Genomic DNA, 288,358 nt, shown 5'->3' on the forward strand with positions numbered 1-288,358 from the left:
CCTCCATATTTTTTAAATTCAGCCCGCTGGGTTAAATGGAAAAAAAAACCTGCTAGTGTGTACCAAGCTTAAAGAGGAAGTAAAGGCTATTTAAAAAAAATGCAACCTGCAAGGCAAAGGCATAATGAGCTAATATGCATAGCATACTAGCTCATTATGAATAACTTACCTGAGAACGAAGCCTCCGAAGCGGTCCTCCGTCTTCATCTTCGCCGATGCCAAGTATCCCAGAGTGATTTCCGGGTCTCGCTGCTCCGGCGCTGTGATTCGCCGGAGCCACGATGACGTCACTCCCACGCATTCGCACGGGAGCCGACACGAATGGTATATCGCAGTGATCTGCGGCCTGCTCTGTGCGCCTGCACGCCGCTGTCTACAGCGCATGAGCGGTGCCTGTCTTTTGGTAAATATCTCCTAAACCGTATAGGTTAGGAGATATTTCTTGGACCTACAGGTAAGCCTTAATCTAGGCTTACCTGTAGGTCAAAGTGGTTTGTAAGGGTTTACAACCACTTTAAGACTTCATTTACAAGGAAATCTCCAGTAGGGATTCAAGCCTTCTCCCATTCAACTATAAAATGGTTTCTACTCTTATGTCCCTGTTGGAGAGATTTCCAGTCTTTTCCTGTCCTGAAGACAATATTCACAAAAGTTCTAACTCTTCCCTGCCCTATCCTAAAAAGCAAACTAACAAAAAAAAAGGCTTTGGTATGAACAGGTATGAATGCCAAGCATGTGTAAGGTCATATAGCCCAGACACCCTAGGGCAGAAGTAGTCAGAATATTGTACTTGGAAACTTCCTAAGGCCTGCAAACCTCATAATTAAAAATTCATTCACGTGGGCGGGGGGGGGGGGTTGTAAAGACAAGTGGCGGAGCCATAGATTTTCCGCCTCTCTGATTATTTATCTAAAATCTAAAGAAATGCATGCAATGCTTTGCTTGTTGCATTTGGTAGACAGCAGTGTAATCAAATGCAACCAATTTAAGGCCACACTTCAACAACTCTGCCTCTGTCAATGCACATGTATGCAGCATGGTAGTTCAACCTTTTTTGGAGTTAAAACAGGTGGGGTTAAAGCAGAAGGTAACATATCCCCTACCAACTGCCTGTCCACAGCGGATCACTTTTCTGAGGGGCGGCAAGGGCTGCCACACACCAAAACAAGCCCTTGTATAGTACACTGGCCTCTAAGCACTGTCACAGGGGAATGGGCCATATGATTATCCATACCTAAACATACCAGCTTGTAGGTAGGTGCACAGAGGTGTATAATAATTCACAAAGAGTTCAAGTGCAATCAGTAGAACTTGTGTTGTAGCAAAGGCAGAACTTGCATTGCAGAAAAGGCAGAACTTGTATTATACTCAAGGCAAACAGTTTACAACAAACTGGGTGGGAGAGGACCCAACTGGGAGCACTCACGAATACCAACAGCATGTAGCGAAGCAGGTATCAGGCAAACTGAACGCATCTGTTTGGAGGGGCAAAATGTGGCTTGGCTATCTCAAATCCAAACAGGAAGATGTCCAGGCAATTGTGAGCCCTAAGCTTTCCCTTCTCATACGGAACCTCTGCCTGCTGCTAATACTGTCCCTGACAGATGGGGAACCTGTCCCTACACTACCCACACATGAATGAGTGCCAAACCCTGGGGAGCAGGGACTTAAAAAGATTCTGCTGACCCAAGATGGCCACCAAAGGTCACCTAGAAGCAGTGCAGCAAACCGGAACACTGTCTCCAGGAGCCAGGAAGCCACGAGTTTCCCCTGACTTCCTCTCCAAGCTGTGACACCACTCTTGTCAGGTGCCACCTACAGTGGAGGAAGCAGACTGCACCTGCCTACAAGCTGTTGAGGAGTAAGCAAATGGGTGTGTGGTTGGGTGCTGGTAAGGTGTGTATAACAGGAGGTAGCCCTTTACAGAAACACTGTTAATCTAATGTGCATGGGCTCACTTTTTTTAAAGCCTACACATGGAAATAAAGGCATGCAAACCTGTGATATAGTTAAAGGGCATACAGGAGAAAATGTGCTCTGCAAAACACTTTGGGCATCACACAGGGAGGTTGTATGCTGTTATTGAGTTTCTATGGGTATTGGAAGAGGCAGTGAGGTACTGATGTCACTAAACATATCAGCCTCCAATGTTCGCTACAGCTTAATGGGAACTGCCCAGATCACATGTTCTAGTGTATGATATAGCAAGAGTGCTAGCTGCGGAAAAATAATGTAAAAGATACGCTGATTAGGCATAAGGACTGCCACAGTGGAAAATAAAATTGCCTCAATTTTTTATTTTTTTCTGCCACGGTTACAGACTTACTCATTCAGTAATAACCATAAAAGCAGTGTCCCATAATTCACATGTAGAGCAGGTGGCAGGGTGGTTGTCACGTCCTCCATGCTTTGCTCCATGTTGGGCACCACACAAGGGTTAAATGAGAGGCCTACACTGGGGTGGGCTCTTCTGGGCTAAACTAGGCATTTTGTACCTTTATTTGAGCCAAGCTCACAACCCGGACAGATGATTAACATGTATGAACTTTAGTAAATTCTTTTGTGCATTTAGGAGGGACATGTGGAGATTATCGGTATCACTGCTACCTCACTCCCAGTAACGCTATAGAGCCCCGCCGTGCACCTAGTGCTGACTCTATGCATGCACTTCACTTCTCTTAAAGCGGGAGTCTGCCGGGAGTCCGTTTTTTTTTTTTAAAAGCCAGCAGCTACAAATACTGCAGCTGCTGACTTTTAAAATAATGACACTTACCCGCCCAGCACGCCCGCGATGTCGCCACCCGAAGCCGATCTCTCGATCGTCTCTCGGGTGCTGCCGCCGCCATCTTGGGTATGGGAATCAGGAAGTGGAGCCTTTCGGCTTCATTTCCCGGTTCCCTACTGCGCATGCGCGGGTCACGCTGCGCAAAAAGGATTGTCCCCGCTGTCTCTGGGATCCGTGTGTTTCCCAGCAGGCAGCGGGGGACTTTCGGAAAGGGGCGTAGATTCTGCGGAAAGGGGCGTACCTTCTGCAGAATCTACACGGGAAGTGGGTGCAGATACCTGTACTGTACAGGTACCTGCACCCCCCTCCCCCCTGAAAGGTGCCAATTGTGGCGCCGGAGGGGGGGAGGATTCCAATGAGCGGAAGGTCCACTTTAGGGTGGACCTCCGCTTTAACTCTCTTCTGTACCTGTGTATAGGATGAGGGCCCCGGTGGTGCAGATCTGCTCCTGTTACTATAGGAGACAGATTGCAGGCGAAGGAGTGCTGACAACATCCCACCTGTCACATGTACACGTTTAACGACAGGCTGCTAGAGAAACCTTAGTTACCTTTGGTAACCACTTGTACGGATGTCTTCATATGCCAATGCACTTAGTGACCCAAGCTGTAGACTATATGTGCTGGTTACTTACATTGCCCCACTTTAGTAACTTCAGACCAGGCAAAGGCAAGATTTCAAAAGCTTTACTTAAGGAATAAATTAACATGATGGCAATCACAGGTAACGTTTTGGTATAAAGTGCAGACATTCCCCTAACATCCCTAGTCCCTAACTCAGGCTTGCGACTGCCTGCTTAGGAGAGAGCCCATGATCAGGAAAATCCATTAAGGTGATGCTCCAATACTATGGTGGCTTCATGGAGGACTGCCGGTCCCATAACTTCCCTACTGAGACAGCAAAGACCACTACCTGCCTACACATAGTTCATTCCATCTGGTTCCTGCCTATTCTTTTAGCTCCCTAAATTTAGGTTTGTATCATAGATTACAGCATAGATTTCTAAAAGCGGAGTTTCAGCCTGGGCGAAAAAAAATTAAAGTCCACAGTTACAAATACTGTAGCTGCTGACTTTTAATATAAGGACACTTACCTGTCCAGGGAGCCCATGATGCTGGCACGCAAAGCCGACCCGTCCCTTGGCTCTGGTTGCAGGCGCTGGCATCCTTACTAAGGGAAACAGGAAGTGAAGCCATGTGGCTTCACAGCCTGTTTCCTACTGCACATGCACGAGTCGCACTGCGATTTCTGAAGTAGGGGAGTACATATGATTTCAAAGGAATTACATTTTTGCCTGGAACTCCACTTTAGGTGAAAACTAGAATGATAGAATCTGGCTCAAGGTGGCACCACTTTTCCTCTCTCTTTTTTTTAAGGCATAGACCATTTTCTGTGAGAGATATAGATATATATATATATATATATATATATATATATATATATATATATATATATATATATATATGTGTGTGTATATATATATATGTATATATGTGTATATATATATATATATATATATATATATATAAATGTATGTATGTATGTATGTATATCAGTACATACAGTAATATATAAATATAAATATATATATATATATATATATATATATATATATATATATATATATATATATATATATATATATATCCCTCTTACAACATAAGGGTAAAGGCCCTGCCAATCTACAAACCCAAAACAAAGTTAAATTATACTGTATAAAATAAAATTTCTTCGAGTATACAGACTGCGGACGTAGAGTGCACATATATGGAGCTCAGAGTGATAAGTGGCAGCTAGTATAACAGGTTTGTCACACCCCTCCCTTGCAGGGTTCTGTAAAGCTGACGTAGAATAAACAGTGCAGGCAATGGTGATCCGGCTCAGGAAGCAGCAGTTTATGGATGACTGGTGCTCATAAATTGGCCAGAGTGCAATGCAGAATCTCGCAAGAGGACGGCCAATTGTGAATAATGACCACACAGAGAGTGACTGGCAAGGCCTGGTCAGTGAGGTGAGTACTACATTCATGCATCTCAAAATGAACTACTGTGACTGAGAAGTTAGGTTTAGCTGTGCGGTAAAACTGCTGCACCTCTAAAAGGTGATCTGTGGTTGAGCAGCTTTTCAGAAGCATTTGACAGGCACCACTGCGCCGCAAATGCACGTGGTTGCAGACAGTGTGACCCTATACGCTTGATTGGGTTGTGGAGGTATTGCTCTTTAAATGTGACGTGGAGATCATTTTTGCCTCACCCACGAAACACAGCATCATGGCTGCAGAATGTGAACGCCCCCATCCGCTGCCCTTGCAGCTTAAGGGGAGGGCGGTTGGCGGCAATAAGAACACAGCTCAACTATGTGTTTTTACTGCCCCCCAACTGCAAATCGAAATGAGCCCTTATAGTACTGCCAGCAAACACAACAAAGGCAGACTTTACGTGCAAATACAGTTTACAAAATAAAATATTGGATGTATTTATTCCCTCCTAGGTTTTGGCCCTGTGCAGTCTAGAAGCAGTGATGGTGAACCTTGGCACCCCAGATGTTTTGGAACTACATTTCCCATGATGCTCAACTACACTGCAGAGTGCATGAGCATCATGGGAAATGTAGTTCCAAAACATCTGGGGTGCCAAGGTTCGCCATCACTGGTCTAGAAGAAATGATCCCAACATCCAAACTGTAGGCTGGCTTTGTGTTAGTCCCCATTCACACCAAGGGCGTTTTGCAGGTGAAAGGGGTCTTAGAGAATGACATTAAAGACCTCCAATAAGCATTAAGTGTACATTAGCGATGGTGCATTTACTGGCCCATTTCATAATCTAAAAATGGATGTGAGCTGCAGACAGATTGAAACAAACACACTTGCTTCTTGTAGTGCATACAATTTGTATAATATAGAACTGAATATGCAGCCACATCTACTGTACATACACTGTTTGTGTTCACAGGTAGAAAACAAAAGCTATCAATCTTTGCCATACGTATGTAGATTAACATTTGCTAACTTTGGTCTGCCAACTGTTATGGAACCACACATTCCAGCATGCCCTGTAATGTCGCATACACACGACCGGACTTTCCAACAGACTAGGTCCGACGATCTTCCCAACTGACTTTTCAGCGGACTTTCTGAACGAACAGACTTGGCCACACACAATCACACCAAAGTCCGATGGATTTGAACGTGATGACGTACGACCGGACCAGAATAAGGAAGTTCATAGCCAGTAGCCAATAGCTGCCCTAGCGTCGGTTTTCGTCCATCGGACTAGCATACAGACAAACAGATTTTTCGACCGGACTCGAGTCCGTCAGAAAGATTTGAGACGTGTTCTAAATCTAAAGTCCGTCTGATTTTTCCACAGCAAAGGTCCGATGGAGCCCACACACGATCGAATTGTCAGACGGATTCGTTCCGTCGGACCTTTGCTGTCAAAAAGTCCGGCCGTGTGTACGCAGCATTAGCCTGTAGATAGCAGCATTGCTAAGAACCACCTTTTGGAAATGTTTTTCTAAACTGAACATATATATTATATTTATATTTTAATATAATATAATAAAAATAAAAATAAAGAAATGATTGATATTCATTAATACATTATGAAATGTATCTTTTAACCACTTGCCTACTGGGCACTTCCACCCCCCTCCTGCCCAAGCCAATCTTTAGCTTTCAGCGGTGTCACACTTTGAATGACAATTGAGTGGTCATGCATCACTTTACCTATATGAAATTTTTATAATTTTTTTTTCACACACATAGAGCTTTCTTTTGGTGGCATTTAATCACCACTGCATTTTTTTATTTTTGCTAAACAAACGAAAAAAGACCAAAAATTTTGAAAAAAAAATATTTTGGTAGTTTTTTATAAAATTTTGAAAACAGGTAATGTTTCTCCTGAACTGATGTGCACTGATGAGGCTGCACTGATGAGCACTGATAGGTGGCACTGATGAGGCGGCACTGGTAGACACTGATGAGGCTGCACTGATGGGCACTGATAGGTGGCACTGATGGGCATTGATAGGTAACCCTGATGGGCACTAGTAGGCAGCACTGATAGGTGACACTGATGAGGAGACACTTATGAGCACTGATTGGCAACACTGATGAGCACTGATTGGCAGCACTGGTGCGCACTGATGAGGCGGCACACGGGAGGTGGCACTGATGAGGCTGCACTGAGAGGTGGCACTGATGGGCACTGATAGTTGGTACTGGTGGGCTCTGATAGGCAGCACTGAAGGGCACTGATAGGTAGCACTGATAGGTGGTGCCGATGGGCATTGATAGGCAGAACTGATGGGCACTGATAGGCATTGGTAGGTGACACTGATGGGCACTGATAGGCAGCACCGATAGGTGATACTGATGAGGAGGCACTGATTGGCACTGATTGCCAGCACTGATGGGCACTGACAGCACTGATTTACACTGATTGGCAGCACTTGTGGGCACTGATAGGCAGCACTGGTGGGCATTGATAGACAGCACCAGTGGGCACTGTTGGGACTGCACTGATAATCAGGACACAGATAATTAGTGCCCTGATTATCAGTGCTGATGCCCCTTTAACACAAGTCGGTTATTATCTCTCTTCTCTCCTCACGCCGTTAGCATGAGGAAAAAAAAAGCCGATAACCAGCTTGTGTTTACATCCGTGATCAGCTGTCATTGGACACAGCTGATCACGTGGTAAAGGGCCGCTGTAATTGGCCCTGTACCCCGATCTGTGATCAGCTGTGTCCGAAGGACGCGTCGATCACAGAGCGTGCCGCCTGCGCGCCCCTTGCAATGCGATCATGGGAGGAAGTCAATAAATGCCCTCCTGGAAATGTAAACCCATGCTGTAGCCGTCATTCGGGCTACAGCGGGAAGGGGTTAAATGCAATTAGTGTGATTACTTAAATTTAAAGTAGAGCTTTTTTTTTATTTTGGATAGGGTAGGAGAGGGTTATAACCCCTGTAAAGTTTATTTTTTGCCATCTTTGTCCCATTGGGAAAATTTACCTTCAGTTCCTGTCCCACAGCGGAAACAGAAAATGATAGGAAATACCCACAAATTAAGGGAATCTCTTGGGCCACCCAGGTCACCAGAACTAGTGTCACTATTGGAAGATTTCCCCTCTATTACTTTTCTGGGGACAACCCAAAATTTAGGGTTTTCTTCTACTATATAGGACAAATAGAGAGGGTGAAACTCCTTAACAGACGCACAGACATCAATAACAACTGACAAGTGTTCTAATCAGTCCTAGCATACGGATATATAGGGTTGCCGCCTGTCCGGGATTCACCCGGACAGTTCAAGTTTTGAATCATGTGCCTGGGTTTCAGACTGCCTGATACCCGGACAGATTAATCAGCCCGGACTGTGGCTCTCAGGCAGGGTTTCTTAATGCAGTTTTAAGCCAAGAGTATCTATTAAACTCTCTCTCACACTGCTCATACCCAGTACTGACAGTCCCCCCCCCCCCCGCACATATTGGAGAGGAGAGAGAGCGGATCTGCTCCTCTTCCTCCTCCCACCCCTCTTCTCCTGTGTCTTTCCACCGGCACTCCAATCCCAGACAGTACTGTACTGTGATTCTCCCAGTGTTGTGCAAGGGAATGTGGGCAAGAAATTTGAAGTCCAGCAGCTGCAACTACCTCCTGGATGAAAGATGCTTATGTCCGATGTAAAGGGAAATGCTGCAGGTTCAGATGTAAAGGGGAACTCTGCAGATTCAGATGTAAAGGGGAACTCTGCAGATTCACATGTAAAGGGGAAACTCTGCGGATTCAGATGTAAAGGGGAACTCTGCAGATTCAGATGTAAAGGGGAACTCTGCAGATTCAGATGTAAAGATTCAGATGTAAAGAGGAACTCTGCTGATTCAGATGTAAAGGAGGAACTCTGCTGATTCAGATGTAAAGGAGGAATTCTGCTGATTCGGATGTAAGGGGTGAACTCCGCAGATTCAGATGTAAAGGAGGAACTCTGCAGATTCAGATGTAAGGGGAACTCTGTGTATTCAGATCTAAAGGGGAACTCTGTGGACTTTGATGTAAGGGAGGACTATTGTGATTAAAATCCATATGATTTTTTTTTTTTCTTTTACAGAAAACTCCATATGATGTAACACCAAATATAGTATATGTATAGTGTATACTACTAAAAAAAATTGACGTGCAATGCTAAAATGTTTGTGTTTGGCTTAAAGAAAGTTTTCAACCCTACTGATATAGGATATTTTATTGAGAAATCATTCTGAAAAGCGCCCCCCCCCTAGTATTTTATCCATGGCAATCTTGAGTATGGGCAGTTGATTTACTTCCTGGAATTCACCTGCTCTTAGCTCAGGCATGCAGACGGGGGGGTGGGGTTTAGCTGAGATAAATGAAAAAAATGTCCATGGAGACTCCTGGGATGTATGACATATTTTTTTTATATAAACAAGTAAATATAATATACTTTCCTAGCTATTTAGTAATGTTAGCAGCATAAGGATAAAAAATTGTTAATGTTGGTAATTAAATAAATAAAATAAATACATTTTTTGTTCTGCAAATTATCCAATAACACTAACATTATGTTCCTATACAAAGCATTATGAAGTAGAAAAATAAAGAAAGGTTAGAAATGTGTATATACAGTAAAAACAAAAATATAAAAATCCTCAAAAAATAAAAAGCTAAGGGGGTGGGGGATTTATAAACTGGATCGTTTTTTTTTTAGAACACTTTTTTTTTAACACAAGCAGATTTTCTGTAATTGACATTATGCAGATCAAAGACTCAGTCTGCAGATCAGCACCAAACAGAAATGATTGTAATAACTGTAACATTGTAACAATGTATTCATGAATAAATCCTTTGTTCAGGCAAAGGTGCTGCAGAAGGGCCCAGCTGTCACTTCTACAATTAGTCTAGGTTCACATACTGTATGTGCAGATACAGTGCCTTGAAAAATTATTCATACCCCTTGAAATTTTCCACATTTTGTCATGTGTCACATAATTATGAAGCTGAAGGAAAATTATGAATGGTTTTCAATTTTTTTTTACAAATAAATATTTGAAAAGTGTGGTGTGCATTTGTATTCAGCCCCCATTATTCTGATACCCCTAACTAAAATCTAGTGGAACCAATTGCCTTCAGAAGTCACCTAGTTAGTAAAAAGAGTTCACATGTGTGTAATTTAATCTCAGTTTAGCACTGCCCCCTCCGGTAATGCATGTTCTCCTGTGCAGCCATGACCCTGTGAACGCTCTGGTCTCTCTGACACTCTAGGTTCAGACATATTGTGTTTACCTTTAAATAACACACAGACACAAAGCAAGTAGTTTCAACTCACTTTAATTCTCTTATTTGAGATTAGAGGATTAAATCAAGGATTAGTCAGCCAAATCCTGGTTGCAGCCAAGCCTAGGTTGAAATAATGCTTGCAGCAATAACAGTTAGTAATGGCAAATGAATGATAACAATATACACAGTCACAATAGCTTGAGAAAGCTATTAATGGAAATTAGGAAATGTTTCTGCCTTAAAGAAGAACCCCGGGCTGGCCTATAAGACCTTTAATCCTAATGAGAGATAATGTACTATAGTTACCAGTAAAATGTCCCCTTTCAGAACAATCAACAATAATGTCCTAAAAGACCAGCAAAGAAGGAGGTCATAGAACAAAGTTTCTTGATTGTAGCAAAGTGGAGATAAACTAGACAAGATAGCTGATCCTGGTTTATAGCAATACTATTTGCAATCCAAGTGAGTGTCGCCTGTGCACAGTGTTTAGAGCATGGTATTTAACAAAGCAGTGGGATCTGTGGGCATAAACCCCCTCACCAATCCTGATTGACCTTGACAGCGTCCCAGAGGGATAATCAAACAATTCTTCTTACAGCAGATGGGCAGAGATGGCGATCAGTCTGCTAACTCAGTGAACCGGCTGGTTCTGTGATGTTCAGTGCTGCTGCAGGGCGTCCTTCTGCACGCGGACAATGGCTGGACTCGCTGGGGCTGACCTGTAGGCTGTATAGGCCGCAATCTCCTCACACAGCGGCGGAGTGATGCTCGCGTAATGGGATCAAGAAAGCAAGAGAGCGTGGGCATGGGCCTTTTCAGCCGATCCCTTTATAGTCTCTCTCACAATACTCCTGTGGAGCAGATGGTCTGCTCGGAGATGTAGTCCATAGTCAGTTCTGCAATTCAGCAATGTCTAACCAGAAGACTACAGCTCCCACAATGCTTTTCTCTGTGCTTAGAAGGTGATGTGACCAGAAGAAAACCATTGTTGAAAGAAAGCCATAAGAAGTCCCGTTTGCAGTGTGTGAGAAGCCATGTGGGGGACACAGCATACATGTGGAAAAAGGTGCTCTGGTCAGATGAGACCAAAATTTTACTTTTTGGCTTAAAAGAAAAACGCTATGTGTGGTGGAAAACTAACACTGCACATCACCCTGAACACACCATCCCCATTTTGAAACATGGTGGTGTCAGCACCATGTTGTAGGGATGCTTTTCTTCACCGGGGACAGGGAAGCTGGTCAGAGTTGATGGGAAGATGGATGGAGCCAAATACAGGGCAATCTTAGAAGAAAACCTGTTAAAGCAGGAGTAAACCCGCCGACTTTTTTTTTACACCTGCAAGGGAAAAGGCATAATGAGCTAGTATGCACTGCGTGCGCACGGGAGTTTTCTTCCCGGCGAGGTCTGGCATCTGCTGGACTTTCACCCGAGAATCCCCTGTGTGCATGCGCCGCTGAAGTCAGTGGCTCATTGCAAGGGGAATATCTCCTAAACCTTATTATAGGCTTACCTGTAGGTTAAAGGCAAAAATTGGACTATACAACCGCTTTAAGAGACTGCAATAGATTTGAGACTGGGGTGGAGGTTCACCTTCCAGCAGGACAACTACCCTAAACATACTGCCAAAGCTACAATGGAATTGTTTAGATCAAAGCATATTCATGTGTTAGAATGGCCCAGTCAAAGTCCAGACCTAAATCCAATTGAGAATCTGTGGCAAGACTTGAAAATTGCTGTTCACAGACACTCTCTGTTCAATCTGACAGAACTAGAGCGATTTTGCAAAGAATGGGCAGAAATTTCACTCTCTAGATGTGCAAAGCTGGTAGAGACATCCCCAAAAAGACTTGCAGCTGTAATTGCAGCAAAAGGTGGTTCTACAAAGTAATGACTCAGGGGGGCTGAATACAAATGCACCCCACACTTTCCACATATTTATTTGTAAAAAAATGTGAAAACCATTTCACAATTATGTGCCACTTTGTGTTGGTCTATCACATAAAGGCCAAATAAAATACATTTATGCCCTGTACACACGGTCGGACTTTCCGGCGACAAAATCTGTCGGATTTTTTAGACTGATTTTGACCAAAACTTGTCTAGCATACACACAGTTGCACAAAGTTTTCAGAAAATCCAATCGTTCTGAACGCGGTGACATAGAACACATACGACAGGACTATAAACAGACCAGTAGCCAATAGCTTTTGTCTCGTAAAATATACTGAGCATGTGTGGCACTTTGTCTGTTGGAATTGTCACGCGATTGGAATTTAAACAATCTGATTTTGTTGTCGGAAAATTTTAGATCCAGCTCTCAAACTTTGTGTGTTGGAAATTCCGATGGAAAAAGTCAGGTGGAGCCCACACACGATCGGATTTTCCAACAACACGATCGCACATTTTTCGTCAGAAAGTCCAACCGTGAGCACAGGGCATTACAATACTTTGGTTGTAACATGCTAAAATGTGAAAAATGTCAGGAGGGTGTGAATACTTTTTCAAGGTACGCACATCACATGTAGAGCAGCCTATTCATTTCAATGGGCTGCCCAATCCACGAGAAACATGAGGAAAGAACTTCCTGAGCCTTTAGTAAAACTGTACCGCACTGAACCACGCGGTGCTGTGGTACCATGGGTTTTGGGGCACGCAAAAACTTGTCATGTTTGCAGATGCCTGGGGGTGCCATTGACAATTAATGGCACCACCGCACATCTGCTAAAGTGCAGCACGTTTCCCTCTGTGTCAGGAGAGCACTCAATGTTGCATGCCTTCCTGGCATGCAGTAGTGTGAACCTACCCAGACATAAACCTATGTGCATGGGGAAGAAGAGGAGCGCATGTTTATGTAAATTCAGCCACCGAAAAGAAATTGACAACGTCACGTTCAGTGGCTGCTACAGACCACTACCTCCGGACCTGCAGTATTGTGAAATCCGATGATGTGGTCTGCATCAGAACTGACATGCATTACTAGCAGTTTCTGAACAGAAGCAAATATCTGCTCTCGGAGATGTTCTGCTGGCAATGATGAAGGTTTGAGGGATGCCAATAGCAAGGAGTTGACAGAAGGTAACCTTGAGAGCTGCCAAATATTGGGCAAATGAAAAGGGCATATTCAAGGTGGAGGATCCTGAGAAAGGGGGTTTCTACACCACCAAAATGTCTCTGCTCCTCTCTTTTTTCACCAGAGCCTGTCTCTGCTCTCTGTCTCATAATTCTATTCTGGGTACTAAGCTGTAATTGCAGCAAAAGGTGGTTCTATGAAGTATTGACTTGGGGCTGAATACAAATGCACGCCACACTTTTCACATACCGTATTTATCGGCGTATAGCACGCACCGGCGTATAACACGCACCCCAAGTTTAGGAGGGAATTTTGTGGAAAAAACTTTTAGGAGGGAAATTTAAGGAAAAAAAACTTACATTTAAATGCCCATCAATGCAGCCTTATCAGTGTCCATCTGAAGCTTCGTCAGCGTCATTTGCAGCCTTGTCATGCAGCCTGTCCGCATTGCAGCGTTGTCATGCAGCCTGTCCTCATTGCAGCCTGTCCTCATTGCAGCCTGTCCCTGTCCTCATTGCAGCCTGTCCTCATTGCAGCCTGTCCCTGTCCTCATTGCAGCCTGTCCCTGTCCTCATTGCAGCCTGTCCCTGTCCTCATTGCAGCCTGCCCGTCTTAGTGCATTGAGCGCTTATGTTTTTAAAAATGGCGCCGCCGAGATGTCCCGTGAAGTTCTTGGCGGCTTTCGGCCGCTCTCGGACCTTCTTGGCGGCTTTCGGCCGCTCTCGGACCTTCTCTGCGGCTTTCGGCCGCTCTCGGAACTTCTCTGCGGCTTTCGGCCGCTCTCGGAACTTCTCGGCGGCTTTCGGAACTTCTCGGCGGCTTTCGGCCGCTCTCGGACCTCGGCGGCTTTCGGTCCGAGAGCGGCCGAAAGCCGCGAGAAGGTCCGAGAGCGGCCGAAAGCCGCCAAGAAGTTCCGAGAGTGGCCGAAAGCCACCGAGAAGTTCCGAGAGCGGCCGAAAACCGCGAGAAGGGCTCTGGGGCGGCTTTCAGCCACCCAGAGCCCAAAAAATTGTGCTGAAATCGCGGAGTATCGGCGTATAACACGCACCCGCGATTTTCCCCTGATTTTAAGGGGAAAAAAGTGCCTGTTATACGCCGATAAATACGGTATTTATTTGTAAAAAAAATTGAAAACCATTTATCATTTTCCTTCCACTTCACAATTATGTGCCACTTTGTGTTGGTTTATCACATAAAATCCCAATAAAATACATTTATGTTTTTGGTTGCAACATGAAAAATTGTGGAAAATTTGAAGGGGCATGAATACTTTTTCAAGGCACTGTATGTGCATGCGTGTCAGTCCAGTCATTTGATTGGGCTGCTGTACCCGTGAGAAATACGGCGGGAAAAATTCCTGACCCTTTTTTAAAATGCGCTGCATGGAATCACGTGTCGCTATTTCACCCTGTGGCTTCGCACACTGTATGTGCATGCGTGTCAGTCCAGTCATTTGATTGGGCTGCTGTACCCGTGAGAAATACGGCGGGAAAAATTCCTGACCCTTTTTTAAAATGCGCTGCATGGAATCACGTGTCGCTATTTCATCCTGTGGCTTCGCACACTGTAAAACATAAGGCTGGGTTCACACATGTCCGGCTACGGTTTGCAGTCTGGAGTCCAATGCGTTTCTTTTCACTGGTTCAGGTGAGACCCAGGTGCAAATTTTTACCTAAATTCACACCTGAACTGGACCCAAAAAACACACAGGACCCTTTTTCAAACTGCACCGCAGCCCCCCCGGACATGTGTGAACCGGATCCATTAAAAGACATTCACATTCACATGTTATACGAATTGGATGCAGTTAAAAATGCATCGAATTCCAGTATATGTGAAACCAGCCTAATGCTGTTTCCTATGCATGGGAGTGTCGTTGTGATATAATGTCACCACTGTGCATCGGCTAACGAGCAGCGCATTTTGCCTGTGGGCCAGGAACACACGATTATGTGTGCAGGGGCCCATCTGTCAGTTCTACAATTACACTTTACAGAAGTGTTTTAAGACCCAAAAGGCCAAATAAAACCTCCATGTCATGGTAATGCACATGTTCCTGCAATGGACGGCAACACACGTGACATGTGTCATTGTTTTGTGGTCAGGGGTAGGGATGAGCCGAACACCCCCCGGTTCGGTTCGCACCAGAACTTGCGAACGACCCCCGCGTTCGGTACGAACGTTAGAACCCCATTGAAGTCTATGGGACTCGAACGTTCGAATGGGAAAGTGCTAATTTTAACGGCTAATATGCAAGATAGTGTCCTAAAAAGGGTTTGGCGACCTGCCTTCTGCCTCAGGGGACATGGGTCACTGCAAAAAAAAGTTTTAAAAACTACCGTTTTGGTGGGAGCACTGATTTTAATGACGATTAAAGTGAAAAAAAAAAAGTGAAATATTCCTTTAAATATGGTGCCTGGTGGGTGTCTGTAGTATGCCTGTGAAGTGCCACGTGTTTCCCGTGTTTAGAACAGTCCCTGCACAAAATGACATTAAGCGGAAATAACACCATTTAAAACTGCTTGCGGTTTTAATGTTATATCTGGTTCCTGCAATATGGTTGAAAATCATTCAGAAAAATGGCATGGGTAGCCCTCCCTGCCCATTACCAGCCTATTTGGGTCTTGTACGCATATTAAGGGGAACCCTGTACCCATATTAAAAAAAGGAAATGCGTGTGGCCCCCAGGCCCTATATACTCAGAACAGAAGTATACAGGCGGTGCAAACAAGACAGGGACTGTGTAGGTTTGTTGTGTTAAGTTGAATCTGTTTGTAATTTTCAACTGGTACATTTTTAAAGTGTAGCTCCAGTCAAAAAAAATATTTTTAAGCTTTTTGGAAAACATAGGGAAGGGTTATCACCCCTGTATAATTTGTTTTGTCGTCCATCTTTTTTCATCTCACTTGCTGTTGTCTCCTTCCGTTTGCAAGTAGGAGATGTTTGTAAGTTGGATGTTTGAAAGTAGGGGCCTGCCCTATATGCTCTGCAGAAATGGCGGAACAAGATGTTGGTTTTGCAACAACATTGTAAGCCCTCAAAGTGACTCTTGGTGGGCGCTGGAGCGCCCTGCTGTGAACGATTATATCAAGAATTGTAATTACATGCCATTGTTGAACAGTGGTAGAAAAATTGACCTTTGGTGGTTGTGGTGCTGGTGCCACAACACTATAAGTCCTCACAGTTACTCTGGGTGGGCACAGGAAGGGGCCCTCCTGTGAAATATTATATCAAGAATTGTAATTACATGTCCCTGTTAAACAGGGGCAGAAAAATTGGGCCTTAGGCACTGGTGCCATCACACTGCAACCTCTGCCATACACTCTAGTTTTATTGCAGGAATTAGCCCTGCTGCAAAGCATTGCATCAAAAATTGTACTTAAACGCCCCTGTTAAACAGGGGCAGAAAAATTGGGCCTTAGGCACTGGTGCCATCACACTGCAACCTCTGCCATACACTCTAGTTTTATTGCAGGAATTAGCCCTGCTGCAAAGCATTGCATCAAAAATTGTACTTAAACGCCCCTGTTAAACAGGGGCAGAAAAATTGGGCCTTAGGCACTGGTGCCATCACACTGCAACCTCTGCCATACACTCTAGTTTTATTGCAGGAATTAGCCCTGCTGCAAAGCATTGCATCAAAAATTGTACTTAAACGCCCCTGTTAAACAGGGGCAGAAAAATTGGGCCTTAGGCACTGGTGCCATCACACTGCAACCTCTGCCATACACTCTAGTTTTATTGCAGGAATTAGCCCTGCTGCAAAGCATTGCATCAAAAATTGTACTTAAACGCCCCTGTTAAACAGGGGCAGAAAAATTGGGCCTTAGGCACTGGTGCCATCACACTGCAACCTCTGCCATACACTCTAGTTTTATTGCAGGAATTAGCCCTGCTGCAAAGCATTGCATCAAAAATTGTACTTAAACGCCCCTGTTAAACAGGGGCAGAAAAATTGGGCCTTAGGCACTGGTGCCATCACACTGCAACCTATGCCATACACTCTAGTTTTATTGCAGGAATTAGCCCTGCTGCAAAGCATTGCATCAAAAATTGTACTTAAACGCCCCTGTTAAACAGGGGCAGAAAAATTGGGCCTTAGGCACTGGTGCCATCACACTGCAACCTCTGCCATACACTCTAGTTTTATTGCAGGAATTAGCCCTGCTGCAAAGCATTGCATCAAAAATTGTACTTAAACGCCCCTGTTAAACAGGGGCAGAAAAATTGGGCCTTAGGCACTGGTGCCATCACACTGCAACCTCTGCCATATACTCTAGTTTTATTGCAGGAATTAGCCCTGCTGCAAAGCATTGCATCAAAAATTGTACTTAAACGCCCCTGTTAAACAGGGGCAGAAAAATTGGGCCTTAGGCACTGGTGCCATCACACTGCAACCTCTGCCATATACTCTAGTTTTATTGCAGGAATTAGCCCTGCTGCAAAGCATTGCATCAAAAATTGTACTTAAACGCCCCTGTTAAACAGGGGCAGAAAAATTGGGCCTTAGGCACTGGTGCCATCCCACTGCAACCTCTGCCATATACTCTAGTTTTATTGCAGGAATTAGCCCTGCTGCAAAGCATTGCATCAAAAATTGTACTTAAACGCCCCTGTTAAACAGGGGCAGAAAAATTGGGCCTTAGGCACTGGTGCCATCACACTGCAACCTCTGCCATACACTCTAGTTTTATTGCAGGAATTAGCCCTGCTGCAAAGCATTGCATCAAAAATTGTACTTAAACGCCCCTGTTAAACAGGGGCAGAAAAATTGGGCCTTAGGCACTGGTGCCATCACACTGCAACCTCTGCCATACACTCTAGTTTTATTGCAGGAATTAGCCCTGCTGCAAAGCATTGCATCAAAAATTGTACTTAAACGCCCCTGTTAAACAGGGGCAGAAAAATTGGGCTGCTGGCATCACCCAGAACCAAAAATGTTCTTCCAACATATCAGCGGAGGAGGAAGAGGATAGACAATCAACATAACAGGACAGTCACTCAGCATCAGCATAGGCAGTCTTGAAGGGATGTGGTATTTCAAAAAAAATTATTCGGTTACATCAGCTTCAGGTGCTTGGTAGCTGTGGGTGATCCAAGACTGATTCATCTTGATGAAGGTCAGTCGATCAACTGATTCGGTGGACAGGCGTACCCTGTGATCGGTAACGAAGCCACCAGCAGCACTGAAGGTGCGTTCCGAAAGAACGCTGGATGCAGGACAGGCCAGTAGCTCAATTGCATACTGTGCAAGCTCTGGCCAGTGATCCATCCTCAAGACCCAGTAAGCCAGAGGATTTTCAGTGGGAAAGGTGTCCAAGTCTGACCTTGCCCCTAGGTATTCCTGCACCATGTAAATTAGACGCTGGCGATGGGTGCTGGAACCAATCATACCTTGGGGCTGCGGACTAAAAAATTGTCTGAAAGCATCAGTCAGACGGCCACCTTCTCCACCGCTCCTTCTGACTGATGCCTCAGCAACACGTTGTCCAGGACCAGGAGTTTGTGACCTCCCAGTCTCTGGGAACGCGTTGCACAGAGCTTTCTGCAAGGCCTCCCGGAGATGTCTCATCCTCTGCTCCCTCTGCGATGGCAAGATAAGGTCGGCAACCTTACCCTTGTACCGTGGATCAAGGAGAGTGGCCAGCCAGTAATGGTCCCTCTCCTTGATCCGAAGAATACGAGGATCCTTCCGCAGGCTTTGCAGGATCAGGGAGGCCATGCAGCGTAGGTTAGCTGAGGCATTCGGTCCGGAGTCCTCTGGGTCACTAAGGACAACATGATCCGCAGCTACCTCCTCCCAGCCACGTACAAGTCCACGTGTTTCTTGGGACTGTAAATCATCCCTATAAGACTGCTGCTGCTGATGCTGAGTGCCAGCCTCCACCTCCATGCTGACACAATCATCCTCCTCCTCCTCTTCCTCCTCCTCACCCTCTTCCTGTGTGATGGGTGGCACAGCAGGAACACTGTCTGGATAAAGGGGGCCTTGAGAGGCAAGGAAGTCCTCCTCTTCCTGCCTCTGTTCTGCCTCAAGTGCCCTGTCCATTATTCCACGCAGCGTATGCTCCAAGAGGTGGACAAGAGGTATAGTGTCACTGATGCATGCACTGTCACTGCTCACCATCCTTGTGGCCTCCTCAAACGGTGACAGGACAGTGCATGCATCCCTGATCATGCCCCACTGGCGTGGTGAGAAAAAACCAAGCTCCCCGACCCTGTCCTGGTGCCGTAGTCGCACAGGTACTCATTGATGGCCCTCTGCTGCGTGTGCAGCCGCTGCAGCATGGCCAATGTTGAGTTCCATCTGGTGGGCATGTCACATATAAGGCGGTTCTTGGGCAGGTTCAACTCCTTTTGGAGCTCAGCCAGCCGAGCACAGGCATTAAATGATCGGCGGAAATGCACACAGACTCTCCTGGCCTGTTTCAGGACATCCTGTAAGCCGGGGTACCTGCCCAAGAACCGCTGCACCACCAGGTTAAGGACGTGAGCTACACAGGGCACATGGGTCAGTTGTCCCTGTCGGAGGGCGGAGAGGAGGTTGGTGCCATTGTCGCAAACCACCATTCCTGGCTTAAGCTGGCGTGGCGTCAACCACCTCTCGGCCTGCCCCTGCAGAGCTGACAAAACATCCGCCCCAGTGTGGCTCCTGTCCCCCAAACAAACCAGCGCAAGCACGGCATGGCATCGTTTTGCCTGCGTACTTGCGTAGCCCCTGCAACGCCTACGGAGCACCGCTGGTTCTGAGGACAGAGCACTGGAAGAGGCCATGGAGGAAGAAGAAGAGGAGGGGGTGGAGGAGAGAGGTGTGTCACAACCAATAGTAGCATTTTGGAGGCGTGGTGGCGGAACAACCTCCAACACTACTGCACCTTGTCCTGTATCCTTCCCAGCAGCCAGGAGAGTGACCCAATGGGCCGTGAAAGACAGGTAACGTCCCTGTCCATGCCTGCTGGACCATGAGTCAGCGGTAATATGCACCTTACCGCTGACCGCCCTGTCCAGCGAGGCAAGGACATTGCCTTCCACATGCCGGTAGAGAGCCGGAATCGCCTTCCGTGAGAAAAAGTGGCGTTTGGGGACCTGCCACTGAGGAACCGCACATTGTACAAACTCACGGAAGGGGGCCGAGTCTACCAACTGAAAAGGCAGCAGTTGAAGTGCTAGCAATTTAGCCAAGCTAGCATTCAACCGCTGGGCATGTGGATGGCTGGGAGTAAATTTCTTCCGCCGGTCCAGCAGCTGGGGCAGGGACATTTGTCTGCTATAATCGGACGTGGATGTACCACTAGCAGAGTTCCCGGAAGCACTTGGCTGTGACACACCTAATTCTACACCTTCATTCCTCTCAGAGCAGGTTTCAGAGAGGACTGAAGGTCTAGTGGGGTTGGAGATGCCAGCTGATGAGGAGCAAGGAGAGGTCCGCTTTGTTCTTTGGTGTGGGTCTTTGAGGTATGCTTGCCAACGAGCTGCATGGCAGGTCAACATATGTCTGGTCAAGCATGTGGTGCCCAAGCGGCTGATGTTTTGGCCACGTGAGATACGCTTGAGACATATGTTGCAAATAGCAGCGGTGCGATCTGATGCACTCGTCTCAAAAAAGGCCCACACCAAAGAACTTTTAGAATAACGCGCAGAGGAAGCGCTCTGCGCAGAGGAAGCGCTCTGCGCAGGCGGAGCTCTGCGGTGTGATTCAGTCGGTGTGCTGCCCCTAAGCTGGCCCCCGGAGGGCATCCTGCCTCGTTGGACATGTGCCTCCTCCTCCTCCTCCTCCTCCTCCCACCTTCCAGGCACCCACGTGGAGTCAGTGCCCTCATCATCCCCTCCCTCTTCATCGCTGTAGCAAACCTGGCAGTATGCTGCAGCTTGTGGAACATGACTGCCAGATTGCTGTCCTTCTTGAGCATCCCCTCTCTCTGTGCTCACGCTACTGCCTTCTTCTAGCTGAGTGTCATCATCAGAGCCCACCAAACACTGGGCATCCTCCTGGAGCATGTACCCAACACTGTGCTCAAAGAGTTCAGGAGACTCCTCAGGAGGACGTGGTGGGTCTAGGGAAGGAGTCACTGATGATGACATTGAGAGGAGGGACGACGATGTGTTGGCAGCTGCTTTTCTACTACCCTGAGACTGGGTGAGAGAGGATGAGGAGGATGAAGAGGGCTTGGTCATCCACTCTACCAAGTCGTTGGCATGTTGCGGTTCAACATGTCCAGCTGCAGAAAAGAAGGACAAGCATGTCCCATGGCCACGTGCTGATGACAATGCACCGCGTCCACGACCAGCACTGTTGTCTCTAGACACAGAGCCTGCTTGCCCTCTTTTATCGGCTCGCGCCTGTCTGCCTCTCCTTGCTGGCCTTCCAGACATGGTAATGGCCTGAAGGGAGTTGGGTAAAACAGTAGTTGGGTAGTTTATATTGTGCTGGAGGCACACAACACCCACTAACTCCTGCAGATGCCTTTTTTATAGAACAGCAGAGTTAAAGGGGTATATACAGATGTATACTGTGCTGTGCTGGAGGCACACACAACTTCCAATAACTCCCGCAGATGCCAATCGGGCCCAAATAGAGAACAGCTATGTAGGTGGATAATAGCGGTATGTACTGGGTACAGAGCAGGCACACAGCACGCACTATCTCCTGAGTGACACTACTGACTGCAAGCTCTATTGTTAAAGATGGACCACTAGCTATACAGGTGAGGTGAATATCACGGTGTATACTGCGGTCAGGGCACGCAGACAATAACAAGAAAACAGCAGAGTTAAAGGGGTATATACAGATGTATACTGTGCTGTGCTGGAGGCGCACACAACTTCCAATAACTCCCGCAGATGCCAATCGGGCCCAAATAGAGAACAGCTATGTAGGTGGATAATAGCGGTATGTACTGGGTACAGAGCAGGCACACAGCACGCACTATCTCCTGAGTGACACTACTGACTGCAAGCTCTATTGTTAAAGATGGACCACTAGCTATATAGGTGAGGTGAATATCACGGTGTATACTGCGGTCAGGGCACGCAGACAATAACCAGAAAACAGCAGAGTTAAAGGGGTATATACAGATGTATACTGTGCTGTGCTGGAGGCACACACAACTTCCAATAACTCCCGCAGATGCCAATCGGGCCCAAATAGAGAACAGCTATGTAGGTGGATAATAGCGGTATGTACTGGGTACAGAGCAGGCACACAGCACGCACTATCTCCTGAGTGACACTACTGACTGCAAGCTCTATTGTTAAAGATGGACCACTAGCTATATAGGTGAGGTGAATATCACGGTGTATACTGCGGTCAGGGCACGCAGACAATAACAAGAAAACAGCAGAGTTAAAGGGGTATATACAGATGTATACTGTGCTGTGCTGGAAGCACACACAACTTCCAATAACTCCCGCAGATGCCAATCGGGCCCAAATAGAGAACAGCTATGTAGGTGGATAATAGCGGTATGTACTGGGTACAGAGCAGGCACACAGCACGCACTATCTCCTGAGTGACACTACTGACTGCAAGCTCTATTGTTAAAGATGGACCACTAGCTATATAGGTGAGGTGAATATCACGGTGTATACTGCGGTCAGGGCACGCAGACAATAACAAGAAAACAGCAGAGTTAAAGGGGTATATACAGATGTATACTGTGCTGTGCTGGAGGCACACACAACTTCCAATAACTCCCGCAGATGCCAATCGGGCCCAAATAGAGAACAGCTATGTAGGTGGATAATAGCGGTATGTACTGGGTACAGAGCAGGCACACATCACGCACTATCTCCTGAGTGACACTGCTGACTGCAAGCTCTATTGTTAAAGATGGACCACTAGCTATATAGGTGAGGTGAATATCACGGTGTATACTGCGGTCAGGGCACGCAGACAATAACAAGAAAACAGCAGAGTTAAAGGGGTATATACAGATGTATACTGTGCTGTGCTGGAAGCACACACAACTTCCAATAACTCCCGCAGATGCCAATCGGGCCCAAATAGAGAACAGCTATGTAGGTGGATAATAGCGGTATGTACTGGGTACAGAGCAGGCACACAGCACGCACTATCTCCTGAGTGACACTACTGACTGCAAGCTCTATTGTTAAAGATGGACCACTAGCTATATAGGTGAGGTGAATATCACGGTGTATACTGCGGTCAGGGCACGCAGACAATAACAAGAAAACAGCAGAGTTAAAGGGGTATATACAGATGTATACTGTGCTGTGCTGGAGGCACACACAACTTCCAATAACTCCCGCAGATGCCAATCGGGCCCAAATAGAGAACAGCTATGTAGGTGGATAATAGCGGTATGTACTGGGTACAGAGCAGGCACACATCACGCACTATCTCCTGAGTGACACTGCTGACTGCAAGCTCTATTGTTAAAGATGGACCACTAGCTATATAGGTGAGGTGAATATCACGGTGTATACTGCGGTCAGGGCACGCAGACAATAACCAGAAAACAGCAGAGTTAAAGGGGTATATACAGATGTATACTGTGCTGTGCTGGAGGCACACACAACTTCCAATAACTCCCGCAGATGCCAATCGGGCCCAAATAGAGAACAGCTATGTAGGTGGATAATAGCGTATGTACTGGGTACAGAGCAGGCACACAGCACGCACTATCTCCTGAGTGACACTACTGACTGCAAGCTCTATTGTTAAAGATGGACCACTAGCTATATAGGTGAGGTGAATATCACGGTGTATACTGCGGTCAGGGCACGCAGACAATAACCAGAAAACAGCAGAGTTAAAGGGGTATATACAGATGTATACTGTGCTGTGCTGGAGGCACACACAACTTCCAATAACTCCCGCAGATGCCAATCGGGCCCAAATAGAGAACAGCTATGTAGGTGGATAATAGCGGTATGTACTGGGTACAGAGCAGGCACACAGCACGCACTATCTCCTGAGTGACACTACTGACTGCAAGCTCTATTGTTAAAGATGGACCACTAGCTATACAGGTGAGGTGAATATCACGGTGTATACTGCGGTCAGGGCACGCAGACAATAACAAGAAAACAGCAGAGTTAAAGGGGTATATACAGATGTATACTGTGCTGTGCTGGAGGCGCACACAACTTCCAATAACTCCCGCAGATGCCAATCGGGCCCAAATAGAGAACAGCTATGTAGGTGGATAATAGCGGTATGTACTGGGTACAGAGCAGGCACACAGCACGCACTATCTCCTGAGTGACACTACTGACTGCAAGCTCTATTGTTAAAGATGGACCACTAGCTATATAGGTGAGGTGAATATCACGGTGTATACTGCGGTCAGGGCACGCAGACAATAACCAGAAAACAGCAGAGTTAAAGGGGTATATACAGATGTATACTGTGCTGTGCTGGAGGCACACACAACTTCCAATAACTCCAGCAAATGACAATCGGGCTCAAATAGAGAACAGCTATGTAGGTGTATATAGTGGTATGTACTGGGTACAGAGCACGCAGACAGCACGCACTAACACTACTGACTGCAAGCTCTATTATTAAAGCTAGATCACTAGCTATATAGGTGAGGTGAATATAGTGGTGTATACTGCGGTCAGGGCACAGACAGTAACCACTACACAAGAGCAAAATAGTAAATCAGCCAAAAACGATTGGTGTGTAACTGTGTTGAAGGTACACAGAACACCCACTGCTTCAGATGCTAACAAACACTACACGAGGCCGCCTGAAAGTCAGCTTTATATAGTGTGGGGCGTGCACTACACAGCCTGAGCTATGATTGGCCACAGGCAGGATGCCTGTGGCCAACCATTGCTCTCCTCGCTACTGGCGCTGCGATTGGCCAAGCATGCGGGGTCACAGTGCATGCTTGGCCAATCGTGAGACAGCAATGCATTGCGCCATCGCAATGCATTGTGGGCCACACGAATTTTGCCGCGAACGGCCCAAACGTTCGGAATTCGGCGAACGCACGAACGACCGATGTTCGAGTCGAACATGCGTTCGACTCGAACACGAAGCTCATCCCTAGTCAGGGGTGTTCCGCCAGTGAGGCAAACTGGGGCAACCGCTTCAGGTGTCACTAAGGACAGAGTGTCTATACAGCACATTTTGATCTCACTGCAGCTCGGTAATGTTGCCCAAAATACACAGGGCAGCATTACTGAGCTGGTTTCTCCCTTCCTGACACTGGGTGCTGCTTGTATATGCAGGTGAAATGGAATGTGATTTTAGAGCATCCCCAGTTTGCTCTACCTGAGGCTGACTGTTCTTCATGTCCTACACCCCAAGGTATGCCACTCTTTGCTAATGTATATTTTAAAGAGAAGCAGTGGTGGCTGGTGCTCCAAATTTTTGGGTGGGCTCAAACAAACTGAAAAATTCTGAAACAAATCCCCATCAATTGCAGTTTCACTGTGCCATCAATTGCCGCCACTGTGCCCATCAATTGCCACCACTGTACCATCAAACACAGCCACTGTGCTCATTAATTGCCTCCACTGTGCCATCAAATGCAGCCACTGTGCCCATCAATTGCCGCCACTGTACCATCAAACGCAGCCAATGTGCTCATTAATTGCCTCCACTGTGCCATCAAGTGCAGCCACTGTGCCCATCAAACGCAGCCACTGTGCCCATCAAACGCAGCCACTGTGCCCATCAAATGCAGCCTCTGTGCCATATCAAATGCTCCCAATGTGCTATCAAATGCTGCCATTGTGCCATCAAATGTGGCCACTAGGGATGAGCTCAGGCGTGTTCGCATGGAACCCGTGCAGAGCCCGCCAGGAAGTCGGCGCAGTGCTGCGCTAATCACAGGCAGTGAGACATTGCCCGATCTCTGCAGCCGCACATCGGGGCAATGTCTCACTGCCTGTGATTAGCGCAGCGCTGCGCCGACTTCCTGGCGGGCTCTGCACGGGTTCCATGCGAACACGCCTGAGCTCATCCCTAGTGGCCACTGTGCCCCATCAAATACAGCTACTGTGCCCATCTTATGCAGCCACTTTGCCCCATCAAATGCAGCAACTGTGCAGCATTGAATGCAGCCAGTGTGCCCATCATATGCAGCCAGTGTGCCCATCAAATGCAGCCACTGTGCCCATTAAATGCAGCCTCACTGTGCCCCATCAAACGCAGCCACATACCTGTCATTTGTACTTACCCTGTCTTGGTGGCCGTGGGATAGCTCCTCAATGTCTTCTCCTGTCCTCTCTTCCCGTCCTCTGCTATGATTGGACACCTCATAGGTGTCCAATCACAGCGACTGTCATTTCAGCCAATCAGGTGACGGGTAACAGATCCGAGCACTTGATTGGCGGAGCGGCGGTTTAGTGCATAGCTCCCAACTGTCCCTGATTTTGAGGGACTGTCCCTGATTCGGAACAATGTCCCTCTTCCCCCCCTCATTTTGGTCTGATCTATAAAGATGTATATAAAATGCACTTTTTATCATCAAAAAGTGTTTTCCAGCACTAAACTTTTCATCTGATTTCTAAATTTGGTGCATTTGTAAATTCCAAAAGCCAATATAAAGGAATGATAGTGGTAAAAAAAAGCACTTGTGGGTTTAACCAGTCTTGTTTGTTGTACAATTCTCCTTTAAGGGGACGTGACAGGGGGTGTGCCCTATGCCTGCATACTTTTGCTGATAGGTGTCCCTCATTTCCACCTCAAAAAGTTGGGAGGTATGTTAGTGTTAGGAAAGCGAATATTCATTTGTTTTCTAACACAGCTGAGTGACCTGCAAGCACCAGGACGGGGCGCGTCACCTCCCTGAAATTCGTTTTTGCAGCCTGGGATGTCTGGACTTGTCATGCGACTCTGCAGTCCCAAGTCGTAGGACAAGTCGCACAAGGGGCCTAAAGGTGAACTAAAAGCGTGACATAATGCGAACTGTCCAATCCAGAACCAGACTGGAGGTGACTCTATACTGACCAGGAACAGGTGTGCAGATAAGGAAAATCTACAAAGAAAGAAGAATATATCTGCATGCTAGTTCCAGGTCAGTGTGAGGAGCCTGTATTTCCTCCCTAGTTCTCTCATTATTTACAGTCTGCACAGCCCGGTTTCCACCTGTGCTCACGATTATTACACTCAGTATTGTTACATTCAGTATTATTACACTCAGTATTGTGTTACACTCAGTATTGTTACATTCAGTAGTATTACACTCAGTATTATTACACTCAGTATTACTACACTCAGTATTATTACACTCAGCATTATTACATTCAGTATTGTGTTACACTCAGTATTATTACACTCAGTATTATTACACTCAGCATTATTACATTCAGTATTATTACACTCAGTATTATTACGCTCAGTATTGTTACATTCAGTATTATTACACTAAGTATTGTGTTACACTCAGCATTATTACACTCGGTATTGTTACACTCGGTATTGTTACACTCGGTATTATTACACTCGGTATTATTACACTCGGTATTATTACAATCAGTATTATTACACTCAGTATTATTACAATCAGTATTATTACACTCAGCATTATTACATTCAGTATTATTACACTCAGTATTATTACATTCAGTATTGTGTTTAGTGATGGCCGAACGGTTCGCCCGGCGGTCGTTTCGCGGCGAATTTCCGACTTTCGCCGTCCGCGGGTTCGAACGCCTTTTTCCGTCGTTCGCCCCGGCGGACTTACGTGTTTAATGTATACAAGAACTTTAACCTTTCGTGACACGTTTATCATGTGTTACAGGACAACCAATTGAGACATGACAGCTCATGGACACTTGGACATTCCCCCTAACCTATAAATACACCCGATCCGGTGGCCATTTTACATTCTTTCTTCTGTCACTGTAGGGAAAGGATCCTGTGTGGAGTAGGGACAGAGAAAACGCTAGCTATTTGGTACACAAAAGTTCTTTTCAGGACTGGTATAGGTGTTAGGTCAGCAGCCTGAGTTTCTTTTGTCAGTTTAGATAAAGGGACAGAGCGCTGTATGCTGCTATTTTAGGGACAGCTCAGCCAGATTAGTCTTTCTTCATCATCATCATCATCATCATCATTAGCTGTTACTATCAGGTCCACAAAAGAGCTGTTCCAGCTAATCGTTCCAGCCTACTCTTTTTTGCCAATTTGTATAGGGACAGGCAGGAAGCAGTGTGTCAGGCAGTGAGGATAATTTTAAAGACTTGCTGTTACTATTAGTTCCACAAAGGTTCTTTTCAGGACTGGTATCAGTGGTACGGTAATAGGCTTGTACACGTATAATATTCTTTCTTCCAAATATAGAAAGAATATTATACTTGACTGCTGCCCTTCTGCTGCAGTCTGCTAATCATTCACAACTCACTTGTTCCACAAAGCTCTTTATCAGGACTGGTAACTTGGTCTGTCTAGGGTGCTACGGTACATAGGCTTGGGTGCGGTACAGTCTGCTGTTCTGTAAGGACCGCTATCGGTCCACAATACATAGGGTTGCCGTGCACTACTGCTGACCGCTGCCCTATACTGCAGCAGTCCTTCAGCGGTATAGGGACTGACGCACAGTCTGCTAAACACTAATACACAACCTGCTTGGTCCACAAAAGTTCTTATAAGGACTGGTAACTTGGTATAGGGTGCTACGGTACATAGGCCTGAGTGCAGTACAGTCTGCTGTTCTGTAAGGACCGCTATCGGTCCACAATACATAGGGTTGCCGTGCACTACTGCTGACCGCTGCCCTATACTGCAGCAGTCCTTCATTGGTATAGGGACTGACGTACAGTCTGCTAATCACTAACACACAACCTGCTTGGTCCACAAAAGTTCTTATAAGGACTGGTAACTTGGTATAGGGTGCTACGGTACATAGGCCTGAGTGCAGTACAGTCTGCTGTTCTGTAAGGACCGCTATCGGTCCACAATACATAGGGTTGCCGTGCACTACTGCTGACCGCTGCCCTATACTGCAGCAGTCCTTCATTGGTATAGGGACTGACGTACAGTCTGCTAATCACTAACACACAACCTGCTTGGTCCACAAAAGTTCTTATAAGGACTGGTAACTTGGTATAGGGTGCTACGGTACATAGGCCTGAGTGCGTTACAGTCTGCTGTTCTGTAAGGACCGCTATCGGTCCACAATACATAGGGTTGCCGTGCACTACTGCTGACCGCTGCCCTATACTGCAGCAGTCCTTCAGCGGTATAGGGACTGACGCACAGTCTGCTAAACACTAACACACAACCTGCTTGGTCCACAAAAGTTTTTATAAGGACTGGTAACTTGGTATAGGGTGCTACGGTACATAGGCCTGAGTGCAGTACAGTCTGCTGTTCTGTAAGGACCGCTATCGGTCCACAATACATAGGGTTGCCGTGCACTACTGCTGACCGCTGCCCTATACTGCAGCAGTCCTTCATTGGTATAGGGACTGACGTACAGTCTGCTAATCACTAACACACAACCTGCTTGGTCCACAAAAGTTCTTATAAGGACTGGTAACTTGGTATAGGGTGCTACGGTACATAGGCCTGAGTGCGTTACAGTCTGCTGTTCTGTAAGGACCGCTATCGGTCCACAATACATAGGGTTGCCGTGCACTACTGCTGACCGCTGCCCTATACTGCAGCAGTCCTTCATTGGTATAGGGACTGACGTACAGTCTGCTAATCACTAACACACAACCTGCTTGTTCCACAAAAGTTCTTATAAGGACTGGTAACTTGGTATAGGGTGCTACGGTACATAGGCTTGAGTGCGGTACAGTCTGCTGTTCTGTAAGGACCGCTATCGGTCCACAATAGATAGGGTTGACGTGCACCACTGCTGACCGCTGCCCTATACTGCAGCAGTCCTTCAGCGGTATAGGGACTGACGTACAGTCTGCTAAACACTAATACACAACCTGCTTGGTCCACAAAAGTTCTTATAAGGACTGGTAACTTGGTATAGGGTGCTACGGTACATAGGCTTGAGTGCGGTACAGTCTGCTGTTCTGTAAGGACCGCTATCGGTCCACAATAGATAGGGTTGACGTGCACCACTGCTGACCGCTGCCCTATACTGCAGCAGTCCTTCAGCGGTATAGGGACTGACGTACAGTCTGCTAAACACTAATACACAACCTGCTTGGTCCACAAAAGTTCTTATAAGGACTGGTAACTTGGTATAGGGTGCTACGGTACATAGGCTTGAGTGCGGTACAGTCTGCTGTTCTGTAAGGACCGCTATCGGTCCACAATAGATAGGGTTGACGTGCACCACTGCTGACCGCTGCCCTATACTGCAGCAGTCCTTCAGCGGTATAGGGACTGACGTACAGTCTGCTAAACACTAATACACAACCTGCTTGGTCCACAAAAGTTCTTATAAGGACTGGTAACTTGGTATAGGGTGCTACGGTACATAGGCTTGAGTGCGGTACAGTCTGCTGTTCTGTAAGGACCGCTATCGGTCCACAATAGATAGGGTTGACGTGCACCACTGCTGACCGCTCACCTATACTGCAGCAGTCCTTCAGCGGTATAGGGACTGACGTACAGTCTGCTAATCACTAACACACAACCTGCTTGTTCCACAAAAGTTCTTATAAGGACTGGTAACTTGGTATAGGGTGCTACGGTACATAGGCTTGAGTGCGGTACAGTCTGCTGTTCTGTAAGGACCGCTATCGGTCCACAATAGATAGGGTTGACGTGCACCACTGCTGACCGCTGCCCTATACTGCAGCAGTCCTTCAGCGGTATAGGGACTGACGTACAGTCTGCTAAACACTAATACACAACCTGCTTGGTCCACAAAAGTTCTTATAAGGACTGGTAACTTGGTATAGGGTGCTACGGTACATAGGCTTGAGTGCGGTACAGTCTGCTGTTCTGTAAGGACCGCTATCGGTCCACAATAGATAGGGTTGACGTGCACCACTGCTGACCGCTGCCCTATACTGCAGCAGTCCTTCAGCGGTATAGGGACTGACGTACAGTCTGCTAAACACTAATACACAACCTGCTTGGTCCACAAAAGTTCTTATAAGGACTGGTAACTTGGTATAGGGTGCTACGGTACATAGGCTTGAGTGCGGTACAGTCTGCTGTTCTGTAAGGACCGCTATCGGTCCACAATAGATAGGGTTGACGTGCACCACTGCTGACCGCTCACCTATACTGCAGCAGTCCTTCAGCGGTATAGGGACTAAGAGTTTTGTCACAGGGTCATTTAAAAAATGACATGCAGAGGAAGAGGCAGGCCCTTCCGCAGGGGTGGTAGGGGTAGGGCAGGAGCAACAGGCTTGAGCCAAAGTGGGAAGTTGCAGAAGGTGCGTTCAATTACTTTAAAGGATGCACCAGACTTGGTTGAGTGGCTCGCTCAGCCTTACTCTTCTGCACCCTCCTCATCCTCTCGATCTGCACCCTCTTCTTCACTCTCTGCTATGTGCACCCCCAAAGACACTACCACCAACAACACGACCACCACCACCACCACCACATACCTTCCGCTTGAGTCACTGGAATTATTTTCCGATCCATATCAAGAGGACATTTCTGATGCGCAGCCACTCTTGGTATTGGATCAGGAAGAGGAGGTAGCAACAAGCGCTACTCAGCAGTCTGACGCCAGTACCCAGATCAGCCCAAGGAGGAGGTTGGTCCCCGGTGTTGCTGCCTACTCTACTTATAGCGGTGGGGAAGGTGACGTTGATGATGACGTGTCTAGTGATGTCACGTGGGTGCCCACAAGAGAGGAAGAGGAGGGGAGTTCAGAGGGAGATATGGACCAGCAGATAGGGAGGAGAAGCAGCAATGACTTACATTGCACAGCAGGGACAAAGCAGACTGCAAATGTATCAGGAGCGAGTCATCGACCATGTACGGTCACATCTGGCGCTCCCAGGACACCGGCACATGGCTCCGCAGTGTGGGCTTTTTTTAACGTGTCCGCTGCTGACAATAGCGTTGCCATCTGCAATCTTTGCAGTCAACGCGTTAGTCGCGGTAAGCCCAATACTCACCTAGGGACGACCGCCTTAAGAAGGCACATGAGCAGCCATCACCGAGCCCAGTGGGAGCAACGGAACACACAAAGCCACACTGCAGGCTCTCACCGTCCAGCCTCGTCTTCTACTTCTCCTTCTCCTCTCTCCTCACAATTGTCCTCCACTCCACCTTCCATCACGCCAAGCTCACATTTTTCTGCAAAAAGGCAGGCTTCCGTGGGCCTAATGTTTGAGCGTAAAAAAATGATGACGCCGGATAACCCTCTTGCCCAACGGTTGGCGGCTGGCTTGTCAGAACTCATAGCCCGCCAACTACTGCCATATAAACTGGTGGACTCGGAGGCCTTTCGCAAATTTGTGGCCATTGGAACACCACAATGGAAGGTCCCAGGAAGGAAGTATTTCTCAGAGAAGGGCATCCCAGAGCTATATGGCCATGTTCAGCGGCAAGTGAATGTATCTCTGGCACACAGTGTCGGTGCCAAGATACATCTGACCACAGACACGTGGTCTAGCAAACACGGGCAGGGAAGGTATATCAGTTTTACTGCCCACTGGGTGAACCTTCTGACGGCCGTCAAGCATGTAACCCGTGGCACCCGTGTAGATTTGGTTTTACCGCCACGGATTGCATGCAGGCCTGACTCTTCTTCTCCTCCTCCTACTCCATCCTCCTCCCTCTCCTCCTCAGCTGCCTCCTCCTTTTCCGCTGCTAGCGTCTCTTCCACTGCACCGCCCAAGCTCCCCAGAACCTATTCCACATGCCAGGTGAGACGTTGCCATGCCGTGCTGCGTCTGTTGTGCCTGGAAGCAAAGAGCCACACTGGCCCGGCACTCCTTTCAGCTTTGCGTTCACAGGCAGATGAGTGGCTAACACCGCTCAATTTGACAGTTGGTAAAGTGGTGTGTGACAACGGTGCCAATCTGCTTAGCGCATTGAAACAGGGCAAAATCACGCACGTGCCGTGCATGGCACACGTCTTAAACTTGGTCGTGCAGCGATTCCTTGTCAAATACCCTGGGGTCCAGGACATCTTGCGGCAGGCAAGGAAAATCTCGGCCCATTTCAGAAGATCTTACACGGCCATGGCTCGCCTTGCTGACATTCAGCGGCGACACCATCTGCCGGTCAGACGTCTTATTTGCGATTGCCCGACGCGATGGAACTCAACCTTCTATATGCTTGATAGGCTGCTCCAGCAGAAACGTGCAGTTAACGTCTACCTGTATGAACTCTGCGAAAGAAACGGTTCTGGGGAGCTGGGTTTTTTTTCACCGCGCCAGTGGCTGCTCATGCGCGACACATGCAGACTTCTGCGGCCATTTGAGGAGATCACCAAACTGGTCAGTCGCAGCCATGGCGCCATCAGTGACATGGTACCTTATGCCTTCTTTCTGGAGCGTGCATTGCGTCGTGTCATTGATCAGGCTGTGGAGGAGCAGGAGCGGGAAGATGAGGAAGTCGCAATGCTGGATGAATTCCCAGGGGGGGCTACTCTATCTGAGACAAGTCAACAACAGGAGTCTGATGAGGAGTCAGAGGAGGATGGTGCCGGGGCGGATGAGCAGGAGCAAGAAGAGCATGCTTTAAACCTTTCTGGGATCCCTGTTGTGCGAGGATGGGGAGAGGAGAATGAAGAGGACGACATTATCCTGGATGATGAGCAGGAGCCAGGCCACCACACCGCTTCCACTTTAGTGCAAATGGGGGCCTTCATGCTCCAGTGTTTTAATAGGGACCCCCGTATAAAAAGCATGAGGGTCAAGGACCAGTACTGGGTGGCAACGTACTTAGACCCCCGGTACAAACACAAAATGGCGGAAATGTTACCGCCGTCGCAGAGGGCTGTCAGAATGCAGCACTTCCAGGCCTTGCTTCGAGAAATGCTGCATTCTGCTTTTGCGTGCGCTGGCAGAGGAGCAATTCCCACTCCCAGAGAAGGATTTGCGGGTACCAATCCAACAGCGCCTGCAAGAAGAGGCCGGTTTGAAGATGTGTTGGTGACTTCGGATATGAGGTCATTCTTTCAGCCGACCCATCGACAGGTGTCATCCGGATCCAGCATCAGGGAACGCCTAGACCGTCAGGTGTCCGACTACATTGGGTTAACGGCCGATGTGGACGCTCTGAGGAGTGATGAACCCCTAGACTACTGGGTGGGCAGGCTTGACCTCTGGCCAGAGCTTGCCCAATTTGCAATCGAACTGTTGGCTTGCCCCTCATCCAGTGTCCTGTCCGAAAGGACGTTCAGCGCAGCAGGGGGGATTGTGACCGATAAGCGTACTCGCCTAGCTCACCACAGTGTTAACTACCTCACATTTCTAAAAATGAATGAGGCATGGATCTCGGAGGAATTCAACACATGTGATCAGTAGACCATGTATATGTCTATAAACAATTTTTGGAATCAAGCACACAGACCTTCTTAATTCATTTGGCTCACTTCCCTGACCCAAAAAAGCACACCGTACTATATGCCCCTACCCTCCTCTTTGAAGAGGTTGAGCGGTGTCATATTTCTACTGGGGCTGCTTATTATGAGGGGTTCCCACCATCCCTGTGCTGTGCTGACTTCCTCCTGGGTGTTCTTATTATGAGGGGCTCCCACCATCCCTGTGCTGTGCTGACTTCCTCCTGGGGGTTCTTATTATGAGGGGATCACACCATCCCTGTGCTGTGCTGACTTCCTCCTGGGGCTGCTTACGGTGCTGCTGTCAGCGCTGTATGTCACGGAGCTGCTGTCAGCGCTGTATGTCACGGAGCTGCTGTCAGCGCTGTATGTCACGGAGCTGCTGTCAGCGCTGTATGTCACGGAGCTGCTGTCAGCGCTGTATGTCACGGAGCTGCTGTCAGCGCTGTATGTCACGGAGCTGCTGTCAGCGCTGTATGTCACGGAGCTGCTGTCAGCGCTGTATGTCACGGAGCTGCTGTCAGCGCTGTATGTCACGGAGCTGCTGTCAGCGCTGTATGTCACGGAGCTGCTGTCAGCGCTGTATGTCACGGTGCTGCTGTCAGCGCTGTATGTCACGGAGCTGCTGTCAGCGCTGTATGTCACGGAGCTGCTGTCAGTGCTGTATGTCACGGAGCTGCTGTCAGCGCTGTATGTCACGGAGCTGCTGTCAGCGCTGTATGTCACGGAGCTGCTGTCAGCGCTGTATGTCACGGTGCTGCTGTCAGCGCTGTATGTCACGGAGCTGCTGTCAGCGCTGTATGTCACGGAGCTGCTGTCAGCGCTGTATGTCACGGAGCTGCTGTCAGCGCTGTATGTCACGGAGCTGCTGTCAGCGCTGTATGTCACGGAGCTGCTGTCAGCGCTGTATGTCACGGTGCTGATGTCAGTGCTCTGTATTACGGTGCTGCTGTCAGTGCTCTGTATCTCCTGCACCCTCTTGTTTGCCTACCCTGGTCCCTGACCTTCCCTCTCCTCCATTGCCTTCATTAGCTCCATAGTCCTGAATTGTCAGAACAATTTCCCAAATAAAAAAAAAATGCTTGTAGTTATCGATCCCAAATTCACCTCATACATGTATTATGCTATTGTCCAGGTGGTGGGACTACGTGCTACCCCCTAATAATTACCCCGTGGCCGCAAATTCGACCTAAAGGTTTGCGAAATTCGCCTCCCATTGAAGTCAATGGAGCCCGCGGCGAACGGTCGTTTTCGCGAACGTTTGTGTCCGTTCGCGTTTCGCGTTCGCGAAACGTCCCGTCGGAAGTTCGTCCATCACTAATTGTGTTACACTCAGTACTATTACATTCAGTATTATTACACTCAGTATTATTACATTCAGTATTATGACACTCAGTATTATTACACTCTGTATTGTTACACTCAGTATTATTAAACTCGGTATTATTAAACTTGGTATTATTACAATCTGTATTATTACATTCAGTATTATTACACTCAGCATTATTACATTCAGTATTATTACACTCAGTATTGTTACATTCAGTATTATTACACTCAGCATTATTACATTCAGTATTATTACGCTCAGTATTATTACGCTCAGTATTGTTACATTCAGTATTATTACACTAAGTATTGTGTTACACTCAGTATTGTTACACTCAGTATTATTACACTCGGTATTATTACCCTCGGTATTATTACAATCAGTATTATTACACTCAGCATTATTACATTCAGTATTATTCCACTCGGTATTGTTACACTCAGTATTATTACAATCTGTATTATTACACTCGGTATTGTTACACTCAGTATTATTACACTCAGTATTGTTACTCAGTATTATTACAATCTGTATTATTACACTCGGTATTGTTACACTCCGTATTATTACACTCGGTATTGTTACACTCCGTATTATTACACTCGGTATTGTTACACTCCGTATTATTACACTCGGTATTGTTACACTCGGTATTGTTACACTCGGTATTATTGCACTCGGTATTATTGCACTCGGTATTATTACACTCGGTATTATTGCACTCGGTATTATTACACTCGGTATTGTTACACTCGGTATTATTGCACTCGGTATTATTGCACTCGGTATTATTGCACTCGGTATTATTACACTCGGTATTATTGCACTCGGTATTATTACACTCGGTATTGTTACACTCGGTATTATTGCACTCGGTATTATTGTGGATTGTACATTAATTATATAACCAGAGGACAGTAGCTGTCTGTAATCACTCTGATAAGATAATCAGCGCTGCTCCTGGTGACGTCACAGGAGGAATCCTTCCTGACCGGGGATAGACCCTGTTCGCTCCCAGCTTTTCCCTTCTATTGGCTGGCTGCTGATCCAACCCTGAGCTGGAACGTCGGCGGAGGTGCCAGCGCGCATGCGCGGGTCCCGGGATCCCCGAGGTTGGGCTGTGGGGTACTGCAGGTGGAAGGAGTGACCCGGGCCAGGATCATGAGGAGCGGAGGAGGGGGAGATGCAGATGATGGCCGGGACTGGGAGGTGAGGAGGAGGAGAGGGGGATGGGGACGGCTGTGTGATGTACAATCATCATCATCCTGTACACACATCCCCACCAGCTGCTGTCATAGTGAGCAGGGCACTGTGCACCGTATATCACCTACATGAGCCCCCACACCTCATACTCCTATCCCACCTGCCTGCTCTGTGACCGGACAATTGCCTTCTCAATGTAGTGCCAGTGTTCTGTCCAAAAATGTCCGCCTATCGAGTAGTGTCCGCCTTGTACTGCGCAGGCGCAGCGATTGTGCAGTATGGAGCACAAGGAGATTCGGAAAATCTCCGAAGAAGAATGGCGCCTGCGCTGTGAGTCCAGGTGCAAGCCCCACCATCCAAGTGGACATAGGGCTGCACATAATTAGAGGGCCCCTCGCTTCGCTCGCCTCGCTTCGCTCGGCTCTTTTTTATTCCAACTCTATGTCCACTTGGATGGTGGGGCTTGAACCCGGACTCAGTGCAGGCGCCATTCATCTTCGGATATTTTCGGAATCTGCTTGCATGCTCAGTACACAGCGGACACTATCCAACGGGGGACAGTATTTGACAGGACACCGGTCTCAGGGATGTCATGTATAGAACAGTCAGTGTACACATTGCAGAGTCCAGAGGGTGTAATATACAGCACAATGTGCAGCGTGCAGGTCCCCCTGACCATGTCATTCCAGTCACACCATAGCCATCCTCTGTATATAGCATATAAAATAGTGTGCAGCAGAGTGCAGGGGTCTGGAGTATGTAATGTACAGCACATTGTATGGAGTGCAGGAGTCTAGAATACAAGGCTGGTGCAAGGATTTTTGACACCCTAGGTGAAACCTAATTTTGCCGCCCCCCATTGGCTCCACCCCATTTGCCCTGCCCATGTATACCTCACTTTTTAATGAAGTGTCAATCAAATGCAGCCAACCAGCTCCCATCAATGAACGTTTGTTTGCTTCTATTCATTTGGGAGTCAGGAAACAGACACAGTCCTTCACCACTACTGTGCCCCTGACACTATGTGCAAACGGAGCAATGGCTAATGCTGAGACTTAGTTGCTTGTTGAAGAGAGTAGGAACACCAGTGGCTGGCGCCCTAGGCAGCAGCGCACCCTAGGTGGCTGCCTAGTTTGCCTAGTGGCAACACCAGCCCTGATGAAATATGTAATGTAAAGCACATTGTACCGGGTGCATGAGTCCAGATTATGTCATGTACAGCTCATTGTCCAGAGTGCAGGAGTCTGGAGTATGTAATGTACAGCACATTGTCCGGAGTGCAGGAGTCCAGATTATGTAATGTACAGCACATTGTACAGAGAGTAGGGGTCTGGAGTATGTGATGTACAGTAGTGAATGGAAAAGTACCCCATTACCTTGGTGTTCAGTGAACATGTACTCCATTTTATTGTTTTATCAGAGGAGAAAGGCCCTTACATTGGTGGCAGTGAAGATGTGTACTTTCTTACATTGGTGGTCAGTGGAAGACTTGTCCCCTTACATTGGTGCTGTGTGGTAGAATACCCCTCTACAGCGAGGAATGTCTCCTTCCATTGGTGGTCAGTGCTGGAAGTGTCCCCCCCCTTCCGTTGGTGGTCAGTGCTGGAAGTGTCCCCCCTTCCGTTGGTGGTCAGTGCTGGAAGTGTCCCCCCTTCCGTTGGTGGTCAGTGCTGGGAGTGTCCCCCCTTCCGTTGGTGGTCAGTGCTGGGAGTGTCCCCCCTTCCGTTGGTGGTCAGTGCTGGGAGTGTCCCCCCTTCCGTTGGTGGTCAGTGCTGGGAGTGTCCCCCCTTCCGTTGGTGGTCAGTGCTGGGAGTGTCCCCCCTTCCATGGGTGGTCAGCCACCATGTTTCTGAGGACACAATACATATAATTGGGCTTATTCAGTAAGGGAATTGAGAATCTTTCCACAATGCATTGTGTGACTATTCATTCTTCTATTATCCAGTCATGTGCAGATAAAATAGGTAAACAGGAATGTTCTTTTCACATGATTGGATAAATAAAGTGAATAGTCACACAAAAACTGTTTTAGTAAGGCTAAAACAGACCACCAGACACACTCAGACCACCGAAATGTTAGAAGTATAGCGCCGCTAGTTTTAGTGGCTCTCTACCTGCGCTGTGCAGACAGGTTGCTTTTAAGCCCAAAGAAGGGGTTAAAAGTGGCCAAAAAGCGCTGCAAGTGCACCGCCCCAGTGTGAATGCCCTCAAGCTTAAACACTGGGGAGGCAGTTTACAGGCGCTATTTTTAGCGCTAAAATGCCTGAAAAGCGCCTTTGGTGTGAAAGGGGTCTAAATCAAACCTTAGATATATGGCGGCTGTCACATTTGGTAATATACTTTCAACTGTGCTTGTCCAGGTCACAGAGACCTTTATCTTCCAAACATTTGACGGGCAAAACTAGCGACCCAAGGTGAAGGGCTCGTTAAAGGAACTATGTAGCATTGGAAAAGATGGTGAATGTAATTGTCATCCTTGCAGCTGAGCTCAAAGAGAACTCTAAAATGGTCACCCATCGGCCAAATTCCTGCTGAATCAGCTGAAATTCCAGCAATGGGTGACCCTGTTGGGAAAAAGTAAATATCAAAATGACTGACTGAGCCAGGAGGAAAAAAATGGATGAACAGAGACTATTGGATGCAGTCAACAGTGCAGATTCTGTTTAATATGGATTGGGGAGTCGATTGCTTGGTCTGCACATGTGTAGAAATTTCCATGTGTACTGCTAGCTGTTGAATTTGTTTTCATTTACTGAAACAGACTGAAAAAATTACAGCGATGGGGATGAATTCTAAGGCCATCAAACGCAGTAAAGCCATACATGGATTGAAAGTCAGCCGCTTCAGTGGGGATCGGTCCAGATTTACTGTATGGGCAGGTTGATTGTTCCCAAGTTGATCCATCAATCAACTTGAATATAACCGACCCGTCTCATTTTTTACATTCAATTACTGCTGGTGGCTATAGCCACTAGTGGTAATCATTGTGTTCTGCTGACTCCGACCCCCCCCCCCCCCCCCCCCCCATGGTGGAAGGAAAGAAAGAAATCAAGTCATCTATGGGGCTGCTTTCAATTTTGCTCAAAAGTTTCATCCATCCACGCTAAACAACCTGAATGGACAAATCTGCTTGTGGATTCAGATAGCCAGCACTGGCAGCTGCCTGAGCACCGGAACAGTGACTTCAAATGATTGGAAACGGTCACTGTTTGGCTGACAACTTTGGTTGCTGACAGGGCCACACATGGCTCAAATTTTTTCCGATTCAGTAGGAATTGGTGAAATTCCAGTGATGTATGGCTTAGTGTAACTAAAGGCAAACGTTTTTTTAATTTTAGATAGAGTGGAGAGGGATTAGAACCCATGTCTGGGTTTTATTGCTGCCTTTGCTCCTGTTTGGCAGATTCATCCTCTGTTTCTCCTGTTTACCATGATCAAGATTGATTATGTTAAATATAAGGGGCACTAGTGATTAACCATTGTATCCCACCAATACAAAATAAATATATACGGTAAAAACTATATATACACAAACTCTCATGTGCATATATAAATATATATAAAATGAATTTATGAATCCTGTGATGCTAATCAGTGTGTGCCAAAAGATTGAAACAATAATGATTAAAAGTCTATAAGTTGCCCAGTGAGTGTCATCAGAAATTTGACCAGTTTGAGAGAATTGAGCAAAAATCGAATAAAGTCCATAAACCACATCCAGTCTGAGTTTTCTGTCCACGCCGTGCTGTGACCCCCAGTGAACTATAGAAGTGCTAAACACTCACCAGACCACCAGTGACCACTTCATTAGTAGTGGTCAATATGCGCTTTATTCCATTCCTCGCATTATCAGGAAAACCCAACTTTGGATGATTTAAAACTTTCCCTCTTATGGATCTCATATGTATCAGAATAAGAAAGATTCTCAGTGTAGAAAATTTATTAAACATATAGGGACATAAAATTAAAATCATTAAAAATATATACCCCGCAAGTAAGACTAGGAACTTGCTTCGCTGCAGGAGCCACATGCATTCCAAATACCAAAAATGATGTGGCCAGAAGCCGGGAGCTCTACCCCCTAAGCGTTTCGTCATGACTTCTTCAGGAAGCATGTGCTGCGTGTTACTTCCTGAAGACGTCATTGTGATGAAACACAAAGAGTCGGAGCTTCTGTTATGTCACTTTCATCCAAGTAATTTAGGTAATTGGAACACACGCCAGCTCCTGGTTGCGGTGGTGAGAGTTTTTTTCCCCTGTGGAATTAGGCACATATTGATCACTTTTAATTAAGTGGTCACTGGTGGTCCGGTGAGTGTTTAGTACTACTAGCTCACTGGGTGTCCCAGCACTACGTGGAATGAAAACTGACTGCATGTAGTTTATGAATTTTATTTTGCTTTTTGGACAATTCCCTTGGACTTTTTTATTTTTATTTTTTGTACAATTTTCTGATGGCACTCACTGGTTTGATGTCACCATATTTATCCACTTGACATCCATGCTATGGCTGAATGATGGCCACAGCACGGATGTGAATTCCCGGGAGGCCATCATATGACGGCCTCCCCTGTGCACGCTCCCTGTAGGGCGTGCGCGAAGCGCGCTGTGATCATGTAGTCACTGAGACTCGGGTGATCTCTGATCCGAGTAAGGGGTTGGTCCCGGCCCCTTACCATGTGATCAACTGTCAGTCAATGACAGCTGATCACATGATCAAAACAAAAGCTTGGTGATCGCTTTTTTCCCCACAATGACAGTGGAGGAGAAAGAAAAGAAAGTCGGTCACCAGCTCATCTTAAAGGGACATCGGTCCCGAAAAGGAAGAGGCAACTATGCCTCATTTATGCCATCTGAAAGTGCCTCATCGGCGTACATCAATGACGGACAAAAATTACGTTTTAAAATTTTTATAACAAGATTTAAAAAAACATATATATATTTTTTATTCAATCTTTTTACTTTTTTTTTTTTTTATCAAAAAATAAAAATCGCACAGGTGATCAAATACCACCAAAAGAAAGCTCTATTTGGGGGGAAAAATGATAAAAATGTAATTTGGGTACAAGTGTCATTCAAACTGCATCAGCACTGAAAGCTGAAAATTGGTCTGGATAGGAGGGGGTTTAAGTGGCCAGTAAGCAAGTGGTTATATGTTTGACAGCATTTGCAACTTATAGATTTTTAATCGTCGTTTCACTTTTGGCACACGTGAATATTTTGGCATACATTTATTTGCATCACAAGATTCATTATTATTGAGAATATATATATTTTATTTATGCACTTGATGTTTTTGTGTGTATGCTGTATATAGTTTTTATATATCTATTTCGTATTGGTGGGATACAATGGTTAAAGACTTCTTAGACGTGATGGCTGCATTTATTTTATTTTCACCTGGTCATCCTGCCAGTAAGTGTTTTTCAACTGAACAAGCTGTCATGGAGATGCAGCAGTTAGAGGGTTAAGACAAACCATTTAACGCTGACAGGGGTGCTTTACAATAGTCATTTTATTTATGTTTTTTGCAAAACTGTTGGTGTAACAGCTTAAAACGTTTTAGCAGGAGTTTTTCTTCAATTTGTTTAGTGAATGTGAAGTGTTACTTTAGAGTCGAGATCCACCCAGCAGCCTGGACTGAACCACTAAGAGACTGAGCCAGCCCCTCCAATCTTCTGTATAGCTCAGCGCTTCGAGTGAGCACTGGAGGGGCAGAGCAGACTGGCAGTGACTGACAGTTACCAGCTCTCTGCACAGTGGGAGAACTAAGCGATTAGCGGTGTTTGATCACTCCAATCTCAGTGCAGAGGCAGCATGGGACAGATGCAGCATCGGATCAATGCTGCATCCACCTAGGTGAGTATTTATTTATTTTTTTTAAGCATTTTACTTGCTGCACTTTCCAAAATTTCAATTTTTTATTTTTTTTTGCTTGCACTAAAGTTCCATTTTAACCAGATTTTATAATTTTTCCACATTTTACTCCAGTCAGGGGGCTCTACATTGTACAGACCTCTTATACTAGATTTTTAAAGTGTATCTAAGCCAAACAACAAAACTTTTATATATTGCTGCTTACTAGTCCTTAGATGTGGCTAATAACATTTTTCAGCATGTACAGAAAAAACATTTTGAGAACTGCAATCCTCGTCACTTTCTGCAAGCTGAAAAGAAACCATAAACATTTATGACTAGCAGTCTCTGTTCTAATTCATCCTAAAGATGTTCTATCAGGTTGCGGTCAGGATTCTGTACAGGCCAGCCAAGTTCCTCCACCCCAAACCCGCTCATTCATGTGTTTATGGACCTTGCTTTTTGTTCGGGTGCACAGTCATGTTGGAACAGGAAGGGGCCAAACTGTTCCCACAAAGTTGGGAGCATGGAAGTGTCTTAAATGTCTTGGTATGCTGACAGTTTAAGAGTTCCCTTCCCTGGAACTAAGGGGCCAAACCCGAGCCCTGAAAAACAGCCCCACACCATAATCCCCCTTCCACCAAATTGGGGTGGAGGAACTTGACTGGCTTGCAGAGTCCTGACGTCAACCCGATAGAACACCTTTGGGAGGAATTAGTATGGAGACTGTGAGCCAGGCCTTCTCATTCATATCAGTGCCTGACCTCACAAATGCTCATCTGGAAGAATGGTCAAACATTTCCATACACAGTTAAAGCTGTTATAGCTGCAAGGGGTGGGTTAACTCAATTTTGAACCCTACGGACTAAGACCTGGGATTTCAAGTTCATGTAAAGGCAGGTGTCCCAATACTTTTGACAATATAGTGTACATGGACAACAAAGGTTTTCATGCTGAGCACACGCCTAGCACAGTGATTGAACTGTCTCTAGTAATGATCGAGAGCTGGCGGGACTGGCTCCCAATCATGGGACCACTCTGACAGCGAATCACCATGGTCACGTTACCCCCCTGAGCTTTAAGACCTAGTTAAACGCACATCGGGGCTGGGAGAGAAGTGGTTAGAGGTGAACAAAGGCAGATTTGTTTAATATCCAGCCTGGGGGACAACTGTGGCTACCTCCATAGTACATTGGAGAAATGAGCATAGCCACCGAGGAATTACGTTAGTCATAGGATCATTAGGTGAAATCATTGAAAAAGGAAAACGAATGCAGTCAGTACACCATGTTAAGGACTGGTAAGCTTCAATAAACATCATTATTTGGGGGGATTACTGCAGGTACTTAATCAAGGCTCTTCTTTTCTTTTTTCAGTTCCTTGTGTGTAAAAGGAAGCTTGAGAGCAAGAAAGAGGCTTTACTCATCCTTTCCAAAGAGCTGGACACATGCCAGCAAGAGAGGGACCAGTACAGGCTGATGGCAAACCAGCTACGGGAGAGGCACCAGTCTTTGAAAAAGAAATATCGTGAGCTCATTGTATGTATTGTCATTTTTCTTTGGTTAGAAACATGTGACTATGTTCTGTTTATCTCATAGTACTAATGTATCATCCTGCACTTTCTTAAAGCGGTTGTATAGTTATTTTTCTCAAGTCATCTTCCAGGACGGCACACCTGAGAGATGAGAGGCTCCTCCCTACAGGAAACACAATCAATCGACAGCTGTTTTAAGTCCCCACCCTTCCCCTTGATCCTCAGTTTTTGATTGTGTTTCTCCCTACACAGCGAAACTGTTTGTTTTTTTTTCCAAATGACCCGAAGCCTGGGGCTGGTGGTCTCCCCCTGGGAGCCGGACCACAAGCCTGGGAAGCCTCTGGGTCTGGTAGGATATTCTTGTCCTTCCTGGGGGGTTCCCCTATCTTTTCCTCAGGGCGGGCAGCAGAAATTGGAAGAGCCCCCCTGAGAGCTGAAGGACCCTGGGTACAGTGGTGTACCCAGAACTTCAGGGGCCATTATCCTGTCTCCCCCTCCTTACCTGTACAGGTGGCTGTTCAGACGGGGGTGCTGGCCATCGGTTCTTTCCAGGGGGCTTGTCCCCGACTCCTGGGTCCCCGGTAGCTCGCGTGGGCTGCCGGAGAGGGCGTGGCAACAAGCACCCGCGTCATTTTCAAACTTCGGGAAAATGGCAGCGGCGTTCTTACCCAGGAGGGAAGGCTGAGAGTCAGTAGGAGCAGGCGCCCACATCCTCCTTTCTCTAGAGCGAGGAGGCACCAGTTTACTACGGTGGATGTCTGCCTTAACCACCTCAGATATGAAGATAGGAATGAGGAATGGAAGGCATTGCCCCCCCCCCCCCCCCATGTATATAGACTGACTGGTACAGTGCAGGACACAGCCTAACCTGGCACCTCCCTATGGGGACAGCAGTTGGGGGGGGGGGAGCACTTTGGCGGCTATCCTCCTTGCGTGTGGACCATAAGGATGGAAAAGCAAGCCCGCTGGCTGTGGCAAAAAGAGGAAGACGACAACGGTGAGTACTTTACTTTCCTTTTGCCGTGGGAATTTAGCTGCAAAATCCCCAATTCCAGCCAGAGGGTTCCTGGGCATTTGAGATCTCACCTGGGGTCTGGATTCAAATAGCCCTTAAGCTTCTGCTAAAAACACCAGCCGCAGCTCCCTCTTACATCAGAGAAGCTGTATGGTGGACAGGTGGTGCAGAGGAACGAGTGTGCCTAAACCACCTCAGATGAGAAAGAGGTAGGTAGGCCATTGCTCCCCCTTCCCCGTGTATATACTGACTGGTGCAGTGCAGAACCTGGGGTCGGGATACAAATAGCGCAGACGCCACTGCTAAAACCACCAGCCACAGCTCCCTCTTACAGCAGAGACACTGTGGTTATCGCAGCAGTAGGTTGCCAGCCTCTCCCTACATGCCCAGTTGTGGTACATTTAGTAGGGATGAATATAGCGTACAGAGGGGACCTGGTAGATACAAAGTTACTTACAGGCCAGGTATACCACTGAACAGGTTATTAATTGGGCAGTGGTTGGTGGATTCAGAAGCTCCCCTGGTCAGCAGGTGCACTAGGTTACCGGCCCTATTAGCCCAGCTGCTAGGAATCTGAAGTTGCTTCACAATGTTTAAAAGCTGACCTAACATTCAAGGATGGGCAGAGACCAAGCTATTGTGTGGCACAGTAGGGGTTCCCTTGTCACAGATCCTCCTTTTGGGGGTTGCCTGCTATAGTTAACTTTCATAAGCTCCAACCTCCCACTCCACCTTTACACTGTGTTTATATTATAGTGTAGGAGGTAAGAAGAAACTTTTTTTATTGGTTTGGGCTACAATCCACTCAGTGGCAGATCTAAAGGCGATTCACCATAGATAGCTCCCTACATCCTTTTAATTGAGGATTTTCTGTGCAAACCTATGCAAGAGCTACATAATTAATTGTTTGAAGCCTGCAAATAGCTATTTACCTCCCAGGCTAAACTGGTAACCACCTCTTCTAGAGAGGTCTTAAATTGGTCTCTAGGGCTGGGCTCATTGAGACTTTAGTTGCTAATCAGCACCACCTGGATATGTGCTGGCTAGCGTTTGCTCAGTCTATGGAGGTAAGGTAGGACAACAACTACTACTAATAGTAGGGTGTCCAACCATTTTAGGATCTGTTCCTTCTCTGGTGGTGAAGGTTTAGTATCTACAGCCCAGGCTATGCCTATGAAATAAATTGCCTGTTGGTTATTTCATAAAGGGATAGACCATGACGACTCATTGGCTGCACACCAGTAGACCTCAGTAGTGAAAGTTTGTCCTTGCTGGGATGTTTTTGTGGCACAGCAGAAATACACATTGAGATTTGTGACATCTCTGCTTATAAGGGCTATATTGCTGTACATCAGAAATGCACTGCACTGAAGCTTGTTTGCTGTCCTTTATATACTAAAGGTACTGCTTTGTTTGGCTACAGATCAGAAAAATACAACAGTGAAGGTGGTCTGTACTTTCTGGTTTTGTGTTGCACAGCAGAAATGCACATCGTTGAGTCAGGTGACATCTCTGCTCATAATGGTTATATTGCTGCACATCAGACATACACAAGATTGAGATCTGTCTGTGGGGCTTTGTGTCCTGTTTTACTGCCTTGTTGGTTACTTATCAGAAAGGCAGCAGTGAAGTCTGATGATCCTGATTTGCGTGGCGCTGTGCTGATTCAGACAGTGCTATTAACAGCAATGGCTGCCGAGTTTAAACATGCGATTTGACATGTTGAGTCGCAGGACAAATCATTTCAATATTGGTGTGCTATCTCTATTCATAGTGTTTTATTGTTGCACATCAGATTTATACAGCATTAAGGTCTGTGAGGTTTTGTGTCCTGTATTACTGCCTTATTAGAAAGGCAGCAGTGAAAATTGATGGTTCGAATTTGTTGGGCTACATAGTAGAAATACAAATTGAACCCCTGCCAGGTGTAGTACATATACTGCCTTTGGTAATCCATGTAGCACCACAAAGTGGTGTTGTGCTGATTTTAGCCATGCGATTTGACATGTTGAGTCGCAAGGCCAAATCGCTTCAATATGGATGTGCTATCTCTATTCAGAATTGTTATATTGTTGCACATCAGACATATACAAGATTGAAGGTTCTGTCCTTTGTCTTGCATATACTGCCTTATTGGCTGCATATCAGAAAGGACACAGCAGTGAAGGTTGCTTGTCTTTTTCTGATTTTGTTTTTGCTGCTCAGCTGAGAGACACATTGAGGATGCTGGTCTCTCTGCTCAGTATTGGTATATTGCTACACATCAGACATACACAAAGATTGAATGTTTGTGTCCTGTATGTCCTATATTTACTGCCTTATCGTTTGTATATCAGGCTAAGCAGTGTTTCTCATGGATCTACCTTTCTGCATCTTAGGGATACACAGCAGGGGTTTGTTGGCTGCAATCCTCCAGGGAGTCACAGCATTGGGGACCCCTTACTTGTTCGACCTGAAAATTGCTATTTGTTTTTTTCCCTGCGACCTGTGTAATCTTGAGGTCTGTGGATCCAGGAATCAGGGACTGCTGGTGTTGCACAGACACAAATGGTACCCATTGGAAGCCATAGTATATGACTTCTCATGCGTCTTGCAGTCCCAAGTCGCAGGTTGGGTCGCACGGGTGTGGGAACCCTAAACTTATCTGTCCCTTCTGATTGAGGTTTTGCTACACAGCAGGAATACTCATCATGGCGTTATTGTTTTATTTTGCAGCAGACCAGAAAGATTGCAGCTGTAAAGGCTGTCTGTCTTTTTCCTCAGTGTCTGCTTTTATGTTGTTGCACAGCAGAAATACTCAAGATTGAAGCTTGTTGGTGCTTTCTGTTTCAGAAAAACACAATGCTGCAGGTTGCTTGTGTCCTTTCTCAGTGTTGGTTCTATCTGAACTACACTACAGAAGTGCATGACAGAAAGGATTGTCTTGTGTTCCATATTTTTCCCTGTGGCATAGCAGAAATGCACAACACGGGAGTTGGTGTTCATATTAATCTTATAACTGTGGTGGTTTGTCAGAAATACACAACATAGAAGTTTGGGTCTTTCTGTCTTTATAGCCTTGTTTTGCTGTACATAGGTAAAGCACAACAGTAAAGGGGGTTCCTGTCCTTTCCGTATTTATATATCAGTTATGACCTAGCTAGCTGCACTAAAGAAATGCGCAGCATTTAGGGTTTGCTTGAGTCTTAATGTTTTTACGTCTTGGCAGCACATCAGAAAACCAGACTATGAGGACTGTTTGTCTACGTTGAGGTTCAGATTTGGGTCTCTTCCCATATTTGATATATTGGTTTAGCTAGTCACACTCAGGCACACAACATTGTTGTCTATGCTTGTGTCCTTTCTGTCTAAATCTATTGTGCCGTGCCCACAATCTATGATCATTTTATTTGTGATATTATTAATGCATGTATCACCTTTTTGTATTTCAGCCTTCTTTTCCATGGAGGGGCCAGGAGTTCGGGCTGCAGCTGCCACATGTCAGAAAACCTTGACCACTTGCATTCAGGGATGCCAGAACCATTTCCTAGGGTTGAAGCCCTGTAGGGTTATGGGACACTGGAGGAAGGGGATAATGAATCGCCCTGTTTAGTAAGAACTTGGAGAGTTCTGTTCAGAGGAGTATTAGGGCCTGAGGATGAAGTATAAAGATGTATACCCGATCGAATAGGTTTCGGCTCGGTGCATGGCCTTTATTTTGCCCTTTTAGCAAAACTAGACATAGCAATATGGGTAGTCTACTCCTGCTAGGGACTTTAATCTCCTGAAGAAGGCTCTCAGGCGTAAGTAAGGACATAGATTGGGCGTGCCTTAAACCCAGGGTTCAAGCTTCTGTTAATCTATTTCCCTTAAGTAGGCTTCCCTTTAGTCTTTTGCTAACATAAAGATAAAAAGGAAGCAGTTTTATTTCCCTCAACAGGATAGTGTTAAGACAGGCCCTCTTATTGATTAATGTAGTGTCCTTGTCTTACACAGGTCTCTTATTTATCTTTTTAGTGGTTCTAAGTAGCACCTACAGGCATAATAGGCCATGGTTGTTAGATGTGTGAGATAGGCAACATTGCTAACCTACAAGTTTAACATGTTTTCTGATTCCATTTTTAAGAGCCCATTTCACCTAGATACTGCATCTGAAGCGGAAAAGGCAGGAACATCTGTGGAGCAGACCTGCAGATCAGCCGCATGATCCAGCTAACATGCCTTCATCAAGCATATGAGCGTATGGAGTGGAGGTAAAGCTCACTGCAGAGCCAAGGTTCGCCAAGAAGGTTTTGCAGTGGCCCCACCCTAGGGTAGGCCTGAGGTACTTGTTTATCCTCTCAGGTGTGCCGTCCTGGAAGATGACTTGAGAAAAGTACCAGTTACTTACCGGTAACTGTCTTTCTGGGAAATCTTCCAGGACGGCAGGCCTACTTCCCGCCCGTTGGAGGAGGGAAAATTCTAGAACACTAGAAGGTGAGTACCTATGAGGAATGATTTCCCTTGTGAACCTGGTTCAGGAGTTACTTCTCTACAAACTGAGGATCAAGGGGAAGGGTGGGGACTTAAAACAGCTGTCGATTGATTGTGTTTCCTGTAGGGAGGAGCCTCTCATCTCTCAGGTGTGCCGTCCTGGAAGATTTCCCAGAAAGACAGTTACCGGTAAGTAACTGGTACTTTTTCTTTACTTTTACCTACAGGTAAGCCTATAATAAGGATTACCTGTAGGTAAAAAAAAAATATCTCCTAAACTTGTACGGTTTAGGAGATATTCCCCGTGTAATGAGCCTCTGACTGCAGCGGCGCATGCGCCCAGGGGATTCTCGGCTGAAAGATGGCAGACCTCGACGGAAGAAATTCTCCCGCGTGCATGCATGAGAGTGACGACAGTGGTTCCAGCCACTCGCAATGCTGCAGCCGCGATACCCGGAAGATATGCCAAGACAACATGCCATCTCCCTTGGCGTGGACCAGGTGAGTTACCAACGCCTCGTTTTAAGGTGAGTATTTATTATTCTTTTTTTTTATGGAGGAGTTAAAGTGCCACTGACCACCAATATTTTTTTTTTTTGGCGGATTCAGGGCCAGTTCACACCAGGAATTGCACAAGAACATGTTGCTGCACAGACAGTGTTGTACGTTTTCAGCCTATTCATTTTAAATGGGCTTAAAAGAGAAGTTGTGTATGTTTTTCGTTTTTCTTCAACCGTACTTGCCTAGGTGGAGGCAGCATCAGAACACCCACCTGCTCTAAAGCTGAGAACCAAGCAATCAAACACTGCTCATCCCTTGGTTCTCACATCTCTGTGGGCAGAGAGCCTCTCGCTGAGAGGCTAAGCTGGGTACTGGTCCAGGCATGCGGGCAGATCCCAACTTATTGTTGCGATCTTGCCCAGCCTGGACCGTCTCTGTGACATCAGCCGACAGAGGGCTTTAACCTGCTGTCTGCTGAAAATGGGTAACAAGGGTGCAGAATAAACTGCACTCCTGTAATCCCCAGGAAAAGTACAACTAAATGATCTTTGGCTGTACTTCTCCTTTAATCACATTGTATCACACCAAAAGTATGCATGCACTACTTTAAAAACACGCTGCAACCAGATGCATGCTACTTTTGTACCATGGAATCCAGTACAAGCAAACGCAGTGCATTTCAACCTGCATTTGGAGTGTTGTTAACTTAACATTGACACCTGCCGCAGATCACAACTACAGCGAGTTTTGATGTGGTGTGGGAAACGTGCGCAGAATGCAGGTTTCCCGCACTGTGTTCTGGTGTGAATGAGCACTGAAGGAATCTGCACTATTGTATTCAGATGTTCGGCAGCTGCCTGAGTGCCTGCATCTGATGGGAAGCAGCTACTGTTCGCCCGTTCGTTTTCCACCGAGCTCTGTCGATTTATTGATTTATTTAATTTAATTTTGTTGAGCCCGGCTGTACTGGCGGGACCACCCATGGCTCGGATTTCAGCTGAATCCCAAGCTGCAGGAATCTGATGAAATTCTAGCCATGGTTGGTAACTTAAAGATTAACTCCAGTTTTTTTGTGAAAAAAGACATTCCCCTCTTGGTCATCTATACACATTGCGCATTTCAAGGGTTTTAACAAACTGTGGTAGAGTTTTGATCTTTGTTATTGTGAAAAAATAGCTCTTTTTGTGTCCATGTACAAAGAGAATTAATGTCAGTGACTTTTACATTTTTCAATCATCTGCTTTTGCAGGGTTCAAATGAGAAAAGTGTCAGTGTCTGCATCCCTTTAGATGTCATTAACCCTTTCAGAGTATTTCACCAAAACTGAAATTTTGTTGCACAGAATGCAAGGATGCCCAAAATTGGATGTGCATCTTAGTGCAGACTTCTTGGAAAATCTGTGAGCCAATCACACAAGCAGGAAATGACATTTCTGGGCGGAGTTCTGTACATCATCTGTGTACACCTCCAGGTTGCCACATTGCATTTTACAGAAAATTACAGAGCTGCATATTGAAAAGGAAAGGTCTTTTCTAATAGCATTATATTACAATATGGCTTGTCTCCCAATTGTGTTTGCTATATTATTGTGGAATTACCCCTCAAGATACAGTCGCTGTGCTACGAGGGTATGCAGAAAGCACGGCCTGCATATATATTGAACAAACATTGCTTCCCTTGTGTGGGGTATTAAACCTAAATACAAACTTTTATTATATCGCGGCTTACCAATTCTTATTTATAATGTCTGCATTCGTTTTTTTTTGTTTGTTTTTTGTTTTTTTTAGGCTTACTTTTGTCTAGTTTCATCTAGTGATCTGGCCAGTGTATTCTGATGGCGGGGAAGTCTCTCCACTGTCAGAATACAATCACTTGGTGGGAGGACAACCATCAACATCAAGTGTGTGGATGGGGGAATCTGGTCTGTTGTGTGTGTGTGTGTGTGTGTGTGTGTGTGTGTGTTGTGTTTGTGTGTGTGTTGTTTTTTGTTTTGTTTTTGATTTGATTGAAAGAAAAAAATTAATGTATGGGCTACCCAACACTCTCCTCCTCTAGACTGACAATGCTGGTGTCCAATTGTGCCCCCTGTGCTCATTCATTCACTCTGATACAGGAGATGTGTTACTGGCCAGATCATCAAAGGAAAACGGGGAAGAAAGCCTAAAAAAAGGAAAACGAATGCAGCCATCACATCTAATGACTGGTGACTTTTATATGATGAAGCCAAGAAAAATTAGTCTTCCTGCTCTGATAAATGGGGCTGTGTTGTGTGGCAGAGCTGTGCATATCTCAGGACTGATTGGATAGAAATACAAATCCTTTGGCAGGCAAAACAGCTCCCTTTCTATATGTATTTAATATGTGTAATTCGCTGCTTGCTTAGAAGACAATAGCTCAGCGGAAGTAATTCCTCCATATCCCTCATGTGTAAATGGGGGAAGTGGCACTTTTTTTTTTAATCTTATTTTTTCCCCCATTCAACCCGCTGGTTGAACAAACAAAAAGTATAATGAATGGCCTACATAAGACATTTCAGGCTGTGGTTCACCACGTGATATGGCCCTGAATTGCATGTGATGATGCCAATGCCCCGTCCCCAGACCAGAGCTTCAGGGAGAGAAGGAAAGTGCCAGGGCCTGCCAGAGCAGGGAGTTAGGCAAGTAAAGCCAGCCATAGATGGTGCAATTTTCTTTCCTACAACCAAGGGTTGTCGGTGTTGATGGTGGAGTCCCTCCCGCTGAGCTATTGTGTTCTTCTGCCAAGGAGAACACCGTGATTATTGCTAGCAGCTATAGACGACAGGCTGGTTGTACCCAAGTTGACTGATTTTGATCAGGTTCATTCAGCCTTACCCATACATGGTTTGAATCTCGGCTGGTTCAGCAGGGACTGATTTGAACGGTCTATGGCCAGCTTGGCACAGCCTGTTCAGTTAGTGAGCATTTAACCCTTGCAGTACACGGGGAGAGGGTTCACTGTAAAAGTTGTTTTGGTGCCATTTGTGTAACATAATAGAGTGTGAATAAGGCTCAGCAGTGACTTCTTTCCTTTGTGTATGTAAGTTTAGTAAGCATAGCTGTTAGAACATCAGTGTTCTCCTCTGCAGAAACCTTTTTTTTTAAAAAGCCATCCTTTTTAATGCTTTACCTCTTTTAGCAGACTTCTGACCAAACGCTGGGGCTTTAACAATACATTATAGGAGGTCGCTGACCATTTTCACAGGATACAGCCTGGCACAAGCCTATTATTCCAGTTGACGTCATTGATCCATTAGCAGCTGTAGTGTCAGCTCAATCCTCCTCGCAGCTTGTCTTGCATGACATGTGATAAGGGAATACAATAGCCGTCTGATTTTGAAGTTCGGTCTTGAGAACAAGCCTCCTGCATTCTGGAACTGGATAGAAGATAATTATACTGCACAAGTAAACTGCGACAATGGGGAGCAGCAGGGCCGTGTGCTGAAAAGTTCTGGAGGAAAAGCTGAGATTAGAGAAGTGGGGGGAGTGCATTAATCTAAATTACTAGTGACTAGTACAATAGTACAAAAAATAATATCTAATGAAAGTCACAGGGTAAAGAATACCAGAAAATGTGATGTATTACTTTTCAGAGTTCTGTGAGCCCAGCACTGATAGTTTTCTTTGTGGGGTTCATGATCAGACTTGTGCTTACCAGTGGATAAAAATCAATGACTTAAAAAAAATAAAAAATTATATATATTATATATTTTATTTTTTCCTCATTAATATTAATAAAATGCTTTTGGAGTAAAAATCTATGTAAGATGCATTCATGTTTTAGTTTATTCAGCATGAAATGGAGCTTAGTTATTTAGCATGAGGCTGTATATTCTGCAATATCTACATTTTTGGAAAACTCATTCAATGAATGCAAGCTAAGATTACAGTGCCTTGTGAAAGTATTCGGCTCCCTTGAACTTTTCAACCTTTTGCCACATTTCAGGCTTCAAACATAAAGATATAAAATTTTTGTTTTTTGTGAAGAATCACCAACAAGTGGGACACAATTGTGAAGTGGAATGAAATCTATTGGATTTTTGAAACTTTTTTAACTAATAAAAAAAATGAAAAGTGGGGCGTGCAAAATTATTCGGCCCCCTTGCGTTAATACTTTGTAGAGCCACCTTTTGCTGCGATTACAGCTGCAAGTCACTTGGGGTATGTCTCTATCAGTTTTGCACATTGAGAGACTGAAATTCTTGCCCATTCTTCCTTGCAAAACAGCTCGAGCTCAGTGAGGTTGGATGAAGAGTGTTTGTGAACAGCAGTTTTCAGCTCTTTCCACAGATTCTCGATTGGATTCAGGTCTGGACTTTGACTTGGCCATTCTAACACCTGGATACGTTTATTTGTGAACCATTCCTTTGTAGATTTTGCTGTATGTTTGGGATCATTGTCTTGTTGGAAGATAAATCTCCGTCCCAGTTTCAGGTCTTTTGCAGACTCCAACAGGTTTTCATCCAGAATGGTCCTGTATTTGGCTGCATCCATCTTCCCCTCAATTTTAACCATCTTCCCTGTCCCTGCTGAAGAAAAGCAGGCCCAAACCATGATGCTGCCACCACCATGTTTGACAGTGGGGATGGTGTGTTGAGGGTGATGAGCTGTGTTGCTTTTACGCCAAACATATCGTTTTGCATTGTGGGCAAAAAGTTTGATTTTGGTTTCATCTGACTAGAGCACCTTCTTCCACATGTTTGGTGTGTCTCCCAGGTGGCTTGTGGCAAACTTTAGATGAGACTTTTTATGGATATCTTTGAGAAATGGCTTTCTTCTTGCCACTCTTCCATAAAGGCCAGATTTGTGCAGTGTATGACTGATTGTTGTCCTATGGACAGACTCTCCCACCTCAGCTGTAGTTCTCTGCAGTTCATCCAGAGTGATCATGGGCTTCTTGGCTGCATCTCTGATCAGTCTTCTCCTTGTCTGAGCTGAAAGTTTAGAGGGACGGCCAGGTCTTGGTAGATTTGCAGTGGTCTGATACTCCTTCCATTTCAAAATGATCGCTTGCACAGTGCTCCTTGGGATGTTTAAAGCTTGGGAAATCTTTTTGTATCCAAATCCGGCTTTAAACTTCTCCACAACAGTATTACGGACCTGCCTGGTGTGTTCCTTGGTCTTCATGATGCTCTCTGCGCTTTCAACAGAACCCTGAGACTATCACAGAGCAAGTAGCATTTATACAGAGACTTGATTACACACAGGTGGATTCTATTTATCACCATCAGTCATTTAGGACAACATTGGATCATTCAGAGATCCTCGCTGAACTTCTGGAGTGAGTTTGCTGCACTGAAAGTAAAGGGGCCGAATAATTTTGCACGCACCACTTTTCAGTTTTTTATTTGCCAAAAAAGTTTAAAATATCCAATAGATTTCGTTCCACTTCACAATTGTGTCCCACTTGTTGGTGATTCTTCACAAAAAATTTAAAAAATTAAAATTTTATATCTTTGTTTGAAGCCTGAAATGTGGCAAAAGGTTGAAAAGTTCAAGGGGGCCGAATACTTTCTCAAGGCACTGTATAATACACACACACACACACACACACACACACACACACACACACACACACACACACACACACACACACACACCCACACCACAGGTGAGGATGGTTACCTTCTAATAGCCATTTAAACCCTTTTGTGTCAACTTGTGTGCATATTATCAGGCCAAAATCACCAGAGTATGTAAACTCTGGGTCATTTGGGTAGTTTTTGTTGCCATTATGATTTAAAAAGAGTAAACAGTTGATAATAAATGGCTTCAGCCAAACACTAACCATGAGTGATAGAAATGTTTGTGTTATCATTCATATTCTCTGAATACCCCAAACCGTAAATCATGCCAGGGTATGTAAACTTATGAGCACAAATATGTATCATGCATACATACACAGTACCTTGCAAAAGTATTCACCCACCTTGGCTTTTTATTTTGTTACATTACAGCCTTTTGGTTTTAATGTGTTTTTTTTAATCTGAATTATATGTGATGGATCAGAACACAATAGTCTAAGTTGAAGTAAAATTAGAAAAATACATAATACATAAAACTATTTTTCAGAAATAAAAAACTGATAATTGGCATGTGCGTATGTGTTCACCCCCTTTGTTATGAAGCCCATAAAGCTCTGTTGCAACCAATTGCCTTCAGAAGTCACATAATTGGTGAAATGATGTCCACTTGTGTGCAATCTAAGTGTCACATGATCTGTCATTACATATACACACCTTTTTGAAAGGCCCCAGAGGCTGCAACACCTAAGCAAGAACATTATTTTTTTATCACTGTGAAGCAAAGTCGTGGTGGGCATGTCGCATAAATTTAAAAATTGGTGCAAATCCTCAATCCATGTTAATTCCAAGTTGTGAGGCAACAAAACACGGAAAATGCCAAGGGGGTGAATACTTTTGCAAGGCACTGTGTGATTGTATGTATGCGTGTGTGTGTGTGTGTGTGTGTGTGTATCAGCATCTCACGAGAGTAAGTACACCCCTCCACATTTTTGTAAACATTTTATTATATCTGTTCATGTGACGACACTGTAGAAATGTCACTTTGCTACAATGTAAAGTAGTGAGTGTACAGCTTGTATAACAGTGCAAATTTGCTGTCCCCTCAAAATAACTCGACACACATTAGAGGAGCTGCACCTTTAAAAAAAAATATTAAAAGCCAGCAGCTACAAATATTGCAGCTGCTGACTTTTAATAAATTGACACTTACCTGTTCCAGGGTCCAGCGATGTCGGCGGCAGATGATGAGCAATCGCTCGTCTCTCCACTGCCATCCTCTGTCAGGGAATCGGGAAGTGAAGCATTGCGGCTTCACTGCCCGGTACCCTACTGCGCATGAGCGAGTCGCGCTGCGCGTCTCCACTGGTCCCCACTGTGTCCTGGGAACTGTGTGTTTCCCAGAACACAACGGGGGGGGGGGGGGCATCTGCGGCTAGCTTGTCCCGGAAGTGGGTGCAGATACCTGGATTATCCAGGTATCTGCACCCCCCTCACCCCTGAAAGGAGCCAATTTTGGCACCGGAGGGGGGGAGGGATCAGATGAGCGGAACTTCCACTTCAGGGTGGAGGTCCACTTTAATGTCTAAACTGCTGGCAACAAAAGTGAGTACACCCCCAAGTGAAAATGTCCAAATTGGGCCCAAAGTGTCAATTTGTATGGCCACCATTATTTTCCAGCACTGCCTTAACCCTCTTGGGCATGGAATTGGACACCAGAGCTTCACAGGTTGCCACTCTTCCATAATGACATCATGGAGGGGGTGGATGTTAGAGACCTTGTGCTCCTCCATCTTCCGTTTTGAGGTTGCCCCACAGATGCTCAATACGGTTTAGGTCTGAAAACATGCTTGGGTAGTCCATCACCTTTACCCTCAGCTTCTTTAGCAAGGCAGTGGTCGTCTTGGAGGTGTGTTTCATGCCAATTAGAAAGCGCAGCACGCTTTGCGCATGCGCAGTAGGGAACAAGGAGGAGTGAAGCTGAAAGGTTTCACTGCCTGGTTACCTTACCAGGAATGGCAACGGCAGCACCCGGTAGTCGATCCGAAGATCGGCTGGGGTGCCGACATTGCTGGCTCACTGGACAGGTAAGTACCGTACTATGAAAGGCAGCAGCTACAGTATTTGTAGCTGCTGACTTAAAACATTTTTTCACACAGGCTGAACCGCCTCTTTAAGGAACTCCTAGCAACCTCTGAATGAACCCTGATTGAGAAACCCTGATCTAGATGGGTATCGGTCAAATAATTTACTTTAATATATCAGCCATTCTCAAACATGATTCAGTGGAACTCTAGGATTCCTCCAGAGGCTGATGGAGGTTCATTGGGCTGCAGCTGACCTCCCATCTGAGTGTGTCTGCATTATTTTGGGGCCAACAACACTTGGCAGAACCAGCAGTATGAATTCAGTGATATTTTTACCTGTCTATAGGGGTGGCATTTCTTCCTGCTAGCCACCAATGTAATGGGCATTTTCCCCGCTGACCTCCAATGAATTGGTTTTAGCAGGGGTCCCCTGATACCTGCAAACAATTCTACGTGGCTGTTTGACTGCGCCGCAGGTGCAGTGTACCTGTGAGTTTGGTGCAGGTTAACTTAAAATCTATTATCTCCTGCAGTTTTTTTGTGCACTTTCAGAAAGTGCAGCAAAACCATGGTAGCTAATAGAAGTCCATAAGAAAGCACAGCTAACCGGCACCAAACTTGCAGGTACACTGTGCTGCAACCGCAATATGGTCAAATGTCACAAGATTAGTGTGAAAGGGGACTAATGGCAATTTTTTTTTTTCCCTGTAGGATGGAGATCCTTCACTACCACCAGAGAAAAGAAAACAGGTACTTTGTATATGATTGTTTATCTTCAAATGACACTTTCTGTGTTAGTTATTCTGTAAGAGACAGGAGATATGATTGTTTGCCATCTAATCATTTGTTTCTATAACCCCTTTTTTGCAGCAGATATTATCTCTTTGTCCATTATACTATATCACGTTTTATGTTGCCAATGTTCCTCGATAAAAAAATATTTAAACCTAAATCAGTCAGATACCAGCATTGTTTTGTTGTTTTGTTTTTTTACCATATTTCTTCCCAAAAGGCTCTTCAGCCAACCAACATGATATAGGTATCTTGTAGTAGCTGCTCTCAGGAAGCGTTTTTACTTTTTAGTGCTCATGCACATGGACGTTTTAAAAAACTGGCTGCAAAGCTAGCTCCGATGCCTGGAAAAATCTTCATTAAAAACGCGATTTTTACCGCGTTTTGCATTGGAGTTTTTGCGCGTTTTTGTGCGTTTTTTAGCGTTAAGTAGCGTTTTTTAAGAAACACATCTCTTGGCTATAGCACTCAGAAAACAAAGAAAATATGTTGTGCGTTTATGCGCGTTTATGCAAGTTTTTGCGCGTTTTCCCGCGATTCGCGTTTTTACAGCTCTAGCTCCACGCCACGGAACGCACTGGTCCTGGTTTTTTTTTACAGCTTAAAAACGCCTATGCCATTTGCAGCTCAAAAACGCCTAGGTGGGCATGAAGCCATAGACTTACATGGACAGCCGTTTTTAAGCTGCAAAAAAAGCTCAAAAAAGCGGCTGTAAAAACGTCCGTGTGCATGAGGCCTTAAATATGGAGGACCGGTTTGCTTAAAATAGAAAAATAGACAAATTACTTAAATATCAAAAGTGAAGGGATGATCAAGGCTATGAAAAGTCGAAGCTTTTTATTTAAAGTGCATGTGTAGTCAAAACTTAAGTTTTGGATAGAGGGGGAAAGCCTTAAAGATCAATGCAGTCTCAATACAGTTTTCTGTAATGTTTGTCTAAGCTGCATTGCCATACGCCATGGAGGGAGGAGAGGCCTCCTGTTCAACTTCACAAAAAAAAAAAAAATTGCCTAAATATACTACACTAAGTTTTGGATAGCTTTATTATAGGTAGAACTTCTGTCAATTTTTCAGTGCTGTCTGTAGGGAGCTATGCCCTCTCCATTTGTCTTGGTAACTATAGTCTCTAGTGCTCTCTAGTCTAGTAATAGATATTCCACATTATTTTTGTTGTCATGGGAAAAGGAGATGACGAAAAAACTTTCAATGGGGAAACCTGTTCTGATGACAGCCCTCGTTGATTGCCCCTCATTTTGGAGAAGTAAGAGATATCTGCTTACTTATGTCACCCATAGACCGAGCAAATTTCTTTCCTGCAATCTGTAAGAGATTCAATTCCCCCATCAATACGGACAGTTTTGATGCGGGAATTCCTTTCTGCCGAGCCATTGTCTTCTTGCGGCGGTGGAAGCTGTCCCCAACAGGAGAAGACCATGATTATTGCTAGCGGTTATACCAGCCATTAGTCTTAATCGCATGTAAAATTTTCAGCAGGCTGGCTGTAACCAAGTTGATTGATTTTATAACTTGGTTACGTTCAGCCTGCCCATACATGGTTCGAATCAGGAATCGGCCGAGATTTGAACCTTCTATGGCCGGCCTTACTGATGGAGTATTAAATCATGACTAAAGAATTTGTAATCACTTTGTATTGTTTCCAAAACTGAAAAAAAGCATTTTGGCTTTACGTAGTTTCATGAAATTATTATTATATAGGATTTATATAGTGCCAACAGTTTGTGCAGCGCTTTACAACATGAGGGCAGAAACCCTTGTGTTTTTTCATCCTAATACACCCTATGCGTTAAGGTGAGAAAACACCTGGCAGTCATCGGCCCTACAACCGCCCCCCCCCCCCCCCTCAGTTTTACTTACCTAAGCCCCTTTATGTCTTCAGCAGGGATGCGCTGTCCCTCTCTCCACGAGGTCCCAGCTCTTGATTGGATAGTTTGATAGCAGCGCAGCCATTGGCTCCCACTGCTGTCAATCAAGTCCAATGACATGGGGGACGGGGCCAAGTCTGGCATTTGTGTCTGTGGACACAAATGCTGGACACAGGAGCGTGCCCGCAAGGTAACTCCCCTGGGAGAGCGCTTCTCCTAGGGGGTTATCTGATGCGGAGAGAAGCCACTAGAGCCGCCAGAGGACCCCAGAAGAGGATGTTTGGGGCCACTCTGAGCAAACCGAGCTGCACAGTGGAGGTAAGTATGATGTTTGTTTTTAAAAAACAAAAACCAAAAAAAAAAAAAGCGATCCTTTACAATCACTTTAAGGCATTTCAAATAAAGTGATATAGTTTGGCAGGGTTCCTGGCAAAGCCGCCTCATATATGAACTTCTTAAAGCTGAGCTCTAGGTTTTTTTTTTTTTGCATACTACATTGGACCAATGTAAGTATGCCTAGGCCCTAACTGTGGGACTACTGTGGAAGTGGAGAATCCTAATAGTCGCTGGTACAAGAGTTAGCGTTGTCTTTTGGGTTGTGTCGTGCAGTTGCACTGCAGCATAGTGAGCACAGGGTTGCTCGCATGCTCTATTCACTGAATGCCTTGCATTTTTCTTAATGAATGACATTCTCTGAATGAGGTGGGTGCTGATGTCATGATCACTACCTTGTCTAGTCCGAAAACCCTGCATTCATTGAGAAAAATTCAAGGCGTTATCTGTGGATTACAATTTCTTGAGTCTTTGACTCCATGTGCTTATCTAGTGTCCAGACAGCTGATAAGCAGGTTTGTTCTGGGTCAGTGATTCATCAAGATGTCAAAGGATACAGTGCATCCGGAAAGTATTCAGAGCGCTTCACTTTTTCCACATTTTGTTATGTTACAGCCTTATTCCAAAATGGATTCAATTCATTATTTTCCTAAAATTCTACAAACAATACCCCATAATGACAACGTGAAAGAAGTTTGTTTAAAGGCTTTGAAAATTTATTAAAAAAAAAAAAATTAAAAAAAAAAAAGATCACATGTACATAAATACTCAAGCCTCAAGTCTCTTTGAATATGATGCTACGAGCTTGGCACACCGATTTTTGGGTAGTTTCTCCCATTCTCCTTTGTTGAACCTCTCAATCGGGTTGGATGGATAGAATCGGTGCACAGCCATTTTCAGTTCTCTCCAGAGATGTTCGATCGGGCTCTGGCTGGGCCACTCAAGGACATTTACAGAGATGTCACTTAGCAACTCCTTTTGTTAATTTTGCTGTCTGCTTAGGGTCGTGGTCCTGTTGGAAGATGAACCTTTGTTCCAGTCTGAGGTGCAGAACACTCTGGAGCATGTTTTCATCAAGGATGTCTCTGTACATTGCTGCATTCATCTTTCCCTCAATTCAGACTAGTCTCCCAGCTCCTGCTGCTGAAAAACCTCTCCACAGCATGATACTGCCACCACCATGCTTCACTGTAAGGATGGTATCAGCCAAGTGATGATCGGTGCCTGGTTTCCTCTAGACATGCCACTTGCCATTCAGGCCAAAGAGCTCAATCTTTGTTTCATCAGACCAGAGAATTTTGTTTCTCATGACCTGAGAGTCCTTCAGGTGCCTTTTTGGCAAACTTCAGGCGGGCTGTCATGTGCCTTTCACTGAGGAGTGGTTTCCGTCTGGCCACTCTACCATACAGGCCTGATTGGTGGAGTGCTGCAGAGATGGTTGTTCTTCTGGAACGCTCGAGCTCTGTCAGTGACCAGCAGGTTCTTGGTCACCCCCCTTACTAAGGCCCTTCTCCCCCGATCGCTCGGTTTGGCCGTGCGGCCTGCTCTAGGAGTAGTCCTGGGGGTTCCAAACTTCTTCCATTTATGGATGATGGAGTTCACTGTGCTCATAAGGACCTTCAATGCTGCAGAAATATTTCTGTACCCTTCCCTGGATCTGTGCCTTGATACAATCCTGTCTCGGATGTCTAGACGTAAGCCATCTGTGATGCCATCTGGTTCCTCCTAACATCTGATCCAGGTTGCAGGTGTCTAGAGACACGGTTCTGAATTGCTGGTTCACTGTTGAGTCTTTTTTAAACGTTCATCTGTGAGTATTACTCTTGTTTTTACTATTTAAATAAATTGTATCTTTGGTAATGCACAAGGTCGGTGTGCCCTCCTTTTTTTCTTTCTACATGTTTCAGATGTCTACAGACCATTCCTTGGAATTCGTGGCTTGGTTTGTGCTCTGCCATGCATTGTTAACTGTGGGACCTTACATGGATAGGTGTGTGTCTTTTCCAAATCATGTCCAATCAACTTAATTTACCACAGGTGGACTCCAGTCAAGTTGTAGAAACATCTCAAAGCTGATTAGTGGAAACGGGATGCACCTGAGCTCAATTTTGAGTGTCGTTGCAAAGGCTGTGATTACTTATGTATATGTGATTTTATTTTGTTACTGAATTTACAAAGATTTCAAACAAACTTCTTTCATGCTGTCATTATGGAGTATTGCTTGTAGAATAATGAATTAAATCAATTGTCGAAAAAGGCTGTAACATAACAAAATGTGTTGTTAATACTTTCCGGATGCACTGTAAGAACAGCTGGAGCGAGCACTTTCAAAAGGGACAGGGTTATGATACAAATTACTACAGGGAAAGCACAGTACTGGAATCTGAGAGCTATAAGCAGCCCACAGGTACTTCAAATAGTCCAATACTAAAGTGAATATTTTGGGTGAAAGTGGCCTTTTAAAAAGACTCTGTCAGAGACTCTTGAAACCCGCTCCCGACCCAAGTATACTCCCCTTACCAATGCTTTCCCACCACTCTATTCCTGTGGCCTGGAAGTCCGATCCTACGTGAGCACCATGCTGGTTGGTGTCATAGCTTACACAAATTTGATGATGTCCTCTCCTCATGTAATGGTGTTGGCAATTGGCCATTCAAGCCTCAGCACGGAATCTTAAGAGGAGGTCACACGTTTCCCCATAACCAGAACACCAGGTATTTGATGAAAGTGCAAACAAAGGAGAGTGGATTGGTTGGTGGACTTTCAAGAGACTTGTGTCAATGACAGAGTCTCTTTAAGGCACTCACTGGGCCTCATATTGCTCTGTGTATTGTAACAAGCCATTGCTTTGCAAAGAACGTGTCTGTCTTAGCCGGCCAGCTCAAAGGATTACCTCTTCCAAATTTGCAGGTGAATCTGGCGGAACTGCTGGGGGAGGCACGGGAAAGGAGCAAAAAGCTGGAGCAGGAGATAAAGGAGCTGCATCAGAGACTGGGAGAAGTACAAGGAGACAATAAGGTGATTAATTATTATCTGCTGTTAATGGACACAGCTTTGTGTGGTTTGATTTACTGTAACTCTGGCCGCCTGTTCATCCTCTCACTTTAAAGAGCTAAGCCTCTTTTCCACAAATCCAGGTTCTCCGGGGATCAGAGTACAAACGAGTATCCCTGTGAATTATTTTGGTCATTGGCTCCATTGCAGCATCATTTATCTGGTGGCTGTGTTATGTATTCAGCAGTGACAGTTTATTAAAGATATCTGCAGAAATTAAATTTGGACATAGCCTGTATAAATAGCATCCAGCTGATTAATGGCTATGTTTGTAAGCTGTTTATTGGTGGAAAGTTTCTCCTTTTATAATATGATACACACATATTAAGCAGAAGCAGGGACTCTTGGTAAACAAAATCTGAGAAGAAGGATGCCAGTATCCCACTCTGTGGGGGCAAGATTCAGATGATGTGGCCTTAAATCCAAAATCTGGGCTACGCACATAGGTCCTGATAAACTATGATTGTCGATTGTAAAGGAATGTGAAGTATCTGTGTAACCACTTGGATATAGAGGCTGCTGACAACGGCTGTACACCAATACTTGTGACTTCTGGGCCAAGAAATACACTAAATTAACTTAATGCAATGATCTGCAAATCTCATAAACCTATATTTCATTCACAATAGAAAAAAAGAAAACATATCAGATGTTTAAACTGAGAAAATGTACCATTTTAAGGAAAAATAAAGTAAGTTTGAAATTGATGGCAGCAACACATTTCCAAAAGGTTAGGACAGGGCCATGTTTACCACAGTGTAGCATCTCCTCTTCGCATATCGGCACTTTTTAATCATCTCGGAACTGAGATCAGTTGCTGGAGTTTGGGGAGAGGAATGTTGTCCTATTCTTGCCTGATATATGATTCTAACCGTCTTGGGTCTTCTTCGTCGATATTTTTTTGTTTCAAGATGCGCCAAAAATTTGATGAAAGGTATCAACTGCAGGCAGGCCAGTTAAGCACCTGAACTCCTCTGCTACGATGCCATTGATTGTGTATTTAATAGTTTGCTTGGGATTAAGCTTTAAAATTTTGCATTCTCCTGTTCCCTCCCTTTCCACCCCCCCCCCCCCCCCTTCTGTTTTCTTTTAGGCTAGGTTCACAACTGTGCAGGCCGCGGTTTGCACAGGCAGGAGAGCCCATTCATTTGAATGGTCTGCCCCGCAACGCGCAGTTCCTGCGCCATTTTCTTAATTCACAGCCCGCGCGGGAACCAAGGTTACCAGTACGGGTGAGATTTCCAGGGCCAGAGTTGTGCCATTAGGATTAATGGCACCTGCCCGTGGGTCCTGCATTTTTTCTCTGTGGGTGGTTGCTGCTGCAGATATTTGTGCGAGTCCTGCAACGGCACTGCCCACACAAATGTGAACCTAGCCTTCTTGTCTACCAGCTCCTAGAGAGACCCTACCTTGTTGAAAGCTGTAATTAGCTAATTCATGATTCTATTGGAGGTTGTTTGGGGAAACAGGCTTTTGATTTAAAGTGTTAAGTCCAAAAGCAAACGCTTATTATTTTGCAGTTCACCAGTTCTTAGGTGTGATGGCAGCATTCGTTTTCTTTTCTTTTTTAGGCTTTCTTTATTTTATTTTCACCTGGTGATCAGGCCAGTAAGTCTGTTTTTCAACAGCACAAGCTGTCCTGCAAAAAAAGCAGTTAAGACTGTAGAGACAAACCATTTACAGCTGACAGGGGTGCTTACTATGAACAGCTTTTATTTATGTAAAGCCTTTATCCCAAAAGAACAAAAATGGTTTGCTGTAACTACTTGGGTAAGTGCAGTGTGAGCTGGAGTTTGGCTTCAATTTGTCAGTGTATTTGAATCTGCTAGTCCATCTAGCACTCCCCTCCCCCCAGACTGGCAATGCTGTGCCCCTTCATCCAGAATGGGGGACACTCTGATACTAGAGGTGTGTTAATGCCCAAATTGCCATTTGAGGGAAAAGCCTAAAAAAAGAAAACACATGCAGCAACCACATTAAATGATTGGTAAGCTGCAATCTATTACATTTTTGGTTTGGGGTTTATTACCGCTTTAAATGTTCTAGAGCTGCAACTAACGATTAATTTGTCTGTCGACTAATCTATCGATTATTTTTTCGATTAGTCAACGATTATTTTTTTATTTTTAAATGAACCTAGTGTTTTTTTTTTTTTTGATTAGCTCATTTAATCCTTTGGATACCTTTTCAAAAAATAAGTACATAAAAAAAAAAAGTAAAAAAAAAAAGTAAGATAAAATATAACTTGTACACACATATATATATATATATATATATATATATATATATATATATATATATATATATATATATATATATATATATATATATATATATATATATATATAATATATATATATAATAAGTATGTAGTTATATTCTTACCTTTTTTTATGTACTTATTTTTTGTAAAGTTAAGATAAAAGAATATAAATATATTTATTTATATTCTTTTATCTTAACTTTATATTTTCTGTTCAGAAGTTCATGAATGTTTATAATTTATTTTTTTGCAATGTTTTCTTTTTTTAAGGGGGAGGGTGTGCGGGGACAGTGTCAGTGTTTTTTTTATTTTTTTTTTATTTATTTTTTTATTATTTTTTACAATTTTTTTTTTTTATCAGCCCTTTTAGGGGGGCTATGGTGAGATATCAGGGTCTTAGCAGACCTCTGACATCTCCCATTTGAGACAGGGAAAGGGACTGGGGACAGAGATTCCCCAGTCCCTTTCTCTGCAGCCTCTGCTGCACTGATAATGAATGGAGAGAAGACCGCGCCTTCTCTCCATTCATTAACTGAGACATCGTAATCACAGGAGGTTACAATGTTTCAGTTATGTGAATGGACAGAGTCAGTGGTTACTGACTCTGTCCATTCTGAAAACGAAGGAGCCGGGTTTACCTGCTCCTACCTCCGCTCTCCATCCTGAGATACCGAGGGGGGGCAGCAGCACAGAGGAGGAGAAGAGAGAGGGGGATGGCAGCACGGAGGGGGACACAGAGAAGAGACGGGGACAGCAGCACGGAGGGGGAGAAGAGAAGAGAGGGGGCGGCAGCACGGAGGGGGAGAAGAGAGGGGGACGGCGGCATGGAGAGGGACAGCGGCACGGAGAGGGACAGATGCACGGAGGGGGAGAAGAGAGGGGGACGGCGGCACGGAGGGGGACAGATGCACGGAGGGGGAGAAGAGAGGGGGACGGCGGCACGGAGGGGGGCAGATGCACGGAGGGGGAGAAGATAGGGGGACGGCGGCACGGAGGGGGGCAGATGCACGGAGGGGGAGAAGAGAGGGGGACGGTGGCACAGAGGGGGACAGATGCACGGAGGGGGAGAAGAGAGGGGGACGGCGGCACAGAGGGTAACAGATGCACTGAGGGGGAGAAGAGAGGGGGGCGGCGGCACGGAGGGGGACAGATGCACGGAGGGGGAGAAGAGAGGGGGACTGCGGCACGGAGGGGGACAGATGCACGGAGGGGGAGAAGAGGGGGACTGCGGCACGGAGGGGGACAGATGCACGGAGGGGGAGAAGAGAGGGGGACGGCGGCACGGAGGGGGACAGATGCACGGAGGGGGAGAAGAGAGAGGGACGGCAGCACGGAGGAGAGCGGGAGATACTGAGCACTGCGGAGCATCGACGCCCTGCACGCACGTCGACGTATTTTTGTAGTCGACGTAATCTATTACGTCGACTCGTCATGGCAGCTCTAAAATGTTCATACTTATTCTAGTAAATCTATATCCTCTGTACATTTGCTTTAGCTCCTGTGTGGGCAAACCGTTTGCTATCTCTTTTGAACAAATAAAAATAAAATATTGAAAAGATCCTAACAGAAAATTTAATTGGCAGTAAAGGTCTGCACACCACTCTTATCTGCGCTATTTTGAAAGGAAAAATAAAATATATTTTTAAGGTGCTTAAACTCCTCCGTAGTGCATTGACCTGCTGAAACAATCATTTTAAATAGAATGTAGTCCAATCTATGTTCAAAAAGAATACATGAATGTACATGGATAAAGTGAGCACCACCACCAATTGTATAGCAGTATATATTGAAGTTCAGACATTTTGGTGGTGTAGAAACCCCCTTTCTCAGGATCCTCCACCTCGAATATGCCCTTTTCATTTGCCCAATATTTGGCAGCTCTCAAGGTTACCTTCTGTCAACTCCTTGCTATTGGCATCCCTCAAACCTTCATCAATGCCAGCAGAACATCTCCGAGAGCAGATATTTGCTTCTGTTTAGAAACTGCTAGTAATGCATGTCAGTTCTGATGCAGACCACATCATCAAATTTCACAATACTGCAGGCCCGGAGGTAGTGGTCTGTAGCAGCCACTGAACGTGACGTTGTCCATTTCTTTTCGGTGGCTGAATTTACATAAACATGCGCTCCTCTTCTTCCCCATGCACATAGGTTTATGTCTGGGTAGGTTCACACTACTGTATGCAACATTGAGTGCTTTCCTGACACAGGGAGAAACGTGCTGCACTTTAGCAGATACGCGGTGGTGCCATTAATTGTCAATGGCACCCCCACGCATCTGCGAACATGACATATTTTTGCGTGCGCCAAACCCCATTTTATCGCAGCACTGTGTGGTTCAGTGTGGTACAGTTTTACTAAAGGCTCAGGAAGTTCTTTCCTCATGTTTCTCGTGGATTGGGCAGCCCATTGAAATGAATAGGCTGCTCTACATGTGATGTGTGTACCTTGAAAAAGTATTCACACCCTCCTGAAATTTTTCACATTTTAGCATGTTACAACCAAAGTATTGTAAATGTATTTTATGTGGCCTTTATGTGATAGACCAACACAAAGTGGCACATAATTGTGAAATGATTTTCAATTTTTTTTACAAATAAATATGTGAAAAGTGTGGCGTGCATTTGTATTCAGCCACCCTGAGTCAATCCTTTGTAGAACCATCTTTTGCTGCAATTACAGCTGCAAGTCTTTTCGGGGATGTCTCGTCCAGCTTTCACATCTAGAAAGTGAAATTTTTTCTCTATCTTCTTTTGCAAAATAGCTCAAGCTCTGTCAAATTGGATTGCGAGCGTCTTTGAACAGCAATTTTCAAGTCTTGCCAGAGATTCTCAAATGGATTTTGGTCTTGGGTTTGACTGAGCCATTCTAACACATGAATATGCTTTGATATAAACCACTCCAGTGTAACTCTGGCTGTATGTTTAGCGCTGTCGTCCTGCTGGAAAATGAACCTCTGCGCCAGTATCAAGTGTTTTGCAGTCTCTTAACAGGTTTTCTTCTAAGATTTGGCTCCATCCATCTTCCCATCAACTCTGACCAGCTTCCCTGTCCCTGCTGAAGAAAAGCATCCCCACAACATGAAGCTGCTATGGTGTGTTCTGGGTGATGTGCAGTGTTAGTTTTGTGCCACACATTAGCATTTTGCTTTAAGGCCAAAAAGTTCAATTTTGGCCTCATCTGACCAGAGCACCTTCTTCCACATGTTTGCTGTATCCTCCGCAAACGGGACTTTTTATGGCTTTCTTTCAACAATGGCTTTTAAAAATCGATTTAAGTAATCTGAGGCTTCAAATTAATTTAGATTAATTTTATAGTTTTAGTATTCTACATTTATATAAATAATTCAGGATTTTATGTGTTTTTGATTTAGCTGCTGAGAATGACAATAGCTAAACAGAGAGTGGGGGACGATGAAGTTGGCGCTCGCCATTTTGCACCCCATGAACGAGAAGATCTTGTTCTGCAGCTGGAGAAGACAAGAGAGCAGGTAAAGTAGTTTCCCCTGTTTAATTGTAAATGCATTTTGAAAGTTTGATACTAATCTCTGTCAGTGTGTATTTTTACACTGAACACGTGGCCAGGCTATGGACATTTGTATGCAATATCCACAACAGAAGCTTTAATTTTCTTATCTCTTGGCAGCTCAGCCCACCTTGCTTCTCTCCTCCTAGCAGTGATTTAGCAACTTTCCACTGGTCTAATCTTCAATGCAAACATAGAGCAGATGCGCTGAAATGGGTAGCCAAGTTGCTGGGAAAATTTCAGAGCTTTTGATGTAAATTTTAGAAAATAATTACTCCACATTTATTACACATAACTTACACTACAGTTACGGAGGTCAGTAAGGACATGTTTTAAAGTAGAATTACAAGTTTCAATTAACTTTACATTTTAAACATAGTTTATTTTGGCAAAGCTGGCCCAACACAATTATTTCCATTACTAAACAATGCAGCTGCAGTGTGGGCTCTACTGTAGTAGCATTAGTTACATACAGTAAGTGGTACTGTGTACCAGCAGCAGAACAGGCAGGTTCCCATCTGTTGCCAGAATTAGAGTTGGCTTCTTTGCAATTTGGAAGAAGCCTATTATTATTTATTATTATTATTTATTTTTATTATTATTATTATAGTAAATAAATTTAAAAAAAGTGAGCGCTTAGTGTACCAATAAAAAAAGCCGCTAGCGAAAAAAGGTGACTATGCAATCCTCAAACAATATAAACGCAAGTGCAGCGTTAAAAATGAATACAATGAATGACTGACTAGAATGAAAAACGGCACGTGAAAGAACATCAACTCATGATTAGTCATAAAGTGCATGGTGTTAACAAATTATTGAGTCTATTAAATCGTCTGTATTCAAAGGAACTGTTAGGCCCCTTTCACACGACAAGCCTGCTTCAATCTGCTTGTCTGTTTTTTAGGTGGATCTGAGCGGGCCATACATTAACTCTTATAGGCAGACAGGTGTAAGCGGAGATGTGTCCGCTGACACCCGCCTGCCATCCGATCCACTCAAGACAGACGTATGGCGATACGTCTGCCATTCATCTTGGTGGACCAGATGAAATCTGGTGAAAATGGACATTAGGGATGAGCTCAGGCGTGTTCGTATGGAACACGTGCAGAGCCCGCCAGGAAGTCGGCGCAGCGCTGTGCTAATCACAGGCAATGAGACATTGCCCGATCTCTGCAGCCGCACATTGGGGCAATGTCTCACTGCCTGTGATTAGCACAGTGCCCTGCAGACTTCCTGGTGGGCCCTGCACGTGTTCCATGCGAACATGCCTGAACTCATCCCTAATGGACATGCTGTCCGTTTTCGCCCCATCTCCCCATAGGAATCAGCAGGGCTCTGACAGGCCCATCCCTGCTCAGTGAGCAGAGACTGATCTGTCACCCGCTGGCTCAGCAGAACTCAACGGAGCGATCTCCTGCTGAGCTGGCTGACTCCACTAAATGGATCCACCCCGTGGGGAAGGGGCCTAAGGTGTCACAACCTGTATCGGACATCAGCTGGAAGCTAGCCTCTAATGCAGAGGGCATTCCACCAAAAATATGGTCTGTAGGTTCTCCACTGTGATATCCCTCCACCAGTATATAATGCACTCACCATAAGATGAATAAAGATGAGCATTGTGTTATAAAACACGTAGACAGTGGTTGATTTCAATCAGGTCTTGCATCAATGAACAGCATCCAGGTGGAAGTAAGCCACAATGAATCCATGTACCCCTTCATTGGGGTTAAACTTTGTAAAAAAACGGCTGTGAAATGAATGTGCACCCGCCTCCACAGTGAAGTTGCAGCTGACAGCTCAGCGTGGGTTCGGATCAGGTTCAGAAAAAGTATGTATACTAATTTCTTCTTTACCAGGCTAAATAAGTTAATGTTAGATCATGGATGTCTTTGTAGTAAATGTACACAATGATGTCCATTATTATGGGCTTCCCATCAGATTCACATTTGTGGAATGTCCCTGGTTTTACCTATTCTACTGCCCGGAAACACCACTCTGCTTCTGGGATCTTTTACTGAAGTGTGCAGGGAAGTCCTAGTTCACGGATTTCAGAACAAGATAGTAGATTAGTAGAAGTAGATGCAAGGTGCTGGATTTAGATCTTTTTATTGATTGCCTGCTGCCACTATGAAGTCACTCTGCTTGTACCCCATATCATAATTTCTGACCTTTTTGTGGAGCTTTGTCAGATAAAATACAGATTGCAGTGCTCCTGGAACTGAGCAATGGAACAGAGGTGTGTAAGATTGTGACCATCAGCCCTGTAAAGAAGAAATCAGTATACATACCTTTTCTGAAGCTGATCCAACTCAGTCCCATACTGAGCTGTCGGCTGCGGCTTAGCTGTGGAGGCGGGTGCAGAGGACACAGCAGACAACGGAAGCCCCATAGTAAGTCTATGGGTAACGCCACTCCCCATTCATTTCACAGCCATTTTTTTTACACAGTTTAACCCCACTGAAGGGATACTCATATTCATTGCTGTTTACTTCACTTTGACCTGGATGCTGTTTATTGGTGCAAGACCTGGCTGAGATCAACCTCTGTCTACATGTTTTATAACACAAGGCTCAGCTTTATCCCTTTCATGACTAAGCCTATTTTTGCCATTTGGTGTTTACAAGTTAAAACCCCCAAACATTTTATATATATATATATATATATATATATATATATATATATATATATATATATATATATATATATATATATATTAGCAGAGACTCTAGCCACCTCCCGCCCGCCCTATAGCCGAATGACGGCCTTAGAGCAGGCGGGTTCCTTCGCCTGGTCGTCCCTGGACGGCCTTGTGTTTACTTCCGCAATGCGCGCCGCCGGGGGCGCGCATTGCGGAAGTTTTGTATTCGCCGTGTCTCCCGGACAGGCAAATACAGATCGCAGCTGCCAATGGGAGATGATCTCATATGTAAACATATGAGATCATCTCCCATTGCCGTGTCTCTCCATCCTCACACAGAGACAGCGTGTGAGGAGGGAGAGCGATCTGTAAGTCAGCCCCAGTGCCATCTGTCAGCCCCAGTGCCAGTGCCATCTGTTAGCCCCAGTGCCATCTGCCAGTGCCGTCAGTGCCACCAGTGCCACCTGCCAGCGCCACCTGCCAGCGCCAGTGCCATCCGTCAGCCCCAGTGCCGCCAGTGCCACCTGCCAGTGCCACCTGCCAGCGCCAGTGCCACCTGCCAGTGCCACATGCCAGTGCCGCCAGCCCCAGTGCCGCCAGTGCCACGTGCCAGTGCCGCCAGTGCCAGTGCTACCTGCCAGTGCCACCTGCCAGCGCCAGTGCCACCTGCCAGCGCCAGTGCCATCCGTCAGCCCCAGTGCCGCCAGTGCCACCTGCCAGCGCCAGTGCCACCTGCCAGCGCCACCTGCCAGTGCCATCTGCCAGCCCCATTTGCCAGAGCAATTAGCCAGAGCAAATAGCCAGCACCATCTGCCAGTGCCATCTGCCAGTGCCAGCCCCAGTGCCATCTGTCAGCGACATCTGCCAGCCCCATCTGCCTCCAGCCCCATCTGCCTCCAGCCCCATCTGCCTCCAGCGCCATCTGCCTCCAGCGCCATCTGCCTGTGCCACGTGTCGTCAGTGCCACGCGGGGTCACTTTGTGGGCATTTCCATTGTCCTGGTGCTCCAGGGCCTTCAAAACTGTAATAGGTGGTTGAGAAATAAGATGTGTAATTTATGCTCCTAGAATGCCTGATGGTGCTATTTCAATATTGGGCCTCTGTATGTGGCCAGGCTGTGTAAAAGTCTCACACATTTGGTATCGTTATACTCAGGAGGAGTAGTAGAACGTATTTTGGGGTGTCATTTTTGCTATGTACATGCTATGTGTTGGAAATATCTTATAAATGGACAACTTTGCGTAAAAAAAATGCGTTTTCATTTTTTTTCCACATTTTCCCAAAACTTCTGGAAAAAAAATGAACCATTCAAACGACTCATTATGCCTCATAGATTATACGTTGGGGTGTTAGCTTTCCAAAATGGGGTCACTTTGTGGGCATTTCCATTGTTCTGGTGCTCCAGGGCCTTCAAAAATGTAATAGGTGGTTGAGAAATGAAATTTGTAATTTATGCTCCTAGAACACCTGATGGTGCTATTTCAATATTGGGCCTCTGTATGTGGCCAGACTGTGTAAAAGTCTCACACATTTGGTATTGTAATACTCAGGAGTAGCAGAACGTATTTTGGGGTGTCATTTGTGGTATTCACATGCCATGTGAGAGAAATAACCTATTACATTGAAAATTTTGTGAGAAAAAAAAAAAAAAATCTTAATTTTGCAAAGAATTGTGGGAAAAAGATGACAACATCAAAAACCTCACCATGCATCTTAGTGAATAGCTTGGAATGTCTACTTTCAAAAAAGGGGTCATTTGGGGGGTATTTGTACTTTCCTGACTTGTTCGGGTCGCAAGAAATGAGATAGGCCACCAGTACATCAGGTGTGATCAATTTTGTGCGATTCGCACCACAGCTTGTAGACTCTCTAACTTTCACAAAGACCAAATAATATCCACTAATTTGGGTTATTTTTACCAAAGATATGTAGCAGTATAAATTGTGGCCAAAATTTATGAAAAAAAAAATTATAATTTGCAAAATTTTATCACAGTAACAAAGAAATATGCGTTTTTTTTCAAAATTTTCGGTCTTTTTTCATTTATAGCGCAAAAAATAAAAACCCCAGAGGTGATCAAATACCACCAAAAGAAAGCTCTATTTGTGGGAAAAAAAAGGACACAATTCATTTGGGTACAGTGTTGCATGACTGAGTAATTGTCATTCAAAATGTGAGAGCACTGAAAGCTGAAAATTGGTCTGGGCAGGAAGGGTGTTTAAGTGCCCAGTAAGCAAGTGGTTAGAGAATAAAACGGCGATTGTTGCAATATTTTATGTCACATGGTATTTGCGCAGCGGTGTTTTAAACACAACTTTTGGGGAAAAGGGACACTTTCATGAATTAAAAAAAAAACGAAACAGTAAAATTAACCCAATATTTTTGCATAATGTGAAAGATAATGTTACGCCAAGTAAATAGATACCAAACATGTCACACTTTATAACTGCACGCACTCGACAAACTACGACAAACAACGACGACAAACTACGGTACCTAAAAATCTCAATAGGCGACGCTTTAAATTTTTTGTACGGTTACCAGGTTAGAGTTACAGAGGAGGTCTAGTGCTAGAATTATTGCTCTCGCTCTGACCATCGTGGCGATACCTCGCATGTGTGATTTGAACACCATTTACATATGCGGGCGCGACTTCCGTATGTGTTTTCTTTGCTTCGCGAGCTCGCGGGGACGGCAGGCACGTTAAAAAAAAAAAAATATATATATATATATATATATTTATTTATTTATTTTTTAATTAATAAATTGTTTTAAAAAAATATATATATTTTGGTCACTTTTATTGCTGTCACAAGGCGATTCTGAATACTGTATATTTTTTTTAAAACAGGCGCCATTGGCAGCCGAGTAAGCGGGAAGTGACTTCATGATGTCGCTTCCGTGTTTACTATTAGGAGACTGGAATGAAGCCGCTTACGGCTTCATTCCAGTCCCTGCCCAGCAGCCGGAGGCATCCTATCGTGCATCGGTGCTCCCGATTGGGTGGGAGCACCGGTAAGAGCAGCAGGAGGCGGCGGGAGGGGGGGACGTCCCCTCCCGCTCCTCCGACATAACAGCCGAGCGGCTTTTAGCCGCATCTGGTGTTATGGTTGGATAGCCAATCGCCCGCTGTGAAAAACGGTACCGGTGCGGGCATCATCCTGGTATAACCCTCGGAAGCCGGGTACGCACATCTGTGTATGCTTGGCGGGAAGGGGTTATTCATCTTCTGGTGAGTGCAATATATACTGGTGGAGGGATATTACTGTGGAAAAACCTACAGACCATATTTTTGGTGGAATGTCCTTTGCATGAGATGCTAGCTTCCAGCTGTCTGATGCACGTTGTGACACCTTAGGCCGCGTACACACGCGCGGACTGTTCGCCCAACTTTGTCCGTCCAACAGTTTCAGCAAACAGTCCGCTCAAAATTAGCATGGACGGACATGCCCACACACGACGAACGAACAGTTTGCTGAAACCGTGCGCGATGACGTGAACAGCACGTACGACGGGACGAAAAATACGACGTCCTATACACTGCATTATAGCTTTCGGCGTGAAAATCCTTTCTGAGCATGCGCGCAACTTTGTTTGACGAACAAGCCTACACACGAGCGGGCTGTTCGCTGAAACAAGGTTTCAGCGGACAGTTTCTCGGAAATTCCGAAAAACCTTGTCCGTCCAACTGTCCGCTGAAACTGTCCGCTGAAAGCCCACACACGAGCGGACTGTCCGCCCAAACACTGTTCAGCGGACAAAGTTGGGCGAACAGTCCGCGCGTGTGTACGCGGCCTAACAGTTCCTTTGAAAAGAGACAATTTAATAGACTCAATAATTTAACACTATGCACTTTTGCACTTTATGTCTAATCATGCATTGATGTTCTTTTATGTTTCACATGCTGTTTTTTTCATTCTGATCAATCATTCGCTGTATTCATTTTTAGCACTGCACTTTGATTCTATAGGATTTATATAGCGTCAACAGTTTGCGCAGTGCTTTACAAAATGAGAGCAGACAGTACAGTTACAATACAGAAGGTTGTGTTTTTTTATCAATGAATAAAAGGCTTCCTCTGGCCAAGGTGGTGAGGTAGGCAGATGATGTCACAATTTGCACCTCACCTGTACTGCTACCGGAATATAGCAGCACTGCTTACTGTATGCAGATAATGCTACTACAGCACATTACACAGCATATATAGCGTGTTTATTCCGATTTTTACAGTCCTTTATTGCTGCCTGTGTCCCCCTTGCCTCCTATTTTAGTGACCATTGCCTCTCTCCAACAGGAACAAAGCTAAGTATTTACTCTGATTTTGAGTTGCATATTGAAATTTACATGACTCTATAACGATCTAAAAAAAAGTGTGTGTGTTTTTGCTGGCGATGTGCCATTGGGAAACTTTGTCATATTTCCTGTGATGCATGAAAGTGAGAAAAGTGTTGCCATTGGAAGATTTCTGGTAACAGGAAATTGCAAATTTTACAATTATTTTCTGTCCCATAGACATTGGTTACAATCCTTTATTAGGGATAGGCAGTTTGGTACATTAATTCTTCAGCAAGAATAACGCAACCTCTTTTAGTGTTATTCTTTGCCATTTTGCACTTGCTTCTATAGAATTTTGGCTTGCCTAATCGGGATTCCTTTTCTAGATAGAAGCTCTGGAGCACGACCTCAGAGCTGCACTGGACGAGCTCCAAGACGTGAAGCAGGAACGCTCCTTCTTTCAGGATAAAGCAGACAGGTTGAACCAAGAGCTTAACCATGTTCTAGGTGGGGATGAAAAAAGGATCATCGATGTGGATGCACTGTGCATGGAGAACAGGTGGGTCTGTGTGTTTCTGGAGTCTCCGACATTCAGGGCCATGAATTATGAGGCGAGATTAAGGCAAATGAATGTTTTGTCTTAGTGTTGAGACAGCAACATGAAGATGAAAACTCAGAACTAAGATCGTATGGCTGACCATATGCTCCATTTATATCAACATATGCTTTGTGGGAGTTAATGTTGTCGCAGGCAATGGGCTGTTAAGCCACATATATTACATGTCTGGTTTGTTTTTGTTCTTTCTACTCTTGTAGTCACATCATTATCTACTTCCTAATTAAGTGCTCAATTCCCATTCAGTTGACTTTTTATTTTTTTTGTGTTTTTTTAATTTAAAGACAAATCTCTTTTTGTAACAGCTCGAGTCTAGTTTTGAGGCATTGTAAAACGTATGCTGACCAGGAGTTCTCTTTTACCTTCACTAGCTGCAAATATGACTAAGAAAGTACTGACCCAACAGACAGCCAGACATCCATCATTTTCTGAAGGAAGTCAGCATAGCTTATATATAGTATTTCTTAAGTTTGGCCCTAACTTCCTTAGCATCTTTCAGTCAAGCTGCCTTGTAAAAGATACCTGTCATCGTAAAACTATTGGAAGCTATCATTGATGTCTTGGTTTTTGAAGGCATATGCTTTATCCTCGTCATTTACTTCACTACATATTCGGTGTCCCAAATCTTGATGTGCATATGCTTTTTCCAGGTCAGCAAATACGTAATGAGAGAAGGATAAAGTCTTATTTTAAAATTTCCATGCGCCATGATAGCCCACACCCCAGCAAGGTATACTCACTCTGTCAAAGCCCACACTATGTTGCTCTACTAGAGTGAGGCTTTGGAGTATGGAGAACATGTGACCTCCCCTATGTGACCTTGTTCCGGCTCAAGTAGCCAGTTGCCAGTCCTGAAAAGTGTAGTGTGGGCGAGGCAGTGATATTTTGACACAAGTTAGAATCCTGTAGGGGTAGCGGCAGGGAAGGAACATGGACCACTAAGCATACCTTGCTGGGTAGGTGAGCTATCAGGAGACACTGTCACTTTGCTCAAGACATGTGCTGTTGGAAATTTTTTTTTTTTTACGCGATACAGCTTTTATTTCCTTTTTTAGTTAGTATTTGTTTCTTAAACTTTTTACATGTTTAGCTAGGAGGCCTGGACTATGATAAATATGTAGGCTACCATTGCCAACCTCCTTATACTAGTTACCTGGCTTTTTCTGTATTCCAATAATTTTTATTACATTTTTCAGCAATACAAAATAGAGATTTGGCATTGAAATCAACAGAGCATAGCTGATATATGTTAAGAAACATACATTGAAACCACGAGCCACCCACCCCTTATTAACTGGGGCCGGATATTGGTTTCTTTATCCTCAACCTTTACATAGTTTGGTACCCGGTTTGGCTTTCTTTAAGCCTGTTATGCGACTGGATACCCATTTTGGCTTCTTGCCACAACCTGTTTACATAACACAATCTTATCCTACGGGCCTCAGGGAGTCCCTCTGCGCCAGGGAACGTCAACCGTCCCAACTGGTGTTCAGGGCTTTACGGTATCCCCCCAACCGCAGAGAGATCATCCCCACCCAATAATACCAGAATCTCAGAATGTAAAAGAAGAATAAGGTAAAGTGGAGAGAAGGGGGGAAGGATAAAAGGGATGGGGGGGGGGGGTTACGCCATGCCCTGTGTTGTTACCCCTCAGAGACGACTTAGTCAGAAAGTGTCCGGGGGTCATTTGTCAAATAACCAATCCATGGATCCCACACTTTTTCAGATAGTTTCATTTTATCCTGTATAATTGCTGTTAATCTCTCGTTTAAAGCGGGGTTCCACCCTAAAGTGGAACTTCCGCTGATCGGAACCCCCCCCCTCCGGTGTCACAATTGGCACCTTTCAGGGGGGAGGGGGGTGGAGATACCTGTCAAAGACAGGTATTTACACCCACTTCCGGGCATAGACTCCCATGGGAGTCTATGCCTCTTCTTGTCCCTGTGCGCTGTCTGCTGGGACACACGCGGGTCCCAGAGACAGCGCAGACAATTCCTATTGAGCTACGCGACTCGCGCATTCGCAGTAGGGAACTGGGAAGTGAAGCCGATTCGCTTCACTTCCTGATTCCCTCACCTAGAATGGTGGCGGCAGCAGCCGAGAGCCGAGCGAACGATCGGCCTCGGCTGCCGGCATCGCTGGACCCCGGGACAGGTGAGTGCCCATTTATTAAAAGTCAGCAGCTGTAGTATTTATAGCTGCTGGCTTTTAATATTTTTTTCCCCAGTACAGTCCCGCTTTAACATTATCCATGAAAGCTTATATTTAAATTGGTCAAATGGTATTGCTGCTGACTTCCAGTTTTTCACTATTGTGATTTTAACTGATACAAAGATGAACGTAAGGAGCCGTCTTTGACTTTTAGAGGCTTCCTCTATCTTACAGCCTAATAGCACCTGCTTTGGGGACTTGGTCAAGTTTATCTGGGTAAGGGAGTAAATAAAATTATAGATCCTGATCCATAATTTCTGTACTTTGAGGCATTGCCACCCAATATGGAATACTGTTCCCTCCTGACCACAGCCCCGAAAGCATTTGGATGATGCCAATCTGGTAGCTACCAAGTACCACCATAATAGCACCTTTTCTAGTTTCCTTCTATTATCGAAGTATTGATCAGCGACTTGGAAGCAGCCTGTGCCACCAATTGCCATTCTGCTAGTTCTAAGTTCTCCTGGATAACCTTTTTCCATTGAGTCATATATGTCCGTTTAGTCGAAACAGAAGTCAAGATCGTGTATATAGCCGATATATGACCTCGGATTTTATCATACTGGCGGCACATGTTCTCCATAGGTGTCATAGTTGTAAGGTCACTTTTGTGTGATAGGGTCTGTATAAAATGTGATATTTGGTTATATCTAAAGATTTCTGCATCTGGTAGTTGATATTTATCTATTAATGTTTTTTTGGATAGCATGACCCTGTTGTCACAAAGGTCTGCTATCCACAATAATCCCTTGTTAGACCACCATTCAAAAGCCGGGGGGGGGGGGGGGGTTGAGGCCCGGGGTAAATTCTCTGCAGGAGAGGGGCTAGTGGATTATGGGGCGATTTAAAAATTTTGGGTCCTAGTTAGTCTGTCCCAAATCTCCAAGGATAATGAGAGAGACGGGCATAAAATTATCAGCCTTTCTTTCATTGGTAGCCACACGATGAGCGAGATTGCTTTTTGGTAGCAGGAGTATGATTCCATCGCCATCCATATTGTTGGAGGTTGTTGGGAGTGAAATTTAGTGAGTTGTGCCAATTGTGCTGCATAAAAATATTTTTGCAGGTCTGGAAGCCCTAGGCCTCCCTTCTGTTTTGGTGAGAATAGAATGTGTTTGTTAACCCTGGGACTCTTGTCACCCCATATATATTGTAGTTTCCGTTGAAACGTCAGCAAGTCTGATCGATTGAGCGCCAATGGTAATATACGAAACAGATACAGAATTCTTGGGAGAATATTCATTTTTATTGAGTGTAGTCTGCCGAACCACGATGGAGGATGGACTTGCCATCTGGATAACTCTGTTGTTATCTATACAGATTCAGAAAGTTCTGTAAGTATAAGGAACCTAGGGAGGGGGTCAAGTTTATTCCTAGATAAGGTAGCGCTACCGACTCCCAGCAAAATTGATGTGACTGTTCAAGGGCTTTCTGGGTCGACTCCTGCAAGGAGATATTTAACGCTTTTGATTTATTCTTATTGATTTTAAGCCCCGAGATGACTGAGAAAGGGTGCAATATTGAATATAGGTTGGGTAAGGAAGTGATAGGGGACTATAAGATCATCAGTATATAATCGGCAAATAATAGACACTTATGTTCCCTATCCCCACATTCTATTCCCTTAATATCAGGGCAGGCCCGGATCTTAATGGCCAATGGTTCCATTGCTAAACCAGATAGTAATGGGGACAGGGGACATCCCTGTCGGGTTCCTCTATAGATATTTAAGGATTGGGATGAATAACCCTTCAGCCTTAGGGACGCTGTTGGCATGTCATATAGTGCCCGAAGGATAGTCCGAAAGCGTTCACCAAATCCATATCTAGTCAAAACGTTAAACAAGTAGTCCCATGAAATGGAATCAACGTCTTATGAATATCTAGTGACAATAACATTCCTTGTCTAGGCCTCTTGTTGTCCCAGTTGGACTGAATAGCTGAAACAACGTTAATAATTCTTCGGGTCTGATCTGACGCCTAGCGGCCAGGAACAAATCCCGCCTGGTCTAAGTGGATGTATTGTGGAAGACAGGAATTTAGTCTAAAGGCGAGTATTTTTGTCAGAATTTTCAAGTCAACGTTTATCAGGGATATTGGACGATAATTAAAACAGTCTCCCAGGTCTTTACCTGGTTTCGGTATGATATGGATATATGCTGTGTTTTAATGTGTCAGGATTTTGTGCCCCTTAGTTCATTAAAATAGGAGCACAGATGGGGGAGCAAAATTTCCTGGTAATTCTTGTAGTAATGGCCCGAGAAGCCATCCAGGCCTGGAGATTTAGAGGGATTGATCGTTTTTATGGCCATTTTGATTTCTGTCTCTGTATATTCTTTATCCATGAGTTCTATGTGGGTGTTTGTAAGATGGGGTAGTGGAACTTCCTGAAAGAAGGCTTCTTCCTTGGCATGTGAGAAATGTCCTGGTTTATTATACAATCTAGTATAGAATTTATGAAATTCCTGAATGATAGCTTCAGGGTACCTGGCTTTTTCTGAATCCATCACAGGGCAGTTCCTGGGTTACAAATAAGATAAGTTCCACTTTAAGAACAAACCTACAGAACCTAAGTCAGAAAATTAAGTCCTGCTAGAGCTGTGACTTGGCTTGGGTGCCTTCAAAGCAAGCTGCTTGCTGTGGAGGCACTTAACGGGAGGGAGGGGCCAGGAGCACAGAAGAGGGAGCAGAGAAGAGGAGGATCTGGGCTGCTCTGTGCATATCCAACTGCGCAGAGCAGGTAAGTATAACATGTTATAAAAAAAAAAAAAAAAGGGACTTTGCATTTGCTTTAAAGTGGAATTAAACCCTCTTATTTTACAGCGAAGGAAGCTGCTTCTGTTTACATAGTAGGTGAGGTTGAAAAAAGACATCAAGTCCAACCCATTTGTTTTATTATATGTCAGTATTACATTGTATATCCCTGTATGTTGTGGTCATTCAGGTGCTTATCTAATAGTTTCTTGAAACTATCAATGCCCCCCCCCGCTGAGACCACCACCTGTGGAAGGGAATTCCACATCCTTGCTCTCTTACAGTAAAGAACACTCTACTTTTCTTCTAATTTAAATGCGTGGCCACAAGTTTTTGTTCTTCCTTCTGCAAAAAAGTTTTATCCCTATTGTGGGGTAACCGGTATGGTATTTGTACAGTGGTGTGAAAAAGTGTTTGCCCCCTTCCTCATTTCCTGTTCCTTTGCATGTTTGTCACACTTAAGTGTTTCGGAACATCAAACCAATTTAAACAATAGTCAAGGACAACACAAGTAAACACAAAATGCAATTTGTAAATGAAGGTGTTTATTATTAAAGGTGAAAAAAAATCCAAACCATCATGGCCCTGTGTGAAAAAGTGATTGCCCCCTAAACCTAATAACTGGTTGGGCCACCCTTAGCAGCAACAACTGCAACCAAGCGTTTGCGATAACGTGCAATGAGACTTTTACAGCGTCCTGGAGGAATTTTGGCCCACTCATCTTTGCAGAATTGTCCTAATTCAGTTACATTAGAGGGTTTTCGAGCATGAACGGCCTTTTTAAGGTCATACCACAACATCTCAATAGGATTCAGGTCAGGACTTTGGCTAGGCCACTCCAAAGTCTTCATTTTGTTTTTCTTCAGCCATTCGGTGGTGGACTTGCTGGTGTGTTTAGGATCATTGTCCTGCTGCAGAACCCAAGTTCGTTTCAGCTTGAGTACACAAACAGATGGTCGGACATTCTCCTTCAGGATCTCTTGGTAGACAGCAGAATTCATAGTTCCTTTTATCACGGCAAGTCTTCCAGGTCTTGAAGCAGCAAAACAGCCCCAGACCATCACACTACCACCACCATATTTTACTGTTGGTATAATGTTCTTTTTATGAAATGCAGTGTTCCTTCTACGCCAGATATACTTGGACACACACCTTCCAAAGAGTTCCACTTTTGTCTCATCGGTCCACAGAATGTTGTCCCAAAAGTCTTGGGGATCATCAAGATGTGTTGTGGAGAAATTGAGACGAGCTTTGATGTTCTTTCTGCTCAGCAGTGGTTTTCTCCTTGGAACTCTGCCATGCAGGCCATTTTTGCCCAGTCTTTTCCTGATGGTGGAGGCATGAACGCTGACCTTAACTGAGGCAAGTGAGGCTTGCAGTTCCTTGGACGTTGTTGTGGGGTCTTTTGTGACCTCTTGGATGAGTCGTCGCTGCGCTCTTGGGGTAATTTTGGGCGGCCGGCCACTCCTGGGAAGGTTCACCACTGTTCCATGTCTTCGCCATTTGTGAATAATGGCTCTCACTGTGGTTCGCTGGATTCCCAAAGCTTTGGAAATGGCTTTATAACCCTTTCCAGACTGATAGATCTCAATTACTTTCTTTCTCAATTGTTCCTGAATTTCTTTGGGTCTCGGCATGATGTGTAGCTTTTAAGGATCTTCTGGTGGACCTTACTGTGTCAAGCAGCTCCTATTTAAGTGATGCCTTGATTGTGAACAGGTGTGGCAATAATCAGGCCTGGGTGTGGCTAGAGAAATTGAACTCAGGTGTGGACAACCACAGTTATAGTATGTTTTAACAAGGGGGGGGCAATCACTTTTTCACACAGGGCCATGATGGTTTGGATTTTTTTTCACCTTTAATAATAAACACCTTCATTTACAAATTGCATTTAGTGTTTACTTGTGTTGTCCTTGACTATTGTTTAAATTGGTTTGATGTTCCGAAACACTTAAGTGTGACAAACATGCAAAGGAACAGGAAATGAGGAAGGGGGCAAACACTTTTTCACACCACTGTATATTGAAATCATATCCCCTCTCAAGCGTCTCTTCCCCAGAGAGAATAAGTTCAGTGCTTGCAACCTTTCCTCATAATAACTAATATCCTCCATGCCCCTTATTAGCTTTGTTGCCCCTCTTTCTACTCGCTCCATTTCCAGTACATCCTTCCTGAGGACTGGTGCCCAGAACTGGACATACTCTAGGTGCGGCCGGACCAGAGTCTTGTAGAGCGGGAAAATTATTGTTTTATCTGTGGAGTTTATCCCCTTTTTAATTAAATCTTATTTTATTCAGGAGAAAGGTTGAGAAAGAGAAGTTAAACATTACAAACAATAACAAGATACACCAACAATATGCATCGTATGTGTCTGAACAAAAACATGTCCATGGTACAGATAAAAGGATTGAAAGCATGTATAGAAAGCCTACCAGGAAACCTTTAATGATAACAATCCTTGTTTGGGAGAAAAGGGGGAAAGAAAAAAAAAAAAATATATATATATATATATATATATATATATATATATATAATAAAATAAATAAAGCATATAAGCTAAAGAACCCTTCGTCTTCAGTTCAACTGTTCATTTTTACCGCATTCCTCTGCCAACAGACGTTCCAGGTCCCTTATGCGGTCCACCTCCGTAGCCCAGTCCCCCAGGGAAGGCATGACCGTCTATCTCCAATGATGGGGAATCACTACCCTGGCCGCCGCCAGGAAGTGTCGTAAAATATCTTTTTTGATGGATTTGAATGTACCAGGGAGTATAGATAAGAGAGCCTCCTCAGGTGAGGGGTGTAAAGAGGTTGCCATCAGCTTGCAGTAAAGTTTGAATATCTTTTGCCAATACCTTTGTACCGGAGGGCATTCCCACCATATGTGGAGCATGGTTCCCCGGGAGCTAAGACACTGCCAGCAGGTATCTGGTACTTCCGGGTTGAAATGGTGTACAGTCGATGGGCATCTGTACCATCTCGTTACCAGTTTAAATCCCTTTTCCTGGGTCTTAGTGGTGAGGGATAGTTTGTGCCTCATGATAAAACATTTTTGCCAGTCAATAGGAGAGATGGGGTGTTGTAGTTCTGTCTCCCAAGCCACCGTAAACGGAGGGAGGTCAGGGGAAGAAATATTGAGCAAGAGGGAGTAAAGTTGAAATGCCACATGCGTTGGAGGTTCTGCCTGCAAGATCAGTTCCTCAAACCCTGTTGGTTCAGCAAGGATATCTGGAATGGATGGGAAAGTCCGCATGTAGGAGGTGGTCTGTTGTCTCTGCATCCACTGCATGGGATGTCGGGAGGTCAGACTGGTAGGGGTATCTGTCCTTAAAGTGGGATCTGCCCGAAGGACTTGGGCAAGTCTCCTATGGTCTTCTCTTTGCCATGGTCCGAATTTTGATACACCCATAGCTGGCGGAAAGGCCGGGGTCCCAAAGAAGGGAGTCATAGGCCCCATGTATTTTGATAAGCCCCTATTGGTCAGCATATGGTCCCAAATCTGGATTGTGTGACGAGTAAGGTCGTTGAGGGTGCCCGACCCCCCCCAAACCCCCCCCCCCCCCGGGGCCATGGGCAAGGTCCATGGGAGGGCAGAGAGTTCTATTGGGTTCATATAACTTTCCAACTGAACCCAAAGCTTGGTGGAAGAGTGGTGGAACCAATCTAGTATGCGCGTGAGCACTGCTGCTTTATGGTACAGGGAGGCGTCCGGGGCTCCGCCCCCCCCCCCCCCCCCGAACCCTTGGACGAGATAATGTTTCATACCGTATTCTGGGGCGGGCAGCATTCCAAATAAATTTGGAGAGCAGTTTGCGTAATTTCTTAAAGTACGAATTAGGTACGTGGATAGGAACGGTTTGAAACAAATACAGGAAACGAGGAAGAACTTACATTTTCAAGGCATGCACTCTACCTAGCCATGAGAGCAGTTTGGACGTATATGTAGCTAGATCTGCCTGGGCCCTAAGGAGTAGGGGGGCAAAATTCTGAGCAAAGAGCTGGGACGTGTCCGCCGGTATTTGGATTCGGAGATACCTAATGCAAGAGGAACCAGTTTTGAAGGAGAAAGTAGTCGAGAGTCTTCGTATGTCCGACTTAGGCATGGATATGTTAAGGATTTCTTATTTACTATAATTAACCTTGAAGTTGCTAACCGCTCCGAATTTTTGGAATTCCTGCAGTACTGAGTGTAAGGATGTACGTGGGTGAGTCACGTACAGGAGCAGATCATCTGCGAATAGGGCTAGTTTAGTATGAGTGGGCCTGACTGTTATGCCTTGGATAGAAGGATTGTTGCGTAGAGCCAAGTGTTCCATAGTTAGAACATAGAGGAGGGGGGACAATGGGCACCCCTGACGTGTCCCGTTAGAGATAGAAAAGGCTGGAGATAATGAACCATTCAGTCTAATCCTAGCATACGGAGAGGAGTATAGGGACATTATTCTCGCTACCATATTAGCTCCCAAGCCCATTTGTTGCAGGGATAATCGGAGGAACTGCCAGTCTACCCGGTCAAATGCCTTCTCCGCATCGACTGTTGCATAGTGGAATATTATGGGACCGGGCATAATTAGTCAGAAGGAGGGTCTTTAGAGTATTGTCCCTAGCCTCCCGGCCGCTCACAAAGCCGACCTGGTCTAAGTGTATTATCCTGGGCAACAATGGTTGCAATCTATTGGCTAGGATTTTGGCAAAGACTTTCAAATCGACACAAATCAAGGATATCGGCCGATAGTTTACACAGAGAAAGGTGTCTTTGTCTGGTTTTGGGATGAGGCAGATGTGGGCCTCACGTGTTTGTGGAGGGAACTTAGATCCCTCTGTCAAGGAGTTGAACATTCTAGTTAGAAAGGGTGTGAGAAGGGTGGCGAAAAGTTTGTAAAACTTAGGAGTGAAGTCGTTGGGGCCTGTTATCCCCTTTTTAATGCATGCCAATATTCTTTTTTGCTTTGTTAGCAGCAGCTTTACATTGCATGCCATTGCTGAGCCTATCATCTACTAGGACCCCCAGGTCCTTTTCCATCCTAGATTCCCCCCGAGGTCCCCCCCCCCAGTGTATAGATTGCATTCCTATTTTTGCCACCCAAATGCATTATTTTACATTTTTTTACATTGAACCTCATTTGCCATGTAGTTGCCCACCCCATTCATTTGTTCAGATCTTTTTGCAAGGTTTTCACATCCTGCGGAAAAGTTATTTCCCTGCTTAGCTTAGTATCGTCCGCAAAAACAGAGATTGAACTGTTTACCCCATCCTCCAGGTCGTTTATGAACAAATTAAATAGGATTGGTCCCAGCACAGAACCCTGGGGGACCCCACTACCCACCCCTGACCATTCTGAGTACTCCCCATTTATCCCCACCCTCTGAACTCGCCCTTGTCGCCAGTTTTCAATCCATGTACTCACCCTATGGTCCATGCCAACGGACCTTATTTTGTACATGGGGAACTGTGTGAAATGCTTTTGCAAAACCCAGATACACTACATAGACGGGCCTTCCTTTATCTAGATGGCAACTCACCTCCTCATAGAAGGTTAATAGATTGGTTTGGCAAGAACAATTCTTCATGAATCCATGCTGATACCGTTCTCATTACTAAAATCTTGTATATATTCCCTCATCATCCCCTCCAAGAGTTTACATACTTGATGTTAGGGTAACTGGTCTATAATTCCCAGGGATGTATTTTGGGTCCTTTTTAAATATTGGTGCTACATTGGCTTTTCTCCAAACAGCTGGTACCATTCCAGTCAGTAGACTGTCTGTAAAAATGAGGAACAATGGTCTGGCAATTACTTGACTGAGTTCCCCAAGTACCCTCCAGTGCAAGCCATCTGGTCTTAGTGATTTATTAATTTTATGTTTCCCAAGTCTAATTTTAATTCTGTCCTCTGTTAACCATGGAGGTGCTTCCTATGATGTGTCATGAGGATAAACACTGCAGTTTTGGTTACTGGAGAAGAATAAATTCAATACCTTCGCCATCTCCCCATCCTTTGTAACCAGATGTCCTTCCTCATTCTTTTTGGGGCCAATATGGTCTGTCCACCCTTTTTTACTGTTTATATACTTAAAGAATTTTTGGGGATTTTTTTTGCTCTCCTGCGCTATGTGTCTTTCATGTTCTATCTTAGCCGTCCTTATTGCACCCTTACATTTCTCGTTGCAATCTTTATAAAGTCTGAATGCTGATGATGATCCCTCAACCTTGTATTTTTTGAAGGCCTTCTCCTTTGCTTTTATATGCATTTTTACATTGGAGTTAAGCCATCCAGGACTTTTGTTTGCGCTTTTCAATTTTATTACCCAACGGGATGCATTGGCTACTGCCCTTATTTAGTATGCTCTTTTATTTTTTTTTATTTTATCCCAATTTATGCCTTTTAGCATGCCTCATAGTTTAGGTAAGTTGGCTCTTTTGAATTTCAGTGTCTTTGTATTCCCCTTATGTTTCATATTTGTGTGATTTTATACTGAAGCCAATTGACCTGTGATTGCTGTTATCTAAATTGCCCCATATTTCCACATCCGTGATCAGGTCTGTATTGTTGGTAATCAGTAGATCCAGTAATGCTTAATTTCTAGTTGGTGCGTCTACCATCTGACCCATAAAATTGTCCTGCAAGACATTTAGGAACTGGCGAGCCTTAGATGAATGAATGGTTCCCTCTGCCCAGTCTGGATAGTTAAAATTCCCCATTATAATAACACTTCCAATCCTTGCTGCTAATCCAAATTGTGATAGGAGATCTGTCTCCCCTTCCTCCCTCAGGTTAGGGGGCCTATAGCATACTCCCAGTATTATTTTCCCCTTAGCTTCATCCCTTTGGAGCTCTACCCATAAGGATTCCACCTCCTCCCTAGCTCCCTTTAGTGATGTCATCTCTCACATTCACCTGTACGTTATTCTTGATATATAGACATACCCTCCCCCTTTTTTACCCTCTCTATCCTTGCAATGAAGGGTGTACCCTTGAATGTTTGCCAGCCAATCATGAGAGCTGTTGAACCAGGTCTCTGAAATTCCCACAAAATCCAAATCCTCCTTGTACAACAGTATCTCTAGTTCACCCATCTGGTCCGCCAGGCTCCTGGCATTGGTGAACATGCCACATGGTTTAGACCGGTCGCATATTATCCTCTTATTGGGTGTTCCGAGATTGCAACTAGGACTTGCTACTATACTTACCTTGGGTTTATGTGCTTTGGTCAACCTACCACTAATGCCCCCAATACTACCTTCTGGAATATGTTCCATGCTGACTATCTCTACCTCTGGACCTTCCCCCCCCCATTGCCTAGTTTAATTCTGCTTTATGATTTAGTGTTAAGGCTCTGGGCTTCAGCAAAATGGCAGCCTCCAGCAAGAGGAAACCGGAGCAATGCTGGAGACACTTTACAGCACACACTAATTTTGGTAGCATAATTGTTAATATGGAATGTATGTTCCTTGCTACAGAACATCATTTTTTATCAAGCTGTTATGGGTGAAGTTCCACTTTAAGTTGAATTTGTATGCAAGTTGGAACAGGTACGTTATTTTTTAAGTGCAACTCCAGCTAAAAATGTGTTTTTTGAATCGCATATGGGAGGTTCACACTCCTGTAACATTTTTGTTTTGCTGTCTGTGCCTCTCTTCAGAAGATTTCAATTTTGGGTTTTTGTGGATACAAGAATTGGTGCTGAAGCTTCAGTGGAGACACCTTTTCCCCATGATGACTCTTACAGGAGTGAATTTCCCATCCTAGGGGTAGATTTCCTCTCACTTCCTGTTCTTTCTCTTTGTAAATATGAGTTATATGTAAGTCGGGAAGTTTGTAACTCTGGGACTGCCTGTACTTTATCAGTCAATGACCTGGGAAGGCATGCAGGTTAGGAAGGACAGGGTGAACTCAGAACTCCTAATTTAACCAGTAGAGACCCGCGCTATAGCCAAATGACGGCTACAGCGCGGACCTCCTTTGCCGGGACTACGTCTATTGACGTCATCCCGTGCACGAGCGGCCTGCGCGCCCCCTGAGGGGCGCGCACGGCGCGCTCTGTGATCGGCGAGTCTGAGACTCACCTGATCACTGACCTGAGCAAGGGGTCGATCCCGACCCCTTACCATGTGATCAGCTGTCAACCAATGACAGCTGATCATGTGATGCAACGGAGCCGGTAATCGGCTATTATTCCTCCTCACGCTGACAGCGCGAGGAGAAAAAAAAAAAGCCGATCACCGGCGGCCGTGATCGGGACATCAGTCCCGATCACGGCCAGCCCTGCCAGTGCCCACCTGCCCCCTGCCAGTGCCACCTCATTAAAAAATAAGTGCCCCCCGTCAGTGCCACCCAGCAGTGCCCACAGTACCACCCATCAGTGCCCACAATGTGCCTCAACAACGGTGCTGCACCCCGTTGCCACATATCCGTGCCCATCAGTGTCATCTACCAGTGCCCATCAGTGCCGCCCAGCAGTGCCACCTATCAGAGCCACCTATTAGTGCCCATCAGTCCCATCTATCAGTGGTACCTATCAGTGCCACCCATCCGTGCCACCCATCCGTGCGATCTTATCTGTGCCCATCTTTGCCCATCAGTGCCGCCTTATCTGTGCCCATCAGTACTGCCTTATTTGTGCCTATCGGTGCCGCCTTAACTATGCCTATCAGTGCCCACCAATGCAGCTTAACAGTGCCCACCAGTGCAGCCTATCGGTGCCGCCTCATCAGCGCACTTCAATGAAGGAGAAAAATTACCTGTTTGCAAAATTTTTTAACAAACTATTAAACATGATTTTTTTTTTTTTTTTGCATCTTTTTTTGTTTGTTTAGCAAAAAATAAAACTCACAGCTGTAATTAAATACCACCAAAAGAAAGCTCTCTTTGTGGGAAAAAAATGATAAAAATTTCATTTGGGTACAGTGTTGTATGCCCGCGCAATTGTCATTCAAAGTGCATCAGCGCTGAAAGCTGAAAATTGGTCTGGGCAGGAGGGGGGTTTAAGTGCCCAGTAAGCAAGTGGTTAAGTACCATCTTTATGGTTGCTGACCTAGAAAATACTGAAATCACTGGGTCAGCATGACAGCAAAGGTAAATACGTTTTTAGGCAGAGAGGTCAAGACTGGCAACTTCCCATATTTTCTCAGTTTCCTTGAAAAACTCCTCTACGTAAACAAAGTTGTAATTTGTGCTGTTTGGTCATTTAATCCATCAACTGTTTAAAGAGAAATTCAAAGCAAACCACTAAATAAACAACTGAGATTCTTATATGTATCTATTACCTGGCAAAAATGTTACTCAGTCAAGCCAGACTTGTGTGGTAAGCACCCCTTCCACACTCTATAGTCGGTGACACCAGTATTTACTAATGTAATGCATTGATGCATCTCTTTCACTTTCCTGCCCTGCACTGCACTGGATATGACTTCCTGGTGATTTGCCCACCTCTCCCCATCCACTCCAGCTTCCAGTGACTATATCCTTGTTAATATGAAGTAAGGCCTGGTCGTTTCACTGTATATAATCCACTTGCAGGATGGTTTCTAGTCTAGTGATGACTCTCCACCCAGATCCAATGCTGCTCTGTATGCATGCATGTGTATGACTAACTGATAACTGTAGCTTTAAGGAAAGGGACTCCTTGTAGCGCTGCAGAAAACTGTCCGCTTTATGTAAATGGGTTAAATTAAAAATGTACTGTTAATTTAAATAAATGCAATGGCATTGAGTGAAAAAACTAGACCAGTGGTCTCCAAACTGTGGCCCTTTGCTTACCTTTATCCAGCCCTTGGGGCACTTTTCCTCCCACTGATGCAAGAGAATATACCCCCCCCCCCCCCCGACCCCAACAATGGGGTATCATTTTTGCTACTGATCTCAACAATGGGGTATCACATGTCCCACTGACACTAAAGATGGGGCACTATTACTCAAACTGATAACAATAATGGGGAGGTATTCCTCCCACTGATACCAATTAGGGGGCATCACTCCTCCCACTGATACCAATGATGGGTCAAGATTTCTCCCACCAATACCAATGATGGGTCACTATTTCTCCCACTGATACCCATGATGGGTCACTATTTCTTCCACCAATACCAATGATGGGTCACTATTTCTCCCACCGATACCAGTGATGGGTCACTATTTCTCCCACCGATACCAGTGATGGGTCACTATTTCTCCCACCGATACCAGTGATGGGTCACTATTTCTCCCACTGATACCAGTGATGGGTCACTATTTCTCCCACCGATACCAGTGATGGGTCACTATTTTTCCCACCGCTACCAGTGATGGGTCACTATTTTTCCCACCGCTACCAGTGATGGGTCACTATTTTTCCCACCGCTACCAGTGATGGGTCACTATTTTTCCCACCGCTACCAGTGATGGGTCACTATTTCTCCCACCGCTACCAGTGATGGGTCACTATTTCTCCCACCGCTACCAGTGATGGGTCACTATTTCTCCCACCGCTACCAGTGATGGGTCACTATTTCTCCCACCGCTACCAGTGATGGGTCACTATTTTTCCCACCGCTACCAGTGATGGGTCACTATTTCTCCCACCGCTACCAGTGATGGGTCACTATTTCTCCCACCGCTACCAGTGATGGGTCACTATTTCTCCCACCGCTACCAGTGATGGGTCACTATTTCTCCCACCGCTACCAGTGATGGGTCACTATTTCTCCCACCGATACCAGTGATGGGTCACTATTTCTCCCACCGATACCAGTGATGGGTCACTATTTCTCCCACCGATACCAGTGATGGGTCACTATTTCTCCCACCGATACCAGTGATGGGTCACTATTTCTCCCACCGATACCAGTGATGGGGTCACCATTTCTCCCACCGATACCAGTGATGGGTCACTATACCTCCCACTGATACCAAAGATGCATTGTTTTCTCCCACTGCCACCAGGACAATTTCTACTCCCAATGGCCACATTTCGGGCCCCTTAAAGTCTGAAGGACAGCCAACTGGCCCCTGAACTAGGCTATAATTAGGATAGGAGTTGGTACATTCAGTGTTACAAAAGTCATATTTTAAATTTTTTTAAAATAACAAACATGTTATACTCCCCTGCTCTGTGCATTGGTTTGGCACAGAGAGGCCCTAATCCTCCTCCTTCTCTGGGTCCCCTGCCGGTGATCTTGTCTCCTTCTCTTCTTCTCGTGTCCCCATAGCAAGCTGTTTGCTATGGGGGCACACAGTGTCTGCTCACCCTACGCTCCATAGACAAACCCAGCAGGACTTGGCCCCGCCACCACTTCCTCCTCACTGCATTTGATTGACAGCAGCAGGATGGTTCCTTCTGCTGTTTGAGTCCCTGTGTGAAGAGGAAGAGAGAGAAGAAGAGATGCAGCTGTTCACAGTGCTGGCTGCTGGATCTCTTCTCCCCTCTCTTCCCCTTAACACAAGGAAGGGGGAGGACAGAGAAATATAAAACGTTTTTTTTTTTTTTACCTTTTTTTTTTTTTTTTTTTTTTTAACAAAGTGAACTTTATTTGAACAAAGAAAAACATACAGGTCAGCTCAAGACATACATTCCATCAATAAATTATCCTTATACATATATCAAACAGGACATTATCACTAGATAAAGAATATACCACAAATCCGTGCATAGAATTAATCACTCTACACCGAAGTGAGCGGCGTCTGGTGGAGGGAAAAAAAAAAAAAAGGGGGGGGAGAAAAAGGATGCGCCATGTTCCGGAGGCGTAGGGGGGGGGGCAGTAGTGGGAGATGGGAGAAGCAAGGGGGGGCCAGGAAATCAGGGGAGGACCAGGTTGAGCCACAGGCCCACCCATTGAAACAGAGGGAGAGAGGGGGGGGGGGAGTAGGAAAAAAGGGGGGGGGAAGAGGATCAAAAACGGGCCATCCGGGGAACAGGTAACAGTCACCAAACGCACGTCCCACGCTCCCCGCCGGTGGATCCTCACTCCCCCTCTGGAACAGGAGGAGAAGCCACCACCGACAGAGAGCCCCACGAGTCTATCCAAGAGGACCAGACCTTGTCAAATTTGTGTGGGCAGTTTCTATTGATATACGTAATTTTGTACAGCGGCAAAACAGCATTCAAGGTATTTCTCCAGGCAGTGACAGTGGGCGGGAGCCCAGACCTCCATTTCAGCAACACCTCCCTTCTAGCGTAATAAGCGGCAAAAGCCACAAATAGTCTTCCATACTTCCCCACAGTCTGGTCTTCCACCACATTCAGAAGCATGAGTTCTGGTTTCAACTGCAGAGAGCCCCCAACAGCCTGATTAATATCAGTCAAAATCTGAACCCAAAATGTTTGTAGCTCCGGGCAGGCCCACACCATATGCATAAATGTGGCCTCTTCATTACCGCATCTAGCACACGCTGGGGATCTATCTTTATATATAATCGCCAATCTCTGCGGCGTATAATAAGTCCGATGTAGAAACTTTAACTGAATAAAACGGTCCCTAGCCGATATCAAGGTTGATACATAGGAGGAGACACAAGACTCCCAATCTTCTTCCCTCATGGGACGGAATGTCCCTCTTCCATTTAGCGTAAAGCCGGGGCAGACTAGGCTTCCTAGAGGCAGTCAGGTGAAAATAAATTGTGGATAGGGGGGCCATTAGAAGTTTAGCAGTTAACAACGTCTCCACCGGGTCTTTCCCAAGCGTCACCCCGTCCGGGAACTGGTGCTGAAAGGCATGCCTCAGCTGCAGAAACCGGAAAAACATCCAGTTCGGTAGATCAAATTTAGCTTTGAGTTCGGGGAACGTACCCAACCTACCCCCTATCATTACATGCTTTAAAGTGACTATCCCCCTCTTAGCCCACACCTGGGGGTCTGGGATACTCCGAAAGTGAGACAGACTCGGATTACCCCACAGGGGCATGTGGGGGGAGACTACCCCAGGAGTCCGATGGGCCATCCCCACCCGGCTCCACACCCGAACTGTCGTACGGATCAGGGAGGTAATCTTAGGATGCGCTCCAACTCCCCGGTAGGGTAGGTTGCTTAGAGCTGCGTAAGACCCCAGAATCGCAGCCTCCAGAGTCACCGCTGGGTTGTCCCTCGGCTGTGAAAACCACCACCGGGCCGTAACCAACACCGCTGCCCAGTAGTAGCGCTGGAAGTCAGGAAGGGCGAGCCCGCCCTGCCCAACTGCCAGTTGCAGGGTGGACAGTGCCAAACGCGGCACCTTGCCCAGCCACACAAAGGAGGTGATAATAGATCTTAGCTTGTTAAATAAGTCACCGGGATCTCGATCGGGGTGTTTCTAAAGAGGTAAAGAAACTTCGGCAGGTAGACCATCTTAATGAGGTTCACTCTACCCACCGGGGACAGGGGCAGCGCCCTCCAGTCCAAGCAGCGCCTAGAGAATTGGGCCAACAGCGGGTTCAGGTTAAGCTCCATATACCTAGCCGGTGGGCCACCCATCCAAATCCCTAAGTATTTAAAACGTTCCACCCAGACTAACAAGTTCTGCAGAGTGGGCCTAGGCCCGGACGGGCTCAAAGGGTAGATTAAGGACTTCCCCCAGTTGACTTTAACACCCGAGTACGTCCCAAAGTCGTCGACCAACTGCAAAGCCGCAGGGAGTGAAGAGGAGACCTCCGTTAGATACAGAATAGTGTCATCCGCATATAAGGATATCTTCTCCTCTATCACTCCCACCCGAATGCCCCGCACCGCGGACGCATCCCGGATTTTAGTGGCCAGCGGCTCCACCGCTAGGGCGAAAAGCCCGGGCGACAGCGGGCAGCCCTGTCGGGTGCCCCTTCCCAGGGGGAAGGCCCGCGAGAGGGAGTTGTTTGTACGTATACGGGCCGTCGGGGAGGCATACATCAATTGCAGCCACTGAATAAACACAGGTCCAAACCCAAATTTGCGAAGGACAGCCCAGAGGTAATCCCATTCTACCGAATCAAAAGCCTTTTCGGCATCCAGGGACACCACCACCCCCGGGCTGTCCTCCTGTGCTCTATCCAAGTGCGTCAGCAATCTACGTATGTTGATGTCAGTCCCTCTGCCCGGCATGAAACCGGACTGGTCCGGGTGCACTAAAGCTGTGATTACCGTGTTCAGGCGGGCCGCCAGAACCTTCGCCAGGATTTTCAGATCCACATTCAGGAGAGATATGGGCCTGTACGAGGAACACAGTTCAGGATTCTTGCCAGGCTTAGGGAGGACTATAATAACCGCCTCTGACATGGACCCAGGGAGCACCCCGTCGTCTCGCGCCCGCAACAGAACCTCTCTAAAGACAGGTAGAACGTCGTCCGCATAATATTTAAAAAACTCCGCAGGGAACCCGTCTGGGCCAGGCATCTTCCCCCCCTGCAACGATTTAACGGCCCTTTGGACTTCCGACAATGTTAGGGGGCTATCCAAAGTTTCCCTTGCCGTGTCAGTGAGGCACGGCAGGTCTACTTGCGCCAGGTAAAAACTCAGTTCCTCCCCCATATACCGAACCCTAGAGCTATAAAGCTCTTGATAGTAAGAGGCAAATCTAGCATTAATCAGAGACGGATCGGTTAGAATTTCCCCATCAGACGCCTGAATGCGCGCGATCGTTACCGGAGAAGAATGCTCCCGAGACAGCCAGGCCAACAGCCTGCCATTGCGCTCACCCTGCTCAAAAATTCTCTGGCTCTGGTGGAGCAAGCGGACTTTCGTAGCGGAGGCCCGTAAAAGTTCAACATCCCTCAGAGCTTCCCTGAAACAGGCGTAGGTCTGAGGCGATCGGTCCCTAACATAGCTAGACTCCAAGAGGAGAACTCTGTCCTCAGCTTCCTGAAGGCCCCTCCCGATTTCTCTACGAACCCCACCAATGCGAGCCTGCAAGTGCCCGCGCATACACACTTTGAAGGCATCCCACGTATCCGGAATGGGCACCTCCCTATCTCGCGTGCTCCAGAAATCAGCAATATCTGCCCTACCCGGTACAGTTATCCGGGGGTCAGCAAGCCAGAATCTGGAGAGGCGCCAAAGGCTCTCTGAGGGGGGACAGGACAATTCCAGCGTCAGGGAGACCGGGGCATGGTCCGAGACCCCCCTGGGTAAGATGGAGATCCCCCGCACCTTGGATAGGACAGGACCCCCCGCGTACACCAGGTCTATCCTGGAGAAAGTCTTGTAGGTCGCTGAGTGACAGGTGTAAGCCCTCAGCTGGGGGTGTCGCCAACGCCAGACGTCAGTGAGGTTAAACACCTCGGCCCACGTCCCCAGCGCCGAAGAGGCGCCCGAGGCCTGCGACATTCTGTCTACTGCGGGGTCCGGGACCATGTTAAAGTCCCCCATCAGCAGGATATTGTCCGTGCCATATTGCGTGAGTTTCGTCACAATCTGGTACAGCAATGACACCGAGGCCGGTGGAGGCAGGTATAACCCCACCAACACCACCTCCAGGGACATAATACTAGCATGGACAATGACAAACCTCCCCATTGGGTCTACCTCCAGGGCCAATAGTTGGAAAGAAAGAGATTTACGGATAAGGATACTCACTCCCCTCGCTAGATTCGAGTAGGTTGAATGATAGGAGTGCCCTACCCAATTCCTGCGCAAACTCAGAACTCTGCTGCCAATCAGGTGTGTCTCTTGCAGAATACAGACGTGGGGAGAGTGCTTCTGCAAAAACTGGAACACCAGCGACCTCTTAACCTTAGAGTTCAGTCCCCTGGTGTTCCAAGATATAATTTTACAGGAAGACATAAAGCACTACATACCACTCCACAGGGTCAGGCCGAGCTCCCGCCACACCGCCACCTCGTGGCCGCACCAGTACAGTATCAATGGAAAACAAAAAACAATAATGACAGTTAACAAGCTGACTCATACGAACTTCAACATGTTGGAATAAAACAATAACCCCAACCCCAATCCCCCCTCCCCCCACCCCGCCACCCCCCACCCAACCCGGAGGGGGCTTCACACCCAAACCAAAAAGGGACAACAGGCCCCCGTGGGGACGTGCACTGCAAGAGGGCACCAGAGACCCGCCCTCTGGGGAACAGTACATGGAGCGGGTATCGGAGTCCGGCAAGTCATTGCAAACTTTTCTCCCGGCCAAGACCTGGCAGGGGAGGTGGGAGGGCGAGAGGGCCGCCCGCCCCCAAAACAGTCAACTCAGGCAGAACCCACAAATCCGTTAGGCCAGGGGTACCGCAACACAGGGGCCCCAGGGACCATCCGGCTCAACCCAGCAGGTGTCCAATGTCGAAGATCCAGCAAACCCCCATAGGATCCAAACAAGGCCAGGCCACCCCACACCCGGGGACAATCAGCACAGTTCCCAACCCACCAGAACCCCCAAAGAAGCAGGATAACCGGAGATGTCCACGCGACCAACAGGGTGGCCAGCAGACACTACGTGCCGGCTAGACAAGGGGGGGGAACAGCTGGGCGAGGGCGGTAAGACGGCCCAGATGGGACCACCGTACTTCAGGGTACCGGCCATGACCAGTTCCAAAGTCCATCGGGGTCGGAATCAGCAGAGTCAGCCGAGCAGGTGGCACACTCCGACAGGGAGGGGGGGGAGGGAGGAGATCCACCATAGAGTACTGGCCCGACCGGGCCGCCGGTCCACAGGATCCTAGCGATTGAAAAACTGAGCGTAAAGGTACCTCTGTTAGGTTATGTATGTTCCCCCTGTAGTAGAGATTTCTGTTTATTTCCTGTTCCAATCAGGGTGCTTAATCTCAGGGGGATGCAGAATTTTGTCTGGAGTTCCACTTTAAACCTTATTTGGAAGGTTGTGAGTTTTTCTCCTGAGCAGTGTGCAGAAAGCCATACCGTTCCCCTGTGTGATCAGGGCTTTCTATTTTGCAAACTGTCAAAATCAGTTCTAAAACTTTTTTTAGACATCTGATATGGTTTTTGAAACTCCTAATTATATTTGACAACCTTCACTGTCCTAGTCATGAACTTCAAGCTTTATTCTTTCCCAATATATTTATAACTCGCCGAAGTGGAGTCCATTAACATCCAATCTTCCATGCAAACAGCTGCAACCTTTCTGGCCTTGAGATATAGAGCAGACTGATTTCTCTGAGGGCGGATAATGAAATGCTGGAATAAACGTTCTCTGCTGCACTGATTTTTTATTTTATTTTTTTTCTGTTTGACTTTCTAAAATATATAGCACTTAAAGTGAACCTATGGCCTTCTTACTAGCAACAGTCCAGTGATGGGACCTAATATAGGTGCACCATGGGGTCTGCCCTCACTGCATTGTTATTCACAAAGTTTCTTGGTACCTTGAAAATCAAGGGTGTCCCATTACCATTAACAGGGATCACAGCTCTCAGAATCCATGCACACTAGGTGTGAAAAAAAAATATGCCAAAACCCCTGGCGGATAAAATGCCATAGTGCCAATTGTTGCACAAGAGTTTAGCAAAGTTTGATCATTTTTTATTTTTTTTTATTTTTTCAAAAATATTCCCCTCTGCTCATTTTTACCATAATCAATGTACACTTGAAAACGCTGAATGCTCCTAAACGTGCGTTTAGGCGCGTTTATGAGTGTTTAGCGGTTTTTTCTGCCTGAAAACTCCTCTCAAAAAAGCATTTGTGATTTTTTTTTTTTTTTGCCTCTAAACTTTCCTTTTGAATTATGCCTCTAAAAGCCCTAATGTGCATGGACACATAAGGTAACATTGAGCTGCTTCTACATGCAGGAGAAAAATGCAAAACTCCTGTAGAAGCAAAGTTTTTTAAGCCCATTGTGTATGGACCCTCGTGGTCTCACTATGGCCTGCATCTTCCTGATTTTTCCATCTTTCAATTGGTCAGAATGGTTGCCTTCACACTGTGCAAACAATAGGCAGGTGAGAAGAGAGCAGAAAAAGACTAGACAGCTGCATAGCCATGGGATTTGGATTGGCGTAATTAAGTGCTACTGCTTTTCAGTAGCTTTTTTTTTCTTTTAAAATAAGAAGCATGGTATACTTAACTCCTCTGTGCAGTTGGTTTTGCACAGAGTGGCCCCAATGATCCTCTTCTGGCGTCCCTCCGCAGCGCTGCTGGCTCCTCCCTGCATCGAGTGACCCATCAGAGAAGGGTCTCCTTCGGGGGGCACCCGTGCGGGCGCGTTCCCGTGTCCTGCTGCTGCATCCATAGACAGACAGCAGAACTCTGCACCGACCCCGCCAGGCGTGGGAACGAACAAACTCAGGTGAGTAAAACGGGGGTGGGTGGCTGGTGCACTACAGTAGGTTTTTCACCTCAATGCATTGTGGTGAAAAAAAGGGAGGGTTTACAACCCCTTTAAGATCCCAGTGCCAGATTACTACCAATTATGAGACCACATATTTGCTTTAATGTCTCCAAACTTTCTGAAAAGGGAGTTTACATATATGTATTTACACCAGTGCGACTTGTCATGGGACTTTGGTCACAGTCTCATGACCTGTTGGAGCCCATTGATTTCAGTGGAGCCCATTGATTTCAGTGGCACCCATTCCAATCAGTGCAGCATAACCAGTTGCCGACCGTGGTATAGCCGAATGATGGCTACAGCGCATTTGTCCTGTTCTGGGAGGGCGGCTATTGACAATCTCCCAGAACCACGCCTGCAGTATGCATCTGGCACTTTCTGTGTGTGCTTTGCACACAGCTGATCGCAGATTGGGGTAAAGGACCAATCACAGCGCAGCGGCCCTTTTACCAAGTGATTAGCTGTGCTTCCTCATCAGCGCACATCAGTAAAGGAGAAAAATTACCTGTTTGCAAAATTTTATAACGGAAATGAAGAAACTTTTTTTTCATTTGCAAAAAATAAAAAGCCTAGTGGTGATTAAATAAGACCAAAAAGCTCAATTTGTCTGAACAAAATACAAATTTCATATGAGTATAGTGTTGCATAATCGTTCAATTGTCAATCAAAGTGCGACAGCACTGAAAACTGAAAATTGGCCTGGGCAGGAAGGGGGAGAAAGTGCCCAGTAGGCAAGTGGTTAAACTTTCCTTGCACTACTTTGATGCAGCTTTCTTGCGACTTTTGGGCCAGAGTGTGCAAAGTCGCACTCAAAATCGCACCAGTGTGAACCAAGCCTCAAGGTATACCCAATATTGGCCTGACTGAAGATATTTCGTCATGCAAAATAAAGTCTGTTGTGCTATAATTCATAGAGGCATTGGCTGTTTGTGAAAGGCACCAGGCAGTGAAATATGGGAAGATAAGTTATCGTACTACATGGAGTACAAATGTCACTGACCTGTTATATGCTGTGATTCAAATACAGTGTCTCATACTCGCCCTGTATCACATGCAGTGCCTCAGGCTGTCTCTATGCAGAGCCTTATGTTTATATATATATATATATATATATATATATATATATATATATATATATATATATATATATATATATATATATATATATATATATATATATATATATATATATAAAATTATTAAAAAAAAATTCAAAATTGTAGGTCGTTTTTTGTTTTTTAACGCAAAAAAAACCAAAAAAAAAAACCACAGAGTTGATCAAATACCACCAGAAGAAGGGACATCAATTTTATTTGGGTATAGTGTCACTAGCCTGTGCAATTGTCAGTTAAAATAATGCAGTGCTGTATCGCAAAAAATGGCTTGGTTATTAAGGGGGGGGGGGGACCTTCCAGAGCTTAAAAATAACAGTTTGGGAATGGTAGATTTCTAAGACATTCAATGTTAAAATCTGATAGTAGAATGTGTGTGTTTTTTTTTTTTTTATGTTATTTATATTTTTATTTTATTTTGCATTGAACCTAAACGTTGTAAATTGTACCGTGAGATTGTATAGCTAGTGTTCCTGTGTCCAGTCTTCTTCGTGAACCCACTAAGTTTAGGTTGATTGGTACAAAAAAATAACATTTTATGTGGTCAGCTCTACAGTTTTCTTATGCCACGTACACACGACCGGTTTTCCCATCAGAATAAACTCTGCAGGTTTTTCCAACGGAGTTTCGCTCAAGTTGTCTTGCGTACACGCGATCACACCAAAGTCCGATCATCAAGAACGCGGTGACGTACAACGGGACTAGAAAAAGGAAGTTCAATAGCCAGTAGCCAATAGCTTCCGTCTCGTACTTACTTCAGAGCATGTTTATTTTTTGGTCCGTCGGAACAGCATACAGACTATCGGTTTTCCTGATAGGAATTGGTTCTGTCGGAAATATTTAGAACATGTTCCATTTCTAGGTCCATCAGAATTTTCTAAAAAAAAAAAAGTCAGATGAGGCATATACACGATCAGAATATATGATGAAAAGCTTCAGTCAGACTTTTTCTGTTGGACATTCCGCTCGTGTGTACACGGCATTAGAGGCCAATACATCTTAACCGTTCATCCAGCCGCTGATTGTGGGCACCCACATTTATGGCTTCTATTCAGCTCTATCTAAACTTGAAATATTGTACAAGATGATTGGCATGATTTAGTCTCATTGTTATCTAGTTCTACTAAAGCAGCTTAAGTACTGTTAAAGCATATAAATATTTGCGAGTAATTTTGTGCTCTCGCCTCATCCTTCGGAACTTTGGTAGAGCTCCTGCAGCGATTTCTTAGCTGGAATAACATCACCATAGCAACCAACAAACTGGTCAGCACAGGCACCATTATCGCCTGCAGATCGGATTTGGATTTATGCACTTTGAGGATTAATCCATAAAACGCACGGACGGCAAAGACGGATGTGCAGCGAAAGTAACCCACAGCAACCAATCAGATTGAGGGTTATAGAGTGACATAAAATGGTTGCTATTGGCTGGTACACATTAGTGCTTTGTGCAGCCTGATTGCGTCTGTTCATCTTTTTATCTTTGTTTTATCAGGGAATTTCATCGCCATGCGTCTTTCCAAATTACAGGTTTATGGAACAGTCACACATTTGTTAGTCTAGACTTAAATTGCATCTCCCTCCCTCAGATTACTGTGATTGTTCCATCACATTCTTGTCTCCCAGAGCACCACGATGAGATTTCAAATTGTTTTTCTCCAGATATTTGCAGGAGAGGCTGAAGCAACTGCAAGAGGAAGTTAACCTGCAGAAAAACAACATTGTCAAATACAAGGTAAATGAAGTGGGTTGACAAATGAAATCCTTAAATAAAACCTGACTGGTGTGCGTCTATGGAATCTATTTCTTGTTTTATATGAACACAGACTCAGGGGAGGAAGGAGTGATGACGCTGGGGGACATTTATCAATGCTGCCTCATTTTTGAGGGTACTAATCTGTTGCTTTATATATTATAATTGTATAATGGGACAGCATTAATTAACATTAACACAGTATCCTTTGAGTGATATTTTGTCATATGTATTTGTCGATACCTGTATCTTACATTAGCAAACGTGTATTGTATAACAAATACAAAATCTTAAGAATACATACAAAAACATAAATTAATTATCATTAACCACTTAAGCCCCGGACCAATTTGCAGCCAAAGGACCAGGCCCCTTTTTGCGATCCAGCACTGCATCGCTTTAACTGACAATTGCGCAGCCGTGCGACGTGGCTCCTTTTTTTTCCCTCACAAATCGAGCTTTCTTTTGGTGGTATTTGGTCACCTCTGCGGTTTTTATTTTTTGCGCTATAAACAAAAAAAGTTGGAATTTTGAATAAAAAATAACATTTCTTACTTACTGCTATAAAACTTTCCAAATAAACAAGCAACAATTTTGAAAAAAATTCAATATTTTTTACTTTTTGCTATAATAAATATCAAATATAAATATATACCCAAAAAATATTTAAAAAATATTTTTTTTTTCCTTAGTTTAGGCCGATACAATTATAGTGATTATTGATTGGTTTGTGCAAAAGTTATAGCGTTTACAAAATAGGGGATAGTTTTATAGCATTTTTATTAATAAAAATGCTGACAAGCCTGGGTTCACACAGGAGCAGTTTGAGAAATTGCATGCGATTCTTTGCAATGCGATTTGATTCCATTCATTATGTATGGACTCAAATTGCACAACTAAGTTACCGGTTTTGGGTATCGGAGCATCTGCATGAGTACTCGTGCAAATAATCGGCATCGGCACCAATATTGGTATCGGTGCAACCCAAAGAAGAGGAAATTTAAATAAAATGGGATATATTGTGTATGTATATATCTCTATCACACAGTGTATGTGTGTGTAATATTAATATAAAAAAATATATAAAAACATATACAGGAGGGTAAGTAGAAGCACAAATTATATTCAAACATTGTTGCATGTTATATGTACCCAAAGGTGAACTTCTCCTTTAATCTTTAGTTAAAGTGGTTGTACACCCTTGCATATACCCAAGGATGTGACTGGCCTCAGGTGATGCACAGAGATGAAACAAATCGTCCTACATAAGTTGTACCTATTTATCTCTTCTTTACATCCATTCAAAGTGCTGAATTTTAAACCTGTCAGAGTTCAAAAGGGGGCAGAGCACTGAAATTGCACTCTGCAGAGCTCAGGGAGTTCTGAGAAATGATTGGAGTGAAAAGATACACCCCCTTTCACACAGGAACAGAGATACATCTGTCACTCTAATGTAGGTCCCTCCTCTGTCTGCTTTTTTTCTCTTGGTGTCAGGAAAACTTGTCAGACGTGATTCTTGCTGATAGCAGAGGAACAAAGCAGCAGGCAGAAATGACAGCGCTCCTAATTGAGACACGTAAACACTATAGAGGGATAGGCATTGTTCATATTTCATGTCTGGGGTTTGCAACTACTTTAATCTTTTTATTTCAATAGACTTTTTTTTTTTCTGCAGACTTCTCTTCTAGGGGAGGAAAAGATGCAATGAATCTTTTCCTCTTCACAGAGGAGAAACAACAGTGGGGTGGGTCATGATGTGTTTAGTCACAGTAGTGATCAGTGTGATTTGCTAATTACATTGATCACATGATTAGGATTTTGTTTTACCAGCTCCCGATCATTAGTATGAGACTGGGAGCTGTCACCGACAGCTCGGTATCAGTGCTGTGAGCCTGTAATTGAGTATGCTTCCAGCAAAAACACAGGAACACATATAATGGAACACCCATAAAGCCCATATCCTGAATGCCGCATGTATGTGTTACACTGCCATAAAGGAGTTAAGGCTTGACATGTTTGGTATCTATTTACTCAACACAACCTTATATTTTATATTTTGCCCCAAAAAAAAAATGGGTGCTGTATTGTGTTGTGTGCGTTAAATGTGAAAGTTTTAGCGTATTTAATGAAGATATAGGTTTTAAAAAAACAGATACAATAATATCATGTGATGTAAAAATGGCAACTTGATGATGCATCACGATTACCGACGAGCTCCCACTTTCACTTGGGCCGCCTAGTGTCTTTTTAAACAAACTGAAAAATACTGAACCTCCCCCGTCAAACGCAGCCACCCGTGCCCGTCAAACGCAGCCACCCGTGCCCGTCAAACGCAGCCACCCGTGCCCGTCAAACGCAGCCACCCGTGCCCGTCAAACGCAGCCACCCGTGCCCTTCAAACGCAGCCACCCGTGCCCGTCAAACGCAGCCACCCGTGCCCGTCAAACGCAGCCACCCGTGCCCTTCAAACGCAGCCACCCGTGCCCTTCAAACGCAGCCACCCGTGCCCTTCAAACGCAGCCACCCGTGCCCGTCAAATGCAACCACCTGTGCCCGTCAAATGCAGCCAGTGTGAGGTGTAAGAGTACAAACCCATTTGTACTCTACTTACTGTTACATTGCATGATGTGCCCCGCTGTATTTATTTAAAAAAGTATCTGCTTTTTAAAAAAAATGTGTCACTATACCGCATGTATTACTGCATCCACACATAGTATAATTATATATATATATATATATATATATATATATATATATATATATATATATATATATATATATATATATATATATATATATATATATACATACATACATACATACATACATACATACATACATACATACATACATACATACATACATACATACATACATACATACAATGTGTATTACTGCATCCACACATATATATATATATATATATATTATACTATGTGTGTGTGTGTATAGAATAGACTAATAATATTGTACAGGGGATGGTGGAAATGTGATTTGCATTCAAAGGTAGAGTGGGAGGAGCCGCAGTGCAGAGGGCTGGACAGGTGGAGTTACGGTCTGAGCTGAGAGCCAGGGGGGAACATGCTTCGACGTGGAAACCATTCTGGGCACAACACTGGCCCGCCTCTCGCCTCCCGCCTCTCTCCTCTCTCGAGTCCTGACGTCAGCGGGGAATTCTCAGCCCCGCCCGCTGACTATAGTTATATCAGAAGAGAGGCGGGCGGGGCTAAGAATTCCCCGCTGACGTCAGGACTCGAGAGACGGAGGAGGGAGGCGAGAGGCGGACCGGGCTCGGCATGGGACATTATCGGGATGTATTCACTATGAATTTCGGGAATCAAGTGACCCTTTTTTTTAAAAGCATATACAGCGGGGCACATCATTAACTGTAAGTCGCCATTTATTTAAAAAAAATTATTATAAAACTATGCTCGGAGTGCTTTCCTGGGAGGGGCGGGGCAAGTTTCTATGACGTCACCCGCAATCGATTATCGGGTCCGTATGCATCGATGCTGAATCGGGGACACCCGAATTCCGATGCATCAATGCAACGATTAATTTCAGCACCCCTACTTCCCTGACCTCTTGTTATTATGACAACTGTAACATTGAGACCAGGTTCACACTGGAACCGGCTGCGGATCCCACAGGAGTGCTGTGCGTCCTTGTTCCCTGTTTGCCTGAATGTGCCCCTGAAACGGAGCCAAAGACGCTCAGAAGCCGCAACGGAGATATGTGGACCGGCCCCATAGGGAGCCAGTCACATTCTCCTGCTATGAAAATTGGATGTGGAGAAACCCGCATCTAATTCGCATACTTATGAACCCGGTCTAAGTGTTTTCTAGTGCTTTCTGTTTAGGTGACAAATAGGGGGAGATTTACTAAAACTGGTGCAGCTGTGCATAGTAGCCAATCAGTCTCTAACTTCAGCTTGTTCAGTTAAAGTGGTTGTAAATCCTTCCAAACCACTTTGACCTACAGGTAAGCCTAGATTAAGGCTTACCTGTTGGTCCAAGAAATCTCTCCTAAACCGTGTAGATATTTGCCAAAAGCCAGGTACTGCTGTCTTTGGCGCATGCGCCTTAGACAGTGGCGCGCAGGCGCACTGAGTGCGCCGCTGTTAACAGCGATATGCCGCGAGTGGCGACTCCCTGCGCATGCGCAGGAGTGACATAATTGCGGCTCCGTCGAATGACAGCGCCGAAGAAGTGAGACCCACCAAGAAGATGGAGGCTCCGTAGACAAGGGGACAGCAGTGACTTTGCTGGCTCCTGTGTCAGGCAAGTGAGACATAATGGACTGCTATACGATGCATAGTAGTCCATTATGCTTTGCCTTTGCAGGGAATTAAAGAGGAAGTAAACTCATCAGGGTTTACTTCCTCTTTAAGCTTTAACAATAAGCCTAGGTTTACACTGACGGCGTGATTTAAATCGTGTGAGTTCAGCTGAACTCTCACAATTTCATTCCCACATGTCAGCCCAACTTCGGGGGGGGGGTCGCGATTTCAGAGACATCTGTGCGGGTTCCTACATAGATATATATGCAAATCACACCCCAAAATCTCCAAAAGTAGTATCAAACCTACGTTTGGGAATCGGTGTGGTGCCTGCAAATGTGGTGTCGCACTGATTCGGACAGTGCCATTGCCGGCAATAGCCACCATCGCATCAATGTGTGAAACTAGGTTCAAACCTGGACGCTGATTGGTTTCTATGCAGAGCTGCACCAGATTTGACACCCTGCAATTTTTGTAACTGACCCCAATAGGGTGAATCTTTCCAGTGAGGACACAGCATAAAAAAAGGAAAGTACAGTTCAGAGATCAGAAAAGCCATGTATTGTGCAATATATTATATATGTATAGGGGGTAGCTAAACAACTCCAAGCCTATGGCAAAGTAAGAACCATGACATTGCTTCTTTATTAATAACCTCTACTATTGCCTCACTTATAATAGACCTGTCAAAATGTAAGCCACATCTAATTAAGACATCAGGATAATTAGCAGACCAGAATAAGGCTCCATTGTTGCAATAAAGGAAGAGATCAACATGCTTGAATTGGGGTCAGAACTCCCCTAGGCCCACAGGTCCAGCAGTACTCACTGCCTTCCAATTTCTGTCTCAGTGTCTTTACATAGAATTGCTAGTAATAATGTGCTTATTTTTAATGCAAGATCTATCTGTCATACATTGTAATGTCTTCTTTATTTTATATTAGAATGCTCTGGAGAGGAGGAAGAATTCCAAGTCAAGTGGCAAGTCAAACAGCAGTGCTCTGACTGGGGTACTTTCTGCTAAACAAGGTACCTGCTGAAAAAAGGATACCTATATTATGATCATATGATTCCAGAAATTGTCATATGACATCATTCTATGCATGCCACAGTGTAACTTTTTAGTTTATTGAAATCAAGGTGCTACATTTAATACACATTATACAGAACAATGCTACTTTCTTTTCATGTAAGACAAAAGTTCAGCTTGAGTTGATAGAGCGTTTTTTGGTGATCCGTTTATCAAGCAGCGGAAAATAACCATTGCAGCTAAGTTCTCTGGGATTCTCAGAGGGGATCTCTCTCCTCAGTGTGCCTGTTGATAAAGCGTTGTTGGGCACTTCTCCCTTTGTGGATTCGAAATGCTTCGGAGCATGCCTCTTGTTACTGTAATATCGCCAGACATAGTGAGATTACAGTAATCGAAAACTAGTGAAAAACACGGGCTTCAGTAGCTCACACTACACCTCATAATAAAATAACGTTGAAGTCCCCCCACACAATATATAAAAAAAAAATATATACATATATATATATATATATAACAAACACACGCACGGGAAAATAATTATTTGATCACGTGCAGATTTAGTAAGTTTGCCCGCTTACAAAGAAATGAAGGGTCTATATCAAGGGTGCCCAACCAGTGGCCCGGAGGCCCGCGACCTCCTGCTCTGGGATAGAATAGAAAGAATACTGTTATTAAAGGTCAGTTTATTACTAAAATCATAGTGTAGCATATCTTTTCTGCAGGGGTTAATGGGCTGCTTTCAAACTGATCCGCAGGTGCAGAGCAATTACCTGCACTAAGCAATAGACTTCTATTACCTGCGAGTTTGGGGAGCTTTCTGAAAGTGCACCAAACCTGCAGAATATAACAGAAGTCTATTGCAAACTGCAGGAAAGCCAAAGGTACATTGCATTGCACACGTGGTGCAGGTAAACTGCAGCGCATCAGTGTGAAAGCAACCTTGGACCCCTTTCACATGGTCAGTTCTGACAGTCAGACCAATTAGACCCTCCATTCACCTCTAAGTAGTGGCAGACATAAACCGACTTGTGTTCTACCTCCAATACGATCCGCTAAAAAGTATCGTGGGCTGCGTCCGTGTCTGCTCTCGAAATGCAGAGTGGACACGGACATGCCATCCACTCGCTCCACTCATTGTGGCCCACGACCAGTTACCAAGTCGCTTAAGTGGCCCTTGTGCTTCAAAAGGTTGGGCACCCCTGGTCTATATAGTGCCTTGAAAAAGTATTCATACCCCTTGAAAATTTCCACATTTTTCCCATGTTACAACCAAAAATGTAAATCTGTTTCATTAGGATTCTATGTGATAGACCAACACAAAGTGGCACATAATTGTGAAGTGGAAGAAAAATTATAAATTGGTTTTGAATTTTTTTTTTTTTTTTTTAAATCTGAAAGGTCTGGCGTGCATTTGTATTCAGCCCCCTTTACTCTTATACCCCTAACTAGAATCTAGATGAAACAAATCAAATGCCTTCAGAAGTCACCTAATTAGTACATAGAGTCCACCTGTGTGTAACTTAATCTCGGTATAAATGCAGCTGTTCTGTGAAGCCTTCAGAGGTTTGTTAGAGAACGTTAGTGAACATACAGCATCATGGAGGCCAAAGAGCACACCAGACAGGTCAGGGATAAAGTTGTGGAGAAGTTTACCACTTTACCCCCGGAAGATTTGGCTGCTCAGTGACCAGGCCATTTTCATCGGGGACACAGAGCCATAGTACTTACTATGTGGGTTATAGGGCCGTTTTTTTTCAGAGAATTTGAAAGATAAAACAAAAACATTTTCACTCATGGTTAGTGTTTGGCTGAAGCCATTTATTATCAATCAACTGTGTTTACTTTTTTTAAATCATAATGGCAACAGAAACTACCCAAATGACCCTGATCAAAAGTTGACATACCCTGGTGATTTTGGCCTGATAACACGCACACAAGTTGGCACAAAGGGGTTTGAATGGCTATTAAAGGTAATCATCCTCACTTGTGATCTGTTTGCTTGTAATTAGTGTGTATAAAAGGTCTATTCATGTCTGGAATCCTGACAGACCCTTGGATCCACTGCTGGACTGATGTTTTTGGATTCTGAGTCATGGGGAAAGCAAAGGAATTGTCAAAGGATCTGCGGAAAAAGGTAGTTGAACTGTATAAAACAGGAAAGGGATATAAAAATATAACCAAGGAATTGAGAATGCCAGTTAGCAGTGTTCAAACTCTAATCAAGAAGTGATAAATGATGGGTTTTGTTAAAACCAAACCACAGTCAGGTAGACCAACTAAAATTTCAGCCAAAACTGCCAGGAAAATTGTTCGGGATGCAAAGAAAAACCCAAAAATAACTTCAGGTGAAATGCAGGACTCTCTGAAAACATGGTGTTGCTGTTTTAAGATGCACAATAAGGAGGCACTTGACGAAAGATGGGCTGCATGGTCGAGTCACCAGAATAAAGCCATTACTATGTAATTGCCACAAAGTATCTTGCTTACAATACACCAAACGGCACAGAGACAAGCCTCAAACCTTCCTTTTTGACCACAACCATAAACACTACATTTTGAGAGAAGTCAACAAGGCCTATGATGACAAGTACAGAGGTGGATCGCTGATGTTTTGGGGGTGTGTGAGCTACAAAGGCACAGGAAATTTGTCATAATTGTTGGCAAGATGAATGCAGTATGTTATCAAAAAATACTGGAGGAACATTTGCATTCATCAGCCAGGAAGCTGCACATGGGATGTACTTGGATATTCCAACATGACAATGATCCAAAACACAAGGCCAAGTCGACCTGTCATTGGCTACAGCAGAATAAAGTGAAAGTTCTGGAGGGGCCATCTCCGTCTCCTGACCTAAATATCATTGAGCCACTCTGGGGAGATCTCAGATGTGCAGTTCATGCAAGACAACCCAAGAATTTACAGGAACTGGAGGCTTTATGCCAAGAGGAATGGGCAGCTTTACCATCTGAGAAGATAAAGAGCCTCATCCACAAATACCACAAAAGACTTCAAGCTGTCATTGATGTTAAAGGCGGCAATACATGGTATTAAGAACTGGGGTATGTAAGCTTTTGATCAGGGTCGTTTGGGTAGTTTCTGTTGCCATTATGATTTAAAAAGAGTAAACACAGTTGATTGCTAATAAATGGCTTCAGCCAAACACTGACCATGAGTGAAAGAAAAGTTTGTGTTATCATTCATGTTCTCTGAAAAATGGCCAAGAAATCATAAATTCTGCAAGGGTATGTAAACTCATGAGCACAACTGTGTGTGTGTGTGTGTGTGTGTGTGTGTGTATATGTATATGTATATATATATATATATATATATATATATATATATATATATATATATATATATATATATATATATATATATATATATATATATATAATTTATATTACAAATGTTTTGCCATTCATTTCAGTTTTAAACTGGCTAGGTTGTTTTACAATCACTTTAATTTTGGTTTTGTATTCAGGTGGTTGGAGTGCCATTTGTTTGTTCATTTACTCAAGAATTTTTTGGATTTTATGCCCTGTATATATGCTGATGAAAAATCAGACTGTCAGTAGGAGCCGCCTGTACTGGGTATTGTAAGAGGCAGAGCATTGGTGGATGGTATAAATTCTGTGCAATTACTTTTAGCTCCTTGAAAATACTTTTTTCTTTTTTACCGGGAGCCTGGGTAATAGAAAAAAGACATCCACGGCAACAGCGGACGAATGGAGGGAGAAATTTTGTGCTCTTTACATATTTTAGGCCCATTCACACCAGTGGGCATGCACTATGCATCACACTGTTTACATGTCCTTTTTCTCTAGTCTGTCCAGGACAGCACTAGAGAGATAGGCTCCACCTCTAGAGGCAGGAAACACAAAATTCAGATGCATAAAGGGCGGCTTCAATCCCTCTTCCCCAGTCTTTGTGTTTCCTTGGAGTAGGAGGCTGGATGGGAGCTCTCCTTCCCCGGAGCCTAGGAGCTGCCTAAGGGAGAGGGGGAAGGAGGTCTGCAAGTACCTGGATAAGGATGTCAGGCATCTGAGTTCCCTGGTCAGGCTGCAGAGGAGCTGGTACCAGCGTCCTCCCCCAGGATAGCCCAGGTAGGGCTGGCATTTCCCACATGGGGCTCACGGCGGTCTGCTGGCCAGATACTATGGTATCCTTGCAAGAGTCCGGTGAGGGGTGGGTGTAGGCCTCGAGTTTCCGGTCTGTGGAACGCAGGAGGAGGGCGGGGACTTCCAGCTCACCACTTCCGGTTCCTGGCCACACTGCGAGCATAGATGCTGTATCCATGGCTGTCTATTTAAAAACCGCCAGCCACAGGACGGTCCTGATCCACAGCATGATGCTCCAGCAAGGAACAGAGGACAGCATGGGTCTAGCTGAACCAGGTGGCAGTGGTGCTGGCCCATCTCAGGTAGGCAGACACTGGGATGCCTTTGACCTACAGGACGGGGGGGGGGGGGGGTGGTGGACTCAATGTTAGCACCCATAACGCCCCCCTTTTTCTTAGATCAGATCCAGGCTAAAGAGTCATGTGAATCCCGTCAGCAGCTGGTGGGGTGCACATAGATGTTGGTGAAGGTATACACCCACTGGTTGGCTAAGGTTTTGGCTAAGAAGGTTAGGGCTAAGGTGTCCATCATGTACGAACAAATTTAGAAGGATGGAACAAGCCCCTTTGTAAACCCTGTTTTGATAAATTGGTTTACAAGGAGGCAATGGGGGCATGCAAAGAATTGATTTTTGGAATTCAGAGAGAAATTAAGGCCATAAAGTCGTTGCTGTCAAACCTTGAAATCCCAAACCAATCAGCCCCAGAGGAAGGTGACGAATCAGGGAGAGAGAAATCTGATCCTTTGGATGAGCCAAGTGAGATGGCATCATCCAAAGATATTCCGAGCCAAGGGACAAGTTCACCCAGATACAGGCTCTCGCCTTATTGGGGGTGATCTACGAGACGCTAGATATCAAAGAAGAGCAGGCCTCCTTGTCCCTACATGACCAGATGTATCAGACCCTGAAAGAAGACCAAAGTCTGAAGAGGAGATTCCCCTTCAGCAAGGATTCTGCCTGTATTTTGAATAAAGTGCCCAGGACGCAGCTTTTTCCCAGTGCGCCAAATCAACGGACCTTGCCTTTGAGGACATGGGTGTCCTTGGGGAACCCATGGACAAGAGGATGGAGGTATACTGCTAAAAAGGTCATGCGAAGTAGCCATGACAAATTTAAAACCAGCAATGGCTACAACAATAGTGGCTCATAATTTGGAAGTCTGTCTGGGCCAGTTACAAGGCCATTTGGAAAGTGGGACTGCCAGGAAGGAAATTCTTGATTCCCTTCCCATGCTGCACAAGGCGGCAGGTTATGTGGCAGACACATCTGCATAAGCGGTCAAGCTATCGGCAAAGACTGCTGCCCTAGTAATTTCCTCTCGCAGGGCTTTATGGTTAAAATCTTGGTCAGGGGACCCAGCCTCAAAAGTTAGGCTGTGTGGCATCCCATTTGAAGGAGACCTCTTGTTTGGGCAAGATCTGGAAAAAGTCGCCCATACTGCCGACAAGAAAAAGGCTTTTCCTATAAAAAGTAAGAAAGCCCCGGACAAGGGCCATCACGCGGACAGACCCCTAAAGGGTAAACCTCTAAGAAACAGTGGGGAAGGGGGAATCAGAAAGGTGTCCTGTTTTCCTCTCCTAAGAAAAACACCAAATCCCAGTGACTTGGTTCACATGGGAGGGAGATTGGGCCAGTTCCTCCCACAATGGAAAAGACTACCCCAAATGCATTTATACTTAGGATAATCAGGGAAGGCTATTGAATCCAATTCAAAGGCACTTCGCCCGCAAGGATGTTCGTAACCACTCCTCCCAGGGATCCTCAGAAGACAACAGCCTTGTCACACATTGGCGACTTGGTAGACCAGTGGGTTCTTATTCTAGTGCCACAAAGAGAAATAAACCACGGTTTCTACTCTCATGTTTTCATAGTAAGGAAACCGTCAGGCAAATTCCGCCTAATATTGAACTTAAAGTTACTGAACAAATGGGTGACCTACAAGAAATTTTGGATGGAAACAATCTTAACAGTAAAGTTAATTCTTCCCCCCGATTGCTTCATGGCCTGCCTCGATCTGAGGGACACCTATTTACACGTCCCCATCCCAAAGAATCTCAGATGTTTGTGGGTGGCAATCAAGTGGGGAAAGCAGGTCCAAAATTTCAATTCAGGGCCCTTCCATTTGGCCTGAACTCATCCCCCATGATTTTTACAAAAATCCTGGTGGAAGCACTAGCCCCCCTGAGACTGAAAGAAATATCGGTCATCCCATACTTAGACGACTTTTTTTTTTTTTTTTGCACCCTCTGCGCTCCAATTGCAAGGAGATCTGCAGGTGGCCATTTCCTTTCTGGAAAACCTGGGGTGTTTGATAAACAAGGAGAACTTGAACCTAACCCCGACACAGGTCTAATAGTACTTAGATTTTCTGCGTCACTGAGTTCACCAAGAACCCTATCTCACAGAGGAGAAAGTAGAAAAGGTGAAGGCGACAGCAGCCTTTTTTCAAAACAATCTGGCAGTTTCCATCGGGTCTAGGTCTCCTGGCAGCAACAATCCCTGCAGTACCATGGGCAAGGGCCCATCTCGGGTGTCTCCAGGCCAATATTCTGAACAGCTGGGACGGAGCGCAGGAATCGCTGGACACGACCTTCCGCCTATGTCCAAAGACCAAGAGGTCTCTGTGGTACTGGAGGGATGAAGAGAACCTTGTGCAGGGTCTATTATGGTCTGTTCCAGTGTCCGTCCAAATCACCACAGACGCCTGGGGCTGCGGGGCCCACTGGCGGTCAAGAGTAACCCAAGGGTGCTGAAAGAAAGCACAGTCCCAAAGATCACCAACTGGAGGGAGTTGCAATCGATCTGGAAAGCGCTGAGGGCATTTGCAAGAGAGCTGAAAAGTCACCACATACAAGTCCCCTCAGACAGTGTGGTAGCAGTCTCTTATTTAAACAAACAAGGGGGAACAAGTTGTCCGTCAGACTAGTGACCTCCATATTTTCTTGGGATGAGAGGAACCTGAAGTCAATATCCGCAGTCCATCTAAAGGGAGTGGACAATCACCTGGTGGACTTACTGAGCCGACACCAAGTGTATGAGCCTGAATGGTCTCTAAACGGGGAAATCGTCTAGCTAATGGTAGAGAAATGGGGCCTTCCAGAGGTGGATTTGTTTGCCATCAAATGCCAAGGTTCCAGTATACTTCTCGCTGAAGAGAGAAGTAGGGGCCAAGGGGATAGACACCTTGGTTCAGAAGTGGGCATTTCGCATTTGCTACACTCCCCCCACGTTAAAACATGAGGAAGTTTAAGAGCGCACCACAATGAACCTAGTGGTCCTGTATTTGCCGAAGAGGCTGTGGTTTTCCAAGCTGTTACGCCTGACAGAGGAGCCTCCCCTCATTCTGCCCAAGAGGAATGATCTACTGTCCCAGGGCCCAGTTCTATTACCAAAAATACAGATCCTGAAATTGTCAGCTTGGTGTCTGAAGAAAGCCTCCTGAAGTCTAAGGGGCTCTCGGACAGGGGGGATGAACACAATTCTTTCTAGTAGAAAGAAGGTAACCCAAGCAATTTATGTTAAATTTTGGAAAGTTTTCTGTTCATGGTTAGATACCAAGAAGTTGTCTGCAGGTAATCCGGCACTCTTGGAGTTTTTACAAGACTGTGCGGATCAAGGACTGGCCATTAGTACATTAAGAGTGCAGGTATCAGTCTTGTCTGTCTGTTTTTTTTTTTTTTTTGGAGTAACCCCTGCCATTAAGCCCCGCTAGTTAGGTTCTTTAAGGGGTTCGCTAGGATTAGGGAATTCTGCCAAAATGGGACCTGTCGACAGTATTGCAAGGTTGGATAAAATGGTCACAAAAAGAAAGAGATGTCCTTAAAATGGGTCACGCTCAAAACTGTTTTTTAGTGTCCATATCCACAGCTAGAAGCATTAGCGATCTGCAGGCACTTTCCATTAAGGAGCCTTTCGTGAAAATTTTTGAAGACAGACTGGTATTGCGTACAGACCCAGGGTTTGTGCCTAAAATGGTGTCAAAATTCCACAGGACTAAGGAAATTGTTTTGCCTTCTTTCTGTGGGTCCCCAACCAATCCAAAGGAAACAGAATTCCACCAACTGGATGTGAGAGAGCCTGTGTCTTACAGTTTTTGGAATTATTGAAAATCCAATGCTCTATTTATTTATTTTGCATTCGGGAAAAAATTGTGGTTCCAAGCTTTGAAAGGCACAATCGCAGGTGGATTAAACAAGCTGGTGGATTAACAAGCTATTGCTTACAAGATTGAAAAAAAGGAATGTATTTATCCCCCCCATGGCTCACTTCACATGGGCACTATCGGCTTCTTGGGCAAAGCGAACAGGAGCAACACCAGAACAAATCTGTCAAGCAGCAACGTGGTCAAACTGCTTGACTTTCATGAAGCATTATCGATTGGACTCAGTGCAAGACCAACCGTTTGGGAGAAAAGTCCTCCAAGCAGTAGTCACCCCCTCCCCCCCCCCCCCAATCTGGTAAATTCTTGTTGATCCTCTAGTGCTGTCCTGGACAGATGACTAGAGAAACCTAGAGTTAGACTAGTAACTCTGTTTCTAGGCGTCATACAGGACAGCAGGGATTCCCTCCCTATATGCTGTTACAACTTTGGACGAGTGTCTTTGTTGTTTTAGAAGCCGTTCCAGGGAAGTTCTCGGTTAAAGACTGGGGAAGAGGGACGGAAGCCGCACTTTATGGATCTGAATGTTGTGTTTCCTGCCTCCGGAGGTGGAGCCCATCTCTCTAGTGCTGTCCTGGACGACTCCTAGAAACAGAGTTACCGGTAAGTCTAACTCAATTTTTTTTCTTTCAAGTGTATTGAAATGTTACAGAATGACGTTTTTCCTTCTCTCTCTGTTCTGCTTCTTTTTTTTTCTTAAATCGCTTACCGATTTGGTGTGAACTGAAACAATAGGACAAATTGCCCAACACTTCCCAACACATATGGTGTGAATAGGCCCTTAGAGGTTTCATTTGTCTGGTGACCTTGAAGAGAATAATGCATTTGATCTGAGTGCCATCTGATGGCTGCTGTTTCTCTCTTCTTTGCAGTTCAAGAGTTATTATCGGAGGACCAAGGCTGTAGCCTTCCTGCCACTCCGCAGTCCATCTCTGATCTGAAGTCTCTGGCTACTGCTCTGCTGGAAACCATCCATGAGAAAAATATGGTCATTCAACACCAAAGACAAACCAACAAGTATGTGTTTCTTTCCCTTTTGGCATCCTGTCTTACTGTCAGCTTGTAGAGAAAGGAAGTGAAAACAAAGTGTTTCATTAAAGCTTGGGAAAAGAAAATCAGCCAAGTTGCAGCTTCTGTAACTGGAAAACACATTGGGTTCAGGATCACAATATATCTAATAAACTTCTGTCTGGGGATTCTGCTGCCTGTTTTTCTTTAAAGAAACCATAGGAACTACAGTGCCTTGAAAAAATATTCATACCCCTTAATCTTCCACATTTTGGCATGTTACAACCAAAAACACAAAGTGGCACATAATTGAGAAGTGGAAGGAAAATGATAAATGGTTTTCAACATTTTTTATGATTATCTGAAAAGTGTTTGGCATGCTTTTGTATTCAGCCCCTTTACTCTGATAACCCTAACTAAAATCTAGTGGAACCAGTTGCCTTCAGAAGTCACCTAATAAGTAAATAGAGTCCACCTGTGTGTAATTTTTAATCTCAGTATAAATATGGCTGTTCTGTGAAGCCCTCAGAGGTTTGCTAGAGAACCTTAGTGAACAAATCTCATCATGGAGGCCAAGAAACACACCAGACAGGTCAGGGATAAAGTTGTGGAGAAGTTTTAAAGTAGGATTAGGTTATAAAAAAAAAAAATCCCAAGCTTTGAACATCTCGCGGAGCACTGTTTCAATCCATCATCTGAAAATGGAAAGAGTATGGCACAACTGCAAACTTACATGGTTATCCACCTACACTGACAGACCGGGCAAGGAGAGCATTTATCAGGGACGCAGCCAAGAAGCCCATGGGAACTCTGGAGGAGCTGCAGAGATCTTCTGCTCAGGTAGGAGAATCTGTGCACGGGACAACTGTTGGTCCTGCACTCCATAAATCTGTCTGTTATGGAAAAGTGACAAGAAGTAAGCTATTGTTGAAAGAAAGCCAAAATTAGTCCTGTTTGCAGTTTGGGAGAAGCCATGTGGGGGACACAGCAAACATGTGGAAGAAGATGCTCTGGTCAGATGAGACCAAAATATAACTTTTTGGCCTGAAAGCAAAACGCTATGTGTGGCGGAAAATGAACACTGCACGTCACCCTGAACACACCATCCCCACCGAGAACATGATGGTGGCAGTATCATGTTGTGGGGATGCTTTTCTTTAGCAGGGACATGGAAGCTGGTCAGAGTTGATGAGAAGACTGATGGAGCCATATACAGGACAATCTTAGAAGAAAAGACTTGAGACTGGGGCCGGAGGTTCACCTTCCAGCAGAACAACGACCCTAAACATAAAGCCAGAGCTATAATGGAATGGTTTAGATCAGTGGTCTTCAACCCTGTCCTCCGGGCCCACTAACAGGCCAGGTTTGCAAGATAACTGAAATACAACACAGGCGGTATAATTTGCTGCTCAGTGATTGCACTATTCTAGTCTGCATCTCTCCAAGGTAATACATACAACCTGGCCTGTTAGTGGGCCCAGAGGACATGGTTGATGACCAACGGTTTAGATCAAAGCATATTCATGTGTCAAAATTGCCCAGTCAAAGTCAACACTTTTCAGATTTCTTTCTTTATTTTTATTTTTTATTTTTTTTGCACGCCACACTTTTCAGATTTTGTAAGAAAGTTAGAAAACAATTTATACATTTCCTTCCACTTGACAATTATGTGCCGCTTTCTGTTGGTCTATCCCATAATAATCCCAATAAAATACATTTAGTTTTTTGGCTGTAACATGACAAAATGTGGAAAATGTCAAGGGGTATCAAAACTTTTTCAAGGCACTAGGGTTTTCTAAATACATTCTGATAAATACATTTCAAATTGTTTCTTTCCATAACTATTGGGTAATAATTGAATTGTAACCCCTTTTTGAAGCGAATCAATCACGATTGTAGCAGATTAGATCTGAGGCCGTAAAGTATTTCTGATGTTTTTACAGCAAGAGCTTTCCTAGCTGTGCTCCTGCTTGAGCTTTGCCATAATTCAGCATTATGTTGTCACCTAGGTTGTGAGACTGTACTGTACTTTGGTTTCATATTAGAAAAAAAGGAAGTGGTGCTATTAAGTTATAATTTAGTAATTACAATGGCTGCTTGCTTTAAAATATCCTGTTATTTTTTTTTAACTGGAATTCTAAAACCTTTGTAATTGCCTTTAGGTGAATGGTGTTACCACATGTATAATTGTTAAAAAACAAACAAAAAACAAACACATGATGGGTAATGCATCCTAGAATCGGCCACGCTGATATCACTATTGCCCTTGCAGAAACCATAAAAACTTTACCTATTACATAGATCCTATTATACGCCTCAGAAGCTGTTAAGTTTGGCAGATGCTTAGATGACACTTGTCCGGGTGCACTCATTCACATGATGTGGTGGTGCCCCAAGCTCCATAGGTACTGGGAGGCAATTTTACAAACTTTAAACTCTGTCTTTAAACTATCCTTCACACTGGACCCATTGTTTGTCTCTTAGGTTATTTGGATGAGGAACTTGTTCCACCCACCGCTCAGATCCCAATGGTTTGCTGCCTCTAACAGGCGCGTAAGCTTATAGCACAGAGGTGGTTGGCGAAGCTCCCACTCATTCAGATTGGGTGCAAGCCGTAACCCAGGGGTGCCCAACCTTTTGAAGAGCAAGGGCCGCTTAAGTGATCTGGTAAGAAGTCGTGGGCCACAGTGAAATGAAATGGTTCAGTATAACCAGTCACGGGCCACAGTGAAATTAAATGGTTCAGAATTTCGATTTTTTTTTTTTTTTTTTTAAGCATAATGAACATTTTCTTGCTGTGGTCGCTGGATACTGGCGGGAGGGAGAGGAGGAGAAGCCGACTTTCAGCTGTTGCAGGAGGTAAATGGAGAGGTCTGGTTCCTGTATATATCACCTTTGCCTACCCGCCTGTCCAATTGTAAAACACAATGTGATAGGGAGGCCAAACCCACCCCCCAGGAGCATGGGGCGGGGTTGCCATTGCAACCCCTGGTGCTACACCAGTGGTTGGGGGGGTGGTAAAAACCACCCGCTTCCCAAACCTCAAATGTAAACAAGCTGTTACTGTCCCGAGCCCTCTATAAGGCTGCTTTTACACTGATGCGCTGTGATTTATCCACACCACAGGTGCAGCACAGTTTACCTGTGGCTTTCCTGCATGTTAGTTGTGCTTTGCCATAGACTTCTATTATATCTAGCGAGTGTGGTGCACTTTCTGAAAGCGTACCAAAACTCCTTCATTCTGTTTGAGGTCGAGGGCCACATCAGGGGTCTCCGTGGCCCATAGGTTGAGCACCCCTGCTGTAAATGATAGAATATTGAAAGAGAAGTTTATATATATTGAGAGGATGGCCAACAAAATTTGATAAGCTTTGGGAACCTTGCTTAGCTATTCTGGGACTGGGACCTCACTTGTTATGGACAGATTACTGGGATGACTCTAGAAGTTTATATGTTATGTTGGTACAGTGATGGAAATCCGTTTCTATAGTATACTTGAGTCTTTCATTTTATTTGTCGTTCCTGAGGGGGATACTCTAAATGTTCTATGGTACACCGGTTAATTGGTAACTACATATAGTTGTGATATGAGTCCTACAGTTGTATAATTTGAGTTCAGTCAGAAGAATTGCACAAATGATCGTTTGAGTAATGCCATTTACTGTAAGATTGTTTACTATACTGTATTTCTGTGAACAAGAATGTTTTGTATAATAAGCCAAAGCACACCAATTTCTGCTTAGCCCTGTTTCACACCAGTGTGATTTTGAAGTCGCACTACTTCAGCACGACTTTAAAGCAGTGCGATTTAATGTGCAGCTTGCTGATATCTGTGTGACTTAATTTAACAGATGTTAATGCAAGGCGCACTGAAATCGCACAAATAGTGCGGGAACCTTTTTCAGTGTTGGTGCGAATTGAGTTGCAGCAATTTGAACTTTGCTACGAATGGGGTTCAACTTTTCATGTCTGTGATGATGCCCTGGAGGAGGGGCAAAATGCGTCAACGTAATTTCCGGTCTACAGTCTAACCACTGATGCCATTTCCTGCCTCCGTGGAACGCACGCCAGCTGAGCGGTGATCGCGGAAGTTTTTTCTGAATGTTTGTATTTCCATTAAGTAAGTAGCGCTTAATGCGCAGCTCTTTGAATGAAGTCTCACGATATTTCACCATATTTAGTTTCTTTTCTTATTGGTGGAACATTTATATGAGAATCCCCCTGTAATCCAGTGTGTACCTGTTGCTTTTTGGAATCCCTCTACACCATCAGTCTATGCATTTGCCTAATCGGCTCCGGTTGCCTGTTTGGTGAGTTCAGTCCAAGAAGGGGACATATTGTGTTGCACGTTTAGTATGCTGGACACTTTATTAATTTAATGAATTTTGATGGACACTATATATTTATTATTTGTATATATTATATTTCTTTTGGACACGTTTATGATGATACTTTAAGCACAATTATGGTGAATATTCATTTTTTTCACCTTTGAGCATATTTATTTTGTCACTATTGCTAGCTCTGTTCCCACTGGTATAGCATTGTCATGTGACTTTGAACTGTCAAGTTGCATGACAAGTCGCACTGGTGTGAACCAGGGCTTATTATGTATTTATGATGGCTATATTGAGTTTTGGGTCTCTGTTGTTTCAGGACGCAAAGGTAAGAGGGTAGGTATGGGTTTCTCCTATTATTGTTTCTTTTTGTTTTTTCCTGGATGTACTGGCAGACTTGTGTTTTACTTTATATTGTGTATGTAAAGATGAAAAACCTTTTTCTTTTGAAAATAAAAGTGATTCAATCTTTTTTTTGCTTCAGAATTCTAGGTAATAGAGTGGCGGAGTTGGAGAAGAAACTCCGTACATTAGAAGTGTCTGGACTGTGGAGTCTTCCAGGTCAGTTTTGCTACAAGAATTGCCCTACGTTTTTTCTGCTCCTCTTCCACTGTGCATCACTTCTCTTGGAGGCATATTAAAGCTAAACTGTAGGCACAAACATGCCCATTTATACATATCCCTAATGGCCACGATAGATTTAAATAACCACACCTAGAAATTAGGGGTGACATCACTGTGATGTACAGAGCTGAGCTGCAAGAGAGACCAGCCGTGACCCGTCTTTATCACAGGAAGCTCCTGTACATACAAAGTACACCAAGATTCAAGTAACAATACACATTACTCTTGCATTTAGACAAGATTTGATTACCTTGGAATTGTTTTAGTTGTGCTATTCAGTGAAGGTGTAACTCTAGGCAAAACTTTTTTTATTTTTTTTTTTACTTTTTGATAGAATAGAGGTGGGTTAGAGCCTTTATTGAGATTTTATCTCTGTCCCCCCAGTGGGAGGACTCACCCCTGAGTTTGTACTGGTGTGACCATTTATCACCAATGTTCCAACCGCTTTTTAAAAAGGGCAATACTCCTCATTTTGGGAAATTTCCCCTAAGTTCCCATTGGGTTTCTGGGGTAGGAAGTCTAGAGACTTTTCCCCAGTGGGACACCGCAGAAAATAACCATTGCGGGGGTTTTATCCAAAAACTTGACAAATAAAAAAGTCAGAAATCCTCATCTTCACACTTGAATGTTGAAGAAAAGCATCAATGTGACAGCTAGGCAGATAGCAGATCTCCCAGAACCACGCCCCTGCACCCCCTGGAACTTTGTGACTGCTGTGTCCTTAAGACACAGCTGATAACGGTACAGGGCCAATCGCAGCAGTCCTTTACCATGTGATCGGCTGTGCCCAGTCACATCTGATACATGTAAACAGACTTGCCAGTTATTGGCAGTCCTTTCCTCGTGCTGTCTCTGTATAAGGAAAGGAAAGCCGATAACAACAGGCAAAGATGTTGACACACGGTTTACACCAATAATCGGTGCCCATCAGTGTTTTTTTTTGTTTAGCAAGAAAAAGACACAAAAAAACTGGTGCTTAAATACCACCAAAAGAAATCTGTATATAAAAAAATGTAATATGTGTAGTTTCATGACCGTGCAATTGTCATTCAAAATGCAACAGCACTGAGAGCTGAAAATTGGCCTGGGCAGGAAGGCTGTGAAAGTGCTCAGTAATGAAGTGATTAAATTGAATTATCCAGGTTGGGTGTATTGACCTTTAAAAGGACAAGTGCACTTTTAATAACTGAAGGGACTCAGAATACCGTCCGGCACAAATTTAAGAGGCACGGCCAGCTTTGCAGATTTTCACCAGTAGGATATATTTGGAGGAGGATGCTGCAGCTTTAATAATGAGGTAAGTAAGCAGCTGGCTGTGGAGCGTTTAGGTAAGTTGAAGCTAGGGATGGTGGTCTAGTACACACTATTTACTTCCAGTGCACTTTGCACTTGATGTCCTTTTTAAATTTCCTGGATTATTTTTGGTTGTATGTAGATCAAGAGAAATTGAAACCATTCCACATTTTTTGGAGAATGTTTTTTGTGCAACTTCAGCTCAAATGTTAATTGTAATGTTTTTTTTTCTCCTGTGCTTCATCAAGGCCTCAGCTACAATGTCTCTGTGGGAGTTGGGCGTAGGTTCAACTTTTTCTTTACATCTGTGCTAAAGGAGAACTCCACTCAGGACAAAAAATGCATTTAAACTTATATGATGTCATAAAACCCTGATAAAGTTTTAGTACCAGATGCCTGTAATTATGATTAAATAAAAATCCTAGCATCTGTGTGTATTTCAGAGCGGGAATGTAGTGACTTAGGCTGCCGTTGATGACCACTGAAAATACTAATTGCCTAGCTGAAATTCTTTCTGACCTAATAACTGGGAACAAGCATGTGGCAAGTGAGGTCAGGATGAAATCAAAACTCCACATCTGTATACTTATTATGGGTCAGTCAGTCAAAGTATTGAAGTCAGTAAATACTAAAGTAGAACTAGTCAAAACTTTTTTTTTTTTTTTTTTGGCATTTTAGAGTAAGGGAGGATTATACCCCTATCGGTTTTGTTTTTCTGCCATCTGAATCCCATTGGGGAGATTTACTTTCAATTCATGTCCCATGGCCTAAAAAGGAAGTGAGAGGAAATCTCCGCAAATTAATGAAATGCCTTGGGGCCTTCAGATCTAAAGAACTAGCGTCTGCTTTGGAGCATTTACCCTCTTAGTTTTCCAGGACCAACCCAAAAAGTTCCCTATTGCCCATGCGTGAGTCACGCTGCACTTCCTGACTGGTCCCTGCTGTCTTCTGGGACCTGTGTGTCAGTGGGGGCGGGGCAGAGAAGGGGCATTACATGGCGTAGTTTGCCACAGATACTGTGGTATCTTTCACCAGAAGTGGGAGCAGATACCTGTATTAGACGGGTATCTGCTTCCCTCTTCCCCCCTGAAAGGTGCCAAATGTGATGCCGGAGGGGGGGAGGAATCCGGACAGTGGAAGTTCCATTTTTCAGTGGGTGGAACTCCGCTTTAAGTAAACCGGACAAATAGAGGAGGTGACTCTCTCAAACAGGGGCACAGACAGCAATAAAAACTGGCAAGTGTACTAATCCCTCTCCACTCTACCCAAAACTAAAAAAAAAAAAAAAAAAAAGTTTTGCCTTTTAGTTTTCAGGGGTTTTTATTTTTATATTTTTTAAAGTGGAACTCTGAATGAAAGAAGAATGAAAAAATAAAAATACACACACACACACACACACACACACACACACACACACACACACACACACACACACACACACACACACACACACACACACACACACACACACACACACTACTGTGCAAAAGTTTTAGGTAGGTGTGAAAAAAATGCTGTAAATTAAGATTAAGTATGCTTTCAGAAATAGAAGTGCTAATAGTTTATCTTTATCAATTAAAGCGGAGGTCCACCCTAAAATGGACCTCCGCTCATCGGAATCCCCCCCCTCCGGCGCCACAATCGGCACCTTTCAGGGGGGAGGGGGGTGCAGTTACCTGGATAATCCAGGTAACTGCACCCACTTCCGGGCTAGCTCTCTGCGGAACGGGGCGTACGTTCCGCAAGCGCCCGCCCCCTTCAGCAAGTGCCCCGCTGCCTGCTGGGAAACACACAGCTCCCAGAGGCAGCGGGGACCGTCCGGATTGCGCCGCGCGGCTCGCGCATGCGCAGTAGGGAACCGGGAAATGAAGCCGAAAGGCTCCATTTCCTGATTCCCATACCCAAGATGGCGGCGGGACCCGGCAGCCGAGCGAGCGATCGGCTTCGGGTGCCGACATCGCGGGCGCGCTGGACAGGTAAGTGTCACTATTTAAAAGTCAGCAGCTGCAGTATTTGTAGCTGCTGGCTTTTAAAAAAAAAAAAAAAAACGCGGAGTCCCGGTGGACTCCCGCTTTAACAAAATGGAAAGTAAATTGACAGAAGAGAAATCAAAATCAATATTTAGTGTGACCACCCTTTGCTTTCAAAACGGCATCAATTCTTCTAGGTACAATTGCACACTGTTTTTGAAGGAACTCGGCAGGTAGGTTGTTCCAAATATCTTTGAGAACAAACCACAGATATTCTCAGACTCAATGTTGAGATCAGGGCTCTGTATTGGCCAAGCTATCACTTCCAGTACTCCCTGCTCTTCTTTACACAGAAGATCGTTCCTAATGACATTGGATGTTTGGGGGTTGTTGTCCTGGTGCGTGATCACTTTGGTGGCAATCACACGCCTTCCTGATGGTATGACATGATGGATAAGTATCTGCCTGTATTTCTCAGCATTGAAGACAGCATTGATCCTGACCAAATCTTCAATTCAATTCTATTTGCAGAAATGCAGCCCCAAATTTACAAGGACCCTACACCATGCTTCACTGTTGCCTGCAGACACTCATTATTGTACCGCTCTCCAGCCCTTCGACCAACAAACTGCCCCCCTGCTGCTACAGCCAAATATTAAAAATTTTGGCTCATCAGTCCAGAGCACCTGCTGCCATTTGTCTGCACCCCACTCAATTCCTATGTTTTTGTGTATAGTTAAGTCACTTAGCCTTGTTTCCATGTCAGAGGTATGGCTTTTTTGCTGCAATTTTCCTTGAAGACCATTTTTGGCCAGACTTCTCCAGACAGTAGAAGGGTGTACCTGGGTCGCACTGGTTTCCACCAGTTGTGTACTGATGGCACTGCTGACCATTGTATGATGTCTTTCATCTGCTGCATTAAGTTTCTTTGGCTGACCACTGGGTCTTTGCCCCTTTTATGTGCTTCCAAAAGAGCTTAAACAGCAGATCTTGAAACCCCTGTCTGCTTTAAATCTTTGCTTGGGAGAGACCTTGCTGAGGCAGTATAAATGCTATGTGTCTTGTGGCTGTGCTCGGTCTTGCCATGGAGAATGACCTGTGACATGAAACTATCTTCTACAACCTCACCAGAGTTTGGCTGTTCCTTACCCAGTTTTAGGCCCCCCTACACAGCGGTTTCTGTTTCGGTTAATAACTGTGTTCTAACCTACATATTAAATTGATAATTATTAGCACCTGCTTGGTATATTTGGTCAATTCTACACCTTAACCTTACTAAATCCCTGACTTTGCAAGTGTACAATGTGTGCCAAAGGGTAGTCACACCAAATATTATTTTGATTTAGATTTTTCTTCTGTTCGCTCATTTTGTAAATTGATAAAAATAAACAAGACTGGGGACATGGTACAGGAGATGGTCAGAGACTGGGGACATGGTACAGGAGGTGGTCAGAGACTGGGGACATGGTACAGGAGATGGTCAGAGTCTGTGGACATGGTACAGGAGCTGGTCAGAGACTGGGGACATGGTACCGGAGATGGTCAGAGACTGGGCACATGGTACAGGAGATGGTCATAGACTGGGGACATGGTACAGGAGATGGTCAGAGACTGGGGACAATGGTACAGGAGATGGTCAGAGACTGGGGACATGGTGCAGGAGATGGTCAGAGACTGGGGACAATGGTACAGGAGATGGTCAGAGACTGGGGACAATGGTACAGGAGATGGTCAGAGACTGCGTACATGATACAAGGGATCAATTCAGCCTCACCAGTGCCCGTCAGATGCAGCCTGCCTGTGTCTCCATTGCAGCCAGCCAGTGTGCCCCCATTGCAGCCAGCCTGTGAAGGCAAGAGAGAGAAGAGCCGCCTCCGCCGCCTGGTTGATTAGAGCGCCGGGAACGTCACCGCTTTCATTTCAATAGTTGTGTGTTCCCCGCCACGCACTGTCACATACAGCCGCTCCCCCTTGTCCGGGCACTTTGATAGACAGATCACCCGTCCAATCCTGGGACGGGTGATCTGTCTATCAACGTTCCCCAGACAAGGGGGAGGGGCTGTATGTGACTGCACGTGGCGGGGAACACAGAGCTGTTGAAATGAAAGCTGTGATGTTCCCGGCACTCTAATCAACCAGGCGGTGGAGGCAGCTCTTCTGCGCTATAGGACACCCCCATGATGAGTGGCACCAGGGGCGGGGGCGGAGCCCCATCCCTGCCCAGGCCCTGCCCCATTTCCGGCTCCATTATCGGTCATTTTTTTCTCTTTTGGCAAATTGGCGAAAAGGCCATTTCCGGCCTATATGTTTCGGCGGCCAAAATTTCGGTGCATCCCTATTTACAGCATTTCTTTACACCTGCCTAAAACCTTTGCACAGTAGTGTGTGTGTGTGTGTATAATATAATATACAGTTGTGCTCATAAGTTTACATACCCTGGTAGAATTTATGATTTCTTGGTCATTTTTTTTTTCACTCATGGTTAGAGTTTGGCTGAAGTAATGTATTAGCAATCAACTGTGTTTACGCTTTTTAAATCATAATGGCAACAGAAACTACCCAAATGACTTACATACCTCAGTTCTTAATACCATGTACTGCCCCCTTTAACATCAATGACAGCTTGAAGTCTCTTGTGGCATTTGTGGATGAGGCTCTTTATCTTCTCAGATGGTAAAGCTGCCCATTCCTCTTGTCAAAAAGCCTCCAGTTCCTGTAAATTCTTGGGCAGTCTTGCATTAATTGCACGTTTGAGATCTCCCCAGAGTGGCTCAATGATATTTAGGTCAGAAGACTGAGATGGCCACTCCAGAACCTTCACTTTATTCTGCTGTAGCCAATGACAGGTCAACTTGGCCTTGTGTTTTGGATCATTGTCATGTTGGAATGTCCAAGTACGTCCCATGTGCTGCTTCCTGGCTGATGAATACAAATGTTCCTCCAGTATGGCATTCCTCTTGCCATTAACATTGATCAAATTTCCTGTGCCTTTTGTAGCTCACACATCCCCAAAACATCAGCGATTCCCCTCTGTGTTTCACAGTAGGAATGGTGTACCTTTCATAATAGACCTTGTTGACTCCTTTCCAAATGTAGCGTTTATGGTTGTGGCCAAAAAACTCAATTTTGGTCTCATCGCTCCAAATGACTTTGTGCCAGAAGGTTTGAGGCTTGTCTCTGTGCTGTTTGGCGTATTGTAAGCGGGATACTTTGTGGCATTTGCGTAGTAATGGCTTTCTTCTTCTTCTGGCGACTTGACCATGCAGCCCATCTTTCTTCAAGTGCCTCCTTATTCTGCCTCTTGAAACAACCACACCACATGTTTTCAGAGAGTCCTGAATTTCACCTGATGTTATTTGTGTGTTTTTCTTTGCATCCCGAACAATTTTCCTAGCAGTTGTGGCTGAAACTTTAGTTGGTCTACCTGACCGTGGTTTGGTTTCAACAGAACCCTTAATTTTCCACTTGATTAGAGTTGCACTCTAATACTGCAGATTGACATTCTCAATTCCTTGGATATCGTTTTATATCCCTTCCCTGTTTTATACTTTTGCTTTCCCCGTGACTCAGAATCCAGAAACGTCACTGCAGCACTGGATGAAAGATCCAAGGGTCTGTCAGGAGTCCAGAAACTCATTGACTTTTTATACACACACTAATTACAAGACAGATCACAGATGAGGATGGTTACCTTTAATAGCCATTCGAACCCCTTTGTGTCAACTTGTGTGCATGTTATCAGGCCAAAATCAACAGGGTATGTAAACTTTTGATCAGGGTCATTTGGGTAGTTTCTGTTGCCATTATCATTTAAAAAGAGTAAACACAGTTGATTGATAATAAATGGCTTCAACCAAACACTAACCATGAGTGAAAGAAAAGTTTTTGTGTTGTCATTCATATTCTCTGAAAAATTTCCAATAAATCATAAATTCGGCAAGAGTGTGTAAACTTATGAGCACAACTGTATAATATCATTCATATCTCACACAGGAAGCTGCAATTGAAAAATAAGATGTTGAACGTCTGGCTGTACATTTTGTCAGGGCTGTAAGTTAATGCTCTTTCCCTGTTTGTAATCCTAACTACTGTACATTTAACTGGAGTTCCACTTTAAAACATATGCAGACATAATTGGTGATATGATTTGAGCGCTATTGCAGGCTTTCAAATGGTGTGGGAAAGATGGTCTACTGCAAAAAAAGGACAACCTTTAGTAACTGAATAAAACAAAGAGTCCTGCGCAAATCGTGCCACTCTTATAAAAATACAAATATATATATATATATATATATATATATATATATATATATATATATATATATATATATATATAAAAATATAAAATGAAAACGTGAAACAGTCAATATATATATATATATATGAAAAAAATTAGTCCAAGAATCGCACACAAATGAGTGAGGATGAAATATGGAAAAAGCGGGACCAAATGCTAAAAAGTCCACTAATCCAGGCTCTCAGAACTCTCACCTTAAGATGAAATAAGCAAGCAGATCAAATATAGCCTCAGAAACTTCTCCTTTGATTCACTGTATTAAGCCACTAAGGAAATGCAGGTGAAGGATGTGATAAAAACTTCCGCCACTAGAGGGCCAATCCCAGCATATAGGTATTGCACTGTAGATATTAACATCTATTCCGTAGTGTATGGCTCGAAAAAACAAAGGGGAGAGGGGGAAGGGGAGAGAGAGAGGGGACTCCAATAGTGTAGTAGTTTAAATAAGCAGATGTATTTATTAAAAAATAACCAAGACTCTCACATTTAAAAAAAAATATAAAACACAGAGAGAGGAAGATGGTGGTCTGGCGTCTTCCGCCAGTCTTACTCTACTTCCGGTTTGTCCTACGGCCACTCCCTACGCGTTACGTCATACCACGTGACTTCTTCATGGGGACCATGAACACATATTTAGATATTTATTCACTTTAGTCACTTTATTACCTAGTGGCGCGAGGGCTCATTTTTTATATAACCTTTAGTAACTGCCATCCACAAACCTATACAAGGATAAACGGATATTTTAGTTACCCTATTTTTCCAAATGTTGTCTTTTGACTGGAGTTCTCTTTACCAGTGACATTAATGCCTAATCATGCTTGGTCTTAGACTCACTAAATATTAACTGGTGCAAATATTTTCATTGTCTGTATATTTTGCATGAAACCAACTCTAATATGAATAGCTCATTAATCTGCACATTTATTGTCATTGGTGATTTCCTTCCCTAATTTATTCCTCCATAACCAACACTTAGCCTGGCCATACATTATACAATTTCCTTTAGATTTACCAAAAACATATAATATGAGGTTAAACCTAAACATTTTCCATTTGTAATCAGGCAGGCCCTTGCACTACACAGTTGAAGGTAAATCTAAAGAAAATTGAATAAGAAAATTGTATGGTGTATGGCCAGCCTTAGAACCATTTGTTAAGTCTAGAATTCCAGGATTTTGATTAATCCAATCTGATCTGATGGCATTTCTACTTTTTTTGCTGCCATGTGGCTGTTTTGATACTAGGAATTAAAAAGATGCAACCTGCAGAGATTATTACAAGTGTGTCTAAGGACAAACATGTATTTCTGAATCTTCTTAGGCTTTAGGATTTGGCCACATTTGTTTTCTTTAGGCTTTTTTTCTTTCTTTTCATCTGGTAATCCTGCCAGTAACCCCCGTCATGCCTTGTTATCATGTTCACTAATGCACTGTATCTACGGAGTAGCAGTGTTTTCACCCTAGGTTGCTTGCTCCTGATTTGATAAGGCTTGTTGAAATAAAAGTACCTATTGTGCAGAAATAACAAATTTCTTTGACTGGTATATTTAAAAGACCAAAAGAAAGCAAAAAAAGAGATGGTCGTTGGTTACATACATATTAAAGGATAAGTTCACTGTTTTAAAAGATAAAAAAAAAATAAAAAATAAAAAAAAAAAAATATATATATATATATATATATATATATATATGTGTATGATATATGTATGATATATGTATGTATAATTTTTTTTTTTATAATATAATTTTTTTTTTTTTGTAGGAGCCTTGAAAGCATTGCACTAGGAATCAGCAGATCATGGTTACAATGCAGGGCTCCTGTAGACTGTCAGTGTAAGCAGTGTATGATCTGGCCATTACACAATGACAGAAGGAATCAGTGAGTGCAGTGTACTAGAGAGCTCAACGGCACCCTGGTAGTTCATTGAGAACTACAAGCCGTCAGCCACATAGGTTGTTGGTAGTTGTAGCTCATTCATTCACAGATCCCTGTGAATGAATGACGCAGACATGTGGGCGTGTGTTCACCTACGACGCCCATGTCTGTAGAAAGGCCGCCATCAAAAAGGTCACTGTCCTGATTGGAGATGCATGGAGAACAGAATTCAGGTGTAGATCTGTCCTGTAAGGCTATCCACAGTCTGGCACTGAATGCGCTTACTCCATGGTTACGTACTTGCCTTTCTAGCCATGTCCTATGTATTTGGGCTACATTGGCCCTATACTCCTGACACCAACGGCTACTTTTTGAGATATTTTAGTTCTTCACTGTTTTTAAACTCTATGTATAAATTGTTATGAATAAAATTAGCTTTCTACCAGTGGTGCCTATAAAATAAAATTTTCCATTTCCAACTTTTATTAATCTATGATTGGGAGTGGCACTGTACTACTGTATGCACCCACAGTACCATCCTGTGATGGTGTATGTAGCTTTTTGATTCAGGCGATGAACATCACCACATTCAATATCAGATCTGGACACATTGAATTCTCAGCAGGCACCCCTGGCCGATTAATCTCTAGGGGAAAAAACAGTCCCTGATCTGGAGTTGTTTCCTTGAGATGAAGCCAGTATCGGTTTAATTAGCAGTGCTAGCTATAATAATACTAGAAAGCCATAAGCTTTTGCTGTTATGAAATTGTCTGTTGGCAGATTTGTGTTTTTAACCATATATGTCCGTTTAAAAATGTGTATTTTGGAATATGGGAAAGGCATGGTAGTGGTAGGAAGAGGTTTTTTAGAAACACTGATTCTGAGAAAAGGTGGGGGCAGCTTGAGGCCAAAATGGGTTTTAAACTTTCAATACGAATAAGGTAAACTTCTTTCATAAGTTCTATGGTTAGCTGCTAGGTACACATTCTGCAAGATGCTGGCCACGTCAAAACTGATATCCCTTTTTTAGTCAAATGTGTACAGAACGAATGCTCCAGCTTCAGGTTTGGTTCTGAATCACAGTGCCTTGAAAGCTAAAACATATTCAACCTCCCAACTGCCATCTTATAGACTGAACATTACAACTTATTTTATTCTAACCAGCTTCCAATATACTGGGATTGCAGGATTAATTCTGAGCTGGTCAACTTTTTTTGCGTACTAAGATCACAGCTTTTGCTGTATTAAAGGGAGGTTAAGAAAGTGCAGGGGCAAAAAGTCACAATTACACTCTTTAATACTTTTACCGTATGTTCATTAGGGAGGCTGCAACAGAGAGGCTCAGTAGAAGCTGGGAACTGCAGAAGCAGTATCACCTGGCTAAAGCCCTGGTAGACATGACTCAAAAAGATGTTTTTAATTTAACCAGCCACACATGGCTTAGCCTTTCCTTTACCAGAGGTGTAACTAGAACCTTCAGGGCCCAGGTGAAGGAAACCATGAAGGGCCCCCTTCCATCCGAAGCCCGGGCTTCCAGTTCTGGGGAGGGCATCCATAGAAATCCTCCCAGAGCCCTGCCTCCTGCGTGCCCCATGGCACCTGCATCCAACACTCTCTGTGACTGCTGTGTCCTTGGGACACAACTGATCACGGTAAAGGGACAATCACAGCCGCCCCCTTTACCATGTGATCAGCTGATAACATGTAAACAGACTTGCTGGTTATCAGCAATCCTTTCCTCCAACACTGTGTCCGTGTGAGGAAAGGAAAGCCGTTTACCGACAAGAGTGTCAGCACGCTGTTTAAACTAATAATCAGGGCACTGATTATTAGTGCCATCTATCAGTGCTCATCAATGCTGCCTATCAGTGCAGCCTATCGGTACCCATCAATTCCACCTGTCAGTGCCTATCAATGCAGCCTATAGGTGCTGCTTAGCAGTATCACTCATCAGTGCTCATGAGTAGTACTGCCTATCAGTGCCACCTATCAATGGCAACTATCAGTGCCTCCTCAGGACATCTCTCTCTCATGCAGCTCAGAGCCTGCACTGACAATCCCCCACCCTCCCCCCTCGTATAGACGTGAGAGAAAAGAACAGATTTGCTCCTTCTCCGCCTGCCTATCCCCTCCTGTGTGTGCACTGGGGTAAGTGTGAAGCCCAGCAGCTGAATCATCAAATTCAGCCACTGGGCTTCACACTTCCCACAGTGCACACAGGAGGAGAGGGGTAAGAAGAGAAGGAGCTTGATCATCTTTCCCCTCCCATCCATGTGGGGACTGGACTGTCAGTGCAGGCTTTGAGCTGTATGAGGGAGATATTCTCAGCTCAGAGCCCTGCGGCTACCAACCCCACTGGGGCCCTCTTGACAGTGGCAGAATGCCAGGGTCCAGTCACAAGTGAGACCCTGGTAGTTCCACCACTGGCCTTTACCACGTTGATGGACAATCAAAGGCATGGGGCCCTTAAATGCAGTCCCTGTGTATTCTTGATGCTTTGTTGGTAGCATAATCTAAAGGCAAAGATCAGGTGGTCTAAACGGTGTTCCTGCCTCTCACAATCGGGTTCCTAGGCCTTGCAGGGTGTGTTTAGGAAACATGGACTGACCTCATATCTGGGAAAGGTAGGTATTTCAGTCCTATCCCCAAATTCCTCAGCTGGCTGAGTGGTTAGCAGATAAAAGCAGCCCCAGCTTGATTCATCCAAGCCATACCCAAACATGAGGGTGGAGTGAAACATGTTGGGGGCATGGCAGAGGCTGCTTTTACCTGCTAACCACTGGGGTCAGGTGTGAGCCGGATGTGCCATCTCTTCCTACTTTTACAGTGAGCTTTGGGTCTAGACGAACCTACCCTTTTAGCCTGAGCGGGGACGACTAAGAATTTATCGTGGGTCACTCCCAGCCCCACACACACAGATTTAGGCCAGCCATACACATAGCATTTTTCTTTGCTGCAACCAGTCAGTGTTGATGGGGAAATCCCTTCCGCAGAGCCATTGTGTTCTTCCAGTAGGGGGGGGGGAGATTTGGCGATTTGGGGGAAGCAGTTTCCACTATGAGGCCACAATGATTATTGCTAGCACCTGTAGAAGCCGCTAGCGATAATTGTATGTAAAATCTGACAGGATCGATTGATCAGTCAACTTGGGTACATTCAGCCTTTCCTGTATATGGTTCCAACCATCTATGGCCGACTTTACATATTGTACATTGCTAATTCAAGTGTATTTGCAAATCTCTTCCAGTGACTGAATTGTTCATATTTGTCCAGCCCTACTGACATCTAAAAGGGTCTGTTAGTAGGGTCGGTAACCTAAGTTGCATCAATAGTGCATCAAAGGCCTTTATTTTGCTTTACCTTCCATTCATACTTCCAGTTTCTTTGTTTTAAGTATATTTTAATTAATTCTGATTTGTGCTATTTTAATATTATTTACAAAGCAACCTCCAACTGGTTTAGCAGCATGCCCACTGATATAATGAAAGTTTCTCAGTAAGAAAATATTGGTATGTGATGAGAAACACTAATACTCTGTATTTATCTATGCCGACAAGGCTGTCTATGGTAATATTGGAGTATAGGTCCACTTTCACAGCTGGTGATTTGGGATCCCTTATTGTCGTATTTTATTACTTTGTTCCCTGTCTGTCTTCCCTGTTTTTCTTTTTTTATACTCTGCAGTTTTCTTCGGCCCTTATTGCTTACTTGCACATAATTCTCTTTTTATATCTGCTCTATCCCCAAATCTGTTGATCTTTTTATTGTAGCTAGTAACCCTGTAACCCTAGTATGTAAACCTAGAACATATTAGTGCCTCAAACGATGATATAAAATGCTGTTTCACTGGCAGTCCCTTTCTTTTAATCTGTTATGGTTTAGTGATCCTGAACAAGCATGCAAATCTAAAGAAAAAATAAAATATGAATTATTTTTCTGTTTACTCACATGATTATAAGCATGGGGGTAAGAATGACAGTCAGACAATTCTTGTTAACAAGAGAGGTCAGTAGATGACAGCCATCATATGTCTTTTGGGGCTGGTTCCTTTTTAAAGGCCATGTTCACCTTTGGAACATGTTACATGTTCCATCTGCTTTTAGGGTGCAGCATGTAACATGTTCCAACTCCTGCCTCCTCTGATTCCACCCTCCGATCACCACACTCTCAGCCAATGGCAATGGTTAGTCCAGCAGTCTACCCCGCTGAACTGTTGTGTTCTGACTTGGGGATGGCCCCCCCCCCCCCCCCCCGCCAGAACACCCTGATAGGCGCTCTGCCATTGGCTGAGAGTGCTGATCGGGAGTCGGACGACTGTTGGTTTTCCAGTATGCATGTCTGACGTCAGAATGTCGGATGTGTTTTTTTTTTTTTTTTTTTTTTTTAAACTGTCAAATGTCTCCTGACATTCTGCCCGTGTGCACGGGGCTTAAAGCGGGAGTCCGCCGGGACTCCGCGTTTTTTTATTTTTTTTTAAAAGCCAGCAGCTACAAATACTGCAGCTGCTGACTTTTAAAATAGTGACACTTACCTGTCCAGCGCGCCCGCGATGTCGGCACCCGAAGCCGATCTCTAGATCGTCTCTCGGATGCTGCCGCCGCCATCTTGGGTATGGGAATCAGGAAATGGAGCCTTTCGGCTTCATTTCCCGGTTCCCTACTGCGCATGCGTGAGTCGCGCTGCGCAATAAGGACAGTCCCCGCTGCCTCTGGGATCTGTGTGTTTCCCAGCAGGCAGCGGGGCACTTGCGGAAAGGGGCGGGCACTTGCGGAAAGGGGCGTAATCTACGCCCCTTTCCGCAGAGAGCTATCCCGGAAGTGGGTGCAGATACCTGTACTGTACAGGTATCTGCACCCCCCTCCCCCCTGAAAGGTGCCAATTGTGGCGCCGGAGGGGGAAGGGTTCCGATGAGCGGAAGGTCCACTTTAGGGTGGACCTCCGCTTTAAGACTGGCAAAGGGAGGGGCAGCACCATTAGGGATGCTGCATGCAAATGTGTTGCATACCTGAAAAAAGAATGAGATGACAAAATGTGCTTAAAATGTAAATAAACCAAGAACCAAAAATTTGAAATATACAACTTGCCAATCATTCGATGTGGTGGCATTTGTTTTATTTTTTAGGAGTTTTTTTTCTTTTATTTCCAGCTAGTAACACACTTCCTGACTTAGGGTGTCTGCATTCTGGGTAAAGTAATAAAACCGCTCTCTTTACACGTATTTCATCTTTGTATCTAGATGTTTGCCCTACGTTCTGCTTTAGGATGTTATAATAGTGCTTCCTTAACCTCTCAGGGATTAGCATGTTGCTATTCACTTATATCTTTTTGCTGTCGGAGCAGAAACTGCAGCTTAATGGCCAGGTGTAAGGCCTCCAAGATCTATTTCAGCTCAAAGACCTTAGACCTAAGTCTTTAACTGCTTCCAGGTCGCCCACTGTACATATACTGCAGCAGGGCGGAGCACGTGGTGTAGGGGGCGCGTGCCACCGGAACGCTGCACCCGCTGTGATTGGACACACATTTATGTAGGATATTATATATGTATACACATTTGTCAATATGGTACTGTATGTGTGTGTGTGTGTGTGTATAGACATATATATTAATATATCTTACATAAATTGGCCAACATACAAGTGGGAGCCCCCCCCCCACAGTTAGCAAGCACCTACCAGGCACACACTTAACCCCTTGATCCCTTGATCGCCCCTAGTGTTAACCCCTTCGCTGATCGCTGCCATACTAGTAAAACAAATAAATAAAAATGCCATAAATCTAACTTATAGTTTGTAGACGCAATAACTTTTGCGTAAACTAATCAATAAATGCTTATTGGGATTTTTTTTTTTTTACCAAAGATATGTAGCAGAATACATATTGGCCTAAACTGATGCAGAAGTTAGATTTGTTTATTAGGAAAGTTTTATAGCAGTAAGTAAGAAATATTATTTTTTATTCAAAATTCCAACTTTTTTTTATTTATAGCGCAAAAAATAAAAAATAAATTATCAAATATCACCTAAAGAAAGCTCAATTTACAGGAAAAAAGGAAATCTATTTTATTTGGGTAGCGCGTCACACGACGTGCAATTGTCAGTTAAGGCAACACATCGCCGTATCACAAAAAATGGCCTGGTCAGGAAGTGGGTAAAACCTTCTGGGGCTGAAGTGGTTAATTAAAGTAATATTAAAGTCATTAAAAAAACAAAACTTGATACTGGACTGCTCTGTGCAGCATTTTTGCACAGAGCAGCCCAGATCCTCCTCTTCTCGGGTTCCCCAACGGTGCTCCTGGCCCCTCCCTGCTGCCAAGTGCCCCTAGAGCAAACCGCTTTTGCAACGGGGACACCTAGGGACTCTCGCTCCTGCGTCGGTGCTCTGCGTGTCCATTTACACACAGATCCAAGACTCTGCCCCGCTACTGTTCTTTCTTTATAGGCTCACAGGCTGTGATCGACCACAATGGGAGCCAATGGCTCCTGCTGCTGTCTCAGTCAACGAGAAGGGAGAGTCCCCAGGGAGCCGAGGCTCTTGTGCACATTGATGGAGCTCAGGTAAGTATTAGGAGGGGCTGCTCTAGAAAAAAGTTTTTTTACTTTCATGCATAGAATACATGAAGGTATAAAACCCTGAGCTAAATGTAACTGTTTTGGGAAGTTTTTTTCTGTTCTTTCGTGTAATTCTGACAACACATCTGTTTTATAATGGTTTTTGGGTATCCGAGCTTATGTCGGAGAAAAGGCAGTCTTCCAGCCTGCATTTCTGCTCTGAGCATACAAGTAAATACAGTCTGGCTGCCTTGTGATCAGTTCATTCTCATGATGACTTGTGCTTTTAAAGGGAATTTCCAAATTGCCATTTAGAGGGGATAACAGCTCAGTCTTCCAGCATAAACGCAAGACAGGAAAAATGTGGGACTTCCCCTCTTGCATAAAAAAGTAAAATTTGCTCCAGTTTTATTTGGGAACAAACAGTTCTTGGTTTAAGCAATTTTTGTATTTTCTTTGGCTATGGCTGTATTGTTACTAATGTCTTTTAATTTGGGAGCATTTCTCTGCTTTATATGAGATAATATGTTACTGCTAGATAGGGTTTTGTGAATTTCTATTAACTATGCATGCTTTTCTGTACACAGTACTATAAGCAATTCTTCCAAACTTTGAACAGACATTCAGTGGAGAAGGGATGTTGAATTATACGGTATTTTAAAATGGATATCATTTAAGCACACCCCATGCTGCCTCAGATATATTCATTAGGTCTTGATTAGAGAATTATAAAAAATAGATTTGACCTGATCCATGATTTTTGATGTTTGATAATCCTTGTTTTACTTTTATTTTCTGTTTGGTTCCTATGGTATGTTTTACCTTCTCCAGTACTTCTGTACTGATTTGGACTGACTGACCTGTTCTGATGTTTTTTGTAATGACATGACTCCTAAGCATTCCTTTTATACTTGTGGGTATTTTGTAGTCACACAAAGTCTGTTTCTATACTGGATTGTGCGATTGTATGACCCCTTTCACGCTGAAGGCGTTTTAGCGCTAAAAATAGCGCCTGTAACCTGCCTCTCCAGTATTTAGGCTTGAGTGCTTTCATACTGGGGCGGTGTGCTTGCAAGATGGAAAAAAAAAGTCCTGCAAGCAGCATATTTGGGGTGGTGCAGGAGTGGTGTATACAGTGCTCCTAAACCGCCCCTGCTGTTGAAATCAATGGGCAGCGTTGCCAAAGCGCTTCAGCAGCGGCGCTTTTTGACAGCTTTTAACTCCTTGTTAACCCCGTTCTTTGGGGTTAAAAGCATCCCGTTCTCACAGCGCCAGTAAAGCACCGCTAACGGAGACCACTAAGTACTCAAGTCTAATCAAAGCAGAGTTTTCTTTTTCAGCCATACTTTTTACATTATATATTTACTTCTGATTATTAAAGTAGTATTAGAGAGCTTTCACACCAAGGCACCCATAGCTTCGGCGGTATAACGCCACTATTTTTAGTGGTGTTTTACCATCGGGTTATTGGCGCATTAACTGACAATTGTGCGGTCATTGTTGCACCCAAACAAAATTGACGTCCTTTTTTCCCACAAATAGGGCTTTCTTTTGGTGGTATTTGATCACCTCTGCGTTTTTTTTTTTTTTTTTGTGCTATAAACAAAAAAAGCGACAATTTTCAAAAAAACACAATATTTTTTACTTTTTGCTATAATAAATATCCCCCAAAAATATATAAAAAAAACTATTTTTTTTCCTCCATTTAGGACGATACATATTCTTCTTCATATTTTTGGTTTAAAAAAAATCGCAATAAGCGTATATTGATTGGTTTGCGCAAAAGTTATAGCATCTACAAAATGCTGGATAGTTTTATGGCATTTTTATATTTTTTTATTAGTAATCAACGATTTTTATTGAGACTGCGACATTATGGCAGACATGTTGGACAATTTTGACACATTTTTGGGACCACTGGCATTTTTACAGCGATCAGTGCTACAAAAATGCATTGGTTACTGTAAAAATGTCACTGGCAGGGAAGGGGTTAACACTAGGGGGAGATCACAGGGTTAATTGTGTTCCCTAGTGTGTGTTCTAACTGAAGGGGGGAGGGGACTGTGTAAGGGAGATGACAGATCACTGTTCATACTCTGTATGAACAGACAATCTTTCTCTTCTCCCCTCAGAGAACCGGAAACTGTGTTTACACACACAGATCTCGCTTCTCAGTGTGCACTGAGCAATCGCAGGTGCACTCGCATCAGCTCCGTGGGCAAGCAGGGGGCATGTGCACCCCTAGTGGCCAAAAAAGGAAGCAACGTGACATAACAGCGATTCGAGCAGCCAAGCCATGTTGCCGCAGTACAACTGCGGCGGCTGGTCATCAATCGGTTAAAGTAAAGCTATAGGCAAAATATTTTTTTTTGATAGTCAGGAAGGGTTATAACCCCTGTCCATTTTTTATTTATTTTTTTCCATATGTGTCCCACTGCTGAGATTTACCTTCACTTCCTGCCCCAAACAGGAAGTTGAGAAGAAATCCCTACAAATTCCGTGGTGAACCCCAGGTCACCAGAATAAGTGCCCTATTGGAAGATTTCCCCGCCAGGAGAAAACCATTGTTATTGCTACAGGCTATAACAGTCACTTGCAATAATCGCATGTAAAATCTTGCAGACTGGTTGTACATACATGGATCAGCAGGAATGGGCCGAGATTTGAACCGTCTGACTGGTTTACCTTGAGTTCAGCTTTCATTTGTTAATCCATCTAAATCTGGCAGACTGTCAGTGCTGCTGTCCGATGGGGTGTGCTTTACTATATCATCCAGAATGCAGACACCCTAAAGCTGGCCATACATGGATCAGGATGTGGTGGATCAGCGGAGACTGACTGAATTTCGATTCATGTATGGCCACTTTGGTTGAACCAAAGTCAATCTACCAATCAACTGTTCAACCGCTGGGTTGGAAAATTCCTGCTGAATCGGAATGAGATCCAGGGAACTAGCCATTTCAACCCCTTACTTCAAAACCTGTAGGTTTCCTTTAGGGGCCCTTTACACTTCTATATGCATATCAATTTGTCATGTTAAACTGGTGAATTGATGCCTCCCATAACTCGTACACTCTCACTCAAAATATCCAAAATCGTTCAATAATCAGATTGCTCCTGCATCTCCCAGCTCACCTACTATCTTTCTGAATTTTTGATAGTTCCGTTCTTTGCTGTATCACGATCTAGAAATCATCTGTGACCTTTAGTTCACTCTACCTTCCTTTTGTTCTTTATTTGTCCTTTCTAAGTGTATTAAATTGTAATTTCTGTTGTTTTGCTCTCATTATTTAGAGAGTAGCCTCCAGCTGGCTTAGCAGCATGCCCAGTCATATAATTTGAAGTTTCCCAGTAAGGGAAATATTGGCGCTCAATGAAAAACGCATCTATCCTAGAGATAAATAAAGTGTGCCTTATGTCTATGAACTTTAAAGGGGACCTGTAAGAACAGAATTATGGAAGCTTCTACTGCAGGCTCCAAGGCTGTTATCCTGATCTCCGATGAGTTGCTGATCTGGAACAAGCAGAATGGGAGTCCAGACATTATCAGGAGCAGCACTATTTTGACTAAAGATCATGTAGCCGTGTTAAAGCATGCCACTTTTAGGGAACGCAAGAAGCCGCACTATTCAACAGTGTAGCATGCAAGCTTCAAAATATGAATTTGATTTATTGACAGCTGTGCATGTTCCACACTGGATTCATCTACTAACAAATCTGAATGTATTAAAGAACAGTGTTATGACTTCATTGCTGTGATCAGTGGCAGAGATGTCCATTTTATCTATTTGGTGATAAATAGATGTTTGTCGTTTTGGCAGGGGGACGGGACACCATCTCACTACACGATTCATCAATAACGAACCCACAGCATCCAAAGTCACCAATGATCACATTTACTGAGGTGCCTTGTCACAAACCTCTGACCTATGCAGGTAAGCCTGAAACCTAACTCATGCACTGAGCTATTTATTATAGTTGTCATCTTCGGGTGCACCTGTCAGTTTGCAATGTTTTTCAGGGATCGTGTTCATCCTTACACGATTATACAACACACATACATTTATGTATTTTACCTATTGGGATTTAAAAAGGATACATTGTGCAAGAATAAGAATGTGTGGACCTTTTTACACAGCAGTTGTGTGCTAGGATGCTGACTTTGTTGACCCAGGGCCTAACTTCTTAGTGTTGCTACTGTGAAATAAGATACATCATTGGATCACAGAACTAAAGCGGGTGTTAAAAGAACCAATTACACATCAGTTTCTTTCACTCGTCTTTTAGAGCATTTTGTTTACAACTAAATTACCACTGTTCTTTGGAATGTAAGAAGTAAGAATTGGATAAACAGCATCCTAAAAATGAATGATGTTCGCCGTTTGTGCTACTTACGGCAAACCTTGCCGATATACCGTGCTAAAAACTAAACAATTAAATCACTAAAAATATAGCTGCAGCTCAAATTTGTAAGATATCTACATACACCATAACCAAAACATAGACTATAGCTGCGCATAAAGTTAAGCTAAAATAATTTAATATATGACAATAAATGACACCAAAAAATCACCATAATAAATATAAAATCATACTCGTGAATGAACATGTGATTAAATAAATGTGTAATACGTGATAAATACCCGATAACAATAATAAATCCTACAATAATAGAAATAAAGTAATTATATCAAAAGTCCAGTGAATTAAGTGAAAATGGTGACTTAATTAAATTCTTCTGTGCGAACCGAAACACCAGTGTTTGTGAACCTCCACCACACAACATATGCGCTTACCAGAGGGTAAGCGATACACGGCCTGTAGTATTAAAGGGGTTCTGCACTCATAATACAACATTTGCCCATTCTGTTGCCTCTAGTTAATATATCTCATAATGCCACCTGTTTTTTTTTTTTGATTCACCTACCTTTTGTAATCTTCAGTAGTTTATTTTAAACCCCTGCGGCGATGGGCGGTCTCTTGCGGGGATCAGCGTCATTTCCTGTTGAAGCCCGCACTGTCTCCTGGGATCTCGTTCGTGTAATCCCAGGAGACATTGCGGCTAATGCACCCGAAATCTCGCGAGATGTCGGCTGTTGCACCCGAAATCTCGCGAGATGTCGGGTGCATTAGCCGCAATGTCTCCTGGGATTACACGAACGAGATCCCAGGAGACAGTGCGGGCTTCAACAGGAAATGACGCTGATCCCCGCAAGAGACCGCCCATCGCCGCAGGGGTTTAAAATAAACTACTGAAGATTACAAAAGGTAGGTGAATCAAAAAAAAAAAACAGGTGGCATTATGAGATATATTAACTAGAGGCAACAGAATGGGCAAATGTTGTATTATGAGTGCAGAACCCCTTTAAATGTGTGGCATCAAATCAACCCCCAGACATCCATGGTAGGAATCGGCTGTGATTAAAATGAGGACAAGCCAAACGATCCAAACTCAAAGGGCAGACCAGTAAGCAGCAATCACGATCCCAATGAAAAAGGAAAACTCACCATAGTGTAAGTCCATAAAACACAGTTTATTTTATAAGCAAACATATTGCACTTACATTTGTAGAAATAATAAAAGCTCGTAAAGAAATGCCGGCTGGCATACTATGACCAAGAGCTGGGTGGCCCAGGAACAATCATTGTCCCCTATTCCTCTTCAAGGTCTCCACTACCAAGCACTGGTAGTGTGAAACGCGTTAGCTATTGTTGCTTTGCTGTAACCCACTTTTGTGTGATTCTGCTTCACGAATAAAAGGCATTTGAATTTATCCTGGAGTGTGGCCGTCCAGAGTTCTTCAATTATTTGCAACAAGTATATACCGTGCCTGCACCTGGGTTTCTCCATTTATGGAGGGGCTGCTTTCTTGGATTTGTAGACTTACCTGGAGCGGGGGTTCTCTCACATTTCAATTTCAGCCGGGCTCCCAAGACCCCAAATTTACCTCTTTTGTAACTTCCAGCTGATGCACTTTTGTGGGGGGTATGTCTGTAAACCAGTTACGGACATGCAGTCTATGAAAAAAACAAGAACATGGGAGGAGGGACCACTAAGGGCAACCCTCTGATTGGGCACAAATTGCCCAGTACCTCATCCATATCATATACAAAAAATCCTAGCAACTAGCTCAAGGACTTTACTGATACCATTAAGATACAATTGGGTCGATTTACTAAAAGGAGTGCACTCAGAATCTGGTGCAGCTGTGCATGGTAGCGAATCGGCTTCTAATCTCAGCCTGTTCAATTTAAGCTTTGGCAATAAAACCCGGAAGCTGATTTGTTTCTTTTTAGAAGTGAGCCTGCTTTTGCACTCTCCAGATCTAGTAAATAAACACCACTGACAAAGAATTTTATTATTACAAGAATTGCAGTAGGGTTGAGGAGGAATAGTTAAGAGCATCATTTGTACTGTTCTATTTTCTTATTGTACATCGTAGGACACAGAGCCATAGTAGTTTCTATGTGGATTATAGGCCACCTTCAGGTGATGGACACTGGCACGCCTTAAGACAAAAAGTGCACTCCCTATATAACCCCTCCCACTACTGGGAGTACCTCAGTTTTTTCGCCAGTGTCTAAGGTGTTGTTTACAAGAGAAGATGTGCTGTGCTGAGCTCCACTGGAGCAATCCTTGCTGGGGCTAGCTATGTAGCCGAATCCATTCAAAGTGTCTTTTAGGCCGAATTGAATGGTACCCGGGCCTCGTGTTCGAAAAAACAAGGTTTTGCCTGTAAATGCTTCTCTTTTTTTTGAGAGCTGGACCCTGGGATCCAGTACTTTTGGTATTAAGGCCATAAAGTTTTGCTGGCGGTGGTGCTATTACAAGTCCAGGATTGTGGGTTTCCCTAAGAAACCCCAGCTCTTGAAGGTTTGTTAATGGAACCCACCATGAAGGGTGAAGATTGGGTCTGTTGGTTTTTACCACAAAAAACCCTGCGGTGGGAAAGGTAAGTGGAGTTTTCTAAGAATTTTTTTTTCATTTTCTTATGAAATATCTCCTTTAATTAGTAAATGTTGTCGTCATGCCTAAGTGTCACCACTGTGGGCTGTATAGCGCACATACCTTCTCATGCTTCCACAAGAGAACATGCGGTGTCCGGAGCAGCAGGCTTCTTTTTCTCTCCAGCCAGCAGCAGACCCCTGAAAAGTTGGGGGGGTTCTCTTCTCCAGACATCCCCCATCTGTACTGATTCTCCCCCTCTTCATGAGGAAGAGCGTCGGGAGAAAAAAAAAGATCAGCACGCCGCTACTCGGTGGCTTCCAGGCTCTGTCCTGTTTCTTGGCATTGCTATGGGACATCACACATAGTAACTTCTATGGCTCTGTGTCCCGTGATGTACGATAAGAAAGTAGGATTTTTAAAACCGCTTACCTGTAAAATACTTTTCTTTGAAGTACATCAGGGGACACAGAGGTCCCTCCCTTCTTTGGTATACATGTGTATTGCTTTGCTACAAAACTGAGGTACTCCCAGTAGTGGGAGGGGTTATATAGGGAGTGCACTTTTTGTCTTAGGGCGTGCCAGTGTCCATCACCTGAAGGTGGCCTATAACCCACATAGAAACTACTATGGCCCTGTGTCCGCTGATGTACTTCAAAGAAAAGGATTTTACAGGTAAGCTGTTTTAAAAATCCTATTTTTGTGCATATATGTTGTAACAATTCTTTGCATTTTGTCATATTCATGTTTTTCATTTCGCAATAATAAAATTCTTTGACATTTTATCTTAATGGTACCGGTAAAGTCCTTGATTTAGTTGCTAGGGTTTTTTGTACATCCAGTTGATGATGGACCCCGCCCTACCTAGATGGCAGGCACTCCAGCTTAAACGTTTTCCCCTCTCATATTTTGCCAAAGAGGATGGGTCCTTCTTGACTGTCATCTTTTGAATAAAGCTGCAGGAATCCATCCCATCTAGCCCCACTCCGGCACGGCCTATTGACAACTTATGCAGCACTTGTAGTCCCCAGAAGATTATGTGCCCTCTTTCCTGAAGGCATGGGAAAAAAACCTCCAATGGCAATTTACTCACTCAAGATCAAAAAGACCATATTCATTTTTTTTTTCTGACAAGTCTTCCTTATCTTCCAAACTCCAGGAGTCTGGTTATACGATTTTTAACCAGGTGGTACAGGGTTCGGACCAGGCTAACAAATGTTCCCCCGACAAATGTTCCCTTCTCCAATTTGCTGGAGATGTGGAGACCCAGATGGTAGAATGTTTCACATATTCTGGACCTGTTTGAAGATCTGCCCCTTCTGGACTAAGGTGTGCAATGTAATCTGAGATCTCACAGATCTATCTTTTGAAAATGACCCAGCTGCATGTCTCCTACACCTTGGTACACTCTCAAAACAGGTTCCGGAAATATTTGGTGCTCTACTTACTTAAACGTTGCTCTGTCGTGTGTCCACTCTAACTTGAAATCTGCAGAGACTCCTTCGGTCAGGCAATGAATCAAAGAGGTAAATGACATTAGTACAATGGAAAACCTCATGATATTTCTATGGCACCAGGAGGAACTATATTGAAAGACCTAGTTCTACTGGACCCTCTCTTCGTCTCCCTACAGCGTTTGTTTCACCAACAAAATAAAATAATTTAAAAAAGAGATGTACTTCTCGCCTTAGTATTTTTTTTATAGGTTTTTTTTTTTTAATTTTTCAAAGCAAGATGAAGGGGGTCATTCACCCTGGCAAAATAAAGGGAAAAATATATATCCCCCCCCCCCTTTTTTTTTTTTTTTTGGACACAGAAATGAGAGAACCTGGAAACTTAGAATGGATGGCAGCAGAATTCATGACTGCTGTTTAAGTTTTTAAAATCTTATACCACAAACATCTCTGTGCACACTCACCTTTGATGAACCTTACAATAACCTTACACATCTCTCCTTTACTGTTACCACTTGTGCCCCTTGCACACAGGGTGTGTAGCCCCTGTGAGTCCAAATCTGGCATTTTAGTGTGCCCAGAGTCCCAGGTGCAGCCTCCAGCAACGCTGCCTGAAAGTATTCTGTGTTTTGGGCATTTGTCTGTGAGCATGCACAGCCCAAACCAGAGAACCACAGCAGGGCTCGATGCTGCACCTGTTTCCAGGGCATGCTAAAATGCATAGATCGCATGCACAGGGGCGCAGGGCCTTAATCTAGAGCTCAACCTTACAAAATGATGCGCATCCCAAATTAGGTGTTCAGCTGATGATAGATGTTCAGCTGATGATGCTTCATTGTTAATATAAGTCAGAATATAGAAATTGATACTATGGGGTTGGAAAATTATTTAAAAAAACTGACGTAAATACTAGGAAACATTGAATACACACATAGAGAAATTAATGTTTTCATCTTGTTTAATGTTTAAAGTTCATTGTTTATTCATATTACCTTCTTATTTCTCTAGCACACAGGCAACAAAGTGTTGACATCCGCTGTAGTGATTTGCACATGCAAACCAACAAAGAGACCACACAACCACTGGAAAACTCCCAAGACCCGCTTGGTAATGCTTATGAAAACATGTATCTTCATCCTTTAATCCCTCTTTTATGCTCAGAGAAAGACGAACTGGAGAAGAGAGGGAATGAGATAATTGAACTAACTGAGGAACTGGCAACAGCTGAGCTGGAAGATAACCACCTTATAAATTCAGTTAAAGGACACAGTGCTGCAGATGTGACACCCCCTCTTGATAACTTTGAACCTCCATTGTCCAGTCCAGGTCTTGCTGACCAGTTGGGATCTGAGGTTTTATCAGCCGGAAGCTTAGACGAATCACAAGACTCTGCAGATGGAAGCTTAGACAGTGCTGGTCTCCAAAATTGTGTGGACATAAAAGAGGGACTTTCTGAGTTCTCTGTGACAGATGAGTCATCAAAACCTCTTGCTAGTGATGAATGTGTTGGAAAAGGAGTAGAAGAGAATGGATCATGACCAAATGCCCACTGTTTCCAAAGATGTCTCTTGATTGGTTCAAACAATGTTGGTTTTATTTATTTGAAATGTTTCCCCAAAGTTGAGCACTTTTTTTTTTTTTTTTTTTTTTTTTATAGTGCATTGTTAAAAGACTGATAAACCTAAAACACAAGTTTTGCCATTATCAGAAATCCATGTAAAATGTGGGGAGATATACAAGTAAAGAGGATATTGGCTGATATTTTAATCTAGAACTTCAGTTTTGTCCTTGCATGCTTCTCTTGGGAAATTGAACAGGCAAAATTGCTACAAAAACGGGTACCCTGTAAATTGGCTGAAAAGTAGCCTTCCCAGTGGACTGAAGGTTGCAAGAACAAATCCATGGCTTCACAAATTGTCTGGTAATGCCGATAGGCTGAACCATCCACTGGTCTCTTATAGTTATAAGGGACTTCCATCATAACTCCCTACTACCCCTATCCCATTGGGGGCTCATTACTTCACTTCTTGTATCCTCTATAGAACAAAATAAATAAAAACCGAGGAGAGTGATGCCATCTCACTTACTCCTGCTGTGAATAGGCAATACAGCATGTAAAGAAATTTAAAACTGGTAAGAAAATCAACCTACTGGCATGACCTATATCAGCTTTAGGAGGTCCAGTAGCGTATTGTGTTTAATGCAACTTGTGTTTCTAGATCTTATGCTCATTTCAGTCTGAACATTTCAGTGATGTCCATCCTTTTTGTCTTTGAGTGTTTAGTAGGGTTTGTGAGGGCTGCTTTGTACACTGTGTCTTGGAGTAAGTGTATGTTTTTTGTATGTAAATGCTGAATCATTGTTCAATAATGGAGATATATCAGTGTTATAAATTCATTATAAGTAATTATATTTTTATGTTCTCAGGCAAATGTAAACCATGTTAATAAAAACAGATTTAAAAGGCTAGTCTACCCAAAACTGCCATGTAATTTTCGGGAACATGTTGGCTTTACCAACCAATTTCTTATACCTCTTAAAGTCTCTGTTGGTGAGATATCTGTATATGTTTGCCTTGTAGCCCTTAGGCGAGGGCTGTTTACATTATAAATAATGTGCAGTATTAAAAATGAGTGATACTGAAGGTTGACAGAGCTTGGGATTCTGGCAGGGATACCACACCAATGGAGTCCTCAAAAGATTTCAAAAGTTAACCACTTTCAGACCGGACCAATTTGCTGGTCAAAGACCAGACCACTTTTTGCGATTCGGCACTGCGTCGCTTTAACTGACAATTGCGCGGTCGTGCGACGTGGCTCCCAAACAAAATTAACGTCCTTTTTTTCCCACAAATAGAGCTTTCTTTTGGTGGTATTTGATCACCCCTGCGGTTTTTATTTTTTGCGCTATAAACAAAAATAGAGCGATAATTTTGAAAAAAACGCATTATTTTTTACTTTTTGTAATAATAAATATCCCCCAAAAATATATAAAAAAACATTTTTTTCCCTCAGTTTAGGCCGATACGTATTCTTCTACATATTTTTGGTAAAAAAAATCGCAATAAGCGATTATTGATTGGTTTGCGCAATAGTTATAGCGTTTACAAAATAGGGATAGTTTTATAGCATTTTTATTAATTTTTTTATTATTTTTTTTTTTACTAGTAATGGCGGCGATCTGCGATTTTTATTGTGACTGCGACATTGTGGGGGACCCATCGGACATTTTTGACACATTTTTGGGACCATTGTCATTTATACAGTAATCACTGCTATATAAATGCAGTGATTCCTGTGTAAATGACACTGGCAGTGAAAGGGTTAACCAGTGGGTGGCAGTGTAGGGGTTAAGTGTTCCTAGGGGTGTGTTACTAACTGTGGGGGGGTTGGGCTTTCATTTAGTGTACACTGATCTCTGCTCCAATCACATGGAGCAGAGATCAGCGTCACTAGTTGCTAGACAGAATGGAAAAATGTTGTTTATACAGCATTTCCTCCATTCGGCCGCTCCGTGAGACGATCGCGGGGATGCCCGCGGCGATCGGGTCCCGCGACCGGACTCACGGGGGTCCCGACCAGCGCGGGAGCGCGCCGCCGGTGGCGCGCTCCCGATGGCACGGCGGCAACTAATATTGGACGTACATGTACGCCAATATGCCTGCCCGTGCCATTCTGTCGACGTACATCGTCGTGCGCTGGTCGGGAAGTGGTTAATGGGTTTTTGCTAATTAGCATTACTCATGATTTAGTAATCTGCTTTCGGGAAGACTGACCCAACATTTCATTATCCCATGTGTTTCTAATGTCTCTTCCTGCATTATGTGTAGTTTTTTGTGCAGTTTTAAAGTGAACCGGACATATTTACAGCATGGACTTCATGCACTGTGTATTCGTATTTAGATATTTGCCTCTTTATGTCGGCTCCAATCTGGCATATGCCCAGGTTCGGGAGATCTGCACATAGGTTCCAGAATGGTGAGGTCACTGGTAGTGGGAGTGAACATGTTCTGTTTCAAGTCCAGAATCAGTACACATACCAATCTCTTGGAAATTGGAATTTGTAGAAATATGCTGGAATGTTATAGACCCCTTGCTGGGCAGAGAAAAACAACTAGGAGGCATCAGGCTATATGCTGTAATTCACGTGATACTGTAAGGCCTCATGCATATGGCGTTAAAAAAATGCAGTTTATAAAGGCCTATATGGCCATGCATATTTGAAGATGAGCATTTACAGATCGAAAAAAAACGCACTGAAGACATGTTCTGAGAGGAACTTTTGAGCAGTAAAAATGCTTGTAAACGTGTCTAAACGCATACATGTATTCTGATGGTCACCCACCGATCGTGTGTAAAACATAAAGCTGAGATATGCCTATGTAAACAAGGCAAACCTCATTTCTGATAGGGGGGAAGGGATATATACTGTGTCTATGCAAAGCAAAGACTAGAATCGATCTCTTCTCCTAGTGAAAGCAGCACACTTTACACAAAAACACTGGCGGGAAACATAACCCTTTGATCGCCTTAGATGTTTAACCCATTCCCAGCCAGTGTCATTAGTGCAGTGACTGCATATTTTTAGCACTGATCACTGTATTAGTGTCACTGGTTCCCGCAAAGTATCAGTGTCAGATTGTCGGCCGCAATAACAGTGTTGCGGTACGGAGCTGATCACCGCCATTACTAGTATAAAAAAAATCCATAAATATATTGCATATTTTGTAGACACTATAAGATTTGGGTAAATCAATCGCAATTGGGATTTTTTAACAAAAACATGTAGCAGAATGCATATTGGCCTAAATTTATGAAGACATTTGATTTTTCTATTTTTTTTATTAGGTTTTTGTCAGAAAGTAAAAAAAATTGTATTTTTATTTTTTTCAAAATTGTAGGGCTTTTTTCCTTTTTATAGTGCAAAAAATTGAAACCGCAGTGGTGATCAAATACTACAAAAAAATCTCTATTTGTGGGAAAAAATTACACAAATCTTATTTGGGTACAGTGGTGCATGACCGCGCAATTGTCAGTTAAAGTAATGCAGTACCATATGGCAAAAAATGGCCTGGTCTTGAAGGAGGGATAAATCTTCTGGAGGTCAAGGAGTTTTACCTTGATGCTTTTTTTTTGCATTAAGATAAAAACCCTTCTGTCCTGCAGGATCCACACCCAGACCCCCTTATACCTACCTGAGTCTGATCACGATCTAGTGAAGTACATGAAAATAGAGACGCTCTTGGCTCTCTCCTTATTGGCTCAGGTACAGCAGCGGGAGCCAGTGGCCATCATTTACAGCCAGTGAGGAGTGAGCAAGGGCAACCTGTGCTTTGTGTGTCTTATGAACACAGAGAGCTGGGCTTTGGAACAAGCAGGCATGTGTGCCCTCATAACAAGCCGCTTTCTCTGGGGGTGCTCGATGGGGGGAGGGGGGCTGGGGAGGCAGTGGTGAGTTTGAACCCCTAGTGAAGTGTGACTTGTGCGGTGTGAATCTTGGTGTATGATGCATGCTATTTAACATCGACTAAGATGATCACCTGCTATTAGAACTTTTATCACCAGGTGTCAGCCATTTGTTTCTCATATGATCAACATATGAATGCCGGTCACGTTTTAAATGATTGACAGGAGCACTGCTAAAGTATTGTATGCTTTACAAGACTGTGTTCTTTGACTAGATTCTTTACTTTGAGTTTATTCATTATATATATATATATATATATATATATATATTTTAGCGGCTGCTTTATATACTGTACATATGCATTTAGATTTATAATATTATCTATATCGGTGATGGTGAACCTTTTTGAGCCCTGGTGCCCAAACTGCAACATAAAACCAACGTATCAATTTCAAAGTGCCAACATCCATCGCCTTGCAGCACATCTCCATCACACTATAAACTTATAGCAGGTATTATGTATTTGCCTTCAGCTCACACCTGTTGTCCGGCCACATCACATCAGTGAGCTACAGCACATTATACATTGCCATGTAACTCATAGCACACCTCCTCACAATACAGCTCATGACACACTTTCCTCTCCATCACACATCTGGTCCGCCCATACATACCTCTCCTACTATCACCATAGCACAAAATATGGTCAAGTGGCGTGGCTCACCACCGGCCCCTCCGGCCTCATCTTTCCCACCAATGGGGACCCCCAGGCAAACAAACGCCCACTTCTCCTTCCGTGCCAGTCAATTGGCTATTCATTCCCTGGCCGAGGGAGATGACTGGCCAGTCTGTGAGTCGGTCCCGCAGCACTTTTTCCAAAGAGTTGTCTGCTAAGTCAGTGCTGTGTGAGATCCGGAGGAGGTAGGCTTGTAATGCCAAGACAGTGCGTGACATTGGGGGCTTTGTCCTCCCAGTGTAGTATGAGGAGCCTTTGTGTGCCTGGACTTCTGCGTGCCCACAGAGAGGGCTCTGCATGCCAGCTGTGGCACAGGTGCCATTGGTTTGCCATCACTGATTTATATGTTGTATTTAAGTTTTCTCAACTTTATTTGCTGCATACCGCTGAGTGGTATTAGTAAGCCCAAATACACTAAGATTATTATAAAAAAAACATTTCTCTGTCGTTCATTGACGGACACAGCAGCTCTTCTTGACCTTATATGGCCCCTTTAGGAGAGGACTAGGCAGAAAGTGTTAAAAACAGCAACAATTGCACAGTATCGCTCAGGGGGGTGGTCCTACTGGCTATAACCCCTCACACTGCATCCAGCAGCTCCGTTTTTTTCTGCCTAGTGTAGGAGAAGGACCTGGCTCCTGATGGGACCATTGGTCCTGGGAATTTTTTCTTTTTTCTGCATTTTTGATTCCTCTGATCTGCAATCAACAGCCGGGCTGGGTGACAGGCTGGATAATATAGATCCTTGTAGTCTCCCCAGCCTGGCCATCGAGCGTGAGCAGGCCTAGCTACGCACTGGGTTGGCCACGACATGCCCCGTCTAATCCAGTGGCGGCCGGTGAGCTGTATGCTCCAGAGCACACACATGACCGTGCTACTGCTGTCTGTGTCACAGTGTGCCGTGGCCAGCAGCCGCCCCGTACTGCTTGGGTGATGGGTCTGTCTGTGAAATGCGTCCAGCGGTCCCTGCAGGGGGGGGTAAGTATGGTTCCATCTGTCTTGGCAGGATGGAGCAGCTGGGCATTCCTTGGGAGGTCGACTAGGGGGTCTCTCTCTCCCTTTCTTCTCTCCCTGTCCCTCCTCCCCATGCTTTGGGCCGCTTTTTGACTGGGGGTGCGGTGCACGTACTTGGCTGGGTGTCCTCCGGGGGGGACTCTGGGTCCTGACAGGGGGATGCACTGGGTGTTGTTTTTTTTTTGGTGCCCTCAGATGTTTTTGAGGTGGCTGGCGGCCATTTTCTAGTAGCCTCAGGTAGTTTGGTCTCTAGCACTGGCTCTTTGTTTCCTTCTAGAACAGCGTGCTTTCCACACAGACACCTCGTGGATGAGAGCGGGCAGCAGCAGCACAGTGCAGTACCTGAGTCAGGGTAGTGAATCCTGCAGGGGTCCCCTCAGTCTGTGCAGCTAGGAGGGTGGACTTTTTGTGTGACTTGCCTTAGGTCCCTAAGTGGTGACAGATGAGTGTGGGTAAGCATGGTATCAGAAGCTGGCGCTTCTTCCCCAGACATCCCTGTTATTGCAACTGGTTCCCCTGCATCTGCGGTTCCTATGGACACTCTGTCGGCAATCCTGGAGGCCTTTGTTGCCAGAGTGGAAGTGGCGTGTCGGCGCAAGGAGGATAAAATGCCCCCTCCCCCCCACCGTCTTCTGGGGAAAGCACTGATTCAGACCCTGGCCCCACTGTGACAGGCGGCCCCTGTTCTGACATGTCAGAAGATGCGGACCAGGACCTTTCGTATAGTGAGGATGACTCCGTGTCCGAGTCAGCGCAGGAAAAGGCGCTTGTAGGAGCACTTATTACAGCGGTGCGGGATACCTTAAAAATTGAGGATATGGCGGGGGCATCTACAGAGGTGTCAGCCCCTTTTGGGTCCCTCAAGCCGCCCCGCACGGCTAAGGTGTTAACTTACCCAACTTGTTTTGACAAGTTTATTTACAAGGAGTGGGGAAAACCGCAGGGGGCCTCTTCCGTCCCGAAAAGCATGGCGGTGCATTACCCCTTTGAGGAGAGTCTCTGAAGAAATTGACCTCAACCTGGATACCCGGGGTCAACAATCGGAGATGTCCGTGTTGGTGCCGACTGAACACCTGGAGTACCTGGGCTTGCTTCTGGACTTCTCAGAGGCGAGAGTCCTTCTCCTTTCGGACAAGCTGCAGACTCTTCAAGCTGCAGTGAAGTGATTGGTGTCCCGCAGGTGGTCATCACTGCGTTTTTACATGCGAGTCCTGGGTCTCATGGTATCCACTTTCGAGATGGTACCGTATGCTCAATTCCACACTCAAGCCTTGCAAAAGGAGATCCTGTCCAAATGGGACAAACCTCCGTTGTCCCTGGATTGTCAAATTCAGGTGAGCCAGCTAGTCAGGGATTCCCTGTTCTGGTGGCTGAGGTCGCCAGTCCTTTGGTCCGAGAAGTCATTCCTCCCTCTTCATTTGGCGGTGATCACAATGGACGCCAGCTTGACCGGTTGGGGGGGAGTTTGGGGCGTACAGTCAACCCAAGGTCGATGGACCCAGGAAGGATCCCAGCTGATCATCGTGCTGGAACTTCGGGCAATCAAGCGATGCCTCTCCACGTGGTCAGAGTCTGCAGGGGCGTCCGGTCAGGATCCAGTTGGACAACGCCATGGCGGTGGCGTATGTCAACCATCAAGGAGGAACAAGGAGCTCGGCTGCAGCATTGGAGATCACTCACATCCTGCGGGGGGCAGGGGGGTGTGCCAGCTCTGTCGGCCATGTACATTCCGGGCGTAGAAAACTGGCAAGCGGACTACCTAAATCGTCAGATGCTGGACCAAGGAGAATGGTCGCTACATCCGGATGTATTTCGGCTCCTTTGCCTAAGGTGGGGCACGCCAGATGTGGATCTCCTGGCTTTTTGACTCAATCGGAAGATACAGAGCTTTGTGGCCAGGTGAAAGGATTCCCGGGCGGACGAGGCAGATGCATTGGTGGCTCCATGGGGGCATTATCGGCTGATTTATGCCCCCCACTCAAACTTCTACCACGTCTGCTTCGCAGAGTGGAGGCTGAGGGGATTCCGGTGAATCTGCCCCAGATTGGCCTTGGTGTCCGTGGTTCTGTCGCAAGGTCCAATACTTCTTCCTGCTTTACCGTCACTGGCTTTAATAGCATAGCTGTTGAAAGCTGGGTGCTAAGGAACCGAGGTCTGTCGAATTTGGTAATATCCCCTATGTTGAGGGCACCGAAGTCATCTCCTCTGAAGATTTATCATTGTACGTGGAAGGCCTCCATGTATGAGGAGATGGGGTGGTGTCCACGTACATATTGAGTTTCCAGGACCCTGCTGTTTTTGCAGCGAGGAGTGGATCAGAAACTTGCCTTACGCCCCATTAAGGGGCAGATATCAGCTTTGGCTGTCTTTTTTTCTCCGTCCCTTGGCGACTCATTGTCAGGGCTGGCTTAGCCCTTGCTGCTCTGGGCTGGCTGCTCAGCTGTCGGCTAATTGCCAGCTCTCATCTCTCTTCACAGTTACCCAGCTGTTCCTGATCCTGCTCGTCTGACCCGCCTACTTAAGGCTGTCCAGCTCACTTCATCTCTGCCTTCGCCTTGGTCACATCACAAGAAACCATCTCCTGCGTTCCTGTTAAAGACTGGCTTGCTGACATCCCTTCTGGCTCCTTATCCTGCTTGCTGCTCCTCCACTTGGATCCTTGACTTCTGGCCTGGCTGATTACCCAATCTGGTTATTAAACTCTGGCCTGGCTGACTACTCGATACGGTTACTGGACTCTGGCTATGCTTTGACTACGCTTACTCTATTTACCTTTTTATTTTTTATTAATAAACAAGTGTGATTTAATTGTACTTCTGTCTCTGTCTGGTTCTTGGTTTCTGACACTCATTCATTGGTGAGTACATTTGTTCAGGGTATTCGACATGTGGCCCCTCCAGTTCGACCACCACTTCCTCCGTAAAAATTTGAGTCTGGTGCTCCCGATGCTTCAGAAACCGCTGTTTGAAAACATTAGGGAGGTTCCCTTTATTGACACTCAGAAAGTAGTCTTTCTAGTGACCATTATATCTGCCAGGAGGGTTTGAGTGGGCAGCCTTGTCTTGCAAGTCTCCCTACTTGATCCTCCACAAGGATAAGGCGGTGCTGCGTCCGCAGCCTTCGTTTCTTCCAAAGGTTGTTTTGGCCTTTCATCTAAATGAAGACATTGTGCTTCCGTCCTTATGTCCTCGGCCGTCACACCTCAAAGAGGTGGCTTTGGATTCCTTGGACTTGGTCCGGGCTCTGCGGGTGTATCTGTCTGCTACGGCTCCTTTTCAGAGGTCGGACTCGCTGTTTGTATCGGTGGCTGGTCCAAAGAAGGGTTTCATCAGCCACCATTTCTCATGGATCAGACAGATTGTGGTTCAGGCTTATGCCTGCCATAAGGGGACAGCCCCCCCCCCTTTCCTGTCATGGCACATTCTACCAGGGCAATTGGTGCCTCCTGGGCTTTTCGACATCAAGCGTCCATTTCCCAGGTGTGTAAGGCGGCAACCTGGTCGTCCGTTCACACTTTTACTAAATTTTACAAGGTTGATGTGAGCGCATCTTCGAACAAAAGAGAAAATAGGATTTTTGTACTCGCCATAAAATCCTTTTCACTGAAGTTCATTGACGGACACACCACCCACCCCTCTGATTTGTTTGTACTGCTTTTGACAAACTGAGCTGCTGGATGCAGTGTGAGGGGTTATAGCCTGTAGGACCACCCCCTGGGCGGTACTGTGCAAGTGTTGCTGTTTTTAACAATTTCTGCCTAGTCCTCCCCCAAAGGGGCGATATAACCCTAAGGTCAAGATGAAGATGCTGTGTCCGTCAATGAACTTCAGAGAAAAGGATTTTACGCAGAGTACAAAAATCCTATTATTTCATTTGCTTCAGGTGTGGTGGTACATTTTCTGTCTGACAGACCATTGTTCCCTTGTGCAAGGCAAGATGCTTGTATACTACAGTATCAGGTAAATGGAAAATAAGTGATTTCTGCTATTAGATAATTTTCTAACACCCTTGTCTAATATATACAGGCTGATTCACACCAGGTGTGCTGAACTGCAATGGTACGCATTGATCAACACAGGCTCAACGCAAGGTAACAATTATATTCCTGATGCCCTTTTTACATCATGAAGGTGTGTTGGGGTGCGCTGCATACAAAAAAAAGGAAGATGTCTTCCTTTTTATGCAGCGCAATGTATTTCACCGGATTTTACTGTGATGTAGGCACCACAATGCATAGAGCTGAATAAAATCTAATTTCAATAAAGTTAAGAAAAAAAACAATAAACAGTGCGATGCGTTATAACAATGCCTTGCACTGTCCCTTTTAACACACTCCAGGCTGCATTTATTCAGTATTTGGTAGTTGAAGACAATCAAATATAATACATAAACAATGCAATGCAAAGAGTTGTCACATTCAACAAGGCATTTAGAAATGCGTGGTTCTTTCAATATTACTATGTAGTAAGCGCTAACTAGCAGGACCCTCTCATTCCTCCTGTATTGAATTGTAACTGTACTGTCTGCCCCCATGTTTTAAAGAGCTGTGCAAACTGTTGGTGCTAAATAAATCTTGTATTATAATAATATTGCCACTGTGAAAATGCCTAGCTACACATGTAATCCAGTGCAGACCATAAAGTGAAAGCAGAAGCGTCCCAAGTTTTTTTTTTTTTTAAAGCCGATCTACATTGCATCTGAACACCACAAACCAAAAATGCTATTTAATTCACTTTTGTTATTCAAATCAAACTCGGCCATCCATCCATGTCTACGTGCTTTATTTTGCTGAGAAATCAATTGAATAGCACCCCCCTAGCATTTCTGCCATCTTAAGTAAGGGCAGATGATTAATGTAGCATTTACTTCCTGGAAGAAATCTGCCCTTAGCTCAAGCATACAGGCAAGTGGGTGTGCTTAGCTCAGCAAACTCCTCCTTCCCCACTGAAGACTCTTGGGATGTTTGACATCATTTGCCTAGGCATGGAAACCAGGAAGTAACTGAAGAAATGCAAGAAGTTTAAAACAAGTAAATATTATATATTTTCCTATCGTTTTACTAATACTAGTAACATGAGTATTAAAAATTATTAATGTTACTTGAGAGAGTGAAGTTCCACTTTAAGATGTAATTTAGCCTTTCAGCTTTTCTAACCATCTGATCTTTAATGACACCAGAAATTTTCAAGGATAGATCCAAGTCTTTCAACACCTGGTAAAGCATTGTCTAATCTAGGACATTTAAAAACTATTCCTCTTCTTACTATAAAAAGGAAAATATTTCTCATGTGCTCTAGACATTATTAAATTCTTATCTGGCTCTTTCCACTCTTTTAGAATCGTATCCTTAAGAGGTTGATGTATTGGAAAAGTCCTACCCTTCCGTTCCTCCAAACCTCAATACATTCTTTCCTGGGATGACGGGACCTGTTGGGAACTCTCAATCTGCTCCAACATGTAAATAGCTATCAAAAGCTCATCAGTTTCTTCTATGGAAAAAAGTCATCTAGCCACATTTATTCCACTTGCATCTTACCTTTCTGAACCAAGAACTCCAGCAGGGAGATCTCACCTTTTGGAATGCCAAAGAAATTACAAAAGTAAAATTGGTGATCCAGCCCCTTGATATCTGCCCAACACTTTTAAAAGAAGCCAGATGTGCAGTAATTCCTCACTGAAATCAATAAAACGTTGTTTAAAGTGTACCGTATTTATCGGCGTATAACACGCACTTTTTTCTCCTTAAAATCGTGGGTGCATGTTATACGCCGATCACCCGCCGATTGCGAGCTCTTCTGCCTTTTCTGCCGGTCTCGGCAGCTTTCAGCTATTTTCGGCAGTTCTCTGCGTCTTTCAGAAGCCGCCGAGAACGGCCAGAAGCCGCCGAGAACGGCCAAAAGCCGCCGAGAATGGCCGAGTGCGGCTGAAAATAGCCGAGAGTTACTGAGCGCTGCCGAGATACACAGGACATCCACTCTGTATCTCGGTGGTGCCATTTTTAAACGGAAAGCCTGTAAAAGAAACTGACAAGGCTGCAATGGAAGGCTGCAAATGACTGGGAAGGCTGCAATGGAAGGCTGCTAATGGCATGTAAGGCTGCAATGGAAGGCTGCAAATGACTGACAAGGCTGCAATGCAAGGCTGCAAATGGCTGCAATTGACACTGAGATGGCTGCATTGATGGGCATTTAAATGCAAGTTTTTTTCCTTAAACTTCCCTCCTAAAAGTTTTTTTCTTTAAAATTCCCTCCTAAACTTAGGGTGCTTGTTATACGCCAATAAATACGGTAACTACCCCAAGACATATATGTAATATATTGTAGCTTAATGGTCCTTGGATGTGGTGGCTGCATTAGTTTTGTTTTATTATTATATAGGATTAAAATAGTGCCAACAGTTTGCGTAGTGCTTTACAACATGAGGGCGGACAGTACAGTTAAAACACAATTCACCACAAGAGGAATCAGAGAGCCTTGCTCGTTAGAACTTCCAGTCAAAAAGGGAGGGTCAAGTTATACAAAATGTAATAACTGTGGAGGATGAGCTGATGGAGAAAGTGGAAGTACAGTTGTTTGGAGGCTTCTCTGAAAGAAGGGTTTTCAGGAATCGTGTGAAAGTGGACAGAGTAGGAGATAGCTGGACAGCTTGGGGTAGGGAGTTTCATAGAATGGCAGAGGCACAGGAAAAGTCCTGGAGACGAGCATGGGAGTAGGTGACAAGGGAGCTAGAGAGCAGGAGGTTTTGGGAGGAACAAAGAATGATTTGGTTGGTATTTTGAGACTAGGTTAGTGATGTAGCTGGGGGCAGAGTTGTGGATGGATTTGTAAGTTGTTAGTATTTTCAATTGAATTCTTTGGGTGAGTGACAGCCAATAGAGAGATTGGCAGAGAGGGGTAGCAAACATTAAATTGTTGGTAAGGTGGATGAGTCTGGCAGCAGCATTCATGATGGACTAAAGGTCTAGCCTATGTAAAGGTAAGCTGATGAGTGATGCCGCGTACACACGATCAGACTTTCCGGCAGACTAGGTCTGACAGTCTTTCCAACGGACTTTACAGCGGAGGTCCGCCAGACTTTTAAACGAACGGTCACTCCAAAAATCCGCCGGTTTTGAATGCGGTGACGTACAGCACGTACGACGGGACTAGAAAAAGGAAGTTCAAGCCCCAGTACGCCACACTTTTGGCTCCTTCTGCTAATCTCGTGTTTATCTCATGTTAGTAGAAGTTTGGTTAGAGGCGATTCACACTTTTCAGACGCCAGCTTATTTCAATCGTTTTTCTGCGATTCAGTTTGTGCTTGTGAGTTTGTATCTGGTTTTCAGTGTGTGTTGGTCAGTTCGTTCCTGTTCTTCAGGTCACTCTTCACAGGCCTTGCTGTTCTTCAGTACATTCGTTTAAGTTTGTTTGCCGACAGTTTTGTAGCCATGGTGCGTGGACGTACTCGTTCTCAAGTTCTGTGTGGGGTCTTGGTGTTGGGGTTAATAATTTGACCCGAGCCCAGAACATAAACAGGGCGAGGAGGATTTCATGGACGCAGAATTGGCTGTGCCAGCGTGACCAATTCTTGTATTTGCCTTTGCTTCGTGAGATCCGTAAGAATAATCCTGAGGATTTCAGGAATTATCTCAGGATGACAGACCCTGTTTTTCACCGTCTGCTCGCTTTGCTGACCCCTTATATCAGCAGGCAGGATACCTGCATGCTGCAAGCCATCACTCCGGAGCAGTTGCTAGTTGCCACGTTGTGGTACTTGGCGACTGGGAGAAGCCTTCAGGACCTCAAGTTCATGAGAGGCATCTCCCATTTAGGTCCAGGTCCTGCAGAAGGGCTATAGTAAGGTAAGTTTTATCCTTTAACATTACATTATATGTATTTAATGTATGCTAATGTCTGTATTTCATCATTACCTAATTACCATGATTGGAATATGCTGTGAATGTCCCCTTTATCTTCATGCATGCAAGTTTTATTTTTTAAACTCCTTTTTTGGCCTACATGCATATTTGCCTTCACTAACCTCCCCAGCATGCAATCCTGGGCCCATATACACCTATAGCCTAGTCCCTTTAACAATGTATATTGTCAGCTCCATTGTACTGCTTTCCCCGAAACACCCCCTCAAATGTCTCCAAATGTAATGTGTGGTCTTAAATAAATTTCTAACCCTCCCCCGCCCCCTCAAATTTCTCCAAATGAAATGTGTGGTCTTAAATAATTTTCTAACCCTCCCCCACCCCATACAATTTTATTAATGGGCCATCAGAGGGGGTGAGGAATCTGATAAGTGGGCCTTATATTTTTTACTTTTTTAAATACTACTTCAAAAAAACTGCTGTCGTGCAAGAATGTTTGTGTAATCTGCTTGCAATGTTATGTTTAAAAGTACTTATAGTTTTTTTTCTTGTTTGACTTCACAGTTTCCTTCCACGCCACAAGAATGGCAGACATTTCGCCGTTTTTGACCGTTGGGACATTCACAACTGTGGAGGGGTGATCAATGGGAATGTTCACATTGTGCCACCACTCCATCCGGGGTCTTACTATTTCAACTACAAGGGGTTCCATAGTGTAGAGTTGATGGCGGTGGTGTTGGCATAATATGAATTTATATACGTGGATGTGGGGAAGAATGGCCGGATGTCGGATGGAGGAGTCTTTGCCCAGACGGAGTTCTGCCAGCGTCTCCAGACTGGTGGCCTGGGATTGCCACCTGATGCCGAGAATGTTGAGGGACTCCCCTTTGTATTCATCGCAGATGAAGCCTTTGGTCTGGGCGAGCATCTGATGAGGCTGTTCCCCCAAAGGACCCTCACCCCGGAGAGGAGGGTTTTTAACTACCAGCTGGCCAGAGCAAGAAGAATTGTGGAGAATACCTTTGGGATAATGGCCAGCCGGTTCTGTCTGTTTCTCACAGCCATCAATATGGCGGACTATAACCTAAATCATATAATCATGTGCTGTGGCATACTTCATAATTTTTTAAGACAACATTCCCAAACTTATATATCTTCAGTAGGGCCTGAGGCCGGACTTAGTGCAGAATCTGTACTCACAGGCCTGGATACTGGGCGTACTGGCTTGGCTCCCCAAACCGCCCGTCAAGTAAATGCACATATGTAAAGATATGTCAATTATTTTAATGGTAGGGGGGCCATTGCAATGCCATCACATATTTAACCTTTATATTAATAAAACAAAATTGTATAATAAATTATATATTATAAAATCTCGAGTTTTATTTCTTGTTTGCTTTTCTTTTTCTGCTGTCTCCTAGGTTCTCCTAGTGCACTTGTAGTGCCAAGTGGATTTCCCTTTAGTAAATAAGCCCCTTTTGTCACTGTAAACACAAAAAGAATTGCAAAACTGGTATTGAAAGAAGAAGCCACACACATTGTCTTTTAAAAATTTTTTAGTCTGTGCACATTCAAACATGTACGTTTTTTAAAACATGATTCAACGTTATTTTTATTTTATTTATTTTTGTTGTGTTTTATCATTTTTACTCAATATAAAAGTTTTTTTTTGGCACAATATTTTTTTTTTGGTATTTCCTGCATTATTTTTTTTTTTGTTAATTTTTTTTTTTTTTTTAAACAGGCATTTAAAAAAAAAATAATAACATACCCAACTCTGGAACTTACAGAGCTCAACATGTAAAACTTGCAGGTAATGTCACCCGTGCAAAAGCGACATTTTGAATATGCACACAAATTGGGAGCCCAAATGGGTAATGTCAACATGTGCTATCTCCCATCATGGGGGATCAATGGACGTGTTTTGTGGGTGAAATCCCTTCCTCTCACCTATTAGCATTATGAGGAAAGGGTTGCAACCACAAAACACATACATTGAGATCCTCTGATGACACATAGCACATGTTGACACACTGTGTGCATCTTCAAAATTTGGCTTTGTAAATTTTAAAAATATCAAAACAAAAACAAAGTTCTCATCTCAAAAGGAAATGAAGAACATGATCGATTGCGTTTTAGGGAAAAGGGGTTTTGATTCTCCCCAAAACATTGACCATGTTGTTAATTTCCTGCTGCATGGTCTCCAGCCAATTTCTCATGGCATCAATCTGGTCATTCCAGGCCATGATCTGCCCAATGAGTCTTTGGGCGCTGTCGGTGGTAAATGGGTCTGCCACTTGCCCTTCCACAACCAGAACATCACCTAAAATTGTAGAAAAATATGTATTTAGAAATATGCAGGCATAAATAGATTACCTGAAGCTGGGGTGTCAGACACTCACCTGGTGGGGTGCAGATATCACCCACTTCCTCCACTTCTCCTTGCTCCAGATTCTCGGGGGGGCTCGGGCTAACTACCCAATCGGGCTGGTGAGGTCGGGGGGTCCTGGGATCCCCTGAGATTGAAACAAAAGGTATACTTAGCACACTGATATTTGAGTCCAGAAATAGGAATATGAAACATTGCTTTGAAATGGTGTACAATTGTCTGTTTGGGAAGAGATCCAAGTTGAAGACATGATTCAAATTTCCTTTTTAACCAAACTGCAATACTTACCTTTTTGGCCAAGTCTCACAGATGGAGACAACTCAAGTGTCCCCTGGAGCCCCTGTATGAGTTACCCTAAAAAATGTTCTGCTTACATTATACTGAATCAAGTTTTAAAATCATTCTAGTTTCAAAGACATCTACACAACAATATCCTAAACTTCTTTTAATAAGACAAATTATCAAGACCAAAATGTAGGTATAACTTGTATCAGCTAAATACATCAAATTTATTGACAAACAATATTTGCAAACATGGTATGTATTGGAAAACAAACGATATTTACGAACAAAAAGCACATGGAGCAGCATGCAAGATAATTAGCATAATAACACACGACAAGTACTTACTTTTTTTAAGCACCTTCTTGATTTTCTGATACTGATCCGGCTCCCTCATTTTAAGGTCGGACCAGCGCTTTCTCAATTGGTCTTTAGACAGTCGTACCCCAAGTTGCTGCTTCAGAGTGGTCGCAACTGAGGACATTATTTGGTCCTTCGGCAAATTGGGACGGGTGTACAGACCATTTTTTCCATCGTAGTCCTCCCTCCTCAAGATGTGCACCATTTCTTCAAAGGCCATGTTGGTGGCCTTCAATTTCCTCCTGGATCTGGATGTTTGGGTCTCTGGGCTTTCCTAAACGCTAGTTCCTGAGAATGTCTCCGCCATCTTTATCTATATACTCCCACTGCGCGCCGAAGAGAGAAGGGGCGGGGAAATTTGTCATAAAGAACGTCAGGGGCGGGCGACGCAGGCGGAGCTTGACACATGCGCAGTGTATATAAAGCTAGTGCGCTGTCATACGTACATCGGAACGGAATTAGCGAGCATCCTAAACTAAGGTAAGATTTGAACTTGGCCCATCACAGTGGTGTATACTGCTTCAAAGTTGAGGCCTATATTAGGATAAGATACTGAGAGTTTGGACTGATGTTGTTTTTTTTGTTTCTTATCTGTGTGTGTGCCCTATATTGGGATGAGATAATACTGTGAGTTTGGACTTACTTTTGTGTTTTTGTCATGTGTATTGTCTTTCAGAAAAAATGACTCCCTTTAAAGAGCATGATTTTTTTGTCCCATTTTATTGACCTATATCGAGATAACCGAAACCTGTGGGAGGTCAAGCACCCTTTGTATTACAACAAGCAAGTAAGAAAGGCAACACTGGGGACACTTCTGAAGTTTGTCAAGACTCGTGTCCCCCATGCAAACATTAACCACTTGAGATCCGCGCTATAGTCAATTGACGGCTACAGCGCGGATCTCCTTTTCCGGGACTACGTCTATTGACGTCGTCCCGCGTACGAGCGGCGCGCTCTGTGATCGGCGAGTCCATGAGACTCGCCTGATCACCGATCCGTGCAAGGGGTCGATCCCGACCGCTTATCACGTGATCAGCTGTCAGCCAATGACAGCTGATCAGGTGACATAACGGAGCCGGTAATCGGCTAGTATTCCTCCTCGCGCTGACAGCGCGAGGAGAAAAAAAAAAGCCGATCACCGGCGGCCGTGATCGGGACATCAGTCCCGATCACGGCCAGCAATGCAAGCGCCCACCTGCCCCCTGCCAGTGCCCACCTGCCCCCTGCAGTGCCACCCTAATAAAAAGTTAGTGCCCCCGTCAGTGCCACCCAGCAGTGCCCACAGTGCCACCCAGCAGTGCCCACAGTGCCACCCACAGTGCCCACAATCTGCCTCAAAGGTGCTGCACCCCAGTGCTGCCCATCAGTGCCCAGCAGTGCCGCCCATCAGTGCCCAGCAGTGCCGCCCATCAGTGCCCAGCAGTGCCGCCTATCAGAGCCACCTATCAGTGCCACCTATCAGTGCCCATCCGTGCCACCCATCCGTGCCATCTTATCTGTGCCCATCTTTGCCCATCAGTGCTGCCTTATCTGTGCCCATCGGTGCCGCCTTATCTGTGCCTATTAGTGCCGCCTTGACTATGCCTATCAGTGCCCACCAGTGCAGCCTATCAGTGCCCACCAATGCAGCCCATCAGTGCCCACCAATGCAGCCTATTAGTGCTGCCTAATCAGCGCACTTCAATGAAGGAGAAAAATGACCCGTTTGCAAAATTTTATAACAAACTATTAAACATGATTTTTTTTTTTTTTTTTTTTGCATCTTTTTTTGTTTGTTTAGCAAAAAATAAAACTCCGAGCTGTAACTAAATACCACCAAAAGAAAGCTCTATTTGTGGGAAAAAAATGATAAAAATTTCATTTGTGTACAGTGTTGTATGCCCGCGCAATTGTCATTCAAAGTGCATCAGCGCTGAAAGCTGAAAATTGGTCTGGGACTGAGGGGGGTTTAAGTGCCCAGTAAGCAAGTGGTTAAGGATGTGGAAAATATAATTGGGATCTTGCAGAATATGTACAGATGGGAGCACAATAAGATACAAAATTCCCTCAGATTGGGAGCAGCAGCTGATGAGGTTTATGTCCCCAAGCTGTGGTACTGCCACAAACTCAGTTTTCTGGATGACCAGACTGAAGCGAGGATATCGCTTTCCACCCTTCCCTGCAGCCTTCCCTCCACCCCAACAGAGGCTTCCCAGGAAGAACCGGGCCCTTTCATCCTTGAGGAAGTGGATGCGCCCAGCTGGAGCCAGGTATAATATTTTTATGAAATATCGATTGTCCTAATTTTAATGATGTTAACTAAAATGTTTGACTTGCTTACAAATCAATGATTTTATCCCAACAATTATGTATACATATCACTAGACAGTAGTGGCCAAAAATGATGGTAAAATGTTGGACAGCTAGAAAAATGCTGGGGTCAAAATGATAGCCTTTTCTATTTCTTTAAAATTCAATTTGCAAGTCATGAGCTGAAAATTGTGTGTGATTGATGAAGCAAAAATTACAACTATGTCCTTTTTTTTTTTTACACAGGATGAGCTCAGCCAGGAGGAGGCTGTGCCCAGTGGCAGCCAGGAGGTGGCTGGGCCCAGTAGGAGCCTCACAGAATGACAGGTGCCTCCTCTCCCCCTTCCCACCAAAAGGCCCAGGAAGGTGAGCAGAACAGAGGAGGAATCACTTGCCCTAATTCGGGAAGCCAGCCATTTCCTCAGTACCCCCCCAATGCTGAAGAGGCCTATGGTATGTATTTGGCCACCAGGTTCGTGGAACTGGAGAAGGGCCAACGCTTCCTCTGTGAGGGTATTTTTGCTTAGGCCCTTCAGAAGGGGTTGAGGGGCCAGCTCATGGAAACCAGCCATATTTATGATCAAGCCCCTACTCCTCCTGCCACAAGTCCATCACCAGAGGCATAGCCTCCAAGGAAGGCTGCAGAGAAGCGTGGAGGGAAGGCTGCACGGAAGAGTCTAAGTAATTGCCTGGCTTCAGTCTGGTCTGACAGAAGACACAGGCTGTTGTAGTACCACAGCCTGGGTACATAGAAGTCATCTGCTGCTGTTCCTGATCTCTGGGGGTCCTGGACCAGATTATGCTGCCTGATATATGGACTCCGCAAGAGCCCAAATTTGTTTTCCACTTACTTGATGTGTGCCATGGGGGACAAAAGGCTTCATAAATTCCAAAAGTGCCTCCAGTGTTGCCTTCCTCTTTATTTTATTAACCAGAATAAATGTATATTTTATTTTCACTAAATACTTTCCTATGTGTTTTTATTCAAAAATGACAGTTTGTGAGTAGGCAGGTACATGTCAAAAAGACAATGGGGGTTATTAACAAAAGGCAAATTCATTTAGCACTACAAGTGCAAACAACAAGTGCAAAGTGCACTTGAAATTGCACTGCAAGTGCACTTGGAAGTGCAGTCGCTGTAAATCCCAGGGAGGAAGATCTGAAATGAGGGGAAGCTCTGCTGATTTTATCATCCAATCATGTGCAAGCTAAAATGCTTTTTTTTAGTTTCCTTGCACGTGTCCTTCGGATCCACAGCAACTGCACTTCCAAGTGCTGTTTCAGTGCAATTTCAAGTGCACTTTGCACTTGTAGTGCTAAATGAATTTGCCTTTCGTAAATAACCCAATTAACAAGGGACACCAACCTCATTAAGGTTCAGAAAAAATACAAGATAATAATGTTATTGTGGTAACTTGAAACTCCCTTAAAAAAAAAAATATGGAAATCGCTAGAATTGTTTTTTTTTTAATAATTGTAAAATATATATTGATGAAATATGAAATTATAAAACATGAGTCTAAAAAATACTTGAAAACATTTATGGAGATTGGGCGTTTAAAAACTAGAATATTAGTCATGAGATAAGGATAAATAATGAATAAAGAAGTTTGTGAGAACTCTGTGAATATGAGCAGCAAAACAACTTCATTCTTCTAGCATTCTAAAGTAGAAAACAATGTTCTGTATTAAAAGATCACAGAATTAGCAGCATGAGGAATGTGCAAGCTTCAATACGAACGCTAGTTTTACCAGAACGAACGCTTCCGTCTTGTACTTCAGAGCACGTGTCGTTTTTGGTCTTTTTCACGCTAGAAAGTTGTGTCCGACAGATTTGAAACATGTTTTATTTCTAGGCCCGTCTGACTTTTGGGAAAAAAAAGTCCGCTGGAGCCCACACACAATGGTAATATCCGACGGATTCTGTCCGTCGGATCTAGTCTGACGGAAAGTCTGATCGTCTGCATGAGTCACAGAAGTCAAGGCTAGAGATGTCAAGAGGTAAAGGCAAGAGATGACCAGAGAGTAAATTAGAAGCTTTGTGGTGTCATTGGTTAAGAAGGGACATGTTTTGGAGATGTTGCTTTGGACAGTGATTGGTTGTGGGGTCGAAAAGGGGAGTTTAGAGTAGAGAATAACCCCTAGCACCCTCGCCTCCAAACACGGCAAGTCGAGTTGATGCCAAAGAGCTTAATTTTGGTCTCATCTGACCACAGCACTTTCTCCCAATCCTTCTCTGAATCATTTAGATGTTCATTGGCATGACTGTACATGTGCCTTCTTCAGGAGGGAAACTCTCTGTGTTTGAAGGAAGAAAAATGATGACTATGACCAGAGGCATAACTAGAACCTTCAGGGCCCCAGTGCAAGAAACCACGAAGGGCCCCCCTGACCCCGTCCTGCAGCCCTTGGAACTCATCCAGGGCCCTTTACTTCCATTGCGAGCTGCAGGATCTCCCTCCAGTTAGCAGTTTACTTCCCGAATCTATACAGTGGAAAGGGGATGGGCTTCTGACCTGGGCAGGTATCGGCTTTAGTGTACAAGCAGAGTGAATCACTTGTTTACTGAAGCCAATACCTGCCTTGGTCAGGGGCCCCCATGGCTGCCAATGTTTCAAAAAAGTTTTTAGAGACACCCTTTTTTAATGCATGTCCAGAAAGCCATTGGAGGCAGGGCATTTACTTTAACCATTTGACAACTGGGCACTTAAACCCCCTTTCAAAACAGACCAAGTTTAAGCTTTCGGTGCTCTCACATTTTGAATAACAATTACTCACTCATATAACACTGTACCCATATGATTTTTTTTCCTTTATTTCCACACAAATAGCGCTTTCTTTTGGTGGAATTTAATCACCTCTGGGTTTTTTATTTTTTGCGCCATAAAAGAAAAAAGACCAAAAATTCAGTAAAAATAATGCATTTTTCTTCGTTTCTGTTATAAAATTTAGCAAATTAGTAATTTTCCTTGTATGTTATAGCCACAAGTTATACCGCTACATATCTTTGATAAAAATAACCCAAATCATTGTATATTATTTGGTCTTTGTGAAAGTTATAGAGTCCACAAGCTATGGTGCCGATCTCTGAAAATTGATCACACCTGAAGTACTGACGGCCTATCTAATTTTTTGAGACCCTAACAAGCCAGGAAAGTACAAATGACCCCTTTTTGGAAAGTAGACATTCCAAGGTATTTAGTAAGAGGCATGGTGAGTTTTTTGAAGTTGTATTTTTTTCCCACAATTCTTTGCAAAATGCAAGATTCACAAAATTGTTATATTAGCAGGTTATTTCTCACACACAGCATATGAATAGCACAAATTACACCCCAAAACACATTCTGCTACTCCTCCTGAGTATGCCGATACCACATGTGGGAGACTTTTACACAGTGCGGCCACGTACAGAGGCCCAACATCGGGTGTTGGAGCATAAATTACACATATAATTTATTGACTACCTCTTACATTTTTGAAGGCCCTGGAGCACCAGGACAATGGAAAGACCCCAAAAATTACCCCATTTTGGCAAGAAAACAACCCAACATATAATCTATGAGGTATATTGAGTCTTTTTAACATGTTATTTTTTTCTACAAGTTTTTTGAAAATGTGTAAAGAAAATGAAAACGTTGTCCATTTACACAATATTTCTAACACATAGCATGTACATACCAAAAATTACACCCCAAAATAGATTCTCCTACTCCTCCTGAGTATGGTGATACCACAGGGTGGCCACATACAGAGGCCCGACATGCAGGGAGCACCATCAGGTGTTCTAGGGACATAAGTTTCAAATCTAATTTGACTACCTATTACACTTTTGTGAGGCACTGTAGTGGGATGAATGTGGCATGGATGATAACTGATGTGGCATGGATGGGCATGAATGGGGATGGCTGGGTACAGCTGAGTACGATTGGGTACGGCTGAGTATGAATAGGTATAGATGTTATGGCTGGGTATGACTGAGTACGACTGGGTAAGGCTGAGTACGACTGAGTATGGATGAGGGTGGATGGGATGGCTGAGCATGGATGGATGGATGAATATTGTTGCAGATGGATGGCTGAGCATGGGTGGATGAGTATGCTGAGTATGTATGAGGATGGATGGATGAGTATGCTGAGTATGGATGGGTATGCTGAGCATGGATGGCTGAGCATGGATGGGTGAGCATGGATGGGTGAACATGGATGGATATGCAATGTATGGATGGGTAAGAATGTATGGATGGATGGATCTGTCACTGAGCAGCGCTGTGAGCACTACACATGCAGCCCACAGTGCTGCTGCCACCGATCTCTCCCCTCTCTGCTCACACTGAATTGAGAGGGGAGGGAGGAACCGGATAATACGCCGGTTTGTTTACATGTGATCACGCTGTAATTTGACAGATCAATCACCTGCTAAATGGCCGCGATCAGTGGCTGTTTACCGTGATCCATGATGTTCTCTATGACCCCCATGGTCAAATGGTCGGTCTGGAAAAGGTTAGGCCCTTTTCCAGATAGGGTTTCTCCGTCAGTGGAGCTCAGGGGATGGCAATCAATCCATTCACATAACCTCAATGATGAGGAACAACCACTTCTGGTGGATTTAATGCAGAATTCTGCTCACCTGCCACTCGATTGCCCCCTTCTCATGGAACACAGTCATAACCGATGGCAGCAGTGTTGGTTTGGGAGCCCTTTGCCGGTCAGAACTTGCTCAAGGCAATTGGGATGCACGTCTTCACAACTCGCGCTCAAACGTTCTGGAACTACGGGCAGCTTTGTGTTCCCTTCAAATTTTCACTCATCTCCTTAAAGGGGAGTCAGTTTTACTGAAAACGGACAACACCACAGCAGTCTCTTATGTGAAGAGGCAAGGGGGCACTCAGAGCTCCACGCTGCTCCAAGAAGTCGAGCCCATCATGTCCTGGGCTCAGAAAAACCTGACCAATATTTCAGTGGTCTTTGTCCCCGGAGTCCAGAACGTCCAAGTAGACTTCCTGTCTTGCACGCAGTTAGACAACAATGAGTGGTCTCTTCATCTGCAGACATTCGAATGGATCCTGTCCTTGAGAGTCAATCCCAAAGTAGACCTATTTGCATCCCCCTGCTACTTCAAAATCAAGAAGTATTACACTCGGGGCTGTTGCAGAAAGGCCTTCGGAGTAGACGCACTACCAGATGAGTGGAGGTTCAACAGGGCATACGCATTTCCCCCGCTTCCAATCATCCTCAGGTTCTTACAGAGACTCCAAGCGGAAGCAGTCAAGGTGGTAGTGATTGCACCTTACTGGCCGAACAGGCCACGGTTTCCCCTCTTGACCTAGCTCAGGTTCTGGGACCCGGTGCCTCTTCCTCCCAGGCTGGACCTTCTTTCTCAGGGGGCAGTCCTGCACTCATGTCCGGTGTCACTAAGACTGATGGTCTGGTTCTTGAGAGGGAAAGGCTGGAATCTTTCGGGTGTGCTTCAAAAGTGATTTCCACCCTCATGAGCTTGAGAAAAGCAAGCATGAATAAAGTCTGAGAGGGTATGAATCCTCATCCTCTATGGGCAGATCATTCAGGGATCCAGGAGTCCAGGATATCTTCGGCTTCCTCCAATCCGGCCTAGATATGTCTCTATCCATCAGCTCTCTGAGTTCAAATCTCAGCTCTGTCAGCCTTCTCGGGAACATCATGGGTGGTTCACCCTTTAATCTGGCAGTTCTTCCATGGGGCAACAAAACCAAGATTCCCCAAATGGGATCTTCCATTGGGTCTTGACTCGCTGACCGGTCACAGTACAGCACGATCCACTCCGCTTTCTATCAAAGATTTTTCTGCAAAGTTGCATTTCTAGTTTCCATCACTTCGTCAAAAGGGTTTTGAAGATTGGGTCCTTGGGTCATGATGAACCTTTCCTGACTTTCTTTCCAGACCGGGTGGTCCTCACCCCTATGCTCGACACAAACCCGAGAGTTACTTCAATGTTCCATGAGAACCAAGAAATTGTCCTACCTACATTCAGGACCCCTCTGGAGTTTGTCTTCTGGATGTGGACGAAATGCTGAAAGAATACCTGCAAGTTGCTTCCACCTTTAGACGCTCCGACTAGCTGTTTATCTTTCACTCCGGCAGTAACAGAGAGAAGCGAGCTTCTCGTCCAGAACAATTGCGGCCTGGATCGTCCAGTCTAGCAAGTATTCTTATAGAGCTAAGGGCTTGTCTCCTCCAGAGATGGTGATGGCACATTCCACCGAGGGTATGGCGGCTTCATGGGCAGCAGCCCGGCATCCAGCTCCAGATGTTAGCTGTAAAGAGGCCTCTTGGGCCTCCATTAATACTTTTTTATGTCATGTTATTGCATAGAGCCTGCGTCTCTATCTTCTGTGAGCTTGGTTTAAGAGTCCTGTCAGTTGATGGGCTAAATTAAATTTCTTTTGATCAGTATACCCACCTGTGTGGACTGGCTAGTTCGTTCCCACACATAGGAAAACTGAAAATTTATTATCAATACTTACCGTAATTTTCCTTTCCTGATGGAGTCCATGGCAGACGGAGTTCCCATCCATCGGTCAAAGAGTTGGCTACATAGTTACATAGTTAGTCAGGTTGAAAAAAGACACAAGTCCATCCAGTTCAACCACAAAAAAAAAATAATAATAATATCATACAATCCCATATACCCAATTCTATACCCAAAGCTGATCCAGAGGAAGGCGAAAAACCCCAACAGAGCGTGATCCAATTTGCTAACGCAGGGGAAAAAAATTACTTCCAGATCCCCCGAGAGGCAATTGGATTTTCCCCGGATCAACTTTTCCTTAAAAAAGTTAGTACCCAGTTATATTATGTACACTTAGGAAATAATCCAGGCCTTTTTTTTTTTAAAGCAATCTACTGAGCTGGCCAGAACCACCTCTGCAGGGAGTCTATTCCACATTTTCACAGCTCTTACTGTGAAGAAACCTTTCAGTATTTGGTGATGAAATCTCTTTTCCTCTAGACATAAAGAGTGCCCCCTTGTCCTCTTTGTTGACTGTAAAGTGAATAAGCCAACACCAAGTTCACTATATGGACCCCTTATATATTTGTACATGTTGATCGTATCCCCCCTTAATCTCCTCTTATCAAGAGTGAGTAAATTCAGTTCCTCTAATCTTTCCTCATAGCTGAGCTCCTCCATGCCTCTTATCAGTTTGGTTGCCCTTATCTGCGCTTTCTCTAGTTCCCCAATATCCTTTTTAAGAACTGGTGCCCAAAACTGAACTGCATATTCCAGATGAGGTCTTACTAATGATTTGAACAGGGACAAAATCTCTCTCTCTTGAGTCCATACCTCTCCTAATACAAGAAAGGACTTTGCTCGCTTTGGAAACCGCAGCTTAGCATTGCATGCTATTATTGAGCTTATGATCTACCAAAACCCCCAGATCCTTCTCCACTATGGATTCCCCCAGTTGTACTCCCACTAGAATGTATGATGCATGCATATTCTTATCCCCCAAGTGCATAACTTTACATTTATCAACATTAAACCTCATCTGCCACATAGTCGCCCAATTAGACAGAGCATTGAGGTTGGCTTGTAAATTGGAAATATCCTGTAAGGACGTTATTCCACTGCATATCTTGGTGTCATCTGCAGACGGAAATATTACATTTGATCCCAGACCCAATATCATTTATAAGGATATTAAAAAGTAAGGGTCCCAGCACTGAACCTTGGGGTACATCACTGATAACCTTAGAGCCTTCAGAGTAAGAATCATTAACCACTACTCTCTGAATTCTGTCTTTTAGCCAGTTTTCTATCCATTTACAAACTGATATTTCTAAACCTGTAGACTTTACCTTACACATGAGCCATGTGTGCGGAACTGTTTCGAACGTTTTTGTAAAATCCAAGTATACCACGTCCACCGCCAACCCTCTGTCCAAGGTTTTACTTACCTCCTCATAAAAAGAAATCCGGTTTGTCTGACAACTTCTGTCTTTCATGAATCCATGCTGTCTGTTGCCTAAGATATTTTTTTCCTGTAAGAACCCGTCTATGTGGTCTTTTATTAATCTCTCCTGCATCTTCCCAACTATAGAAGTTAAACTAACAAGTCTATAGTTACTTGGTAAAGACTTTGTTCCCTTATTAAATATAGGCACAACATTGGCCCTGCGCCAATCCACTGGTACTATTCCCGTCATTAATGAGTCCCTAAAAATTAGATACAACGGCTTTGAAATTACAGAGCTCAATTCTTTTAGGATCCGTGAGTGGATGCCATCAGGTCCAGGTGCTTTATCCACCTTTATTCTGTCCAAATATTTCTGGACCATATCACTTTTGAGCCATTGTGGATTTGGGGCTGTACCTCCCCCATTATGGACATGAGCTCCCCCATGCTCCTTTGTATACATAGAGCTGAAGAAAGTATTTAACAAATTATCCTTCTCTTTGTCCCCAGTCACTCACTCCAGATTATTTTGTAAAGGGCCTACATGCTCAGACTTGACCTTTTTTCTAGTTACGGAACGCAGTCTCTATTGCTGAGCTCAAATTTATGGGAGTGGGGTCCTATAGCATTGGAGAGGAGGAGGGGTTAACTCACACATAGTCTGCCATGGAGTCCATCAGGAAAGGAAAATTACTGTAAGTATTTATAATAAATTTTCCATTATATTTGCCTTGCAAGCATAAAGAGTGTATAAAGTCCTAGTTTTGGACTGTGCAGAGTTTAACCTCTTCCCAACTGTGTAATGCATCAATGCAGCAGCAGGAAAAGTGGGATTCAGCCTAGTTGCCAAACATATGTGTCTGTGACAGTCTGAGGTTGTCTCCAACAGTCTCCAACAGTTCTTAGTCACAGCTTCTGATTGGGAGCCAGAGGGACAGGCTCTTGGTCATGTAACAGCTGGCAGCCAGAGGGAAGAGGTTCAATTTGTTGAGCTGTCTCACTATCTTGTCATGTCTCCAAGTCCTGTGGTCTGACTCAATTCCGATCTTTTGCCCACCTCTGATGCTCTTATGTTTTGTCATGTTCCCATGTGTGATGGCCTGTCTTAGGCCCCTTTTACACTTCTACAACCGTGCGGCAATTTTTGCTGCCACTTTGCCGCGACATGAAGCAATGCCTAAGTAATCTTGAGGTCTGTGGACCTCAAGTCGCATCAAAGTCAGACCAAAGTAGTGCAGAGACTACTTTGAAGTAACTCAGATATAAATGGTACTCATTGGAAATCATGGAGTACGACTTGTCATGTGACTTTCCAGTCCCAAGTCACAGAACAAATTGCACAAGTGTGAAAGGGGCCTTACCGTTCTGTTATTTGCCTACATCATGTATGTAGCCATGTCCTGAGGTCTGTCTCACTGTCATGTCCCCACGTCTTTCTTGCTTGTGACTACTCATCTCATAGACATGTGAGCACAGGCGTGTGCACAGGGTGTGCCGGCTGTGCCTGGGCACACCCTAATCATCCAGTGTGGGGCTGCTAAATATTTAATTAACTGGACCCTTCCTTTTCTGAATAAACACCGTAAGTGATTGGTACCAATCTCTCCTGTCTTCATTCTCAACTGAAGCATGGTAAACTGTTTACTGCAGGCTACAGAAAATAGGACTAGGGAATCTCTGTCTTCAGTTTCTTTCTCTGTCTCAAAAGTGAGATGTCAGGGGCCTGTTTAGACCCTTGATATTTCCCCAAAGCCCCACAAGGGCTCCTAAAAAAAAATGCAAAAAAATTATTTAAAAACATAAAATAAAAATAAAAAATAAAAAAAATAATACAAATAAAAAAACTACCGACACTGTCCACTTCCCTGCTGACACCAATCTTTGATCTGAGACAGTTACGCATTTGCAACTTAATCATTTATTGCCTTTTAAATTATGGTCACTGCAACATAATAGATAATTTGGCTAAACTTCTTGATGTACATGCAGAAGATCAAGTGGACATTTTGCAGCAGAAATGCTCTACTCCTCTGTGCAGGGCTGCACATTGACGATCGTTGGATTTGGGCTGAAGGTATTTATTTTAGTCAGAGGCACTTAAAATGAAACCAAACGGTATCCTTATTCGCCAAATAATAATTTGTACACAGCCACTAACTAATTTCCCTGTAATCTATTTTTCAATTAAATGTTTTTTCTGTGTTTTTACTGCTTTCTTGTACCAATCTTCATATTCTTCCAACCCCCTCCTTTTTTGCTTACTTCGCTTTGTTTAGAGCAAGCAGTGCATGGCTGTTGTGGTCATGTGCATGCTACACATTCCATAGTTCCTAGTCCATCTAGAAAGTGAGCTACATACAATAGGACCATAGAGAAAAAATGTAGCCAGGGACTTTTTTTTTTAATTAAAGTGGTTGTAAAACTCATATGCAATACATGATTTGAATACATGCACCATTTTATAGTTTGCTCAATACAAATCCATGGTGTTCATACTCGGTCAATATGGGATTCGTTTTTTGTATTCTGCAAAAAAAAAAAAAACTGGTTGATCTTGCGCTCTCTATCTCCCCCTTCTGATCATGTCTCCAATTCAGCTAGGGATTTTACAGAGTGGTGTTCCTCAGTTTTCAGTGGGTTTCTATGCTGACCATTTCCTCCCTATCACATCTGAGCAGCCCATGTGACTATAGAGTCACACATGTAGACATATACACAGTGGTAAATGACAGCCCACTCCATCCCTCCTCCTTAATGCCCATTAACCAGCTAAACACAATGGGGGTGGGAAAATACATGTAAATTAATGGAGACTTCACCTCCCTCTTATTGTTAGACACAGGCTGGAGGGGCTGTAACTGGCAGAAATCCACCCACACCATGGTATTGCCAAAAATAATACAGCTTTCATTTGAAATATATATTTGTATGAGAATTTAAAAACCGTTTATTGATAATTATTCATTTTTACTCTGTATTCCAAAGGTTGCTTTTTTTATTTTGAATATGTGACCAGCAGCAGAGGACTAGAGGATTCCTCTGCCACTGTTTCCCTGCAGACAGGCTGGGAAAGAGCTGGGTCATGTGACAGCTGTATATTGATTAGGAAAAAGGTACTTAGAAGTTGTTGTTTTTTTTAAATTTAAATAAACATAGTACCATCATCCACATACAGAAATAGAAGGGACAATGTAACTTTAACAGTGTGTGTTTAGTATCATTTTAATGGACAATTTTTTTTCAACCTGCCTGACGGAAGTCATGTAGCATTATTATACGAATGAGTTGTATTACCTGCAGTGACATTGCAGATAAACCTACCGAGGGAAAGCAGAGAAAGCGGCAGTGGCTGCTAGAATGGAGAGTTAGTCGATCATTCATTTCTATATATCCCGTATCTTTTAAGAATGACACTTGACCATAGAATAATTACTACAAAACCAGACAAGGTGAAGTTTCAGCTTTACTTGTTCATTTTAGGCTTACAAAGAAAATGCCTGTATACAACATCAATCTTTTTGACAGAAAATTGACTGATCACACTAAGGCTTTTACATATTTTGCGACTAGCACAGATCTATAATATGCCTGAATAAAGAGCATTACTAACATCATAGGCAATATTAAATCTGAGACTGACTTCACATTGCCAATGCAATTATTTTGGCTTCTTTTGTTGCATAGTGATACGTCTTGCAACTCTTGGGGTTTTTAACTTTGCGTTCTCTTCCATGTATTTTTCCCAGCTATTTTTATTGGTTGTCCCAATCACACAACAGGCAAGACGTGCGCCTGCATTTCCATTTTCCAAACTAGCCCGGTTATCGCCTTTACCAAGATCGTCGGCCATCTTGTGTACAACTATTGATCTTCCAATTATAGACACTCGACCAAACATTTTCGCTCCAAGATTCATGAGATACTGCTGGATCTTGCCATTACGGACACGAAAATTACCGAAATCCCCCGGATGGTTTGGATGGTCGACAGAAAATGGATTGTAATGTCCTCCAGCAGAATCGCAGCCATTACTGATATCACCAAAGTCGTGGATGTGAATTGCTCTAACAGACTGATTAACATCCTGAGGAAAACCTTCTATGGAGAATACTGCTTCCAACTCCCCATTTGGATAGATCTGTTTGAACAAGATCTGTCCCATGATTTTGATTTCATCATCACCTAATTTTGGGTTTGGTTGTAGTTTACAGGTGGCGTATATAGCTTTATCTTCTTTGTTTGGAACGCCATTGTAGATGGAATCATATATTTCATCGACCTTCTGTAAAATAGTTGTTATCTCAGACTGGCATGTCTGTCCCTCTTCTGCTGTGGCTCCAAAAGAAATACTGATAGCCAAGATGACTGCCAGGAGCATCATATTGAGACTATATCTAAAAATAGAAAAAAAGATTTAAAATTAGCTTGTGCGATACTTTACATATTGAACTGTATGACATTGCCAGATGCAGCCATTAAATTCCATGTTTGAATAAAACCTGTCCTGCTTTACTTATATTACAGTAGAATTGAACCTAAATCAGTAAAATATCATACATACATATACGTTGCACTATCCCTTTAACAATTATTAAAATTGTGTGAACAAATATGTGATGGTATATAATATACAGTATAAAGTGGCTTTCCATGAATAGATCAATATTCAAAAATGAACAAATACTGTATGGTCCATATAACATGTAGAAAATCTGTAGTGAAACTTTTTAAAGTGAACCTTTGTGAGAGTCAGTGCTCCACCACCATAATAACACACCGCCTCCTTACCAGATGGAATGACCTCCAGAGAGTGAGGCCAAAAAGCACTAGTGTATAAGAATATACCCTAGGGATGCCAATCAACCATTTAAACGGCCATCAGTGATCAGCTCCAACTATCAGAGCAGAAGTAGCCAGCATAGGAATCTTAATACTTTTCAAAGGTGATGCTACCAGCATTCTGCACTGATTACAGTAACATAAAGCAGGAAAACAGAAGAACTATAATGCATTATCCTTTTTTTTGTATTCCCACTTTATTTAAACAGATACTCACAAGCATATTGTAGTAAAAGCATGTACTGTAAACACAGAAGCACACCGATTATTGCTGTTTCCTGAAGATGTCTGCTGTGACAAAACGCATCCGGCAGAGCCTGGTAGAGACGTCATCACACATGCATGCTTTAACATGATGACGTCATTTAAAAATTTGTTTTTGATATTTTTAAATCTACAGATTTCATTAAAATACTACCTGATTATCCTGCCATGAATGACCTTGTTTAGACACTTTCTATTATAGGGCAAAATCTGTGTTCTGATTGCGCTCCTGCATCATCACCCAGTCACCTGCGAATATAATGGAGGTTACAAGTGACCATCCTGGCACATATTGTGCAGGTATAATGTTATGTTTAGGAAGTCTGACCTGAGTAACGATGTGTGGCCCATACTGGTACAGAAATAAAGTGGCTGAAAAAAGACCGCAGGAGATCAACAGGTTTTCAAAAGATGAAAACATTATTTTATGATACATAGCGCTCTAACACAGTCGTTCTCAACCTTTTTTCAGTCAAGGCACCCTTTAAAAACGATGGACAATCTCGAGGCATCCCATTTTAAAATGTAAAAACATCCACATAAGTTGAACACTCAATATTAGATGTGATTTATTCTTCCAAAGCAAAATACACTTTTGAAAACTAGTACTGAATAGTATTCCAGTGTTTCTCTTCTCCCTCAGTTTTTCCCCATCACTCAGCTGATGAGACCCCAACGCTGATAAAGAGGGGCAGGGGAGGGTCAGTGCTGGTGACTGCCATCCTCCATATCAACTGATGATGCCATTGGTCTTTAGGATGTTGGCAGCTAGAAGGTTGTAATGGTGCACAATGAAAACCTGTGGTTTTCTGTAACTGAAAGACAGGCATCATCCACACGCCAGCTTGTATACAATTTTTAGGCATTTTGCAAAGGCATCGTTGAAGAAACCTCAAGGAACCCCAGGGTGCCTGGGCACCCTGGGTGAAAAAGGCTGCTCTAACATTAAAATTCTAACTGGCCAAGATTTTGTATCTACTTTAAGAGTATAAAGTGTCTATTGCCCTCTGTACTGTGTTCACAATTTCCAGCCAAGAGTATACATGTGAGGTCAACTTAAGAAAAGGTAGCATTAGTCTGCTTCCAAGGCTGTTTAATTGGAGGGCTTTAACTCCACTATCAGTGACATCACTGGCTTAAAGCGGCATAAGGCTTTATTTCCCTAAAGTTGGCTCATTTTTATATGCATATTACATACTGCCAGGAATGTGCAAACCCCTTCCTGGGCAGAGGGGCATAGTAATGAAAATGCCACCGCAGCCTTGCCTAATGTAAGCACAAAAGTACATGTACCCCTATATATAAAAAAAGGCCCTATTATTATTGGCCCTTCTAGGCAAGCAGACATATTTTCAAAGGCCAGGCAGTGTATTATGCCGCGTAAAAACGACCGGACCTTCTGGCAGAATAGGTCAGACGGAATCATTCGAATAGTCCAATCGTTTTTCTTTAAAAATTTCAGAACAACCTAGAAATAGAACATGTTTCAAATCTGTCCGACGGAATCAATTCCTATTGTGAAAACCGTTCGTCTGTATGCTGGTCTGACGGACCAAATACGACTCAAGGGCAGCTATTGGCTACTGGCTATTGAACTTTCTTTTCTAGTCCCATCGTACGTCATCATGTTCAAAACGAATGGACTTTAGTCTGTTCCTGTGTGGGCAAGTCTGTTCGTTCGGAAGTCTGTCGAAAGTTTGTCGGGAAGACCGTCGGACATTTTCTGCCGTAAAGTCCAGTCGTGTGTACATGGTATCAGAGTTAAAAAAAAATTTGATCTGGTAAATTCCCACATTAGTTTGCCAGGACATTGAACCTCAAACAAATTAGGTTTGCCTCAAACCCTTGCTTGCAGGAAATCCCTTAAATACAGTAGAAGCTGTGGAAACGTATTAATTGATTTTACTTTACCTGACCAGATTCAATGACAACCCCCCCCCCCCTTTTTCCTGACCAGCTGAAAAACAATTCCAGTCTGTATTTGGGCACAAATACACAGACAACCCCAAAAAAAAAAAAAAGTTGATTTTTAGGCTCCATGCACACTGAAGCTCAAAAAAGCTATTCTATTTTTCAATGCATTGTGGGATTTTTGGAGTGTCCTCTGTGTATTTTTATAAAAAACGCCCATTAACGCTAACGCTGTAAAACGCTCATTAACGCTCATTAACGCTAGTATAAAATGCTGTTAAAAGCAGGTTTTTCAACCAGCGTTTTCTGCCAGCAATCTGGCGTCCAGAAATAGCTTTTTTGAGCTTCAGTGTGCATGGAGCCTAATGACGAAGGGTGCAATAAATAGCTTATATTCTGTGCACAGGTACTGTTAGATGGGGACAGTAAGACGAATTGCAAGGGTCACTTTAAATAAAATCTTGGAGGCTGCCATTTAGTTCTCACTCTGCAAATGCTTGTTGCTTGGCTATCATGTTGTCCGTCTATCCATGATAATTCAAGTGTATAAACCAGAACAAAGACTTAGATAAGGACTTCTGACCTCTTTCTACACTTCCCGTTCTGAGCACTTGTTCTGGATCAGTCATTCAGAAAATCTTGAAGCGAGATAAAACTAGGTTTTACATTGCAAGTTTTTCTGTCTTCTTAGAATGTACCCTTAATGGAAGACTAAAGGCAATATTTGTGATGGAACAAAGCCATAGCTGAATATCAAATAGAGTCATTTTCACTACATCCATTCAACATCTATATCCTGTATTTAAAATGTCACAAGGATCTGGAATTCCATGGGAGAATGGATCTGTAGTCTCTGATCAGCAAGAGCATAACATGGAAGACAGCCTCTAATTCTGGGATAATTACAGGTCTTTACACCTGGAGACAGACCATGGCTTTTTAAATGACGTATTGCTACATAAAAAGAAAGTACCTTACAAGTCTAAATGAATGCTGTAGTTCATTATGAAAAGACCAATCCAAGCACAACATTACAGCTGGAAATATTGTTTTATGAAAGGCTATTTACCTGTATCTGCTCTTATTGTTTTGAATGCATGATATTTGGCAGTACAACTCAGAGTGAATTACAGGTTTGGCCTATAATAGTTCCAGAAGCCTTTCAGTAATGCAGACTGTGCATGGTAGCCAATCGGCTTCTAAGTTCAGCTTTCTTAATTAAAGTGGAGGTTCACACAAAAATTGAACCTCCCCTTTTTGGACCCCCCCCCCCTCCTGTCTAAGACAGGCATTTGCACCCACTTCTGGGCATAGACTACCACAGGAGTCTATGCTTCTTCCCGTCCCTCTGCGCTGTCTGCTGGGACACACATGGGTCCCAGGAGACAGCAGGGACCATTTGGATTGCACAGCGCTACTCGCACATGTGCAGTAGGGAACCGAAAAGTGAAGCTGCAAGGCTTTATTTCCTGATTCCCTTACCGAAGATGGCGGAGGCAGCATCCGAGGGACGGTTTGGACTCGGGTGCCAACATTGCTGGACCCTGGGACAGGTAAGTGTCCTTATTTTAAAAGTCAGCATCTGCAGTATTTGTAGCTGCTGACTTAAAAAAAAAAAAAAATAATTCGTGGGACTTCCACTCTAAGCTTTGGCAAAAAAAAACATGGAAGCTGATTTGTTTCTCTGCAGAGCTGCACTAGATTTTGCAGTTTCCTCCAGTTCTAGTAAATCAACCCCATGGTGTAATTCTTTTCAGCTGAGTTAAAGGGTGGAACTTCCGCTCTTTTGTCCCCCCCCCCCTCCCCCTCCATTGCCCGCAGTTCCCGTAAGTAAACAAAGCCGCGATCGTGGCTGTCAGCATGAGATCTGTGAATTTTTTTCCCCCTTCTCATGCTTTCCAGCCTGGAGGAGAGATGTTGGTTCTTATTGACCCCACATCTTTCCATAAAGAGGACCTGTCACACACCACTCCTATTACAATAGATGTTTACATTCCTTGTAATAGGAATAAAGTGATCAAAAAAAATAAAATCAAAAAAAGTGCAAAAATCTAAAAAAAATTAAAAATCAAAACGCCACTGTCCCCAGTAGCTTGCGCTCAGAAGCGAACGCACATGAAAGTCCCGCTCGCATATGTAAATGCTGTTCAAACCACACATGTGAGGTATCGCCACGTGAATTAGAGCATGTGCAATAATTTTAGTACTAGACCTCCTCTGTAACTCTAAACTGGTAACCTGTAAAAATTTTCAAAGTGTCGCCTATGGAGATTTTTAAGCACCGAAGTTTGGCGCCATTCCATGAGTGTGCACAATTTTAAAGTGTGACATGTTAGGTATCTATTTACTCGGCGTAACATCATCTTTCACATTGTATAAAAAAATGGGCTAACTTTACTGTTTTGCTATTTTTTACTTCATGAAACCGTTTCTTTTCCAAAAGAAAAGGTGTTTGAAAAATGATTGCACAAATACCGTGCAAGATGTTGCAATGACCGCCATTTTATTTCCTAGGGTGTCTGCTAAAAACATATATAATGCTTGGGGGGTTCTGAGTAATTTTCTAGCAAATAAATTATGATTTTTACATGTAGGAGAGAAGTGCCAGAATAGGCCGGTATTGAAGTGGTTAAAAATCAGCAGCTACAGTATGTGTAGCTGCTGGCTTTTAATTTTGCAGCGGTGGGCAGACCTCCACTTTAACTTCTATTCTGGGAGCACTCAGAAGTGTAGGTTCTCGCTAAACCCAAAGTCCCCCAGGCAGCATCAGAAAACAGTAGTTTTGATTGCAATACTCATCTCCTCTGCAGTGCTGTCCCTTGCAGTAATTCCTCTCTGCCACTAGATGTCCTCAGTTTTCCAGGTTAAATGACAACCATCATAAATAAAATATGATGGGATTAGACCCTCTTTTAGGATTTAAATGCCATTGAGTATTATAGTATTAAGCCTGCAGTACTGTTTTTAGTTTTCCTTTTAGGTCCACCCAAGGAAGTGAGGCTATAACTTATTTTGTCTTGATTTGCTATAGAGCACTTACTTTTCCATGTTTTTAAAAGCGCATCCCAAGTCCCAGCTTCCCCAAATTTAAGTGCACTGTTCACATCACAAAGTTATGCTTCTGCAAAAAGGACGGGAACCTCTGTCAGAGCCTGGAGGAGGGACATGGGAGTGGCTTGTAATGCAGTTCTTGGGAGCTGAATGATATGGAGAGTCAGTAGTGGTTCTGCCCTGGAGCACACTCATTAGGGTGGTTATGTTGGGGTTCCAGGAGAACCCAGCATGGCAGTGTAGCTACCCTATAGAAGGAAACCATAGGCACATAGATAGACAGTATACACAGCAGAGGACAGCAAGCCAATAAGTAAATGAGGTATCCTGCTAGATACAGTATATACTACTTTTGATGCCACTTCAATATGACCTGCATTGACTTCTGTTAAAGAAGTTGTATGCAAGCCATGATAAAGTTGTACCGGCATGTCGGATTCAAAGTTGCGCTACTTTGCAGCAGTGTGAACCTGGCCTAAGTGTCATTTCTCTGTGCTGTCTCATTCCTCTGACATCTGTAGGAGTTACTTTTGACAAGTTTTCCTGACACCAAGAGATAAAATGGTGACAGAGGAAGGACCTTTAGCTAATTTAAAGCCTAAGCTCTGTTCCTGTGTGAAGAGGGCTGTGTCCCTTCCCTCCAATCAGCTTTCATCACTCATGTATAGTGTGCAACTGCAGCTCCCCACCCCCTGTTTTGTGAGTAATCCTTTTCATCTATGATTTTTACAAGGATCTACAGGACAATTGGCTGCAAACAAAAAGTTACAGTATTTCACAAAAGTGAATACACCCTTCACATTTTTGTAAATATTTTATTATATCTTTTCATGTGACAACACTGAAGAAATTACACTAAAATACAATGTAAAGTAGTGAGTGTACAGCATGTATAACAGTGTAAATTTACTGTCCCCTCAAAATAACTCAACAAGTGAGTACACCTCTAAGTGAAAATGTCCAAATTGGGCCCAAAGTGTCAATATTTTGTGTGGCCACCATTATTTTCCAGCACTGCCTTAACACTCTTGGGCATGGAGTTCACCAGAGCTTCACAGGTTGCCACTGAAGCCCTTCACCTTGTGCTCCTCCACCTTCCATTTGAGGATGTCCCACAGATGCTCAATAGGGTTTGGGTCTGGAGACATGCTTGGCCAGTCCATCACCTTTACCCTCAGCTTCTTTAGCAAGGCAGTAGTTGTCTTGGAGGTGTGTTTGAGGTCGTTATCATGTTGGAATACGGCCCTGTGGCCCAGTCTCGGAAGGGAGGGGGATCATGCTCTGCTTCCGTATATCACAGTACATGTTGGCAATCATGGTTCCCTCAATGGACTGTAGTTCCCCAGTGTCGGCAGCTCTCATGCAGCCCCAGACCATGACACTCTCACCAACATGCTTGATTGTAGGCAAGACACACTTGTCTTTGTACTCCTCACCTGGTTGCCACCACACACGCTTGACACCATCTGAACCAATTAAGTTTATCTTGGTCTCATCAGACCACAGGACATGGTTCTAGTAATCCATGTCTTTAGTCTGCTTGTCTTCAGCGGGCTTTCTTGTACATCATCTTTGGAAGAGGCTTCCTTCTGGGATGACAGACATACAGACAAATTTGAAGTGGGCGGAGTATGGTCTGAACACTGACAGGCTGACCCCCCACCCCTTCAACCTCTACAGCAATGCTGACAGCACTAATCTGTCTATTTTACAAAGACAACCTCTAATATGAGGCTGGGCCATGTGCAATCTTCTTATAGCCTAGGCCATGTGCACTCAACTTCTTTGGTTGACCATGGCGAGGCCTGTTCTAAATAGGACTTGTCCTGTTAAACCACTGAATGGTCTTGGCAGCTCAGTTTCAGGGCAATCTTCTTATAGCCTAGGCCAGTGATTGGGAACCTAGGCACACCAGATGTTTTTGGAACTACATTTCCCATGATACTCAACTACACTGCAGAGTGCATGATCATCATGGGAAATTGGGAAATGTAGTTCCAAAACATCTGGGGTGTCAAGGTTTGTCATGACTGGCCTATGCCATCTTTATGTAGAGCAACAATTCTTTTTTTCAGATACTCAGAGAGTTCTTTGCCATGAGATGCCATGTTGAACTTCCAGTGACCAGTATGAGAGAGTGAGAGCGATAACACAAAACTTAACACACCTGCTCCCCATTCACACCTGAGACCTAGTAACAATAATGAGTCACATGACAACGGGGAGGGAAGACTGCTAATCGGTCCCAATTTGGACATTTTCACTTAGGGGTGTACTCACTTTTGTTGCCAGTGGTTTAGACATTAATGGCTGTGTGTTGAGTTATTTTGAGGGGACAGTAAATTTACACTGTTATACAAGCTATATGTTATACACTCACTACTTGACACTACATTGTAGCAAAGTGCCATATCTTCAGTGTTGTCACATGAAAAGGTAGAATAAAATATTTTTAAAAATGTGTGGGGTGCACTTACTTTTGTGAGATACTGTATGTAGGAGGATTTGTTTCATCTCTGTGTATCACCTGAGGCCAGTCACTTAACTGGGTATATGTAAAGCCGCGTACACACGGGGCGGACTGTCTGGCCAACTTAGTCCGTCAGACAATCCGACGGACAGTCCGTCATACTTTCGAATGAACGGACTTGCCCACACACGGCACTTTTTGAGCGGACTAATACGGCGTACTAAGTCCGCCATACTATCCGCCCTACTTTTGAAATGAACGGACTCGCCCACACACGTGGAGGAAAGTCCGCTCATTTCGAGCGCGTCTCCAGGTAGGCGGGGCCCGCGAAGGAGATGTCGCTGACCCCGCCGCCTGGTATGGACTTAAAGGGGAACCCCAACGCCGAAAAAAATCGGCGTGGGGGTCCCCCCAAGTCCACAACAGACCCTTGTCCGAGCACGCTACCCGGCCGGCCAGGAAAGGGGGGCGAGCGAGCGCCCCCCCTCCTGAGCCGTACCAGGCCGCGTGCCCTCAACATGGGGGGTGCCTTGGGGAAGGGGGGGGGCGCGCGGCCCCCCCACCCCAAAGCACCTTGTCCCCATGTTGATGAGGACAAGGGCCTCTTCCTGACAACCCTGGCCGTTGGTTGTCGGGGTCTGCGGGCGGGGGGCTTATCGGAATCCAGGAGTCCCCTTTAATAAGGGGGCCCCCGGATACCGGCCCCCCCACCCTATGTGAATGAGTATGGGGTACAATGTACCCCTACCCATTCACCTGTAAAATAAAAGTACAAAAAAAAACACAACACTGGCCCGGTCTTCTGTCGCCGCCGTCGCCGACGCCTTCCGTTCTTCTTCTTCTTCTTCTTCTTCTCCAGGGGATGTTGCCTCGACGATCTCTCCGGCCGGAATGCCAGGGACGCACTGCGTGGCCACTTATTTAGGGACAATGGGACGGTGTCACATGGCTTTATGTCACATGGGTTGGTGTCACATGGTGACCCCGCCCCCTTACGATGTCATAGTCCCCATGTGACATCAACCCATGTGACCAACCCATGTGACATAAAGCCATGTGACACCGCCCCATTGTCCCTATATAAGCAGTGCGTCCCTGGCATTCCAGGCAATCGTCGAGGCAACATCTCCTGGAGAAGAAGAAGAAGAAGAAGAAGAAGAAGAACGGAAGGCGGCGGCGAAGGCGGCGACAGAAGACCGGGCCACCGCCTGTAAAAGAGCTATAAGAAGGCACGGTGGCCCGGCAGAAGAACCGAAGAGGGGGACAAGACCCCCGAAGTCGGGAGAAGAGGCCGGCGGCGAGGAAGACAGCTGGACTCCTCCGCAAGCAAAAGAGCTACAAGAAGATAGCGGAGGAGTCCGGCGAGAAGACCCCCGAAGACGGAAGACCCCCGGAGCTGTGCAATAAAGTATTTTATCCCGTGTGTTGTGTTTTTTTTTGTACTTTTATTTTACAGGTGAATGGGTAGGGGTACATTGTACCCCATACTCATTCACATAGGGTGGGGGGGCCGGTATCTGGGGGCCCCCTTATTAAAGGGGGCTCTCGGATTCCGATAAGCCCCCCGCCCGCAGACCCCGACAACCAACGGCCAGGGTTGTCGGGAAGAGGCCCTTGTCCTCATCAACATGGGGACAAGGTGCTTTGGGGTGGGGGGGCCGCGCGGCCCCCCCTTCCCCAAGGCACCCCCCCATGTTGAGGGCACGTGGCCTGGTACGGCTCAGGAGGGGGGGTGCTCGCTCACCCCCCTTTCCTGGCCGGCCGGGTAGCGTGCTCGGACAAGGGTCTGTTGTGGACTTGGGGGGGACCCCCACGCCGTTTTTTTTCGGCGTTGGGGTTCCCCTTTAAGTCCATACCAGGCGGCGGGGCCAGCGACGTCTCCTTTGCGGGCCCCGCCTACCTGGATACCCGCTCGAAATGAGCGGACTTTTCTCCAGGCGGGAAAAGTTCGCTCATTTCAAAAGTACGGCGGACTGGCACACACACGGGCGGATTGTCCGCCGAAATGCGAGTCCGACGGACAGTATTACGGAAATTCCAAAATACTTAGTCCGCCAGACTGCACGCTGAAAAAGTCAGCTGAAGCCCACACACGAGCGGACTGTCCGCTGAAATGTGTTTCGGCGGACTAAGTAGGCCAGACAGTCCGCCCGTGTGTACGCGGCTTAAGGGTTTACAACCACTTTAAATGTAATCTTCAGGTACAGGGAAAAAAAAAATTACACTTTTTGTGACCTCCGCCAATACAAGGGTTGTTATATGCTCGTTTTTGCCTTTGGATGGAGAAGTAAACCAGGATACTCACTTTATTCCTCGCTCCTGCAGGCTCCCCCAGTTTGTGCGGCTGGTCACCTACAAGTCTCACGCTTACCTACTTTTCATACATCGCCTTGTATTGTGCATGATGATGCTGAGTCACCACCCACAGCCCAGAAGAGAATAGGAATGAAGGGTAAGTAATGCAAGTAATGCACCGTTGTTCTCTACCCCTAGAGATAACTAGCATTCAACCCTTGCTGTGCATGGGAGAGGTCGGTACTGAAACTTTTTTCTCTATTCCAGAGTTGAACTTTCCTCTCTTCCTGTTCTGAAACCTATCACCTGGACAGGAAGTGAAGAGAAATCTCCCTCCTTGGAACACACATAGCAATAGAATCCTGAGTCCGGTTCTCAACATTTTTTACTAGAAAATGTGTATTTATTTCTGTGTCCCCACTGTACAAATTTCTCCTTACTTCCTGTTTAGTCTGATATCATCTCTCACACAGATAAAAATAAAATGCTAACAAAGGCTCTGCTTTCCTTACTATCCAAAACCAAAAAAAAATGGGGCTGGTGTTAAATTTTAACAAAGGGAGAAGAATTGTTACATAGTTTACACACCACACTAAATAATAATTTGTATAAACTTGCCTGTGCTTTTGTTTGAAAAAAAATTCCAGCAACTGAATATGGGAATTTTTTAGAAGCAAAAAATAAAGAAAAGGGAATTGTAGTATAAGGGAAGCTGTTACTTTATATTGGTAAAAAGTATATTTATACCTTTTCAGAGGTGTAATTACCCTTTCAATCTAGTGGACTGTTATGTATTAGTTTATTTGATGGAAAGCTGAGTGCCAGGAAATATGGAGGAGCCAGTTTAACTTGGCAGGGTTCATCCACAAATATTGACTCAGTAGGGAATAGTGGGAACCATTGTTTCTGATCTGAATAAATTAAAACGATGGTTACTTTCAGCGGTATACAAGGATATATTTTTATCGCTAGATACATAGAAGCAGTGATAACACAGACAGTAGGTCAGATTATCAAAATATCAGTATATACGCAGATGAGTTTATTTATTCCCTGAATACATTCATGTGCCAAGTGTCCTGAACAAATTCAAGCGTGATGCACTTCTAAAAAGCGCGAAAGAAAAACAAGTACACGGCGGACCCTATATTGACCAATCAGGTTTTCGCTCTATTTATTTACTACAGTTTTGAACCTAAGGGAAGTGTCCGATTTATTTCTGCAAGGAGTTTCATTTTCCTCCTTTATGAAAAAACTTTTATAAAAGTTGTGCTTTATTTGTACACAAATTCTGATCTTCATGTAATAACTCCAACAATTATAAAGATAGCTTTGAGGAAACTGGTTAGTGCAGGTTTCTAAATTGTCCTGGTTTGTTAATTAGAAATGTTTCGTTTTCATATGGAGACTTTCAGGCTTGATGTAACCACCTGCTGGTGCCTTTGTGCAGCCAACGCCGCTGTCACAGACACAATTACTTTAATAAATGGTAATGTCAAGAAATCCAGTGGAGGAAGGGGGAGATTGGGCAAGGCAGACATTGACGTAGGGGGAATAGTAGTGATTTTGATTGGTATTCTACCTGTCCTATGAATTGTTTTCCCAAGTTGGTCCACAGCATATGCACACCACCCAACTTTTTAAGATGGGAATGAGGGGCACCTATTAGCAAAAGTATGTAGGCATAGGACATGCCCCTTGCCATGCCCCTTAACCACTTCCTGCCTGGAGGCCGTCATATGACGTTCTGCATTTTGAGTGGTGATATCTGAATGATGCCTGCAATTCTTTGTCATGTAAAAACAATCATGGCGGCTGTTCAGCCGCTTGATTGTTTTTACAGGCGGCGGGAGGGGACATCCCCCCTCCTCCTGCCACCTTGCAGTGCTTGCATGGGCGAGCTGGAGAAGTCCCCTTTGTCCCAAATCAGGGACAGTCTCCCGAAATTAGGGACATTTGGGAGCTATGCATATGTCCCTTAGGCACATGATCCATACCAATAGCAGCTGGTGTTTTGTTTGTTTTTTGGGGGGCGGCGGGTTTTTCCCCCTGTGGCAACCCTCCCACTGCTTGCTTGCTCATGGGCAGTGGCTCCCGTGTCCTTTGCTCCATCATCATGGCAGCTTCTGCCATGCGTCCCCTCTCTCCTCCTCCTCCTAGGCGTTCAATAGGATTTGTGTGCCGCATTTTCTTTGTTTATATTGTTACTTTAAATGTGTTTATATATAATTTTTTTGCTTTGTGCGCTGCATTTTCTTTGTTTATATTGTTCCATAGGATTGCCTGTCCCTTCTGCCAATCAGGTGACTGGTCTCACGACCCGCTTCCTGATTGGCTGGGAGGATTAGCGTGAGAATAGCAAATATTAATTTGCTATTGTCACACAACTGGGTGGGCTCTGAGCCCAGTGCCCTGCACCCCAAGCCCACCCTTATTTTGAAGCCTATTGGAGCATCTGGCTCTAATCACATGCTTCATAAAATAACACCCCCCACCATTGGAATCCATGGTCTGGCACCCTGTATGTTGATCAGGGGGCTGGACGCATAGATAGGGGGGCAGTGCCCGTGTGCCCCCCGTGTGCCCCCCTTGGACAGGCCGCCACTCCATCCAGAAGCATAACTAGCTCTTGGTTCACAAGAACTCATTTTTAAAACAAACAGATGACTCATGTACGCTCCCTAATATTACATTTCTTACTTCATTACAATGCTATGAACGCTAGTGAACTTTGAAAAGAAATTACAAACGGAAACCAATGGTGTAACTTCAATCCTATGACATAAGTATGTCTTCTTTTGGTTCTGTAAAAAAATTATGTAGTCAGATTATTATTCAAGCATCGCTCACACAGGGTCTTATACCGCAGTGATGAACTCACAAATACTGTAATAATATACACAAGACCCGTTGCCTTGTCTGGACATACTACTGTCCAATGCTAGAGGAAATGTGGGTCATCACAAGCCTAAACAAGGACACCAGTAATGTGACGAATCCCCTTGACCTGCCTTTCCCTAATGTTAGTAATATGGGTTTGATAGAAAAATTACCTGCTGCAGGGATATGCAATTAGCGGACCTCCAGCTGTTGCAAAACTACCCATGAGTCCCATGAGGTATAGCAAGACTCTGACAGCCACAAGCATGACACCCAGAGGCAGAGGCATGATGGGACTTGTAGTTTTGCAACAGCTGGAGGTCCGCTAATTGCATATCCCTGTGCTACAGATACTTTATATGCACCAGCAAAGATTATGGTAACATTTTGATTCCAAATGTGGATCTTCACTATGGCAAGATATTTTGACTGGTGTGGGTCAAAGGTCTTAAGTAATTGATTTTGCTCAAAGTTCTCAAGACAAAGCAGTCTCTTCATGAAAGTAGATCCCCTTCAACTTAAAAATTTAAAATAAAAGTGAAAAACAACTGAACAACAATCTTAATTGAAAACACAAATTAAATTTTGATTCCTGCCATTCATTGTAGATTTCACTCCCCTGCTGTTTTTTAAGTTCCTTTCTCATTTTCCCTCTGCTCTTTTTGTCCATCCATTCTATAACCTCATCTTTCCTATGTTCATTTTCTATAATCAGCTTACTTGTGGCATGATAACTACCCTCAAAAATTATAAACCTGATCTGATATCAACATATTTTATATTATGGTCAGTAAAGATACAACATTTCTTGTTCAAGCTTAAAAATATTTGGAACACTCAATCCACCTTTGGCATTCCTTATAACAAAAGGTTGTTCTAAACTAGATTGGAAAGAAAGGTAATTCACAAAATGTATTATATAACAGTTTTGATTTTTTCCACTGTGACTGCTGGTACTAGTGCAGAGACCAGCAGATGAGAACCACTGCTTTATGTTATTCTAGTAAGTTCCAGCACCTGGGACCCTTCAGGTTTCAATGACAGATAAAAAAGCTGTTTACCTTAGCTGCAGGGAGTCCAGTGTCTAGTAGTGTAGGTAGTAGTAGGGTGGTAGAGGTCCAGTGTCTAGTAGTGCAGGCAGTAGTAGGGGTCCTGTGTCCAGTAAAGCAAAGAGCACAGATAAAAGCAATGTACGCAGTTAGCTTTGGAGTGCAGTTAGACTGGAATGTTTTGTAACACAAGGCTGGGTGGGATTACACATTGGGATACACATTCCAGTGAGCCTGTATTTATTTGGATGAAGTTCATTATAATTTAGTTACATAAAATCTGCCCAACCAATCTGTGCTAGAACTAACTGATTTATGTAACGTCCTAAGTTTTTTTTCCTGGCAATAACAAAACCAGAAACACAGAAAAAAAACCCATTAGGTAATACATATGATACAATTATTGAGTCAATCATTATATTTTGAGTTTTATTATTTAAAAAAATAATGATTCCCTTTTATTTTGTGTAATCATTTAACATGAATTGATACATACCCCCTAACTTTAGAACATGAGAAAGAGTGATCCTTAAACCATTAGGCCGCGTACACACGCGCGGACTGTTCGCCCAACTTTGTCCGTCCAACAGTTTCGGCAAACAGTCCACGACGTACGAACAGTTTGCTGAAACCGTGCGCGATGACGTGAACGGCACGTACGACGGGACGAAAAATGCGACGTCCTATACACTGCATTATAGCTTTCGGCGTGAAAATCCTTTCTGAGCATGCGCGCAACTTTTTTTGACGAACACACACGAGCGGACAAGGTTTCAGCGGACAGTTTTTCGGAAATTCCGAAAAACCTTGTCCGTCCAACTGTCCGCTGAAACTGTCCGCTGAAAGCCCACACACGAGCGGACTGTCCGCCCAAACACTGTTCAGCGGACAAAGTTGGGCGAACAGTCCGCCCGTGTGTACGCGGCCTTAGAGTGTTTTGCCTTTTGACATTATTATTTATGGTGTCAAAGAAGGTGTTGGCAAAGATGTGATGTTCTTCCAACACACAAATAAATTAGAAGATGGATGCAATTGTTAAATACTAATTAGAGAGTCCATGGGTTGGTCCTTGCTGGTCCTCTGATAGACCAACCCCACAGTTGGTCCATAATGTGCTGAAAGTTGCCACGGATTGATTCCCTGATCTGTAAACTCCAAGAGCAGGGCCATCCTATTCCTTCTGTATTAAAATGTATTGTAATTGTGCTGTCTCCCTTTATATTGTAAAGTCCTGCACAAACTGCTGGTGCTATATAAATTCTGTATAATAATAATAATAATAATTCCCTGGTGCCCTCCCTGATTCCCATCCCTCATACTCCCCCTACTACTGGCTTTTCATATCTTAGTCTTTCTCCTTTTTCTATTTTTTTTTTAACTTCTTTGCTACTCTACATCACCAAGTGTAACCACCTTCTCCATTGACCTCAAGCCATGGGCTCACATTAATTGGTCCATCAACTAGAATCTAGATTAAGGTAGTACTGGCCCTACTTCCTGCCCTGGGACTGTTTTCCACCTACTGGTTCAATTTTCTTGAGCACCAAATATGCATTTGCTCTTCACAGCTTGGATTGTTTAAAACTACATATTCATGTACTAACATTATTATTAAGCCTTTTAATGGTTGTGTGTATGTCTTATTTCTTTTGTAATGTACTGCTCAAGTTTAAAGGTGTTGTAAAGGAAGAAGGTTGCATTAAGATAAAAAACGGTCTGTGTATAGCAGCCTCCCTTGCACCCCTCATTTACTTACCCAAGCCCCATCTCTCTCCAGCTATGTCCACGAGTGTCTAAGCCATCCAGGACACTCCTCCTGATTTGCTGAGACACAGCAGTAGCGCCATTGGCTCACGTAGCTGTCAATCAAAGTCAGTCAGACAATCAGGGGAGAGAGGGCGGGGCCTGGTCAGGGCTCCATGTCTGAATGGAATGGATACACTGAGCTCTGACTCAGCTCAGGTGCCCCCATAGAGAGCTGCTGGTTGAGGGGATAGGAGGGAGGGGCCAGGAGCAGAGGGAACCAAGAAGAGAAGGATCCAGGCTGCTCTGTGCAAAACCAATTGCACAGAGAAGGCAAGCATAACATGTTTGTTATTTTAAAAAATAAAAACAACTATACTTTACAATCACTTTAAGCCCTGGTTCACATTAAAGCGATTTGGCATGGGATTTGACATGTCAGCATGACATTGCCAGTGACCTCGGATGGATTCCCAAAAGTAGTTTCTGTACTACTTTTGGTGACTTGGGGGTGCAATTGCCATAGACATCTGTGCAGCAACACACACAGATGTCTCTGAAATCACCCCTGAAGTCGGGACTGAATGCGGCAATGAAATTGTGAGTTCAGCTGAACTCGCACAATTTCATTCCCGCTGTCAGTGTAAACCTGAGCTAAATGTTTGACACATTTTTATATTCTGAAACTCTGCAATGCAGTAATAAAATATTTTTAAACAGAACATGGGAAAGAGGGGTACCTTGAAGTGAGAAGAAATGTGGTGCATGCAGGACTCTGTATTGAAAAAAGGACTTGGCTACATTGTATTGAATGTTGGGCATGGTTTACATTGGTACTCAATACACACATGCCAAAGTCCCACAGATACACATAAACATGAAGAAAAAAGTATATCTGCACACTTCTGTATATATTACATTATTGTATATGCGTATTAAATTATGATTAATGTATTATTAATCTAATGTCCAGATTACCCCTAACGTAGGTTATGAGACACTATAGCTGGCTTCTGTGTTCTTCACCTATAGCAGGCCCTTTCTCATGAGGCAAACAAGCCTACCAGTACTCAGTTGCCCCCAGTCAGGGCCGTCGCCAGCATAAGGCAGTCCAGGCGGGCACCAGGAGGGGGAGGGCATTAAACTCACAGGTCCCTCAAGAAAAGCTCATGCTGACCCAGCCCCACTCACACCTTTACCCAGCTGAGCATAAGTCACACAATGCGCACCACGCTGTGAACATCAGCCGCTGTCTCCACACTAGCTTCTACTTACTCCTCTCTCCAAGTCCTGCGTGAAGGGCAGAACAATCGATTCTCTCTCTCCAGGCTGCAGACCTGCAATGAACCATTCCCACTCACAATGGCAGTAGCAGAAACACCTCCAGTACAGCACAGAGACAGCAATGAACTGGAGGCGAGAGATGAGGGGGTGGAGTCCAGTGCAACTGGGGGGCGGAGTCAGCGGGCACTGGAGCGGGATCAGCGTGGAGCAAGGAATAGATGGCAACATAGGCGCAGTGTGGAAGGGAAAAAGAGAAATGGTCATGGGGGCAAGACAGAAGATTACATTGCAACAGAGGGGCAGAATCTGCTTCCTATCCACTTGCTCAGCTTGGGATCTGTGTGCTGATCCCCGCTAAACAGAGCCCACACAGCCCACTCTGCTCTGTGGGTGGTCAGGTGTAAACAGATTTGTATTTGCCCTCCAATCCCATCTGCCCAGACAGAGGGGAACAGACCCCTTCATTTGTTTTTTTTGGCAAATTGGTTTGGATTGGAGGTAGGCAGGTGTAAATGGACACAAGTCTATTTACATCTACCACTAAATAGAGGAGAATAGAGGGTTTGATTGGGTCCACCTGAAAAACTGACAGGAAGATCCCATCAGACCAATCATGTGAAAGTCCTTAGGGTGCCAGGATGGGGGGGGGGGGGGCATTTTTTATGTGCTGCAGACATGTTCTTTTAACACACTCCTGGCTCATTAAAATGCAAATCAATTAGATACTTTTTTGAAATACGTTTTTCTAGAAATTTTGTGTTGTTCTGTCTCTCACTGATAAAATAAACCTACCATTAAAATATAGACTGATCATTTCTTTGTCAGTGGGAAAACCTACTAAATCACCAGGGGATCAAATACTTTTTTTCCTTGGTGTATAATATATTTATTCATAAGTCCTTCAGTTTATAGTCCATATAAAAAGATTATAGCAATGTAACAAGGTTGCGTAACCATAAAATGTCCATCCACAAATGAAAGCCTCCACAAGGGGATGATTAGAAGCAAAATCCAGCAGGAGCTACAGCAGGGGCAAGCAACAACCTTTTGAGCACAGTATGCCAAAAAATGTTTTCAAAGAAATTGAGCGTGATGATTTTATAATAAAAAAATGTCAACTTCACATTCTCGATCATGAAAAGGATTTTTTATAAAGTAAATGCTGTAAATTACTTTAGTAGTGAGAAATTAACATCCTGCACTCTCGCCTCAAATCAGCCCCCATTCCTGCAACTCCAAACCTCAGATGAGCCCCAATTCATGCACCTTCACACCTCCTTTTCCCATTTGCTCCACCACTGTAACCCCCTGCACATCTGCCCCACCACTGTAACCCCCTGCACATCTGCTCCACCACTGTAACCCCCCTGCTCTTCTGTCCCACCACTGTACCACCCTGCTCTCCTCTATCACCACTGTAACCCCCTGCTCATCTGCCCCACCAATGTTCCCCCTTTCTCATCTGCCTCACCACTGTACCTCCCTGCACATCTGTTCCACTGCCATGCCCCCATGCTCTTCTGTCTCACCACTGAACCATCTTTTCATCTGTCCTAACAGTGAACTTATCTGCCCCACCACTGTAAGCCCCTTTCTCATCTGCCCCACCACTGTGCCTCCTGCACATCTGTCCCACCACTGTCCTCCCTGCTCTTTTTCCCCACCACTGTAATCCCCTGATCATCTGTCCCACCAATGTACCTTCTTTTTCCTCTGCCCCAACACTGAACCCTCCCCATCTGTCCCACCACTGTAAACCCCTGCTCATCTGCCCCATCACTGTACCCCCCTGCTTTCCTGTCCCACCACTGAACCCCCTTCTCATCCCTCCCACCATTGTAACCCCCTGCTCATCTGCCCCATCAATGCACCCCCTATTCTTATCTGCCCCACCACTGTACCTCTCTGCACATCAGCTCCACCGCCGTATCCCCATGCTCTTCTGTCTCACTACTGAATCCCCTTTTCATCTATCCACTGTAACCCCCTGCTCATCTGCCCCACCACTGTAACCCGCTTTATCATCTGCCCCACCAATGTACCTCCTGCACATCTCTCTCACCTCTGTACCCCGTTTTTCTGCCCCACCTCTGTTCCCCCTGCTCTCTTGCCCCACCACTGTAACTCCCTGCTCATCTGTCCCACCAATACACCTCCTTTCATATCTGCCCCACTGCTCTATTCCCCTGCTTTTTTGTCCCACCACTGAACCCCCTTCTCATCTGCCCCAACACTGAACCCCTCTGCTCATCTGGCCCAACACTGAACCCCCCTGCTCATCTGGCCCAACACTGAACCCCCTGCTCATCTGGCCCAACGTTGTACCCCCTGCTCTTCTGTCCCACTGCTGAACCCCCTTCTCATCTCTTCCACCACTGTACCTCCCTGCACATCTGTCCCACCTTTGAACCCCTCCTACTCATTTTCCCTACCGCTGTACCCTCCTGCTCATCTGCTCCACCGCTGTACTCCCCTGCACATCTGCCTTACCACTCATCTATGATATGTGTGATATGCAGAGTGGTGAAAGGAAGGAGAGATGAGACACATCTACCTGTCCTGGTATACTCATCCCTGCTGAGCCACCTCTCGCATCCAACTCACGTGCTTGTATGTGATGTATGTGCTGTATGTGATGTCACATACAAGCATCTGGAATGGATGCGCAATGATGAGCTTAGGTCAGGGGTATTTTCTGGAAGCAGTGGCCCTGTATGTTGGATCATAAGTTGGGTTCCCGCAGCTGAGAAAAAGCGCAGCGCTCTGCACCACAGGAAAAATTGGGTGTGATTTTCATTGCGCTGAATACTGGCTCTGGCTTAAAGGGACACAGAGTGCCGGGGTTCAGTAGTAAGTGATGCAAAGGTTCAGGAATAATTTCAACAAAGTTCTCAGAAGCTCAACAGTAATTCTATAAACTGTCACCTGACTGTGGTTCTCAATCACAGTGAAATTCCTTCTTTCTGAGATTGGTAGTGGCAACCAAGTGAGTCATCTTCCTCCAGATGGTAGACGGGGTTAGCAGGACTGTGATTGGCTTTAGCAGTGGCCAAGACAGTCCTCCTCTTCCTGGAAACAGGGACTGCCCCCCCCCCCCCCCCCCCAGCAGAACTGCATCCAATTTCTTCCCCCATCACAAAAGCTGACAATCGCAGCTACAGCAAAGTTAGAGAACCAATGTTTCCCATCTTTTACAATGTGTGGGGGCGCAGTGCCTCCCCCTCAGTACAGGTGCAGTGTAAGGAATTCTGAAATTGGAATGCATTAGTGTCTCACTGACACTTCCCGCTTGTGATGGGGAGGGAGTCGAGAGCCGGAAAAAGAGGCTTCGTGTTCCGCTTGCGACACCCGTGCCGGGGGTTGCCTACCCCTGAGCTACAGAGTATAAAAAAGAAGAGAGGCGCCTCTAAGTGTAGCAATATGGTTACATTTAATGAAGGTACAACATTTAGCAACTCACATGGTTGATGATTAACTGCTTGCCGCCTGGATGGCGGGGTGGTGCGGCTCTCGTTCTGGGAAGACATCATATGACGGCGTCCCAGAATGGCCTCCCTCGCACTCCCGCAGGGGCGCGCATCGTGGCGATCGTGGCTGCACCATGTTGCCAAATGGGTTTGTATAGCTTTTTATCACAATAGGATTTTGCAGCTGAAATTACAGAACATATGTACACGTCTGCATTAGAGAACTTTATACATATGCTCTAGAGCAGGTAACCTGTGCTTTTTGAGTGCATGCACTCCGCTGACTCTTTCTTTGTGGCCCTTAGCCAGTGTAGGAATTTCAACTGAATATGGATCCATCTGATAAAGACTACACTTCCTTACATCGTTTTTCAGCTAAAAGTTTTGTAAGGGGGGCGTGGCCTGAACATGGAAGGGTAAAGACGTGCATTGCCTGAGCTCCCGGCCGTCTCTCACCTCCACGGATCCTGCTGCTGCTAAATTGCACTATGCCCACCTCAAAGAAGAAGTCCTTACAGAAACTCAGCAGAGCTACTCGACCGCCGACTCCCGCATCGCTATCGGGCGATATTGGGCGACTGTTTCATTCCTCCCAGCACCGCTCCACAGGCCCCAATATGGCGGCGGAGCAGGCCCACGCAGACGCTGACCGGGCCACCTGCTCATCCCCGGATTTGGACTCGGAGACCTCCCAGGCTTGTCTGCCGGCTCCGCAGTTGGGAACACCCCTGGCGACCCACGGCTTGACACGGGACGCTATGGAGACCCCCCGCTCACTACAGCCGATTGATGCGGACCTCCGCCTGCTGCTACAGGCTCTCCCCACGAGAGCAGACATCACCGCCTTAATAGATAGGGTGGAGGAGACACACCGACAGGAGATGGCACTCGTCAGAGGGGAGGTGAAAGATCTGGCGGTTAGGGTTGCTGGCGGCGAACATTCTCTATCGGCCTTGGAGTTGCGGATGGCAGCAATGGAGGCCTCGCAGGAGGCCCATGTGGACATGCTCCTCACACAGCAATTGAGGTTGGAGGAGATGGAAGACCGCAGCCGCAGAAACAACCTGCGGCTGCGGGGGTTGCCTGAAGCGACCGGAGCTGAGGACTTGGCGGACACGGTTGCTGCAATCTTCCGCAGTATTCCGGGAGTGGAACTGCCCTCTAGACTGGAATTTGACAGAGTACACCATGCTCTGGGCCCCAGGTCGACAGATTTGACTCGGCCAAGGGACGTAGTTTGCAGGCTGCACCATTATAGCCTTAAAGAGGAGGTCCTGCGGAAGGCCTGGGAGGCCCCTACCTTAGAATTTGACGGCGCTGAGGTGAGGATCCTCCCGGACATCTCCCGTGCCACTCTCCAGCGACGTGCTTTACTGAAGCCTCTGCTGGATCTTGCACGTCGATGTGGCGCTACCTATCGCTGGGGCTACCCGCTTTCGGTGACGTTTCGCAAGGACCAACGCACCTTTTCTCTCCGTACTGTGGATTCACTACCCGCTCTGTTCGGTTTCCTGGACGTGGAGCCCATCGTTGTTCCGAATTGGCTGGCGTCTCTGCCTCGTCCGCAAGGTCAAGAGCCGACCCGGGGACGACGGAATGACTTTCCACCCAGACAACAGCGACAGCGCCGCAGACCCAGAGCGCCCTCGGGGGAGGACTCCCGCGAGCTCTAAGGTACCTCTCCTTTGTTTTTCCTGATTCCTGACCAGCTGCCCCCCCCACCCTTCGGCTGTCTCCGTGATTATTGCCTCCGTCCTTTGCGATCTGCCGTTGTCCTATGTTGAGGATTTAGCCTTTGTGAATGGTCGCCCCCCCCCATTTCCTATTTTTTCTTCGCTCCCTTTCAGCAGCTTCCCTGACCTCCCCCCCCCTCGCCGTGGAGCCGTTGCTGGAGCCGCCTCCGCCACCACCTACCTGAGGAGATGTCCCCCGGGTGCAGGTCTTTTTTACTCTGGGTATCGAGCTGGGCCTGGACTCTCCGCTTCTGAGTCTCCTGGGGGGGGTTAGTCCCCCGTGCTGCTGACCTCTTATTAGGGACCATAGCTGTTAACTGATCCTGGGTTGGCACGGGGTAGGACTACCTGCTAACCTCCGCTGGTGTGCCAGCACTCCTTTACGAGCGGACCAGCTACCCGTTGTGTTTTCCGACGGTTCCTCTATACCTTTTGGCGGGGACGCCTGGATGTGATCAAACGAACGCTACTACGTTGTGTTCCGCTGCCCTGGCCACCCATGTGACCCGTTCGGATGGGAACTTTCTCTTTACACGACCGGAACCGGGGGCCTGGACGCTCGGATGTATGCTGGCCCTTTTATCTGCTGACTTGTGCTGGGACCTGATTGCCATGTTTTTTGGGCTTGAAGGGGGGACACATCGAGTCAGGTATCCTGGCGGGTGATACCTGTTGTCCGTGTTGGGTGGGGGGTGTCCGGGGAAGGGAGGTTTCTGAGACTTGAGGGGGCGGCGGATTGTATGGACCCAGATGGGCCTCTGCTTACCCTTCTCAGCTGGGTTGGGTCATGTTGACCGCCTTTCCTGGGTCGCTGCTCAGTATTATATCCTTCTGCTCTGTCTGTTCATTTTATTTACACATTTGATTTCTGGTTTAATTATGTATTTTGTATGTTTCAGTTTTGATGTTTTGAGGTGTTCTGCATGGTGCATCTGTGATCTACCAGAGGTGGGTGACGAACCTGTGGAGTTGGCTGCCTAGTTCCTGGTCAGTCTCGTCCCCACCATTAGGCTGGCATATCTCACCGGGGGGTACGGTTTGTTCCCCCGGCGAGCTTATATGCTCATATTTCTATTGTAGGGAGATAGGGGCACTAGGCCCACTCCCGTGTTACGGTTCTTTGTTCTTCTTTTCCTCTCCTCCACTTAATTTTCCCCCCTTTTTTCTTCCCCCCTCTTCCTAAACTGGTACCTGCCTTCTGACTTTCCTGTTTTCATCTCTCCTTTCTCTCTCTGCTTGTTCCTCTCTCATCCCTTCTTCTGATATCTTTCCCCCTCCTCTACCCCCCTGCCCCTTCCCCATCCCCATCCTAAACCCCGCCTTGGTCCCACCTGAAACCCCCCCCCCCCTCCCTTCTTATTAACCTTGTCTACCCACCCCAGTGTTTCCCCCCCCCTCTCCGATTTGGTGGTTCCCCCCAATTTGATCATGTCAGTATCACATGTGAAGGTTCTCTCCCTTAACGCGAAGGGCCTTAATACGCCCGAAAAGCGTCGTATTCTCTTGGCTGATCTGCGAAGATTCCATGCGGATGTCGCCTTTATTCAAGAGACACACTTTAAACCGACTGCACTGCCATATCTACGTAATAGACACTACCCGTGGGCGTATCATTCAACCAACCCGCTAGCTAAATCCAAAGGGGTCTCCATACTCCTCTCTGGTCAACTCCCGTGGCGGTGCCAGGGGTCCCTGTTAGACCCCTCAGGCCGATATGTATTCCTTAAGGGGCTTCTTGGCCACGTCCAGGTAACTTTGGCGGCCGTTTACGCCCCTAATGAACTCCAAGCCGCTTTTCTAGAGAGGACCATGGAAAAATTGCAGGAATTTAAAGAAGGGCAATTGTTGCTGGGGGGTGACTTCAATGTCCCGCTAGTCCCGTCTGTAGACACTTCGTCGGGTCAGACCTCCATGCCGGTTGCACAGCTTAAACGTATCGCAAAGACGCTCCATAACTCACAACTCATAGATATTTGGAGACTCCAACATTCGGGTGAGAGGGATTACACGTTTTACTCCCCCATGCACAAGCTCTACACCAGAATTGATTATTTTCTGATCCCCCACTCCCAATTGCATGCGGTTGCAAGCTCATCCATAGGTGACAGGACGTGGTCAGACCATGCGCCGGTTTTCCTTACCTACAGACTGTCAGATGCTCCCTCTTCGACGAATAGATTCTGGCGGTTGAACGAAAGCCTCTTACAGACCCCGGAAGTCTTGGAGGATGTTACCAAAACATTGCGTTGTTATTTTCAGGAAAATTACCTCCCTGACTGTGCCCCGGGTGTTCTGTGGGAGGCCCACAAAACCGTAGTGCGCGGGGTCCTCATAAAACATGGAGCGCGGATAAAACGGGAGCGCGCCAGGCAGTTAGACCAGCTTTTGGCGCAGCTACACGTCTTGGAGGCCAGACACAAACATGCCCCCTCCCACTCCTCTGACAATGACCTGCTGATCGTCCGGAAGCAGATTACGGATATACTTTATTATAGGGCTAAGGCAGCTCTACAATCTTGCCGCAAGATGACTTACGAGGCAGGCGACAAATGTGGGAAGCTACTGGCGAGAATGGTGCGGGAGCGTAGACTTCTAACTTATGTTCCTCATGTCGTGGCACCGGGGGGACGGAAGGTCCACTTACGCATGCATATTACCCGTGAGTTCAGGAATTTTTACTCGGACCTTTATAATTTGCGGGCGCATCCCCCTACTCCGACGGCTTTGACTGATTACCTAGAGAGATCCCAGTTGCCCTCTTTGTCACCAGCAGTGCGGGAGGAACTAGATTCCCCCATTACCATGGCCGAAATCCGTAGCGTTATAGGGACGATGAAGCCGGGGAGGGCTCCGGGACCGGACGGCTATACGCTGCAATACTATCGCCGATTACTAGACCTGTTGGGGCAGCCCATGCTTGCGCTTTTCAACGCCATAGGGATGGGAGGGGAATTCACTAGAGATTCCTTAGCTGCTCACATCTCAGTGATTCATAAAGAGGGGAAGGACCCGGCATCCTGCGGTAGTTACCGTCCGATTTCTCTCCTAAATGTGGATCTAAAAATTTACACCAAGATCTTGGCCACTAGGCTGGCAAGTCATCTCCAGCAATTAGTCCATTTAGACCAGGTCGGCTTCATTCCCTCCCGTGAGGCCCGAGACAGTACCACGAAGGTGCTCAATCTGATTCACGTGGTGAGATCGGCGGGAACTCCGTGTGTTTTGTTGAACACGGATGCTGAAAAGGCCTTTGATCGCGTGAGCTGGCCATTTCTGTTTGCTGTGCTCCGACATGTGGGATTGGGGGAACGGATGATAGCGCGTATATCGGGGGTTTACTCCGGACCGACTGCGCAAGTTAAAGTCAATGGGACTTTATCAACTCCCTTCCCGATAACCAATGGGACGCGCCAGGGTTGCCCCCTATCTCCTCTCCTGTTCGCGCTATCCTTAGAACCTTTTTTAGCCACGGTGAGACTGCACCCAGACATACAGGGGGTTGTTCTGGGAGACGCGCAATATAAAATTTCGGCTTATGCGGACGATATGCTTTTCACATTGACTAACCCCAGCATTTCCTTACCGAACCTGCTCAGGGAGTTTGAGGTGTACGGCACATTATCCAACCTAAAGATTAACTTCACCAAATCGGAAGCCATGGGGATACTGGTACCGCCACGGTTACTTCCCACTTTACGCTCTAGCTTTCGTTTTAAGTGGACAACGACAGCCCTGACTTATCTAGGCACTAGCATTTCTCCAGACCTCGCGGATCTGTACGTACGCAATTTCCCCCCCTTACTTACTAAGACGCGACTGCTTCTGGACTCGTGGCAAAAGGGAACACATTCCTGGTTCGGTAGATGTAATCTACTGAAAATGTGCATTTTACCTAAATTTTTATATCTGTTTCAGACTTTGCCGATCAAAATCCCCCCTGCATATTTTAGACAGGTACAAGCCCTGTTTACCCGTTTTGTCTGGGCACAGAAGCGGCCTCGAATACCACGGTCTCAACTATCCCTTCCAAAACGATGCGGGGGTATAGCGTTACCGGACGTCGGGCTGTATTACAGCGCCTCCCATTTGAGTAGAGTAATTGATTGGGGTCGTAACCCCACCACCAAATTGTGGGTCCAAATTGAGCAACGCCAATGTCCGGCTCCATTGCAGTCTGCTCTCTGGTGTAGGGCCACGTTGCCGAGAGAGGTGAAAGTTCATCCCCTCATAGGCAATACTCTCTACCAGAGTGAGAAGGTGGCATTGCGATGTTCCCTGACGACCGCGGAGTCGCCACTAACACCAATCCTGGGTAACCCTGGCTTTCTGCCGGGTCTGCCGACCACGCAATTCAGGAGGCTACGGGACTCCAACCTTACTAGGGCCCCTCAGTTTGTAGCACGCGACGGTTGGGTCTCTATTGGTGACCTTATGGACCACGGGGGTCTTTATGGTCTGGATTTCTGGAACGCTGCGCGTCTACATCACTTCCTACAGTCCATCCCGAACCCTAAGGCTTATTCCAGACCGCTGACAGTGTTTGAGGAATACATTTCTGGCACGGAACCCATCTCCCGACTTCTCTCTAAGATGTATGCGTTATTGATTACCCCACCTCCTACGCACCGTATCTCTAGTCTTGCGAAATGGGAGGGGGATCTAGATCGCACCTTCACACCCGCGCAAATTTCGCGGGTTTTATGGTTTACCCTGAAATCCTCAATATGCACTAAAACACAGGAGCTGAACTATAAAATCCTCACGAGATGGTACCTAACTCCCAGCCGACTCCACCTTATCTTCCCGGACGTATCGGCCTGTTGCTGGCGTTGTGGGGAGATGAGGGGTACAGTCCTGCATATCTTTTGGTCCTGCCCCAAGCTTTCTGACTTCTGGACGGCTGTCCGAAACATAGCCCAAAAGTTCACAGAATGGCAGATCCCGCATGACCCGGCGTTCTTCCTCTTACACGTATCGGAGGTATCCCCTAAGATATATGCACGATCCATATTGCGTCATCTCACCAATGCAGCCAAATCTTGTATCCCTTTGCTCTGGAAGCAACAAACTCCCCCCTCCGTGGCAATGTGGCTGCGGAGGGTGGAGGATATTAACAAAATGGAGGATTTGATCATGACTGCCCAAGATAGGCAAGAAGCATACCAAAGGACCTGGTCGCTTTGGAATACGTTTGTGTACTCGACTGAAGGCAGGAGCCTTTTGGAGCGTTGAGCGGAGAGGTGCGGATCAACAGATATCCACGGGGGGAACTCTGAATTGCCCCCATTCCTCTTTCCTAATTGATCCCCTATCTTTCCCTCCCTTACTCCCCTCTTCCCTCAATCCCCCTCCCTCCCCCTTACTGCTCCCCTACCCTATCCCACTCCCCCCCCCCCCAAGTCTCTTGTCTCCCCCTCTCTCTTTTGTGTGTGCGCTCACTTTGTGCCTCTTCGTGTGGTTGCAACTGATTGCCGGCTCACGTTAGCCTTGACCTCTATCTGTAGGCCTGGACCTGGAGCTATTAAGCGGCTTTGGTGTGTTTTTGGTCCTCCCTCCGCACTCGGTTGAGGGAGTGATACATGTGGGGTCCACTCATTATTTACATTATACTGCAAGGTTGGTAATCGCACTTTCTGTTACTGTGTTGCGCACTCAGGAGGCTGCGTCCTTCACTGTCCATGTTGTATTTTCTTGTTTAGGGTCTCTACCCTATCTGTGTAAAAATTTTGAATAAAACTTATATTTGCAAAAAAAAAAAAGTTTTGTAAGATCTTTATGGACCCTTTCAGAGGGATAAATATTTGTACATTTATTCATATAAAGTTACAGTAATTACCAAATTAATGTCTTAGTTTTTTGGATTTAAACAGGTGTGGCCCTAATAAATATAAACGGGTGACATAGAGTTTCACTGTATTGTTCATTTAAAGTGGAGGGCCACCCTGAAAAAAGAAAATACATTAAAAATTTGAAAAAAAATCATTTAAAAAAAAAAAATGAATAAAATGTTTTTTTTTTTTTTACTTACCAGAAATGCCTGTTTCTAGGCACATCATCCTAATCTGCCTCTTCCTCCTCCACGGAGATCTTCTTTCTTCTCTCCTCCGTGCGCCGTCTTCTGGGTAATGGGGTGCTGTGTGTTCTGGGAACTGTGTGTCCCAGAACACAGCGCGTCCCATTCACAAAGAGCTGCGCGACTCGCGCATGCGCAGTAGGAAACAGGCAGTGAAGAAGCAAGGCTCCACTGCCTGTTTCCCTTATCCAAAATGGCGGCACCGGGACCCGAGACCGAGGGACGGGTCAGTCTCGGGCGGCCGACATCGCGGGCGCCCTGGACAGGTAAGTCTACTTATTAAAAGTCAGCAGCTACAGTGTTTGCAGCTGCTGACTTTAAAAAATTTTTTTTCAAAACCAGCCCTCCTCTTAAGCTCAAGAGACTCCATCTTGTTCACAATGCTGAAATGTGTTCTATAACCTTCACTTAATACACAGACACAACTTCTACTAGAAGCTCTCTCTGTCTCTACCCCCCCCCCCCCAACTCCTCAAGGTTTTACTTTTGCAATTGTTCTATTTGTTAGCTTTAATAACATATTTCTATTTGTTAGTTTTCTCACCTTGCTTTTCAGGACAGCACGTTGGAGAGAGCGCAGCTCCACCCTTCACAACAAACACTGCGGTGACAATGCCCCTTTAAATGCAGCTGCTTCCACCATGCACTCAGTCTTAGTATTTCCTCTGCCATGGTGGAAGCACTGCTGGGGAACTGGGGGGGCTGCGCTTCCTCCAAGGGTTGTTCTCAGGAAGAGGGGTTGGCAGTACCTCCAGAGATAATCGTTGACCAGCCCAGCACCTCCACACACGGGAAGGGGGTGCTCCTGTGCTTAATTCCTTCACAGGCTCATGGGAGTGATGGACACCCAGGGGGGACCCGCCTGTTTGCCCTAAGGCTGCAGACGTGCAGGCAGCGTGCATGCTCAGAGAGCCCAGAGCTCTTGGCATGTCGGCTCGGAAGGTGGGAGATGTCATTCCGGTGGGCGAGACCTCCATGGTGGGCATGCGGCAAGAGGTTCCGGCTGCTGGAACGCAGGAGGAAGAAGCAGGTCATAGGCTGGTGTGTTCTTCAAGCCCCTCAAGGAGCAGGAATGGCAGCAGCAACCGCTGCACACTCTGCAATGGAGGAGTCAAATCTCGCAGTGGTTGGGGTGAATACAGATGCCTAGTGCACCAGTCAGGCCCAGGTAAGAGAGGTGCAGAGGTGCCTCTAATTCTTACTCACTGGAGGTGGGGGGGAGGGTTGGGTTTTTACAGATTAAAGCCACTGCCAAATCAGAGAGAGGTCTTTTGGGGAGAAAATGCCCCTCCTGTAAGAATCCGCTGAGGGAATTGCTACAAGAGCAAGGAGATCCTTGTGGTGGTGGAAGGATCCAAGGAATCTTGCCCGCCTCAAAGAACAAACAGCCCAAGTGGTTCAGAGCGTAGGCCAGAAGATCCAGGAGAGAACTAAAGGCGATTCAACTAAGTATTTTGTCCTTTCAGCAGTCCTTAGAAAATCACCATGTTCAAGTTCTGTCAGACAACATGTCAGCAGTTTTATATCGGACAAAACAGGGCAGCACAATGAGCAAGGCACTCATGGAGTTGGCACATCAGATCCTATCCTGGACAGAATTAAATCTAGCTTTGTGTACTTGGAGGGCGCACAAAATGTCCTAGCGGACCTTCTAAGCAGAAAGAGGATAATGGAGTCCAAATGGTCTTTAAACAGGAGATCTTTTGGATGATAACCGAGAAGTGGGGCCTACCTCAGGTAGATTTATTTGCAGATTGGAGAAACACAAAGATGCCTGCCTTCTTTTCACTCCACAGAGTAGATCAGGCTATGGGGTTGGATGCCTTGACTCTACCTGACCCAAGGTTCTATTGGTGAACTATTCCTGGAGTCAAGTCTTTGAAAAGCTTTTGCAGAAAGAAAAGGAGAAGAGTTTCCTTGTGTCTTTAAATTTTTCAGTGTTTCTGCAATCCACAAAGACTCTGGGGTAGTTAGACAGGTAGTTCTACACCAAAATGCACGTCATCTTCAGGCCTTTGGCCCAACGTGTTCACTTGTTAAAGGACTTGCAGTTACAGCGGCTCTGACCACTAGGTGGCGTGAGTCGGCAGAAAATAGTGGTAGTGCGCAGAGACTTTTCTTTTCACCAGTGATTAGAATGTGCTAGAAAAGATATTTCATATGCTTGTGAAGGAGGAAATTCCGTTGTGGCAACGCAGGGATTTTGCCCTTCAAAACCCAGAGTGTATAGTGTAAAGTATTGCCTTTTTGCATTATGTTTCTTTTTCAGGATGCATCGAGATCGGCTATCAAGATCACCGGAGGAGTCCGGGTGGGTTTAGAAAGTTAGCTGGGTGGTGTGCATACAGCATTGGATGTGTCATTGTGATAAGTGTTAATTTTTAAACATGTTTTCCCTTTCTTTCCTTTCCCCAACACCTAAAACAAGAACTCAGGCACTACTTAGTTCTTTTTTTGTTGTTGTGTAGGATTTTTACCCTGGTTGTTACCTGGATGATGGGGACATCTAAATAACTGGGGGGGATGTGTAGCGGATGACATTTTGGACAAAGTGTCATACGCATTTAAATTTAGTTTTTGCCTCAGAACAATAAGGGTTCTGAGGGCTAATTATATAGGTAGGCCTTAACACCAGTCTGACCAGGCTGTGTTTAGAAGTTCTGCCTGGTCATGTGAACAGTGAGGTGCACATGACAGGCCAGAACCAAGTCTGGTTGGATGTTTGGTTCTGAGAAGGTTGATACCCAATCAGTGGGAGTGCCGGGGCCCCGCTGAGGAGTCTGGGAAGGGGTACTTAAGCGGTGTGGGTCACGTGGTGAGAGAGAGGTGTTCGTGAGACCCATTTGGTCTGTTCTGCTTCCAGGATCTGGGTAGCCCCATGAGGGGTCCCGGTCACGGGGTGTTCGACACCCCGCAACATGTTCCTGTCAGTGGCCCCTGATAGACCTGCCTGGTCTGGGGTAGGGATCTATCTGTTCCTGAGTCTCGGAACCGGCTGGTCCGAGGCACAGTAACTGAGGGAGGATTCAAAGTGTCCGGGTGTGCTCTCGGTTTGGAGGGACACCACAGCTCATGGAAGTGACCGGGGGAGGACTCATCGGAGGAGGGCCGGCAAGTGGCATCCACAGAAGTGCCTGGTTATTGAGTTGGGAAGGACATTGACTAATTCACATTTTTCCGGTACCATTGAGGAGACGGGAAACATTCCAGGTATGGCGGAAAAAGGTTCCTGTTCACCCTTAGTTGATTGTTTAAGTTTGAATCAACGTGCTGACTGCCATGATTTCTGGCTAGAGATCTGTTCAGCCTTGAAGTACCCAGCTGCGAGTGGCTACTCTCTGGGTGGAAATAGAGACTCTGCTAAACCTGCAGTTCAAGGTGCCTGAGTTCTTCACTCATGCCCTCTGTTCCCTAAGAGACTGTGTTATTGAAAGTTCTTACTGAAAAATAAAACCTTTTAAAGAGGACTTCATCTGTGTCAGTGTTCAAGTCGTTGGGTATCAACCCTGGGAACCCCTAGACATGGAAGAGCAGGCCAAGAGAAGGTAACTGGTAAGCACAATAAGTCAAGACCGCCCTGCAACGGGTTATGGCCGCTACATAATGGAAAGAGGAAGCCGCGGGGGCTTATTTGAGGCAGTTAAGCAATATGGCTGAGGAAGCAGGCCTTAAAATAGAGGAAGAAAAGAAGGGAGAAACTGCAAGTCCATCTACTCAACTGGTGAAACAAAAGTTTCATGATAGTTTAATACTAGGGTTGCCACCTTTTCTTTAAGTCAAACCCAAACACTTTAGCGCTGCACAGCGTTTTCTTTTAATATATATATTTTGCTAATAAATAACATTTCTAATCATATGAAGTTAATAACAAAACTCCCCCTTTACATCAGAGTCCACAGCATTCCCCTTTTACGTCTGAACTGAGCTCCCTTTCACTGTAAGGGGGGACTCTGCAGACTCTGTAAGGGAGAACTCTGGGGACGCTAACATAAGGGATGCTCTGGGAACCCTGATTTAAGGGGGAACACTGAGTACTCTGATGCACATTGAGGACACATTGATGTACGGAGAGGACCCCGATTTAAGGCAGAACACTGTGGCCTCTGGTGTAAGGGGTGCTCTGAGAACCCTGATTTATCTTATGAAAGAGAGAGAAAGGGGGAGACTTCAGTCACAGACAGGGATGGATGGTGAGCTCACTCACCCCTTGACAGTCAGCACATACCATCCAGATCTATCTGAGGCTTCTGGACTTCAAATTTCCGGCCCCCACTTTCCTTTTCTGAGGCACAGTGCCGGGATTGAAGTGTGGGCTGACATCGAGGGGTAGGGGAGGGTGGAAGAGGTGCAGATCGAGCCGTCTCTCCTCTCCCGTCTGTGTGTGTGTTTGGGGTGGGGGGAATGTTACTGCTGGCTTTGAGCAGCATGAAAGAGAGTGTAACAGACACTCAGGCTTAGACAAATGCAGCCAGTAACCCTACTGGGAGGTCATGGTCCAGTCGGAATAATGTGTCTGGGTTTCAGGTAGTCTAAAACCCGGACACATGATTCCTAACCCGAACTGTCCAAGTGAATCCCAGACAGGTTACAACCCTATTTAATACCCCAGTTGAAAGAAAAGTTGTTTGTGGCAAGGCCTGAGGCAGGCAATATGTCTATTCAAGACCTCCTGCCTATATTGTTATCCATAGAAAACAGGATTAACCAGAAAGACAGCAAACCCAAGGTAATGTACACACGGAAGCAGAAGGGTATAAGAAGAGGAAAAGGGAAAGGCAATTTCAGAAATCATGGCAATCAGGGGACCAATCATATGCTATAATTGTAATGGGGAATAACACATGGCCAAATTCTGCCATCTTCCTGACCGTAGACTGGAAAAGAGTTTCGAGGCACCTCATGCTGATCCCAGTTCTCTGCCAAAAGCAGCGGATCTGGCCTAGGAAAACGGCATGCCAGTGTCAATCATGTTAAATAGTGGAGACAATGGTCTAGAGGACAAAGTAAAAGTATTTTGTCAAGAACTCCCCTATCCTGGAGGAGAAATCGAATGAACCTGTTTAATTGATACTGGTGCAAGCCAAAGAATTTTTAATATAGAGGACTTACCTCCAGCCTTATCTACACATGTTATCTCTGGTGTTGGCCTAACCGGGGCCTCTACTGATTTGGTTGAGTCCATTGCACATGCTGCACTTTATTTGGATGTACGCATATCACATGCGTTGTGTTATTCACTTGAATTGCACTTTTTTGCCTAGCACTGCACTTTAGTTAAACTATATCTTTCAGCATGTTGGAGGAATTCTTGGGGGCGACTGATGGCATGGTGGAAGCAGCTGCATTTAAAGGGGCATTGTCACGGCAGTGTTTCCTGTGAAGGGTGGCGCTGCGCTCTCTCTAAGCTGCTGTCCTGAAAGGCTCATAGAAATACCGTTACCTGTAAATCTAACTAAGGTTTTTAATAACATCTCACACCATTATTATCTACAAATGTTATCTCTAGTGTTGGCCTAACTGGGGCCTCTACTGATCTGGTTGAGTCCAAGCCACTTAAACTCAGGCTAGGGCAGCAAACAGAAATTGTCACTAAAGTGTTAGTTTCAGACAATTCAGCCTACAGCCAGACCCTTTTGGATAATTAAACAGCTTTGCTCATTTACTCCCTGCCCTTGTGTGGTCTATGATCTCCAGTGTGTTCCTTTGTATGACTTGGCCTGGCCGACCTCTCTTCCGATACCTGTTCCTGTTTTTGCTTATGGTTCCTGACTAGGCTATAGTCTGCAATGTTGGCCAGTGTATTCTAGCGGCCAGTGTTGCCAACCCCCACTGACAAAACATGGAAAATTTACTGACAGAGCATATTTTTTTACTAACAGAAATAAGACATAAACTATTTTTTTAAACAAAAACAATGGATATTTAACTCCTATTATGAACTAAGACAATCAATATTTAAAGATTAAATTCACCTTTAAAAACTGCACAGGGTATATGTTATGCCGCGTACACACGACCGGACTTTTCAACATCAAAAGTCAGACGGAATGATTCCGGCAGACCATTCGATCGTGTGTGGGCTGCAGCGGACTTTTGATTTGCAAAAGTCTGACAGACTTTAGAAATGGAACATGTTTCAAATTTTTCCGACAGAACTCCGCCGGACCCAGTTCCTACCAAGAAATCCGCTCGTGTGTATGCTAGTCCAACGGACAAAAACCGAAGCGAGGGCAGCTATTGGCTACTGGCTATGAACTTCCTTATTCTAGTCCGGTCGTACGTCATTACGTTCGAATCCATCGGACTTTGGTGTGATTGTGTGTGGCCAAGTCCGTTCATTCGGAAAGTCCGTCAGAACTCTGTCAGAACTCTGTCGAAAGTCTGTCGGACCTAGTCCCTCGAAAAGTCCGGTCGTGTGTACGAGGCATAAGGTTTATAAACCACTTTAAGGAAAAAAAATAAATGCACATATTTTTAATGGAATAAAAATGGGCTTTTATTATTATTCCTTACAGGAGCCTGCAAAGCATTGCACCCATGATCGGTGATTCACGGGTGCAGTGTCAGGCGGCTGCACATACTTCCTCCTGTATTTTCAGATAGAAAGCTGGAGGAAGTGTCATTGGACTATAAGTACACCTGCCATAAGGAACAGACACTTTTGCAGATGACATTGTTAAACAGAGTGAATAATAGGAATATTCAGGGCCATCTTTAATATTGTTAGGACCCTGGGCAAGCATTTTCTTGTTCCTTCTGTCCACAGTCCCCTCTGTACCCCCTGTCCACAGCCACCGCTGTATCCCCCCCCCTGTACACAATCACCTCTGTAACCCCCCTGTCCACAGCCAAGTCTGCATCCTCCTCCCATCCACAGTCACCACTCTAGCCCCTTCCCTGTCTACAGCCACCTCTATACCCCACCCCCCATCTTAATTTATTGCGGCCCTCCATGTATTCATATACATTAAATCTGGCCCTTAAGTAGAAAAAAGGTTGCTGACCCCTGACATATAGGATTGCTATAAGACAGAGTCAGCTATCTTGCCTTGTTCATAATCACTTTAACACATTAAGGAATTCTTGTTTATGAGCTCCAACTTGTCGGTGAAGATGCTGTTAGGACATCATGGTTATTGCTCTTTTTTGTTTTATTATTTTTTTCAACATTTTAGAAAATTCCAAACACCTTGAAACATATACAATGTACTTTATCTTATCCACATTATTTGCTATTGCTCTTAAAGGGGACACATCCTTGGTATCTATAATACATTAGCTCTCATTAGGATTAAAGGTATTATAGGCCGGCCCGGGGTTCCTCTTTAGTCAGAAACATTTCCTCAATCCATCATTATCTTCATCAAGGGACTCATTTGTGACTGTGTACATTGTTATCATTTCACTTGTCGTTATTAATTATTATTACTGAAGGCATTATTTCAACCTAGTCTTGGCTGTAACCAGGACTTGGCTGACTAATCCTTCACTTAAATCTCTTTCTTCCTGAGTAAGTAAAGTAATAGAGAGTTTAAACTACTTGCATTGCCTGTGTCATTTAAAGGTATACGCAACATGTCTGAACCTAGAGTGTAAGAGGAGCTGGAAAGTTCACAGGGTCATGCATTACCAAGCAACCCCTAAGGGGACAGTGCTGCACTTCAAACATTCATCAATAGACTTGCACAGTTTATCTTGTAGCTGTAAATTACTGAACGTAAACAGGTTTATTTGATTTCAAGTCAACTTTTATTTAACAGCAATTTAACCACTTCGCGCCTGCACTATAGCCAAAAGACGGCTACAGCGCGGATGCTAACTGCCTGGTGGACGTCCCTGGACGTCCTCCTGTTTACTTGCCCTCTGTGCGCCGCCGCGGGTGAGCATCAGGGAAGTTCTGTGTTGGCTGTGTCCCTTGGACACAGCCAATCACAGATCGTGCTAAATGGCCAATCACAGCGGCCATTTAGCACTCGATCGGCGTGTCCAATGGGAGGTGATCTCATATGTAAACATATGAGATCATCTCTCATTGCCGGCTCTCCCTCCTCACACAGAGACAACGTGTGAGGAGGGAGAGCTTCCGTGCTGCAGGTGCAGCGTCAGTAAAAAGTAAGTTAACACTCACACAGTGGAACACACACACATGCCCACCTGTCCCCTGTGCTACCTGTCAGTGCCATCTGTCCCCTGTGCCACCTGTCAGTGACAGCTGTCTCCAGTGCCACCTGTCAGTGCCACCTATCAGTGCCATCTGTCCCCAGTGCCACCTGTTATCAGTGTCACGTGTCATCAGTGCCACGTATCAGTGCCATCTGTCATCAGTGCCACCTGTCAGTGTCACGTGCCATCTGTTATCAGTGTCACCTGCCATCAGTGCCACGTATCAATGCCATCTGTCATCAGTGTGACATATTAGTGCCATCTGTCATCAGTGCCACATCAGTGTCACATGTCATCAGTGCCACATATTAGTGCCATCTGTCATCAGTGTCACGTGTCATCAGTGCCACGTATTAGTGCCATCTGTCATCAGTGTCACATGACATCAGTGCCACGTATCAGTGTCATCTGCCATCAGTGCCATGTGTCATTGTCCTGGTGCTCCAGGGCCTTCAAAAGTGTAATAGGTAGTCAACATGTTAGATGTGTAATTTATGCCCCTAGAACCCCTGATGGTGCTCCCTGCATGTTGGGCCTCAGAATGTATTTTTTGGGCATTATTTGTGGTATACACATGCCATGTGAGAGAAGTAACCTATTACAATGACAAATTTGTGGGGGGAAAAAAAAAATCTTCATTTTGCAAAGAATTGTGGGAAAAAATTCCAACACCAAAAACCACACCATGCCTTTTACTAAATACCTTGGAACGTCTACTTTCCAAAAAGGGGTAATTTGGAGGGTTTTTGTACTTTCCTGGTTTGTTCGGGTCGCAGGAAATGAGACCAGTACATCAGGTGTGATCATTTTTTTATGATTTGCACCACAACTTTTAGACTCTCTAACTTTCACAAAGACCAAATAATATTCACTAATTTGGGTTATTTGTATCAAAGATATGTAGCAGTATAAATTGTGGCCAAATTCATGAAGAAAAATTAATAATTTGCACAAAAAAAATTATCACAGAAACAAAGAAAAATGCGTTTTTTTTTTTTCAAAAAATTACAGGTGATGAAATACCACCAAATGAAAGCTCTATTTGTATGAAAAAAAGGACAAAAAAATTAATTTGGGTACAGTGTTACATGACTGAGTAATTGTCATGGTTTAAGTGCCCAGTAGGCAAGTGGTTAAAGAAGCAAATACCGTATATACTCGAGTATAAGCCGAGATTTTCAGCCTCTTTTTTGAGGCTGAAAGTGCCCCCCTCGGCTTATACTCGAGTCATCGCTGTCTGTCTGCCCGATCAGCGTGTCGAGCAGACAGACAGCGGCCATTCTAGGATTCAAAGGCCGCGCCTCCGTCTCCGCCTTCGCCTGTGATAGGCGGAACACTGAATTTCCCAGCAGTCTGTGTTCCGCCTATCACGGACGTCCTCTCATCCTCGTCCGTAGTATGAGGATGAGCGGACGTCCATGATAGGCGGACCACTGACTGCTGGGAAATTGAGTGTTCCGCCTATCACGGACATCCGATAGGCGGAACACTCAATTTCCCAGCAGTCAGTGGGAAATTGAGTGTTCCGCCTATCACCGACGGAGGCGCGGCTTTTGAATCCTAGAATGGCCACCGACGAAGAGCTGCGGGACGGGCCGGGACGCAGGCCGGGACGGGACGCAGGCCGGGACGGGACGCAGGCCGGGACGGGACGCAGGCCGGGACGGGACGCAGGCCGGACGGACACAGGCTGGACGGACACAGGCAGGCTGGACACAGGTAGGCTGCACGGACACACACACACACACACACACACACACACACACACACACACACACACACACACACACACACACACACACACACACACACACACGGATGCATGCACACACAGGGATGGATGGACACACACGGATGCATGGACACACACAGGGATGGACGACACACAGGGATGGACAGGCATGTCTCACCCTCGGCTTATACACGAGTCAATAATTTTTTCCAGTTTTTTGGGGGTAAATTGGGGACCTCGGCTTATATTCGGGTCGGCCTATACTCGAGTATATACGGTAAATCAAACATAATATACATTTTAAACACATTGTCCTCATTGATAAGTAAAATTACAAACATTAACCAAAATAAAACAGAGATTTTGTATTATTGATCACCACTGTTACTCAAAACCGATATCTCAGTAACTGATGGATGCAGGTCAGTGAGTGACCCATTGCCTTGTTATATCACTGGGGAATTTCAGTAATGAGATCTCCCTGCCAGATTCCCCCCTTTCCCCACCTATCATCTAAGAGACTAATATATCTTGTTGTATATGGTAAAATTGAATCCAAAGTGTAAAGTTCTTTGAATTGTATGTAGCACTGACCCCCGAAGGAGCTGCTAGTTTTATTGGGCTTACCGTTACCTTCTTGAGTGCTTCTCGGTCTAGCTTTTCCCATAGTAGATTGCCCAAAGAACTGTGGAAACTGACAGTGAATCTTCGTTTGGTTTATTTATTTCAAGCAGAAACAGAGTCTCTCAGTTTAGGGTAGAGGGTTAGGAATAAGTTCAGGTACTTTGAACTGCAAAAATGGAAAATCTCTTAAAGGAAAAATCCAGAGAACAACAACCGTTTCACAACTGGATTTTACAACCCCCAGATAGACCTCCTCTCACTAGGCCTAGCAGCCGGTAGGGTGTTAAGTAAAGTCTCTGCCACAGACTTGAGCGTAGAATACTTGAGAAAAGTCTCTGCCACAGACTTAAGCGTAGACAATTTTAAAGAGCTATCATACGGTACCAGTATCTCTCAGCCGATCCAACAATACCGTATGAGTGTAGATCCATGAAGTGTCCTTCAACTGAGCCTCCAGGCTCCTTCCTCCCCTGGGGTTTCCCCAGTTGCTGGGCCTCTCCCTTAGATGAGATGGCACCAGACCACCTTTGGAGCAACAGGCCCCGAAATCCATTCAGGCATGTCCCTGCAGTTACGTTGCCTCGGGCTAGCCAGCCCCGAGACTTGGAAATGCATGGTTCTGCACCCCAGGCCAGGAGGGCCATGTGGGCTTGTCAGGAGGATCAGAACCCAACAGGCAAAAAATATTCTCTGGAACGGAACCCCAAATCATGTGATGTCAGTACCTTAAATACCACCTCCCAGAATGCAGAGCAGGAGAACACTCCCACTGGGCTGGTTCCGAAAGAAACGTGGCACTCAATACACCCAGCTAGACTGCCTTCTCACACTTGCCGGTGGTGACAGCAACACCTGGAGTCAAGGAGAACCCAGTGCAACCCAACTGGACTGGTACTGAAGGCATACATTTAGTAAATTAGCCCCAAAACCAAACTGCAGTCTCAGGAAAATTAACTTTGAAAAACATATAGCGCATGCTCGTCAGGCGCCAGCGCTACATACTCCCCCTCCCATTTAGACTATGTCCTCATCGTCTGGGCAGAAAAGGGAAAAGGAAAAAAAAAACACTTTCAGTCCTGAAAGTTGAGTACCTGAACTTAAAGTTTGGAATGGGGAATGGGAAAGAGACAAACAATGAACATGTAATACTTTTAACAGTTGACACAAACAAGTCACATAGTACAAAACCCCAATGCCTGACTATCTACACCACCCACTCTCCAGTAGCTTGATAGACGCTTTTGGTGATTCCTGAAAAAAAAAAAAAAAAACACATACTATGGCTATAATCCTAAAAGGCAGAATCTCATTCTCATCAGAAAATGAGACTCTCTCTCCAGTGCTGAAAACCTACATGTTTGCGTACAATAATCCAAGCGTTTTTGTGCAGACCCACACCACCTAGTGGTAAGAGTAACAAAATGCAAGTCCTTTTAAACAAGTGCTGTGGCCAGTAGTTGACCTTGACACGGAGTTCTCTTTCTGTAGACCTAACACTTGTTAACTAACCCCACAGTCCTTGTATTTCAAAAATTCTTTTAAGCAGAGGGAAGAAAAAAACAGTCTCCATAATTGCTTTACCAATAAAACCTTGGATCAGGCAAAGTTAGTGTTTTCCCCTTAGCGTCCACCGTAGTGATAAAATAGACAACATTGTCCTTTCCTGGCTGGCAAATGACAACCTTGTCGGAAATAATGTGTCTTCTAAAGCTCCAATGCTGAAGACACCCGGTGAAACGTTCATACATAGCAGGGGAACATCCTTGATTCCTGAAGGGTTTAGGTACTTTCAAGTAGTCCCACACATCGCTGGCATACCAATGCTCCCTATTTTTCTTAATTTCCTGCATGATCTCCTTAGGAATGCAACGGAACTCCAACCCGTATTCTGTTGCCATCCGCTTATTCAGCAGCCGCTGGGTCCGTGCGAGCCTAGGCAGAACTCGAGCACTTCCATCCCTAGAAGGTACACAGGAGTTTGGTGATTTGCGCACCATTGCAAAAGAAATTTTCTTAGGCTCAGGCAAACTAACAGGTTTAGGTAAAGTCAAGTCAATAGTTGTAGGGGTTCCCACCCGAGGCGATGCACTCCCTGAATTAAGGGCTAACCAGCCAGAAACATTGCAGGTTGCGGCCAAATCATCTGCATTGGCCCACAACATTTTTGGGGACAAAGTCTCAAACAAATCGTCATCCCCCGACAAATTGGACAGGGAATCTATCTCTGAGTCCCGTAACTCCTCTGCTGGCAAATAGTTATGTACAGCCCCTCTTAACACAAATTCCCCAGAATTCTCACCGGTATCTGCGGCGGATTCCTTGGGAACGATCTCCTTCCCCCAATCCAATCCAGGCAAGTTCTGCGATGGACCTCTACTGCGGCCGCAGGAGGCCTTGACGTAGCCCACTTTCTTTGAAGGAGGCACAGTAGTTGTGGTAACGGTAGATGAGGTAGTGTTCATGACATCCGGAGTGGCTCCTCCTGTAACGGTGGTGACAGCATCTCCCTCCGGGACACTGGTTGTAGTAATCAGTGTAGAAGTTGTAGGCCTCGCCACAGGAGCATAGACAGCAGACTCCTCAGTGGCAACACCCGTGGCCCAGTCCATGTGGTACGCCCGAGGCGGCACGGTGGGTTGCTCCACTTTGAACAAATACTGTCTACACTGCAGACAATGGACAAACGCCCGAAGGCTTGTGACCAGTCCCCCGCACTTGTTGCAGAGCATTCCCAGCGCTTCAACATCTCCCATCGTGTACAGTACAAACTGCCCTAGGCAGTCTCAAACTTATGGGGTTTCCCACAGAAGGCATCCTGGGTCCCATGATGGACAATGTCCCTGGCACCCAGAACATTCTCTTTTTCTTCCGCAAAGAAACACAACCTCTTTCCTTTTTCTCCTATGACACACTCACGCGGTGCCTCATGCAGGGAAAAGAAACAGGCAAGACTCCTCCCACTGGTTCCTCCGGTCACGCAACTCGCTGACTTTTTTCAACTCCACCCACAGTTTACGTGCCAACAGTGGCCGTCAGTCATTCCTTGCAGAAGTGGCGCAGTCCAAAAAAAAAAAAAACAGACAACCCTCTACCATATAGATTTCACACGGACAGTTCCTTTTTAGTTGCGAGAGGTAACGGCAAATCCCGGACTCGAGCCCCCACATGTAGCACTGACCCCATAAGGAGCTGCTAGTTTTATTGGGCTTACTGTTACCTTCTTGAGTGCTTCTCTGTCTAGGGTTTCCCGTGGTAGATGGCCCAAAGAAATGTGGAAACTGACACTGAATCTTCTTTTGGGTTATTTATTGCAATCAGAAACAGAGTCTCTCAGTTTAGGGTAGAGGGTTAGGAATAAGTTCAGGTACTTTGAACTGCAAAAATGGAAAGTCTCTTATAGGAGAAATCCAAAGAACAATAACTGTTTCACAGCTGGATTTTACAACCCCCAGATAGACCTCCTCTCACTAGGCCTAGCAGCCAGTAGGGTGTTAAGTAAAGTCTCTGCCACATACTTGAGCATAGAATACTTGAGAAAAGTCTCTGCCACAGACTTAAGCGTAGACAATTTTAAAGAGCTATCATACGGTACCGGTATCTCTCAGCCGATCCGGCGATACCGTATGAGTGTAGATCCATGAAGCACATGTAGAAATAGTTTCCAAACTGCGTTTCTATGGTGTGAACTGGCAAGACAGCGAGGACTCTCAGTCTGGATGAGAGGAAATCCTCAGTCAAAGATTAATACTTTGAGGCCCCTTTCACACTTGTACAACCTCGCATGACTTGAGACAATACCTGTGCAATCTTAAGGTCTATGGACCTCAAAGTCCGACCAAAGTAGTGCAGGGACTACTTTGAAGTCACACAGATATGAACGGTACTCATTGTAAATCATGGGGTACGACTTGTCATGCAAGTTTGCAGTCCCAAGTCGAAGGACAAGTTGCATAAGTGTGAAAGGGGCCTTACTCCCTTTTTTTTTTTATTATTTAACAGTAAAGAAACCATTATGGGACACTTTGTAATAGTTATAACACAGAACCCTATGATCCGATTATAACTGATCATACTGTTTAAAGCTGTTCAAAAATGAAGGAAAGGGTTACATACTCCATAGATAACAATTTACAAGCCTGTACAGGACATCAGTTTAGAATCAACCATGAAATATATTCTTAGAATTATTGCTCACAATCTGACATTTGTGGCAACACCTTTCGCACGAAGCAATCATTGTTTATGTACATGTGCATGCCCTATGCAGGTTTATTCATATCATTTTCTTCTTCTTTTTTTTCTTTTATCACTTTTTTTTTTTTTGTCCACTTAACAAGGATCTGTCAGCCTCCTGTGAATCAGAATCTTCTCATTCAGATCATGTAACAAGGTTGAGTCCAATCCGGAGCTTCAATTCACTTGCTTGTCAGCAGATTTAGTAAATGAACCAAAGAATTGATTAATTAATCGGTTCATTTCAATGAGTAGCTCGAAATGAAGCGATTCATATAAAAGAGCCGGACTTCACATCACTACCCAGTATACATCTAAGCCAGTGGCGGCTGGTGCTCAAAATTTTTGGGGGGACGCAAACAAACTGAAAAATACTGAACCCCCCCCCCCCCATCAATTGCAGCCTCACTGTGCACATCAGTTGCAGCCACTGTGCCCATCAATTACAGCCATTGTGCCCATCAAACACAGCCACTGTGCCCATCATATGCAGCCAATTGTGCCCATCATATGCAGCCACTTGTGCCCATCATATGCAGCCACTTGTGCCCAACATATGCAGCCACTATGCCCACTCAAACGCAGCCACTGTGCCATCTCAAATGCTGCCAGTGTTCCCCCCGCCATCTGCACTTACTTGTCTCGTGGGACAGCTCCTCGATGTCTTCTCCCGTCCTCTCCTCCCTTCCTCTGCTGTGATTGGATACCTCAGCCAATCAGGTGATGGGTAACAGATCCGAGCACCCAATTGGCGGAGAGACAGTTTAGTGTTAGGAAAGCGATTACTCATTCGCTTTTCTAACACAGCTGAGTGACCTGTGAGCTCCCAGCATGGCGCTCGCATGTCACCTTTTTTGACACCTATGGCTCTAATCAGGGGCTTCAAATCCACCCCCCGCCACTGTAATTCAGGTGCCCTGCTCCCATTGCATGAATCTATCTATTGGTGATAGAGGGGCTGGCTGGAGAGAGGGGGCAGCGCCCATGCGCTCTTATGGACGCACGTCCACTGGTCTAAGCTACTTTCACTTTAGTAAACCTGCACTGCAAGGCTTAATGTACACGGGACGTTTTACAATCTCTCCTGAATAATTTAACTTGACAGATAGTAACCGAAAAAATGTCAGTTTTGCCGTTAGGGATGAGCCGAACACCCCCCGGTTCGGTTCGCACCAGAACTTGCGAACGACCCCCGCGTTCGGCACGAACGTTAGAACCCCATTGAAGTCTACGTTCGAATTGGAAAGTGCTAATTTTAACGGCTAATATGCAAGATAGTATGCTAAAAAGGGTTTGGCGATCTGCCTCCTGCCTCAGGGGACATGGGTCACTGCAAAAAAAAGTTTTAAAAACTACCGTTTTGGCGGGAGCACTGATTTTAATGACGATTAAAGTGAAAAAAAAAAGTGAAATATTCCTTTAAATATGGTGCCTGGGGGGTGTCTATATAGTATGCCTGTGAAGTGCCACGTGTTTCCCGTGTTTAGAACAGTCCCTGCACAAAATGACATTAAACGGAAATAACACCATTTAAAACTGCTTGCGGTTTTAATGTTATATCTGGTTCCTGCAATATGGTTGAAAATCATTCAGAAAAATGGCATGGGTAGCCCTCCCTGCCCATTACCAGCCTATTTGGGTCTTGTACGCACATTAAGGGGAACCCTGTACCCATATTAAAAAAAAGGAAATGCGTGTGGCCCCCAGGCCCTATATACTCAGAACAGCAGTATACAGGCGGTGCAAACAAGACAGGGACTGTGTAGGTTTGTTGTGTTAAGTTGAATCTGTTTGTCATTTTCAACCGGTACATTTTTAAAGTGTAGCTCCAGTCAAAAAAAATATCTTTAAGCTTTTTGGAAAACATAGGGAAGGGTTATCACCCCTGTATAATTTGTTTTGTCGTCCATCTTTTTTCATCTCACTTGCTGTTGTCTCCTTCCGTTTGCAAGTAGGAGATGTTTGTAAATTGGATGTTTGAAAGTAGGGGCCTGCCCTATATGCTCTGCAGAAATGGCGGAACAAGGTGTTGGTTTTGCAACAACATTGTAAGCCCTCAAAGTGACTCTTGGTGGCCGCTGGAGCGCCCTGCTGTGAACGATTATATCAAGAATTGTAATTACATGCCATTGTTGAACAGTGGTAGAAAAATTGACCTTTGGTGGTTGTGGTGCTGGTGCCACAACACTATAAGTCCTCACAGTTACTCTGGGTGGGCACAGGAAGGGGCCCTCCTGTGAAATATTATATCAAGAATTGTAATTACATGTCCCTGTTAAACAGGGGCAGAAAAATTGGGCCTTAGGCACTGGTGCCATCACACTGCAACCTCTGCCATACACTCTAGTTTTTTTGCAGGAATTAGCCCTGCTGCAAAGCATTGCATCAAAAATTTTACTTAAACGCCCCTGTTAAACAGGGGCAGAAAAATTGGGCCTTAGGCACTGGTGCCATCACACTGCAACCTCTGCCATACACTCTAGTTTTTTTGCAGGAATTAGCCCTGCTGCAAAGCATTGCATCAAAAATTGTACTTAAACGCCCCTGTTAAACAGGGGCAGAAAAATTGGGCCTTAGGCACTGTAGGGAAATTCAGCTTCTAGGACCACCCAGATAGGTTCAGGTAATGCAGGAAGACTTCCGTAGACCCCCAGGCCCGGAGATATCAATAAGTGAAACAGGAAACTGGCAACCGTTCACTTTATTGAGGTATCTGGCTTAAACCAGGTCACAATGGTACTTTTATGTGGTCTTGAGATGACATAGGAGGAGTTTCTGAAGTGGTACACGTATACAGAAGAAATAGCTTCAGTCAATATTTTACTTATTAGCTGATGCCATGAGCCAAATTTTTACATCACCTTTACTACAAAATATATGTATTCTTGAACAGATGTCGTTATCTTATCTAAAACAAACGTAAGCCTGAGCTAAGTCAAACTCCACAGTCTTAATATATATATCAGAACGACCTCGAGAACATTTCTATAGATAACACTAGAAACATGTGTGAGTTTCAACTTAAACTCATATCTGAATTCAAGAGTTGTCATGTAACACATAAAATCTAATACAAAATGGAGTCTATCTTGCTATCGTTCCTTACAGTTCCCCTCTTTGAGACATTTATATGACTCACTACCTTTCACAGTTATGTAATCTTTCTTCTATCATAATACATACTAAGATAAACTCTATTTGCAGCAGCAGGATCAGGGGTTCGGGATGCCTTAACAATTATGCACATTATAAGCTTATAACAGGCATATAGGAACAAAACAAAAAGAATAATCATAGTTATAGTTATGGCAGCACTTTTTAACCATGTAAGTATTCCTATTCCAGAACTTAGGTTTGCAAAAGGATCCCATGTCTTAGCAATGTTTCTAGCTTCATCTTGTAATTTGCTTACTTCTTTCCGGTGTTGTGCAATTATATCATAGTAATCCGGTACCTCAATACTTGTGTTATGAAACCAGGTACAACACTCATAATCTTCTGTGTTTTCACATATCCCTGTTAAAGCAGCACTCATGCTTTCTATGGCTAACTCGTGTAGTTCTAATTGTTTTCTAATTGCCCTAGTTTCTATATTTAAATTAGTAATATCCTCAGAATTCTTTTCCATTACTTCATCAATGATTCCAGTGTATTTATTCAACCTTTTCATGAAGTCTATTCCCCACCCAGTCCATGAGGGGAACCAAGCCCATGCCATATCTTTTTCAAGAAATAACTTCCTTTTATTGCGGTGTTTGAGGGGGTACCTGGGATGCATGCTAGCTTCAAGGAGGTGTCTTCCCTTGCTATCTCCTACTACGCCCATGATGGGGACTAGGGCTGCGAGATAACACCATCCTTGGGGTTCAGTGGGGATCCAAGGGTGACAGATTTTTCCACAACAAATATAAATACTGTTCCCTAGAGCTAAAGATCGTTTGTTGAATATTGTCATCATTTCATCAGAAAGACTGGAAAAGGTTAAACTCGACAATAATTGTCCTACTGTGGAACCGGAACTGGAGCTAAGAAAGTTTAACAGAGTGGTGTTTAGGTCAGGTTCTGAAGTGTGAAAGAAAGGACTTTCAATTGATGTCATTGAAAAGTTAATGTTAGCTTGTTGGCAAACTTCAGCTCCGTTTGTGGTTTCCCAACCTAAAACACCAGTCTGGGAAATGACTTCTACCAATAATCTGGAAAGTAAGGGTATTATTTGAAAGCATTCTTGTGACATTGGTGAGAATGACAGGAGGAGTGCCATTAAGGAGAGGGGTGAAGTTTAGAGGTACGGCCATTAAGGGGATCCTAGCCGTGCTAGGATGGAGTTTACTACATATCCAACATTTTTCAAATCCAGACTTCTGGGCGTAGCTATATTTAAACTTCAATAATAACATTTTATCTGTAAAACTTTCTGAGTATTCATTTCTCTTGTGTCTGTCATGTGTGTTATTCATATTATTCTGTTGTAGAGTGTTAGAGGCTCCACAAATACTCTTTATGGGTCCCAAATCTTCAGGATGATAAATACAGTTAGTTATCAGCAAAGTTGGCAGGAACACAATCAGGGCAGCCCAGCATAAGAGGCACAAGGCCTTCCCAGAAGTCCGTGGTGAAATAAGCGAAGTCATCTTGTTCAGAGTCTTGACTATCTGCTTCACTTCTCTGTGCTTTATCTTTGTCTTTGCCTTGCTTCTTAGGTTCCTGGTTGACCTTCTTTACACGACTTGCATGAATCCAGGCCTGTTGTCCCTCTACCAGAATAGCTGTGCGGGTAACTGCGATCACTGTGGTTGGGGGTCCAAAGGGATACTCCTGTTTCTTGGTGCGTTTCAATTGCTGGACCACCACGGTGTCACCCACCTGAAAAGGGTGTGTAGGTTCCTGTGAAGAAGAAGGAGAGGTGCGAGCAACGTTCCTTTCAACTTGATCCAAAGTTTCAATAAGTTTTTTTACATATTCTTCCTGAATAAGATCTAGGTCCCCTCTTTCTATCATAAGTGGCTGTCTGGCCCATGGGGTGGGGAATGGCCTACCCATTAAGACTTCAAAAGGAGAGTATCCTGTCTTTTTAGAGGGTGTCATTCTTATCTCGGCTAGTACAGCTGGGAGGACCTTCTTCCAATTTGCATACGTACCTCCAGTGGCCTTCCTGATCTTATCCTTAATGGTTCTGTTCATCCTTTCCACTATACCTGAACTCTGGGGGTGATAAGGAATATGAAACTTCCATTCTATTTTCAGTGTTTTTACCAGGTCTTGACAAACTTTGGCCACAAATGCAGGACCATTGTCAGAATTGATCTGTAGTGGGCAACCCCACCTTGGAATAATTTCTTGTATCAGAATCCTCACTACTGTTTGTGCATCTTCCTTTGTAGTTATAAATATCTCCAACCATCTCGAAAATACGTCCAAAATTACGAGCAAAAATTCTTGCCTTTTACCTAGTTTGGGCATGTGTGTAAAATCTATCTGCAGGTGAGTGAATGGTGTAGATGGATATATCAGATGTTCATGTTTTACTTTGTGAGGGTTCCTAGGGTTATTCCGAATGCATGTGATGCATCTGGAAACATATGCCTTTACAAGAGAGGGAAGACCTGGAATGTAAAAATCCTTATCCAAAAGTTCACATGTGACTTTCCACCCTCTGTGACCTATCCCATGGTATTGTGAAATAAAAATGGGTGCGCTGGCTACAGGGATACATGGTCTCCCCTCTTGGCAGACAAGGTCAGTTTCTGGGCTTGTCTGCACACCTGCTGAGTTCCATTGCTGGATGTCTTGGTCTGTGGCATATGCTTGGAGGTCACGCAATGTTTGATCCAAAAGAGGAATTTCTGGTGAGAGTAATGGCATTTGTGTGTTTGCAGGCTGTGTGAATGCTGCTTCTCTTGCTGCTTTGTCAGCTAAGGCGTTGCCTTTGGCTATGTCATCCTGTTGCCCTGTATGTGCCCTACAGTGTAATATAGCTATGGACCTTGGCAATTGTATAGCTTCTAGCAAACTTGTGACAAGCGTGGAGTGTGAGATGGATTTACCATCTGCTGCTATGTAGCCCCGCCTTTTCCATATAACTCCAAAATCGTGTGCAACGCCGTAAGCGTACTTGGAGTCTGTGTAAATGTTTACATCCTGCCCTTCAAAAAGCTGACAAGCTCTAGTAAGAGCTATAAGTTCTGCAGCTTGTGCTGATTGGAATGGGACAGGGTTTGCTTCCAGTATTTTATCAGGCAGCTGAACAACAGCATACCCTGCATGGTATGTATTATCATTTGGTCTTGAACAAGACCCATCCACGAAGACATTCTGTGCTCCAAGGAGAGCAGTGGAAGACATGTCTGGTCTCGGGGATGTGTCTTGGTGGATGAGGTCCATGCATTCATGTTGAGGCACTACCTCATCTTCTTCACCTTTCAAGCCTAGCAAGGCATTCAGGATTGGAACTGGGCCAGAAGTGGGAGAGGCATATTTTATCTCAAGTTTTGGGTTAGAAAGTAAAATGACTTCATAACCACTCAGCCTCTGGGCTGACATGTGCTGGGTATGGATGTTTTTTAGTAGGATGGATACATTGTGAGTGGTATGCAGTGTGGTGGCATGTCCTAGAGTGAATGATGTAGCCAATTCCACGACCATCGCACACGACGCAAGAGCTCTGAGACATGCGGGCATGCCCTGTACCGGCATAGGCACAACCTTTGAAAAAAACGCAATAGGGCGGAGTTTGCCCCCATGCTCCTGGGCCAGGACCCCCGCCATAGTTTTACAATTGTCCCTTGCAAACAAGTGAAACATTTTCCCATATTCAGGTAGTCCAAGTCCAGGAGCTGTGACCATTGCAGTTTTAAGATACACAAAAGCATTGTACATTTCATCATTCCATTTCACACAATCTGGCATGTCAGTACCTGTGGCTTGCCTCAGGAGATTATCATAGTAGGAACAATCAGGTATCCATTGGCGGCAGTAACCAATCATACCAAGAAAGGATAGCATGTCCTTCTTAGTAAGTGGGCGGGGCAGACCCACGAGAGCCTCAGCTCTCTTGTGACTGATTTTCCTTTCTCCTTTGGAGAGTACAAAACCAAGGTATTCAACAGTTTCCTGACACCATTGTAGCTTTTTCTTAGAAACCTTGTGACCATTGTCTGCTAACCAATGTAACAGATCTAAACCATCATTTTTACATGCTTTCTGGCTTGGACTACACAACAACAAATCATCAACATATTGAAGTAGGACGGAACCATGGCGGGGTGCCCAGGACCGCAGGGTTGCTTGGAGGGCCACTGTATATACTACAGGGGAGTCTACATACCCCATTGGCATTCGACACCACGTCATTTGCCTTTTTCTGAAACTGAACGAGAAAATAGGTTGTGTCTCTTCGTCAACAGAAACTGAAAAAAATGCATTACATAGGTCAATGACCGAAAAATACTCTGCATCGGATGGTATGGAGGTTAGGAGTGATGGCACGTCAGGCACTATGGGAGCAATGGGTACCACTAGGTTGTTTATAGCTCTGAGGTCTTGTACAAACCTGTAAGAGCCATCCGGCTTCTTTACTGGGTTAATGGGGGTGTTGTAGGGTGAGAGTATCTCTTTAAGAATTCCTTGCTGCAGGAACCTTTCTACCATTGGAGCAACTCCTTCCTCTTTTTCTTTTGAAATGGGGTATTGTTTGTGATAAACCGGCTGTGCCCACGATTTTAAAGTTGCCTTGTATGGGGTACAAGAAATAAGACCTACATCCAAGGAGCTTTTAGACCATACCGGATCATCTGGTGGAGGGAGATCACTATCCTCAGTGTAATATATTGGTATTACCTTGGAGTGTACGAAGACCCCTCCTTCAGTGGTCATTTTCAGTGTTATACCCAATCTTCCCATCAAATCTCTTCCCAAGAGGTTCACGGGACAGTTTGGTATAATCCTGAAACAATGATGCAAGACTGTTGCACCTTCCCCTTCACCATCACTTACTGGTAAAGGCGGTGTTTTGTATGTTTTGGTAAGTATCCCATTAATTCCCATAGAAGGTTCAGCAATTTTGGTCTCACCTCTGTAGTAGTCCTCACTGAGGGTGCTCCGAGTCGCTCCTGAATCGGTTAAAAACGGAACAGGCCTATATTTAACATATAGGGTCACAATTGGTTGCTCATTGTAAGAGTGTGAGATCAAGGGAAATGCTGGGATACTACCTTCTGGGCAGCTTCATTTCAGTTGTTGTTGATTCCACTGTATAGGGAATCGGGGACCCTGTTGTTTTGGGGCAACATGATTCTGTTGGCTAGATTGGGGTCCCTGTGTATGCATCTGATCTTGATCTTGAGTATTCGGGTCATTCCATTCATAAGGACATTGATTTCTCCAGTGCCCCTCCTGTCCACAGTTAAAACAACATGTGCGTGACTGCTGGGGGGGTTTGGAAAAACCATGCCCTTTCCCTCTTATTTTTCCTCTTCCTCTGCCTCTACCTCTATTTCCACTGTCCCATTGTCCACCATTAACTTGGGGAGGCTGGGCTTGCACTCCACCCTGATAATGGGTACTCACTGCTTTCTCTTTTATTACATCGAAACACCCTGCTGCTTCTTTCTGTATTAAAGTTTCCTGAAATTGGTCAATCGTCTGTGTGGTCCATTCCGATATCATCTGTTTGACCACCAAGGCGAACTGGGGTTTTAGATTATTCATATAAGTTTGAATAAACAAAGCGCCCACATCAGTAGTTGTAGCTAATCCAGCTTCTGTTGTCCAATTTTCATGAAACCTTTTCCAGAACTCAACTACAGTCTCTCCTGACTTTTGTTTGCATGCTATGGCAGTAGGGAGGGAACTTTTATTTTTAAATACTCTCATCATTTCAGTCTCTAATTCCGTCCACATGGTGTTCCTACCTGGTACTGTGTTTAACCCATATGTTCCCGCATTTCTAGTGTCAATAGTGTTTATAGTTGCAACATTTGCCCAGTTCCAGGAACTGGTATGTCCTATGATGCCATCAATGATAAGACGCATATCTTCCTGTGTGTAATTTCTACCCTTACAGGCCTTTTTTAAGTAAGTTAAAGTACCTCCTGCAGAGGCGGTGGGTTTGGGGCAATGTTTTACTATCCTGTCAATGTCCTCAATGTCCATTGCCTTTTTCAATATTTCATTTCCAATGGTCATGAAAGGCACTTGAAGATTAGGGTTACAATATACAGCTCCACTCTTTGTTTTAGGGGGACTGAATATTCTATCCCTATCAGCGTTTTCCTGTTCTTCCTCCTGCTCTTGGCCAGGTGGTGAAACTACCTCTCCTATAGCTCCCTGATCTTCTGGTTCAGCTACCTGGACTTGGGCTCCCGCTTCTCTCCTCTGTGGGTGCTGTCTATCTTGTTGTGGAGCAGGAACGATCTGCTGTTGTGGTTGTGGAGCGGGAGGGACCTGCCGTTGTCTGGTTGCATAATGTCCAGCCAGAAGATCAATATCTTCCTTTGCTAAACTTGGATAGACATGTACATATGCAGGTGGAGGATGACTGACTATTGGCAGAGATGGGGCTGTTGGGTCAGGGAAAACTCTCTTTTTATCGGCTTCTTCTCTATGTTTCTGGTCATAATCTTCCTTACTTAGACATTTGGTGGGCTTTTTCTGTTTCTTATTTTCCCTCTCAAACCAATATGGGGCGTATTTTAACCAGTTCTCCCCTCCCTTTTCCATATAATCCATATCCCATTGAGGATCCCCAGGGTACCAAGGGAAAGTTCTCTTATCTCCTAAACACAATCCTTTAATCATATCCATATGAAAATTATCATTGTTACCATTCCGGGAAAAGGGGTCTACACTGTGCATGGTTTCGGTCCAGCCCGCTAAATTTGAAACCCATGGGACTATAAATTCATAATTAGTACCACAAACTCTGGCTACAAAATCTTTACATGTTTCTCCTGGGTTGGGAAGAGGGGGAGGATCTTCTTTACCTTGTTTCTGACCCATATTGACAGTGGGAGCCGACTGTTTTACCACGCAGCCTTCTGACCCACACAACAGATAATCTTATAGTTTTTAAGCAATAGAAAGAATAAGCAAAAGATTTTGGGGTCACCGGAGTCTATTTCCTCATTAACCTTCTCATATTTCTTCCCAAAAGAAATGTATCTATATATGTGTATGCAGTACTGCTTATCTTTGTGGATTTCCCAAAAACCCTCCAATATTAACCTCTGGCGTGATCCTATCCCCTACTAATTTACGGGTCTAAAAAAACATTAAATCAGAGCTGGGGTAAGGAATATTTTGTCAATAAAGACAAATTAAAAACTTACCCTTAAGCTGATGTTTGTTTAATGTTTTGTATCCCGGACAAGGAGCCCCCAGTTGTAGGGAAATTCAGCTTCTAGGACCACCCAGATAGGTTCAGGTAATGCAGGAAGACTTCCGTAGACCCCCAGGCCCGGAGATATCAATAAGTGAAACAGGAAACTGGCAACCGTTCACTTTATTGAGGTATCTGGCTTAAACCAGGTCACAATGGTACTTTTATGTGGTCTTGAGATGACATAGGAGGAGTTTCTGAAGTGGTACACGTATACAGAAGAAATAGCTTCAGTCAATATTTTACTTATTAGCTGATGCCATGAGCCAAATTTTTACATCACCTTTACTACAAAATATATGTATTCTTGAACAGATGTCGTTATCTTATCTAAAACAAACGTAAGCCTGAGCTAAGTCAAACTCCACAGTCTTAATATATATATCAGAACGACCTCGAGAACATTTCTATAGATAACACTAGAAACATGTGTGAGTTTCAACTTAAACTCATATCTGAATTCAAGAGTTGTCATGTAACACATAAAATCTAATACAAAATGGAGTCTATCTTGCTATCGTTCCTTACAGGCACTGGTGCCATCACACTGCAACCTCTGCCATACACTCTAGTTTTATTGCAGGAATTAGCCCTGCTGCAAAGCATTGCATCAAAAATTGTACTTAAACGCCCCTGTTAAAGAGGGGCAGAAAAATTGGGCCTTAGGCACTGGTGCCATCACACTGCAACCTCTGCCATACACTCTAGTTTTATTGCAGGAATTAGCCCTGCTGCAAAGCATTGCATCAAAAATTTTACTTAAACGCCCCTGTTAAACAGGGGCAGAAAAATTGGGCCTTAGGCACTGGTGCCATCACACTGCAACCTCTGCCATATACTCTAGTTTTTTTGCAGGAATTAGCCCTGCTGCAAAGCATTGCATCAAAAATTGTACTTAAACGCCCCTGTTAAACAGGGGCAGAAAAATTGGGCTGCTGGCATCACCCAGAACCAAAAATGTTCTTCCAACATATCAGCGGAGGAGGAAGAGGATAGACAATCAACATAACAGGACAGTCACTCAGCATCAGCATAGGCAGTCTTGAAGGGATGTGGTATTTCAAAAAAAATTATTCGGTTACATCAGCTTCAGGTGCTTGGTAGCTGTGGGTGATCCAAGACTGATTCATCTTGATGAAGGTCAGTCGATCAACTGATTCGGTGGACAGGCGCACCCTGTGATCGGTAACGAAGCCACCAGCAGCACTGAAGGTGCGTTCCGAAAGAACGCTGGATGCAGGACAGGCCAGTAGCTCAATTGCATACTGTGCAAGCTCTGGCCAGTGATCCATCCTCAAGACCCAGTAAGCCAGAGGATTTTCAGTGGGAAAGGTGTCCAAGTCTGACCTTGCCCCTAGGTATTCCTGCACCATGTAAATTAGACGCTGGCGATGGGTGCTGGAACCAATCATACCTTGGGGCTGCGGACTAAAAAATTGTCTGAAAGCATCAGTCAGACGGCCACCTTCTCCACCGCTCCTTCTGACTGATGCCTCAGCAACACGTTGTCCAGGACCAGGAGTTTGTGACCTCCCAGTCTCTGGGAACGCGTTGCACAGAGCTTTCTGCAAGGCCTCCCGGAGATGTCTCATCCTCTGCTCCCTCTGCGATGGCAAGATAAGGTCGGCAACCTTACCCTTGTACCGTGGATCAAGGAGAGTGGCCAGCCAGTAATGGTCCCTCTCCTTGATCCGAAGAATACGAGGATCCTTCCGCAGGCTTTGCAGGATCAGGGAGGCCATGCAGCGTAGGTTAGCTGAGGCATTCGGTCCGGAGTCCTCTGGGTCACTAAGGACAACATGATCCGCAGCTACCTCCTCCCAGCCACGTACAAGTCCACGTGTTTCTTGGGACTGTAAATCATCCCTATAAGACTGCTGCTGCTGATGCTGAGTGCCAGCCTCCACCTCCATGCTGACACAATCATCCTCCTCCTCCTCTTCCTCCTCCTCACCCTCTTCCTGTGTGATGGGTGGCACAGCAGGAACACTGTCTGGATAAAGGGGGCCTTGAGAGGCAAGGAAGTCCTCCTCTTCCTGCCTCTGTTCTGCCTCAAGTGCCCTGTCCATTATTCCACGCAGCGTATGCTCCAAGAGGTGGACAAGAGGTATAGTGTCACTGATGCATGCACTGTCACTGCTCACCATCCTTGTGGCCTCCTCAAACGGTGACAGGACAGTGCATGCATCCCTGATCATGCCCCACTGGCGTGGTGAGAAAAAACCAAGCTCTCCTGACCCTGTCCTGGTGCCGTAGTCGCACAGGTACTCATTGATGGCCCTCTGCTGCGTGTGCAGCCGCTGCAGCATGGCCAATGTTGAGTTCCATCTGGTGGGCATGTCACATATAAGGCGGTTCTTGGGCAGGTTCAACTCCTTTTGGAGCTCAGCCAGCCGAGCACAGGCATTAAATGATCGGCGGAAATGCACACAGACTCTCCTGGCCTGTTTCAGGACATCCTGTAAGCCGGGGTACCTGCCCAAGAACCGCTGCACCACCAGGTTAAGGACGTGAGCTACACAGGGCACATGGGTCAGTTGTCCCTGTCGGAGGGCGGAGAGGAGGTTGGTGCCATTGTCGCAAACCACCATTCCTGGCTTAAGCTGGCGTGGCGTCAACCACCTCTCGGCCTGCCCCTGCAGAGCTGACAAAACATCCGCCCCAGTGTGGCTCCTGTCCCCCAAACAAACCAGCGCAAGCACGGCATGGCATCGTTTTGCCTGCGTACTTGCGTAGCCCCTGCAACGCCTACGGAGCACCGCTGGTTCTGAGGACAGAGCACTGGAAGAGGCCATGGAGGAAGAAGAAGAGGAGGGGGTGGAGGAGAGAGGTGTGTCACAACCAATAGTAGCATTTTGGAGGCGTGGTGGCGGAACAACCTCCAATACTACTGCACCTTGTCCTGCATCCTTCCCAGCAGTCAGAAGAGTGACCCAATGGGCCGTGAAAGACAGGTAACGTCCCTGTCCATGCCTGCTGGACCATGAGTCAGCGGTAATATGCACCTTACCGCTGACCGCCCTGTCCAGCGAGGCAAGGACATTGCCTTCCACATGCCGGTAGAGAGCCGGAATTGCCTTCCGTGAGAAAAAGTGGCGTTTGGGGACCTGCCACTGAGGAACCGCACATTGTACAAACTCACGGAAGGGGGCCGAGTCTACCAACTGAAAAGGCAGCAGTTGAAGTGCTAGCAATTTAGCCAAGCTAGCATTCAACCGCTGGGCATGTGGATGGCTGGGAGTAAATTTCTTCCGCCGGTCCAGCAGCTGGGGCAGGGACATTTGTCTGCTATAATCGGACGTGGATGTACCACTAGCAGAGTTCCCGGAAGCACTTGGCTGTGACACACCTAATTCTACACCTTCATTCCTCTCAGAGCAGGTTTCAGAGAGGACTGAAGGTCTAGTGGGGTTGGAGATGCCAGCTGATGAGGAGCAAGGAGAGGTCCGCTTTGTTCTTTGGTGTGGGTCTTTGAGGTATGCTTGCCAACGAGCTGCATGGCAGGTCAACATATGTCTGGTCAAGCATGTGGTGCCCAAGCGGCTGATGTTTTGGCCACGTGAGATACGCTTGAGACATATGTTGCAAATAGCAGCGGTGCGATCTGATGCACTCGTCTCAAAAAAGGCCCACACCAAAGAACTTTTAGAATAACGCGCAGAGGAAGCGCTCTGCGCAGGCGGAGCTCTGCGGTGTGATTCAGTCGGTGTGCTGCCCCTAAGCTGGCCCCCGGAGGGCATCCTGCCTCGTTTGCAGTCCCAAGTCGAAGGACAAGTTGCATAAGTGTGAAAGGGGCCTTACTCCCTTTTTTTTTTTATTATTTAACAGTAAAGAAACCATTATGGGACACTTTGTAATAGTTATAACACAGAACCCTATGATCCGATTATAACTGATCATACTGTTTAAAGCTGTTCAAAAATGAAGGAAAGGGTTACATACTCCATAGATAACAATTTACAAGCCTGTACAGGACATCAGTTTAGAATCAACCATGAAATATATTCTTAGAATTATTGCTCACAATCTGACATTTGTGGCAACACCTTTCGCACGAAGCAATCATTGTTTATGTACATGTGCATGCCCTATGCAGGTTTATTCATATCATTTTCTTCTTCTTTTTTTTCTTTTATCACTTTTTTTTTTTTTGTCCACTTAACAAGGATCTGTCAGCCTCCTGTGAATCAGAATCTTCTCATTCAGATCATGTAACAAGGTTGAGTCCAATCCGGAGCTTCAATTCACTTGCTTGTCAGCAGATTTAGTAAATGAACCAAAGAATTGATTAATTAATCGGTTCATTTCAATGAGTAGCTCGAAATGAAGCGATTCATATAAAAGAGCCGGACTTCACATCACTACCCAGTATACATCTAAGCCAGTGGCGGCTGGTGCTCAAAATTTTTGGGGGGACGCAAACAAACTGAAAAATACTGAACCCCCCCCCCCCCATCAATTGCAGCCTCACTGTGCACATCAGTTGCAGCCACTGTGCCCATCAATTACAGCCATTGTGCCCATCAAACACAGCCACTGTGCCCATCATATGCAGCCAATTGTGCCCATCATATGCAGCCACTTGTGCCCATCATATGCAGCCACTTGTGCCCAACATATGCAGCCACTATGCCCACTCAAACGCAGCCACTGTGCCATCTCAAATGCTGCCAGTGTTCCCCCCGCCATCTGCACTTACTTGTCTCGGTGGGACAGCTCCTCGATGTCTTCTCCCGTCCTCTCCTCCCTTCCTCTGCTGTGATTGGATACCTCAGCCAATCAGGTGATGGGTAACAGATCCGAGCACCCAATTGGCGGAGAGACAGTTTAGTGTTAGGAAAGCGATTACTCATTCGCTTTTCTAACACAGCTGAGTGACCTGTGAGCTCCCAGCATGGCGCTCGCATGTCACCTTTTTTGACACCTATGGCTCTAATCAGGGGCTTCAAATCCACCCCCCGCCACTGTAATTCAGGTGCCCTGCTCCCATTGCATGAATCTATCTATTGGTGATAGAGGGGCTGGCTGGAGAGAGGGGGCAGCGCCCATGCGCTCTTATGGACGCACGTCCACTGGTCTAAGCTACTTTCACTTTAGTAAACCTGCACTGCAAGGCTTAATGTACACGGGACGTTTTACAATCTCTCCTGAATAATTTAACTTGACAGATAGTAACCGAAAAAATGTCAGTTTTGCCGTTAGGGATGAGCCGAACACCCCCCGGTTCGGTTCGCACCAGAACTTGCGAACGACCCCCGCGTTCGGCACGAACGTTAGAACCCCATTGAAGTCTACGTTCGAATTGGAAAGTGCTAATTTTAACGGCTAATATGCAAGATAGTATGCTAAAAAGGGTTTGGCGATCTGCCTCCTGCCTCAGGGGACATGGGTCACTGCAAAAAAAAGTTTTAAAAACTACCGTTTTGGCGGGAGCACTGATTTTAATGACGATTAAAGTGAAAAAAAAAAGTGAAATATTCCTTTAAATATGGTGCCTGGGGGGTGTCTATATAGTATGCCTGTGAAGTGCCACGTGTTTCCCGTGTTTAGAACAGTCCCTGCACAAAATGACATTAAACGGAAATAACACCATTTAAAACTGCTTGCGGTTTTAATGTTATATCTGGTTCCTGCAATATGGTTGAAAATCATTCAGAAAAATGGCATGGGTAGCCCTCCCTGCCCATTACCAGCCTATTTGGGTCTTGTACGCACATTAAGGGGAACCCTGTACCCATATTAAAAAAAAGGAAATGCGTGTGGCCCCCAGGCCCTATATACTCAGAACAGCAGTATACAGGCGGTGCAAACAAGACAGGGACTGTGTAGGTTTGTTGTGTTAAGTTGAATCTGTTTGTCATTTTCAACCGGTACATTTTTAAAGTGTAGCTCCAGTCAAAAAAAATATCTTTAAGCTTTTTGGAAAACATAGGGAAGGGTTATCACCCCTGTATAATTTGTTTTGTCGTCCATCTTTTTTCATCTCACTTGCTGTTGTCTCCTTCCGTTTGCAAGTAGGAGATGTTTGTAAATTGGATGTTTGAAAGTAGGGGCCTGCCCTATATGCTCTGCAGAAATGGCGGAACAAGGTGTTGGTTTTGCAACAACATTGTAAGCCCTCAAAGTGACTCTTGGTGGCCGCTGGAGCGCCCTGCTGTGAACGATTATATCAAGAATTGTAATTACATGCCATTGTTGAACAGTGGTAGAAAAATTGACCTTTGGTGGTTGTGGTGCTGGTGCCACAACACTATAAGTCCTCACAGTTACTCTGGGTGGGCACAGGAAGGGGCCCTCCTGTGAAATATTATATCAAGAATTGTAATTACATGTCCCTGTTAAACAGGGGCAGAAAAATTGGGCCTTAGGCACTGGTGCCATCACACTGCAACCTCTGCCATACACTCTAGTTTTTTTGCAGGAATTAGCCCTGCTGCAAAGCATTGCATCAAAAATTTTACTTAAACGCCCCTGTTAAACAGGGGCAGAAAAATTGGGCCTTAGGCACTGGTGCCATCACACTGCAACCTCTGCCATACACTCTAGTTTTTTTGCAGGAATTAGCCCTGCTGCAAAGCATTGCATCAAAAATTTTACTTAAACGCCCCTGTTAAACAGGGGCAGAAAAATTGGGCCTTAGGCACTGGTGCCATCACACTGCAACCTCTGCCATACACTCTAGTTTTATTGCAGGAATTAGCCCTGCTGCAAAGCATTGCATCAAAAATTGTACTTAAACGCCCCTGTTAAACAGGGGCAGAAAAATTGGGCCTTAGGCACTGGTGCCATCACACTGCAACCTCTGCCATACACTCTAGTTTTATTGCAGGAATTAGCCCTGCTGCAAAGCATTGCATCAAATATTTTACTTAAACGCCCCTGTTAAACAGGGGCAGAAAAATTGGGCCTTAGGCACTGGTGCCATCACACTGCAACCTCTGCCATATACTCTAGTTTTTTTGCAGGAATTAGCCCTGCTGCAAAGCATTGCATCAAAAATTGTACTTAAACGCCCCTGTTAAACAGGGGCAGAAAAATTGGGCTGCTGGCATCACCCAGAACCAAAAATGTTCTTCCAACATATCAGCGGAGGAGGAAGAGGATAGACAATCAACATAACAGGACAGTCACTCAGCATCAGCATAGGCAGTCTTGAAGGGATGTGGTATTTCAAAAAAAATTATTCGGTTACATCAGCTTCAGGTGCTTGGTAGCTGTGGGTGATCCAAGACTGATTCATCTTGATGAAGGTCAGTCGATCAACTGATTCGGTGGACAGGCGCACCCTGTGATCGGTAACGAAGCCACCAGCAGCACTGAAGGTGCGTTCCGAAAGAACGCTGGATGCAGGACAGGCCAGTAGCTCAATTGCATACTGTGCAAGCTCTGGCCAGTGATCCATCCTCAAGACCCAGTAAGCCAGAGGATTTTCAGTGGGAAAGGTGTCCAAGTCTGACCTTGCCCCTAGGTATTCCTGCACCATGTAAATTAGACGCTGGCGATGGGTGCTGGAACCAATCATACCTTGGGGCTGCGGACTAAAAAATTGTCTGAAAGCATCAGTCAGACGGCCACCTTCTCCACCGCTCCTTCTGACTGATGCCTCAGCAACACGTTGTCCAGGACCAGGAGTTTGTGACCTCCCAGTCTCTGGGAACGCGTTGCACAGAGCTTTCTGCAAGGCCTCCCGGAGATGTCTCATCCTCTGCTCCCTCTGCGATGGCAAGATAAGGTCGGCAACCTTACCCTTGTACCGTGGATCAAGGAGAGTGGCCAGCCAGTAATGGTCCCTCTCCTTGATCCGAAGAATACGAGGATCCTTCCGCAGGCTTTGCAGGATCAGGGAGGCCATGCAGCGTAGGTTAGCTGAGGCATTCGGTCCGGAGTCCTCTGGGTCACTAAGGACAACATGATCCGCAGCTACCTCCTCCCAGCCACGTACAAGTCCACGTGTTTCTTGGGACTGTAAATCATCCCTATAAGACTGCTGCTGCTGATGCTGAGTGCCAGCCTCCACCTCCATGCTGACACAATCATCCTCCTCCTCCTCTTCCTCCTCCTCACCCTCTTCCTGTGTGATGGGTGGCACAGCAGGAACACTGTCTGGATAAAGGGGGCCTTGAGAGGCAAGGAAGTCCTCCTCTTCCTGCCTCTGTTCTGCCTCAAGTGCCCTGTCCATTATTCCACGCAGCGTATGCTCCAAGAGGTGGACAAGAGGTATAGTGTCACTGATGCATGCACTGTCACTGCTCACCATCCTTGTGGCCTCCTCAAACGGTGACAGGACAGTGCATGCATCCCTGATCATGCCCCACTGGCGTGGTGAGAAAAAACCAAGCTCTCCTGACCCTGTCCTGGTGCCGTAGTCGCACAGGTACTCATTGATGGCCCTCTGCTGCGTGTGCAGCCGCTGCAGCATGGCCAATGTTGAGTTCCATCTGGTGGGCATGTCACATATAAGGCGGTTCTTGGGCAGGTTCAACTCCTTTTGGAGCTCAGCCAGCCGAGCACAGGCATTAAATGATCGGCGTAAATGCACACAGACTCTCCTGGCCTGTTTCAGGACATCCTGTAAGCCGGGGTACCTGCCCAAGAACCGCTGCACCACCAGGTTAAGGACGTGAGCTACACAGGGCACATGGGTCAGTTGTCCCTGTCGGAGGGCGGAGAGGAGGTTGGTGCCATTGTCGCAAACCACCATTCCTGGCTTAAGCTGGCGTGGCGTCAACCACCTCTCGGCCTGCCCCTGCAGAGCTGACAAAACATCCGCCCCAGTGTGGCTCCTGTCCCCCAAACAAACCAGCGCAAGCACGGCATGGCATCGTTTTGCCTGCGTACTTGCGTAGCCCCTGCAACGCCTACGGAGCACCGCTGGTTCTGAGGACAGAGCACTGGAAGAGGCCATGGAGGAAGAAGAAGAGGAGGGGGTGGAGGAGAGAGGTGTGTCACAACCAATAGTAGCATTTTGGAGGCGTGGTGGCGGAACAACCTCCAATACTACTGCACCTTGTCCTGCATCCTTCCCAGCAGTCAGAAGAGTGACCCAATGGGCCGTGAAAGACAGGTAACGTCCCTGTCCATGCCTGCTGGACCATGAGTCAGCGGTAATATGCACCTTACCGCTGACCGCCCTGTCCAGCGAGGCAAGGACATTGCCTTCCACATGCCGGTAGAGAGCCGGAATTGCCTTCCGTGAGAAAAAGTGGCGTTTGGGGACCTGCCACTGAGGAACCGCACATTGTACAAACTCACGGAAGGGGGCCGAGTCTACCAACTGAAAAGGCAGCAGTTGAAGTGCTAGCAATTTAGCCAAGCTAGCATTCAACCGCTGGGCATGTGGATGGCTGGGAGTAAATTTCTTCCGCCGGTCCAGCAGCTGGGGCAGGGACATTTGTCTGCTATAATCGGACGTGGATGTACCACTAGCAGAGTTCCCGGAAGCACTTGGCTGTGACACACCTAATTCTACACCTTCATTCCTCTCAGAGCAGGTTTCAGAGAGGACTGAAGGTCTAGTGGGGTTGGAGATGCCAGCTGATGAGGAGCAAGGAGAGGTCCGCTTTGTTCTTTGGTGTGGGTCTTTGAGGTATGCTTGCCAACGAGCTGCATGGCAGGTCAACATATGTCTGGTCAAGCATGTGGTGCCCAAGCGGCTGATGTTTTGGCCACGTGAGATACGCTTGAGACATATGTTGCAAATAGCAGCGGTGCGATCTGATGCACTCGTCTCAAAAAAGGCCCACACCAAAGAACTTTTAGAATAACGCGCAGAGGAAGCGCTCTGCGCAGGCGGAGCTCTGCGGTGTGATTCAGTCGGTGTGCTGCCCCTAAGCTGGCCCCCGGAGGGCATCCTGCCTCGTTGGACATGTGCCTCCTCCTCCTCCTCCTCCTCCTCCCTCCTTCCAGGCACCCACGTGGAGTCAGTGCCCTCATCATCCCCTCCCTCTTCATCGCTGTAGCAAACCTGGCAGTATGCTGCAGCTTGTGGAACATGACTGCCAGATTGCTGTCCTTCTTGAGCATCCCCTCTCTCTGTGCTCACGCTACTGCCTTCCTCTAGCTGAGTGTCATCATCAGAGCCCACCAAACACTGGGCATCCTCCTGGAGCATGTACCCAACACTGTGCTCAAAGAGTTCAGGAGACTCCTCAGGAGGACGTGGTGGGTCTAGGGAAGGAGTCACTGATGATGACATTGAGAGGAGGGACGACGATGTGTTAGCAGCTGCTTTTCTACTACCCTGAGACTGGGTGAGAGAGGATGAGGAGGATGAAGAGGGCTTGGTCATCCACTCTACCAAGTCGTTGGCATGTTGCGGTTCAACATGTCCAGCTGCAGAAAAGAAGGACAAGCATGTCCCATGGCCACGTGCTGATGACAATGCACCGCGTCCCCGACCAGCACTGTTGTCTCTAGACACAGAGCCTGCTTGCCCTCTTTTATCGGCTCGCGCCTGTCTGCCTCTCCTTGCTGGCCTTCCAGACATGGTAATGGCCTGAAGGGAGTTGGGTAAAACAGTAGTTGGGTAGTTTATATTGTGCTGGAGGCACACAACACCCACTAACTCCTGCAGATGCCTTTTTTATAGAACAGCAGAGTTAAAGGGGTATATACAGATGTATACTGTGCTGTGCTTGAAGCACACACAACTTCCAATAACTCCAGCAGATGTCAATCGGGCCCAAATAGAGAACAGCTATGTAGGTGGATAATAGCGGTATGTACTGGGTACAGAGCAGGCACACAGCACGCACTATCTCCTGAGTGACACTGCTGACTGCAAGCTCTATTGTTAAAGATGGACCACTAGCTATATAGGTGAGGTGAATATCACGGTGTATACTGCGGTCAGGGCACGCAGACAATAACCAGAAAACAGCAGAGTTAAAGGGGTATATACAGATGTATACTGTGCTGTGCTGGAAGCACACACAACTTCCAATAACTCCAGCAGATGTCAATCGGGCCCAAATAGAGAACAGCTATGTAGGTGGATAATAGCGGTATGTACTGGGTACAGAGCAGGCACACAGCACGCACTATCTCCTGAGTGACACTGCTGACTGCAAGCTCTATTGTTAAAGATGGACCACTAGCTATATAGGTGAGGTGAATATCACGGTGTATACTGCGGTCAGGGCACGCAGACAATAACCAGAAAACAGCAGAGTTAAAGGGGTATATACAGATGTATACTGTGCTGTGCTGGAAGCACACACAACTTCCAATAACTCCAGCAGATGCCAATCGGGCCCAAATAGAGAACAGCTATGTAGGTGGATAATAGCGGTATGTACTGGGTACAGAGCAGGCACACAGCACGCACTATCTCCTGAGTGACACTGCTGACTGCAAGCTCTATTGTTAAAGATGGACCACTAGCTATATAGGTGAGGTGAATATCACGGTGTATACTGCGGTCAGGGCACGCAGACAATAACAAGAAAACAGCAGAGTTAAAGGGGTATATACAGATGTATACTGTGCTGTGCTGGAGGCACACACAACTTCCAATAACTCCAGCAAATGACAATCGGGCTCAAATAGAGAACAGCTATGTAGGTGTATATAGTGGTATGTACTGGGTACAGAGCACGCAGACAGCACGCACTAACACTACTGACTGCAAGCTCTATTATTAAAGCTAGATCACTAGCTATATAGGTGAGGTGAATATAGTGGTGTATACTGCGGTCAGGGCACAGACAGTAACCACTACACAAGAGCAAAATAGTAAATCAGCCAAAAACGATTGGTGTTTAACTGTGTTGAAGGTACACAGAACACCCACTGCTTCAGATGCTAACAAACACTACACGAGGCCGCCTGAAAGGCAGCTTTATATAGTGTGGGGCGTGCACTACACAGTCTGAGCTATGATTGGCCACAGGCAGGATGCCTGTGGCCAACCATTGCTCTTCCCACTACTGGCGCTGCGATTGGCCAAGCATGCGGGGTCAAAGTGCATGCTTGGCCAATCGTGAGAAAGCAATGCATTGCGCCATCGCAGTGCATTGTGGGCCACACGAATTTTGCCGCGAACGGCCCAAACGTTCGGAATTCGGCGAACGCACGAACGACCGATGTTCGAGTCGAACATGCGTTCGACTCGAACACGAAGCTCATCCCTATTTGCCGTGTTTACATGCCGCGTTTGCATTTAGAAGCTTTTTTTTTTTTTACCAAAATAGTTAAACATTATTTAGTTAAGGACCAAGCCTATTTTTCAGACTTGGTGTTTACAAGTTAAAAATGTATTTATTTTTTTTGCTATAAAATTACTTAGAACCCCCAAACAGTATATATATATAATTTTTTCAGACACCCTAGAGAATAAAATGGCAGTCGTTGCAATACTTTGTCACACCATATTTGCGCAGCAGTCTTACAAGCGCAATTTGTTAGGAAATAAACATTTTTTTAAATTAAAAAATAAGACAACAGTAAAGTTAGCCCAATGTTTTTTATATTGTGAAAGATAATGTTACACTGAGTAACTTGATATCCAACATGTCATGCTTCAAAATTGCACCTGCTCGTGAAATGGCGACAAACTTTGACCCGTAAAAATCTCCATAGACGACATTTGAAGATTGCTGCAGGTTAGCAGTTTTGGGTTACAGAGGAGGTCTAGTGCTAAAATTATTGCTCTTATTCTAACGATCGCTTCGATACCTCACGTGTGTGGTTTGAACATGGTTTTTATATGCGGCGCGACTCACATATACGTTCTTGCGAATTCTGCACGCAATCTTGGTGGGATGGGGCGCTTTCAATTTTTTGTTTATTTTTTTTTAATTTTATTTATTTTTACACCATCCTTTAAAAAAAAAAAAAATTGGATCACTTTTATTCCTATTAGAAGGAATGTAAACATCCCTTGTAACAGAAAAAAAGCAGGACCTCTTAAACGTGAGATCTGGGGTCAAAAAGAGCTCAGATCTCACATTTACACTTAAATGCAATAAAAAAAATTCCCTTTAAGACCATTGGGCGGCAGTGATGTTTGACATCACTTCTGTCATCCAATGGTATGGAGCCAAGCGGGGGTCATCTTTTCCTCACTCGGCATCCAGTCTCATAGGGGAAAGGATGCATACATTTCCACCGCTACCGGAGAGAGACGACCGGAGCGCAGAGGGAGGGGGCCCTCTCCCGCCCCCGATAAAAGTGATCTTGCGCAAATGCGCTGCAGAGACCGCTTTTATCTGAAAGAGGACTGTCTGCAGTTGAAGAGGATAATGAGGTTATGGCAGCTATCTGCTGCCATAACAATGGTATATAACTTCAAACAGCTGACGTACAATGACGGTGGGCGGTCTTCAAGTGGTTAAAAACACCTGTAAACTAAATGCAACTAAACGCCAGTTACAGCGTTTACAAGCTGTTACAAGCGTTTGGCGTTTCAAATGACTCTGAACATCCGTCCTGAACACAGGCGTGCGCACAGGGTATGCTGGGTGTGCCTTGGCACACCCTAATCACCCTGTGTGATGCAGATTTCCCCTGCTGAATGTCCCTAACCCTGTGGCAGCTGAGGCTACAGAGAAAGGGACTGGGAATCTCTATCCTCTGTTCCTTTCTCTGCTATTTCACCAAATCCCCTCAATGGAGCGCCAACTTAAATTGTTAAAAACAAAAAAATTTTTTTTTTTTAAATAATAAAATAATAAATAAAAAAAACTGCTGACACCAATCTCATCCCTACTGATACCATCCACTGCTTTACTGTGAATGCGTGTTTAAGCTTTGGAGTGCACACCCTAATGAAATAGGCTGTGCACACCTATAGTCCTGAATGCATTTTTTTTTGCTTTCCAAAAAATTGTTCTAAACTCAACTGCCTAGAAACGACTATAAACGACCCTGTGTACATGTACTGATAAGATAACATAGAGGATAGTACAGGGGCAGCAGGAAAAAAACGCCCAACTGCTCCTAAACGTCCGTTTACCAGCAGCAGTGTACATGAAGCCCAAAGGTAGGTCAGTACATGTTTACAGCACAGCATTGCACAGTCTAAAAGGCAGAACAAGTCGGAACTCACGGTAGGAGAGAATGCAGTCTCTTATCTGTCATTTCTTATGTTCAGTCTGCCAGAGGAGTGAGAAGAGAGGAAAGCTCCATGTCTGCTGAGCAGGAAGCAGTGATCAGGGCTTCAGTGTACTGCCGTCTGCCTCCTCCGCCCACCTGTACAGGAACTCTCGCTGTCCTGATAAAGCCGCCCAGCCTGTGTGGTACCTTGTGCCTGGGAGAGTGTGTTCTTTCCGGCAAGGGGCGGGGAAGCCTGCAGGAGGTATGGGCACATTCTCAGCTCTGCTTTAAAACAGAATTTAGAAACACAGAGGTTAAGACTAAGGATGATGCTCCAGTATTTTGGTGCCACCTCCCACACTCCGCCCAGGGCAGTGGCCCCTAACACCCCCCCTTTCACCGTCCCTGCATGCTGCCATTTTTTCATCCCCACCAGGAAATAACTGAATACCCTCACTGAACTACATGCCAGTCATGGAACCCCAAATAAGCACTTCAAAGAATGTGTGCTTATTTTTTAACCACTTGCTTACTGGGCACTTAAACCCCCCTCAGTCCCAGACCAATTTTCAGCTTTCAGCGCTGATGCACTTTGAATGACAATTGCGCGGTCATACAACACTGTACCCAAATGAAATTTTTATCATTTTTTTCCCACAAATAGAGCTTTCTTTTGGTGGTATTTAATTACAGCTCGGAGTTTTATTTTTTGCTAAACAAACAAAAAAAATGCAAAAAAAAAAAAATCATGTTTAATAGTTTGTTATAAAATTTTGCAAACGGGTAATTTTTCTCCTTCATTGAAGTGCGCTGATGAGGCGGCACTGATAGGCTGCACTGGTGGGCACTGATGGGCTGCATTGGTGGGCACTGATAGGCTGCATTGGTGGGCACTGATAGGCTGCACTGGTGGGCACTGATAGGCATAGTTAAGGCGGCACTAATAGGCACAGATAAGGCGGCACCGATGGGCACAGATAAGGCGGCAAAGATGGGCACAGATAAGATAGCACGGATGGGGGGCACAGATGGGTGGCACGGATGGGTGGCACAGATGGGCACTGATAGGTACCACTGATAGATGGGACTGATGGGCACTGATAGGTGGCACTGATAGGTGGCTCTGATAGGTGGCACTGCTGGGCACTGATGGGCGGCACTGCTGGACACTGGTAGATGACACTGATGGGCACGGATATGTGGCACTGGGGTGCAGCACCTTTGTTGAGGCAGATTGTGGTCATAAGTTTGTCTGATAAGGTAGCAGCATGGCAGATAATGATTTACAGTGTAAGCATATATGCTAAGAATGGCCCTCTAGTGGCGGAATTTAATAACTACATCCCTCATCTGGATTTCCTTGATGGCTGGATATTGAGAATTTAATGAGAGACTCCTGTGGTTCTTTTGATCAGCTTGTTTACTCTATTTTAAGGTGAGAGTTCTGGGAGCTCAGATTATTGGAATTTGCATCATTGGTCTTCCTTCCATTTATTTTCACCTATTTTTGTGCTTTTATGGACTATTTATTTTAACCACATTTTTACACGTTGAATTTTGCACTTAGCCTATTTTTGAGTTTTTGATTATTATATAGTATTGGCACGATTTGCGCAGGACTCTTTTTCCGTTATTTTTCATTTGATAGTTTTGTGTTCACTATTTCGTCTTGCTGCATTTTTTGCACTATATATTAGCACGTGCACTTTTTGATCACTTATTTGTATATTTTATATATATATTTTTTATGTATATTGTATCCATTTCTATTTATTTATCAATTGTTTAGACTTATATCACTTCAGTCACACTTATCCCTTAGTGGCGCAAAGGCTTATTTTTTCAGATTGTGGGCACTGCTGGGTGGCACTGTGGGCACAGTTGGGTGGCACTATGGGCACTGCTGGGTGGCACTGACGGGGGCACTTACTTTTTATTAATGTGGCACTGGCAGGGGGCAGGTGGGCACTGGCAGGGGGCAGGTAGGCACTAGCAGGGCTGGCCGTGATCGGCTTTTTTTTTTTCTCCTCGCGCTGTAAGCGCGAGGAGGAATAATAGCCGATTACCGGCTCCGTTATATCACATGATCAGCTGTCATTGGCTGACAGCTGATCACGTGATAAGGGGTCGGGATCGACCCCTTGCACGGATCGGTGATCAGGCGAGTCTCATAGACTCGCCGATCACAGGGCGTGCAGGCCGCTCGTGCACAGGACTACGTCAATAGACGTAGTCCCGGAAAAGGAGATCCGTGCTGTAGCCGTCATTCGGCTATAGCGCGGGTCTCAAGTGGTTAAACTGACACATATATCAAATATTGTCAAAGTTTCAGGACACAACCTTCCTCAAGTTAACACAGTGACCCTGCCAGGCCCTAAAACATTGTCAATAATAATTGATGTAGGTGATGATTAGCTAAATAGACTTACAACATTTGTTGATCTTCAATTGACTGCTGGTAAACGGACATAGCAGCTGCATTTTTGGCGGCTTCATGGTTAACAATGCCAATACCAATAATGAGACCATTACTATAATGTACAGAGCGGAAGTATGGCCCACTATTTCCTTTTTTGTAAAGAGGCGCCCGCTGCTGCGTCTCAGCCCATCAGGAGGTAGAGTCCCGGACAGCCAAGGCTCTCACGCAACATCACAGGATGGAGATGGGGCTCAGGTATGTGTAAGGGGGGCTGGCTGCCTTTTTAAGTCAGAAGACTCTACTCTCTTGATCAGAGTTGGAGACTGAACGTGTTTTCCCCCCATCATACTTACCTAGGTGGATGAAACATCGTTCCCCAGCGCCTCTTCACTGAAAACCAAGTGATCGAACATCGCCGATGGCTTGGTTTTCACAGCTCCCTGAGCAGAGAGCTGCTGACTATCAATCAGCAGCTCTCCACTCTGCTCCTCCTCTGCTCACTAGAGCACAGAGTTGTGGAGGGGTGGGGAACAGCTCGCTGAGAGGCTGAGACGAGTGTCAATCCAGGGACCTGGAGGATCCATGCTTTGTCATGATAACACGGTGCCTAGCCTGATTCCTGTGATGTCAGCAGAGATCAGACTTGAAAATGAATTGCACTCCTGTGACCCATAGGAGAAGCCCAGCCAGACTAGCTCAGGCTGGACTTCTCTAACACCAGAGGGATGGCATTACAGCAAATAAATTATCATTGCAGAATATGAAATCAGCAATGGCTGCTCAACTAGCCCCTTGTGTACTGTGCAGCGTAGTAAAGCCTGATTGACCCAATTCTGCCCCCAGTTGAATCTAGTGCCATGGAGCCTTTATCAATTGTGCTGTGAGATACACATGCAGGGAAAGGGCCCGTTCTGGACCAGGATGGAAGAGTGGTCCGATTTTGATTTACTGTAACATGTATGTGTTGTTTAGTGGTACTTTGTATAATTTTCTTCAATCATCCTGATAGTGTACGCCCATTGTGTATGTATTGTAGGTGAGGCATGACATTGCAATTATGTCATAAGTGATGGGAGGGAAGTTTTTTTTTTTTTTACTGGGGTATTTAAAAGTGTCTTGTTACACACTACATTACGGTGGTCACTGTTGCCTCAAAAAAGTCCTGATAAGAAAGGGAGATCTGCTGGTGATACATGCCACTTCCATGCTGTAAGGGTAGCGCCATGTGTTAGGCCCCTACAGCACTTGCCATGTAACAAGGATCCAATTACTGTGGCACACTCACTATGGATCCTTCTACGTGTAGTGGAGGTAGTAATATCATTTCCAATACATTATTCATGCTCAGACTGCCCTCTTTTGTACTGTGTGACAGATCTGATGGAATAGTATATGGCAGTGGTCTCCAAACTGCGGCCCGGGGACTGGATGTGGCCCTTTGCTTGCCTTTATCTTGTCCTTGGGTCACTATTCCCCTACTGATACCATCAATGGGACACTATTCCTCCCATTAAAACCAATGATGGGGCACTGATTCTGGGGCATTTTCTACTCCCACTGGCCAAAGTCCAGCCCCCTAAGAAAGGGTATATGGTAAATACAGGATAGAATTGTTGTCTAACAGTCTGTCCAAAGAGAGTATGCCCTGTATCTCCAGCTTTACAGCCTCTCAGCCAGATGGCATGCCTTTTTCATTGTATGCATTGTATGGTCCATTTACTATCAACATCTCACTGCATGGCCTCTTTACCACCTACAGAATTATTAGAAAGTAGTATTAGCATTGCCTTCTTAAAGGAAAATTGGAGGGCTACTTTTGTTGACCTCTTCTGAAAAGGTTGCCCAACTGTCAGGTTGGCCTGCTGCTTTCAATACTTAAGTCAGCGGTCTCCAATCTTTTTGGCACTAGGGACTGGTATTGTGGCAGTCAATTTTTACAGGATATTCACAGAGTTTGTCCTTAGCCCCCTTCATACCACAACCACCTTTAGTGTCCAAAGTCCCCTTTTACATCACAGCTCCCCTTTTAAAGCAGACCCACATAGTCCTCAGGTACCTTTCACATCAAAGCCTCCTTTTTATATTACAGTGCAGTCCCCCGTACATTAATGTACAGGGACTGCACTGTAATGAGAACAGTGTGCCTTTACAGTGCAGTCTCCATAGGCGTGCGTGGCACACCCAGATCACCCCGTGCTGTCTCCCAAGATCTGCTTCGAAATGTTGCATCCAAGGAGTGTGTAGCCCATCCTGCTTATGACCAGGGGTCGAGTCCTGGGGGAAAAAAAGTGTGGAAACTCCTACCAAAGATCCACTCCCCCACCAAAAAAAAATAAAAAAATTATACGCTCATATGCACAAACGCTTCAAAAGTGGTATTTTTATTCCAATTTTCGTATTGTGTGTATGAAGCTTAACTGTTAGTAAATAAAAAAAAAAACAATCCTCAATAAACATAAATACAGTAATTCTCTGAATAATCAGCATTCATTCAATTGTGCTTCCATGCAAATGTGAACATCGTGTTCTGATCTTTATTGGGGAATGTTATTTTGTATATAGAGTGTTTATGTGGTGAGTTTACACTTTTCATTGAACAGAGTTTGGATAACACAGGGTTAAACGGAAAGGTCATAAATTACCTGCACATTATCTGGACAGAATGCTTGGGGAGATAGTGATGTGTTCCTGCTTAGGAGATGTATGTTAGCTTGGGGGGCTGCAAACTCTGCAGGGCTCCAATACACACTCGCTGCTATTCCAACCCTTCACATATTTCCACATAAACTTCCCTCCTGGCATTAAACTTTGCCATGTATTGTGCTCAGCGTACCACTCCAAACTGATGTTCCTCCCTCAGCTCACCTCTCTCCCTGCATGTCCTGTGAGCAGAATAGCTGTGCTCCTCCTCTGGGTTCTCTCATCATATGGCACTGAAGATAGAGGAGGGGGGATTCAGCAGGACACACAGAGTGAGTATGCAGGAGACTGGGGGGGGGGGGATGAGGAGACAGAAAATCAGGAGGGGCCGGCGGGGAGGAGCGCATCACGAGAGCTCTGACTAAATACAATCTCTTAGCAGCAGGGACCTGATCTACCCGTCAGCTAGCTGTGATTGACAGGTAGAGCGAAGTGGAAGCTGTCATGGGGCCCCCTACTGGCAATGCCCGAATGGTCAGGTGTGCGGCACTTACTATTGCGAGCTGTGTCGGTGGCTGCTGGTGTAGCACCTACCACACACCTTGCATACTTCAAAGTCTTGCAGGACACGGCTGCTAATGGGAACTGAGTTCCTGTTGTGGAAAAAGTACAGGAACTCCGTTCCCATGCGTTCCCTCAGGACTTGAGCCCTGCTTATGACACAGTATCACATGCAGATCATGAGGCTTGCCAGAGCCACTCGGTGGGAGAAATGGTCAGGTAATGCAAGTGCTTTCAGGGAGAGAGACCAGCTGTCACAACTTAGCGGTGATGTCGGGGTGGGCGGGACCGAACAGCTATCAAACACCAGCCGATGGGGTCTGGGTGGGCCGCTACGTTTGAGGCTCTGCCCCTTTATTAAGCAGCCCAGTTATTGGCTGGTGTTTGATAGCTGCTCGGTTCCACCCATCGCTGACATTGAGGCTGGGTTGGGACAGCTGGTCTCTCTCCCTGCAAGCACTTACATTACCTGACAGTTTCACACACTGAGAGGCTCTGGCAAGCCTCATGACCTACTGCATGTGAAACTCCCCCTTTCCCATATCAGTGTCCATGAGTAGTGCCAATTAGTGCCGCTTATTAGTGCCTCCTATCAGTGCAGAGCTGACCATGACCTACATCTCCCAGCAAGTCATTCGCTACAGGAGAAAATATAAAGGGATCTGCTGACCAGGCCCGCGCTCTCTTGCTTCCTGGATCCCATCGTGTGAGCAGCATCTTGCCGCTGTATGAGGGGATCGCAGCCTACCACGCGAATCACAACCCAAAGCTCAAGCCCTAGAGGGTCGGGATGTCACCCGTTTCTTGAAGGACAGTCCGTAGCAGCGTTGAACACTCTGGAACTGCCCAGTTCACCGAATCCGCAGACCGATCACCATCTCTGCAACAAGAAGAATTGTTTGATTGTTCCTCCGTTGGAAACTGCCAAGCGCTGTCAGAATTTGTGAGGGGTCTTTGCCCACAGATTCTATTGCCTTTAATACATATCCCACACTGGACACTGTGCACAGACAACTTGTATCTGGATCACATAGAGGATTGCTCCAACTTGCCAGTGAAGATGCAAGGCCTTGCTGTTAGGGCATCATTGTTATTGCTCTTAAAAAGGGACACATCCTTGGTATCTATAATTCATAATCATTCATTAGGCTTAAAAGGTATTATAGACCGGGTTGGGGTTCCTCTTTTTTAGTCAAACATTTCCTCAATCCATTATTAGCGTTCTCAATGGACTCATTTGTGACTGTGTACATTGTTATCATCCACTTCGCATTCATATGTTATCACTGAAGGCATTATTTCAACCTAGTCTTGGCTGTAACCAGATCTTGGCTGACTAATCCTTCACTTAAATCTATCTCTTTCTGAATAAGTAAAGCAATAGGGAGTTTAAACTACTTGCAATGTGTCATTTAAAAAGGTATACACAACATGTCTGAACCTAGAGTGTCAGAGGGGCTGGAGAGTTCACAGGGGCTCAGCTGCACAGAAGAACATGCAATACCAAGCAACCCCCAAGGGGGCAGTGCTACACTTCAAACATTCATCAATAGAGTTGGCTATGTTGAACAGTTTCTTGCAGCCTGTAAATATCTGAACATAAACCTGTTTATTTGATTTCAAATCAACTTTTATTTAACAGCAATTTAAAGAAGCAAATAAATCAAACATAACATACATTTTAAACACATTGTCCTCATTGATAAGTAAAATTACAAACATTAACCAAAATAAAACAGCGATTTTGCATTATTGATCACCACTGTTACTCAAAACCGATATCTCAGTAACTGATGGATGCTGGTCAGTCAGTGACCCATTGCCTTGCTATATCACTGGGGAATTTCAGTAATGAGATCTCCCTGCCAGATTCCCCCCTTTCCCCAGCTATCATCTAAAAAACAAATATATCTTGTTGTATATGGTAAAATTTCACCCAAAGAGTAAAATTCTTTGATGTGTAGATTGAGACTCCCTTATATTGGATGCAGAAGATCAGCGGAGCTTAAACCTCAGGTGCAAAAATCTCCCCACAGGGTTCAACCTTCCAAGAGCTACGAACCTTACGATCATCTTTTTTTTTTTTATTAATATATTTTAGAAGACGGACCTTTTTGATTATTATGTAATAAGGATTCATCATGCTATTTACCATCAGACTCTGGCATCAATTTATTCCAGCTGGCATTATCGGTGTACCCAATCACACAACAAGCTAGACGTGGTCCAGCGTTTCCATTTTCCAGACTGGCCGGGTTATTGCCTTTGCCAAGGTCATCAATAAGCATGTGTACAACAACTGATCTACCCATAACAGAGACTGGGCCAAAGAGGCTAGGTTTAAGATTAGAGAGGTGTTGCTTGATCTCTCCATTCAGGACATTGAAATTTCCAAAATCTCCAAGATGATGGGGATGATTTACAGAATATGGGTTGTAGTGTCCTCCAGCAGAGTTACAGCCGTTACTGAAGTCACCAAAGGTGTGGATGTGAATGGCTCTCGTAGATTGACTCTGAGGAAATCCTTGCACATCAAAGTATGCCTCCAGTTTGCCTTGTGGGTAGGTCTGCTTAAACAGAACTTTTCCAGTGATTTTAGGCTCAGTCGCATTCAGTAGAGGATTTGGTTGCAGATTACAGGTAGCATAAATCACCCTGTCAGCATTATTTAGAAGGGGGTATTTACTACCATATACATTCCATAAATCATCTACTTTTTCATGTATGTCTTTTAATATTTCAGCCTCACTTCTTTGCCTTGCCCCTACTTGGTCACCATAGGATGTATAAACCAACGGAAGAAAGACCAAGGAAAATACGAAGTGCATGATGTAATGATCCCTGAAAAATAGAATAAAATATATTAAGACAGTGATGTCTGTAATCAAGAGAACCAACATAGATGAGGATTCTCAGTCCAAATAGAATTGAACAAAGATATAGAATCATTTGTATGCACATTTTCATGAATATACTCTGCATAGTGATGTACCCTTTTCAGGCAGTGCCCTCTAGAGGTAGCTTGACAGAAGTGTCACCTTAACTGGTGACATTACAATAGGGAAAACCATGTGAAATGTTGTGATTTGTATTGGCGTAGGTCTGCTGTTATAGGAGGAGAATGTATTAAATTAAACCCTCATTCGGAAGCCCAGATGGGCATAAGATGCAGTTCCAGAGCTGCTTTTTGCCAGTGTGCCTGGCTGCCGCCATTTTTCCATCTCCACCATGAAATAACTGAAATAACTGAAGACCGTCACAAAACTAAATGCTGGTCATGGTACCCCAAACAAGAACCACTTGATCGAAGAATGTGTGTTTATTTTTCAAACTGTCACATATGTCAAATATTGTCAAAGTATCAGGGCCTCACAGGACTTTAAGGCACAACCTTCCTCAAGGTGACAGTGACTCTGTGAGGCCCTAAAACATTGGCAATAATTGACATAGGTGATGGTTTTATAAACAGACATACAATGTTGATTGATCATTGATCTTTAATTGAGTGTCGGTGACTGACATAGCAGCTGCATTTTTGGCCGCTTCATGGTCAACAATGTAAATACCAATACTGAGACCATTACTACAATGTATAGAACGGGAAGTATGACCCACTATTTCCTTTTTTTGTAAAGAGGCAGCCCATTAGGAGATAGAGTCCCGGACAGCTGAGGCTCTTGTGCAACATCACAGGACCAAGATGGGGCCCAGGTAAGTATTAAGGGGGGGGGGGGCGGGAGGCTGTCTGTCTTTAGAACCACATTAAGTCAGTAGACACTGCTTTCTTGCTCTGAGTGGCTCAAGGCTGCCCCTTGTGTACTGTGCAATGTAGTAAAGCCTGATTGGCCCAATTCTGCCCCTTCTGTTCCCAGCTGAATCTAGTGCCATGGAGCCTCATCAATTGTGCTGTGAGCTACACATGCAGGGAAAGGGTCCGTTCTGGGCCAGGATGGAAGAGTGGTCCAATTCTGATTTATTGTAACATCTATATGTTGTTTAGCGGTACTTCATATAATTTGCTTTGATCATCCTGATAGTGTATGCCCATTGTGTATGTATATGTATATTAGGTGAGACATGGCATTCCAATGATGCCTTAGGTGATGGGAGGGAAGATTTTTTTTTTCTGGGGTATTTAAAACTGTCTTGTTACACACTACATTACGGTGGTCACTGTTGCCTCAAAAAAGTCCTGGTAAGAAAGGAGATGTGCTGGTGATACATGCCACTTCCATGCTGTAAGGGTAGCGCCATGTGTTAGGCCGCTACAGCACTTTCCATATAACAAGGATCCACTTACTGTGCCACAGTCACTATGGATCCTTCTATGTACAGTGGCTGTAGTAATATAAATTTATAAATGTGACAGATCTGATGGAATGGCATATGGCAGTGGTCTCCAAACTGCGGCCCGGGGGTCAGATGTGGTCCTCTGCTTGTCTTTATCTTGCCCTATGGGGCACTGATGCTGGGGCATTTTCCACTCCCACTGGCCAAAGTCCGCCAACCCTAAGAAAGTTTGGAGCCCCCTTGTTTATGGTAAATACATAAAGAGAGAGAGAGTATGTCAAGGGGCTGAAAAGCTACAAGTGGACATTGTAGTGAAGCTGAGAGAACTGCTGAACTTTGTGTTAGGAACTGTTAGATACTGTTGCCATAGGAGAGAGCAAACCTGCAGATGCAGAAGTTTCACCTTGCTGGGGCCTTTTCCTGCACGGCTGTCTTCTTATTGAAGTCTCAGGGTCTGCCTATTGAAATTGCAACAACTTAAGGGTGTCCTGGCCCTAACCCTCTTTCCCTTGCAAAATATAAAAAGGACTGTTAAAATAAACAAAACTTCTTTTGCATCCAAGTAGTGTCTGGTGCCCAATGACTTTCACCATCATTGCAACCACTATGCCTCACAACCCACCCTCACAACCCACTACTTATTGAAGGATGTTAGTGGCCTGTGGCCTCAAATGTTCTCATTAGACTGAAAAGAGGTTAGAGATTCTGCTACATGTGTTTATGGAGCGCTGTACATTGTATTTTTGATGGTCAATGGCTCCCGCTGCTAACAATTTGCCTGTGGAGAGAGGGAGACTGCTCTCGAGCATAGTGATGGATTGAGTATGGGCTCTAGTAAGTAATGGGGGGGCAATGACCTTTCCCCCCAATGCACAAGCCACCCCTGTCTTCTAGAGGTCTCTAGAAGACTGGGGGGGGGGGGGGGGGGAGTAACAAAACAGCAGCCTGTCAGGCACTGAACAGCCCTAGGTAATAAACCTGCTCAATTGTTGTTGAGGAGCTAAACTAAATTTACCTAGCAGCCTACTCTGAATTAGGAGGATGCTACATCAAGGTAAAAAAAAAAAAAAAAAAAAAAAAAAAAACTTCTGGTACGATATTTAGCTATATAAACTATAATTTACCCCTGGAGTTAAATAATTATCTATCCCCCTCCTTTCTGTCCCCATTTCCTTTTACCATTTTCTCTTCCATACTTCTTCAAAAAACCTTTAATTATACTACAGTATTTGTTATCTATATAGAAGTATACCTAAGGTCAGGATTTCGTTTTGCTCAAATATGTAAAATTGATATATTTTTGTCTTTTCTAGTTTATTGAGCTCCTGACATTTCAGATATAAACAACTTTATACTCTAGTCTTCTCTAGCTTATATAATAACCACACCTTTTTTTTTTGGAGTGTTTATTATTCCTCCTTAGTATTTTATTCCTTTTAACTTAGATATCTGTAGCTATAATTTGCATTCATCTCCATAGGTTGTAAATGATGGAGCACCCCTCTCTTGTTTTAGGGCCGGTTCACACAGCGAGCCGCGGCGAGGCGTCTCCGACTTACCTCGCCGCGACTTGCAGAGGACTTCTGCATAGAAGTCAATGCAAGTCGCCCCCGAAGTCGCCCCGAAGTAGTACAGGAACCTTTTTTCTGAGTCGGAGCGACTCGAGTCGCTCCTCTCAGAACGGTTCCATAGTACGGAATGGGGGCGACTTGCGGGAGCGAGGCGAGGCGAGCCGTGTCGCCTCGCCTCGCGTCGCAGTGTGAACCGGCCCTTAGTGTGTTTATTTTTATTTATTTGCATATTTATTTATGTATTTACTTATTTTTTATATAACATTTATACTTTAATGTTATATTTTAATATTTTTGTTTTGTCAAATATTCTGTATTTGTTGTTATTTATTATTTCTAAAACAAATAAACCTTTTGAATGGGAAAAAAAAAAAAAAACTTTAGTCTTTAGAACCACTTTACATAGGACAGGAAGTGTATTACTGACCAGATGTAAAATGTAAGGCAAAAATACCTAAACACAGAAAACAAATGCAGCCACCACATCTTGGTAAGCTGCAATATATTAAATGTTTGTTTTTGGTTTTAGATATGCTTTAAGCAGTAGAGAGGTCACAATGACATCCTACCTGCCAGGCACACGAGAACGAAGCATGATGTGGTGGAGTAAACACAGGATGTTCAAGTTTCTGGATTCAAGATTCTACACTGTTCAGATCTGTGTGTAGCTCATCTTCCAGCAAATTCTCTCGTTCAAAAATTTTTATTTTATGTTAAAATAAATTACATGTACAGAATATAAGACAAATTATGTGATACCAGAAATAAAAAGTAGACATATTGAAGTACGGATGATACAAAGCAAAGAAGAATTTCAAGATATTCTCGTGGGAATGACAATAAATGGCCTTTATATATTTTAAAATTTGAAAACATTCTTATAGCTGAGTTTTAAACATTTTAATCCCAAGAAAATATAAATATGTCTAAAAGAAAATATATGATTTTAAAGTTTTGACCATAACTTCTAAAGTATGTTTATAGTAAGTATTATATAGTAAGGGAAGAACATAAAAGGTACCGTATATACTCGAGTATAGGCCGACCCGAATATAAGCCGAGGCCCCCAATTTACCCCCAAAAAACTGGAAAACTTATTGACTCGTGTATAAGCCGAGGGTGAGACATGGCTGTCCATCCCTGTGTGTCCGTCCATCCCTGTGTGTGTGTCCGTCCATCCATCCCTGTGTGTGTGTCCATCCATCCATCCCTGTGTGTGTGTCCGTCCATCCATCCCTGTGTGTGTATCCATCCATCCATCCATCCCTGTGTGTGTGTGTGTGTGTGTGTGTATCCATCCATCCATCCATCCATCCATCCCTGTGTGTGTGTGTGTGTGTGTGTGTGTGTGTGTGTGTGTGTGTGTGTGTATCCATCCATCCATCCATCCATCCCTGTGTGTGTGTGTGTGTGTGTGTATCCATCCATCCATCCATCCCTGTGTGTGTGTGTGTGTGTGTGTGTGTGTGTGTCCATCCATCCCTGTGTGTGTGTCCGTGCAGCCTTGTGTGTGTGTCCAGCCTACCTGTGTCCCGAGCCGCCGTCGTCCCGAGCCTCCTCCGTCCCGAGCCTCCTCCGTCCCGTGCCTCCTCCGTCCCGTGCCTCCTCCGTCCCGTGCCTCCTCCGTCCCGTGCCTCCTCCGTCCCGTGTCGTGCCGATGGATCGCCGCTCCAGGATCGCCTCTCTTCTCGGCGGCCATTCTACAATTCAAAAGCCGCGCCTCCGCCTCCGCCTGTGATAGGCGGAACACTCAATTTCCCAGCAGCCTGTGTTCCGCCTATCACGGACATCCTCTCATCCTCGTCCGTAGTACGAGTATGAGCGGATGTCCGTGATAGGCGGAACACTGACTGCTGGGAAATTCAGTGTTCCGCCTATCACAGGCGGAGGCGGAGAAGGAGGCGCGGCTTTTGAATTTTAATGTCCGCCGTCTGTCTGCTCGATACGCTGATCGAGCAGTCAGACAGCGGTGACTCGAGTATAAGCCGAGGGGGCACTTTCAGCCTCAAAAAAGAGGCTGAAAATCTCGGCTTATACTCGAGTATATACGGTATATAGGAGGGGAAGGGGAGGGAATAATTCTCCGGAGGAGGTTTTATATATCATCTCTTCCAGCAAATTCTCCATCACCACTGGCTAAAAACCTTTACAGGCTCCCCCAGCCACCCATCCACATTGAGTATGTGGATAGGGGAATGGGGATGGAGGAATCAAGTAAATTTTTATTTTTCGACCCGCTGAGTGAAAGGAAAAAAAAAAAAAAAAGAAGATGGCCAGCCTAAGTAACTCAATGAAGACAGAATCAGTAATTTTGCAGTGAAACCACTCTGCTTATCCCCCTTCACGCATAGTTAACCTGAAATTTCGGCTGATTCTTATGTCTGTTTTTGGGTCAGCGGTGCTGATCCTAGTGCCAGAGGGAGGTTGGTCCCATATCTTTGAACAGCTGAAAGAAAAATTATGCTGAACCAAATATGAAGATTGCTCCTGCTCGCTAACCTTCTAAACATGTTGTTGACTTGACTGATTCAATGTCCACAATGCTTCCTCAGTCACTGACCTGAAACAAGCATGCAGCAAGTTAATAGTGAAGTCAGACACCTTGGTCCGCATACTTGTTCCAGGAACACTAGTCAGCAACTAATGAAACCATTCAGCAAGCCAACCAGGGAATAAATATTTTCAGAAAGGAGCCAGTACTGGCTACCTATATATTTTACTTATTTACTCCTGTAATCGATGTGTCCCCTGGAGTAACCGGGACAACGTTGAGCAGTCGGGGATCACGTGATCGCAATGTATACACAGCTGTTATGCACGAGCTTTATGCATAACAGCTGTGCTTTCTGTAGTGATGCTATGATTGGCCCACAGCTATCACATGGTACTTCGGCCAATCACAGCACCCTGTACCATGTAATTAGCTGTAGCAAATAACAGCATATTAGGAGAAAGAAAGCTGTCATGAAGGGAAACACTGTATCAGCAATCCCCCCCCCCCCCCCCCCCCCAAGCAATGAAAGTACGTAAAAGGAAAAAAAAAACATTTTTTATTTTACATACTGTCAACAGTCAGCATCCCTGATCATTACCACAACAATCATAAGATGCTGTGCTGCAGTGGTGACAAAAAAAAAACACACAATAACAACAAAATAATATATCATTATATTTATAATTATATTTCTTAATTGTCCAAAAAATGGTGACAAAAAATTACAACTTACAAAAACTCACATGCCTCTTACTAAATACTAGATAGGTAGGTAGGTGCTAGAGTGAGGATTTTTCTATAGGGTAGGAAAATTTAGGCAGGCCTAGCTGGTGGCTAGGCCTGTTTGTTTTTATTCTGGTCTGGGAGTGACTCAGGGCAGGGCTGGGTGACTCACAGATAGCATCACTGTCACCTCCCTCTTCTTTCTAGAAGGTGCTAGAAAGAGAGGGGGAGAGGTGGAGTTGCCTTGCATACAGTGCAGACCAAAAGTTTGGACACACCTTCTCATTCAAAGAGTTTTCTTTATTTTCATGACTATGAAAATTGTAGATTCACACTGAAGGCATCAAAACTATGAATTAACACATGTCCAATTATATACTGAACAAAAAAGTGTGAAACAACTGAAAATTTGTCTTATATTCTAAGTTCTTCAAAGTAGCCACCCTTTGGTTTGATTACTTCTCCGCACACTCTTGGCATTCTGTTGATGAGCTTCAAGAGGTAGTCACCCGAAATGGTTTTCACTTCACAGGTATGCCCTGTCAGGTTTAATAAGTGGGATTTCAAGCCTTATAAATGGGGTTGGGACCATCAGTTGTGTTGTGCAGGAGGTGGATACAGTACACAGCTGATAGTCCTATTGAATAGACTGTTAGACTTTGTATTATGGCAAGAAAAAAGCAGCTAAGTAAAGAAAAACGAGTGGCCTTCATTACTTTAAGAAATGAAGGTCAGTCAGTCCGAACAATTGGGAAAACTTTGAAAGTGTCCCCAAGTGCAGTGGCAAAAACCATCAAGCACTACAAAGAAACTGGCTCACATGACGACCGCCCCAGGAAAGGAAGACCAAGAGTCACCTCTGCTGCGGACGATAAGTTCATCCGAGTCACCAGCCTTAGAAATCGCAGGTTAACAGCAGCTCAGATTAGAGAACAGGTCAATGCCACAAAGAGTTCTAGCAGCAGACACATCTCTAGAACAACTGTTAAGAGGAGACTGTGTGAATCAGGTCTTCATAGTAAAATAGCTGCTAGGAAACCACTGCTGAGGACAGGCAACAAGCAGAAGAGACTTGTTTGGGCTAAAGAACACAAGGAATGGACATTAGACCAGTGGAAACTGTGCTTTGGTCTGATGAGTACAAGTTTGAGATCTTTGGTTCCAACCACCGTGTCTTTGTGCGACGCAGAAGAGGTGAACGGATGGACTCTACATGCCTGGTTCCCACCGTGAAGCATGGAGGAGGTGTGATGGTGTTAGGGTGCTTTGCTGGTGACACTGTTGGGGATTTATTCAAAATTGAAGGCATACTGAACCAGCATGGCTACCACAGCATCTTGCAGCGGCATGCTATTCCATCCGGTTTGCGTTTAGTTGGACCATCATTTATTTTTCAAATAGGACAATGAGCCCAAACACACCTCCAGGCTGTGTAAGGGCTATTTGACCAAGAAGGAGAGTGATGGGGTGCTGCGCCACAGGACCTGGCCTCCACAGTCACTGGACCAGAACCCATTTGAGATGGTTTGGGGTGTGCTGGACAGCAGAGTGAAGGCAAAAGGGCCAACGAGTGCTAAGCATCTCTGGGAACTCCTTCAAGACTGTTGGAAAGCCATTTCAGGTGACTACCTCTTGAAGCTCATCAACAGAATGCCAAGAGAGCAGTAATCAAAGCAAAAGGTGACTACTTTGAAGAACCTAGAATATAAGACATATTTTCAGTTGTTTCACACTTTTTTGTTCAGTATATAATTGGACGTGTGTTAATTCATAGTTTTGATGCCTTCAGTGTGAATCTACAATTTTCATAGTCATGAAAATAAAGAAAACTCTTTGAATGAGAAGGTGTGTCCAAACTTTTGGTCTGTACTGTATATTAACCACTTAAACTTCGGACCAATTGTCAGCCTAAGGACCAGAGGTCTTTTTACAATTTTGCACTGCACTGTTTTAACTGGTAATTGCGCGGTCATGCAATGTTGTACCCAAACGAAATTTGCGTCCTTTTCTTCCCACAAATAGAGCTTTCTTTTGATGGTATTTGATTGCCTCTGTGATTTTTATTTTTTACGATATAAATGGAAAAAGACTGAAAATTTTGAAAGAAAATGATATTTTCTACTTTTTGTTATAATAAAAATCGAATAAACTCAATTTTAGTCATACATTTATGCCAAAATGTATTCAGCTACATGTCTTAAAGTAAAAAAAAATGTCAATAAGCGTATATTTATTGGTTTGCGCAAAAGTTATAGCGTCTACAAACTAGAGTACATTTTCTGGAATTTACACAGCTTTTAATTTATGACTGCCTATCTCATTTCTTGAGGTGCTAAAATGGCAGGGCAGTACAACCCCCCCCCAAATTACCCCATTTTGGAAAGTAGACACCCCAAGGAAATTGCTGAGGGGCAAGTGTGTTCCTCCAGTTGATATATCCAATTATTCATCTGGTGAGTCCAATTGAGAGAGAGAGCGGTGAAGGATTCACATATCGGTGAAGTTTGTTCACTCATTTTTATTAGTTTTTTTATTTACTATTTGAATATTGACATTCATCGTTGCACGTTTTTTGATCTTTTCTGCGCCTTATCTCAGCAACTTTATAGTATGTTGCATAGCGTTTATATTAATCACTAGCACTTTTTAGATATTGCATATTGTATTGGTTTAACACATATACACATGTTATAATTTGTAGTATTCACCATTTCAGAGTGCAACGTTTTTTTGTGTGTGGATTAGCGCTATTCTTATCACTTTACACAGTTCACTAATTGCTTTTTTCACAATTTTTGGAGTAGCAGCTGTTCATTTGAGCACACATCTGTGGCACTGTTACTACTTATTACACAATGATATCCTACCTGTCAGGCACATGAGGAGCGAAGCATGATGTGGCTGGATGTTCTCTGCTCCAAGTTTCTGGTGGATTCCAGATTCTACACTCTTCAGAACTGTGTGTAGCTCATCTCCTTACAGCACATTCTCAATCACTACTGGCTCAAAGGAGTGGGTAGGATAGGTATGGGGGAATCAAGTAATTTTTGGATGGGGAAATTAAGTAATTTTTTTCTGTTCAACCTACTGATTGAACAAAAATAAAAAAAATACTCATTTATGGCCAGCCTAAGTAACCCAATAAAGACAAAATCAGTAAATTTGCAGTGAAATCACTCTGCTTATCCCTTTCTTTCCCCTACCCTGTTCACCCATATAAACAGGGAATTTCAGCTCAGCCTTACATGTTTGTTTTTGGGTCAGCGATGCCTCAGGGCTTAGATGTGTTTGCAACTCCATGTGCCCATGCCCACGCCCGCCAGGAAGCTGACACTGCACAGCGCTAATCACAGGTAGTGAGACATTTCCCCATCTGTGCAGCCGCAGATTGGGAAATGTCTCACTGCCTGTGATTAGTGCTGTGCAGTGTCAGGCTTCTTGGCGGGCGCGGGCATGTGGAGTTGCGAACATGCCTTTGCCCATCCTTAATAAAGACTGCTCTCGATCGCTAATCTCCTTCTGAACATGCTGTTTGCTTGACTGATTCAATAGCCACAATGCTTTCTAAATCACTGACCTGAAACAAGCATGCAGCAAGTGAAGAGTAGAGTCAGACACCTTGGTCTGCATGCTTGTTCCAAGAACACTAGTCAGCAACTAATGAAGCCAAGCTTCACATGTTGCAGGTTGCCGCAACTGCAGTGTGATTTATCATGCCAGAATGGCGATTTTGGGTGCCATTCAAATAAATTGCATCTCAAATGTGCTTCCTGCGATTTATCATTTACACCTTGGCGCTTTGAAATCCCAGGCAGAATTGCAGCAAATTTGCCCGCGATGCAAAACGCAGAGGTATGAATGCAGCCTAAAATAGCTGGAGGTGCAGAATAAGACTCGTTTTTTTTTTTTATTGCTATTTTCAGAAAAACTCTACAGGCCATATAACATGGTTTCTTATGGAACACGCTCACATCTTTGCTTTTTTCAGCCGCTGCATTTTTGGAAAGGGTCAGGGACTTTTTTTAAAAGCAAAACGGTGCGTTTTTTGGTTCAATAGACTTCAACTGAGAATCTACAGAAAAGCACGTAGTGTGTTTTTGTGGCAATTTTGCCACAATTTTTGTTTTTTTATTCCACCAAACAACAAATTGGCCAAAAAAAAAAAAAAAACATATGCAAAGTGCAAAATGCATAAAAAAAGAAGAAACAAAAAAAGCACCAAACACGTGTGCAAAAGCGCAAAATGCACCGCAAAAAGCACTGAGAAACAAATCAAAAGCAAACTGCATAGGTGTAAACCAAGCCTAAGAGAAGAACAAAAGATTTCTCCATCCCAAGGATGTTGGAAGCTATTGATTTTTATTTTTATTTTCTTTTGTTCAGTTCACAGGCTGAATGGAAAAAAAAATCAAAACATGTATTTAACAATGCCCACACAAGTTTTAATCTGAATCCAAGACAGAAAAGAAAAGTACGGCATTCCTTCAGACAGAAGCCAGGTTATTCCTACGTTCTTAGATCTTCTATGTAATTGTTTTTTGGGGCACAAATAACAAACTAGCAAAACAAATCATTGCACCAGCACTAAAATGCGTATATAAAGATATATTATAGATAAACTAAGAAGGTGCTTATAGAATAACATCTACCTGTGTGAAATACAGTTCAGATGAAATGCAATTTACCTGTGCAGCGATGTGACTCCTGTGACTAGTGAAGCAGGTATCGCAGATGAATGCTCTCTGAGCAGCCAGTCTCATTGTGCACTGGTTTTGTAAGCCACTGCTGGGGGAGGGTGTCACCCTGATTGGGATACACATTCCAGCTTCCAACGAATCAGTGCCGCTTCATCAACCAGGGTCTGACGTACATGTAGGCACTTTTTTAATGAAAGTAAAAACAAATGATATATATATATATATATATATATATATATATATAAAATACATTTTACACATCTATAACACTCAATTTTATCTTACCAAATTGTCCAAGTTATGTTCATGGCCTTGGGCAAGTATTGAGTCAATGTATACTTAAATCAGCCCATAGATGATTACGTTGTTTTCATTTAACCATTGGGTTGAACGAAAAAACTGACCAGATTCCTCTATCCACACCTGCTGATTCTTGCAGCTGGAATCCACTATATGCAGAAAATCACCTGTTTGAAGAAGAAGTAATTAGCAGAAAATATCAGATCCTTTTTCTCGGCACATAGTTTCATCTATTCTTCTTATCCTGAAATCAGCCAATAGAAAAATAAATAAATAATTGCAATCAATGGGGAAAGGAGTGATATAGGAAGCTAAAGTGAAAGTGGATAAGTGATTTTAGACAGATTTTGCAGTAAAGGAGGGGCAGGTACAACGGATATTGGCAGTGGTAAACTATGCATGAGACAGGGACACACAGGAACAGTCAAAACAGGATTGGCCTGCACTTTTATTCAGTAAGGCGGCAAACAAACCTAATATCCAGGGCAGCCATCAGATTTTTGGGGCATCTTTGTCTCGATGTCATCGAGAGCAGTGATCACTGTCATGTGTGTTATAGCCCCTCCCCTCCACAGTTAGAATCACTCCCTAGGACACACTTAACCCCTTCATCACGCCCTAGTCGTTAACCCCTTCACCGCCAGTGTCATTTACACAGTAATCAATACATTTTTATAGCACTGATCGCTGTATAAATGACAATGGTGCCAAAAAAGTGATAAAAGTGTCCGATCTGTCTGCCATAATGTCACAGTCTCGATAAAAAAAAAAATCACAGATCGCCGCCATTACTAGTAAAAAAAATTAGAATAAAAATGCCATAAAGCTTTACCCTATTTTGTAGACGCTATACATTTTGCACAAACCAATCAATATACGCTTATTGCAATTTTTTTTTACTAAAAATATACTAAGAATACATATTGACCTAAACTGAGGAAAAAATCTTTTTTTTATATATTTTTGGGGGATATTTATTATAGCAAAAAGTAAAAAATATTGCTTTTTTTTTTAAATTGTTGCTATTTTTTGTTTATAGCGCAAAAAATAAAAACCGCAGAGGCAATCAAATATCTCTATGTGTGAGAAAAAAAAAGGACATCAATTTTGTTTGGGTACAATGTCGCATGAGCACTAAATTGTCAGGTAAAGAGACACAGTGCCGAATTGCAAAAAGTGCTCTGGTCAGGAAGGGGGTAAATCCTTCCGGGGCTGAAGTGGTTAATCACAGAGTCATTTTAAATAAGATGTCAGCTGTCTGTAGAGGTCTTACATTTTTCATACACATTTGCAATTTTTCGAATGAATGGCTCCTTCATATGATAAGTGCTATTTTTTATTCACTGTTCTTGTAAGGAAAATCAACCAAAAATGACTTCCTCAGCTTTAAACTGGATATATGGATTTGTGTTTATAGCTGCCAATTCATGTCAGTTTTCATGCTGTGACCAGTTCCAGAAAAATAAAATATGGACCAAAATGAACAGTTTGCTCTTGTTTGTACAGATCAGCCACAATTCATACAAGTACATAAGAATAAAATATATCAGCACAGAAAAGCAGTCTAGCCTGTGCCGCTTATGTTATGATATTATTCCCATGGCAGAACTCCAGCAGAACGCTGATCTGAAAATCTGGTTAGTGATTTGGTCTGTGATGGGTAAATCAACCTGTAGCTTGTTTTATATCAAATAAATCTCCCTCCGCTCTCATTATTTCTGTCTGTTCTCCTGGAATTTAACAATATTCAGCCATTTATTTTACTAAATTACCTTCTGAAAGGCTTGTAGAAGTTAAGTGCCACTTAGACTGCCATATTTATCTCTTGTAGATCGCACTCATCATTTATATTCAGATATCACACTTCATTCTGCAACAAACCACTATATTAATGTACTAAAAGACATTTTTTATATCTCTGTGCTTTGATGCAGCCGGCTTTTATCCAAGAAGGTAAATATTAAAAAGAGCCAGCTGAAACTCTTGCCTTGCGCTAGCTCCAGGGCAGGCATGTCATCAAATATGTTGCAGTACAGGTCAGGCAATGGCCGCTTTCAGTTCTGGACAGGAGCCTTTAGCTATGACAGATAATTGCCAATTGGACAGGTTCCTTTAATGGATGAATGTGAAAAAAAATATATATGTTTAGTACCTCATCCCCAAAAACAGAACAGACAGGAATTTTCAATCTTGTAGCCCTTCTGCGGTGTCCAGGCATCCTGTGAAATGTCAGCCACGTAATATAAAATAATAGCTACATTCATCCAAAGCTCAGCACTTAAGGCTTACAACACTTCATTTGTGAAATACTCCTCTAGAGCAGGCTTTTTTTTTTGTTTTACAAAAGTACAGTAGGTACAGACAGGATACTTTTGAGTAAAGTGAAGTTGTACATAAAATACATCCTAAGTATTACAAGTCAGCCAGTGTCAATGGAGACTGGTGTTTAAACAAGGAGAAGCTGGAACTGGTTTACTGGTCTTAAAGTGGAACTTCAGTAATTAAAAAAAAAAAATAAGATATTTTTATTACAAATTATATGAGCAGACTGCAGTTCCTCTTTAAGTATCAGTCAGCGCGACTCATAAACATGGATCTTAGGGGGAGGTAAGATAATAGCAAAAATCAACTGAGGGAGGCGAAGTATTGCAATCAAGGTAGGAATGAAGGAAGAGGATGAAGAAAGGAAGTGAGGGTAACGAGAGAAAGAAAGAGAGTGTATTTAAGAGAGAGAGGTTAGCTAGGGCCTGGACAGCTATATCCGCTCAGGGATTACTCCCTTTAATCATAGGGAGAGTAAGGTATGTATGTTAATTGTGTTCCAACCACAGAGACCTTGTTTTCAAGAATTTCAAGTGAGTATCATTCAGAATAGATGTGACTTTTTCATGTACCATGGCTCCCATGTGATTCTGGTTCAACCCCAAGAAATGAAATGCTGGCCGTTTCCCGGCTATGGCAATTTTTTCTGTGGGACTAGAAAGATAAAGGAAATAAATTTCCATCCATGTTTTGTTAAATTAGGAATAAGTTGATGAAGTAATGTTTCCCATGGGTTGCTGGTGAGATTCTTACCAAGGATAGGGTTCACAGTGTCTTGAATTTGGGACATTGCTGCCAAACGTGGAACGTCCCTACATTCAACAACCTGGGAAGCAATAAGAGGAAGCTGAGGGTGTAAATTTTGCTATGCGTTCTGCGGTAATGTAAAACAGAACATTATTTTATGTGTGTTTTCCTGCACTAAACAATACATTCATAGAACATGTTGCTACTGAAAGTCAAATTTTTTTCCTTTCTTGTGTGTCAAGTGTTTTCCCTAGATTAGAGCAACCTTTCTTAGCCGTTTTACCATAGAGGAATCCCTAAAATCCCTATCAGGTCTCCGGGAACCTTTACTAAAACTATTTCACTGGAGGTCATGGGGAAAATTGTCCCCACATTTATGGTCAGTAGAAAGAATGCAATCCTTCCAGTGGTGATTGGAATGCCACCCTTCCAAACAGCTAAAAAGGGAATTGGTGTCATGCTGCTGGCCCTGCCAAATGACTAATACATTCCACCTTACTATAAAGTGCTAATATGCCATTTAATAAAAGTGCAAATATATTGAGTGCCCATTCATCCAGTCTATATATGCATATCCTTATAGTAAAATTATCTCCAATAAAGTGCTAACAATAAAGTGCTTATTCTTCACCAACCTGGGCTTCAATTCACTCCAAAGCAAAGTGCTCGTGAATAACCTCTTTCCACTCTCCCTCTGTGACAAACACTCATAAATTTGCACCAGATTAGAGGATTACAAACACCAGAGCATCATACTAAAATAAATATTTCTAGATAAAGGATATCCTTCCAAATTGATAGATGAAGCCTGTTCTTTTTATCTGTCAGATCTTTCTTCTTCATCCAAAAAGGTCCAGGAACCCACTACCCATTTAATTATTCAATATCATGCAGTACATCGTAAAAAATGGAAAACATATTACCAGCATTTCCATATGAAAGGGCACCTAATGTAAAAAGTAAAATTGCACCTAGTAAAAAGGAAACCTCAAGCCAAAGTCACCACTATTAAACAACCTACTCTCATTCCACTAGCGGGCATGCATCGTTGCAAGAAACCGCTATGTCTCACTTGCTCACATGTTCCTCATGGTAAAAAAGCCTTTACAACCAATGGCAATACTTACACCATTAAGTCATTCTATAACTGTTCGACACCATATGTCATATACTGTTTACCCTGCTCATGTGGTTTGCTCTATTTGGACAGAACCATCAGGACATTGCGGGCTAGGTTCGGTGAGTACCAACGGTTCTTCCCAAATACAGTTTTCCACAACATTTTGCCAAACACCACAGTAAAAATACAGCTGAACTTCAGGTGTGTATTATTGAATCCATACCTGAAAGATATTCACTTGTTAAGAGTTTTCAACTTTTATGTAAACAGTACTGATTAAACATTATCAGCCAATGATACTTAAAGTGAATGTAAACCCAAAAATGTATCTATTTTTGTTTATGTCATAATGTAGAGTATAGGATTTCCTATCATTTGAGCCCAGTCTTGCCACAAAGAGTTAATCCATCTCTGAGCAATCCTCTTTTATTATTCAGTGATTTAAATTTTGACAAGCAGAGAAAAACTTTGTCAAATCCTCCCCCTTGCTGTGAGTGACAGGTGATTTACATATCTCATGCACTAGCCTAATAGACATGCATTATTTTTTAATTCCCTCCCACTCCTCTCTTCTGCTGCTCTGCAAGGATTGGATGTTCCCCACCTCAGCATGATTGGGCATGCTGAAGTCATGTGGGGACTTTCCTGTCTTTTTACTGGATGTTAGAGATCGTAGCAGTACTTCAGTGTAAGAAATACACTGGACTGGAGAATAATATGCATATTGACAAGGGGAGTGTAGAGGTGGGCGGGGAGTCTACTGACATCACGACTCCACCCACCGAGCTCCGGACAACAGACCCACCCACAGAATCTGCAGTTTTTCGGGTCTCATAACAGACAGAGAGGAGACATTTGACAGGTAGGGATACATGCAGGAGGCATGTATATCCTTATAGATAACCCCTATGGCAGTAGTTTAGAAAGGATGACATTAGGTTTACATCCACTTTAAGGATCGATATAACCCAACTGGCCATCCAATTGTTAATGGGATAGATTCCCCGATGGCCAGGCTAGGGGAATATGTTGATTTTTATAAGTGGCCATTGTACAAGCCACAGAATCATATATAAAGGACTTTAAGCATCTTTTAAATATCTAGAAAGATATCACTATAGATTCTAAATGCTTTTTAGTTACAGCAGATGTGAGTTTTCAGTATACAATTGTAAATCATTTGGGAGGTATTAGCTGCAGTAAAATGGCCTTTGGAAAGATTGAATACACACAACCCACAGTAGGATTTTATCCTCAGGGCTCTAAAATTTAGCCTTGACCAAAGCCATTTTAGTTTGGGGGAAAGTTCTTTAGGCAGACCATTGGCATGAAATTTGCACCCAATGTGGTCAACTCCTTCTACGGCCAAGTGAGAAACTGAAACTATACTTGTGATCATGATTTGGTACAATATACATAAATCTTCTATCATTTTTTTTAGATTTGGAACTGTACAGTATGTGAAAGATAGCTGTTGTGCCTCAAGGGCAGTTCCTCAGAATGAAGAAAAAATGTTCTGATGATTATTTTAGACAAGCTCAGGTGCTGAAACACAATTTTTTTACAGAAAGTTACTCAGAAAGGGGCCTCAATGAAGAAATAAAAAGGTTGTTTAAAATGACTAGGAATGATAGATTACAGAGCAACCAAAACTCTAGGAGGGAAGTTATTGGGGGAGTGTTAGCTAAAGTGTTTAACTTTATATTCACTATAGACAGGTTTAAAGGATTTTGAAGAAACATTGGGGCATCCTGAAAATAAGATACATCTTAGACCATTGCTCCCTCATAAATCCTGCAGAGCACCCGCTATAAGTAATGTTCTAGTGAGAAGTATTGTAGATCTCCCTACAGCAGGTCAGACACACAAACCCACATTTTTAGATCACGTTTAATTTTTTACTGTGGCCGTTGTCTCCCGTGTAAGGTAGCAAGTTCAAATTTAACCATCAGGGCATTTATACACCCTTCCTGCCCAGACCAATTTTTAGCTTGCAGCGCTCTCACACTTTGAATGGCAATTACTCAGTCATGCAACATTGTACTCAAACAACATTTTTATAATTTTTTTCATACAAATAGAGCTTTGGTATTTAATCACCACTGGGTTTTTATTTTTTGCAACATAAGTGAAAAAAGAATGATAATTTTGAAAATAAAAACCCTTTTTTAGTTTCTATGATAACATTTTTCATATACCGTATTTATCGGCGTATAACACACGCCGGCGTATAACACACGCCGGTGTATAACACGCACCCCAAGTTTAGGAGGGAATTTTAAGGAAAAGTTTAAGGGGGAAAAAAAATGCTCATCAGTGTCATCTGCAGCCTTGTCCACCATTGCAGCCTTGTCCACTATTGTAGCCTTGTCCACCATTGCAGTCTTATGCAGCCTTGTCCACCATTGCAGCCTTAGGCAGCCTTGTCCACCATTGCAGCCTTATGCAGCCTTGTCCACCATTGCAGCCTTATGCAGCCTTGTCCACCATTGCAGCCTTATGCAGCCTTGTCCACCATTGTAGCCTTATGCAGCCTTGTCCACCATTGCAGTCTTGTCCCCCATTGCAGCCTTATGCAGCCTTGTCCACCATTGCAGTCTTGTCCCCCATTGCAGCCTTATGCAGTCTTGTCCCCCATTGCAGCCTTATGCAGTCTTGTCCCCCTTTGCAGCCGTGTCTATTTTATTTGCCATTTGTATTTTCTTTTTAAAAAATGCCGCCGCCGAGATACAGAGCCGGATGTGTATCTCGGCGGCGTGCGGTAGTTCTCAGTGGGCCTCCAGCCGCCTTCGGCTCTTCTCGCCAGCTTTCGGCCGCCTTTGGCCATTCTCAGCAGCTTTCGGCTGCCGAGAAGAGCCGAAGGCGGCCGAGAACGGCCGAAGATGGCCGAAAGCCGCCGATAATGGCCGAAAGTCGCCTTGAAGAGCCGAAGGCGGCTGAAAGCCGCCCAGAGGCTCAGAATTTCGGGGGATCGGCGTATAACACGCACCCACGATTTTCCCCTGCTTTTAAGGGGAAAAAAGTGCGTGTTATACGCCGATAAATACGGCAAGTCATTTCTGTTCATAAATTTGGGACAAAGTTTATACTGCTACATCTCTTTGGTAAAAATAACCCAAATTAGTGGATATTATTTAGTCTCTGTGAAAGTTATAGTCTACAAGCTATGGTGCAAATCATTAAAAATTGATCACAACTGATGCACCGACGGCCTATCTCATTTCTTGAGGCTCAGAAATGTCAGGAAAATATAAATACTCCCAAATGACCCCCTTTTGAAAAGTAGACAGTTAAAATGGAAAATTCCTATCAAAATACTTACCGTAATTTTCCTTTCCTGATGGACTCCATGGCAGCAACGTGTGGGGTTAAGTCCCGCCTCCACTACCCTATAGGACACTACTCCCATAAATCTTTGCTCCCTGCCCCTGTTTGGTAACTAGCCTACTCCAGCCATTTGGGAGGGAACTCCTGCTGCCATGGAGTCCATCAGGAAAGGAAAATTACGGTAAGTATTTTGATAGGAATTTTCCATTTTCCTGACAGACTCCATGGCAGCAACGTGTGGGAAATAACTCGCCAAACACACCCGGGTGGGCAAAATGCTGAACAAAAGATTTATTTAACACTGTCGGCCGACAGGACTTTCAAACCAAAATCAACAGAGGATAAAGATGCTGGCTCAACACAATAGTGAGACATGAAGGTATGAATTGAAGACCAGGAGGCCGCTCTGCAGATTACATCAGGCACAACATGACGCGAAGCCGCCCATGAGGTTGAGAGACTTCTGGTAGAGTGAGCTGTAACCGCCTTAGGAGGAGCCAAGCCCTTCTCTCTATAAGCCCATTGGATTGCCTGGACCACCCAAGCAGCGATGGATCTAACGGAGGCCTTGGCGCCTCTATTTTTCCCGTTAAATAGCACGAAGAGGAAGTCAGATTGACGAAAAGAAGCTGTAACATCCAGATATTGTTTTAGAGTAACTCCCAAATCGAGTGGATGTGGATCCTGACTTCCAGCAGAATTGAAGGTAGGAAGAGTGATTTCCTGGTTTTCATGGAAAACAGAGGTAACCTTGGGATTTGTCCCCAACATCGGAATTAGGACTACCCTATCTGGAAAGAAGGTGAGAAAAGGTTCCTTTGCGCCTAGAGACTGAATTTCGGAGATTCTCTTCGCCGAAGTTATGGCTACCAGAAAAGAGGTTTTAAGGGTTAATTCTCTGATTGAGAGCGTTTTGTCAAGTTGAGAGAAGAAATCTAGAACCAATGGAAGGTCCCATTTGGGGAATCTAGGCTTCCTTTGTGGTCTAAGCCTGACTGCTCCTTTGAAGAATTGTTGGACCAAGGGATGATTGGCCCATGCGACTCCAGAAAAAGCTGAAATTGCTGAAACCTGGACCCGGAGAGAACTAACCGAAAGGGAGATATCCAATCCTGATTGTAAAAAACTTAGAACATCCTGTCAGGGTATTACAGGAACTGGACCTTGAAGACAAGTGATCTGCAAACTTCGCCCAAATTCTCTCATATACCCGGTTAGTACTACTTCTTCGTGCACTAAGAAGAGTGGGAATGACTTCTTCAGGGCAGCCTAAAGCCTTCAACCGTCCCCTTTCAAAAACCAAGCCTTTAGGCGCAGGTGATCCGGGCAAGGATGTAATCTCGACCCTTGAGATAAAAGGTCTGTTCTGGATGGTAAAGGAATTGGATCCCTGACACTGAGGAGCATCAGAAGCGGAAACCAGGGTCTGTTGGGCCAATAAGGGATTATGGCTATCACTTCTGCTGTCTCTGACCTGAGTCTCCTCAGGAACTGGTGAATGATAGGAGTTGGAGGAAAGGCATAGGCCTTGTGGAACCACCATTTCTCTGTCAAGGCATCCACCCCGTAGGCTTGAGGATCCCTGTACCTTGAATAATACTTCTCCAGTTTTTTGTTGCAGGGAGAGGCAAACAGGTCGACTTCTGGGGAGAGCCCCATTGTCAGGATCCAGTTGAACACTTCTTCGTGAAGAGACCACTCGTTGTTGTCCAGAAGTATCCAGGAAAGAAAGTCTGCCTGAACGTTCTGAATCCTTGGGACATAGGATGCTGTCAGATCCTTCAGGTTCCTCTGAGCCCAGGTCATGATCGGTTCCACCTCCTGGAGAAGGGATAGACTACGGGTACCCCCTTGCCTTCTTATGTACGCTACTGCTGTGGTATTGTCTAGCCTGAGTGAGACCGAGGCTCCTGAAATCAGATGCCGAAAGGCTAGCAGAGTTTGAAAGGCTGCCCTTAACTCCAGGATGTTTGACACCGTCCCTCTGGAGGGGAGAATCCAGGTGCCCTGAGCCACTTCCGCCAGACAGTGGGCGCCCCAACCTCTGTTGCTGGCATTCGTTGTTATGGTGACCCATGAGATGGGGAGAACGGAATGGCAGTTGCAGAGATTTTCCCGTTGGAGCCACCACGGAAGGGAATTCTCATGGATAAGGTGATCCGAATCAGCTGGGTTTTGCTGCCTGACCATTGATGAAGGTAACCCTTCTGAAAGGGCCTCATCCTCCACTGTGCCCACCTCACCATCGGAATTGTCGCTACCATAGTGCCTATAAATTTCAGGCACTGGAGAGCCTGGAGATGAGAGGCAGAGAGGGCTGGACAGATTCTGTCCCTGACCACTGACAACTTCTCTTCTGGTAATGAGATGGTGCCTCTGACAGTGTTGAATAGGGCCCCTAAGAACACCAGCCGCTGAGATGGGACCAGCTGGCTCTTCTCCAAGTTCAAGATTCACCCGAACTCCTGTAGGGTGGAGATGACCTGCTTTCTGTGTACCAGAAGTTGATCCTTGTCTTGAGCCAACAACAGAAGGTCATCTAGGTAGTGATGTAGACGAATCCCTTTGGTTCTCAGAAGAGCTACCACTGCCAACAGAACTTTTGAAAATACACGAGGAGAAGTTGATAGCCCGAAGGGAAGGCATGTAAATTGAAAATGGCTTTCGCCCACGGAGAAGCGGAGATACTGCTGGTAATTTTCTGCAACTGGGACATGAAAATAGGCGTCCTTGAGGTCTATGGAGACCATCCAGTCCCCTGCTTGAACAGATTGTTGAATTGTGGATAATGACTCCATCTTGAATTTTTCTTTTTTGATAAAACTGTTCAAGTGAGTTAGATCTATGACCGGCCTCCAGGCCCCGCTCTTTTTCTGGACCATAAACAAAGGAGAGTAGATTCCCATGCCTCGCTGAATGACTGGAACATGGATAATGGCGCCTTGAGCCAACAAAGATTTCACGTAGGCTAGAAGAATTAGCCTTTTTTCGTCTGAAGCCGGAAGAGAGGTGGGGACCCATCTGAGCCTGGGAGATTCCTTGAAGGTCCAAACATGACCTGATGAGACAGTCTTGACGGTCCAGAAGTCTTGGATCGAGGCCGCCCAGACATGGCGAAAGTGGAAAAGACGAGCCCCCACCTGCCCTGTCTGAGCGGGCCCAACCTCAAAAGGATTTAGTCGGTTCCCTCTCCCCCTTTAAATCACTTTTTGTAGATTTTTTAAAAGAGGATTGTCTTGATTTCCAGGACCTGGAAAATTCACGGCCCGATCTGTAACTGCAAGCTTCCCTGGCTCGTTCCTGGTACTGTCTCTTTGGAAAAGACCTTCTCTGGGCTTACAAACGCCGGTCCTGGGGGAGGAACCCCGACTTCCCACCAGTGGCTCGGGGCTCGGGTAATAGCCTCATCCAACTTATTGCCGAAAAGGGAGGACCCTTTAAAGGGGATACGGCACCATACTTGTTTTGAGGCTGGGTCCGCCAGCCAAGGGCGGAGCCAAAGAGCCCGTTTAGCCGTAACAGAAGAAAGCATCACCCGAGCCACCAGGCGTATGATGTCGATAGAGGCCTCCCCAAGAAAGGCGGAGGCCAGCCTAAGTTCTTGGATAGGCGAGCTCTTAGCCGCATCTTCAGAGATGTTTCTAAGCGTCTCATCTACACTATCTGTCCATATCTCCATTGCTTTGGACATAGCGGCCAGAGCTAGCGCTGGCTTACAGGCCATTCCTGCTGTGAGATACACTCTCTTCAAATCAGCATCAATCCGTCTGTCCAGAACGTCCTTAAAAGACACAGTATCCTCTAAGGGAAGTGTGACATGTTTCACCAGCCTCATGACTGCTGCGTCTACCAATGGCGCTGACTCCAAATGCTTCACCTCTTCTTCATTGAAAGGATAGAGTTTCGAAACCTTTGATAGCATGGAATTTTTCTTCTCCGCCTTGCCCCATTCATCTGTGATAATCTCACCTAGCTCAGAGATAAAAGGAAAATTAATCCGTTCCTTCTTTAATTGCTTAAAGAATTTTCTCTGTTTGGAAGGAGCAGCCACAGAATCTTCCCAGTTCAGTGTCTCTCTAACAGCTCTGACCAGAGGAGGAAGAAGAGCGAAATCAAAACCCACACAGGGATCACTTTCATCAGAGTCACTGTCAGATATGGCAGCTGAGGGGTGGCTATGCGCAGAGGATTCCCAAGTATCCTGCAGCTGAGTCTCCCTTCCTGGAGAAAGTGGCGGCTCTGCCGGGGGAACATAGGACTGGCCCTCAATATTTCTGAGGGACTCCTTAACAACTTTTTCCACCAGGGTTTTAAGTTGTTGATCCGCGTCACCCCTTTCATTGGAAGCTTTGGCGTAGCAAGGATCGCATAAAGATTTTCCTGCCGGTACAAGAGCTCTGCACCCCCAACAGGCACTAGCTGAGTGACTAGATTGAGTCCTCGAGGAGTGCGATCGTTCCTCACTACGGTGTCCTGATCTTGAGGAGGAACCATAATGTTTTGATTTGGAAGAGGAGTGCCGGTGATGCGACTTGGAGGAGGAGGAGTCGCTCCCTCTGTGAGAGCTGCGATGCTGTTCTGACCTGGAAGGGCTGAAACAATAACAAGACAAGAAACCACAAGAGACAAGACATCAGGACAGAGCTAACAGATAAATACCCCTCCCCCACCAGACCTTCAGGTGATCATTAGAAATACCTTTTATGAGAGGGCTGGCCACAAACAGGCGGTAAAGAATCCATGTCCTCAGCGATATCCATACGCGCTGAAAAGATGACAAGGGATCAGTGCAAGGGACAGGGAAGGGATAGCCACCCTGTCCCAGAATGCCACTTACCAGTAGATGCAACACAGAGGCAGGGGGAAGTCACCGCAACAGCCCGCAAGCATTCCCAAAGCTTGCAGACTAATTCCCTGTTTAAATAGCCCGCCCCTGTGATGTCACCGCCGTGCCTGTGCGCATGCACAAAATCGCGGCAATTTGCCGCTATCGCGCATGCGCGAAACCAAGCCTCGATCTCAGCCGCGTTCGCGCATGCGCAGTACGGCCGAGAACGCAAACCCGGAAGTAGAACGGCGGCTGGAACGCGGAAGAACCAGCCGCCATGCCTGCACATACAAACAATACAGAAAAAACGAAGACAGATAAAAGATACAAAAACTGCTGCCATAATGAACTTATAGAACCTCTCACCACTCCCACCACGATCGATCACTCGGCCGAAGGTAAGGTAAGATGACACCGGACTTTCCAGGGGGCAAAACAGGTCACCTGCTAATAGCTGGCTATCCGACCAATGCGCAGCCTGCCTGCCAGTGGCCAGGACATGGGCTTCTTCACAGCGCCTCTTCCACTGCCCACTCCATACCCTGCTAATAGCTAGGGCTTAGCGGAGTAATGCGACTTTCCAGACCCAGAGTCGCAGACCGGCGACCTCGATCGTGGGGACGATAAATCTTCAGGTAGAAAGACCACCTCTGGGTCCTTCGGAGGAGGACAAAAAAAGAACACGGCCAGGGGCAGGGAGCAAAGATTTATGGGAGTAGTGTCCTATAGGGTAGTGGAGGCGGGACTTAACCCCACACGTTGCTGCCATGGAGTCTGTCAGGAAAGGTATTTAGTAAGAGGCATGGTGAGTTTTTTGAAGTTGTAATTTTTCCCACAATACTTGGGAAAATTAAGAATTTTATTTAATTTTTTCACAAAATTGTCATAACAAGTTATTTCCCACACACAGGATATGCATACTTTCAATTACACCCCAAAATACATTCTGCTACTCCTCCCGAGTATGGCAATACCACATGTGTGTGACTTTTACACAGCTTGGCCACACAGAGAGGTCCAACATGTAGGGAGTACCATCAGGGGTTCTAGGAGCATAGACACCTCTAATTTCCTAACGACCTATTGCCTTTGTGAAGGCCCTGGAGCTCCAGAACAATGGAATTACCCACAAAATGACTCCATTTTGGAACGCAAACACCCCAACGTCTATTCTGTGAGGCATAATGAGTCTTTTGAATGGTTATTTTTTTTCCACAAGTCTTCGGAAAAAGTGGAAAGAAAATTAAAACTTATTTATTTTTATTTTTTTATTTCTACCTCAAAGCATGTATATAGCAAAAATGACACCCCAAAATACATTATGCTACTTCTCCTGAGTAGGGATTAGCTGAACACAAGGCCCCCCCCCCCCCCCCCCCGGTTCGGTTCGCACCAGAACTTTCGAACGGACCGAAAATTCGTACGAACTTTAGAACCCCATTGAAGTCTAGGGGACTCGAACGTTCGAAATTAAAAGTGCTAATTTTAATGGCTAATATGCAAGATATTGTCCTAAAGAGGGTTTGGGGACCTGGCTCCTGCCCCAGGGGACATGGGTCAATGCCTAAAATGTTTTTAAAAATGGCTGTTTTGGCGGGATTTTAATGACGATTAAAGGGAAAGAAAAAGTGAAATATTCCTTTAAATATCGTGCCTGGGCGGTGTCTATAGTATGCCTGTGTAGTGCCACTTGTTTCCCGTGTTTAGAACAGTCCCTGCACAAAATAACATTTAACGGAAAAAAGTCATTTAAAACTGCTTGCGGTTTTAATGTAATATCTGGTTCCGGCAATATGGATGAAAATCATTGAGAAAAATGGCATGGGTAGACCCCCCCCCCCCGCCCATTACCAGCCCCTTTGGGTCTTGTACGGATATTAAGGGGAACCCTGTGCCCAGTCCATATTAAAAAAAAGGAAAGACGTGGGGCCCCCAGGCCCTATATACTCAGAACAGCAGTATACAGGCGGTGCAAACAAGACAGGGACTGTGTAGGTTTGTTGTGTTAAGTAGAATCTGTTTGTAATTTTCAACTGGTACATTTTTAAAGTGTAGCTCCAGTCAAAAAAATCTATTTTAAGCTTTTTGGAAAACATAGAGAAGGGTTATCACCCCTGTATAATTTGTTTTGCCGTCCGTCTTTTTTCATCTCACTTCCTGTTGTCTCCTTCCGTTTGCAAGTAGGAGACATTTGTAAGTTGGATGTTTGAAAGTAGGGGCCTGCCCTATATGCTCTGCAGAAATGGCGGAACAGGATGTTGGTGTTGCCACAACATTGTAAGCCCTCAAAGTGACTCTTGGTGGGCGCTGGAGCGCCCTGCTGTGAACGATTATATCAAGAATTGTAATTACATGCCATTGTTGAACAGAGGTAGAAAAATTGGGTCTTTGGTGGTTGTGGTGCTGGCGTCACAACACTATAAGTCCTCACAGTTACTCTCGGTGGGCACAGGAACGGGCCCTGCTGTGAAATATTATATCAAGAATTGTAATTACATGCCCCTGTTAAACAGGGGCTGAAAATTTGGGCCTTTGGCACTGGTGCTGTTGCCACGACACTGCAACCTCTCCCATATTCTCTATTTGTAGTGCAGGAATGAGCCCTGCTGCAAAACATTGCATCAAAAATTTTAATTAAACGCCCCTGTTAAACAGGGGCTGAAAAATTGGGCTGGTGGCATCACCTAGAACCAAAAATGTTCTTCCAACATATCAGTGGAGGAGGAAGAGGATAGACAATCAACATACCAGGACAGTCACTCAGCATCAGCATAGGCAGTCTTGAAGGGATGTGATATTTTTATTTAAAAATATTCAGTTACATCAGCTTCAGGTGCTTGGTAGCTGTGGGTGATCCAAGACTGATTCATCTTTATGAAGGTCAGTCGATCAACCAAATCGGTGGACAGGCGCACCCTGTGATCGGTAAAAAAGCCACCAGCAGCACTGAAGGTGCGTTCCGAAAGAACGCTGGATGCAGGACAGGCCAGTAGCTCAATTGCATACTGTGCAAACTCTGGCCAGTGATCCATCCTCAAGACCCAGTAAGCCAGAGGATTTTCGGTGGGAAAGGTGTCCAAGTCTGACCTTGCCCCTAGGTATTCCTGCACCATGTAAATCAGAAGCTGGCAATGGTTGCTGGAACCGATCATACCTTGGGGCTGTGGACTAAAAAATTGTTTGAATGCATCGGTCAGATGGCCACCTTCTCCACCACTCCTTCTGACCCATGCCTCAGCAACATGTTGTCCAGGACCAGGAATTTGTAACCTCCCAGTCTCTGGGAACGCGTTGCACAGACCATTCTGCAAGGCCTCCCGGAGATCTCTCATCCTCTGCTCCCTCTGCGACGGCAAGATAAGGTCGGCAACCTTACCCTTGTACCATGGATCAAGTAGAGTGGCCAGCCAGTAATGGTCCCTCTCCTTGATCCAAAGAATACAAGGATCCTTCCGCAGGCTTTGCAGGATCAGGGAGGCTATGCAGCATAGGTTAGCTGAGGCATTCGGTCCGGAGTCCTCTGGGTCACTAAGGACAACATGATCCGCAGCTACCTCCTCCCAGCCAAGTACAAGTCCACGGGTTTCTTGGGACTGTAAATCATCCCTATAAGACTGCTGCTGCTGCTGATGCTGAGTGCCAGCCTCCACTTCCATGCTGACAGTCATCCTTCTCCTCCTCCTCCTCCTCCTCCTCGTCCTGTGTGATGGGTAGGACAGCAGGAACACTGTCTGGATAAAGGGGGCCTTGAGAGGCAAGGAAGTCCTTCTCTTCCTGCCTCTGTTCTGCCTCAAGTGCCCTGTCCATTATTCCACGCAGCGTATGCTCCAACAGGTGGACAAGAGGTACAGTGTCACTGATGCATGCACTGTCAATGCTCACCATCCTTGTGGCCTCCTCAAACGGTGACAGGACAGTGTATGCATCCCTGATCATGCCCCACTGGCGTGGTGAGAAAAAACCAAGCTCCCCTGACCCTGTCCTGGTGCCGTAGTCACACAGGTACTCATTGATGGCCCTCTGCTGCATGTGCAGCCGCTGCAGCATGGCCAACGTTGAGTTCCACCTGGTGGGCATGTCACATATAAGGCGGTTCTTGGGCAGGTTCAACTCCTTTTAGAGCTCAGCCAGCCGAGCACAGGCATTAAATGATCGTTGGAAATGCACACAGACTTTCCTGGCCTGCTTCAGGACATCATGTAAGCCTGGGTACCTTCCCAATAACCGCTGCACCACCAGGTTAAGGACATGAGCCACACAGGGCACATGGGTCAGTTGTCCCTGTTGGAGGGCGCAGAGGAGGTTGGTGCCATTGTCGCAAACCACCAATCCTGGCTTAAGCTGGTGTGGCGTCAACCACCTCTCGGCCTGCCCCTGCAGAGCTGACAAAATATCTGCCCCAGTGTGGCTCCTGTCCCCCAAGCAAACCAGACCAAGCACGGCATGGCATCGTTTTGCCTGCGTACTTGCGTAGCCCCTTGAATGCCTACGGAGAACCGCTGGTTCTGAGGACAGAGCACTGGAAGAGGCCATGGAGGAAGAAGAAGAGGAGGGGTGGAGGAGAGAGGTGTGTCAAAACCAGTAGTAGCATTTTGGAGGCGTGGTGGCGGAACAAACTCCAACTCTACTGCACCTTGTCCTGCATCCTTCCCAGCTGCCAGAAGAGTGACCCAATGGGCCGTGAAAGACAGGCAACATCCCTGTCCATGCCTGCTGGACCAGGAGTCAGCGGTAATATGCACCTTACCGCTGACCGCCCTGTCCAGCGAGGCAAGGACATTGCCTTCCACATGCTGGTAGAGAGCCGGAATCGCCTTCCATGCTCAGAGCCTACAAAACACTGGGCATCCTCCTGGAGCATGTACCCAACACTGTGCTCAAAGAGTTCAGGGGACTCCTTAGAAGGACGTGGTGGGTCTAGGGAAGGAGTCACTGATGATGACATTGAGACGAGGGAAGACGATGCGTTGGCAGCTGCTTTGCTAGTACCCTGAGCCTGGGTGAGAGAGGATGAGGAGGATGCTTCTCCTTGTTGGCCTTCCAGACATGGTAATGGCCTGAAGGGAGATGGGAAAACCAGCAATTGGGTAGTGTATATTGTGCTGGAGGCACACAACACCCACTAACTCCTGCAGATGCCTTTATTATAGAACAACAGGAATTAAAGGGTAGATATCGGTGTATACTGTGCTGTGCTGGAGGCACACAACACCAACTAACTCCTGCAGATGGCAGATGGCTCAATTAGAGAAGAGCTATATAGGTGGATAATGGTGTATACTGTGATCAGGGCACACAGACAACACCCACAAACTCCTACAGCTGACTGAAAGCTGAATTACAGAAGAGCAATATAGCTAGCTATATAGGTGGATAAAGGTGTATACTGCGGTCAGGGCACGCAGACAACACCCACAAACTCCTACAGCTGACTGAAAGCTGAATTACAGAAGAGCAATATAGCTAGCTATATAGGTGGATAACGGTGTATACTGCGGTCAGGGCACACAGACAACACCCACAAACTCCTACAGCTGACTGAAAGCTGAATTACAGAAGAGCAATATAGCTAGCTATATAGGTGGATAATGGTGTATACTGCGGTCAGGGCACGCAGACAACACCCACAAACTCCTACAGCTGACTGAAAGCTCAATTACAGAAGAGCAATATAGCTAGCTATATAGGTGGATAATGGTGTATACTGCGGTCAGGGCACACAAACAACACCCACAGACTCCTGCAAATGGCTGAAAGCTCAATTACAGAAGAGCAAGAACGCTAAATTGGTCGATAACGAATGGTGTATACTGTGTTGAAGGTACACAGAGAATACCCACTAACTCCTACAGACGCCAACACACTACACAAGGCTGCCGCGCTGGCAGCCTTATATAGTGTGGGGCGTGTACTACACAGCCTGAGCTATGATTGGCCACCGGCATCCTGCCTGTGGCCAATCATGGCTCTCCTCGCTGCCGGCGCTGTGATTGGCCAAGCATGCGGGGTCACAGTGCATGCTTGGCCAATCATGAGCCAGCAATGCACTGCGATGGTGCAGTGCTATGTGGGCCCTGAGTGCCACACAAATTTGGCGCGAACGGCCCATAACGTTCGGTATTCACCGAACGTGCGAACAGCCAATGTTCGAGTCGAACGTATGTTCGACTCGAACACCAAGCTCATCCCTACTCCTGAGTATGGCAATACCACATGTGTGTGAGTTTTACACAGCCTGGCCACATACAGAGGCCCAACATGTAGGGAGCATCGTCAGGCATTCTAGGAGCATAAATTACACCTCTAATTTCCAAATGACCTATTACATTTTTGAAGGCCCTGGAGCGCCTGGACAATGGAATTATCCAAAAAAATTACCCCATTTTTGAACACAAACACCCCAACGTATATTCTATGAGGCATTATGAGTCTTTTGAATGGTTAATTTTTTTTACACAAGTCTTCAAGTGGAAAGAAGTCAACACATGGAAAGAAAATGAAATACAATATATCAAACAGATGGTACAGCGCTCTAACTAAAATAAAATGATTACTAACATATTAAAATTAATAAAAAGTCCAAAGATAGCTTTTGAGTCAAAAAGTCCACGTGAGGAATCTTCAGTGGTATACAGTCAGTTCATGCATAAAGTGACTTAGTGCCAAGGGGGGGACCACCACCAATGGTAAAATTGGCTGCTCATCTCATCGTGTGGACCCTTTAAATTACAGAGGGTCGTATGCACTTAAATATCAACTCGTCCAATCGCTGTACTCCTCTCCGACAATATCCGACCGATTCATAAACGAAAACACAGCTTTCTCCCATTCAAAGTCAAATGAACTGACACGTTCGTGGAATACCCACACTGGATCGGTTTATATAGCAGTATTCACAATTCCTCAGACCATGTGGATAGAAAGACAGGCCATAGTGCTCTCCATAGAAAAAGGTTTTAATGATGAATATACATAAAAAATACACTTACAATAACGAAGCTTCATACGATCGTTAAAATGATCAATGACCGCGGGTGACGTCACGTGATCTCCGTCCTAATTTCCAAATGACCTATTACACTTTTGAAGGCCCTGGAGCGCCGGGACAATGGAATTATCCAAAAAAATTACCCTATTTTGGAACACAAACACCCCAACGTATATTCTATGAGGCATTAAGAGTCTTTTGAATGGTTCATTTTTTACACAAGTCTTCACGTGGAAAGAAGTCAACACGTGGAAAGAAACTGAAAATATTTTTTTTTTTTTTTTTTACACAAAGTTGTAAATTTATAAGAGATTTCTAACACATGGCATGTATATAGCAAAAATTACACCCCAAAACACATTCTGCTACTCCTCCTGAGTATGTCAATACCAAATGTGTGAGACTTTTACTCAGCCTGGCCACATACAGAGGTCCAATATTGAAGTAGTACCTTCAGGCATTCTAGGAGCATAAATTACACATCTCATACACCCCAATGTATATTCTATGAGGCATGGGCTGCAGATAGTTACTTGGATACTTTGATGGGCTGCAGATAGGTATTCGGGTACTCTGATGGCCTGGTGACAGGTACTCGGGTACTCTCATGGCCTGGTGACAGGTACTCGGGTACTCTGATGGGCGGGAGACAGGTACTTGGGTACTCTGATGGGCTACAGATAGGTACTGGGGTACTCTGATGGGCTTGTGACTGGTACTCGTGTACTCTGATGGGTGGTGACAGGTACTCAGATGGGCAGTGGCATGTACTCAGATGGTCTATGACAGGTACTCAGATGGGCTGTGACAAGTACTCAGGTACTCAGATGGGCTGTGGCAGGTACTCAGGTACTCAGATGGACTGTGACAGGTACTTAGATGGACTGTGACAGGTACTCAGATGGACTGTGACAGGTGCTCAGGTACTCATGTACTTAGATGAACTGTGACAGGTACTCGGGTACTCAGATGGACTGTGACAGGTATTCGGGTACTCAGATAGACTGTGACAGATACTCAGGTACTCAGATGAACCCTGACAGGTACTCAGGTACTCGGGTACACAGATGAACTTTGATAGGTACTCAGATGGCTGGTGAAAGGTCCTCTGTATTGGGTACGGGGCAATCAGTGTGGTTGGTGTACACTGTAAGCGGTAACGAGATGTTACCACATCTCCTTCTCACACACGATCGGTGTGTGAGGACAAGAACCCGGTAACATCTCATTACCGCAGTTTGTTGACATTCTGTGACCGGCTGTGATTGGACACAACCGGTCATGTGGTAAAGAGCCAATTTCATTGGCTCTTTACTGCGATCGGGGTTGGGCTGTGTCAGGGTGACAAGCCTCATCCCCGTGCACGTGGACAGTACATGTGACCGGCTGTGATTGGACACAGCCGGTCACGTGGTAAAGAGACATTTTTTTATTGTCTCTTTACATGGATCTAGGATGGGCTGT

The 288,358-nt window shown here is 44.8% G+C and overlaps 3 protein-coding genes across 7 annotated transcripts; 1 reads left to right on the forward strand and 2 right to left on the reverse strand.

The window, feature by feature from the left end:
• Positions 1-4,630: 4,630 nt before the first annotated feature.
• CCDC149 (coiled-coil domain containing 149) lies at positions 4,631-149,855 on the forward strand. Of its 4 annotated transcripts, none has more exons than XM_077477692.1 (13): positions 4,631-4,796; positions 44,274-44,435; positions 58,737-58,775; positions 63,944-64,051; positions 69,724-69,840; positions 77,175-77,347; positions 103,353-103,425; positions 108,667-108,751; positions 117,904-118,048; positions 122,861-122,937; positions 124,542-124,574; positions 142,808-142,921; positions 148,395-149,855. In XM_077477692.1, the coding sequence occupies exons 1-13, from the start codon at positions 4,719-4,721 to the stop codon at positions 148,922-148,924; spliced, it is 1,734 nt and encodes a 577-aa protein (XP_077333818.1). In that variant the 5' UTR covers positions 4,631-4,718; the 3' UTR covers positions 148,925-149,855. The 4 variants fall into 4 exon arrangements, with proteins under 4 accessions (XP_077333818.1, XP_077333820.1, XP_077333819.1 ...); XM_077477693.1 differs by lacking the exon at positions 4,631-4,796 and adding an exon at positions 36,904-37,047; XM_077477694.1 differs by lacking the exon at positions 124,542-124,574.
• Positions 149,856-179,092: 29,237 nt separating this feature from the next.
• On the reverse strand, positions 179,093-248,030 carry LOC143975366 (extracellular superoxide dismutase [Cu-Zn]-like). 2 transcript variants are annotated; one of them, XM_077477697.1, is made up of 2 exons: positions 247,881-248,030; positions 179,093-180,041 (listed from the first exon to the last, which is right to left on the reverse strand). In XM_077477697.1, exons 1-2 carry the CDS (start codon positions 247,910-247,912, stop codon positions 179,306-179,308), a joined length of 768 nt encoding a protein of 255 aa, XP_077333823.1. In that variant the 5' UTR covers positions 247,913-248,030; the 3' UTR covers positions 179,093-179,305. The 2 variants fall into 2 exon arrangements, with proteins under 2 accessions (XP_077333823.1, XP_077333824.1); XM_077477698.1 differs by lacking the exon at positions 247,881-248,030 and adding an exon at positions 194,419-194,610.
• A 7,088-nt stretch (positions 248,031-255,118) lies between these two features.
• Positions 255,119-267,382, reverse strand: LOC143975367 (extracellular superoxide dismutase [Cu-Zn]-like). Its single transcript, XM_077477699.1, has 2 exons — positions 267,251-267,382; positions 255,119-256,328 (listed from the first exon to the last, which is right to left on the reverse strand). The coding sequence occupies exon 2, from the start codon at positions 256,313-256,315 to the stop codon at positions 255,632-255,634; it is 684 nt and encodes a 227-aa protein (XP_077333825.1). The 5' UTR covers positions 256,316-256,328; positions 267,251-267,382; the 3' UTR covers positions 255,119-255,631.
• Between the last annotated feature and the right edge of the window lie 20,976 nt (positions 267,383-288,358).

The sequence above is a fragment of the Lithobates pipiens genome, unplaced genomic scaffold, assembly GCF_037356315.1.
Source record: "Lithobates pipiens isolate NorthernLeopardFrog02 unplaced genomic scaffold, aLitPip1_a1.2 Scaffold_13, whole genome shotgun sequence".
NCBI classification, from domain to species: domain Eukaryota; kingdom Metazoa; phylum Chordata; class Amphibia; order Anura; family Ranidae; genus Lithobates; species Lithobates pipiens.

Excerpts from the sequence above, each read along its gene's own strand:
- CCDC149 (XM_077477692.1), top strand. The coding sequence starts at position 4,719 with ATGCAGAATCTCGCAAGAGGACGGCCAATTGTGAATAATGACCACACA. Across the intron at positions 4,797-44,273 it reads GGCAAGGCCTGGTCAGTGAG|TTCCTTGTGTGTAAAAGGAA; the intron begins GTGAGTACTACA and ends TTCTTTTTTCAG. Across the intron at positions 77,348-103,352 it reads GCACTGTGCATGGAGAACAG|ATATTTGCAGGAGAGGCTGA; the intron begins GTGGGTCTGTGT and ends GTTTTTCTCCAG.
- LOC143975366 (XM_077477697.1), bottom strand. The coding sequence starts at position 247,912 with ATGACAGATAAGAGACTGCATTCTCTCCTACC. Across the intron at positions 180,042-247,880 it reads AGACTGCATTCTCTCCTACC|ATATAGTCTCAATATGATGC; the intron begins GTGAGTTCCGAC and ends TTCTATTTTTAG.
- LOC143975367 (XM_077477699.1), bottom strand. The coding sequence starts at position 256,315 with ATGCACTTCGTATTTTCCTTGGTCTTTCTTCCGTTGGTTTATACATCC.